This window comes from Podarcis gaigeae (genome assembly GCF_964106915.1).
Source record: "Podarcis gaigeae genome assembly, chromosome: 7".
NCBI lineage: Eukaryota > Metazoa > Chordata > Lepidosauria > Squamata > Lacertidae > Podarcis > Podarcis gaigeae.
In genome coordinates this window covers 57,007,013-57,269,368 of record NC_139683.1, presented here as the reverse complement: position 1 = coordinate 57,269,368, position 262,356 = coordinate 57,007,013, and the positions used below count along the sequence as shown (strand labels likewise).

General features: G+C 42.0%; 2 protein-coding genes across 17 annotated transcripts in view; both read right to left on the bottom strand.

Moving 5' to 3' along the window:
- Positions 1 to 62,283: 62,283 nt before the first annotated feature.
- On the bottom strand, positions 62,284 to 192,113 carry NFATC1 (nuclear factor of activated T cells 1). 4 transcript variants are annotated; one of them, XM_083746903.1, is made up of 10 exons: positions 191,359 to 192,113; positions 169,075 to 170,176; positions 159,716 to 159,875; positions 128,243 to 128,445; positions 122,157 to 122,329; positions 121,681 to 121,821; positions 107,452 to 107,507; positions 106,329 to 106,461; positions 97,347 to 97,726; positions 62,284 to 64,880 (listed from the first exon to the last, which is right to left on the bottom strand). In XM_083746903.1, the coding sequence occupies exons 1-10, from the start codon at positions 191,375 to 191,377 to the stop codon at positions 64,878 to 64,880; spliced, it is 2,370 nt and encodes a 789-aa protein (XP_083603029.1). In that variant the 5' UTR covers positions 191,378 to 192,113; the 3' UTR covers positions 62,284 to 64,877. The 4 variants fall into 4 exon arrangements, with proteins under 4 accessions (XP_083603029.1, XP_083603027.1, XP_083603026.1 ...); XM_083746901.1 differs by having other exon boundaries at positions 97,046 to 97,726; positions 191,359 to 192,024; XM_083746900.1 differs by lacking the exon at positions 191,359 to 192,113 and adding an exon at positions 178,870 to 179,386 and having other exon boundaries at positions 97,046 to 97,726.
- Positions 192,114 to 218,647: 26,534 nt separating this feature from the next.
- Positions 218,648 to 262,356, bottom strand: part of ATP9B (ATPase phospholipid transporting 9B (putative)) — a 118,411-nt gene continuing 74,702 nt past the window's right edge. For 7 of the 13 annotated variants that reach the window (XM_083746873.1, XM_083746879.1, XM_083746881.1 and 4 more), the window contains 19 exons: positions 258,650 to 258,810; positions 252,813 to 252,955; positions 244,486 to 244,598; positions 239,728 to 239,976; positions 233,368 to 233,529; positions 232,817 to 232,909; positions 230,242 to 230,325; positions 228,935 to 229,105; positions 227,932 to 228,030; positions 226,723 to 226,812; positions 226,081 to 226,225; positions 225,070 to 225,134; positions 224,641 to 224,796; positions 224,458 to 224,522; positions 223,772 to 223,880; positions 222,903 to 222,960; positions 222,351 to 222,554; positions 221,803 to 221,835; positions 218,648 to 221,164 (listed from right to left, as the gene is read on the bottom strand). In XM_083746873.1, the coding sequence (XP_083602999.1) occupies positions 221,028 to 221,164; positions 221,803 to 221,835; positions 222,351 to 222,554; positions 222,903 to 222,960; positions 223,772 to 223,880; positions 224,458 to 224,522; positions 224,641 to 224,796; positions 225,070 to 225,134; positions 226,081 to 226,225; positions 226,723 to 226,812; positions 227,932 to 228,030; positions 228,935 to 229,105; positions 230,242 to 230,325; positions 232,817 to 232,909; positions 233,368 to 233,529; positions 239,728 to 239,976; positions 244,486 to 244,598; positions 252,813 to 252,955; positions 258,650 to 258,810 (2,337 nt within the window). In that variant the 3' untranslated portion in view covers positions 218,648 to 221,027. The remainder of the gene's footprint in view (positions 221,165 to 221,802; positions 221,836 to 222,350; positions 222,555 to 222,902; positions 222,961 to 223,771; positions 223,881 to 224,457; positions 224,523 to 224,640; positions 224,797 to 225,069; positions 225,135 to 226,080; positions 226,226 to 226,722; positions 226,813 to 227,931; positions 228,031 to 228,934; positions 229,106 to 230,241; positions 230,326 to 232,816; positions 232,910 to 233,367; positions 233,530 to 239,727; positions 239,977 to 244,485; positions 244,599 to 252,812; positions 252,956 to 258,649; positions 258,811 to 262,356) is intronic. The other 6 variants (XM_083746878.1, XM_083746877.1, XM_083746885.1 and 3 more) reach the window with 1 other exon arrangement.

Below are 262,356 nucleotides of genomic sequence, written 5' to 3'. Positions count from 1 at the left end.
TCATCCATGCTCTTAAGTACAAGGCATCAAAAAGCTTCCATCTGGAAGCAACCTCAGTTGTCTGAGATCTGAGCATTCTCAAATGAAACGATTCCGAAGCTAGGAGAAAGTTTCTCGGAGTTTGGTCACAGTGAATCTTCATTTGAAAATAAAAACTCACAGCACACAAGCCCATGCATGTTTACTCAGAAGCAAGTCTTATTATGTTCAGCTGTGGACCTTACTCTCAGGTAAGTCTGCATAGGATTGCAGCCTCAGAAAGGAAAAGCATAGAATCATAGAATGGTAGAGTTTGAAGGGACCCCTAGGTTCATCTAGTCCAACCCCTGTAATGCAGGGATATTTATGTTTAATAATAATAATAATTTTTATTTATACCCCGGCCTCCCCAGCCAAGGCCGGGCTCAGAGCGGCTTACAAGCAATAATAAAAACAAGTTGAATGATTACAACTTAAAAACAAAATTAAAATACAACATTAAAATATGGAAACATTAAAATATTAAAATGTAGCCTCATCGCAGGCAGGAGGAGAAGGAAAGGAAAAAAGAAAGAGAGGGAGGGAATCAAATTGGCTCCAAGCCAAAGGCCAGGCGGAACAACTCTGTCTTACAGGCCCTGCGGAAAGAAATCAGATCCTGCAGGGCCCTGGTCTTATGAGGCTGAGCGTTCCACCAGGCTTAGTTTAGCCCAACTTCTTTACTCCTTCTGGCAACCTTGCCAATAGTTCAAAAGCTAAGGTTGCAGTTCAATATATTCAGCCGCTCTGTGGATGCTTATCTACTGTAAGCCATAAAAATTAACAGAGCAGTCCTAAGTGGAGTGAGAGGAGGGCATGGAGTGGCAGATTCCCCACTGCATCCACAGACCTCCTGGTTCCTGCTGGCCAGGGTGGGAGGTGAAGGGTTGTTTGTTTTCCCCACCAGGAAATAGGCTGGCTTTGGCTCTCCCATTTCCATCACTGGTTTGGCTCTGCTCCACCCACAACTCCCTGCTTTGGGATCTCATGCCAACTATTCAGCAACAGGAATACCACTGGCAGAAGGGTGCATTCTGCCACGCTTTCTGCAGGTGCGGAGAGGGCCTCTGTGACAACAGGCACCCACCCAACCCTCCCTGCCAAGAGAACCCGGAAGCGGGGCAATGCCCCTTTGCTAGCAGCACAGATCAGGATTTGCCTCTAAGAAAGCACAGGATTTCACTACAAGCGCCACTGATGTTAACAGATAGGACTCAGGTGTGCTGGATTATAGCTGAAGTGTCTGAGCATAATATTTGCTTGACTGACCGGTTTGCTCATGTGGAAACTGGTGCGGTTTTGCCTTCTCTTAGTCAAAGGGTGGGGGAGCCTTCTCATATATGCTGCTTCAGAGAAGAGGAAGATTTTTATTCTATTTTAAATGAGGCGTCCCTAGCACAGCCAGCCAGCGCAACAACCATCAAAACTGGTCCTTAAGTGAACAGCACACAGCCCCACTAACTTCAGTCTGACCTCTGTCAGATGTTAGCTGTCTGCCTTCCTGCTCACAACCACCCAGAGCATAGGAGCTGAGGAGCAACTCCTAGGGGCTGAGGGGTCTTTGCCCCCCAATAAAATATTTGATGAGGGTGGGGTCCACTGAAGTTGATGGGTGTGTGCGCACCGTGTCATGTGATCAATTATGCAGGGTGGGGCTTACCTGGCCCTCCAATATTTTATTCAAGTAGGCACCCCGATCCAGAGCGTGACACTAGGTCTCAGCTTCCTCCTCCTTAGTCTCAATGCTGCTCTTCCAAAACTCATCAGGGAGAGACAGGACTCAACTACATTAGTAAAAATAAAACATTATAAATGTGTTATAACACTGTGACACGAGATGGCGCTGTAGAGCTGAAATTGGAACTCTACTCCATTATGAGCTTTAAAATGTCCCCCCCGAGCATTTTCAGAGCGTTTTTTTAAATAGCTGTGTAGATGCAGCCAAGGGGGACCAAAACCAGAATTAGTTGGCTCCACTTATCATTGGCTCTAGCTCCGCCTGCTGTTAACCTCCTGCCTTTATGCCTTTCCAGTTCCATCGCTGTGTGAGAGTAACAGCGGGAGGGAGAGACTCAGTCTGAGAGCTCACTCCTTCTCCCAGAGAAGCTCCCCACTCATATATAGCAAGGTCTGCCTCTGAACAGAAAAAACCCCTGTAACTGTAAAATTCTGCTCTGTTAAACACATGTTTATGTTATGATATAAATAGCAGAAGTAAATGTACACGTTTATGTGCATAACAGAACACACTAATGAAACTCAAGCCTGCATGCAACCTAGGGTGAGTACAGATGGCCATTTACCAGAGAATAAATTACCACTGCATGCACGCAACTCATCTATAAGGCACTGACGAATGGCGAGGAGAGGTTTTCCACACATCTGCAACCAGTCAGAAATCTGAGGAAGTCAGGGAGTGGTAAATTCTTCCCTCTGCTTGGCAGGACCTCACATATGACTGCATTACTAATACATAGCTACAGGCATATAGGCAGTACCGGTAATTCCCATTCAGTAAAGGATGGCCAGGTCTTCTTTGTTAGCAGCTTCCTGCAATATTCCTAGTACAGTGGTACCTCTGGTTACGAACTTAATTCGTTCCAGAGGTTCATTCTTAACCTGGAACTGTTTTTAACCTGAGGTACCACTTTAGCTAATGGGGCCTCCTGCTGCCGCTGCACTGCCACCACGCAGTTTCTGTTCTCATCCTGAAACAAGGTTCTTAACCTGAGGTACTACTTCCAGGTTAGTGGAGTCTGTAACCCGAGGTGTTTGTAACCCGAGGTACCACTGTAATCAGAAACATCCCAGAATTCAAATTATCTCAATGACAGAAGGTAAGCAGATAAAGAGTGACACAATCATACGTAGGGGTTAATGTTTCATATCACACTATTGGGCCGTTCTTTGTATTTCTGCTATTTTTAGGCCTTGTTCATTTGGTTTATTCTCTTATTATCTCAAAAACATCACCAATGTCGGCAACAAGCAGATGCATGAAATGCAACCATGTACTGTCTAGTCTAGCCTTAAGACGGAGCACTAACTTGTTTGTCGCACAAAAGTATAGTTTTACTCAATCTGAATTTTTTCCTGCTTATCCTCAAGATGCTGCTTTCAATCCAGATTGATTCTAGACACTTCCATCCAGAAGGGCAGTGTGATTACTTGATATGGGTTTGAAAACTTTCCCTTTGATTAGGTTATCCACACCTTTTCCTCTCTAAGTATTCCCCTGATGAATGAAGAAGGAAGATGTAATTGCAATCTTGGTATAAACCCATGTCATTGTGAGCATGGGTACATTTCCATTGCTGGGACCACCTAGATCTGTTTTGGTCAGTTTTCAAATGGACACACTGTAGAGTAACACAGACTCAGTCTGCGATGAGCTTCATTTTCAGAATGAAACCATTTCAGGGACAAAAACTATGCAACACATCTGGATTGTGTATGGGCTATGTAGAAAAAAGCAAGTAATCAGTCTCCACTGAATCTAGAACCAAACATTGTGTGTACACAGCCCAAGACCCTTTGGTGCGATAGACTAACACAGCCACATTTCTAGAAACCATGTTTTTCTGTCTTTCACCACATGATGGCACTGCAAGATTTAAGTTTTCTGCCTTAGTGCTGGAGTACACATTGCTGTCTGTGTTCGTGTTTTCATGTAGTTAGTCCAAAAATTAAAAGCAGCATTGAAAAATATAGACTCAGGGGCTAGGTTTCAAATAGGTTATGGCTACAGTGTTCCCTGGCATGAAAGGGAACAGTGCTGTCTCAAAACTCATTCCTAAACATGAAGAGTCTGCAGTTTCTGTAAGAAATCAGATATAAAAGGATGTGAGGCTACATTCTGCTGAGGACCAGTTCTCACATTACTTTGGATATTGTTTGATTGCAAAATTCTTAATTGCAAACACCCTTACAAAGAAAGAGAAACAAATGACAACAGCAGCACCTTTTCATTTTCCTAATTTTAAATACCTGAAGCTATAGATAATGTTCATTCCAAAAATTGAGAAGATCTAATTTAAAATCAAACTCTTATAATAGTGGCCCTTTCCTTACCTACTCTAATTAGAACTAAATGCATAAACATTATCATTTATGCTTTATTTCATACTCTGGACATTGTGCAATTTCTCATTTATTTGCTACCTCAGTTTGAAATGTAATCATTAAAAGCGCAACCCTATAATGTCTACCCATAAGTAAGTCCCTTTGAGCTCAATGAGGCTTGCTCCTAAGGGGGTGTAGGATTGCATTGTAAGTTCCCCACCAATTTGTGTTTTTCAGCTGATGTTACATTCTGAAGGTACCATAGAATAAATCCTAGCAGTGAGAATGTGCCGTAATTCATGTTACCTTTTGATGGAAGTCTGATTTGAGCATACATGCACTTCAAGTCAGGTGCTTCCAGGTGACCTGCCTCTTGAGCATTCATCCTGATTTGTTCACAGGGAGATTAGACAATGTTGGCTATTTCATGCCCGTTCGCTCTTTTCAGAGAGGCTAGATGACACTGTATCAAAGCATGTGTCATTCCCCCAGTAAGGAACCTATCAAATCTGCACTCTCTGAAACAATATGCAAACTGAAATGCAGCTATCTTTCAAAACGTGCACTTACCTGAGTTTTGCAATGCATCTCTCTTATTGAAAAACAGTTACAGCCCAAAATTAAGAAATAAATATTTTCAACATTCTGTGTATAAGACAACCCACTTTTAAACTTTTTAAAAAATGGTAAAAAATATAGTCTTCTACACAGAAAAATACAGTAATTGTTCTAGGATTGAACTACCCCTCTTGTTAATTTTAATGGGACTTAAGTGTGCTCATTGGGACTTTAACCCAAATAAGTGTGCAAATTATTTCTGTCTAAGGCTGCAGTGCCATGAAGTTTTACTCAGCAACGTTTCACTGAACTGAGTTGTACTTCCTTCCAAGGAAACATTTAATTGCCAACTGTAATATGCATAGTTAGTGGCTGCTCTCATGTACAGGGTTAGTTAGAATGATTGTAGTTTTTTTTACAAACTTAAACTCAACCTTGCTGATGCAGCCAATAAGTGCTAAGATTGGGATATACTAAACCAATTGCTAGCATGATGTCACTAACCAATGAAGTTACTCCAGCACTGAAAATGTTTAGGATCTTGATATTAGGTTCCCTAACATGTTTTGATGAATAAAATGAACAACTAAATTTCATAGCTGCAGTGCAACAGCTTGTAAATGTAACTGCAAAGTTAACCAGGGACGGGAGAATTCCACCATTTAAAAATATGCTCTTAATCTAAATCTGATTTTATGAAATTGTGCAGAATTCTGATTGACTTAGAATTCTGTTTTGCATTACAGTCATACCTCTTGTTACATTTGTTTCACATTGCGGCTTTTCAGGTTACGAATGCAACAAACCCGGAAGTGTTTACTTCCGGGTTCGCCACGTGCACACATGCAGAAGTGATCTGTGCGCTTCTCGCATGCGCAGTAGCGGTTCTCTACTTAAAGACTTTTCGGGGTGCGAACAGCACCCAGAAACGGATCACGTTCGTAAGTAGAGGTGCCACTGTATATAGTTTCTTACAGTGCATTAGCAACCATCAGTTCCTAACTGAGATAATGTACCAGTTCAAATGGTCATCTGGAATGATTTACGATTGAGAACAAACCCGCATAAGCCCTGTGTTCACACACACAACTTTGCCTCCTTTGCTCATAAGAGGAGAGGGAAGAAAACCTTTGCTTTCACTTCAGAATACACCACGGTTTCTTGTTATGTACAAACTCAGGGCACTTTGTTTTGTTCTATTCACAGTTAGTTAAAACCAACAAGGATCAACTCACTGTAAAAAGCGAGTGAGCAAAGCACAACTGTTGCACCATAAATGCCTAGTGTGGAAGCAGCCTTAATGCTCTTTTAAACCATACAAGGGCTGATCCACACTTACATTTCCTTTGCTCTTTCCAGGCATGCCCTGTGCTTTAAAGCTCCATGTCCAACACCCTTGTTTCCCTCAGGAGCTTTCTCCACAAAAACCCACTCTTTAAAACATATAGCATATGGCAATTCACTTGAAACTCAAGTTGACATTTGCTCTGATTGAGTGCTAAAGAGCAGGTTTTTATGGAGAAAACTTTTTTTGGGGGGGGACAAAACCATGGGTGGACACAGAACTTTTAAGTGCGGACCTGTGCTTGGAAAGGTAAGTGTGATAAGCCCCAAGTTGATGTCCATCATGACTTCTTAGGAGATCACATTCCATACACTGGGTGAAGTACTTCCTTTTGCCTGTCCAGAATCTTTCAACATTCAATTTCATTAGATATCCACAAGCTCTAGTATTGTGGGAGAAGGAGGGGGAAAACATCTCTATCCTTTCTCCACAGCCATGTAGCACTTTTTTTTTTACACCTCTATCATGTCCCTGCTTACTCACCTTTTACGTAAATGAAAAAGCCCCAAATGTTATAAGTGAAAAACTGTTGACTAAAGTCTATTGGAACTGACAACAGTTCATTGGAACTGAAAAAGTTGTCTAAAGTGTCTTAAACAATCTTCAACATAGATTTTTAAAAATGTATATTGTTCATCTGGTTTATTGTGAACTTTTTGAACTTTTAGTTTCTCTTCTTCTTCAGTATTGTTTGGAAAGAAAGGAAATGCTTAGATTTCTTCACAATCTAACTTTTACCTTTGGTCATCAGTCGCCCGTTCCCATGACCTATTATCCTGTATTTCTTTTCCCTTGACAATCCACTAATAGCTTCATTCCCTTCCCCTATCATTGGCTCATCTTTCTTCCTACGTACAGGCATAAGTCAGCACCAATGTGCATATCTTCCTTGTCTTCCCCCAAGATCTGATTTTTTTTTTTAACATCACCATTAACTTTCAAACATACCTGTGGAGAAAAGTAAATGATCGTTTAGTTGTCATTTGTTCTAGGTTTAGAAGCTAACTGGAAATCCATTACATCCCTGTATAGATTTTTATAGTTTAGTTTCATTTGTGTTATAAATGAATGCCTAACTGTACTTGGCACTGCATATATTGGCTAGTGAATAGACCTTCCGCAATAAATGCCTGCAAGTTTAATACCATAGTTACTGGGCTGGATTGCAGCTGAAATCTATTGTTTATGTCAAGTGTAGTTCCTTTCAAAGTAACTAACCAGGTGTCCAATGTCATGGCAGCAGTTATACATTGCATACTATTGTTGACCTACTTACAAAAATCCTCATGTGTTGGGAAGGATCCAGTAGTTTCTTGTATTTATGGTGGTCCTACATGTGAACCTTCAGCTCAGTCATGCTTATTCTATATCAGCCGTGGGGAACCTTCCAGATGTTGCTGGATTTCAGCTCCCATCAGCCATGAGCATTGGCCATGTAGACTTACAACATCTGGAGGGCCATGAGCTCCCCATCGCTGTTCCGTACGTCAGGAATAAGGAACCAGGTAACATCCAGATGTGTTGGACTCCAGCTCCCAGCAGCCTCGGACAGCATTGTCAACAGTCAGGAATGGAGGGAACTGTAGTTCAATACCACCTGAAAGTTCAGTTTATCCATCCTTGTTATACATGAAGACCCTTCATGGGAGGCCAGTATTGCTCTGCATTGTCATGTTTTCTCCTTGCTAATCTGCTGCTGCCTTCCTTGCACTACATTACAGCTACCACTGGGCCCCACACTGATGTAAATACACATGCCTCCCCAAACCCCTGATATCAAACAAACACTCAGTAGAAGTAGAAGTAGAAGTAGAAGTAGAAGTAGAAGTAGAAGTAGAAGTAGAAGCAGAAGCAGAAGCAGAAGCAGAAGTAGTGCGCTGTATCTGGGTTGCTGAGTCTGTAACCTGAAGCGTATGTAACCCGAGGTACCACTGTATAGAGAAGAGTGAGCTTCAGGGACAAACCACCTGTGATTGGAACTTCTATATTTTTATGCTACAAAAAAGCAACTAAAAGGGGATTAGGTTCAGGGAAGTGGTGCAAAGTCAGGGGGTTACAGCCTCTTCCTCCTTTTGCCTTACATATGTACAGGATGGAAGCATGCCTAACCTCTCCTAAGCAAGGGCTGTCATACATCCAGAATAGCTGGCATTCGTCCATCAAAATTGGCGTCTGGGAGGAATCTTTGGAAATCGGTTAAAATGTCTGGAGAAACCCATATCAGAAGTGTTGATATTTCTGGCTAACCCCTCCCCCATAAAACCCCCTTCATTTTGGGAGGGTTTTTTGCAAAGATTAACAATTTTGCCACTCCCCCCCCCCCCGCCACAGCTCAACAGATGTCCAGACTTTCACTTTTCAAAATAAGGCAACCCTACCTAAGGCAGGTTGATTCCCCACCCTGCAAATCCTCGCTCCTGCTTTCCTCCTTCCAGACAGGCTTGTTTCTGGTTTTAGATTCCAGTTGGGGGAAATGTGTTTAAAATTGCTCAGGGGAGATACATGCAAGGCACATTTGTTCAGTGCAGAAAGAATTAAGCAGATTCTTCCTTCTTGCTAATTCTGTCTTGAAAACTGCATCTTGAAGCTCCAGGTCAGAGTAAAGAGGCAAAAATTAGGTTGCAAACGACACCCCCCCTCCTTTATAATACCTAATAACAAGAAGTGGAAAGAATTTAAAAAGAAAGAAAGAAAAAGTAAAAAGAGAAAATGTGAGCTACTCAGATTTCTGATGAAGCTACCAAATTCTCCAGGAGATATCTGTGCTCACAAATATTTAACCCATAAATATAGGCATTTCTAGACTCCAGTAGTATTCATTCCAAGAAATACCCGAGCAATCAAAATGTCAAATTGCACAGTTTAAGGTAAGAAGGCCGTGTTTTTTCCATTTAGCAGAATGTGTTTAAAACCTTTGTCTCTTTGGGCCATCATTATATTCTGATACTGCCTGCATCAGCATAGCCAAGAACCAGTCAACCATAAAATGTTTCCTGTGTGGCGTAAGATGCATATATTCACATTAAGTGAATGAATGAGGAAATTTCTGCTGTCTTACAAATGTCTGGATGAGAAACACTGTCGTGAGTTCTGTGCTAGATCTAGTAAACAGGCAGCAGGTTTTTTAAGCAACCAAGATTAAATGCCCAATCATGCCTGGTTTACTCAACTCTTTACTCCAATGGGTAATTCCACATTTACTAACAAAGGAGAGATTATTTACAAGGACAGGTACAGAATCAGGACTTATATATCAAGTAAATTGCAACAGCTCAATTCCTGTACCCTGTAACATGTTGTTAATGACTCTTCAAAAACAAGGGAACTTAAGTATGACCAAGGAGACACATGGTTGCAGCTGGTGAACACAAGGCCAGAACCTAGAAGTGATTACATTGAAATCAATGGTATTCAAGCAGTGGTGTAGCATGGGGGGGGGGGCAGAGGGGATGTTGCCCCTGGTGCATTTTTTTTGCCCCCCCAAAAAAATTTCAAAAGAAAAACCGCTTTGAGAGTTTTTTAAAATAACAATCAAGCAGTGTAAAAATTTCATGAAATAAATAGTAGTAAAATATATGGCTGCCGCCGCTGTCCAATCCCCAGCTTCCCTCTGCTGGGAAGAGCCTTCCACACCACCATTGCCACTGCTTGGTCCTGACAGGGGGTGCAATACTTGCTGTGCCCCGGGTACTGGCAACCCATATTACACCACTGGATTCAAGCATGCTTAACTGATTCTGGATACAGCACATTGTGCATATTTCCCGACTGTATGTTCCTAATATGTCAGCAAAGCCAACCTGTTTATCTTCACGACAGTATTTATTATGGGCTGTCAATAATGTTCCTTTCAGAAAATTATATCTAAATAAAAAAATCCCAAACCAGCATATGATGATACTGAAAGCGTAATCCCCATGGTACTTAGAATCATAAAACTGTAGAGTCGGAAGGGACCACGAGGTTCATCTAGTCCAACCCTCTAATCCCCTCTCTTTGATATTAAAAATACAACAGTTAAACAACTAACAAGTTGCAGCCTTTTCATAACACCCAAAAGCAGCTGCCTGAGGTGGATGTCTAACAGTAGGGCTGGCTCTCTCTGCACACATAGAAGAAGAGTTTGGATTTGATATCCCACTTTATCACTACCCGAAGGAGTCTCAAAGTGGCTAACATTCTCCTTTCCCTTCCTCTCCCACAACAAACACTCTGTGAGGTGAGTGGGGCTGAGAGACTTCAAAGAAGTGTGACTGGCCCAAGGTCACCCAGCAGCTGCATGTGGAGGAGCGGAGACACGAACCGGGTTCCCCAGATTACGAATCTACCGCTCTTAACCACTACACCACACTGGCTGTCCGTGGAAATGCACCCACAGAACATTGAAGCAAATGGAAAGCCCTTTACACAGAACATACTATTAGTGTTGGCCAACTCATGGATTTATGGAGTGGAACTCTGGGTTGCATGGCTTTGTGGGGACTACTATATGTTATATTTACCCATGTTTGCAGCCACTGGAATAATTCTTGCATCTGCTAGCATAATTAGAAAGAGAACTGAGAATTTATAGTCTTGCCTTTTCCAAAATTAATACAAATTAATTTTTTTTAAAACCCCTCAGCTGGGTTTTCTTGAATTGATATGTAGAGGATTGCACTGTAAAAAATAGAAAGCTGAGGTTCTTGTGAGACTAACCAGCATCAAAGGGGGATATCTATTTGTACTAGAAATTCAGAATATGCAGCCAAAGAACAAACTGTGTTTAACTGGGGTGATTTCCACTCTCTTCCCAAGGAAAAGCAGCCTTGGGAGAGAAAGTGAGACGTAATCCCACCTATACCTGAGCAACCTTCATGCATGGAATACCAGAAATTTTACCACAAATTATAATCTCAGTGGAGGAGTCTCTCTCTCTCTCTCTCTCTCTCTCTCTCTCTCTCTCTCCACATTTCTAGCCTGCAAATATTGGGAGCTAAATTAAGCAGAGAAACCAGTCATACACCTTGTATTCTGGAAATATTGCTTTGTCAGCACGAGTGTGATGCCCAGGAAATGTGTCCTTCTTGATCAGAACAAGAAGTCTGTCTCAAGTGACTAATGGGAGAGGTTGGTCATGGTCCTTGAGCCCTTTATTTCTGTCCATGAGTCTTCCTTCTGAAAGAACATATGGCAGGATGTATTCCGCATTCACGCATGTTATCCTTAAAAATATGGGGGGGACAGGGCTTTCTAAATTTAAAAAGGGGAAGTTTGGTTCAGCTGTGCTTCTTTTCGTCTTTTTTGAAACGTACCATTTCCCCCTTAAAAGCATCGTCTGATACATGTATTTGTAAAGAGGTGAAGAACACACTCAGCCAAGGAAAGCCCCCGCTTGTGGTTTGGAAATTACACTAAACTATTTCAAAACCTGCAGTTGAGGCATCAATAAAAAGGAGCGAGGCAGAAACGTTCTGCAGTAAATTTCCATTTCCATTTCAATTGCAATAAAATAAAATAAAAAACAAATCCTGGTTATTGAATGGATTCTGGCCAATTTCCAGGCTCAGTTCCAAATCCCAGTGAGCCTTGCATGGTTTAGAACCTTGTTATCAGGTGAATTGACTCTTCCCAGGCCCTGACATCATCAGCTGAGGACTTCCTTGGAGTTTTCCCTCATTCCAAGCTAGGGAGGGAAGGAGGCCACATGTAGAGGCCTTTTTGGCAGTTACCCCATGGTTTTGGAATGCCTTACCCAGAGAGGCTTGTGTTTTGGGCAGCAGGCAAAAAACAAAAATAAACAGGTCTTCAAAAATCTGCCTGCAAATCAGCTCAGAATTTCAACATTCAAATCATTGCATTCATTCATTATATGTTTTAGCTCTATGAAGCAGATTTTGTGGCTCTTTTCATTGTGCTTTTTTTGTTTATGACCAGATCTTTTAAAATTTCTGTTCTATAAATTGTTGCTGTGCTTTACAGTGTGGCTGTTATTTTCTAAGGTGGTAGTCAACTTAGTTTTACTTATAGTAAACCTATAGAAATTAATGGATTTAACTTAGTCATGTTCATCACTTTCAGAGGGTCTACTTTGAGTAAAACTTAGTTGAATATTGCACATAGTGTGCAGATATTTGACTCTAGCTAGATCTGCACTGATCTGTAAAAATGCTATTAAAGGCTATAAAAACGTTCTCAATGGACTTTGTCATTGCCAACAGATTGCTGCTCTGCAGTGCCCTCTGGTGTCACATTTTTATAATGCTTTTAAAATGTTATAATCAACCAGTGTAGAGTTGCCCTCTGTGTTCTATTGGATTTTCATGATACTAAATTATTTTAATTGTTTGGTCCCCAGAAAACATGCACTTATTTCATTTCATTATTATTTTAAAATATTTCCTAATTGCCTTTCCTCAACAGATTCCAGGAACAAGTACAAAAGGGTGAATAAAATCAATTCATACAATTTCAAAGTCAACAAATAAGCATAAAACTGAGCCTAACTGACTTACCTCTAGTTATCAATCCATCTGAAAAGAAGTGGGGTGCCATCTCATCTCTCTTGGAGCATTGGGTGGCTGAAGTATCAGAATGGTGTCTGGTTCAACATGGAGAGCACTAAAGAACAAATCTAATCAATGTTGCTCAGTGAGAAATGTTCTCATTAAAGTACATTTGTCCTTAGAGACAATCACTGAATGTTTATCCCTGCATTTGATGCATGGAAAAATAGAACCTAGTGCTTGGGGAACATACAGACCCAGTAAATAATTTACAGATTCTGTGTGGGTACAAATAATGGATAGAGGAGCAAGTGGCTAAATCAAGAAATGGTAGCTCTCAATCTGCAAAGTGGGGTCACTAGGCTGTTGACATTGCATCCAATGAGCTAAATCAGTCTTCTCTCAACCTGGTGTCCAACGGACATTGTGGTCTCCAACTCCCATCATCCTTGACCATTGGTCATGGGATGATGGGCGTTGGAATCTGACAACATCTGGAGGTTGGGGGAGGCTGAACTAAGCACTGGTGGCAAGTGACTTCTACTCAGTCCCCTTAATAAAATGTGCAGGAGCCACTGCATCAGTGGGAGGGAGGAACCTTTCGGCAAGCTATATTAAAGCGGTGTTAATCAATAGTCATTATGTTTGTAATGGAAACATGAGCAAGAACAAGGACTGGTTCACTTGGCACATGCTGACACCTTGCATTTTTTATGGTTTGCACCCGATTGTCCAAAGCATGTGACTGGCTGGCCATGGGCAAAGAACCAACACATGCAGCCATTTCCAGCCAATGCCACAAATCTAAAGATTGTGTGAATCACTCCTGAACCCAGGCAGGGGCGAACGAAGGCTAACTGACACCAGGGGTGGTGTAAACTGCCGGCTGGACACATGTGGCGTCGCTACGTAGGGCGCATGTGCAGTGTCGGTACGTACAGCACATGCGTGCGACACCTTGCATGCGTTGTACGTAGCGGTTTGCCGCTGGCGCCACCTGAGCGCCGTACAGACAGTGGTGGGATCCTCCACATGCGGCTGTGGCTGCGTGATGGCTGCTTGTGCCGCTGCGCCCAGGGGTGGCAGGGCAAGTACCCCACAGGGTGCATTCTTGTCACCCCTCCAGACATGGCACCCAGGGTGCACTGCCCCCTGCCCCACCTGCAACGCCACTGAACCCAGGAAGTAGCAGGGAGGCAACCTGACCACCCCACTTTGCTTGATTTAATACAGTGGGTGTAAAACCATGGGCACGTCAGAAGGCCTGTGAGAGCAACTGAGCACCCATATCTGAAGCAACATTCAGGCTGCAGGAGAAGAGGTGAGTAGCAGCACATGGCAGAGGTTTAGGGGAAACTTTTCACAACTGCTGAGGCAGCAAAGTAAACAGAGAAGAGGCAGTTTTTATGTAGGAGCGGCTAAAATAGAGGACTAAGAGTGGAATGACTACACAGTCCTGGGTCCTGGAGATACCCAGGGGAGGGGGAAATGGCTCTAGAACTCCAACCTTTAGGTCCAGTCGTGGCCGACTCTGGGGTTGCGGTTCTCATCTCGCTTTATTGGCCGAGGAAGCCGGCGTACAGCTTCCGGGTCATGTGGCCAGCATGACTAAGCTGCTTCTGGCAAACCAGAGCAGCACACGGAAATGCCGTTTACCTTCCCGCTGGAGCGGTACCTATTTATCTACTTGCACTTTGGCGGGCTTTCGAACTGCTAGGTTGGCAGGAGCAGGGACCACCAACCTTCTGATCGGCAGAGTTTAATGAATGTGTCTGTCTGATGTCAATCAGTAAGGAGTTCCAAAGAGTAGGTTCTGCCACACTAAAATATCAACTTCCTACACGTGCAGAATGAGTACTATGTGGCACTTGTAACAGTGCCAGTTCCACACACTGATGTAGTCGAGTGGGCATATATGAAGTAGGGCATTCTTGCAAGCAAACTGTACCTAAGATGTTAATTCTGCCTAATATTCACATTTTGGATTTTTTTTTTTTTGGCTGGGATAATGCATCTCCCCCCAATTGTTCTCACTAGTATACAGATTTATGTGTACACTTCCTCTAATATATTCATTTTTGTAGGATTTTTTTTTCGGGGGGGGGGGGGAGGTTGGATACCTGTATTGCAACAATTCAAAGAAGACTGAAGTGGGAGTTAGTTGTGTTTACCTTGAAATGGAAGTGGAACGTATTTCTCTCCTATTTTCTCTCACCCTTGCTACCCTCCCCCCCAAAGAAAACCATGAAAGGATTTGCTTAAGTTTACAAATCGGCCGTTCTCAAAACATTAGGGAAACAGACTGTTTGCTAAACTTAAAAGGCCCTGTGCTATTATTGTGCAGATAGTTTGCATTTGAGAAAATTATATTCACACTCGTACAAAGGAAGTTTATTTGCAGTTTTATGTTCTTTTTAATAAAACTTGCAATTATCTATAAAAAAAACTGTGTGTTCCTTCTGCCTGCCCTACATTACCCCTCTCCCTCTTTAAAAACACAGGGCATGCAATTTAAGAGCTGGCAACAACACTCAATGCCCCCCCCTCAGCATGTCCCTCTAACAGACAGCTGGATCACCATAAATATGACGAGTCCAGCTTACAGGAGCCTGTTTCTGTATTCCCTGTGTTCCTCAGGTATTGATCAGTTTCAGATTTTCCACATTACATATAATGAGTCTTAAAAGACTACCCAGGGGAGACACTGCATTCAGAGTTCACAGCACACACTAAACGGGGGGCAAGGTGTGCTAGGATGAGCGGGTTAGGATCCGGCAGATCTCTGGGAAGTTCTTGCCACAGCTGAGCTGTACCAGTTTAACTCCCTCATCCTTGGCTCAGCCAAGACCCATCTGGTGGAGCTGAGCTCAGTGGATCTTAAGCTGGCATGTAATACCCTTCAACTGTCCAGCTAAAACCAGGGCATTCCATTTTTTCCTTGTGAGAGCATGGTAGCTGTTTGGGGCACCGTGATCTCGGGCCATGATCTTGCCCCTTCCCCAAGTGATTTTTTTTGGGGGGGCAGCGATCTCATGCAGTGGCCCAAAATGAGCATTTTAGGGCACCATGCCTTCAAAAGAGCTTTTTCGGAGCTGCAATTTCACACATGTCATGTGACTTGCGCAGGAGTGCGGTCGCCAAAGATGATGTCCCAGTTTTGGGCCGCATCATGTCAGAGTGTTTGGCACATGATCTGAAAAAGGGGTGTTCTAGGAACATGGGGGCAGGATCAGAAAGGGAACACTTAGGTTGGATTTTAAGCCTGTTCTCTGTCACGTGATCTGGCAACCTGGTGTAAACTAAGCTGGGGATAAGAATGCTGTAACTCAAACACTGTTTTGGGGAGCAATCCTATACACAAAATGCTAGTGTAAAGCAAATAATAATAATAATAATAATAATAATAATAATAATAATAAATTTATTTATACCCCGTCCATCTGGCTGGGTTCCCCCAGCCACTCTGGGTGGCTCCCAACAGGATATTAAAAACACGATAAAACATCAAACATTAAAAACTTCACTAAACACGGCTGTCTTCAGATGTCTTCTAAAAGTCAGATACAGTGGTACCTCGGGTTAAGAACTTCGTTCTGGAGGTCCATTCTTAACCTGAAACTGTTCTTTACCTGAAGCACCACTTTAGCTAATGGGTCCTCCTGCTGCTGCATGATTTCTGTTCTCAAACTGAAGCAAAGTTCTTAACCTGAGGTACTATTTCTGGGTTAGCGGAGTCTGTAACCTGAAGTGTATGTAACCTGAAGCGTCTGTAACCTGAGGTACCACTGTAGTTGTTTATTTCCTTAACATCTGATGGGAGGGCGTTCCACAGGGCGGGCATGACTACCGAGAAGGCCCTCTGCCTGGTTCCCTGCAACCTCACTTCTCGCAGTGAGGGAACCGCCAGAAGGCCCTTGGCGCTGGACCTCAGTGTCCAGGCTGAACGATGGGGGTGGAGATGCTCCTTCAGGTATACTGGGCCAAGGCTGTTTAGGGCTTTAAACGTCAGCACCAACACTTTGAATTGTGCTCGGAAATGTAGTGGGAGCCAATGTAGGTCTTTCAGGACCAGTGTCCTGGGAAGTTAAGCCGGTATAAAGTTACACCAGATCCAAACTCCATTCAGCAGTGGGACTACTATTGGCTGAGCTGGCCTATACCTGGCACAGGGAAAACCAGCCTGTAAATAATGTTTTAGTTGCATCACTCTTCTTGCAAGCTTAACTTATGCCAGTTCGATTGGGCTTACGAACCTGCACAAACACCCCACCTCTGACTCCACCCCTCCAAGCCCCCTGCACACCCTTTTCCCAGGGTTAACACCAACTTAAAATCCACCAAGCTTGACTCAGATGACTGGGTCCAGCTAAGCCAGCTTGGGGAAGATACGTTGATGTATCTCCCGCTGAGCTGAAGATGAGGTACCGGCTGGCTCAGCCAGAGATTCACTGCAGCCTCACCCCTCCTCCTGGCAGATCTTGCTATAGGATTGCTCCCATAAAAGGCTTGTTTCCTAGACCCTGCTAAGTTCAGGGCAGTATGGGCAGCAGTGGCTCTGCTCCTGAATGGATCTGGTGTACTTCACGCTGGCATCACTTACAAGGGGCTTGCGTTACGGCAACTTATTGCATGTAGGATTGCACCCGAAGGTTCAGTCATCCACATTTCCACATCAGTTTGCATTTTTTTAAAAAAATCATTATATAAATTCAAAGCCGTTTAATGCAAATTTCTTTTCACATACGCAGTTGGATGCAATTTTGTCTAATACAGTGGTACCTCGGGTTACAGACACTTCAGGTTACAGACGTTTCAGGTTACAGACTCCGCTAACCAGAAATAGTACCTCAGGTTAAGAACTTTGCTTCAGGATGAGAACAGAAATTGTGCTCCGGTGGCAGCGGTAGCAGGCCCCATTAGCTAAAGTGGTACCTCAGGTTAAGAACAGTTTCAGGTTAAGAACAGACCTCCAGAATGAATTAAGTTCTTAACCAGAGGTACCACTGTATACACATTTTATGCAAAGCAATTTTCTGTAATCCAATGCACTTTTATGCTATTTTCATTAATATATAAGTGCCTTTTTATGCACCCCAGTATATGTATTTTTGTACACATTAGAAAGCATGGCAAAATTCAGAGAAGTGCATTTTGGTTCTCAGGTGGTTTCGAAAAGTGTGAATTAGGTAGATTCATGTTTAAGTGTGAACTGAATCATTTTTCTCCCCCATTCCTAGCTAAAACTACCATCCTCTCTGACCATACTGATGAGTAAGTATGGAAGCTGAACTTCAGCTTCGTCTGGGGGGCATCATGGAAGAACCTTCCTCCCCACAGCACATCCTCAGCCCAAATAGCACAAAGACACAGGGAATTACTATTAGCCATGGACTGGAAAATGTACAGGCACCGTTCTCTTTCTCTCATTTCCTAGCAAGATATTATTTGCTTTTGAAACCAGGTCTCCCCACCCCCACAGCATTCTGTAGAAAGGAGCCAAGACTTAGAGGAAAGGGCAGAAATTACTTGGCTATATTATAAAACCACCAAAGTATAAAATTTCTCATTATTTCGGCTGGCACCATGAAGTTTTCACACAGTAGTCCCACATCTCGAGGTTTTCCTGGGCATGTTGGGCTACATTAACTGGCTGAGACTTTGAACTATTTAAATGCATCCAGGGGAAAAAAGCTCCCTGGCCCCTTTTATTCATATAAACACTACCTCTATTTATTAAAAAGTGAAATATGGCTTCTCTTTTTACATCAGATGGCTTTTACAATACAATTCTACTTATAGAAAAGTCTACGGGGAAACATTGTCTTCTTATAAATGGGGATTTGTATGATACTTCAGAGACTTTTAAAAAGCCTCTGTTGCTGCATTTTCCATCCTCCAAAATAGATTCTTCCTACTAGAGCCCAGTTTTGGGCTCAAACAAGTCTGGTGGACACTGCTGTGAAACTGATGCTTTTGGATTTTACGTAGTTCTGTTCTGAGATGCCGTTTGTGTTTGCTAGCCATGCATATTCTCCTGTGACCATAGCTCAGTGGCAGAAAACATGCTCTGCACCAAAAGCCCCCAGGTCCAATCCCTGTAATTTCTACGAAGGTCTGAGAAAGACTCCTGTCTTGAAACTCTGTAGAGGTAATGCTAGTCCAGTGTAGACAGTTGTGAACGAGTTAGACAAATATTTTGAGTTTGTATAAGGCAGCTTCCTATGGCGCTGTTCATTTGCTTGCTAACACTACATTGGAATGCATTGCTTCCCATATCCCTCAATAACTTCTCATCTGCTGATATAAGTGGTTTTTATTGCAATATATCAGCAGCTCATTGAAAAAAATAATGGGGTGGAGATGAATCACATATATTCCATGAGACTGTGTTTATTATACCACATTTAAGATGTATTTTTCTACTGATTCAGGTAAAAAAGAAGAAGACAAGAACAATGCACAACACATTCTTTCTGAGATTTCTAGTGTGTGGCAGCTCCTGAGCTGAAGTTCTTTGGAGATCTGCCTGTTGATGTGGCAAAGGCAGTTAGAAAACAAAGTATTTTTTAACGAATAAAGCGATGTTATTGCAGAGCAGTGATATTGCCATGCAACAGGCCATAAACAAGCAAACAGATCGAAAAGAATGTTACAGTTGCTATCATATATACAGTGGTACTTCTGATTACGTACTTAATTCGTTCTGGAGGTCCGTTCTTAACCTGAAACTGTTCTTAACTTGAAGCACCACTTTAGCTAATGGGGCCTCCTGCTGCCGCCATGCTGCCACCGCACGATTTCTGTTCTCATCCTGAAGCAAAGTTCTTAACCCGAGGTACTATTTCTGGGTGAGCGGAGTCTGTAACCTGAACTGTATGTAACCTGAACCGTATGTATCCCGAGGTACCACTGTATATCACTTTTAGAACTATTGTGTCTGTTCTATTCACTACTCTTACAGACTTTAATATTGGCTGCACCACCAACAAGCAAGGCTAATTTCAGAGCCGCAAACATGCCTGTATCTCTCCTCATATAGTTAGGTTTAAACATTGCAGACCTGCTAAGATGCATTTTGACCATATTTCTGCTTACTTGTACAACAAATTCGTGCAAATTTGGAAGAAGTGAAAGGAAGGTGAGGCATGGTAATTTCATGCTTTTATGCGAGGAGTGCTTGAAGACCAAGTGCAGATACTGTATCGTGTTCAATCTACACCAAAACATTTGCACTCGCATTAAACGACCACTAGGGGCCCTACTAGCACTTTAGCATAAACACCTTGAGGCATCAATGCAGCTACATATTTTAAAATAAAAGAAATCCTCATTAACCTAGTCCATACTCTTCCTTTGCTGAAAATGAGAAGAATTCTTCCTCCTGCTCCACTGCTTTGATATATCATTTCACAGGAGATGTAAAGCAGCAGCATTTTCTCTTGACTTAGCCCAGAAATGACAAACTTTCATGCAAAATATGGCAGGATTGTACGTTTTAACTTGCTTCACATCTGATTCGGTTCACATGGGAAGTGGAGCTTTAGAGTAGCACAAATATTTCTTCCACTCCTTTTTAAAAATTCATGTGCCCAGGACACAAGACACACGCTGGGAAGATTTGCACTGGGTAATTCCTACAGGAACACGGAGAGCCTTTTCAGATTATTGGTTTATAACCTCTTTTTTTGCTGGGGAGAGGTGGACACTGAGCAAAGATGACAATCTAACTTAGCACTGTTCTCTTGTAGCAGTAATAAAAGTCAGACTTCTCATGTATATGCAGGTCCAAGTAAAAGGACATTGTGGGCCTATCCTGAATCCTGGACTCTAACCCCTTAACCATGCCACCTTTTGTATCAACAAAGGCAGCCCTATTGGGCAATGACACACAACCCATGGATGCAGGCCCACAGACACAACAAGTGCCAGACGCTCTCCCAGAACTGGGATTAAATAAGGTGTGTCTCTGTTGTAGGAATGTAGCATGTCAAGCTATCGTACAATTTAGGGTTTTTTGTTGAGGGGTTCTGTTGCTGTTTTAATTGACCTGCTTAAAATGTTTTAAATGGTTTCTAACCATTGGGACGTGGGTGGCACTGTGGGATAAACCACAGAGCCTAGGACTTGCCAATTATAAGGTTGGCGGTTCGAATCCCCGCCACAGGGTGAGCTCCCGTTGTTCGGTCCCTGCTCCTGCCAACCCAGCAGTTCGAAAGCACATCAAAGTGCAAGTAGATGAATAGGTACCACTCTGGCGGGAAGGTAAACGACGTTTCTGTGCACTGCTCTGGTTCGCCAGAAGCGGCTTAGTCATGTTGGCCACATGACCCGGAAGCTGTACGCCGGCTCCCTCGGCCAATAAAGCAAGATGAGCACCGCAACCCCAGAGTCGGCCACGACTGGACCTAATGGTCAGGGGTCCCTTTACCTTTACCTAACCACTTTTAACTTGTGTGTTGTAAATTGGGTTTTTTTGTCAATTTTAAATTAGGGCTTTAAGATGTGCCCGGAAAGACAGCAGCTGGGGAGAGCAGGGGCGACCCCAATCACAAGGGGAGACATACCATATATGTTATAGTACACACACACACACACACACACACACACACAAACACACACACAGAGACAGAGACAGGCAGACAGACAGACAGACAGACAGACAGACAGACAGACAGACGAACAGACTTTGGGATGTATCTAATGCTAGTCTTATTCAGAGTCTACTAGGGTTAAAATCCACCCTCGACTACAAAGTTCACTGGGTAACCTTGGGACAGTCACTGCCTCTCAGCCTATCCCACCTCACAGGGTTGTTGTGCAAGTCAGATGAGGAGGGGGGCAGGGAAACTATGTCTGCCACCTAGAGTTCCTTGGAGGGAAAGACGACATATAAATGCATTCATTCATTCATTCATTCATTCATTCATTCATTCAATCAATCAATCATTAACCCCATTAATTTCAATGGGTCTACTCTGAGTACAACTCAGGTGGCTTCAACCCTCTATTTTATAAAGCTGTTCATATATACTGTATTTTATTTTTGTTGCTGTATACGTCTATGTTATGTTACACATGGGGAAGAGTAGGTGAAAACATTGTTCGAAATTCTTTAGAAATAAAAAGTTCATTAGAAGAGAGAGCAAGGGAATGATACCCTTTTTTGAAAAGGGAAAGAATGCTGTGCAAATCATAGGGTATCCATTTTTGACTTGTGGATCAAGAAAGGAGGCTGGGGAAGGGAGAGTTTAACAGCAGCATAAAGTTTTATAGACAGCCATTGAATGGCTCGTTGTATTAATTTCAAAGTGGCAGGACAGAGGCTCTCCGCTAAAACTGGTGGGGACATGAGAGAGATAGAGCACTGCATCTATTTCTGTCAATAACTAACTCCTATTCCGGTTTGGAGCTTAGCTTTGATAAGGCGGCTCTGACTCCTGACAGGCAGGAAGAGAAACAACAACAATACAACCTGTCAGAAGGCAAACCGCAGGTAGAGAAATGGAAAGTAATGGCCTCCAGAGATCTCTAGCCTTCCTTGCCCAGAAATTAATTTTCCATTTTTGATTCAATGAAGATTTGATTTCCCCACAAATGAGAAGGCAGACAAAAAATAAAATAAAAACCAAACGTTTAATGCAGTTGCGCTCTCTCACTGGAGACCAATTTCCAACTATTTCACAAATTAATAATGAATGATAGAGCATCTTTTCATTGCTCAGTGCTTTGGTATGTAATTTTTAAAAAATGAACTGGATTGCGAGGGGGGAGGGGGGAGCAGGAGGGAGTTAAGAGATACAGCAAGTATACAATTGCAAAGGATACCTCCAAATTCAGCTGAAACGTGAAAAATTCAACCAAAGTGTGACAGAGGGTGCTTCCTTGCGGCTTTTTGTTGTCAACTTATTGCGGCTCATGCTTCACAGCATCTGCATGATGTCATTGTCATCAATATGCAAGCCTGTACTTTTTCTTTGTTTAAGCCAGATTTCCCCTTACCACAGAAAATCTGAGGTAAAAATAAGCTGTTGTACATCTGCAGTCCCTGCTGGTGTGGAAGCTCTTCGTGGGTGTATGTGGCACCTATTGCCACCCCCTCCTAATTCTGTTTGCTCCCCACATAAGCAGATTTGTGGAAGACCTGAAATAATAAAGAAATAAATGTCTGAGGTTGTTTAATGCTTGGGGGAGGTGGGGATGTGGCAAGGGATTCTTGGGCCTCTTCTTGTTTTTCCTCCTCTGTGGGCGCTTCCAGACTTGCTATTTTCAGGTGGGATTCATTTGTTGTTGTTGGCAATGTCGAGAGACAATGGAGTTCATTAGCAGCACCAAAATGACCTCCCCACACTACATGTCTGGGGGGTGTTTATGGAGGTCCTGGGCTGCCCAGACAACAAGGCCCTCCTCTCAGCTTCACTGATGTGATCCAAAGGAAAGCAGAGCAATACATACAAAATTGCATTTTATTGTATTGCGATTTTAAATCCAGAGAGAGAGAGAGAGAGAGAGAGAGAGAGAGAGAGAGAGAGAGAGAGTAGCTGGTCCAAAGTCACGCATTGTGTTTCATGGCTGTTTCAAAATATCTGAAGTACCATTGTCTAGCGCAGTAGCAGAATAATATGTGTCTGTGTGTGCTGTGCTTGTTGAAATTCGAATCTATGAAATCTCTTGCAGTTCCACCTATGCAACTTCCAAGACGTGGCAACTTTCTTCGTTGGTGTTTGGAGCTTTGTAGGTGGTCTATTCTACTGATATAAAGGACTCTGCCAAGACCTGCCATTCATTGTGGCATTCTCTACCCGCCGCCACAGCCATTGTTTGTTCCATCGGTTTTGGAACCCGCTCTAAGTCTCTCTAAGAAGTTACTCTTCAAAGCTTTCCCTCGGAGATCGCTGAAGCCAGGACGTTTTCTTAATTTATATTTCGAACTGCCGTTTTCTATTTGCCTCTGGTATTTACACTTCTGTGTTTCATTTTTTCGCTGCATATCGTGAGCTAGTTAACCACCTTTTCTCACTATATTATATGGAAGCATGGGCCATGTTCCCAACCTCAAAAATGTGTATTCACATGAGTACATTCTGCCTGTATCCCTCAGCACATTTTATAAAAGGGGTAAATAGAACTCCTATTAAAGTCAGTCTAAAGATTATTTATGGTACCTGGTTCAAATCCAGGCAACCTAGCATCAACTCAGACTTTAAATCCTAAAAAAGAAAAAGCAACATAAAACTTTGGAATACTTGAGAGAGCCTGATTTCTTCTTGCTGCTCTTTAGAGAACAGAGTCATAAGCTCTCCTGTCTTTTTATCCTGCCTTCCTTTGAACAGAAAGCAAGGTAGATTACAAACTCAAATAAATATATGGGGTGGTATCTGACTCAGTCATTCTTAGAGTAGACCCAATGGAATCGCTGGACTGTTTCCAACGTTCTCCATCTGCTAGCACAAGGGCCGTTGCGCAAGCAGATGGAATCTTGCGCAATGAGGATACCAACCCAACAGTTGCACCTGCAGAAACTTGTTGCATATCAGCTCATGCCATCTTTCGTGCTACAAAGTTACCAGCAACCTGCATATGCATTCTCGTGCACAACATTCCACTAGCCGAAAACACTTCACCAGCAGAACAGCTGTACTGCTAAATGACAACTTCATTGGATACAACTCCCTGGACTTAGCCACCCTGATTAACGAAAGCCCATTTGTTTCAATGGGTCAGATCTGAATATGGCTTAGTTTGATTCCATGAATGTTAGCACAGCATGGGAGGGGAAAACATCATAGTTAAACTTTAAAACTTTTTATATGGGCCAATAAGGCCTACTTAGGAAAAAGTTTGAAACCAAAAGGCTAAAACTGTTGGATGCTGGTAGAATATAGGTTATAGTGAAAGGGATAAAGGAGGAAGTTAGGTGGCAATAATGGCTGCTGTGTGTGGTTTTTGGAGTGGAAATTACACAAATTGGGTGCTATTACTTGGTGTAGGTGGTATATAATAACCCAGAGCAGGGATCTCCTGAAGAGAGTGATCAGATTCATTCAGAAAAGACCATCTCTATATTCATGAATGCATATGCCTCATTGGAGGCCCAAGTGCTGGACATGGATTGCCCACCCATCCCTGGAAGAAATATTTATTTGCAGATGCAGGACCTAATTCAGAAAGGCAATTCAGTAAGGAATGCCTAGTATTGACAGCTGCGGGAGACCTTTGCTGTACTATCAGGGTGATATTCTTTGTCTGCACTCATAGGTATTCCAAAGTCCATATTAACCTGTTTGCTATCCTTACCTGCAGAGGCAGAGGCTCAATTTACTGCATACAGTTCCTAGTCGTGTTGATGACTTTTGCCTCATCTTTTGAACTTTTTAGCAGTGTGATTTGCAAATCCAAGCCCTGTTGTGAAATATCCGTTGCTGCAACTATTTAAGCAACCAGTAACTTTGGAACGGACCCGTAAGAAACTACTGAACTTTGTATAGCTAACATATGTTAGGAATGCGATCTGATGCTTTGGAAGGCTTGCCTTAGATTATGGGAGCGGGGAATACTTTGACCTATCAATCCAATAGCACCCAATAATATCTCTTTGAGGACATCCAGTTCGGCTGCTACAGGACTCGCTTTTGAAGCCGTTTAGCATGGAAAGACCCATCTTACTTTTGTCGTCTTCTCCTAGGCACTATATTAAACTTATCACTTCACTAGCCACAGCCTTGCTCCAGCTGCAATGGAGTCCTGGGACTGGGGATTCTGGTTCTGAGACATGGTGTAGCGTCTGTCTAGAGGATTTATTACGGAGACTAAATCGCCAGCTATACTCAAAGAAGCAGGTGATTGTAAAGCCCTGCAAGGTGGTGAAGGGGTCGCAGGGAGGGCAGCAAATAACATTGAAGCTGCTTGGAGAGTTCATCTGCCCCACCTTACTCTTCCACCTCACACCCAACTATTTATGATGACATCATTTATTTAGCCTCCCAAGCAAGTAGAGCTTGTACTATCGGTGTTTTTTTGTTAATAAAAAACAACAACAGGGCAAGCTTGCAAGGCAACATTACTTCTTGAACTAAAAACCATGTCCTCTAATACAAGCCAATTGTGTTGAACTTGTAAGATATATACAGGAAAAAGAAACAAGTAAATTATGGGCCTGCCCTTTCTATTTCAAAGGTTTGTGTGAAGTTTTCCTTTAGAACTTTCCCCTCCTTTTCCCAGTCTCTTTCATGCATTCTTCCCCACTTTGCCATGCCTCTCTCCCATTTTCTATCACATTCATGTTAGCCAGTCCTTCTTTCAGGCTTTCTCCCCCTTCCTCTTCCTGATCTTTCTTGCCTCTATGCTTCACCAACTCTCCTCTGAATTTTTGTAGGTTCCTAGTGACTCATTCAGTGGCTTTAAGGGAGCTTGCAGTGTGTCAGGCGACAACTGGCCATCACCTTGAAGTGATGATATTCTATTCTTCACCCCCATGTAGGGCTGCAGTAGTTCTAGGCAAGTAAATTAACTGGCCCTTCGAGCAGTGAAAAAGAATTAGAACCCAAGGAATTCCAAGGGCAGATGTCCATTTATTCTGTGCCATCCTATAATACTAACAGCAGATTCGGTCTCTGAGTCTGTTTCCTTATGAAACCAAAATGGCACCATCTAAGCTTTCTTGGGCTCCATGATCACTGCAGATGGTGACAGCAGCCACGAAATTAAGAGACGCCTGCTTCTTGGGAGGAAAGCAATGACAAACCTAGACAGCATCTTAAAAAGTGGAGACATCGCCTTGCCAACAAAGGTCCGTATAGTAAAAGCTATGGTTTTCCCAGTAGTGATGTATGGAAGTGAAAGCTGGACCATAAAGAAGGCTGATCTCTGAAGAATTGATGTTTTTGAATTATGGTGCTGGAGGAGACTCTTGAGAGTCCCATGGACTGCAAGAAGATCAAACCTATCCATTCTTAAGGAAATCAACCCTGAGTGCTCACTGGAAGGACAGATCGTGAAGCTGAGGCTCCAATACTTTGGCCACCTCATGAGAAGAGAAGACTCCCTGGAAAAGACCCTGATGTTGGGAAAGATGGAGGGCACAAGGAGAAGGGGACGACAGAGGATGAGATGGTTGGATAGTGTCTTCGAAGCTACTAGCCTGAGTTTGACCAAACTGCGGGAGGCAGTGGAAGACAGAAGTGCCTGGTGTGCTCTGGTCCATGGGGTCACGAAGAGTCAGACAAGACTAAACGACTAAACAACAACAAGCATGAGGAGAAGGTCTGGGGGGACTTAAGTTTGGAGAAGTACAAAAACAGTCTTTTAAAAAAAAAATAATTTTTTTATTGAAAATATTTCAGTTAAACAAAATAAAGTGAAAAGCAGAGAAAAAGAAACAAAAAGTGTATTAAAAATCCACAAAACACTATAATTCTTTTCATACTTAGCTAATACAATTGTATATAAATGATTATTGTTCTAATGCATATACAATTATTCATAACCTACTATATATTTTATTCCCCCCAAATATATTTCTCTCCCCCAGATATCATATTTGTCCATACACAGAGAGACATTGCACGTTCTTTTGTAAGTCATAAAAATCTTTAATAAAAATTATTCTTTTTAAAAATATTACTTCTTGCCATTTAAAATCAATCAATACCTTATAAGTAGAAAAAAAGCTTTAGGAAATAAATCTGAAGGGGGGAACCCCCAAAAACTGCCCAATGAGAACTGAGCATATTCAGTGGACATGGAATGTTGACTGAATGTTGGGGAAAGGATGAAAAACTGGGGGTGTGTGTGTGTGTAAGAAAATAGAAATGGACTATCCTGAAAGAATGGTTGGTTAGGTGGAACTCCACCCTGCAGCATTGTGTTGCAGGCCCCAGTTGTCCCGGTATATTTTCCACCAGCATAGTCATTTTCTTACCACATTTTGCATCCAACAAATGTTGCACCTATCTGCCTGGACTGCTTTTGAAGCTTTCATTTCCTGCGCTTATTATCCCACGGTGCAATACTTATTAGACCAAGACAAGCACCCGAGCAATCAACAAGAAAAACTATACACCACCCACCCACACAAATTTCTCACAGTTTAGCTGCATATGACTCATGAGATATGTATTAAGCACAGTGGGTGGGGACTCTTAATTTCAGTATTTCTCTGCTTGTTTTTATGGGTCCTTGCTCATGATGACTTTGGCCGCAAGCCTCAAATCATTTACTCTAGAGTAGGTCAGTGGAAGTCGACTAGCTTTTACATCCAGGCATGTGCTAAGTGGATTCCAGGTTTGAAAATCTGGCAAAATGTAAGGCAAAAAATTAATAATGTTGGAACTCTGACATAGAAGGCAGCTGCACTAACTCACCTGATGATCTGGGAATAAGGGCGGAAATCGCTGGGGAGAGTCTGCCCCTAGCCATTCCCATTTATGAAGCAAAGTGAGTAGTTGGGCATGTTTCTTGCATGGTCATCTGCGTTGCATCTCCTTGTCGAAAGATCTGCTCGCTTAAATGGGCTCCGTTTGTAAAGGTTTTATTTTAAAAGTACAAATTAAAATGGTTAACATTTTGTAGCTGGAATATTTTTTGAATGCTTGGTGCTTCCTCCATTTCTGTTAGTAGGTGGGGATCAGATGGGGGCGAGTTATTTAAAGCTGAATCCAATCAAGAGTGCTGGCATCAAGAACTGGCTTGTTTGGGCATCTGCTGAAGGCCCACACCAGAGCAAGGACTCCACTTAATGGAGTCCCCTGGACCTTCTCCATCTCTTCACCACAGCAACCTGCTTGCTTGTTCACCTTCCTCTTGCTCTGGCCCAGTGGTGGTGAGATGGAGGAATTGCTCGTTCAGGGGGCTCTCTGCCTGCCAAGGAAATAAGTGAGAGGTAGGGAAGAGCCAAATATGTCCAATTCTCCACATCAGTTTGTGATGATTTAAAGGTCCTCCTGAAAATCCACCAATGCTGTAGTGCAAATTTCTCCTAATATACACGTTTCTTATTGCAGTGTACACATTTTTGCAAAAAACTTTCTCCTACCATAAAGCATTTTTATGTATGTTATGTTTACTAATACATGCCTTTTAATGCATACTAATAGATGCATTTTTGTACACATTGCTTAGGGCTTCCATACGTCTGGATTTTCCCAGACATTACCAGGATTTCAAAGGCAGAATTGATGTCAGGGAATTTCTGAAAGGCGGCGCTTTGTCTTGGATCTTAGGCATGTAAATTGCGATTTATTTTTTTTGCATTCTTGAAAAAAAAAGCTGAACAATTTTGGGGTCCTTCCTAAAAAAGGATCAATAACTTTCGGGGTGTCCTGTTTTTGTTTTTTACTTTTTTAAAAATATGGCAACCCTAACATTGCTTGGCAGGAGAACTGCACCACCAAATTCAGAGAAGTGTAAATTTTGTAATAGACCCCCCCATCAGTTTTATTAAAGGTTTTCAACATGTAATACAATAAAAACCAATAAAAACCAAACCAAACAGATCTAATCTGAACAAACAATGCAGAGAAAAGGGGAAAAAATAAAAGGAAAATGGATATGTATACACTTCCATCACCATTCTGTCTTAATTTTCAATTCACACACAGAGATATGAGACCTCTTAGCTCTCACCTGGGATTGCTTCCAGCTTTCTCAGTCTCTCATCCTGAGAAAAACCACTCTATCCTGTCTCCCACACAGGTCCCTTCCTTTTCTGTCCATCTGGAGAAGTGTAGATTTTGAAGGATGGCTGTGTCTTCGTTTGTGTATTGTTTTGGAAAGTACAAATCAGGTAGGCTCACCTTTAAATGTGAACTGAATCAAATTTGTCCCCCATTCCAAGTGGTAGCAATGATCAGGAGAGGAGTGACAATAGCTGGCGATGATGGTGGTGGGAAGAAGGACTCGCTCAGAAATGGGGACCCATGGAAGGGTCCTTGCCCAAGATCTTCTAAAGCGTGGAGCCAGCCACGGCAACCAAAATGCTATTTGGGCAGGCTCCATCATATCACAGAGATACCATTAAGGAAAAGGCTGAACCTCAGTAGGAGAGCACGTGCTCTGCATGCAGAGGGGGCCAGGATGAATCTCTTGCACCCCCCAGTGGAAAGGCTCAGGGGAGAAGCCACTGGAAAGACCTTGTGTTTGAAACCCTGGAGAACTGCTCCCAGTCACAGTAGATGGTGCTGGGCTATCCAGACAAACATAGGGTTGTCATATTTCAAAAAATCCAACCCCCAAAATTGTGATTTTAAGCTTTCTGGGCTGTTTCTGCTGCTTCTTCCACTGTGTTGCCATACATCCAGGTTAACCCTGACATTTTGCAAATTTGGCAAAATTCGCCCCTGATGCCATTTTTACACCCCAAAACCAGGACATGTCAGAAATTTTCCTGATGTATGACAAGCCTAGACAGACAAAAAGACCAATCAGATAAAAGGCAGCTTCCTCTGCTCCTATATATCTTGTTTTCCATTCAACAACACAATATCAAGTTCTTTATCTCCCTCCTCTTGCTTTGTCTAGTCTTTCAGGTCAATATACATAAAATATATGGATCAGACTCAATTCAAATAGCCACTTTTCAATGGCAAGGGAAATACTGCTCTTTTACTGAAACTTAATACACCTGCAGTGCCCTCTCTGCTTTTTCCATCACAAGGGTCTTCTCATGAGAAACCCAGCCTTGATGGGTTCCATAGACATTGCAATGGGAGTTCATCATAAATAATTTCTGGAACAGAATCTTCCATATGCACACTTACTGAGACATTATATCATGCCGGCAGTGCAAGTGGGATTCATGGCAAATGGCAGAACGCAACAGCCGATGGAGTTATTTTCTTGGTTTCATGCACTTGACAAAAAGCTTGGAATGGATCAACCATGGTCACCAGGGGGGATGTATTGTGGTTACACCTTCAACTTGCTAAATGCCAATAAACTTTAAGGTGAAGGAGTGCATTATTAGATCATGCACCATTAAGAAAAAGAGAGTGCACTGATTTAGACCTGCTGGCCTCATTACAGTCAAGAACACCAGATTTGTAATCCCTGTGCAGCTGTTGATAACTTGCAACTTTTCTGATTAATACAAAGATTCTGACATGTAAGTACTTGTAATGGAAATTGCAGAAGACCAACATGATGTCAAGGAGTTAGTGTGGTGTATTGCAATTATTCTCTTCAGTGCTTAGTTCTTCAATTCTTTTCCCCATTTCTCCCCTGTTATAAAACTGCAGTGGGAAGCTTTCTGGACAGCTTCAGGCAACCCCTTATCTAGGAGTCTTTCAAGGCCAGGAGTCACCTGCATTCTCAAGGACAGCAGCTGCTTGCATTGTGCTTGGCAGATCCTCCAAGGCCAGTGTCCACCTACCTTCTCTGATGAATCTACCTAGGTACTGTAGTCCAAGACCTCAAAGTTAGTATCTATCACCTAGTCACCATACAGCAGAACCTCAAGGTCACCATATAGCAAGGCCAGCCATCTATTGGAGGGACCTCGTGTCAACTCACATAGCCTTTGGGAAGATGTGTGCTTACTTAGTGTGTAGCCTTTTAGTATAAATAAAGGTAGGGGAACTTTGTTTAGTGAACCTCAATGCAGATCAGGGAAGCCAACATTTTTCAGGGTTCACCTTGAACCTGGCCTAGTAGCAAATCAGCAGTCACATACACCCATAACCCACAGAGCAGCATTGATAGAAATCCAACCCAACAGTTCCCCTTGTAGAATTGCATAGTAACTTTTTGGACATGCAGCTGTGAGTAGGAAGGCTGTTCAGATTTTGCCTCTGCCACAAGCTCACTAGGTAGCCTTAGGCACACAACTATTATTATCTCTGCTGCAATATAGAGATAATAGCACTGAGTTAACTTAGAGATTTGTCCTACGAAGATAATGCATTGAATGCTCTAACGCTAAGTATTCTGATTGCTGTGTAAGAAGCCATTTCAAAAATCTAAAAGCTGTTATTTGGCACTCACTGATGTGTATATAGGCTATATATTTTTACTCATGATGTGAGTGAATCCATGCCTTATATCTATACCTAATTGTGATCAATAATGTTTACAGGAATTTTGGCTTGCAGAGTGCTTTACAACTCTTCTTTATTTCTATTCATAATGCATGGAGGTGATCAAATGCAGCTGCTTGCATATGCTATAGAAAAAAGGAAGGGGGGAATTTTGAAAAGACTAGTCATCCACAAAGACACTCCACATGGTGGCATGCTGCTATTGAACTTTAATTATGTCTGTGATCACTTTGGAGAATCTAATGCATTGTATAAATTGCTAACCAACACACAATTCTGATGTGTGTGGTTTTTATTCTTTTTAATCGTTGTAGAGAATTAAGGTGAATAGCTTTCACAGCAAGCTTCTGTGCCATAATGGGGGGTCGAATGGGTAGACACTGAAGGAAATCCACTTCATAGTCCATTTTGACAGATTCCCCTAACATCCCTAATCATTAAGCAGCAAAATGTATTGCATGTGCCCCAAGGAGGGAGATGCTGGCTCCCCACTTTCATCCTCCCAATACAGGGGCTCTTGGCCAGATATGGAATCGTAGTCTCAGTGTAGCACTGCCAGAGCCAGGATTTACAGATAACTAGCAAATTGGCATCTTGTTCACTTAGATAAACTAGGCAGTACTACACACAAGGAGATTATCCCCAGTTGGGAGGTGGGAAAAGATGGCATCCAAGTGATTTGTATCTGTTTCTTACATTTCAGCATCATGTCGAAACTGGACTTGGACAATACAGTCCTTCAGATAGTGGACTGTCTTCTGGAAAGTACAAGTTCTGAGGCTTACAGCATTAAAAAAACCCAAAAAAACAGGTTGCAAACCAAAACCTTGGGAAGCCCTTGATTTCAAGAGGCGAATAAGGCATTAAAATAAAGAGAATGCAGGGCCCTCTGCTGAAATGTCTCTTTTCTGCTAAATTATCTCTTTTCCTTATAGGATAAGGGATAAATTATATTGGGGGGGTATTGAAATCATGCACCTCTCACAGACCAATGAAACTCCTTGTGCTCTGAATGGAGAAGAACAGCCACGGTGTACATAAACAGTTGAGTACATCTTCTGCCACCTATTAGTGACTCCAAACAATCAGGGTACATCCAGGAAGCTGCCAGCAGAAACATCAGGACGTTATTAAATATTATTCATTACCTTCCATGGAAAAAAAAAAAAAGAGAGACTCCTTAATCCTTCGTCTGCAGTCCAAGAAAGCATTGTAGTGTCCCTTGGGGATTTTTGTTCTCTCCTTTAGAAGCCTTAGGTTTTGGCTTACTGTTAGGTTCATGGATAGAACTGGCCCGTTGTTACATTTTGTTTTCCAACAAGGTAATGCCTTGCTGCAGGGATGGGCAGAAGGAAGACTGGGATCTATTGCTTGAGTGATTTGCAAGAGCCTGAAAGGGTTTCTGACTCCTAATGGATTAACAATAGCAAGTCAAATGGAAAGGGTTTTTGTTGCTGCTTAAATCTTCGTTGCTGGCCTTGTGCCAGTCATTTATCTCTTAACCTCAGTGTTTGTCATCTTAAAAAATATATATTTTTTTTAGTTTATTGCATTTGACCAGGTCTTTTGAGAGTTATGTGTTGGAATTCATGATTTACCATACTTCAGATGTATGTTTGTATTAGTATATCCAGTGTGTAGGGTGCAGCAGGTAACTGGATCCCTCCCACATCTTGCACCTTCCTCTTGGCAGGGTCTGGTAAAAAACCCAAAGTAGATGGTACAAACCCAATTTCTTTTCAGCCCTGCATAGAATCAACTTCAAGTACAGTATCATCTCAAATGCCTCAGTTCAGCAAAGAAGATCTGCATGTGTAAAGAGCAAGTTTCTGCAAAAGCAGCTGAAGTATATCCAAAAACTGCATCATTATAACCAGACCCCACTGAGTTAGTGTCATACATTTTTTATTGTGCTTTAAATACTTTGTTCAGAGCTGCCCAGAGTGGCTGGGGCAACCTAGTGGCATATAAATAATAAAATTATTATTATTATTATTTATTATATTTCACTCAAGTGGGGTTGCTTCTTCCTGAGCAACTAGTTGTTGTGTTAGAAGTGACTTAGATTGTGCCTTTATAACAGAGTCTACTAAACAATAGATAGTCTAAGTGTCATATTAATTTTGCCATAACATAAATTCAACATGATTTTAATTATAGATGCAAGACAACCATTTTTCAGATATTTTTTGTATGGAAATCTGTATCAGAACTGGGTTGTTGTTTTTTTAAGTCCCCTTTGTCAAGTAACTGTACCAAGATTAATATGAAAAGAAAAATCAGCTAATGAATGAAAGCTGATTTACACCCCCCCCCCCGATCTTTTATAATAGTGGTGGTATACAGCATGGCTTACATCCTTGAGCATCATCCTTGAGCATTGGTCATCCTGGCTGGGGCTGAAATGAGCTGTAGCCCAACAATATATGGAGGGCTATTGATTCCCAATCCCCATCTTGTATCATCATAGCCAAAGCTGCACCTTATGCAAGATAGGCAACTCCAGTTTGTTCTGTTCTTCATAATTTGCCGATCCATTGATACACTTGGGAGGGGGCTTCATTCAGTGGCAAAGCACACACAGAAGGTACAAGATGCAGCCCTTGGTATCTCCTGTTAAGAAGAACCAGGTAGAAGTGCTGGGAATGAGCCTCTCCTGAGACCCTGGAGAGTTGCTCTCTGTAGAAGATACTGAGCCAATTGGACCAATGATCTGATTCAGGCCACATTCACACCAAACTCTTAAAGCACTATGATACATGGTTTCCCCCAAAGAATTCTGGAAGCTGTAGTTTGCTAAGGCAGCTGAGAGTTGTTAGGAGACCTCTTCTCCCCTCCCAGAGCTACAATTCCCAGAATGGTTTAACAATCAACCCCTCTTCACAAGGAACTCCAGGAATTGTAATAAAGAATAATCAGAGTAGACTTATTTAAATTAATGGATTCATGTTACTTACATCTATGGCTCTTAATGAGTCTACCATAAGTATGACTTAGTTGGATATCACTATCCAACTATCTAAAGAGACTTAATTGTTGTTTTTCAGCCCTTGTTGTAAGGACTATTTTATTGACACCACCACCGGAGCAGAAAAGCTCTGCTGATATCCGATAGTGTATTCCAGGATCTGGTGTGTTTATGGATATTATGATAAAACGAAAGGAAAGGAATAAAAAGAAGCCTGTATGTTTACAAAGTGATATGGTAGCCCTACAAACTCTTTTCTTTGGCTGCTGGTCATACCATGTGGAACTAATGACTGCATAGCTTATGTAATGTTAGAGCAATATTTAAGATTTACCCTCTGAAATGCTTCTGATTACTCCATGTCATCCTTAATCAATAGTTTCTGATTTAAAATTCCAAATTTGTTGTTCATTTTCTTGGCTCCAGTCCAGAGCCAAAGTTAGTTATGTGTGCAAAAGTCCTGCCGAAACTGATGGGACAAACAGGCGTGCCTGTGGCTTGCTGACATCCCATTGGTTTTCAGAGGATTTAAGCATGACTAACGTAACCTGGATTAGAAATCTAACATATGGTTGCTCCACATTTGCTGCTATATCAAATATGCTATGTGGCAATTGCCTCTCAAAAAGGCTTGTGTTGAGGGTGGGGTTTGCATAAGCTTTTGTAGGCAACATTTTATTGGTACCATGGAAGCAGGAGGTATGATAGGTAAAGGTAAAGGGACCTCTGACCATTAAGTCCAGTTGCGGACGACTATGGGGTTGTGGCACTCATCTCACTTTACTGGCTGAGGGAGCCGGCGTTTGTCAGCAGACAGCTTCTGGCTCATGTGGCCAAAATGACTAAGCCACTTCTGGCAAAGCAGAGCAGCACATGGAAACACCTTCCCACCGGAGCAGTACCTATTTATTTACTTGCACTTTGACATGCTTTCGAACTGCTAGGTGGGCAGGAGCAGGGACCGAGCAACGGGAGCTCACCCCGTTGCAGGGATTTGAACCGTTAATCTTCTGATCGACCTTCTGATTGGCAAGCCCTAGGCTCTGTGGTTTAGACCACAGCGCCACCCGTGTCCCTGGAGGTATGATAGGCCTCTTAAATACACTAACCATGGTATTTGGGTAGGATCTTTGTCTTGTACCTTGCAGATGTTCCTGTTTGCCATTGGAAAGGAAATCAAATAACTGTCTTTAAGAAATACACAAGGATCGTATTAAGCACCACCATTGAATATTTCTTGGGGTTTGTGGGGGCAGGGGTGGGATGGTATTCTGCAACAGGTCATTGACACAATAATAGTTAATTGGTGGGGGATATGTGTATACTGGCCCCTACATCATTTTGCTCAGCAATGGTTCCATAGTGTTATTCCATTCTTGCCATTTGGAGGGGGAGCACTTACACTATATGTGGTTTTAAAAGTTACATGATTTCTGTAAGAGGCTAATAGAGAAGTTTGCCTCCCCCGAAACTTTTGCAGGCTCAAGCAGCACTGAGAGTAGCATAGCCACCCCAATATTGCCACAAGCATAAACCATCATGAATGCACAATAAAAAAGATGTCTGGAGGGGCCCAGAGTTTTATCTTGTGGAAAAGTCATTCTTATCCCACAAAGGTGGCTACTGATGGATCAAAAAGAGGAAATGTCTTCCCCACCCCCCAAAAAAAAGATGACAAAAGAGAATGCAGATTTGCATGAAAAGTGCATGTCCTTTTTTGCATACATAGTTGCACATTTACAAGTAATTACCATAATTTAAATATAAACACAACATCTCACCATTGTATGGAAGATTGTGATCAGGTGACTTGGGTTTCTGTTCAGTTTGCAGTCAAGGTGCTAACTGTTGATGGGCATTGCATATCCAAGTGTGACTGGTGCCTAGTTGATGATTTGCCAGTGTAGATTGTGTTGATTGATTTCTTGCATTTCTTGTACTTTTATTGCATCATTATTTTTTGCATTAATGTTCAGCTTACCACTTTAGGGGCCTTTGGGCCCCAAAGTAGTGTATAAACAGCATAACCTCAAAGGTCCTGTTCTTCATTCTTACGATATATGTGTACATACTGTGTAATATTAGCTCTCCCAATAGAGGGCTGCCCTATGTTAAGCCACCCTATGGCAACATGAGTTTGAATGCCTGATTCAAGTTTTATTTCTGGTCTCCAGGCAATGGCACTCTTCTTGTTGAATGAATTGTCTGGCTACACAACTCGAGATGCTGCATATAAACTGATAAAGAAGCAAGAGTGATGGTCCCTTCCAACTCTATGATATGCAAGATCTGTGATTCAAGATGATGCAGCTAAAGCAGGGGTCAGTAAACGTACCGCACCTTGGGCCAGTGTCACCAGCGCTGATCGCATGGTGGGCCAGAGGGCAGGGGAGCGCATGCCCATATGCATGCACATGCTATTTCCGGTGCACTTCTGGGTCGGAGGAGCACCGGAAATAGCTTGTGCGCATGTGCACAGGCCTCCTCCGACCCGGATGTGCACCGGAAATAACGCTTGCGCATGCGCAAATAATGCTTGCGCATGCACACAAGCTCTTTCCGGTGCTCCTTCGACTCGGAAATGGGCAGCCACGCAGTGCAGCACTGGTAAGAGCAGGCAGCAGGCGGTGGGGGTCGCCGCGGTCTGGATAAACAAGTCCCTCGGGCCTTATCTGGCCCTCGGGCCTTAGTTTGGGGACCCCTGAGCTAAAGCAATCTGTCCCCATCCTATTCCTGGCCTGGCTCCTTTGTCCACTCTCTACCTGCACTAAGGTCAAAGCAGACTTAAGTTTGTTGTAAAGGCATGAGTAAAAGAACTGCAACAAACAGAATGAAGGAGCAACAAAGTGGGAGAAGCCACAGCAACACAATCTCATGCTTTATCAGTAGAGCCCATAAAGGTGAACAGGGCACTGTTTCACCAACATCAATATGCCCCACCTGCCTGCCATCTTACAACCAATCAGAGGGTGGCTCTGCCTGTCAATGGCCCAGGCTCCGCCTCCTGCTGGTCTCCCTACCTTCCACCTGACTAATCCCAATGGGCAAAGTCACCATTGAACTTTATGCAAACAGACAGTCTTAGTGGCTGCTATATGTAGCAAAAAGCATAGACTGGAGAAGTATACTGTATCTCACCAGTCATGTGAGCTGATGCAAATTAGGAAAATGTATTAGATTTGGATAATTGTCTTTTGTTGGATGATTGTTTAGTTAAATAAAGCAAGGGATTTTTTTAAAAAAAGCTTGAAGTTTAATATTTTTCAAACTTAATTTTTGCCATTTTCAGCCAATGAACCTGCCCACTGGAATACAAGGGAAATGAATAAATCTATTTTTTTGGGGGGGGGGGGAGAATGGCTTTGATTATGTAGTAGAAATAACCTCCAGGCCCCTCATGAAAGAAGTACATTTATTTACAATTTGGCTTGATTTTCAAAGGTGTTGAGCACTTAACTCTCACTATTGTCCATGTAAATAGTGGCTGGTCAAAGTCTTTGAAAATCAGGCCAAAATTGCCTTTAGACATTCATCTCTTCAGGGCAGGCTCTTGATGGTTGTTTGATAAGTGTGCTGTAGCACTGTCTCCCCAGACAGCAATATATGAGTAATAATAATAATAGCTAGCAGATTGGGGCAAAGAGTTAGGGACATTTGATGTGGTTCTGCAAGGGCTTTCATGGTGCATTTTATTTCTTTTCAACAAAAATAAGCTCTTGTTTTACAGGCAATATACTAGCGGAGCATGATAGAAGCAAGATGCCTGAAAACAATTTGGAAACAGGAAGGTGTTTGCCTGCTCATGTGCAACTTGGATACTTTTCCATAATTTTTGATTTCATTTTCTCGAAATAACTTGAATAAAACGCTGCCAACTGGCAGCCTCGGCAAACTAAGAAGGGCTTGTTTGCTTGCAATTACTTTTGTATCGCGATGCCAAATGACCAGCGTATTTCACTTTAAGTACATCCATATGCGAGCATAGACACATACCTGCCAACCAGAAGTCGCCACTTTGTTCTTTCGATCTTGTCTCTTTTGTGGCGTCTGCACATGGCAAGTGGCACAAGCAGAGCGGCAGGCAGGCATGCAGGGCAGGCACAGCTCCTTGTTGGATTGGGCCCTGCAAGTGAAACAGAGCTGAAAGGAGATAGCTGAGAGGAAGTGCAAGGGATGAGCCCCGACATAAGCCAGTGAGCCAATATTTTTACTACAGGGATGGGAAATGGTGGTGGCCCTCCAGACTCCCATCAGCCCAAGCCACCATAGCTGAGGAGAGCTGGAGCCCAACATCTGAAGCGGCACAGGTTCTCCAGCCCCCAGTGGGTAGCCTGTAAGATACAAGAAGCAGGCAAAGTCTTAGAAAGCATTGTAGGGTGATTGGCTGTATGTGGTCAGCTGACACTGACGATGCCGGTGCAGATTGTGGCTGAGATGGGGCAGTTTCCCTGATCTGTACTTAGATTATGGAATATTAGAGACACGAGGAACCTGTGGTCATCCAGATGTTCTTGGACTACAACTCCCATCACCTCCTGACCGCTGGGCATGCAGGCTGGAGCTGATGGGAGTTGGAGTCCAACAACATTTGGAGGACCACCAGTTCCTCATCTCCAGGCTATTGTCGCACCAGGAGCCTGGGTGATGCAGAGAGAAGCGTGGATTTTTGGAAACCTCATCTGGGAGCCTGGTTTCCAGCGCTGCCTTACTTTCCAATGCCAACTAATTGGAAACAGATGGTTCTTTGCCATGCAATGGCTGCTTTAGAAATTGTGTGGCAGCTTCATGAGAAGAGGCAATAATCTGCAACTTCCAACTGTGCAGTAAGCCAAATCCTACCACTCTCTGAAATTGAAAGGAAACCAGGGGTGGATGGCAGAGCATTGAGATCGGATTCCTGCGCATGTGATGCTACAGAGGTGGGCAGTACATAGGTGCAAACCCCAACATAGATGAGGGGAAGCAGCTGGGGAAAGGGGTTGGAAGGGGAAGTCATCGGCAACAGAAGAGTTATTATCTTTCCTCTGCCTGCTGCTGTTTCTCCCTTGCAAACTGTGTTCTCCCCATAACCACTTTGTAGCTTTTTACTGGTGTCTGAGATTCCAGGACCTAAATCTGCTGCTAAACATTTTTTTATAACTTTTTTTTAAGTGTGGGAGTATTTGGGACTATTTAATGTGTGGTTCATGACAGTACATTTCCTGGCACAATCCAAAGCGTTGGCGCTGACCTTTAAAGCCCTAAATGGCCTCAGCCCAGTATACCTGAAGGAGCATCTTCACTCCCATCATTCATCCCAGACACTGAGGTCCAGTTCCGAGAGCCTTCTGGCGGTTCCCTCACTGCGAGAAGTGAAGTTGCAGGGAACCAGCAGAGGGCCTTCTCGGTAGTGGCACCCGCCCTGTGGAACGCCCTCCCATCAGATGTCAAGGAAATAAACAACTATCTGGCTTTTAGAAGACATCTGAAGGCAGTCCTGTTTAGGGAAGCTTTTAATATTTGATGAGTTATTGTATTTTAATCCGCTCCATTTCTGTGTGGGGAGGAGTTGTGGTGGACCGCACGGCCACCCACTCTCCTCCGGGGGCGGGGGACATAGTCCCGCGTTGCCCAGGGGATCCCGGCCACGTCAGCAACCAGCCAGCCAATCTGCTGGCCGGGGGTTGCGCAGCCGGGGCCATTTAAACAGAGGTGCGAGCTGGAGGGCTTCCTCTTTGGCTCGCTTCCTCAATCTCCTGCCCTCCCTACCTCCCTATTTTGCAGGTTTTAGTCATTGGCCTTGCTATGGACCTTGGTTGGTCGCCGTTGAGGGGCCTGGTAGGAATTTTTCCACTTGGCAAATTGGCACTGGCCATTTGGTTTTTGCCTACCTCGTAGCAATCGTCACAAGTTTGTTAGGGTTGCGGTTAGGCATTGTTTGACCTTATGATGGGGGAGAGGAGGTGTGGCCATCACCTGCCCCTCCAAGCTTAAGGGTATTTCATTAAAGGACTCCTGGGGTGTGAATCTTGTCCGAAGCCCAGGGCGGGGCTAGGGCCATGACACGACCCCGACGGGAACACCAGGGGAATCTCAAGTTGGTATGCATCGACGGGGCTCCCCCGTCCGGAGGTTTACCCTTACCGGACTCCCTGCACAGCAGGCAGGAGTCAGATATAGTCAGATATAGTTGGGTTCATTCAATGCCTAAGCCGATACCGCTCACATTCTGTAATCAATAAAGTTGTGGTCTTCACCCAAATGGTAAATGATGAATAAATCTCTACCTGGTGATTTTTTTGCCTACTATGCAGTTGCTACTGAGACAGTCATTTTGCCAGGAAAAAGTGAACACGAAGAAGAAAGGAAAACAGGGAAAAGCAACCGATTGAGAGAGATCCCTGTGTGGATCCTGACAGCAGCAGACTTTGAGCTTTAAAATTTCAGCAGCGCCCTAGTGCGAGGCCAAAATTCAGCGCCCCCCGCCTCTCGCCTTCTGCAGTTTGTCATTGTTGCAGTGTTCCCTGCGGTGCCCCCTTGGCTCCGTACCCAATGCAGGTGAACTGGTTGTGCTCCCCTAAATCTGCCTCTTGTCCTGAATGAGGAACATAGGGAACCATTTGCTGCACGGTAGCAACACGGTAGCAGTGAGTGAGTTAACTTGATTTACATATAGAAGAATAATTTAATTACATAGCACTATCAGTGTTCATAGTGCCTTATAGAGAGATTCATAGTTAAAAGTGTGAGCAGTCCCTGGTCTTAAGGATATTAAAATCTAAAGCAGACAGTGGGGGAAAAAGGGGGCGGCGAGGAGCTGAATATTTGTAGATTCCATAAAAGGAGCTGCAGGTACTTGGTGCTTTTTAAGAAAAATATCTGCTTAATTCCCCTCATCTGTTACTCATCAATAAAATGAGATAATATGACCGAGTTTTGCAAATTACCATTTGAGCTCCATGATGAAGAGTGTCATTATATTATATTATTCTAAAACTGATTATGCTGAGATGAGACATCATCACATGACCTCAGGTGGCTGCTGTCAGCAGATGGCAAAGTGAAATCCTTTGGGCTCGATTATTTACTTATTCAGAAGATTTGCAATTATGAACAGTGACACAAAAATACATACCAGGTCTTTCTGATTTTATTTTAAAAGCCTATTTTCTAGGTACCATATGACATAAATCATGATATAATGGCATACGCTTGAAACTTTAACTCATCATGGTTGAAAGGTCTGTCTAGAATGTTCATTTTTGGGTTAATTTTTACTTGAGTAGACAGTGTAAATCTGAGGATGATTTTGAAAATAGAAGTTTTGTCACTGTATTCTGCTTCATGTAAATTGGCATGTGTGTGTGATTCAACTTGGAAAAGTTTGGCAAATCCAATTAGTGTCAATAAAACTGCTGGGGTTCCTAAATTTATCAGTTTAATCTAAAGGGTGAGGGGAAAGCAGAAGGGCTTGAATTTGGAAATATCCCCACTTTTCACTTGAAGAAAGAGCAGCAGGGAAAGGAGCAACAACAACAACAACAATAAAAATGTCACAGAAGTTAAAAAGCAGTCCATCAAGTCCATTTTTATTGGCAGCTTGCTTTTCCTCTTTCACTGTAATATTTTGTTCACTGGAGTTCTCTCTCTCTCTCTGCATACCTCTAAAAAAGAGATTCTAACAGAGTTGCTGTTTGTAAAGTTTAGGGCTGTGCCCCAACGCCTCCTGCTTCTAATTGCATAATTTGATTTGCCAATTGCGAGGAGAGACTCTGCTGGCATACTTGTTTGTTTTATCTCCCTCTTTTGGAAAGGTCACTATCCCGTCTACGCAAGTCGCTAGCAGAAGAACTGTAAATTAATTCAATCTAGTGGTCAAAAGAAAACACGCAGCTCCGACTCCTTGGCTTCCCCTGCCCTGCTGCAGATATTTCCACAAGTTCCTCCAAGTTACAGAGTCTTCCCTGAGGGAAGCACCTCTCCTTCCATGACTGAATCGCCAAAAGCCTGGAGAGAGCAGGAGTGAGTTACGTCCCCTTCTGGAGTTGCCTGCCAGTGACAAGCTGAGCAGAGTAAATAAAAAAAGCTAATTTCCTCTTTCTTTCTTTTTTGAAAACTATGTAGCTTATTGCTGAAAACACACACCTATGTATAATCTTTTAAAAATATTACTGAAATATGAGTGTTTTTCAGGAGTTGCTACAGAAACACGTAGTGCTATGTAGAATCCAAAATAGGATGTCTAGACAAACTCCTACTGTCTGACCTTTTATGTATTTCCTAATCCAACCAATCTTGCCAACCAAATTGGTGACTAAGCAGCAATTCACTTTATACACTGTCATAAAGACCTGACAGGGCCCAGGTCACCATTATAAATTTCAGTCTGGCTACTTCAGCAACTCTCAGCTTCCTTTACCAACACAACTCCCGAGTGGTTTCCAGCCTGTGATGTGTGCACTGGATCATCGTGAAGTAATTTTTGGGGGCTGTAAAATCCGAAAGCCACAACTCGGCTGGGAAACAGAGAGCACTTTCATCCAGCAGGACCCCAGAGTTTATATTAAACCATAAAAGAAAGACTGGAGAAAGTCTCTGGTGAAAACAAAAATTTAAAAAGCAGTGACGTTAAGGTCAAGGGCAGCTGACTGGTTGGGTGAAGGAGATCAGCGTTTGCATCTTTGTAATATTAAACATTGACATGGGAGTAAATAGCTCTAAACCATATGAATCACAACCCCTCCCCCTCCTTCCTCCATAGTCAAGTCATCCTTCAGCGTCCCAAGCAGCCATGTGTAAAACAAGCCAAGATAATTTAAAATGGCACTTAACCAAAAAGTTAAAAGGAATTTCCAGATTCCTTCCGAACTGAACATCCAAAATCGAGCTCCCTCAGAAATCCTGCAAGGTATCTGCAGCCTGCAGGAGTCTGCAAACACCCCCCAATTGTTGTTAATATTAATTTCATTTATGAATCGCTTCCTTGATTCAAATGTCAAAGCGATTTATAATACATCAGCGTTTCTGCAAGTTTTGTTGTGAGTCCCATGGTATCAACCAGGATGGGCAAGGCAAGATTTGCTGGAGGAGGAAGAGGAGTGGGAGGGAGCTTGAGCAATGCCATGGGAGCAGGACGTGCCATGTTGTTGCCAGATGACACAGAAGGGGAGGGAGAACCACCTGAGTCAGTCTCCACTCCACCCAGCAAGTTCAATAAAGTCAGCTGATCTGGGTGGTCAGCATTGCTTCATGAGCAGACCACATGCGGTGGAAAGCGCAGATGACCTCAGAGTGAAGACTCTTCCACATATATTGCTTCAACACATAATTCTGCCACCTGTGGTAGGTTTCCTCATCCGCCTTCTCTCTGAAAAGATTGCTGACTACTGAGGCAATTAACACAGCATAATCTGTTTGCCTAGCTAACGATAAGGGAGATGGAAGCTGTAGCCAAACAGTATCTGGCAAGGACATAACTCGCGCCAGCTTGCTTTACGCCAGCTTCTTGTGTGTAGGGTTGCTCCCTTATTCATCCTAACTCTACCCACACAAGTTACTAATAGTGTAATGCAAACAAGGCGTACAAGAAAAGGTTGCCACGTAGAATGCTCTTCTTCGGGATACTCCATTCCATCCCCTGTCTCAGCTGGTTTTCCATCCTCCTCTCCCGCAGAGGAGATATTATTTTGCTATGTACTGCACTTGAAAATTCCACTGCAGCTGAAAAAGATAATCACTCCGTGAGGTCTCAGAGGCACAATAAATTATTTGTGTGTGAGAGAGAGGTGTTTGGGGAGGTTTTTATATTATGAAGAAAAAGAAAGTTACTGTTTCCCCCCACTACTCCCAGGGGTGCCCACCCCCAAACACATAGACATCTGCATAATTTCAAAGAGAAGCCTTTCCAAAACACACACACACTGCTTCCAAGAGGAATAATAAAAAAATGCCTCACCTTGTAAAACAATTCGTAAGGCATGTAATTTTTCTACAGGCATTTTTGTTGTTGTGTTTTTCTATCCTTACATAGAACTTGTAGCTTTGCTTCTGTTTAATAAAGTTTTAGGTGGTTGGTTATCATCACAGTCCTGCACTGTGGGGGTTTGTGCATTGCACAAGACCCCCAAAGGAAGACTGAAATTTACCAAGGACAAACTGTATGCACACCTTTCATTCTAAGTGCGATGTGCACCTCACTGCTCCAGTGAGATTCTTCAGGGATGCAAGGCAGAGTGAGGTGAGCCACTCAGGCAGCTGCTTTGGGGTATCAGGAAAGGGCAGGAAATGGTTGTTATTTATTATTGCTGTATTTTTACTGTCGGAGAAAGGAGAGCTGCTTGCAGGATTTTCTGCTGCAGGTGCCAGCGTGACTTGGCTAACCTCGGGCACCTTGACCTGGGTTGGGTAGACAGGGGCACTATTTGTTGCCAGCCCAGCATAGTGCTAACCAAGTCTTGATTCCCTTTGGAAGGTCATTTAGCTTTTTGTAGCATCTGTATTTGTTTACAGATATACAGGTTGAACATAGGTGGAAGCACAGCTTGAAGCACTCCGACCGACAGCCCAAATCCATTCCTCCCACATAAATACCTTACAACCTATGCTTACAGCAGGGGTCGGCAACCCCAGGCACTGGGGCAAATGGCATTTCTTCAAGCTCCTCTCTCAAGCCCCCTGGACCGTCACCAGTCCTGCCACCCACACTCCTCGAGAGCATTTGCCTGGATGAAATAAGCTCTTGAAGTGTAATAATAATAATAATAATAATAATAATAATAATAATAATAATAATGTACTTATACCCGGCCCATCTGGCTGGGCCTCCCCAGCCACTCTGAGCGGCTTCCAACAAAATATTAAAGTACAGTAATGCATCAAACATTAAAAGCTTCCCTAAACAGGACTGCCTTCAGATGTCTTCTAAAAGTCTGGTAGTTGTTGTTCTCTTTGACATCTGGTGGGAGGGCGTTCCACAGGGTGGGTGCCACTACTGAGAAGGCCCTCTGCCTGGTACCCTGTAATTTGGCTTCTTGCAGCGAGCGAACCGCCAGAAGGCCCTCGATGCTGGACCTCAGTGCCTGGGTAGAACAATGGAGGTGGAGACACTCCTTCAGATATACTGGACCGAGGCCATTTAGGGCTTTAAAGTTCAGCGCCAACACTTTGAATTGTGCTCGGAAACGTACTGGGAGCCAATGCAGGTCTTTCAAGACTGGTGTTATGTGGTCTCGGTGGCCACTCCCAGTCACCAGTCTTGCTGCCACATTCTGGATTAGTTGTAGTTTCTGGGTCACTTTCAAAGGTAGCCCCATGTAGAGCGCATTGCAGTAGTCCAAGCGGAAGATAACCAGAGCGTGCACTGATGGTGCCTCTTAATTGCATCTGATGGGTTAACCCTCCAAGGAGGTGAGCAGCAAGGGATCTAAATTACTAAACAGGTAACAAAACCAGCAGCCTCTCAGATCACACCCACACACCATACATTTAAAGCCGTCTTACAACCCTTTAAAAGCTGTCGCTCCCTTCTAAGAATCCTGGGAGCTGTAGTTTGTTAAAGGTGCCATTAGGAGACCCTTAACTACAGTTCCCAGGATTCTTTAGGGGAAGCTGTGACTCTTAAAGTGATAGGAGAGTCTTTTAAATGTATGGCTTGGATGTGCTCTCACTCACTTCAACAGGACTTATGTCCCAGCAGCAAGAGTTCAAATGAGGTTTTATACATCCCCAAATGCCTGCTGGAGCCCCACCTCTTAAGCTGAAGATGCTCCAGGATCTGTTTCTGTTGCTGTCCCTCATGCCAGGGTGAAATTAGGATCCAGTGCTGAGATATCAAGTGACACACAATGGCTTTTGACATACTTTGTGGTTTATTTATTGCAACATTCACAAAGCGCCACCGAAAGGGAACTGTATTATGTGAAATGATCTGGAATCTGACCAGCTCCACATTCAGTGCACTTATTCCAAACATGAGTTTGGTTGATGAAGAGCATTCCATATACTGACATGGATCCTATTTCACAGTATTTGAAACAAAGCACCTTTTTTTGTTTCATTGGGAGGTGGAGGAGCTTAACTTCCGAATCCCATTTTAAAAGGGCTCACTGTTAAAACCTGTAAGAAGAATCAGTTCTGTTTGTGTGAGATGGAATTGGTCAGAGTTTAGTTCTACAGGATATGTGAAAGCTTGAAATGTGCCGTTGTAGTGATTTTTTCCCCTTTTTTCCTTATGATGTGAACCCCACTGATGTACACATAATGTAAATGTGAGAATTAGTGAGAATGCCTGGGTATCGGCTATGATATGGCAAAGAAAGGCACAGTGGATTATCTCTCTCTCCCCCCTTTTGGCAGCAAGCTATTAATTGATAAAGTGCAATTAATAGGAAATTCCCTCTTTAGATGTGCTTCCCCACTCCCACTTCCATTTGGACTGTTCTGCTTAGGGAATGACTGTGTGTGGGTGAGAGAGGAAGATGCAATAAGATGGCGGAGATTAGGCTTACTGAGCGGCCGCCGAGCCAGTCTGGAAAAGCTGTCAAATCGCCCCATTTAGCTCAGGGGGGGAAACAGTCTTTAGCTGGTGGGCGATTCAATGATCTGAAGAGCCAGCTCATGGATGCTGCTTTCCTGGAGCAGCTGTGGTTTGCATTCCCACTCCTTTGGTTAATTCTGGAAGTGCATGTGGAATTGCAGTAAGTTCTTGAAACTGCTTCGGCAGATACTTCTGTAGCCTGGAACAGGGGAAGCACTCGAGAGGAAAAAGAGAAAGGGAGGAAAACTCCTGGCACAGAAGGGAGGAAACTCCTTTGCTGAATGGTTTCTCCATATCCAGAGTGGGAAGAGCAGGAAAAGCCTGAAACTTGCTGTTGCCGTTGCTGCTGCTTTGGATGAGTCATAGTGGAGGGTTTTCTGGTCACTGATGTATTAGGACACATTTGCCTTTGGAGACAGAGATGTGCGCTATGTGGGCAATGGAGGAAAAAGTATTTAACATATGTTGTGCTGTCAGGTGAGAACAATGTGTTGAAGCTGTAGGTGTGGAAATGATCCATGGGTCAGTGAAAAAGCTAACTGTATGTTGTTGTTTTGAAAGGGAAGCAGAAGATAGTTATTCAAAGGTTTTTTCCTCATGGGATAAAATCCTGATATTTTTTGTTTTGTTTTGTAGCGTTTCGAAGCCCTGCATACTCTTGGCCAGAGGCCAGAAACGAAACATTTGCACAAACATTAGGAAATGATGCCACTTTCAGCTCTCTTGAAAACTGTTGTCTGTCTCCAGACTTGGATTGTATTTGCCATGTCGGTACGTACCACAACTTGCCAATAAAAACCAAACCAAAACAGGATGTGTCTGCAGTGTTGCCTTTGTCACGCATGGCTCTTTAATCATTTGAATTTGAGCTCGCGCTTTAACGAAAGTATTTGCGTGAGGTGCAGCAGTTCAGCATTACTGTGGCTCCTGGTATTATTTGTGTGCCATCTCAACACACATTCTCCAAGCTGCTGGTCACATGTCCATCTGGCTCTCCTCTGCCTGCAGCCTGCGCTTCCCCCCATTTCTTGCTGCAGTGGCAATGAGTTCTTGCTCATCCTGATATGGAGTAGTGCATCTCTTGCGAGAGCTTATGCTGTTTTAGTTTTATTGTTTTCAGAAGCTGATCCAGAAAGTTGACACACAAACAGACCTTGCCTGCAGGACAGCCCAGTCCATCCAGCATAATTAAAAGCGTTCAGAAACCAGCAAAAAGAAACGGCATGTCACTTAGAACAGCAATGTTGCATTGCCAAGAGTTTAGTAACATGAGAGTAACACCTTGCATAGTATTCTGCATAGAATTGTACTTAAATCAAGGGTGCAGAATCTGTGGGTCTCAAGGTGTCACTGGACTCCAGCTCCCATAATCCCTGAGTATTTACCATGTTGGATGGGGCTGATGGGAGATGAAGTCCACAGGCTCCCCACCTTTGACTTCTAGAGATATTACTGTAATTAAACAAAGGGCAAATTAAACAATGTTAGGAGCAGGGTGCAAGCCTGAACTATACTGACACTTCTGAGCCAAACCTGACCACCTTATTCTGAAATCCAATTCCCCTTCTTAGCCTCTTAGCGGCAGCTCCTCATGTGCAAACTGAAAACAACAGCCTATTTTGCAAGTGACAACAAATTAGTGCGACAGCACTCTGCATGCCATGGGAAGTAATAGCCAAATTCATTTCCATTTCTGAACCTATTCGATGAGTCTGTGCACCACAGCTAACTGCACAAAAGGCATGATGGGAATGCTTCCCATTTTAGAGTCTCAGGGCGCAGAGAATTTAATCTTCTGTGACTGCTGGTCTCCAAGCACTCCTGCCAACTGAAGGCGTTGCTGGCACAAGAAGCACATTTGCCAGGTCTCCAACTAGCAAAAAATACCCATGGCTTGTAGTATTAATCTTTTCCTTTGGGTTTCGTTCAAGTAAGGTTGCCAGGTCTCAGGGTTTTATTAGCCTCCTTCTTGGGGACTCCAGAGAAAGCTCAGGCTGAAGAGGTGGAAATCAGGGTGCAAGCTCTCTTCCAAAAGGCTGATCCCCAGGTATCCCCTCCCCTATATAGATCACGTCACTCTTTCCCAGCATCTCTCTCTCTCTCTGAGTGAAAAAGAGGCAGCCACCAGCAAAGGCACAAAACATGTATTATGAAAATATTTGGGAGTGAAAGCAATGACCCTACACTGGAGAAGTATTCAGATAATATATTAAGTTTACCTTACACCATGGACTCAGCTACATTAGTAAACAAACACACAATGATTTGAATGTGTTATAAACGCGCAACACCGGATGGTGCCAGAGAGCACAAAACCTTTCTATAGTGTTTTTACATAGGGTTTCTTTTGTTATAATGATTTAATTTCTGGCTTCTTTATAGTTCCCCTCCCCCCATGTGTAGATCCACACTTAGTGAGTCAAGTCATGGGCACATCTTGCCCATTATGGTTTACCCGGACTAATGTGCAAAGGATATACTCTACTACTGAGCTATGGCTCCTCCTCTAAAAAGATAAAACTGAGATCTCTCATTTTTCAACAGAAAAATCACCATGAGCCTTGAGGCTCCGCTCCCTTCTCTGTCAAGGTCCACCTTTAAGCTCCAAGACTAGTGTGGACATGGAAAATGGCACCAATATCCTGAGAGTGGGAAGGTGCTTGGTATTCCCAGCATCTTGGGGCTAAGAGGATATTCGCAGCTTGGACCAACGCTTGGAGCAGGTCTGCCGCCGCCCTAGAGTTGTGAAGAAAAGCTATATGCAGCAGAGTTATGGGCAGCAGATATGAGTGACCACTTCACACCTGCCTATTCCTGCAAGAGGGGAGGGTTATCCATCAGGTATAGCTCAGGTTTGACCTCAGTAGTGTCAGGGCACATCATGGCTGGCCTCAGTGGGCATCTTGTAAGGACGACTTAGAACTACCTTCTCCACAGGGCTAGCCTGAGACCTATTGCTGTTTGAGGTGAAGGCAAAATGGTGGACCTCCCATTTCTTGTATAGAAAATGACCAGACTGGAAACTGAATCTTAGGCTGGATAGACAACAGGGGTGCCAACTTAAATAAAATATTTTTGGGGGGGCAGGTAAGCCCCATCCACATAACTGATCACATGATGTGGTACACACACACCATTTGAATAGCAATGCCCATCAATCTGGAGGGGGGCAAATATTGGAGATCCCTCGGCCCCTAGGAGTTGGCAGACAACATACATTTAAAGCAAACATCTTCCGCCCTCAGGATTCTGGCATTAGTTAAGAATGTTGGGAATTGTAACTCTGTGAGGGGCAATCTATAGCTCCCAGGAATCTTTCTGATCTGGATGTGCTTTAAATGTATTGCAAGTATGCAGTCTTGCTTGAACACTGCCTGTGTACTTCACTGCAACCCAAGATATCAAGTTTGATTAGTGGGTGCAGGGCACACTCTCAGGCCTGTTTTCCAGCATCACTTGTCCCTGCTCTCCCCCACCACCCCAGTCTTTGCTGCCTGAGGCGGCCACCACAGACGATCTAATGGTAGGGCTTTCCTTCCCCCTTCACATTGGTCTTAGCTGATGGAATAAGCCATGTGCCTTCAATCAAACTGTGGCTTTGTTAATCCCATCTATTGGTTTCTTTCTTGCTCAGACGGCAACGCAATTAGAATACAATGTTCAGCTGCTAACCCTTAATGATGCTACCCCACATTGACAAAACTCAAGGGAACTCAAGGAGGACGTGTAGAGTCATGGTGCTGGTACAGAATGCAACTGAGAGAAGAAGAGGGAAGTGGTTGTCTTGGGGGGAGGAAATTACTGAAAAGCGTTGGTAAACTGCATTCTGTGGGTGGCAGGCTTTCTAAAATAGCTCTCCAAAAGGCAGAAAAGAAAGCAAAGATGAAGTAGAGGAAAAAAGTGAAATGTGAAACTGGTACAGATGCAAATGAAATATAATAAATGCATGCCTAGGCATAGCTGTGCTAATAGTGTACGTTCCCTTTGACCTACTTAGCCGGAGCCCCAAAATTGCAGCAGTCAACTTTTTCATGTCCAAATCCTTCTTAATTATAACACGAGACAGTTTTTTTTAAAAAAAACACACACCGAAAAATATATATAAAAAAATCACCACCCTGAAAATTGGGTATTTGGTCACAGCACGGCATTTCTGAAGCACAGATCAAATCGCTCATGGATCAAACTACACTGCAGGATGACTAATTGTGGGATGACTAATCCCCATTTCCCCTCCAAAACTCTATTTCATAGTGGCCCAGAAAACACAACCATCAAGATGTTGTTATCTCATCAGGGGCTTTTGCATTGAAACACTCACCCCTTTGCAAGGCACCAAACAGAATAATTTCTAGCCCTCAGAATAAAGAAGCTGCAATCCTGCACACACTTATCTGGGAGAAAGCCCCCTCAAACTCAGTGGGGCTTACTTTTAAACAGACATATGCAATATTGTGTTGCCAGTCAGTCTAGCATTCCCATTTTTAAAAAGAATGTATTTATTTATAAAACAATTCTGAGCTGACACTGCGTAAAAAGAGGAGAAAAAACAACAGTCCTCCTCAGAAGACTTGTAGTCTACGACAGATTCAATGAACAGAGACTGAGTGGAAGAAATTGAAGGCAAGGCCAATATGCTGGGCAGGATATTTTCTTCTTATAGTTGTGATAAAAGTGCAATGCCACCATCGTGGCCTGTTTGTGATAGGGATGGTTGAATAAATCAGTTTGCTGATCCTCCCTGCTTCTCATTTTTTCCATTTCTCCCAAGTTCTGCATCACTATCAACTTGCCACAACTGATGTCTTTCAACTGAATTAAAGGTAAAGGTAAAGGGACCCCGACCATTAGGTCCAGTCGTGGACGACTCTGGGGTTGTGGGGCTCATCTTGCTTTATTGGCTGAGGGAGCCGGTGTACAGCTTCCAGGTCATGTGGCCAGCATGACTAAGCCGCTTCTGGCGAACCAGAGCAGCGCATGGAAACACCGTTTACCTTCCTGCCGGAGCGGTACCTATTTATCTACTTGCACTTTGACGTGCTTTCAAACTGCTAGGTTGGCAGGAGCAGGGACCGAGCAACAGGAACTCACCCCATCTCGGGGATTCGAACAACTGCCCTTCTGATCAGCAACCCCTAGGCTCTGCGGTTTAGACCACAGCGCCACCCGCATCCCTTTCAACTGAATTAAGTGTGTCAAAACTTGTATATAAAGTCAAATAAGCATTACTCAGCTTCCAGTATTCTTACTGGATATGTGAGAGAAAAGCTTTCTGTACAAGAAGTGCTATTAAAGTGATACTTTACACTATCTTCAGACATAAGGGATGTGAAGACAGTGTGGCTGTAGTGGCTGAAGTACTGAGAGATTCCAAAATGGGCTCCTAGTCAGAAGAATCCCTTTAACTCTCTCAGCTGACCTGATCCTTTGCATTTGAAACTAGTCTAATATCTTTGCTTCAAAGAAATATAGGAAACAGCCTTGCACAGGGCCACAGCAGTGGTTGCTTGGTGTTGCCTACTCTGAATACCCATGGCTCCTTAGGGTTTCAGGATTAGGACCCTCACTCACTGTGCTGGTTAGCAAAATCTGCCAACGAAGGCAGTTAATCCAGTGTCAAGTTTCTGCCTTCATTGGCAGATTCTCCATTCCATGCTAGATTGTCTGCTACAGGCAGTTCTGAGAATCAGCTTAAGATGCTGCAAGTGCAGTTACATTTGATCAAGAAGCAGAGCTGGCCCTAGCATTAGGCAGAGTGAGGCAGCCACCTCAGGAAGCTGAAATGGAGCATCACGAAGGGGGATAATCTATTGTGGCTGGATTTTTAGTGGCACAGAAACGGGAAAGCACTTGTGGGCTTTTCTGCCTCAGGTGCCAAAATAGTTACCCCAGGGTTTTACGCCCAAAGGGGAGGGCACTGTTTTCTGCTCTGCCTCAGGCAGCAAAATGTCTTGTTAAAGTGCTTGTATGAATGGTCTTGAAGTTCATAAAGTAGTGGCGATGCTGACATTGTCGCCTGTTGCAGCTTCTAAGGAGAGCATTCATGCTTTGGGTGAAAGAAGATTATTCAGACTGACAGCAAATGAAAAACTTACCATACTCTTGGTTTCATTAGTCTTCATTATATGACCACGACAGCTTTAATTGCTGCCCAGCATACATAAGTAATAAAAATGTAAAATGTTTAAATGAACTGTGCCTCCCAGAAGCCATTATAAAAGATTAATGACAAGCACTCTTTGCTAATTTAAACGTCTCTAAAACCCACATCCGAGTAGCCCTTGTGGTTATGATGATACTAGAACAATATTTGCGAGACCTCTTGTCTTGAGCTATTATGCACTGAGCTTTGATGACTTTGATTATTCCGTCCTTAGTGAGTCTGACTTCAATACATATTTGACTCCCATTTACTCAGCCTGACAACCCATCTCATTCCTGAGGTCCAAAGTGGCTTCAGGTATTGATAGCAGTCTGTCTTGAAGAACTGCTGATGATGCTCTGAGGCCTGGAAGTGCAGGCATTATTAGCAGCACTCCAAACTTTACCTGTTGCAAATTTCACTTCTTGGGCAAAGAGCTAGAGAAGAAAATAGTACTGAGCTTTTCTAACAAGCCCTGCAGCCCTGCATCTAGCCCTGCATCCTGTTCTTCCAGGGGGAAACCTGTGTACAAGAGCCCTCTCCCCTCCTGCAGTTTCTAGTAACTGGTATTCAGAAGCATAATGTCTCTTACCTTTGAAGTGAGCATAGCCATCATGGCTAGCAGCCATTGGTAGACTTATCATCCATGAATTAGTCTCATCCTCCTTTAAACCTATTCAAATTGATGATCACCACTGCTCCTGTGGGAGCAAGTGCCATACTTTAACTATGCACTGCACGAAGAAGTTCCTTGTACTCCTTTACATCTTCCAAATCCTACTGACCTCATAAAAGTAATGGAGTACCAGCTGGTTGGCCTCCATTGCTCTTCTGGCTTCCCAACATCAAGGGTCTCTGGCACTTTCTGAGAGGGTAACATGCCTGGAGTGAGGTGTGGTGCAGCATGTGGCAGCAGGTATGTCAGACTGGCTACTCTGCTATACCTGACTCCATGCCTCATTTCCCACACTTCTCCCTTTTAGGAAATGGCAGCAACTCATTGTGTTGGGAAGCTCCACCTGTACCACCTCATTGGCTGCTACTGAAATAATAGCTGACCAAGCTTAGCAGATGAGCCGAAAACTGTCCTGGTTTCAGCAGATACAGGAGATTATAGCCAATGCTATCTCTACTCAGAGTAGACCCACCAAAGTTTATGGGCATGTCTAGCTTGGGTTCATTAATTTCAATGGGTCTACTCTGAGCAGGACTAGCACTGGTTACAACCCCAAGTAGACGTGGTGATCCCTTTTCACTAATCAGCTCCTGTTTGTGCAAAGGGTAAGCAATCTCTCAGGAAATACAGCATGCAAGCAAAACAGAGACGCAGTTAATTGTCATCTAGATAAACAGAGACCAAAGTTACTCCCCAACACAGATATTTTTAGTCACTTTTGGTAGCTTCCCAATGAAAAGATCGTCTTACCTATTTTGTATCAGTTATTCCATGAGTCCAACACAGCAACAGTTCTCCATACCAAAAAACAGATCATGTTATAAAAAAAACCTCACACACCAGATATAGTTAAGAATGGCTCATGTTTCTGGAAGAAAAGTGAACAGGATCAAGGGAGGGCTAACCTCAAAACCTTGGATTTAGCAATTTGGCAGAATATCCTGTAAGAAAGAAAGGAATGCGTGCCATGACTCCATTTTCTTCATTTCTCCATGTAACACAGTGAATGAGAACCGCTAAAAACATAGAAAAAACAATACAGTGGTACCTCAGGTTACAGATGCTTCAGGTTACAGACTCTGCTAACCCAGAAATAGTACCTCGGGTTAAGAACTTTGCTTCAGGATGAGAACAGAAATTGTGCAGCGGTGGTGCGGTGGCAATGGGAGGCCCCATTAGCTAAAGTGGTACCTAAGGTTAAGAACAGTTTCAGGTTAAGAATGGACCTCTGGAACAAATTACGTTCTTAACCCGAGGTACCACTGTAATTGATATATAATAAAACAATAATACATGTATAAAAATTACTAAAACCATGCAAATAATTGCAATAAAACAGCTTTAATTTATAGCCTGATATCATTTGACAACTTGCTAAGCTATAGGACAAACAGTGAACTAGTTCGGACATAAAGATCAGCCTTGGTTTAGTGTAACAAAAATGAGTCACAGCTAACATTGGACTTGTGTGCCTCCACATATCCTACTCTAGCAGAGCTGAGAGGAGATCAGAAGCTTTCATTCCCATTTTTTGTAACCACAGTTAACCACATCTGAACCCTAAACTGGATAATTTTAAGTGTGGTTCCTTGAAACAACCAGATTCATAACTCAGGTTTAGTAGCTGATTTCTTCCAAAAAAGTCCCCATTATGATCAACTGGCTTGTCAAGTTCAGACCAAACAACAAGATAAAATAGTCACCAAACTCTTTCTTATAGCAGCACTGGAGGACAAGGGGGTGGGTAACACACAAGCCTAAGGCTTCTTGTGGTTCATTCCTGTGAGGTCTGTACTCTTCCAGTATGTATTACCACCAATGGAGCTCATACCTCCATCCCCACTTCACTAGCAACTTCTATCAGGGACAGAAATTATTCATTCATAAAGGCAAATAGAGACTAAAACAATCTGGAGACAGGAAGTGCCATGGAATATATGCTCCTTGCATACTTTCCAACAGATTTCACAGATGGCAACAAGGACAACTATGTACAGTACTGTGCTACAAACAAATAAATTCTTAGAACTGCATGCCTCATTATGCATTGCTGCAGGCTTGTCTCTGCTTACTGTACACTGCATTAATTTATTCAGCAATAAAGTGTCCTGAACTGACTTCAGGAGCAGGGTAAAATCGCCCAGACAATTTTATTTAAATCTTAAGTACATTTTTAATATAATGAATGCTTGCAACCCAATCATTATGGACATTTACACAGAAGAACACATGCACAGAATTGCAGCCTTTGGTGAAACAGGAGGTGCCATTGCATTTCATCCCATGACAAGAGATCATGATGACTATAATATTCCGTACAGTAACTCAACAGTAGGGATGGGTAAATTCAGCAGTTTCTGTTTCTCTCAGTTTCTCATTAAAAGGTAAAGGTACCCCTGCCCGTACGGGCCAGTCTTGACAGACTCTGGGGTTGTGCGCCCATCTCACTCAAGAGGCCAGGGGCCAGCGCTGTCCGGAGACACTTCCGGGTCACGTGGCCAGCGTGACATCGCTGCTCTGGCGAGCCAGAGCTGCACACGGAAACGCCGTTTACCTTCCCGCTGGTAAGCGGTCCCTATTCCAATCTTAAATTCAGTTCCCTATGTTTCGACATCAATTTGCAATTTTTAAAAAGTGCTCCTGAAAATTCACCAGCTTTTTACAGGGCATATTTCTCCCACTAAACACCTTTTTGTACGCAATTTTGCCTATTGTACATAATTTTTGCAAAGCAATTTCCCCTAATATGAATGCATTATTATTATTTTTTGCACCTATTACTTAGCTGGAGAACTGAATTGCAATATTCAAAGAAGTGCAAATTTTGAAGGGTTGCTTTTTTTTACTTCACATATTGTTTTGAAAGTGTGAACCAGGTAAATAAGAACTGGCTTGAATTTCTGCCCCATTCCCACTCTGCAGTGTGGCATTCACCTCAGTGAGCTTGCCTCCAGCGAAAAAGGAAGGAACTCAGGGTTTCCATGATCTGAATCTGTATTAGTGATCCTGAGAGCAAGAGAATGTTATTACCTTGGGTTATTGAATCCCTCCAAAGGGTCACTTTGTAATACTAAATTCCTACCGGGAAGGTGCCATAGTTTTCAACACAATCCTATACCTGTCAGCTAAGAAGAAAATCCCACTGAGTTCAGAAAAGTAAGTATAGGAAAAATTTGGGATTGGGATTGTAATGTACAAGAGTTGTACCCTGCAGTTCTTTCCATTGCAATCAAGCATCTGTTTATAGGTGTCATACAGAGGAACAGGGAGGTCAGCCAGAAATCTGGTGTTGTCCAGGAATCTTCAGCCTCCACCTGGACACACAAAACTACTGAGAGCCAAGTTTGAGTCAATTTTGTGGCTTTCATTTTGATCTAAATAGTTCAGCCACATTATTGAGATAGAAATCAGGGTTACATAGCAAATAGTGACCCCCTCTGTGTTCCCTGTCACCTTACACATTTCATTTTGCAGGGTTATGCTGCAATCTCATTCCTGTGTGTAAGTGCGTCAATCGAAAATGGATGGAATGTTTATTATTTCTAAATCTCATGGTGCTGGGTGTGGGGAAGGGAAAGGGAAATGTTGGGGTTTTAGGTCAATTACCAGGCCTATAGGTAGCCACGCTGACAGATGAGCCCTTTGTTCGTTTGTACTCTTTAAGTACTACACCCAACACTGGATATTTTTTGTTCATGTAAAACATCAAATGAATATATATATCTTAATATGCAACCATTCCTGACCAGAAGCCTGTGTCCTAGGAATATTCCACTCACCCTAGCATTATTGACTTGGCTAGACTATGAAAAAAAGCAGAATAAATTCTAGGCATTGCAGAGAGTACTGCAATGGGAGGTCCAGGACAGCTCGCACTTGCTGGCCACAGTGATGGAATTTGGGCCAATTGATGGTGGAGATGCTTCCTTCACTCACATTGGTGCATAGAAACTCCACTTCTGAAGTGGAATGTTTGGTTCCCATGGGCAAAAGCTCTAGTCCCAAATCAGAGAGCACTGCACTCACAGAAACCTTTAGAAAACTGAAGTTATTTCTACAAATTCAAGTCCAAATCCTAGAGTAATGATCAGAGACAGGTGGTATCATTTTTAAATGAAGCAGAGGCTAAATGGTTATACACGGACTCAGTCCTTTTTTCTGGTGGGACGCAGGGGTATACATACCCCTAAACATTTTGTGAATCCTTGTACTTTTGTCCATTTACTGTATTTATTTTTCCCGATTTGAACTATAAAATGGTGGTTTTCTTGAGTCAAAATGAGAGTACCCCTAAACATATTTTTTTTAGAAAAAAAGCACTGCATGGACTTATGCTTTGGCTTTTGAAAAGATGGAAATAGTTTCCCCTTTGCCAAAATAGGAGTACCAAGTGCCCTACAAAACAGCAAACTTTGTAAAGGACTTTTGCAGTTTCTAAACAATAAATGGCATCCATATACCTATGCAGTAGTCATGACCTTAGGTATCAATATTCCAGGTTAGGCCTCAAGTTACATGTGGAGCATTAATTCTTCTGCAGTGCCAGCCTATTGTAGTTAAAGACTCTCCTCCCTGGAAGAGAGGGGAGTGGTTGTGGGCGGGAGCCCGAGCACCGCCCCTAGAAGGGGGCATTAGCCCCCTGCCTCCACCTCTCCTGGCTGGCGCCCACGCCCCTCGGCAGGCACCCAACCAGGTGCCTCCGAGGGGGCGTGCTCAGCAGCCTTTTGCTGCAGTGCCAGCCTCTCCCCGGCCTCATTCTTCGCTGTCGTCTCGTCGCGAGTCACCCACCCTCCACTCCCTTTGAGTTAGAGCTTAGGTCATTGGCCTTGCTATGGACCTTAGGTTGGTCACCCTGGTTGTCCAGGGGGCCTGGTAGGAGTTTTTCCATTTGGCATTTGGCATTAGGCTTTTTGGTTTTTTCGCCTACCTCGTAGCAATTGTCACAACTTTTGTGGTATTGGTGGGTAGGTTAGGCATTGGAATAATGTGTTGTGGTGTGTCGAAGGGCTAGGTGTGGCCATCACCTATGCCTTCAATTTTTGGGTATTCCGTTAAAGGAATCTGGCGGTCGTGTATTCTGTCCGATGCCTGCTTGGCGGGAGGCCATGGCACGACCCTCGGTGACATCAGGGGTGAGCCTATAGTTGGATTAGCATCAACAGGCTCCACCTACTGGTGAATAAACCCACTTGTTTTAGAGATCCAATGCCTAAGCCAATACCTTTTCACTGCTGTAATTGATAAAGTTGTGGCCTTTCCTTGCCCATTAACCTTATATCACGTGTCCTTGTGTATTCATTTCACATTGCGGGGGTCGGGTCCTCGAACCACAAACAGTTTAGGTTTCTAACAGTTGGGTGTGAATGGACCCTGTGAATCAGCTATGCTAACCCTTCGTTCTGAGACTGGCTGTTCTGCACTTAGCAGTTCACAGGTGCTTGCTGATATCCCTTTGGAATGGGGATTCTGCAGGCTATTTGCAGATGGTGTGGTTTGGCATCTGGTCTTAAATTAATATCCACAGGAGCTCCTGCTGGCAGACCAGTCTCTCCAAACACTATTGCTTCTCCCTGCTTTCAATAGTCCCCTTTCAACAGCTACCCTACGACCAAGGAAATTATCGTGGTTATGACCTGATATCACATATGCTGTGAAGAGAAACCGGTTTACTTTGTACCCTGTATAGTGTTCTAGACAATGTTCTGTACCCCTTGACCATGTAAAATGGTATCTGCCTCATGCAGAATTCTGAAATTCTGGGCTCTACTTTAGGTCCCTTCTGAAATAACTTGACAGCTGCTCCTATATCTGTTATGGAGTTAACCATCGTCTGGCAAATAGTTGGGTTTTTTCCTATGCTAATAAAAAAAATGCTGTCCAGAGCTGTTGTCACTTCTTGCACAATCTGCCTACAGTATAGGATAGTAATAATAATAATAATAATAATGCCCTGTTTTTGAACACTTACTGCTGGACAAATTCGTCTAATGTTGTGGGGTTTTTTTCCTACAGCTTGTGCAAGCTGTCTGAAAGGGTGTGTCTTTTTGCAGTTTTCTTCCAGGCTTCAACTGCAGACGATAACAGAGAAGCATGGCTCTCTGGTAGGTATCCACCATGGAATTTAGCAGCATGCATCTTGCCTTTGCACTCTCAAGGAGTCACTGCTTTAAATGTGCCAATGTACATGCTGGCAATTTGCTGGGGGCGGGGGAATAATTTGCTATGAACTTACCACCACCCAAATACAAATCCTGTATTAATCTAGTATGTTGTCCTATACGGTGGTACCTTGGGTTACAGATGCTTCAGGTTACAGACGCTTCAGGTTACAGACTCTGCTAACCCAGAAATAGTACCTCAGGTTAAGAACTTTGCTTCAGGATGAGAACAGAAATCGTGCCGCGGCAGTGCAGTGGCAGCAGGAGGCCCCATTAGCTAAAGTGGGACCTCAGGTTAAGAACAGTTTCAGGTTAAGAATGGACCTCCAGAACGAATTAAGTTCTTAACCTGAGGTACCACTGTATAAGAATGACACTTGTAATTAAAGGGGAAAATTACTGATTTATACACATGAGCAGTGAATGGGAAAGGTTTCGGCACTGACTTGCATGCATTTTTTGTTTACAAATCTGTGCTCCTTAAAGCTGTCTCACACAAAACCAGACCAGAATAAATATCTTACAAAACGCAAGGGAAAGAAGAGAGACCAAAACAATGCCTGACTTGTTAAATAATTGCAAATCTGACCCTCCAGATGTTTCTGAACTACATGACCATGCTTGATGAGCATGAATGGAATTGTAGATCAGCAGCATCTGTAAGGCCAAAACTTCCCCACATCTGCAATTCAGCATTTCCATGTAGTTCAGATTTTGTTTAGACATTCACTTCATTTATAAGATACGTGCCTTTTCTCTTAAAAAAAATAAATAAATTAAAATAGATACCAGGCAGGTATATGTGAACTATAGGCACTAAAATTTCTATTAGTTTTGCTGTTTATTTTGCATAATCCAGAGTCACAGCTAGCATATATAACAAAAACTGAACTAACTGTAATTATATGACAACTTATATGCCTGTGGTGCTGTGTGGTTCTCCAAGGCCCTTGGCAGAGCTCTTTTCCAATCCTTTTAACCGAGATCTTTCAAATGGAGTTTGAAACGGGACCACTGCGCATAGGAAATATCTATTCTGTCTTTGAGCTCCTTCCCTTTCCAAAATGTTGTCTGGAGATGCTTGGGATTGAACCTGGGATGGGCTGCATTCAAACAAAGTTATCCTGTTCATACAAGGGCTTTCCTTTTTACAATAGAACTTCCTCTCCATCCTCTGTCTCCCCAAATGTTCTGCAGGTTTGAAAGAACTCCCAGAACAGATAGTGGGCACAGGGGGGAAGAGAGAGGGGGTGCTCTGTTGTGCAAGCGGAAGTCCTTGCCTGAACAAGATGACTTCATTGGATACAACCCAATGTGTGAGCACAGACTAGCATCACCCCTGATGTCATGCATGTAGGCTCGCCCCGGTTCCTAATGTAATGCAATGTAGAAGACAGTGCACATACAACTGTACACACAACTTTCTCACTACAGACATTAAAATATGAAGCATTCCTGCCTTGAACTGGGACTTAATTACCCTGGTAAAAACTGCCCCCATAAATATCAATCCCAAGAAACCATAGATGGGATGCAATATCAGGCATTCGTGTTGGAGGGTAGGAGGCTACCTGGAAGCTAGAGTCAGGCAGGCTGAGGGACAGACCTCTAACACCCTTCTGGTGTCACCTGACCTCCAGAGACAGGATGCTGATGGGCTGTAGTATGACTGTAACTAGCTCTGCATTTTGAGCTATTACACACCACTCATACCATGTCATTCTGTGGCATGCATAGATAGACCAGGGCTCAGTAATTCTTTCTCTGGCAGAATACAGCATGTTGTTTCAAGTTCAAAATGTATGCCGGACTCTCATCCCTCAGAAATCATCAGTTCCAGAGCCATGGTGGATTTGCTTCCTGACAACATGAATTTGTTCTAGTATAGCAGTGTGCCAGCTGATGTTGCTCATTCCAGATAATTCCCAGTCTTACCATACAACCATTGATTATCAGGGTATGAGACAAAAAGAATTCTGTGGATCAGGCAGTGACTGCTGATGATCAGTTGCAGGACATAAAGTCAGGAATGCCACTTTGGGATGCTTCTCTCCATGAAAACACACACACAAAAACTAGCATATCCTGGAGATATCAGCCTGCTCTGTTTTGTTCTTGGAATACTTTCTCCCTCCTTTCTTCACCTATGGGAGCATCAAAAATGTGCTTCTTTGTTTGCACTGCTGTAACCCATTCTACATTTTTAAGATGTTCCCACCTTGTTCCCACCCCGTTCTGTTGCATGTGCTCATCTACCCTGAACCAACAGCATTTCTGCCAACAAATAAGCAAAGAAACCCCCACTGAATGTAAAATTCTTATCAGAAATGGGGTTTTCATACCAGGTTTTTTTATTATTATTCATGGATACATATACAAGAGATGCATAGTTTTTCAGAGCTAGGTTGAATGTAACAAACTTCCAAGACAGCTCAAAAGAAATGAAACAAACAAACAATGACAAATAGGGGGTGTGACATACCGGGAACAATACATATGATTATCTTGCTAAAGTTATTGCAGAAATGCAAACATTGTGGTGCTTGTGTGGTCAGCACCTCGCCCAAGATATTTCTGTATCAGAGTCAAAAATCCTTTGGCCCGCCTGAAGGTTCTTCCACTTGCACTCTTCTGACATTTCAGGAAAATTGAGAGAAATGGACGCCTGAGAATTACACTGGAACTCCATGTCTTTCTTGGCAACTACATGTTTTAAATGTAGAATACATGAAGAAAAAGCAATTGTTGGCAAGGGACGTCCAAAAATATGGTTTAATCTATGGAGTGCTGCTCCCGCACAAGTTTCTGTTGCAACAAATGGAAATTATACAGAAGCACTTCTTGATGAATGGTACAATTATGATATTGGAAGGCTGAAAGTTGCCTGAAATGGAAGTGCCTGCAATATACAGAATATAGATGCTAACATATGACATTTTAAAGTGTATCATTTTATGAAAAATCCCCCTCCCGCAGGAGTCAAAAACAGTTGAACCAGTCTAGCTTTCTGTGGAAAGTTGTGCTTTGTTTGATGTATTTTCTAGCTGCAATTTTAGCTGAAAACTGTCAAAATTTATATGTATATATAATATGGCAGTCTAGGAGAAATGCATGCAACTGCTACAAAGCTGAGTACAGGATAAATATCTCTTGCTAAGCAGTTGGGAAGTCACCCAATTAGAAGGACCAGTAACATTATAATATTTACATACAGCCATATTATATTCTTATGTTTTCACAGTAATGTGCAAATGTTACAAATATGGCTTTTCATTTTTTAAAAAAAGTAAGTAAGACATAATTGTACAGAGTAATATTTCTAAATGTTTAGGACTGTTTCACCTTTTTGTGAAACCTGTTGAGTTTGCTTTAACTGTACACTGCACTCAGTCACCACCTTAGTAACTGTGGAGTAGTTCACTCGTATTTCCTAAGGCACAATATTAATGTTAAATGCTTTAAAAATGGAGCCATGCTTTCTTTTTGTCTATGTGACATAATATGCCATTACTAGCTATACGGTAACAACATTATTGGTTGTACGAAATACCATGTCAAAGACTACATTACATGCTTAAGTTTCATATGTACTCTATAAACTTGAAGCTGCTCTGAAAACATACTATACAGCATTGCATATTAAAACATTTGGTTTTTTGGTAATATTTGTTGTACACAAAGCAGAGAGTTATAAGGCTTCAGTGGAATAATTATCTTATAATTGAACAAATATTTTACATTCTTTGAAAATGGTATTTACATTTGCTTTTAACTCATCTTTTGTCATTTGGTAATTAATACATGTTTCATATGCATCCTTCTGGACTGTCTAAAGTGCTTGCTTATCAGCTTGAGGAAAGAAAATGCATAATTGTCTTAAACATACCAAACCCACAACATAGTAATGGCAAGAGTATTTGCATGGGATCAGGACTGCATTCTCAGAAGCAGAAATTATTGCTGAATTCAAAGCCTCCATATATATGCATAAATGCTAGTTTGTATGTATAAGCATAAGCATAAAACAGTTGAGGAAAAGAGATATCCACGTTTTTGTCCATCAACCTTAATATTTTGTGCTGTTCAATTTTCTTGTGCTATGTCTAGAAATTGATTTAAGTCAAAGTATTAACATGCAGTCCTATGATACATGAGCAAAGACCTGCAATAGGCTGAAAAGTATAGAACTGAGATGACAATCTGGGTTTGTTTTTAAAAAAATGCATCAGGAATAAGGCAACAAGATGTAAAATACAGTTCAAAAGTGAAGAAATCCAGGAATTCAGACTCGTATTTTACTTTCCAGGGCTTGTAACTAACTAAATCATACTCAGGGTAGACCCACTAAAATCTTGCCTATCATCTGAATGGATCTACTCTGAGTATGAATGAGCAGATACAACCCAACAGGGGGTTTTATACCCATACCAACAGACAGTTCCAACACACCCGAAGTTCCAATGTATGTTTGATGGTTACTGTGCCTAGAAATACTTTGGATGGCAGCATATCCAAAGCTGCCAATATATTGTCCTGATGTCAGAAGCTAACAAAATAAGGCACTTCCAGTAGAGCCCAAAGGAAAATAAAGCCAGTTTTCAGTCAGTCACCAGTTGTGTCACATTTCCTATTTCAACTTGCAAAACGCACCATTTCAGAGTTTGTGTCCTCCATTTTCCTTGAGATGATTTTCTTGACAGAAGGTGTTTCCTTGGTTGAAGCCAGCCAATTAGTTTTATGTATAGATATACAGAGAAGAGGTAATAGTTCCAAACATTCCAGAAAGGGAAAGAGCAGAGCGGTACCAGGGAGGATCTTCCATTTATCTGAAGCCGATGTCTCAGCGGAGCTTAAAGCAGGATATCTAGACGGCCAGCTATGAATGAACGTTGGTGCTGGAGAGGTCGTTCCTTATTATTTCATTTACTGCAAGGAAGAAGAAAACAGAAGGAGAGAAGGGTTATTGCTCTATACACACTTCTGCCAAAAGTGACACTTAAAGGCATTTGAATTAGTGTCGCCTGTTTCTCTTTGGTCACGGATGCTAAGCATAAAATGCCAGTAAGTAGCCAATCAAACCAGGATGGGACCACAAGAGCAAAAGGAGCTCATAATCCTAAAGGAAATTAATGCTGGGCTCCCAGGCTCCCATTAGAAAGGAGCACCTGGGGCCTTGTCGTATTGCATCACTCATATTCCACCCCTGCAATTTAGTTACACACACACACACACACACACACACACACACCCAGTTGGGTTGACTTTGAAGGGGAAAGGGACAAAGAAAAGGAAGTCCATAGAAGAACTGATCCATGGCACATAAGCTGACCTGAGCTTGCAAGCATAACCCACAAAACAGCAGGGGGCTGACCTGAATGCTTGAAAATGGCTATGACTCAGTTGGATAGGGGTTCCGTATGCTGAAGTTTCCACAGTGGGAAAGAGAGTTGATGAAAGAAATAAGGAACCTAAATTGGTGTTTTTGCTCGCTCGCAGCCGATAGTGGTGAAACAGATAAATTGGCATGTCTTCCTCAACAGTGGAAAGCACACAAATGTGTGTGTTTTGGTTTTTTTAAAAAACAAACAAAACGCACAACCCCTTATTCACCTTCAGAAAACTTCTGAGGACAAGGCAGCAAGCCATAGCAGGCATTTAAAGAAAGAAGTTGACAAGGTCTATAATCTAAGCATTAACCTGCGGGATGAAGAGAGTAGTGCAATGTTTTCGTTACTCGTGGTTATTATTTTTTCATTCCCTTCACCCCCTGCTTGACTTTGGAGCTGTGCAGTTTCTCACACTCCGGCTATGTCCATTTATCGCTTGTGATTTTTGGCAGATGGGCAGGAAATGACTGAACCTGGCAGAGCATATCAACAGTGAGCTGCACAACATCCCTTCTATTTCCACCTCTCCTCCCTGTGGTCCCTGCCACTGCTTGATTTACATTAAGATAGACAAAATGTCATCAGGAAGGCTGTCACCACTTTGGAGCTTTCCTAACATCACAGCGAAGGGGAAACACATGCCCACGTCATGGAATTAGCCTGGAAAAGCCCACATTTCCCTTTGCTTGTGGGCTGTTGATCCTTTCTGCTTGGATAATTCCATTTGTTTGTGCAAGAAAAGACCATGCTGATCAAAAACAAAACTTCCTGTAGCTGTGCACAGATTATTATTTTTTTAAAAAGTTTTTAAAAGATGAGTTTGGGTTGGTTTTTTTTAAGTATTTCATCACTATGGCACATTTTTAGAGAGAGAAAGCAACTTAAATTGGGTTCCAGAGTGGCATACGAGAAACTGGACTATGATAGCTTCGTACATCTAAATGCCAGTTTTCCTTAGGAAAACCTGTGTAAGGTATTGGGGCCCTTGAGCACCAGAGGTCAGCTACCTTATTACTTTTGGCACCAAGGCAGCTCACAGGCTGAAAGGCTTACTGAACTGATCTTTCCTGTGCAGCAGCACCACAAACGTAATGGCCAGAGAAGGTATTGCAGCTTGCCAACCTGGCTGGGTCAGATGACCTGATCAACCAATGGGGGCCTGATTGGCTCTGTATGACTTTTGCTCTAGCTTTGCTTTCTCAGTGTGATCAGCTTGCTGCTTGCCTTGCCTGCTTCTCTGATCAGCTTGCAACACTACCTGCCTTGCCTAATCATACCAAGAAGCAGTTACAGATAGGTAGCCGTGTTGGTCTGCCATAGTCAAAACAAAAAAAAATTCCTTCCAGTAGCACCTTAAAGACCAACTAGGTTAGTTCTTGGTATGAGCTTTCGTGTGCATCTGAAGAAGTGTGCATGCACACGAAAGCTCATACCAAGAACTAACTTAGTTGGTCTTTAAGGTGCTACTGGAAGGAATTTTTTTTGTTTTCATACCAAGAAGAACGCTTTGGTGAACAACCATGGAAAGTAAGTGATGTGGTACGTCATACTGCATTAATGGAAAGGGCCATGAGTGGTTCCTGACATCAAATCTTCTAAGAAGATGCTACAATCGGGGGGACAATTATCAGCAATTATCAAATATTTGAGCCTGTGCACCTTGGCCATTCTGACAGAACATTTGATTTTGGACTTGCTTTGAAATTCTATTGACACAGCACTTTTAAGCACCATTGTGGGTAGGAAACAGTTCCATTTAGTCACTGCTCCTCAAGTAACCTCAGAAGTCCCAGGCCATGTGGAAGAGTATGCAGTTTAAATCTACCACACACTGGTGTTTTGAGGACCATAGCTTGGTGGAAGAACATCTAATTTGCATGCAGAAGGTCTCAGGTTCAATCCCCAGTGTCTCCAGTTAGAGCTGGGCATAACTGTTGCCTGAAACCATGGAGAGCTGCTGCCAATCCATGTAGACAACACTGAGTAATATGGCCTAAGGCAGTTTTGTATAAGGCAGCTTGCTGTTTCCAGAAACTGGAGCAATGGTAGGCTTCTTCCATATGGAGCAGGAATTGCCATGCCCATGAGAAGTAGCCCTTAATTGTATGTCCGTACTTGAGCATTCCTTCTCAGAAGCCTGACTTCTGGATCTCAAGGGGCCCTACTGATTGGCTGTCATTGAGAATATGTCATGAATATACTACTGTTACTTTAAATACCCACCAACATCTGATTGAAAACAAAAAGAAGAGTGGATTTGCTTCTGGGTTGGATTCCCTTTATTAGTGCACTTGAAGTTGAAAACCCTGTTAAGCCAGATGGGGAGAAGGGGAGGGAATCCAGTTTGTTTATTTCATTAGGGTCTACAGCTTAATGTTGTATTTGATGTTTGTCATGGCATACTAATACTTCTTTTAAATAAGCAAAAACTGTGATCTTGCAATGGGGCAATGGGCACAGCAACAGAGCTAGAGAAAAGCTATTTCAAATACCCCTGAGCATGAAAAGTTACTCTTTCGTCCAAACAGAAAGCATAATCAGTAAACAGACAGTTTTGGGTCTATTCTCTAGCAACTGCCTGAAAATGTAGTCAATTTTAAAATTGTAGCCCAATTGATGTTTCAGCTGTTTTGCAGCAAACACATTTTAGATAGCTTAATGTGTAATCCTTTCTTTTATGAACTATCGTATTTCGGGAATGAAAATGTGGTTCAGTCACTAAGTGATGTCATTCACATATATATATCTAGAAGCAAACAGGATAACTAATGGTTTGTTTTATTCTTTATTTTCATTTTTCAAGAAAGCTTGAACATTGCGTCCCAATGTCAACGGATGCAGGGATCCGTTCATAATTTTAAAATATTTAACAAACACCTCTTTCCACTTGCACAGAACCCTTACAGAAGCCTTACATTAGTGGCTTTTGTATAAACCAATCTGGTTATTACATCTCTTTAAGACTGGGCTTCTCATCTTAACACTCGTTTTGCACGTGAGGTAACTTAGGGACACAGGCAGATAGCTGGCATGCTAAAAATCATACAAGTCAGTTTGTGGTCAAACTGAAATTCAAGACATAAACTTCAGTCTAAGATTATACCGTTCTTGGAGATGAGCGGAATCCTTCCTATACTAACCATTCACACAGCATTTTAAAAATATGTGAGGTTTTTTGCGAGCTTGCCAATTACGCCTACAGTTTCCCAACATGCTCTCTGCTTAAAAAAATTGTCAGAGCGAAAGTTTCCATGTCATCCTCACTTTCCCACTAGCACCCTGCACCCTCTCTCTTAAAAAAAGAATCCAAAATAGATTTAAGAAAGGCAGGTTTGTCATGTGACCACGCTACCTGTCAAGGGACCTGAAAAATAAAATTTTCTGTTGTTAAACCCATCAGATGTTACAGCAACAGGATGTGGCAAGACTGTGGTTTAATAAGGAGGTTTTTCTTCTGAATTTAACTTTAAAATGACCTTGCCATGGAAAAGTTTGTTTCAGAGTAAACAAAATAGCATAACTGATGACAATAATTTTATTTATTTCTTTTAGAGGCAACTATATTTCATCACATTAACATACAAAGTTTAAATGCCTTGCCTACAAGGCAAACACTTCTGAGGTTCCTCTACCCTCCCCCCAATATTAAATTGGGTGCTCTTAGAATCACAAAGTAACCTTTGCTATAAAATAATGATCTATAGATGTAATCCTGGTCCTATCAAAGCTACTATTAATTTTAAATTAAGCCAAAGCACAGACTATTTTAGCTAGAGATCAAAGCTTTCTTAAGGCTTATGACAATGAAAACAAATGGGAGATAATTGGCAAAAGAAAAAAAGAATGAATTATTATTATTATTATTATTATTATTATTATTATTATTATTCCCTTCCTCCCAAAGGAGCCATGGGTGGCAAACACAAAGAGTTAAAACAATACAATTAAAAATAAAATTAAAACGTCTTTTGTTTTCAGTACAAAATGTGTCATATCATATTAATGACATGATACAAGAGTAGACTACAGACTACAGCACAAATGCTTTGGTTTCATAGAAGAATGCAAGTTCATATCTGCTATGACTTTACAACGATATACATCATTTGCAAATGCAAGTTAAAGAACAGAGACTGTTAAACAGCAGAGGAGATAAGAATTTAAAGCATGGGCTGCAGAATGCTGAATCTGCAGTTTAATGACCCAAGATTATTCTTATTGAAAAGTGAGTTTTTGAGCCTGCTTTTTTTTTTAAAAAAAAAGAATAAAGCAATGTTTAAATTAGCAAGACACTGCACCATATTCCACCTAAGAATATCACTGTGCAGCAGAGTGAATTCAGAAAGTATATTTACAGTGGAATCCTATATACAGTACATCTTCTCAAAAGTAAGTTCCATCGAGCTCAATGGAACTAACTCCCAATTAAGTGTGTATAGGATTGTCTTCTTAAGAGTCTACAACTTTCTGCTTGCACCTGAATCACAAGAACAACTGGTGTGAGAAACATTCACCTTATTGTTTACAGAATACCACAGAAGAACATATAGACATGAGCCCAGCTCCAAAGCTAAGTGGTGTATTCCAGGAAGATATGCAATAGTTAAGTTACCCATAATGGAGACAGAATGTGACCAGATTCTGCAGCTGCAGCAGAGTTGTGCTAAACTGAACAACAACCTTAGGTCAGCCTCACACTGTAACATTTAGGACATCTTACCTTGGGAGAGAGTAGAAATGAATTTGTGTGTATCTCTGTCCCTAGCGTTTGTGAGGAATGTAGACAGGGTGACTCCTTGTCTCCATCCAATGTCTGAAACCCTGAAGAGCTGTTGCAAGTCAGTGTAGACAGTGTGGAGGTAGGTGGACCAATGGACTGACTGAGCGTAAGGTAGCTTACGTTATGTGTTCCTATGAAATGAGGTTTGTTAAAACTCTCACCCTTGAGCAGGGCTACACTTTCTTACTGGCCTTGATTTGGGGCCTCTAACAGATACCTGATCAGGTGAAGCTTTTACTGGCATGGAGATAAGTAATGTGAAACACTTCATGTGCTTTCTGTGTGTTGGGGTCAAATGAGATGTGATCCTAAAAGCACCACCAGCATCTATGTCAGGTTTTTATTTTATATATAAATAAAATAAAATGATCATTGGGACCACAGTGCACTAGGAGGGCTAGCCATGATCGCCATGAAAACTGTTCCTGTGCTATTCTGGGTGGTTGCAGCCTACGTCTGCCCCCCACCAGTTTTGTTGAACTACAAAACTTGGGGTCCCCCAGAGTCTGATGATACCTCTCTCTTATGTGTGGGTGTTGCCAGTTTGACTGCATACGGATTGGCCCTTACCCCCCAAATACTGCTAACAGAGGAATGAAGGACTATGTAGAGGTGCATTTACACAGGTCTCTAAAGGCCTTTGCAGTGCTTTTTCGGGGGGGGGGGGGACGCATACCCCTAAACATTTTGTGAATCTAAATTTGGCCTCATTGAGGGGCAGTATTTCAATATGAGGAGGAAAACGAGACCACCCCTAAACATTTTTTTAAAAGAAAAAAAGCACTGGGCCTTTGAAGCTGGACTCTACTTCACCATTTAGATCATGTATAGCCAACATAGAACCCCACAGATTTTGCTGGATTCCACCTCTCATCAGCCCCAGACTGCATGGCCAATAGTCAGGGAAGACAGGAACTGGCGTACAACATCAGAAAGGCACCATGTTGGCTTCCTCCAATCAGATAATTGGTGGCCAGGAATTCCCCATCATTCCATGAATGTAGAGATGACAGTATAGAAATGGAGCATGCTTAGTTGCTACCATTTTTGCATTTTGCTCATAATTTTGTGGGACCCAGTGCTCCAGAAACACATAAAACACAGCATTGGCTTTCACTTGTGCCTGACTTTTTGAAAACTTAGGTTCCATTTCAGGTGGCGCGAACTTACAGTAAAATGCTTAATTTCTGTGAATCCTGGGATGGAAGATAAACTTGTCATCCTTGAATGTATTTCACAAAAAACTAATTATTTGGCTTCCTCTCTTAACAATGGGCCTTAATGTATGGAATTATGCCAATACAACATCTGACTATACATGTAGGACACTGTTTGATCCTTCTCAGAGCTGAATGCCCTTGGTTTCCATTGAATTTGGAATAAATTGTAAGTTCCTTCCCAGAGAATAAAATGCCCGCTGCTTTTTACAATATTGAATACATGGCCAACTCTCAAACAAATAATAAAAATGACAGCAATGGAGCAGATGAACATTTGTGCCAATAACGCGAAAGAATTCTGCCTAGTGGGCTATATATTTTTATTTAATATAAGTTGCTTGGGTCATTTACAATGTTTGTCTATAGTTTCCTCCTTCCCTTTCTTTTCCTGAGGAACTATGCCTAGTCTTATCAAGGGAAAAACTGACAAATAAATGACATGAGCTGTAACGTTATAATATGAGGGACTTTGACTGCACTCTAACAGAGGCATAATGATGCAAAACAAGGCAGATAAGAGAGTTATAATGGTAGCCAACCAGTAGACTCTTCGGGGGGAAACCCCAACAAAATGCAACCCAACTTTATTTTAAGTAGTCCTATTCAGGTCCTCTTATTATAAGCTGGCATTATTTCCTGTGCTACAGCTCAATGTGGGAGCACATTGTTAATGATGTGTGAGAAGTCATCCTGCTCCTCTGGGCTGATTCACGCTTGCATTTACATCAATTGGTATCCTGTAACTTGAAGACTTGCTGCTGAAGGTGTGAGCTGCCTCTGTTGAAAAGGACTTGTGGTTGAGGCAATGCATGATGCAAGCCCTGTCTACGCCTGAGGTGTTCAATTTATTTTAAACATGCAAATCACCTCAGTGAGTAAGGGATATGCGACTCTGAACTCCTCCCAAGGGACCTTGTGCCGTGTGAGAGAGAGATGAGAGATTCTGCAAAAGGCAGCACCCCTTTTAACTTGTTAGCTTTCTCACAGCCTGTGGGGACAGATGAAAGTTCTTCTGAGAACGAGCTTAGAAGTCATCATCATCACTATTGATTAAATTTCCATACCGCCCTTCATCCGAGGATCACAGGGCAGTTTAAAACTTAACAACACAAAAATGCACAACACAGTAACAAACAAAAATAATAGCACTCCCCCCCTCTGCCCAGTTTTAAATGCCATAGATTGTGTAATTAGCCAAAGGCCTGGGAGAAGAGGAATGTTTTTGCCTGGTGCCTAAAGATATATAATGAAAGGGCCAGGTGAGCCTCCCTGGGGAGAGCATTCCACAAGCAGGGGGCCACCACAGAAAAGGCTCGTTCTCGTACTGCTGACCTTTCATGAAAGAGGCAAACAAAGAAGGGCCTCAGAGGATGGTCACAGGATCCGGGTTGGTTCAGGGTCCTCATCAATAAAACTGGAATTATGCTCTAGTGATGTTGTGGGGGTCAAAATAAGCCTTTGTTATTTTAGAGCCTTTACTTTAGAGAGGGTTATACAAAAAGATGGGCACAAGAGCACACTGCTTTGCTACATAACCGAAGGTCTAAGTTAAATCTGCCTATAGTCAAAAGAGTTTTGATTTGTCTATTTATTGTTTCAATCTTTCCTTGGCCCCAATGATGCTTTGCAGAACTCTGAATGGATGGATGTCAAAGGTCGGAGGGACCCAATAAATTTGCATTTAAATTTATACAGATTATGTTTGTGTATACTATATAGACTTTCCCCCAGCAGCCAACTAGTAAAAGCTTTGAGTTTCTAGAATAGGTAACATTAACTTTGTATTGTACCATTATCATACAAGGATATTTGTCTCAGATTTGAAAAGATCTATTGGCCTAGCTGCATCCTTTTGCACCGATACTCATTCCTGGTCAAATGGACCTCACCTTTCTCTGCCCATTCTCTCCCCACTTCCCCCCCCTTTATATTTTCTCTTTAAGATGCTCCTCTTTGCCTTCTCCTTTTGGCCACTGTATATATATATATATTTAGAGCTGTCTTCCTCACAACTTCCACATGCTACACTCCTATTCCTTCCTTTGGCATGTAGCTTTCTCTGTTTCCCTAAACTCCTCCTGATTCTTTCACCCCTCTTTTTAGACCCCACCTCTGCTTCCCTTGAGCTCCTTAAAAATTGAGCATCTCAACCAATGGCAAACACACCCCTCTGTGGCATTAAGGCTAACTCAAACCAGAAGAGATGATGGAGATCTGTTATTGAGTCTGATATCCCCTTAATGCTTTACATTATTTTTTTGGTAATAAAAGGAACTCTCCCTCCATTTACAATCAGGAATGCTATGCTGTGAGGAGGACAGCTGAGCCCCCTTCCCCTGTACCATCTACCTCCCCCCTCCAAAAAACGCCACACTTTCCCTTCACTATCTCCTATGTGCTCTCTTTAAAAAATAAAATATCCATGCCAGTTTCTTCTAATGGGGTGAACAGTAGTTTCAGTGCAGTGGCGTAGCGTGGGGGTGCCGGCCGCATCTGGCGCAACATCTGGGGGTTAGGGTTAGGAGGCGCAAATCCACAGGTTAGGGGGCGCAAATCCACGGGTTAGGGGGCACAAATTACTTGCCTTGCCCCGGGTGCTGACAACCCACGCTACGCCACTGTTTCAGTGGTACAGTAGGGCCAGGGAAAATATTAACTCCTGCCCACCCTGCAGGGCCCTGGTGCTGATGTAACTCCTCTGTGCCCTGGTGGCTACAACAAAATCCCTAAATGGATTGCAGCATGGATTTCTATTGCCAGGATTTCCGCTCACTACTGATTAAAACACAGCAATCTTCTTTCACGTAAGAAAGGTGTAAATAGGAACTCTGTCGTGGATGGAAAGGCAATTCAGAAACTAGCAATATTTCCCTGAGGCAACAAACAACAGATCCAGCCACAGAATAATAGAAATGCAAAACAATTAGCCAACAACAACAAAAAGGCTTACAGAGCAGTGGAAAATGTAACCATACATTCCATGAAGGAACCGGATCTTGTGTTACCTCAGGTATTCTGGATGTGTCTAAACCATAAATTATTTTTATCCCTTTCATCATAATAAGCCACTGCCACGGGGCATACTATTTTTGGAGCAGGAGAATAGGCTGGTGAAACACACGAGTGACAACAAGTAGCAGGTTTTAACAAAACATGATCCTCCCCTATGTGAATAGGGTTCTGGCAGTGATGTTTGACAGCCATTAGAGGGGAATAATTTTCCTACCTGAGATAGCCTTTCCTTTCTCTTTTGTTTGCTAGCTTGAAAAATCCAAATTGTAAATGCAAAACAGGCTTGGTTGGTAAATGTACTTTGCTGATGATGTTCCAGATAAAGCACAAAGCCTTTCTTTTTTTCAGTCAGCTTTGAGGGTGCATATTATAATAGTCACCTGCTGCATTGCCAGCCATAGAACCATAGACTCAGAGTTGGAAGGGTCCAGGAGGATAATCTAGTCCAACTCCCTGCAGGAATCTTCTCATCTAACGTGTGGCTCAAACCCACAACCCTGAGATTAAGAGTCTCATGCTTTATCAATTTAGCTATGTTTTTAATATATATCTTGGCTATTACCAGCACACTTGGGTGGAGTTGTGGAGCCATCTCCCTGACACCGTCATTGCTGCAGCAGAGCAGTGAGGTCAGGTCGGCATGAGCCCATTGGAGGAGTTAATCCAGTGCTCCTGCAGGCATGCCCCATGCAGACCTGACCTTGCAGCCACCATGCCCTGTCCAGACCAGGTACGTTGCAGCAATGTTGGTGTTGAGAGGGTGGCTCTGCCCTACCACACAGACTACTTACTGCCAGTTAGTCATAACTTGGGTGTTGAAAGCCTTGGTCCGCGTACGTTTTGGCTCCAAAACGCCAAAAAAACGGAAGTAACTGTTCCAGTTTTCAAACATTCTTTGGAAGCAGAACATACGATGTGGCTTCCACGGCTTCCAATTGAGTGCAGGAAGCTCCTGCAGCCAACCGGAAGCCGCATTTTGGTTTTTGAATGGTTCCGGGAGTCGAACGGACTCCCAGAACGTATTAAGTTCGACAACCAAGGTACCACTATATTACTATAACTATGTGTTCCAAGCTTGTGAAATTTTGTTGTCTTGTTTTATTTCGTGGGAAGCCATCTTGAACATTGTAGATGAGGTATAGAATAAATATTTCGAACGAACGAACGAACGAACGAATATTGTACATCAATAACTAAGGTTGCAAAAATTATACCATGGATATGCTTTGGTAGGTAAACCAGGGAAAATTTCACCAGCGCTTGACATCTGTGTAGAAGCCACTTGACTAGAACTTGCCTGGGTTCCCATCCCGTATCAGTGTCATTCCTGGATTCATCCACTCACCCAAGGCAAATCTCATTAAGTTCAATATTTCCTGCCAAGCACAAATGAAAAGCTATGATAATTTGGATTTGTTCTGCTGCAAATGGGGTCAGACTGGCTGCTGCTGGGTGTCAGTTTCTCCTGACCACTGTGTCATCTATAAATTGTTATGTAGATCTGGTCTATAAATATTTGACAAAATAATGATCACACACACACACACACACACACACACACACAAGCTAAAAGTGATGCTAAAGATGTCACAGTCTTTTCTTAGAGACAGGTATCTTAGTGGGAGTTTAAAGGTACAGAAATAGCTGCCCCAGCATAATGCAAGTTGCAACTGTCCCCTCACCCTTCAATTCACACATAAATATACATATACACTCAAAAAGAAGGAGGACTAAGGGAGGGAAAGCCACATTTTAACCAAAATTATTTATTTACATTCCTAATAGCACAAGTGAAGCAAAAGCTAGGCATGCATTCAAGTTTTACACAGAATTTCCATACCACAAAACAAAACAAAACAACCCACTGTAACCGTTATGTCAAATAAAACAGCCAGTGCTCAAAACCTGAACTCTTAAAGGGCTGGAAGAAGAGAGGTGAGGTGGACCCCATGAATTATTGCTTCTATTTTCTAGTACTTTCTTAATAAACAACAACAACAACAACAACAACAACAATAATAGATTTCATTAGAATGTTGTCAACATTTGATAGCCTAAGTCATTGATTGCCAACAGACAGTTTGCAGACCCAACATGCCCTAGTAGTTCCATAGTAGTAAAGGAAAAAAAGATTGCTCCGATTAGTTTTCAGTACATGTGCTTCATAACTCTAAAGCCCTTCCTGCATGGGTGAGGAACTTTCATCCCTCCAGAAAAGGCTGGCCATATCATGAGGCACATGGAGTCATGTGACTCAGGCAGCAAATGGCGGGAAGACTATGCCCTTGCCTATCTACAGCCCACAACCAGCCAGCCACTGGGGTCCTTCCTCAGAATGAGGCACTGCAGGTGTGGTTGCTTAGTGTGGTTGTGCCATCATCATCTTGCAGTGCTTTAAGATGCCACATTAAATTACAGCTCAAAATCCTCTTAAAACATAAACTGCGTTTCAAAGCTATATTTTCAAGCACCACAAAGCAGTGCTCAAGTGCTCTCTGTGAAAACAGGCCACACTGGTATAGACATGGCCTAAGTTATCTCTGTTTTCTTGGTTCCTTTTTAAAAATGTTATCTTTAGTCCTGTTTTTCATAACAGAAGCAAATAACAATAAACCCAATAAAAACATCTCAAACAGTTTTCTTGGTCCTAATTGAATGATGAAGGCTACCCCAGCATACCTACTGGTCCTAATACAGGACTGTCATGAGAGCAGAACGTAAAACAGGTTGTTTTTTTAGGATTGCTGGATTTTAAATAATTGACATTTTATGGTAAAAAACAAAACCAGATGGAATTAAGTGTGGCTCAAATTATGGTCAAGGACACGTCATCTTGCTGCAAACATCTGGCAACAATTATAGTTCACACCAAATCTTGTCACATGACACTTAAAGACATATCACTTGTCAGCAGACATTTTGTACCCACCCACCCGCACAAACATACAGTATCTAATGATTTTACTAGGAAGGAATGACATTTTCTCTAGGCCTGTGACTGTAGCATGCAGTCTAATTTTATGGAAGTTCAAAGCTGCAATCCTAAACACACTTCCTATGAAGAAAACCCCACTGAACACACTAGGACTTACTTCTGAGTAAGCATAAATAGGAATGCACTATTAAGTGCACAAGGATTCCTAAATGTCAAAAACGAACATAATATTTTAGCTGCAGTTCATTCATTTCCAGCTCTGTATTCTTGTTATAAAAAAGTGTGCCTCAACATTCCACCCATAACCTAGGTTTGAGGTGCTATTTAACTCCTAGCTTTCACATCGCAGTTTCTAACACTGCTTAGGAGGAACAGTTGAGAAAATTGGGTATGATTATCTGGTAAAGAGGAGACTGAAAGGAGATATCACAGCCATCTTCAAATATTGAATGGGCTGTCACATGGAGAGTGGAACAAGCTTGTCTTCTCCAACTCCAGAGGCTAGGACCCAAACAAATAACTTCAAGAAATGAGATTCCAACATCAGGAATAATTGTCCGACAGTAAGAGCTGTTCAACGGTGAAGCAGACTCCTATGAGAGGTGGTGGACTCTCCTTCCTTGGAGGTCTTTAATTAGAGGTTGAGTAGCTATCTGTCATGTATGATCGAGTTGAGATTCCTAGATGACCCTCAGGGGTCCTTCAAACTCTACAATTCTATGATTTTATTAAAAAGTAAGTGTAAGGTGGCATCTACAGTTTGCATAGTAGTATAGGATGCTTCAAGGTGAATATGGCACGAGTAATTCTCTCTTCTTGTCTGCTTCTGAATAATCAATATGCCAGCAGACACTCTCATCCTGATATAAACTGTTGTGATAGCAGAATTTAAATCATAAACATTTCTTAGAATTGCACAATGTTTAAATAATTCAAATATGTTGTGGTTGAAATAAAACCAGATGGCTTTATCTGGGTATAAACTCCCCTGAATGCCTCATAATGAATAGTTCACAAAATATCAGCCTTTAAAATGCATTAAACTTTGATTTTTTTATTTTGTTAATGGCTGTTACTATGGTCTTCTTATGGCCTCTACACTTACTCAAACAACCCTTTTAACCTGGTACTTAAGGCTGTAGATTTCAGATTATTCCAGTCCTTATAGTTACTGCTGCTCATACTTGTAATTACATAAAATCAATTAAAGAGCGTACATGTCTGGTCCGTTGATTTGATTTGATAGTAACTAATACTCCAGCAATGTGTAATTATAAGAAACCTAATGACCTCTCTCTACCGAATGAAACTATCATTACATCTAATATCCTTTGATGAATTGCTCATTATGTACAATGTTGAGAAATATTCTGTAATGACTAATACTTTTTTAATCAGTACCAAAATACAGTCTTATTTGTGTTCACAACCAGCTGATGCTCAAAATTATCCTGCCTCACTGATGACCCAGGTACTATTAAATACAAATGTCCCAAGTAAACATTTCCTTGTAATCTGGAGAGACAGATGCATGCATTTTTTTTAAATAACAAAAAGCAGAAACAGTGACGTGGCTGTGTATTCTGATATCTCACACAACTAGCCATGATAACTACTATCTCCCACCAAGAAATAAACTAACCAGTTAGCTGAATGATATGAATTTTCTCTGGGACTCAAAACTTTCCGCCCCACAGAAAGCCACATACAGTAAATAATGAGGGTGACAGGAGCTCATTGCTACTTGGCTGAGGAAAGATTAATGTGTGGTGGGAAAAGGAGGAATGTGTGCATGAAGTGTACAGAAAAGCTGAGCTCTGCTGTACAACCCCTCGCTATAGACCAAGGGAAAGCACCCCCACCCTCTGAATTTTGTGAATACATACCTGTTTTATTGGGAGAAACCATCTTCTGCTCAAACTGTGGAGAGTTTATAGATTAGCTTCCCAGCCTGAGAGCCACTTGTGACTACCCAAGTCCAGGCTCCCAAAGTGATCTGGTGAAGAAGACTAGGCAGAATGCCTTGAAAGTGAGAGCTGTAGAGCTTCCATTTTTCACTAGAACTACTTAAACACTTTGCATGTACTACTTGCTTCTCCTCTCAGAAGAGATGCTACTCCCAGGACTAGCAGTTAGGTGAATCTAGGGCAGGCATAGTCAATGTGGCACCCTCCAGATGTTCTGAGACTACGACTTCCATCAGGCCCAGACTTCACAGCCAATGGTCTGGCGTAATGGGAGTTGTGGTCCAACAACATCTACAGGGCATCACGTTAACTACCCCTGATCTAGCAGTAGTGGTTAATATGGTCGAACCAATAGGCCCTAATCGGATTATTCCTTTCTCCTCTTCCTTGGCAGGTGAGCAAACCCAATTGTCAGAATTTTCACTGTTGGAAACATGGAAGAATATTCTTTTTTTTTTTAAACCCACTGGAATGACTCAGAACATTCTGCATTGTACTTTCAAAGCAATCAATAGCAATCTGCCTGTACGATCATTTTCTGTTTTCTCTTAAATTTCCTGAGAAAACGCCTCACCATATCGGTATTTGGAAAATTACGATGTGTCATCCTGGCTTGGGTTGTGATTCTGCAGTACATAAGAAAAAAAGGATTCTCTGAAATTTAGCTGTGCTCTTCATTCAGTTGCTCAGCAGTTTAAATAATAAAAGAACTGTAATAATCCTGAGCACTCAACAGCACATTTTACACTCAAAACAGGCCGCCTGTATTAAAGCCGCAATGCTGATTTCCTTTGGTATCTGGAAGCAAAATCACTTGCAACCTGCATATGCAAGAGTCAAGGGGTTGCCTCCAACTAAGTTTTACTCAGAACAGAGACACTGAAATTAATGGGCCTAAGGTTAGTCATGTTCATTGTTTTCAATGGGTCTTCTCTGCGAAGGAGTAGCATTGGCTACACAGCACATGGTCTACTTTATTGGTACACACTGGAGGCCTTATTCTGCATAGCACTTTGTGTCTAGGATCTCTAAGTGAGCAATATAAATGGGGATATTCTTCAGTCCTTATGCAACTCTAAACTGATACCAAAATTTTACTGATTGCTTGAGCATGCACAGATATATTTGCCCCATTAAACATGGCTGAAAGCTCTCCTGTGCCTTCTGAATGTTGTATTGTTTATTCTGCAACAAGCTTGCCCTGCACTGGCTTTCTGAAGCATAGGGCATTAGTAAACTGACCACAGCAGTTATAGTTGTACCTTGGTTGATGGACACCTTAGCAGTCGAATGTTTTGGTTCCTGAATGCTGCAAACCCAGAAGTGAGTGTTCCAGTTTGTGAATGTTCTTTGGAACCCGAACGTCTGACGGGGCTTTGGCGGCTTCCAGTACGGAAGCCACACCTTCGAAGTCAAATGTTTTGGAAGTCAAACAGACTTCCAGAATGGCTTCCATTCAGCTTCCAAGGTACGACTGTATTTGAAACAAACTTTGGATAGTTTAAACCACAATCAATCTGCTTGCACTTTTTGAACAACTGCAATTTACAGCACAACCCTGGATATGTCCACTCAGAAGTTCAATGGAGGTTACTCTCTGCTTTCAGGTAAATGGGTGCAGGACCACAGTCTTAAACTCATTCAGCAACATTTAACTATAGAAAACTATTGAAGGGAAGCACTACACTGGTGTCTTATATGCATGAATGCATGAATGTGCCCTAGAGAAAAGCTGACATCCATAGTACAAAAACCCATGACTATGTGCACATACATGCATGCATGTGTGTTTTCATTTGCAGAGAAAAATACAAGACAAATTGAACCCCCTAAGAGAGTAGAATGTTCAACCTGAATTGGCCCAGATTTTATTAATATTCATTGGAAATTCTTTGGAGTATGTTCACTGCAGATTGAAAATTGTAATTTGGAACACAAAAAGTGCCAAGTTTTTTGTCTGAGAGATGTTGGAGTGTGTGTCTATATTCTTAGGTTTCTGGTTCTTCAGCGTACATCAGCTACACATTTTCAAGGCTTCTCCATAACCAACAAGGCTCTTTGCAGCTCCATATACGCTTGGGGGAGTGGGAGGTAGGTGCACAGCTCAAAGCATCACTGAACAGCTAAACAGGCAGCCCTGTTTTAAATTTTAAAAGGATGACTTCCCAGTAGCACAATTTGTAGCAGCCTCTCTAGCAGGTCTGTCCTGCACATGAGCCTGGGTTTGTAGGACTGTAGTCTTGAAGAAAGTGATTAAAGGCAGGAGTACTTGAAAATGATAGGGGCCCTAGACAAGTTGTCCCTTTCATATTTCATGGCTAATCTGGCCCTGCCTAAAAACAGTTAACATGATTTGTTTGAAAGCTCTGAGTAAACGTTGTGCATCCTGAGATTTTTCTTTGGACAGGTAGAAGTAGGAGCCTCTCCCACTTCACCACACCTTTTCTAAAGCAGCATTGCACAAATGATTATCTTGGGTAGCTTCCGTCTACACACATTTCTGAAATACTTTCATTCCAACCTGTTTTGGAAGGAAGTTTTAAGAAGAATGGAAACCTGGCATTTAACTCAACTGGGAAGAAGTGGTTTCCACTTCAGTGAGAAAGGGAAAATGCTTATAAAAAGAACACAGAACGTTACAGCTAAGCATGGAGATGGAAGATAAGAAAAGTTGAGAGAGAAAGAAACTCAGGCAATTACCTGTTTTTGAGTGGAGGCTGAGTCATTTCGCTTGCCTTTCTTTTATCCAACCGTGTAAATATTTTTAACAGCCAGATGGACATTTTAAATCATACTTTAAAAAATGTGGACTGCCCTGATTTTTTCCTTAAACCTAATGGGTGGGAGTTTTGCTGGCCGAAATCTGGACAAATCGTAGTTTTGGATTGCGGAAGAGAAGATACCAACCTTCTCCCACAAGACTTTAACCTCCCGTTTGCCACAGAACTTAATCTATGCAGGGACCTCTCTTTCTGCCAAAAGGAAATAACTTTCCTGCACAGGGCATCTGGGAATACCAGAAAACAATCTTAAATCCATAAAGTAATTGTAGTGTAGTTTTACTGAGTTGTTCAGTTCAGTTCGGGATTTTATTACAATGTCAACAAATGTTTAATTTGTTTTAAAGTTTAGGTTCTTTAAATCTGAGTGATATATGGTAGTTTACAGCTTGCTGGCAACTGCTACTGTGGAGGAAAAAATGAAAGTGCATATAAAGGCAGTTCTACGTTTTGACATTATAAAGCAGGGAGCAGAGCCAAAAGCAGCAACTAGCACAGCTTTCCCAGTGCTGGCCAGCTTTAGGGACTGCTCGCTTATTGACATCAGTCGCTGTGGGATACATTTCTCTGCTCTTAACCAATCTCATCTGGAGAGCATAATTAAAAAAGAAACATCTTAATATGTAATTTCTCTCCCCCAAACATTTACAGATGTTAACTAGGGAGTCAGTCCACAAAACAGCACTGCTCTGTCACACAGTGTCCATTAATTTTGGGAAACTGGGGGCAAGCTTAGGCAAGCAATGTGGGGTTAGTTCGTGTGTGTATGTGTGTGTGTGAATTGTGCTCTTCATTGCTGGTGGCTGTGGGCTGACTCCCTCTTTATCAGCTCTGAGATGGCTTCTAGGACTTTATTTTGAAATAAGCAACTATTTAGTATATGAGAGAGGAGGGGAATCTGAAATTGATATACTATATGTATGTATAATGTCTGGTTTTTTTGTTTTTTTAAAGAAAACATTGGCTACTTTAAAAAATGTACAGCCAATTGCTATATTTTTCTGTATCTTTTATGTGCTTCAGCCCTCCTAAACATTGCTGGAGAAAACAGATAAGGCAGCATTCTATTCTCCTGACTTCAAACAGAGAAATAACAGAATTAGTTTCACTGAGTTTGCTCTCTATTTTCTGTCGGCCTCCTTGGCCAAATACTTCCCCCCTCCCCCTTTTCCCCCTTCCAGGTGCTGCTAAAAGCATTTACAGAAACACAGTGAACAAACCTTGGAGGCGATGTACTTTTATGCGTACATTGGGCACGAGAAAGCGATAGCATTAAACGGAGTGGCTTTATAGAAGGCCCTGTCCCTGGGGAAATTTAAGAAAAAGGGGCGGGGGGGGGGGGCTTTCCTCAGCTGGCTGAAAACTGTGCAAGCAGACGTCTCTGCTTGCGCTGGCTGCACACGTGTCAGTCCCACTTCTGCAATGTTAACTGAAGTGGAACTTTTTTCTCAGCGCCAAGTACTTCATGATTTACACAGCCGTATCAAATATCTCTGGAGTACCCTGCAAGAAGGTGATGGCTAAAACCTCAGTTCTGACATTTGCAGCCCAGACACATTTGTCTGATTGAGGGCCTCTCTCTCTCTCTCTCTGGCTTTCGTTGGAGCCAGAGCCTTGAGTAAACTAGAGGAATTTCTCAATTTTTCTGAGGGCCATGAGCGCTAAGTGTTTTCCGGTACCCACTTCCTGCCATATCTAAAACAACAGCAGCTGCAAGAGCCTGATAGAGAAGCATCCCAGGGCACAAATTTTCATGAATCGGGTGGGAAAAAAGAAGGGGGGGGGGAGGGTGAAAGAAGACATTTAATCTGGAAGCTGATAATAGAGGCATACATACGGCATCAGATTTGTGCTTGCCGAAGATAGCCCTCTAGGCCGAGGGCAGTGAAGTTAGAAGCAAACCCAGCCCTCAGCTGTGACCATGGGAATAATAAGTTTCCATGCTGGTTAGGATAACAGAGGGAGCCACTGCGCACTGGTCCTATTGTACTGAGTATCAAACTTTGATTAGCTAATGTCTCCAAAGGACAGATAAGGAAGAAGAAGTGACTCAGACACTAAGGCTTTCATGTCCTTTCTTTACCATGACTGTGGGTGTTTGAAAAGAAAAAGTGGGGGGGAGGTTGCATATTTCCAATAAGAAAACAAAAAGGAAAAAGGCACAGCTGCCTGAGAGAAACATATTACAGAACTCAGAAAGATTTCAAATAAATAGCACATAGTTTCATGGAAAAATTGGAAGATTTTAAAAACAATATTATTGTTGACATTTTCTGGGCCACTGGTTTCCAGATTGTGGGGAAGACCCCACCAGAGGTTGCTGGCAAGGACCTGGAGGATGAGTTGTCAGGCTGATGAGGAGCTTGCTCTGCTGCTGACAGTGATGCAAAGCGACTCAAATTGCAATGTGTTTGTACCAAATACACGGCATGGCTGTGTTTGGAACACTACATACAGTACAGTGGTCTCCACCTTTTAAAAAGGATGTTGAAGAGCTGGAAAGATTCAGAACAGACAATGCACAACTAGTTTATAGAATTAGCTGCCAGAAGAGGTGGCAATTGCCAGGAGCCTAATGGCTTTAAAAGAAGACTAGAGCCAAATTCAGAGAGGATACGTCTTATCAATGTCGGCTAGTGTTCTCCAGGTTCAGGTAATATCTACACCATACATGTAAAGCACTTTTATGGCGCCTTAACATTCAGGGCTTCCAACAAAGAATCATAGGAACTATAGCTTGTTCAGAGTGCTTATTGTGGTTGGAAGCCCCTCTGGACTTCAAGTCCCATGATGCTCCACCAGAGCTCTTAGTTCCTTAGCGAGGGGATCAAAACTGAGAGAAGAGGATCTACTGTGGGTGACTTGTCTAAGGGCTCCTCAAACCAGCATTGGAAGTCTGATAGGAACAGTAACTGGCTGATTCTCTGTTTTCTTTTGGGGGGGCTGACTCTCTGACAACTGTAGGCCTAAACAAAATGAACTCTCACCAATAGGAGCCATACAAAGCAACCTATCCAAAGACCCAGTGGGGAAAATGGCATGGGACAGAATTGGACTTTGAGAAGCAAAAAGCACACTGATTAGAACATCAAAATAGGCTTCTCTGGGCAAGTCATATATATTTGCAGTGCTGCATCACAGCCTATCCCTGGTGTATCACCGCTCGTTGTCTGATACTCACTAACAAGTTTTAAAAGAAGGCTCCAGGTAACAGCAAAGGAAGCTGGCAGTCATGCTTCACTTGCTGGAGCAGGAAACAGGATGGCAAGTTTCCACTTTCATTTCTGCCCAAAGGTTTGGCCTCAACTGGATTTATGTATATTGCAAAAAGGAAGAAAAGAAAAGAACTGCACAGGGTTGGATGCAATCCTGAGACTAAGTTGCATTTCTGTAGCTCTAATATACTTATGCAGGAAATGGAATGGAAACCCACTCTAGAAAAACCCTGTTTTGCATTTCCACTTAAAAGTTCATCACATTCATTCAGTTTCTGGGTTTGAGTCATATTTTGCAGGAATGGCACACAAAGGAGGACATTCCCCAATCCTTAATTATTTCTCACATAGTAGAACTATAGATCTCAGAATGACAAAAGGTTAGAATTTTTTTTTATGCTTCTCTATCTTATAGGCTCATTTATCTCACATATACCACCAAAGTGAATGGTTATGAGTTATGCCAGGCAGCTTTTAAAAAATATATATATAAAAAATGTTTTAAATGCAGCACTGTGGTAATTTTGGTCTGGAGGTATTTCGTAGTCTGAAAACTCCTTGCTGCAGGTGTTTTCCCCGATTAAAGTTAAATATAGCTTTAAAAACTTGTGCGGGTGGTTATGTTCTCTGCTTTCAGTTTCTTTTGTATTAGCCTGGGTTCCATGCACAGCCCCATTATGAAAAAAATGAGCATTAGAGGCATACACCAGATAGCAATCTACAAAATGCAGCAAAATATTCATTGCTATAATATTTTGACACATATTCATTAATTAGGCTTTTCTTTAAGCATCTTCTCCAACAGTCCCTTCTAGCAATCCATTAAGTAAGCCACAAGCCTCATGTGAGCCACTTCTTGGATCTAGCCCAGGAATTTGGAAGCAGTTTATTAGTACTTCTTAAATCATTTCCATTAACTAGTCTTAAAACTCATGTTGGCATTTAATATGGGCTTTCCTATAAAGAACAGGACACAGAGGTCCTCCTCCAAGGGTCTTCTGGCAGTTCCCTTACCATGAGAAATGAAGTTACAGGGAGCCAATCAGAGAGCATTATCAGCAGTGGCACCTTCCATGTGGAACACCCTTCCATCAGATGTCAAGGAGATAAAGAACAGCACAACTTTTAGAAGACATCTGAAGGCAGCTCTGTATCGGGAAGTTATTAATGTTTGACACTGTGGTTTTTTTAATGTGCTTTAAGCTGCACAGAGTGGCTGGGGAAACCCAGCCAGATGGGCAGGGTAGAAATATTATCATTATTGTTATCATTACCATCTAATTATAATAAAATGTTCTGGGTCAATTCAGGCTTAGACATATATACCCATCAATGACTAACTTGCGTCCCCTACACACTACTACGGGAGCAATCCTAAGTATAGTATGTGTAGTTTACACCAGCTTAAAATAAGCTGGTGTAAAGTATGCCAGATCCAAACTCAGTTCGGGAGCAGGGCTACTGCCAGGCTAAGCCTGTTGTAGGGAAAACAAACCTTTCAAATAGCGTTTGATATATACCACTCTAAGTCCCGACAGCTTGCCAGGTTACATGACCATGATTGCAGCCTCAGGGAAGGAATAGCCAAGGAGAAAGGAGTGTGAAAAAATATCAGACAAGGCCCAGAGTCAGCAGAGCCTGGGTTTACAGTGTAGTTAGGCAAATGTCCTGCATCTGATTGGCCATTCTGAGAACAGGATGCAGGATTACACGGGTCATTGACCTGATGCTGCAGGAGGTTCTTGCTTTCTCAGGAGCTGAACCACCCTCATTTTATTCTCATAACAACCCTGTGATATATTGGGTGCATAAATGAACCAGGGTCTCACTGGCCCCGGTTTTTAGCTCTAACCACTATATTACACTATATCTTTGCAAATGCTATTTTTCTTTCTCTTTGTAGTGGGAAAAAGTCAAGATCAACACGAATTCAAATATTACAACTGTAAAGAAACTTGCGAACATTTGGGAAAACTGGAGAAGCAGAAACGTAGCGGACTCCGAGTCACTGACTGCGGCTCCTTATATCCATTTCTCATAATAAGCTGACAATCTTTTCTGTGGTCGAGCTTGTAACCAGTCTTACGTTTAAATAAAAGTGGTAACAGCTCCATGCGCCACTATATCCCTACAGACTTATCCACTTTGTGAAAGATGACTATCTGGTCTTTTTGACTTTGCGTTGAGATTCAGTTGCAATACCTACTGGTATTATTATTCTTATAACCCTGAGCCATCTGATGCTATTCCCAAACCTCACTTCTATTATGAAAACACTTGTAAGCTTTCCTGAATTACATATAATGCTTGGAAAATCCTTCGCAGTCCGTTCCCTGTGATCTCTGCATTTCTGGAGAGCGCAAACCTGAACCTCAATTGATGTAAACTGGCGGCGGAGGTGGGGAGCTGTTGTACAAGCAATAACAGCTCTTCTGGCTTTATGGATGAGGTGAGGATGCAGCCTAAACATACCTGTTTTCAGACAAACTTTGCAGCCGCCACACAAAGCCCTTCTTTCTAGCAGTCACTGCACCAATCTGGAGTTGTAGAGGTTTAGGGAAACTCGAAAAGGCAGGGCTTTCAGGACATACTGCCAATGACCTCTTAAGCATATAAAAAGAGCCTTGGTGGGCCAGACCAAAGGCCTATCTAGTACAGTGTTCTCACAGTGGCCAGCTAAATGCCTATGGGAAGCCCACAAGCAGGACAGGAGAGCAATAGTACTCTCCCGTCTGTCATCCTCAGCAAGTGGTATACAAAGACACACTGCCTCTAGCGCTGGAGGTATAACACAGGCCTCATGACTAGTAGTATCCTCCATGAATTTGCCTAACCAACTTTTAGAGCCATGCCAGTTGGTTGCCATCACTACATATTGTCCGTGGTAGACCTTGGTGGACTATTTATTTATTTTGACAAAGTAATAATAAAAAATAAATAAGAATAAAAATGTGCACCCCACAACTGAGACCATTCTATTATAACTATCCAACCTTCCAAAATTTCAACAGCTCTTGCGATAGTTTGACCCCTTTCTGTTTTAACAGTACAAATTCTACAAACACGCCCCATATCTCCTCAAAATCATTTCTCCTGCATATCCCCTGTCTTACCTGAATGGTACATTATTTTATCATTAATACCCCACACCTCTTTATACCATTCATCCATTTTATATTCGGCTTGCCCCTTCCACTTCTTGGCTATAATAATAATTCATGCAGCTGTCAATAAATTTGTGAGCAAGTCCTTCAGAGCCTGTGAACCTTCCACCCCATCGTAAATGGATAATAATGCTATCTCTGGACTTTTGGTCAGCTTTAACCCAGTGATTTCTGTTGTGTTCTTAAACACCCTTTGGAGTCTCAAATTTTAGTGGTGCCCCTCTACCTTTCGTTCTCCATTCTGAATCATAGTTGCAGCCAGGCATGCCAACTCTAGGGGGCCGAAGGCACCTTGGCACTTTCAATATTTGCTTTAAAGGGGCTGGCCCCTCTCAATCTTCAGGCGACCCCACACACGCCGCATGTCCAGTGGCCAGTTCCTTCAGAACGCTCGGCCTCCTGCGTCATGCAACCCATGCCAGCCCCCATTTTGGGGGCAACACAGCACCTCTGGTTGCAGTGTCCCAGCAATGCCTCTGAGGCTCCGTGCCCAGTGCGACTGAACCAGCCGTGCTCCCCTAAATCCACCTCTGATATTGTGGCAGCAAACAACATGGCTCAACTGTTCATTGTGAAAGTACTTCCTTTTTTTCTATCCAGAATCTCCCACAAGTCAGCTACACCTGATGACTTAGGGCAGGCATATCCAAAGTCCGTTTTGGGGGCCTAATTCGGCCCCCTGACCAGTTTTATCCGGCCCCTATGTGGCAGTTATTTATTGGGGTCAAATCCTTAAAAAAGCTCAACAACTTCAATCCTAAAAAATGATCAACAAGTTTGAGCACCCCTGACTTAGGGCTTTAGGGTTATGAAAGAGGAGGGGGGACGTCTCTCTAGCCACATCCTACATACCTGCATACATCTCTCCTGTGCCTCCCCTTACTCACATTCTCCTCTCTCCCCCACCCAATGACCCTGCCCCCCAAATATTGCATCCTTTGTTGGTAGGTTTGTTGCACGAGCCCCTTGGCTGCTTTGGTTGCCCTTTCCCGAATCTTTTCTAGCTCTACAACATCCTTTTTTGAGGGATGGTAACTGGAACTGTACATAGTACAGCCAGGGTGGATGCACCATAGATTTGTACAACAGCGTCGTGATAATGGCAGTCTTATTTAGCAAACATAAGAATGGAGACGGGAGCAGAGCTGTACTGAAGTTCAGGCTGAATCTCCTTTCCATCCCAGACTTCTCCTTAGGATCTCACAGTACTGAGTGAATCTGCTGAGTCTTTCGGGAAAGCATTATCAAGGGAGGGATCACAGCTCAGTGGTAGAGCACATGATTTGCAAGCTGACGGTTCCAAATTCAACCCCTGAAATCTCAAGTTTTAAAAAGATCAAATAAAACGGTCTCTTCCTGGGACCCTAGAAAACTGCTTAAAATCAGAGGATGCAATATGGGATGGACTAGGGGTGGGTGAATTTGCCAATTTCACTTCCTCTCAGTTTCTCATTTTTCCAATCTTAAATTCAGTTCTTCACATTTCCAGGTGAGTTTGAGGTTTTGCCCTTTTTTGTTTCTCATGAAAAATTTCGTTTGAATTTCTCCTAATATATATGCAAACACTTTTGCAAGCTATTTCCCCATATATATATATATATATATATATATATATATATATATATATATACATACTGCTAGGTAGAGGAACTGAATTACAAAATTCAGAGAATTTCAAATGATGGCTGCATTTTGGTCCTTCTAATGTTTTGTAAAGTGCAAATCAGGGAGGCTTGCTTTTAAATGAAAACTGAATCAAAATTCTTCCCTGTCCCTAGTATAAGCTCCAGCAGATGTTTATTTTGATGTGCTGTAAAATCCTAAAATGCCATGCAAATAGAGGATTTTTGCACTGTAATGAGCACTAATAGTCTCCAGGACACATTTCATTGTTCACAATGCTTTTTATATCATTATTAATAATCACCCTTCATATGGTATATTGAACACACTAAATTGATTCATACGCATTATCATTTGAAATGTGATACAAGCTCCCTTCAGGTCAAGTGAACACATTTCAAATCAATAGAGTGTTGGCTACAATAGTTTTTCAAGATTACGAAGATTGATAGTCTGCAACAGTTCTTAATACATAGTCCAGACATTGTAAAGTGAGAACGATGTCAAGCATGCAGTGTAGTCTAAGATTAGGTTATGGAACAGCACAAAGATTAAACTCATATTAATTAACAACGGTAGAGAAATTAAATGTACGTTCCGAGCACAATTCAAAGTGTTGTGCTGACCTTTAAAGCCCTAAACAGCCTTGGTCCAGTATACCTGAAGGAGTGTCTCCTATCTTTCCTTCCACTCAGGGCAGTGCCCAGTCAGGATGTCCTGATCTGTTCTTAACAGTAGGCCACCAGGACTATTTTCCCTCACTACATTTGCAAAACTTATGCAATAGTCAGGAATGGCCAAAATCCTGATGAAAGAGACAACTGGCCCCACCTTGGCTTTAGGCCTAATTTTGAAAGAAAGAAAAATTCTCCAGAAGCATTTTTTGCAAAGACAGGCCAGGTCATTAGAGTAACAAGAGTTTAAGCAGCTCCCACAGTGGCTGTGGATTGATCTGCCAACACTGCACAGCTCTCGGGTGACGCTCCCCAGAAATATTTCAAGCTAATATCATATTCCAGTGATGAATGTGAGCATCTGAACAATGCTTTCTCGGGACAGAAGGCTCTGCTTCTGCACAATGTAAATTTTCTTTGGCACCAGCCCAGGCTTATAAGCAAACAAACGTTACTATAACTTATGCACAGCAGGGCCTTATCCACCAAGCAAAATTGCAGTTATTTTTTTAAAAAATCCTTCCTATTTGGAATGTTGTCGTGGAAGGAAATGAGTGGCTTGAAATGTGGGAGTGACTCTCGTTGGTCTTTCCATTTGTTTGCACAAGACAAATTTGGGCTAAAAAACAGAGCTGGCACTTAATGTCATGAGTTTGAGCACATTCGCTTAATTAAAATGTTTAGTGCAAAAGGAACAGGATTCTACAGGGCTGCAAGTCACAGCGCACTTGTTCCTATCTTTCTCTACTAACATATTACCATGTGTGGTGTGCTGAACTTAGCCCTTATCCCGTAAGAACACCTGCCCCAGCATCCTCCTGAAGTTACACATTGCAAGAGACAATTACTAATGGCAGACAAGCAACACTTAGGACCTGTTTGTCCATCACCAAAAGTCTTCACATTGTGGAACTTTGCAGGCTGTAGTTTGAAAATCATTGCCTTAGAGTTGATGTCAAAGAGACATCAACTTTTCTAACTTAGCATGCTCACCTTTTATTTCTAAGCCTTCTTCTCAGGTGCTTCCTCTATCCATCGACGCCATCATTATCCAGTCTACTGAGCAGGTACAAATCCTGGGCATTATCTTAGATGCTCCTTTGCTCCCCTTATTGAATGCTATTAATTTATGTAACTTCTTTCTGTATAACATTGTGAAAAACTCCTCCTCCTACTCTCTCTCTCTCTCTCTCTCTCTCTCTCCAGTTAAAACTCTGGTTCATCTCTCTGGATGGGATGGAGATGGGCAAATTATATTCTGACCAGCTAAACCAAATGAATATACAAAACATGTTATATAACATATGACCATAAAATTTAATGAAAATTGGAATACCATTGATATAGCACCATACCCTCCCCAAGGGAGACCCAGGAGAACTGAGAGATTGGACACCTCAAGGTGTAGGGGAGAGAGGGAGAGAGACATGGAGAACCTTCACAAAGCCGGTAGCTGAAGCAAAAAAGGAAATCTTAATATTGTGACCTGACCCATTGTGGTTTCATTTAATGGTCCACCACTCAAATGTAGACATTTAGGTACATTAAAGGTTTGACCCTGATGAATTATTTGAGTTCTATATTTTCCTCTCCTACCCATCGCGTCTAACCTTCATCTCCAATGTTAGCGACCCAGCATGTTTCAACACAGTAGTATGTACGCTTTCAATCATCATTATAAATGAGGAGGGGTCCTCAACCCAGGCGCTCAGCCAGATTTACTAAAACTTTCCACGAGGAAAGCCTTTTGTTTTCCCCTCCAGAGCTGCTAGACTAGGCCAAGAGAGAGGAAGAGAGGGAGGGGAAGAGAGGAGAGGGAGGGCATTATGGGGAGCTTGAAATCCACTCTGGTGTGTTGACAGTGTTACTGGGCTTTGCAGAGTACCTGCATGTTGTTCTAATGACATCTGGACTACTGGAAATCAGTGAGCACACTCAAAAGTTTTTAAAAGGCATAATTGTGGCAGCAGCAGACTAAACTTAATGCCTCGAGAGCCAATCACTTTAATCACAAAGCTGAGGTGCATGAAAAAGGATACATTTCAACGCAAGAATAATTCTGTCTGGTATAGTTCCTGTTCAAATAAACTATATGACCAAATCATGTGCATTTCAAATTTATATATAAATTTGAAATACATATAACACCCCCGCCCTTCCCGAACATATGGTGTAGAGGCAACAGAATTTAATATATGCTGCATAGGAGAAATATGGACACGTCAGACATCTAACAGTTCGACAGAGTAAGCAATTCATGGGAAGGACATTAGCAATAGCTCATATTACCTCCATAAGTTACAGCTTTTACTGCAAAAGTTATTTTTAAGAGACACCTTTAAAACGGCTGGTTAGGCTGCAGCTTTCAATAACACTTTGCCTGTGGTTTTACCTTTTTTTACATACTTATGCGAGAGTTTAATACTCCCAATTTATCTTTTATTTTTTTAAGAAAGCCATTGAAATGTATGCATTCATGGGCAAAGTGCTATAAAACTCACAGCTGCACAGAGACAATTACAAGGGGCAGAAGCTGAATGGCACTGGGGCAGGGAAGTGGATGAGGTGCTTTTGATGCCTGCTGTCAGCCATATATCAAAAATCCAGGCACCTCTTGGTTTAGCATCTCCCTCTCTCTTTCTCTACACCCACCCAGACAGACAGAGACAACCTAATGGGCGGAGAATCTGTGGCTCTCCATTTGATGTTTGATGACAACTCCCATTATCCCTGCCCATTGTCCTTAATGTTGGGCCCATTGGGAGCTGGAGTTGAACCACAAAGGAGGCCCATAGGTTCCCCATCCCTCTTACAGATAAGACCATCCAAGCAAGCCTTCAATTATAAAGAGGGGGGGGGGGGATACATAGTGCAATGAAAAAAACAGCAACAAGCATTTCAGTTCCCAGATTCCATTTCCCAAATTTGTTTCAGGTAACTCTGACTTCAGAGACAAATATGATACTCAGTTTGTACTGAGGTGCTGTGGGCGGGAAATATAATGCCTTTTGTCCTTGATGGGAATCAAACCAATGGGCTGTTGTAACAGGGCCTTCTCAACAGTGACCATGCAATTATGGAATTTATTTCCTATTAACATCAGGCAGACCCTACTTCTTTGAAGCAGGCCTTGGAGACACATTTCTTCTCTATAGCTTTTAATGCAGGGTCATAAATATTGGTTGCTTATTGGATGGTGGCCAAACTTTATTATTGTCTCTTTGCTGGTTTTCACTTTATTATTGTTGCTGGTTGCATATTTTAAATGAGCTTTATGAGTTGGATTTATATTGTAAACATGTTGTAAGTTGCTTTGTGGAGGACATCTCAGAAAGCCAATCATAAATCCCTTAGATAATTAAATTAAAGTTCCTCGGGTAAAAGAATATTGTGGGGAGATGATCAACAGTGCTTAAACCAATGATTTTCAGCACACAGTCTTAGAAGCAACTTCCATTGGCTTCACAGATCTTACTTAAAGTATGTGCATTTTAGGTAGCCCTTTTAATTGTTTTGTTTAACACTTTGGGAAATTGTTTCTCACTAAGAATCAGAGATATCATTCAAATGATCATACCTTGGCTTAGTTACACCAAGATGTGTATGAACCTTTCGCATAAACATACAACCTCTTTAGTTCTTACTCTGCTGTGTGAAATGTTTAAACCAGGAAGTCTTGACATTTTGGCATGAGTTGGTTACCAGCTCCCAAACAAGTCAACATATTACACCAACCTCAAACCAATTTTTTTAATACACTGGCTTGATCTAAAGTATAACCATGGTTTCTAGAGGTTGTGTCCAGTGAAGTAACTGCATGAGGAGAAAAATCTCTGCTCACATGACATAACTTCCCCTCCTTCGTCCGTATGCTGAAGCAGATTCGGGGTGTGTGTAGGGGGCACACAGTGGGGAGGAGAAGGAGAAGTTCTGTTGTGCAAGTCTGTTGGATTCAACTCCTGGTTCGGACATGATGAGAATCTACGGCTTATTCAAGGTTTCCTGATTTAATTGCAGCTCACACAGAATAATCTGAGTTATTTATTTATTTTCTGAATTCATAGGCTGTCTTTTAGGCAAACCTATGAGTTGTTCATCCAAAGTTTAGATGGAAATAAGCCAACATTAGTTAAAAGTTAATATCCTTTTTTAAAAAAAGTTTAGAACATAAATGCCTCTGGTTTGAAAAGCTATTGTAACTTGCTTGCTGGTTTTTTCCTTCAAAACATTATTTGTTATCAGTGCATTCAATGAAACACTGACTAATAATATCTCTTAGCATAGAAAAGTTGGACCCTCGGTTACTTTCCAGGAGTTTCTTCCTGTTGGTGCTGACTGTCACTCACAAAGATAACATTTCTTGATAACCCCCGTTAATTTCTTTGATGTTTTTAATGGTAGGAAATAACTTCACAATTGAATGGCATTGGCTGTAGGAAATGACCTTCCTTTGATACTGAAAATGACCAATTTGACTTTGCAAATTAGGAATAGTTGGAGAGTTTGCACATACTTTGCAAGGCACAAATTTTATTGAAAGGTGACATTCTGCTAGTGGCCAAAGAGCTGCCAGCTTCAAGTGCAAGTGTGGTTGTAAGTCAACCACAGGGAATACTCTGTCTGATTGAGAAATGTCCTACAAACTTTGAGCCATTTTAGAAATATCTTACAGAAGACAGGTGGTGTGGATTCTATATGGATGTGCATAATTTTCACATATCTAAAAGTGTCTCAGTTTGGTGCAATTTGATAATTTGATTAAAAGCCATCTGAAAAAAGAGAGCCAACCTTCTGGTGGAAGATTCCAGAAAGAGTGCCATTTTCCTGCTTTTAACATCACCATTTGAAAATAAAATTAGCAAAGGAGAATTTTGTTTTTGAAGGAAGGAATGCATTAAAACGTGTAAGGTAATCCTCAGATACCTTGATATAAAAACATGCAAAACCAAGGGTTTCCTTAGGATTTTTCCTTTTGATTAAATTAATTGCATGATTAAAATTTGCATTGTCTGCATGAGTGCCATATTAATTCCAGTGGTGGAGAAGTTTGGTATTAGTCATAGAATATATTTGATTGAGTCAATTACTTTTGGATTTCCTCCCCCTCAGATCCGTAACATATCTGAACAGGTTGCTACACAACCAGATAACATAGTATTGCTCAAGCTTAAAAATTCAGACTTTTAATCAGAATTCAGGAGGAGAATTAATAAAGTACTTCATTTTTTAAAAAGTCATTGCTTTGCCCCACAAGACAATCATATTCATAGTTTAAGTGGAACAATTACTTTAAAATCGGGATCTGTTCAAAGGTGTTTCTATACCATGGTGTATTTATATAACGTTTTGTGTCACTGAAGTGGGCCTCCTCTTGCCTCGCTGTAAAGCAAGCAGAGTGAGAGCCGCTTACATGCTCTACGCGGCTCTCATTTTGCTTGCTTTACAGCGAGTGATGGACGGGAGCCATGGCTCCGGCGGCGGAGGCATCCTTCAGCTTGGGACTGCAGCGGCAGCTGAGGGATCCCACTGCCGTCCAGTGCATTCGCTCCATAAGTCGCACAGACATTTCCCCTTACTTTTTAGGAGGAAAAAAGTGCGTCTTGTGGAGCGAAAAATACGGTAAATATGGCACAAGTTCATATGAACTACCAGGGCTGTAAACACCACATCACAATTCAGTGAGTTAATAAAATTCAAGATTTTGCCCTTTATTGCTCTGAAGGAATAAATCTCTTGGAGTTTGACAAACTCACTGTAGCGTTTTAACACTGCAGTGGTGCGTGCAGTGTGTGTATTAGCCAGCTACACATTTACAACAGAAAGTAAGGAAACTGGAGATGTGACTGGTGAAGCCGCCTTAACTTCAGATGTCGAAGAGTGAAAGTCACGATTTGATTTATAATTTGGACTTTTCTTAGCTGAAACAGAGCAGTTTTATCACTTAATTCCAGATAGCAGGCTTGCGCATTTCAACCTGCAGGATATGACAGGCAGTGGATCAATTCCAAATCAGCTCTCAGTGCCATTCTGCAAGCCACTGGCATCGATATAAGCCAAGACCATATGGTTAAGATTATTGCAATGTAGCTGTTGGACATGTGGATACTTCGGCAATGACTAACAGCATTTAAACATTTAGATTATGCGCTTTCATTATTGCTGATGACATTAAAGGAATCTTTCCCATCCAGTTGTCACTCGAGCAAAATTAGGCAACACTCCGCAAAGCTGTTAACGGGCAGCTTCCCCCATCAGAACGTTTCAGGAGGTTAAAATAACTCAATGGCACATCAAAATGGCTGAACATAAACCTCTACATCTGCAGGAGACTTACCATCGTCCAGGTATAACTGGTCCAATTCCTCGCGTTCTCGCTTGATCGTTACAGGAATAGGGGCCAAATTATGATTACTGTCCTCATGCAACTCGGGCAACGGCAGTGGCTGATTTGCTGGAGATTCATTTCTTTGAACATTCGGCAGTTGCTGCTGACCCATTACGGATGAGCGAGTTGGACTGCAGGACTGCAAATAGGTTGGCTCTTGGGTTACAGATGGAACTGGAGAGGAGGGACTGTTGGGATAGAGTGTTTGTTGGTAACCAAGGGAACAGCTACTGCTCAGATGTTGACTCACCTGCGGCTGCAGCATGATGTGAGATGACTGATCTGGAGAGCTTGGATGCACAACTATAGACCTTGGCACTTCCTGTATGGCGGGGACACCTCCAACCGTCTGCTGAAGTCCTAGGTGGCTGTGGCCTGGGTTGGTGATGCACTTGTAAGCAGGAGAGGAAAGATCATGCAGCTTAGGACTTGAGCTGGGAGACGATGACATCACAGCATTTCTCTGCTGACAGGAAGTGAAGCCAGTCACAAGGCACGAGCCAGGATCAGGAGGCATCATGATCTGCTGGCTGTAGTATGGCTTGGAGAGAGGGCTTAATCCTTGGTTCCTTGGTCCACAGGTTTGAGCAGGCTCATAGTCGTCAGTGGGTTCTGTTTTTATAACTGGAACTGTTGAAAGAAAAAGAAAGTGCTTTAAATAAACACGGAGTTGCACATTGGTATGATCAAGTTGGCTTGTGGCTAGGATACCCTTTGCAAAAACAAACAACGTCTTGAATAAGACTCTGTGTGTCCTTTGCCTGGTTCTCCCACCCCATAAAAAATATGAATGAGTCATCCGCACAAGAAAGTCACAGCTGGTTCTAATATTGAAAAAGACTATTTTCTTTGGACTCTCCTCCAGCTCTAATGTGCTATAAAAATCTATTTGCAAATAGCTGCGCTGCAGTAGAAGCTCTGGACCCAAGGGCTCTATGGATTTGTAGTAATCAAAGGAAATTTTTTAACTTGGATGTACTACCACAAGTCTACTGCTACTGATGGCCCATTTGATAGATGTCTGCACAATGGGTAAATTCAAGCATGGGGATTCAGGAAAGGGGCTTCCAGAGTTCACCAAAACAAAACTTCGGGAAGAACGGCATGCTTATGAAAAATGATGCATTTAATCATACAGCTTTTTTCTTGAACAAGCTAGAATCTGACTTTTCTTTTTTAAAGCAAATACAGTGGAACAGGATCTACATATCATTTTTATAGCTCACAGAAGAGCACACCAATATATATATGGTATGCAAGGAGCATCCAGATCACGGCTTACTTGATTCAGAAAGATAGAAGCAATCCTTTAAAGCCCTTGTCTACATTCTACTATGCAAAAACAGGCTACCTTCTACTTGCTCAGTGAGGCAAAAGCTCCTCCCACCACCACACCTTGTGGCTATACCTGCTAATCAAGTAGAAGTCACAGTTTCTAAAAATGCTGGGGAGAGAAGGCTGAAGGGCTTATTAAAACGATGCATACAAAAATATTCATTTTAGGAAAACTTTGCACCAGAATGCAGATAATTTTGTGATGGCATTTTTTTAAAAAAAGAAGCAAACAGATGCAGAAATGTGGTGATCAGGAAACTGAGCAAAACCAAAATTATCAGATTCATCCACCTTTAGACATAGCACCAGCCAAAATTACATTAGAACTTAATTTCTGCAGCAATGCTAGCTATAAATCAGTGACGTCTCCAAATGGTGACATCACAGCAGTTGGATAAACACAATGAGCTCCTGTGTGGACACAAATGTGGTAAGGGTCATTTAAGTTTTATAAACTGAAATGAAGGCTCTGAATGAGTAAGATATTAACACATCAAACCTTCACAAAAACCTTGCTGAAGGAGGACAAGTATGGTTGATTGTGTGTGTTTTTTTAATGAATTTGCAAAGTTCAGTTTGCTGTGATATATTAGAATCCAGAGTTTCTATTATTTATCTATTTTGGTTTGTAGCTAGTATAATAAGTAAGAAATATGGCACATACTACAAAATACAAGGCATTCAGCAATTAATTGGGTGACTGCTGTTAAACAACAACCAAAGGTTCTGTGTTGTATTAAAGCCTAGTTAGATTATTGTAATCAGAGCTGTTTTAGGCAACATAATCAGTTGTGCATGCTGCAGTAAACCAGTTAATTGAGACGTAAGATGTCACAGCAGATTTTCTGGTCTTCCTATAAAGAGCCACGCAAAGGCATAACGGGACTTTATTGGCTCTGACGTATGTACTTCTATGGCTCACATCTACACAAAGTGTTATCCTGTTGGGTTATTCTACTAAAAACTCAATATTAAGTATAATTATATTTCCAAGTAATTCAAATTACTCAGTGATGTTACAATTCTCTTCTATTTCCAAATAATTTGGTTATTCAGTGCTTTACAATTGCCGTTAAAATGTTTGGCTGTTCAACAAACACCAAAAGAGACAGGACACTGGCAAACCATGGGCATTCAAGTTCTTCCAAAGGAAAACCCTGGGGCCTCCGATTTGCTTATGTGGAACTAATGATGCTAGAACATGCATTTTCTATCATATTACATTAAGCATGCAATTCTGAAAGAGGTAAACTGAGTCCAAATTTGTCTTTGCTTCTAAAAAAGATTCTTGGACACAAGAAACACCTTACAGCCCCCTCCCCCACAGCAACAAAAACACAATGTGTTGCTTTGGACACTTCTTTATGGTTTACCAAATGCAAGTTTTATTGGTTTGAGAACACTGGGATGAGATGGAGCCAAGGCTGAATGAGAAGCAACTGCCCATTATACTTTATGGAACCCGATATTAGTTTCTATTGGGTGACTGTTATAAAGAAAAGAGTGGAAGTGGAAAGGATGGGATGGATCTGGTTAAGATCCAGAAAACAAGGATATTCCAGTTAGCAAGCTTTTTTGCTGGGAGGGAGCTCCTATGCCTTTAACAGCTGCATGATAAATCAGACTTCAGCAGGTGAAGCTATTCCCATTACTGCATCTCTATGCCAGAAAATTGTTTGTCTGCTGAATCCATGCTGTTGAGACTAACTAGTTCTGATTATATGCTTAGGATGAACTGCATGCTGTCCTGTGATCTAGCATGCAATTTACTGCCTGATCCAAAAGAAGCAAAAGATTACCACGAATGCATGTGTGGATGTGTACATATGCTGAAAAACAGTAAAAAATACAAAATGAATGTGAATGCCAGAAGAGGCTACAGATGCTAAACCAATAAATACTGTTATTAAAGAGGATTCCAATGCATCCACAGGGTATCTGTGAAGTGATATGATAAGTGCAATCTCTGGAATGCTGTCAAGCAAATCCCATAAATCCTCCATTGTTAGAGACAGTGGCATAAATCCATTAGGGAAATTTGGTTCATGTAGTTAAAATCTCGAGTCAAAAGGAAATGTCAGACTACCCTCCAGTTTCAACTATGCAGTTTTACCCATGAAGCCACACTGTGGAACATTCAGGGTTCTTCAGCAGGTTGTCAAAATCGGTGATAAAACCACTGGATAACACATGTACTCTCCATCTGCAGCAAAATCCCAGTTACAAATGTAGGAAGGTATCCAATGAAGTTATATTTAAAAGTAGATGCACTGAAATCAATGAACTTAAAGTAGTCACGACTAAAGCAAGTCCAGTTATTTCAGTGGACCTAATGTAGGATTCAGCTGGACACAACCCCAACTACTTTACTATTGTTTTTAACTCTTTAATCAGTGTTACAAGCCAATAATCCACTAACATTTCCACCACTGCGGATTAACTACATAATTGAAAATATATGATAAAACTGAGAGGATTGCCAGCAATATATCCTTACTTAAGAGCTATCCTGTTCTCATCACTGCAGTTTGTAGACTACCTTGTCAACAAGCTTCTGTTGCTTTTAGAAAAAAACTAATGGCATGATCTGATTTAATCAACAACAACTGTATAGTGACTAGTGCTATGTCAGAATTTTTAAATGTTTGATTCTTAATGTGAAAGTTGCAATGGAGGGCAGGGGTCAACCTTTTCATGCATTCATAGCAATCGTTTCCCAGATTTGCTGCTGCTTTGGCACTTTTTTTTTTAAAAGTTGTAAGTGTTCGATTTCAGCCAATCTGGGAATCATGGTGTGACTGTGACAACTACATGGTATCACATAACAAATAAGTTGGACTTTGTGATACTGCCAATGCAGTTGGAGTTTGATATTTGGGCTGTTCTGGATAGGACTACATTTCCCCCTAAGGACTGTGTTTGCTGATTTTGGCTTCCTGGTCCAGCTCTGCTCCTGGGTGTCCAGGTGGCATCTACAGCCAGGAGTGCTTTTCATCCATTTTAGCTTGTATGCCAGCTGCAAACTGGGGAAAGAAAATATTGCTGCTTATGGCTACCAAGTTATAATATGCTTTATATGGGGTTGCCCCTGAAACACTTTTGGAAGCTGTAGCTAGTCCAGAACATGTCAGATAGATTATTAGCCCAGTCCTGCCTCTTTGATCATATTACATCTGCGTTCAACGTCTCGCATGGCCTTCCATCTGGTTTCTAGACACAATATGAAATGTTGGTGCCTGCATGGTTGAGGTGCAAGGTATTTGAAAGATAGCCTTCTCTCATATGAACCTATCCATGCTGCAGTCGTCACTTGAGGTGCTGCTATGTGACCCTTGTTTTCCAGTGTAAGGTAGGAGGGGAAGGGGCTATGGAGAGAGCCTTCTCAGTCATGGTTCCCAAATTCCGGAACTCTCTTCTCAGGTTGGACACTTTGTTCCACTACATAATGTGCTGGGGAAATTGAAATTCTCCCCCACAGCTGAAGAGTTCTCTGAGTTCTCTCATTTTTAATATCAGATTTCTGTCCATTTATCCTTTGGCATAGAAACTGATCTGTCTCGTCTGTGTAAATGATTGGCAGATTGCATCATTGGCAGATGATGGCATATATCATATTAGAGGCTGTGCAGGTGAAAAAGCCCATAATTGTGTGGTTCATGTTGTTTAGTCCCATGATAAGAGTGGAGAGCTAACACTGCTGTTTGTAGCAAGGGTTTGTTCTATGGCTTATATGATTCAGGATGCACATTAGGTTAAGGTTTTACATTTAAAAGACAGAGCAATAGAAATGCTGACAAGAGGATCCATGAACAGGATCTGGAATCTCTAACAGGTTCCTGAACTTTCCAATTGCATATACATTATTATTTTCATAACATCTTCCTCCCATTTAAAATTTATGCGGCATGTATTGTTCAAACTGTGTATATGATTTCTCTACATCTCCACTTGTACAGTGGAATCTAGAATATATGCCAGCATTTGCATAGAGTTAAGAGTCTAGCTACAAAGCTAAAATATTTCTATTGTCCATTAACTGTGAATTCTGTAACTATATTCCAGAAATTGCATTTAGAAGACATCTGAAAGCAGCCCTGTATAGAGAAGGTTTTTAATGTGTAATGTTTTATTATGTTTTTGAATATGTTGGAAGCTCCCAGAGTGGCTGGGGCAACCCAGTCAGATGGGCGGGGTACAAATAATACAATTGTTGTTGTTGTCGATATTGATGAAATAACATATGGGTATATTTTAGTCATCTTTGATATCAAGAAATATTTATGACATTTGTAAGACTCGGGCCCTCCCCCCCCTTTGCCATCCGACAGCTCTGCTAACCCAGCAAGGTTAAAGAGTTTGCTCAACTGAGCATGAAAGTTTAAAGCAGAAACATCTCAGGAGAGCAGCAATAAAAACACAGATCTGTGTCACAATAAAGGAAGCTGTAATATATTGCATCTTGGTTTTATTACTTTCACCTAGTAAAAATAGCTTAATATTTCAGTTTAGAAAGTGAGCTAACAGTGGGTGGAGGATGCGAAAAAAGCAAAAAGCAGCATGGCTCTTAAATACCACTAGAAAACTATCACTATAAATAGTCAATGAATAATTATAGATACTGAACAGGCAACAGAGCCCAACGCTAGCAGAAGTGGTCAATAACCACTATTTGAATTGCACCCAGTAGGAATTGGGCCAGTGCAGACCCAGACCATGTCATGATATGGACAGCTGTGTGGTTGCATGCATACATCAGCAATTCTGAATTGAATAGTGGTTAAGAGGGTGAAGGTTTCTGGCTGAGATTTCAATTCAGCCATGAACTCACATGGTTGCCTTTGACGAGTCACTATCTGCTAGTTCCTCCCCGATCCCGCCCCTATAGCTACTGTATAGCGCAGCAATAGGGAGTACTGAGCCCTTAGTAAATGATACGAAGCAGCACTCTTCCATTTAAAATGGCTTTTTGCCACCATATAAACAGAGTGGCCTGATACCTATTCTCAGAATTGTGGACAGCTGGGATCACATTTAGAAAAGTTAGGATGCCACAACCTGAGAATTGGCCCAGCCATGGCTGTTTATTTTGAATAGCATTTTATGAGTCTCTTCATGAGTCTGTAATGGTTGATACTGTTTGCATATGAGGAAAAAATGGTTGCAAGATCCAACTTTAAGTAGGCCCATCACAACTTGGCAGCTTCCTGCTCAGTTGAAAGATAGAGAGTTGACCACTTTGTCCAGCTTCTCAGGCATCTTTGGTGATTTTTCAGGTCAAATAATGCTAACTTTATTTATTCAATAAAGTATTTTCATAAACTTTCTGAGTTTTTAGTTCATTGTCCTTGCTTCCTGTCACAAAAGTTTTAAGCCATAAAACCACCGCTGAGAGGGCATTGATAGGAAATTAGAGAGTGCTGTGACACTGAGATTAGAATATCAAATGGATTGAGCCAGGCCCTCAGTATTTAATAAAAATGGACACTGCCAGAAGGGATTACAAGCAACTGAAAAAGAAAGAAGCATTGTTATCTGGAAAAATATATTTGGCAGTCTTTTAACTGACACTCATACCATTGGCATGGGTTTTAAAGCAGAGTGAATGGTTTCACTTGGCCTTAAATTTAAGTTTTAAAACAGATGTTGGTTACTGAAAGTACTATAAAAAATTAGGAACCAATTCACTTTCACATTGGTGGATTTTAAGGGAGTATGATCTAAAATTACTCATTGCTATTAGTAGTAAAACTCCTGTCAATATGATGGGTGGCAAACGCCAAGCATCATGGGGGGTAGCGCCATTTGCTTTGTTTTTCCAGTACATGGTTTTAGAGCTCACTTGCCTTCACTCAGTTCAGCCCAGAAGGACTGGGCTCCATTGGGTCAACAGCAGAGTGTGGTGAGGTAGTAGGAATGCCATACCTCCCCACTATACAGTCCTAGAGACTGATGCTTAAACAATGATGGGAAGATACAGGCTTCTGCCATGTTTAGACCACACAGCCCTTCGTCAAAGACCCTGCTGCCATGGTGAAGCAAGTAAGAGGACTCAGAGAATGAGGTCTGTTGTACCCTTAATCTGCACTCTGCCAACATCATAGATCTTTGTGCTATGGAGCACAAAGGAATGGCCTGCATGATATGGGCCGATGATGGAAAAAAACCTATCCTCCTTTCTTTCTCCTCCCCATTGTGTCAGGATCAGGCCTTGGGTACCCTTGACAAGACAGAGTTTGGGCAGGTGGGAAACAGCCCTTTGTTGTAAAATGGCTCTCACAGGCTTTGTTTATCCCACTCAGAACAATGCTTGCTAGATAAGTTGCTTTTCCTATTTTGCAGTTGGAAAAATGAGGTTGAGAGATAGGAACTTGCATAATTTCACCCATGATCTGAAGGCTGAAGTAGGACATGAACTCTTATCTTGCAGATCCATGGTCCATTGTATATATTGGAAGTCACATTACCTCAGCAGGATTAAAACGGATCACTAGAAATCTGCTGCCTAAATCAACTGCAGTTAATACACTTTTCATTTTCACCATAATGATCCGCAACCTTCACAGACAAATACGTATATCAAATAATATTTGGGTCCCGTTCAACCATCACAAAGGCTCCCCACAGTTAGCAGGGCACTGCTGTATATGATTATGGTTGCTATTTTCACATTCTCTTTTCCTTGAGTATATTTTGGCTCCAGCCCTCAAGCCACTTCCTCTGGAGCAGCCCCAATGACTTCTGTGGGAATGTCTTTCTCTCAGGAATTGTATGTGTGTATATGTATGTAGGTTTAAGGATTATAGCCTTTTGGTTCTGAAATATGGATTTACCATATTTACAATAGTATACCTCTTACACCACGGAAAGGTACAGGATGCTGTTCCTTTCGATGTGATGTTAAAAACTAGGACTCCCTTTGAAGTAGAATGAGGTGAAATTAAAACGGCAGGTAATTGTGTTTGAAGAATTTCAGGTTTTGCTACAGATTTTTCAGCACAAAATGTCTTCTCCCCTCATGAAATCCATAGTATTTATTTGTTCAGTAAGCAAAATAATTTCTCTGCAAAAACATGACACATGTGCACACACAATGGGTAGTCTGTCTCCTCTTTAAAACAGCCTGCTTTATTTTCACCAATGAGGTCTAAAAGAAAATGTTTAAAATAATGTTTTGTTTTTAAAAGATGAGTGAATCAGTTGATGAAACAATGGCTTATAAATAAGGTCCATGAAGCTACTCGCATAACTTTGTTACATTCTGGGGTGCAGTAACAAACAGGTGTTTTTGTTCTTTGCCAAGGCTGACCTCTCTATTTCCACTTAGGCCTGATGAGAAGGGAAATGGCTGTGCAGGTACAATGTCAGTATATTCTATTTCCTTCTTAACTCCAGGTTCTATGAGTAGCATCTATTCCAGTGTTTCCCAAATTTGGGTCTCCAGCAGTTTTTGGACTACAATTCCCATCATCCCTGACTATGGGTCCTCCTAGCTGGGGTTAATGGAAGTTGCAGTCCACAAACAGCTGGAGACCCAAGTTTGGGAAACACTGATCTATTCTCTACATTTGATGTTACTCAAGTAGTTCACAGTGGTAGTGGACTGTGAGAAGCAGGACAGACATCTCAATGACCTAGAGGAACTTTTGTTGTGCTCCTGGTATTATTTTGCACCAAAATTAAGTCCTACAGAGAGGTCTACTGAAGCAACAAAATGATATTATTATTATTTTGCACAAGACATTCCCCTGCCTGCCCCAGATTATTCCACACATTGACATATCATCAGTTTGCTATTTAAAAGAGTGCTGCACAGTTATTATAATCATTTTGTCTTGCTTTTTAAAAAAATAATACAATACTTATTCTCTGCAGCTTGAAGCTAGAAATATGTTGTTACCATTAGCAGGAAGGTAGGTGAAAAGCTGGTACTGGCTTCTCTTTCTCTTTCCATTGCAGACATAGAAATTAACTTGGACAGGACTCGTAATTCTCTGATTGCGGAACGGTGGAATCTCAATCACCAATGAAGTCTAAAAGAAAATGTTTAAAATAAAGTTTTGTTTTGAAAAGATGAAACAATACAGAAGGTCCACGGAGCTACTCACATTCATGCAAAACTTTAGGGATAGGCCTCCAGAGCTTTGCAAGAGTATTTCCTACACATTTGAATTTTCTTACAGTGTCCTGTGCCATGGGTAATCCGAGCAACTCAATGAGAGGGTTTTTGGTTTGTTTTTGCAGTCATGCATTTCAGTACAAAATGCACCTGATGCGAATATGTGTGTATTTATTTATTGCTGTATATACTTAAGAACATAAGAAGTGCCTGTTGGATCAGGCTGATGGCCTTTCTTGTCTAGCATCCTGTTCTCACAGTGGCCAACCTTATGCAACACCACTGTCGTCTCCTGTGGCTTCCAGCACATGGTATTCAGAATCATACAGCCTCCAATTGTGGACGCAGAACATACCCATCTTAGCTAGTTGCCTTTGGCAGCCTTATCCTCCATGAATTTGTCTCATTCTCTTTCAAAGCCACCCAAGTTGGTGTCTCTAACCACTTTTGGTGGGAATGAATTCCATAACTATCTGTCGTATAAGTACTATGTTTCATCTGCCCTGAATCTTCCAACATTCTGCTTTGCTGGATTACCAGAAAAAAATTCTCTATCCATTTTCCCCATGCTATTCATAATTGTATACACATTGATCATGTCGACTCCTACACATCACAAAATTAAGATAACTGCAGATTTCAAACGGATTGCTGAGTTCTGCTTTGCATATTGTTTCAGAAAGTGTAAATTTGTTAGATTTGGCTTTAAATGCATATTGATTCAAATTTCTCATCTATCCATAACAGTCACTCAGAGTGTCTCTCCCACATCCATACACAAACATACAGTGGTGCACATTGTACTGATATTATGCCAGCTGAGTGATGAACATGCACACACACACACACACACACACACGAGGGAGAGAGACATTATGATGTTTCTCAAAGGGGAGATACTTACTGGCTTACACAACTCTTTGTCAGTTTTGGCTTCCATTTCCCACACGTGATGACCATCTAAAAAACAAGAACAAGAAAAGAAGTTGTCTAATTCTACACCGTTATCTATTCACAGGTGTCAGAAATGAAAAGGGGATCTCCCTTTTTGAGACAGCCTTAATTTAATATCGCACAGAGAGGATGAAGTTGAAACAGGCACATTGCTTCTTTTGTAGTTTTTGATTCTCCAATGCAATCAGCCTTCCAAGATGATCCTAGCAAACATTTCGCAGGATGTACAGGAAAGACAAATTGCAGCAATAAAAGTGCTAGCACATTTGCAAAGCTAAGCAGGATCTAGTATGGTTTCAAATTGAGTAGGGGACCACATGTTGAGATTCCTGCATTGCAGGGGATTGGACTAGATGACCCTTGGGATCTCTTCCAACTCTATGATTCTGATGGGCCATGGTAGCTGGAGCCAATGGGAGTTAAAATCCAACAACATCTGGAGCGCCTTTGGTTTCCCCATCCCAAGGCTACAGTGTTGGACTTAGGAGAGTTGGCTTCAAATTCTTATCTAGCCATAAAGCTTTCTAAGTAACTTTGCTCCAGTCATGATGATCCTTCTCTCTCTCTAGATAACCTGTGTCCTAGAACTGTTGTGGGCATAGAAAAGAAAAGGAGAAACTGGACATGAGAAGTCTATTAAGGGCAAAGGGCACAGACTAGATCCCACCCATTGTTTTATCACAGCTGAAAATAGGATAGAATGAAAATGCTATACCTAGAACCGTCTGAGCTGGTTAAGAGTTTGTAGTCCTTTCAGCTTTGTAAATGAATTACTAGAGCTTCAGGCTTTTTCTATGTTCAATCTATTCTGAAAGATTAATTACTTGAATTGGGATTCTGTTTTACAGTTCCGGCCAACTCATCAAATCTTTCAATTATTTTTTACAGTGCCATTGCTGTATATTACTTTTCCTTTTTTTCCTTTTAGGCTGATTACAAATGTGTGTCTGTTCATGAAAGTTTTTTAGGTGTTACGTTAAAGGAAGGGGTTGTATCGAGTCTTTTGACTATCTGAGAAATAGCAAGAGTTAGTGTTGCTCCAATACAAAATTCTCTTGAGACTGTCCAGACTTTAGCTGCTGCAGAAAAGTTGAGGGGAACAGATGACTCAATAAGAGTTAGTGACATTTCATTTAACAAAAACATAAGGAGGAGAAACTGTTATGAAGCAGAGACCAAAAAGCAAAGAATTAAAAAAACAAATAATTAAAGAGAGAGAAAAAAGCAGGCAATTCCTCATGTTACGTCTGGTGAACCAAGAGGGAAATCTCTACACCCACGGACTGGGATCAACTCCAGGAGAGAAACCTTAGAGCACTACGTCAACTTCTTACAGTAAACATGTTTTGTAGGTTTATCTGGATCAGCTAATTTTGTTTTGTTTTTTTAAGGGGGGAAAAGTTGGGAATGGATGGAATAAATTTTAGGGGTCTCAAAATGCTAAAAGACTTGCTTATACTGGAGAAAAAGGTCTTATGTCAGTACAACATTTGCCAAGTATCCTACCCAAGTATGCTAGATGCCGTCTCCAGTCAGAATGTGCCGGAGGAGTGAGGAGTGATACACCACAAAAGTTTCCATTGTAAGGCTGCCACATCTGCATCAGCCTGGCTGACTCACAGCCGAAGGCAACTCCCTGCCTGGCCGAAGTCCAACAAAAGTACACCAGAGCAATTTATACCTTTCCAAAATGCAAATAATTCAAATTACAGACATAACATAAAGCTGAAACAGACACATTTCAGGCATTCCCTTTAAAGTTTAACTCACTCAAGTGATTCTCTCCAAATGGACTTTGTTGTTGTTGTTGTTGATGATGATAGTGTGTGTAAAAGAAAGGGAGACGGAAACCTAGCAAACCACTCATATATGCTCCTCTCATCTATCCCCAGAAACTTTTTTTTGGAACACATAATGTTTCTTCAGTGAGGTGTTGTTACTTTCTGTACTGGAGCAATTAATCTAATATCTGACCCTTTAAAAACCTGGCATTAAATTTGTTTTGATTTCTTTCTTTCTTTCTTTTACAGTTTAACTTTTTGCCCAAAAGCTTAAACAGCATTTTCAAAACTGAATTTTAAAAGACGCACATAGACAACTGAAATAGTTCATAGCTTGTCTCTGAACGCAAAATTCTTGAATTGTTTGCAAACAGACGAATTCTAAGATTATATCCATTGTGGGATTGTTGCTAACACTGTGAAGCCTATCATTAGTCTCCCTCTCTCTTTTTTTCTTTAAGGGAAACAGACTCACTAAACAGCAGTCAAGCTTTCCTGTTTATACAGCTGAAAGGGGAGTGGGAGGGAAATCCCAGAAGAAGCAAAGGCCACTGATATAATTTGAGGCTTCCACCTTCACATTAATGGGCTTTCAATAAAAGGCACTAAAGAAAACAATGCAGATGAGGTGTGCGTTCACACATTCACTTCTATATCAAAGTCCCCACATTTTAGTGTGTGTGCTTTCTTTTCAGCACACATGTGAAAGGGTTAACAGGACTTGTGTTTCTAAAACATGTCTGTGGCAGGTTTTGTGTTGGCACAATACCAAAAATAACCACAATTAACTCTTTCGAATGTGCACTTGTGCATGTTCTAAAGAACAGCACACCGTTATGAAGAAACACGATTATTATTTTTTGCGTGTGAGGAGACTAGGTGGCCATATCCAAACAATGAGAACTGTTTACAATTTTAAAACACCACCGCCAAACCCTTGCCATGTTTCCTTGCGGCATAACAGATAGGGAAGTTTCCACAGGAGGATTGAGGTAAATTAGTTCTCTTGCATGAAGGCAAGAGCTTCAGTCAGAAACTCTGGCATTTGGAGATTGATAACAGTGGTGGCCAATTCTGCACACCTACTGCATTACTATATAGGCTGGTTTTGAATTCCTAAAAATATAAGCGGGCTTCTGAAACGGAATGGCTGAGCGCTGAATGAGCCTTTGTAACTCACTCTGTATCAACTGCTCTCTACGGAGTTAAAAAGGAAACTCTGCAGAAGTCAAAAAGTAAAAATATTCCAAAACCATTAGGGAATTCCCTGCAGCATGAGTCACAGAAACGGCTTCCCCACCACACCCATCTAGAAGATTTCCACATAAAAAAGGCATTGTGGGCTTGTTCTAACACAGCAGCAGCAAGAGCAAAAATATATTTTGTGTATCTCACCACTTCAGTTATTTCTATTGAGATATTGTTGCTAATTTTACTTAGCATTTTTTCTCATTTATTAGAGTCTGTGGGAAAAGAGGTTTCAGAGGAAACAGGCTAAATCCTTGAATGAGTGCCATGGATTATGCTTCAATTAAGATGAAATAATATATTTAATATGAATGCAATAGGTTGTGCTTCAGTTAACGTGAACATAATTAGTGTGCATAGTCTTACCAAAACCCTTATCCCATTCTTAGTACCAATCACATTAACTATGGTTTGTTGGAAACATGAAACATCAAGCATGGATTATTAAACTATATTGTTTCAACAAACCATAGTTAAGGTTAAAGATTAAGGTTTCAATGTAATGTGATTACCTGAAATTAGAAGCCAAGGCAGCAACACTGAAAGAGGAGAGGAGATGGCATCCACCTGAAGCCTACTCATTCCCATCAAGACAAACCATCGACTAGTTGCTATATGAACACAGCACTTTTAGGTCCTAATTTCAAGACAACATAGCCTGCCTTTATTTTTCAAAGATTTAGATAAAATAATTGCCTGCAATGTGGCTGAGTAGTGATGAATTTATAGTACCAAATTATTAAGCTATACATACAGATAGCTTCCAAATTGTTAATTAATCTGTATGTGACCAGGGGCTTTCTACGGTAGTGCCAAAAATTGTGGAAACCCCTCCTTTAGGAGATTTGTCAAGCTCCTACCCTTCCAGTGTACAGGTAGGAACTTAAACACATTTATTTAAGCAAGATTTTGATGCTTAGCGATTGTTGCCTCTTCAAGTGCCTAACATGTTTTACCTTGCTGATGTTGTGCATCTTGATTTGATTTAGTATTTGTGTGCAGTTTTTCCAACAACAAAGGGGAGCTTAAAGCTTTATTTTCTTTAAACTATTAGGAATGGCTATTTATGTTTTTTGTGGGGGGTTTTTTAAGAAGCTTTGTGGATATTTGCTATAGAAAACAAAGTAAAAATATCAAATTAAATAATTCATTTTGCTTAATTATGTTTCTCTTATTAAATTTTGGGGTTTGAATTCTGCTGCTGTTGATCTAATACTTTAACCACATGTTCAGACTTCAAACTGAGATTATTGGTAAATACCCTAATAATCAAGGGTCTTATGAGGAACTTTTGAGGGGTTGACTAGATGGCCCTTGGGATTCAGTATAGACAACTGGGTCCAAACTAACAAAATTAATTTCAATAGGGGCAACAGAGGAAGGCAACCAAGATGATCAAGAGTCTGGAACCCAAGGCTTATGAGGAATGTTTAAGGGAATTCGTTGTGTTTATCCCGGAAAAGAGGAGATTGAGAGGAGCTATGATAGCTATCTTCAAATATTGAAAGTGCTGTCACATGGAAGATGGAGCAAGCTTGTTTTCTCCTGCTCTGGAGGGTAGGACTCAAACCAATGGATTCCAGTTACAAGAAAGGAGACTCCAGTAAAACATCAGAAAGATCTTTCTGACGGCAACAGCTGTTCAGCAGTGGAACGGATTGCCTCAGAAGGTGGTGAATTCTCCTTTTGAGGAGGTTTTTAAGCAGATGTTGGATGGCCCTCTGTCCATGGATGCTTTAGTTGAGATTCCTGTATTGCAGGGGGTTGAATAAGATGACCCTCAAGGTCCCTTCTAACTCTATAATTCACTGAAAAAGTAAGTGCAAGGTGGTACCTACAGTTTACAGAGGAGTATAGGATGTTTCAATATGGATCTGGCGCAAGTAATCTCTCTTCTCACAGGTGAGAGCTGAGTGCAGCGTAGGGAACAAAGGTGAACAAACGACCCCAGAAGAAGCATGATGTGTCCCCCACCAATGATACTACCCCTCTCCAACATCCCATACTTCCCATTGGACTACAGCTCCCATTATCCCTAACCATTGGCTATGCCAACTGGGGCTGGTGTGAGCTGGAGTCCAGTACACTTTGTAGGGCACCATGTTTCCTAATCCAACTAGAACAAAATTGGGCTGAGGTGGCTCTGAACATCTGCAAGGAGTGTAGGAGTGTGAGTGTAAGAGACTCTGGGTATTTTTTTTTAGGGATTTGGGAATTCTCCCATTTTCTCCCCATTAATGGTCCACCATTTGTTTGGGGTTCAACTCTGCTGGTATTCCAGTAGAACTCTGGGGTTTGAAATGCCAATAATGGATTGTGTGGGGGGGCGCACGCACCCTATTTAGTAATGGCCGCTTATCCGTTTCCATGGTGAGTGGCAGTTGCGGCCCACCACAGCACCTCAAAAGCCCACGGAGCCTCGCCATGTTGTTTTGTGACCATTGGCTCGCCTCCCTGGTCGCCATGGAGCATTGTGGGCACCGCTAGACCCTTTGTTCAAATTTAGCCAATCCGTGGTGGCCTGGGAGGCGGGGCTTGGGGAGTGGATCTGAGGAGATCCAGGTTCAGCACAACCAACCTCACTGTAAGGTTGTGAAGCTAAACCAGCACGACTTCCCCCAAATAATTCAAGGAGTTGCAGTTTAAGGGTGCTGAGAGTTGTTAGGAGACCTATACTCCCCTCCTAGAGTGACAATTTCCAGAATTCCCAGTGAAGAAGGACAGATTGTTAAATAACGATGATGATGGTGATAATCTTATTATTTGCATGCCACTCATCTGACTGGGTTGCCCCAGCCACTCTGGGTGGCTTCCAACAAACCACTCTTGGAATGTGGGAGAAGGGGATTTGTGGTTCTGTGAACAACTTTCAGCACCCTTAACAAACGACACTCCCCAGTATTCGTTGGGGGAAGTCATGTCTATTTAAAGTGCTTCAAATGTGTGGTGTAAACTACGCCTCTAATCCTAAACATACTTGGGAGTAAGCTCCACTAAATCCAGTGCGGTTTATTTCTGAGTAACCATGCATAAGGTTATGCTGCAAGGCTGTGATTCTAAGTATGCTTATGTGGAACAAACCGTTTGAAACTGTACACAAGTATCTAAGGGACATATTGACCTTAATAGCCCTCATCGAAATACTGTATGGCAAGACTCGGTAACAGTGATACCGTCTTACGTGGATGGCATGCATCCCATACTATCTTTGCCTTTTCCTGTGCTGCAGCGTTAGGAAAATCTGAAATGTATTTCCTACCAGCGACGTCACTGCTACTGTGTGCTCGTGAAAGGATTCCGCACTGCAATGGTTCCATCATCTGATTAAACTCCCTGCTAAAGATATCTCTTTCTGGTAAGTGGCCAGGGACCCCTTTATAAAACTAGCACCACTCCCGGAAATAGGGACAAGTGACCTTTCCATTAACTCTTGTGCTCCAAACTGTACAATTCTCATGTTTCTAGCCCCTCTCGATGGCAGAGGCTTTCCAAGCGCCTTGCAAATGAGCAGACACAGAAATGGATGCAGCAAGCAAGTGAAATGGGTATGGTGGACTCTGAGAGATAGGCAGCTGCAGAAAACAACATTATGCAGAAGGCATGTGACCGAGGGATATTCTCCCACTTAAGTTTATTACGTGAACTGCAGCTTGACTACCAATCTGAAACTTGACCCTTTTCTGGCCACTTGCCCCTCAAACTGCGACTGCTGCTGGCAATGGAAAGACCAATGGAAAGATCTCGGAGAATGTAAGATCTTTTACCAAATGGAGTTCAGCCAAAAGTCTGCTCACTAGTCTCCACGTCTCATCTCATCGGAAGAGACGCCAAACCTTGAGCCTTCAAATGCTGCAGTGAAAAACGAAATGTCTACAGAAGCAGAGCTCACATCCAAAGGCCCTTCAAGTATCTGAGGGACGTGTCTGTTTCAGGACCAATTCCTGCCCCACTTCTAGTAATCTTTTTCCTGAAGAATCTCCCGATCCCCCTGGACAATTCTTTTAAAAATACAAGTGATATAATTCAGCTAAACTACAGGGCTATGTGAATAGTCTAAACTGCCCAAACTCAGTGACGACTTCTTATTCCGTACATTAAAAGATGCACTAAAGCCTTCCACATTCTAGGAATATAATATAGAAGTGGCAACCTTCCTGCACCTAACTACCCTGCTTTTCTATGAAAACTCATGGGATTAAATACAAACGCTTCCAGAAAATATAAAGCAGGCTACGTTGCTTGCTAAAAGCAAATGTAGAAACATATTCTCCATGGGAAACTACCAGGAATATGATTCTCAATGCAGATCTTTCCCCCGGCAGCATTCCTATCCCCCCAAAAAATTAAGAAAACAACAACAAAATTAACTCATATCCCATCAAAAACTCATATGGAAGAGCAAAGAAGAAATGAAATTGGTGCTTCTTCCAAATAAAACATTATTTAACAAAATGTCTGTTTGTGAGAAACTTATGAATCGATCCTGAAGGCAAATTAATATAATTGTGCATGTGATTATAGACGTCACTTGATTAGTGCAATGTGTTCTACTGCTGTGATGAACCATCCTTTACCCATCACACTGCATGCAACAAAAGGTGAGCCAAGCAATTCCAAGCTTATCACGTGTTTGATGGTGTACACACTGATTGTGTCAGATCATCTTGAAGATACCCTGAACAAACATGGAAGTGCTTAAACTGGGATGTTATAAAGCCAAGGATCTCCAGCCTTTTTTTGGGGTCTGCTGGCACATCTGCAAACTGGATTAACTGTCCTGGGCACTGCACACACCAATTGTACACTCAAACCAATTATATTGGTTACAATAGAATGCTTCTTGGAAGTCTAAGCAGGAAGAAGATTTATTGGGTGCCAGGGAAGAACTCTGCAGCTGCATGTATGTTCACGGATACCACACAGGTGAGCCTTGACCATCATAGGAAGCTTGATTCTCAAAAGGCATCCCTCAGGCATCCCTGAGATGGCTTTTGAAACGATGTCTGCCATTTTTCTCAACTCGATTCCATAAATTGGATTGACAGGGTTACCTACGAGCAAACTAAAGTTTATACATTTGACAAAGCATCTTACCAAATTATTTTAGTGCTGAATTATGAATTCTGCCATTGCTTTAAACACACATCACAGACTTCAGGAAGAATGTAGTCAACATTCCTTTGAGCTCGTGCCGCGCACACACTTTGGCCAGTATAGTTAATGTTAACTCTGAAGACGCTGAAGATTTCTCCCGAAAAAGGAATCTTATTACTGCTTCTCAAACTCGCTTTATTGAATGCTAACCTAAATTTAAAAAGCAAGATAAATTGAAAGATGGTCCCAAACCACAACTCTTTCTGTGCAAAGAGGAGTTTGCAGCAGCCAAAGGAAGTACTGGACTCACTGCTACAAGGAAATCTTGAATTTAAGAAGGCTGAACCTGTAAAATATAGCTGGTATCTTCTTCTTTTTTAATAACTGTGTGACTGAGTGTCTTGGATACACATTTAATATTGACTTTCACTTCTGGAAAATATAGCTGGATGTGCAAGCAATAATTTATTGACAAAAAAGCCCCCGAAGTAAGGGCTTACTTCAACACTTTATTTTTTAAAAAACAGCCTTATAAAATGCCTGAGGAAATTACAGTACACTTCTGAAGACAGCATGCTATGGCTCTTGAAAGGAGAGCAATCCCAACCCAAGCTCTCACTACTGCATAAAAATAACTCTGCTTTCAGAAGAGCTCTTTGCACAATGTTTCTCCCCCAACAAGCTTTTTAGATAAGTATGTTAAGCAGCTAATAATATTCTTCCACCTAGCTTTTCCTTTCAGCATTAAGAAACACAGACACAGAGTACTGTAGGTGAGGCTAACGTCTTATAGATCTTCTCATACTTCTTTTTTAAAAAGCATTGAAGAGGGAGTTAAGTTGAGACCACAGCTCTGCTTCTGGCTTGAAGTTCAAGAACGGACTTGATGATTCTTCAGGGCTTCCTTTTCATATGAGTCATTGTTAAGATAGTCCAACAGTGCCTCTTCTCCCGCCTTTCGCATGCAAGGACAATGCTATTTCTCCAGATCCTAGCAACTGAAAGCTAGCCCTTATAGGGAGGCAGAGTTCACAACATTCAGTGAATTAATATATTGGAATGCTTTGCATAAGCAAATGCTATTATATTTATAGATCACATTAATTATCATAGACCTTATTATAGCCTTTGAGTTGTCCTTAGGGATGGATCACAATTCTGGTAACTTGGTGCAGATATACAGATATATAGATATATAGATACATTCTATGATATTGCGTTATGAGTTTGAGAGAGGTAGGTTGTATGCCCGAGTCCCCTTCTCATTCCTGAATCCAGCACAGATTCAGGTCCTGGAATAAGCCCTGCTAGCTTCCGGGTGAGTTAATGGCCCTCTAAACATGAGCCATTAAGGTAACAAAGGAAGTGGTTCTGTGTCAGATAGCAAATGAGCCTGTCCTCTTCCCCCAACTTGCTGGTAGTTAGAAAGACAAAGGCCAGAGTTGGGAGTGTGAGTTTGAGTTATGTGATCAAGAAGCTGGCTGAAGGCTCGGCAGCTGAGAGACAGAGCCATTGCCTGATTTCTGCTGGAATCCAAGGCTGTGGCTATGGGAGAAGCAAGACTCTCTTGGAGTGTGAATGCTCTGAGGCCCTCCATTGTAGGCTCAAGTTGTGTATGTGTGTAAATAAACCATATATCATAAAGACACCACAATGTCTGCCGTCCTTCGTTCCGAGGAAACCTGGAACCCCCTGGCACCATACGCGGCTTGTAGATAGGGGTGGCATGCAACAATATAATATTGCATTGCCATTAGCCATGCCATCAGATACACTGGTAAAAGAAGAAATTGCTCACTACGCATAGAGTTGTCAACCATTTACAATGTTAAAAGGCATGCATTAAATTCTAATACTTCCTTTAGACAGCAATCCTATACACACTTACCAGAGAGTAAGTCCTACTGAAACCCAATCTTGTGTAGAAATGCATACAATTGCAATACTAGTAATATTATAGCCAGCCACTACATTGCCTGATAGCAAGTTCTTATGCTCCTGGTCAGAATGGGAAGCCCCAGTTCCCCCTTACGTGGACTTCAGATCACATGTTTTTATTGTAGTGTGTTCTCTTAAAATTGCCTAGATTCTTTTCTCCTGGTCTGCTTCCAATGTTTATTTTTTTTGTCAACAGTTTACTGTTTTGCGCATCCAGCTATATTTTTTCACAATGAAAATCAACATTAAAGTGTATCCAAAACACCCAGTCACAGGTTTTCATTTTTTTAAAGAAAGGATGCCAGCTCCATTTTAAAGCTTTAATCTTGAATTCAAAATGTCCTAATAGTTCAGTACTTACTTTGACTGCCACCAACTTCTGATTGCACAGAAAGTGTAGTTTTGTACTGTTTTTCAATTTGCGTGTTCAGACCCAGAGACCTTCCCCCTAAATAAACACACATTTGACTCAAATTTTAGTTTTGGTTTTTGGCAGAATTTAGGCCACAACTTTATTGATTACAGAAAAGTGAGTGGTTCGACTAGCTGCCTGCACCCTTGCGCTGACACAGGGCACCAGCATAGGTAAGCCAAGGGTGAACACCTGAGGTAGGTGAAAAGCCCAGGAACAGACTCTGTTCACACCCCAGATGCTCCCCTGGACTCAGGCACGGGCACAACCCCCTTCTCAGGGGTTGACCAAACCAAGTTGAGTCTTTTAACGGAATACCCTTCACATAGGGATGGCGAGACCATTCTCCCATCCCTATCACATGAACCAGTGCCTATCCACAACCTTACAAGTTGTGATGCTTTGCTACGCGGCAGGCAAAACCCAAATGGCAACAGCCAATCAGCCAAGTGGGGAAAATTCCTGCCGTGCCCCTGTCCCAACGACAGATGACACACGACGGCATAGCAAGGTCAATCGCAAAAATGCCCTAAAAGTAGGGTGAGGTGGGTGGGTGTTCTGATGCACAAGCCAAAAGAGGAAGCTTTGGGTCATGTGCATAGGTATATATAGGTCCCTCAATTCGTTTAGACTGCACCCCATTGGCCAGATTAAACCCAGCAATGAGGGACCTACCAATCGGGTGTTGTGGCTATCCAATTAACCCACCCACAACCAGGAGGTCAGTCTCCAGGTCTCACCGCAACATGTGCCCTCTTTTAAAGGAGGACACGATTTATCTCACTATTTTATTACGGGAGATCTCTTTCACAGCATTCAGCGGAGAGAGAGTTTCAAGAGCAATAATGGACAAATCTTCCAAAAGATGTCAACGTCTTAAAAGTTAACACTAACTATTCTGGCCAAGTTAAATATATGTATTGCACAAGCTCAAAGACATGTTGAGTACATTCTCCCAAGAGGCATGATGGCAAAGAAATCACAGAATCCAGAATTTAATGGCCAATTCTAAAATAGGTCACACCTAAAGCTCTCCCTTTCTGCTCTTCTCCGTGCAACCCACTCCGCTGGATTCCTAGTTTGAAGGCACCCACTTTATGTATTTTATTCACTTCTCCCAGCTTTGATCACATGGAAGACAGCAAGGGAGTCTATGAGAGGGCATTTGACTGACCCGGTCAGTTTGCATCTCGGTAACTGTACTGCAGTTGGATGCGACAGTTGCCGGAGACTGCCTTACTCAGCAAAAGCACATTGTGCTGTTAGGGACAGTCAGAAGATTGCAGAGTGAAACGGCAATCTCTTTGGAACTCGGTGAATGTCGAGGGTTAAACGGCCATGACCATCAAAGCCTCCGTTTGAACGGCTGGGAGACGTTAAGTGCGGGAGAATTTCAGGAGACAGCTTAAAGTTCAGGGGGTTTCAGCAAGCAGCTGTGGAATGTCTCGTTTGTGCCAGCACCACGGAAACCTTTTCTAAAACAAGAAGGCATTTAAAAAGGAAAGCTACTCCTCCTTTGCTCTCGCCTTCACTGACCCTGCCTTCAGCGCTCAGCTCCCTATCTATTCTAGCCTCACTTGTGATCTCGGGTTTACTCTGAATTATATTTACTTAACCCCCGGTCCCACCAGTGGTTTGAAATAAAATGGCGGATCCAGAAAGATGTTCCCTCATCCCCTCAGCCATTTGCAGCTTAATATAGAGTGGACTCTACAACACCTCAGAAGAGGAAGAGGAAGTTCAGGTTATAAAAGGACAGACAACAAAAGTGGGCTTCTTCAATGGTAATATGTTTTATTTCGTTCCTGGTCTTCGCACGGCTGTCAGACATGTTTTGATCAGCGCTGGTCTTCCTAGATGAGCACCTACTTAAATTTACAAAGCTTTGCACACCCCTTACATTTACTACAACAATGAGAATGTAATTCCCCAGTGCGCCACGAGAAATGTTTTTCAATGCTTGCTTGCTGTCAGTGGTGCGCCTTGCTAACTAATTATTAAAATAATGAAAGTGGGGGATGAAATGAGAAACATAAATGATCAGCAGGCAGCAGGCAAGAAACCCCAAATCCTCATTTTAAAAAATGCGAATTGAAATAAATCATCTGTGAAAGAAACTAGAACACTCCCTCTGACTAGGACATAATAAAATCAGCCACACACCATCAGAAGCTCCTTTACAGATTGTAGAGCTCTGTCCAGCAATTGTTATAAACATTATGTGCAATTACATCATTTGCACTGGTGCCCATCATTGAGAAAGGTTTCATCAGTAGAAGGTTATTATAATGTTTTAACAATATAGGCTAAGGGCCAAAGCAGATATAGCACAGGAGAACAACAAGTGGTATCTGAATTTCTCCTTCATACATCACTAGCTTCTGCAGGTAACCATAGTGCAAACCCTACTTCCTAACTGCACTGGTAAGAAGAGTATTACAGGATCTAATCAGAATAGGCAGGGGCTTATTTCTCTATACACCCTGCAATATCACATATGCCATTACATGAAACAATGATTTGTTTATATAGGACAAGCAGGTCAATCTCTACACAGGAGAATAAATGGATACAAACCTGATGCCAAAAATTGCAACTTTCTTCCCTCCCCAATCCCCACCACCTCCCACAGAAGCACCAAATATCCATTTAATTATGTTTAAGTTTTAATTCATTTCAGTTTTTAAACAAAGTGCTCACTCCTGCGTTATTTGCTTACAGGATTTTTTTTTTTCAAACGATGCAGAGACAAGCATGAAGCTTGAGCTATCTTTCACTAAAGTTCCGGAAGTAGTTTCTACATTGTGCGAAAGCTGAAATTTAATACGCGGAAATTAACAGTAAGGGAAATGTTGGGGGAAATGGAATAAACTGCTGTGTGGATGCAGTTGCAGTCTTTAAAGTCCCAGAGGACGCAGTTGTTTTTTTGTTTCTAACAGACTCACACATCTAAGACTTTGGAATTCACATAGTGAACATGGGGCTGGGCAGATGCTGGCGAATCTATCTCCTCCTTCCTCATCAGTTCCCCTAAAAATGCCTCTCCTCATTGATAGGGTGGTCCATAATGGAAGAGAAGTATTTCCGAATCCTTCCATGAGCCAGTTGCAAGGGACAAGGTAGCACAACTCCTTCTTCCAGTGCCCCTTTGGATTCAAGTGTTCATTTAGATGCAAACACAGAGTGCTTTCCCTGATATGTAAATTATGGAAGCAGAGAAGATGAATCTCCAAAAGCATGCTCTGTATAGGTGCACATCCTGTTGGGAGAGATTGGCCAAGGTTTCCTGATGTGTGCGTATTAGTGGCAAACACATGTCTGCTTCTTTCACTAGGTTTTTTTAAATGCATTTAAGAAAGGATAGCATTTTTAGGCTTTCGCATTGAAGTCAGTGGGGCTTACTTCCAAATTTGTTCAGGCTATTAGTGTCACTTATGGAAGCCTCTAAAACAGTAGTGTGATACCTGCAACCCTAGAGGTGTTGGACTAAGAACTATTATCCCTGAGCACTGGCTGCTTGGCTGCAGCTGATAGGAGCCAGGCATCAGGCCACGTCCAGTGGGTTGCAGGTTCCATACCTCTAAAACTGTCTGCATTTTTAAAAAAAATGGATAGGGGCCCATGTAACTTTAACTTGTCATGACATACAACCAGCAACACACAAACACAGATCTGCACTCATCTGTAGGACCAGTGTTTTAAATACCTGGAGCTTTCTCCACAAATATGACTTTGGAGTCTTGAAGAAAGTTGTGTCCGTTCAGTATCATTTTCTTTCCACCCATCACATGATAGCTATCAGCACTTTGCTTCTCTACCAAAGGCAGCTCCTGGGCAGATCTTTGAGCTGATGAGATTGAGAAATAAGCACCGTTATTATAAATCAAATACTGTGAACACACAAACACATACACAGAAGTCTGAAGGATTTTGTCCTGATATTCAAACCATGATCCTTCTAGCAAGCCTACCTAAATCAAGATATGCCAATTTCTGCTGGAAATAATTTTAATTTTGGTTTCAGTGATGCAATGGCTGAAATATGCTTTGTCTTGGCTGAATTTTAAGGATGGAACAGACAAAGCAGAACACATTGATGATGAGCGTGCTCATGAACACACACACACACACACACAGAGAGAGAGAGAGAGAGAGAGAGAGAGAGAGAGAGAGAATACTCACAGCACTCAATTGGGTTGGATGCCACTTGTAGAGAAAGGGTTCTCCCATTAGGTTGGGGGATATGAACGCGGAAGACCAGTCGAACCCGTGTATTCTTCCTTCCAATGTCAGTTTCTCCTTTCCTCAGCTCTATATCTGAATTTCTGAGTTTCAGTATTCCAGCACAGTCAATGCTGTCCCAAAATAAACAAATAAAAATAAAACTTTTAAACCAGTCTTCATAAGCTTCCAGAACAACATTTTATTTTTATTTTTTTGAGGGGTGGGAGGGGAATTATAGTCTCACTGAGGAAAAAGTACCACATAGCTCCCATTCACAGAATTAAAATCCCTCGGGAAGTCTTTACCCAATAGCTTAATCCATCCTTGGATCAATCCAGAAATCAGTTATCCAAACTATCAAGAGTGCCACCTCTGGAAAGGAGCTAACATGAGTTGCCTGCTGGACCCACTCTTATTTTAGTACTGCTTGCTAATTCTCCACATGGCAGCATGAGGCCTACAGAGTTGCTGGGCAACTGCTACCTGATATCCCTTCCCTTTTATGGGACATTTGGATATAACAGCAAGGATCATGGGGCTCTTTTCCCACTTCCATTCACCTCCTGGAAGTAACTCAGTGGAAATCTGGGGGTTTTGGCTCCAGCTCCTGGGCCTAACAAAAACCCTATGATCGATGTTAACAGGGTTGGACCCACATCATTAATCTTCCTGGCATTTCTCTGACAAACAGGAATATACTGTCCCTAGCACTGCAGTTAAGAATCCTGAGATGTTTTTGAAACTTCATTCCACGAATATTTATTACTGAATGGTTCTCTTAATGCTGTAACTCCTTGCTCTGACACCAGTGGAGGGCCGTTATGTTGAAAATTATTTAAGGGTAGGGGAATTTTGAGCAATTGGGTAAGAAAAGAAAAGAAAAACAGCTTCAGGATTAAGATTTATGGATAAAGTTTAAACCAGGTGCCATTTTGAAAAAAAATGTTACATCCTCTCCAACATTTCTCCAGTGAAAATAGGAATGTCTTATTCTATCCCTACCAACATTTCTCAGGTGAAAATAGGAAACTCCTATTGATTATAAAGATGTTTAAATCAGCAGCTGATAGAGCCTTTTCATGGAAAGGCTCCCAAACCACTAAACAGATATGTACCAGCAAGCGCGTCCAAAAGCTGTCCATTAGGTAGGAATCCCAGAGTCTGAGCTCTCATTTTGAAAAATGAAGCCTCTAGGTAGAAAGTTATGCAGCAAAATGTGCTGTTCCCTTTCTAAGGCCCCATCTGCACTACAGCTTTAAAGCAGTATCGTACCACTATAAACAGACATTGCTTCTCCCCAAAATGGCAAATGCAAAATGTGGAAACTTTGCAAAGAGGCTCAGTCATGACTTCTGCTGTGTTCAGGCACCCCTTAAGAATTCACTATATACTTAACTTAAGTTACAGTGGCATACATGTCTACTTAGAAGTAAGTCTCTTTGTATTTAATGGGGCTTTCTCCTAGGTAAGTGAGTATGGGATGGCAGCCTAGGTTCTAGTTTAGGATTGGCACTAGGGGAAAACAGGGTTACTGAGCCTTTAGCAGCTGTATGGCAGGCAGCAATTCAACAGTTTAAGCCTTTTCTAGTATGGAGATACAATTATGGGAAAAGCTTCACCATGACAGCACTCTAACTTTGTGTTATGCCATGCCCCCATGGCAGCCATGTTGTGACTGGCACCCACAGCACTCTCTCAGACATGAGTTTTAAAAGGTTGGTGACTGCTGCATTAGTTAAACTGAGTTAATTGCCTCAGGTGGTGGTCGCAGCAGTTGATTAGCCCCTTCCCCACTTGCCACAGCCCTCCACTTGCTCTCCCCACCCACCATCAGCCTCCTGCCTCTACAGGGGTTCTCTAGAGTGCCTGACTGCCCCATCCCTGGCTCCGAGGAAGAACTAGCTCCCAACTGGATATAATTTCAAAATCCATGGAATCTAAGAACAGAAGTCGTAATTCCAAGGGATTTTCCTAGAAGGAAAATGGCAAGAATGAAAAAAAGGAGAAGAGAAAGGTGGGGAGAGCAGGAATATCAGAATGGAGAGCCGACAACACTCACATCACATGGTACTAATGGACCCCTTGACAGGTAAATGTACTACATTTTTGAAGAGTCATCTAACAGCAATCTTGCTTTGAAGAAAACCTTAAAGAAATGAAATCTTGGGGGTGATGAAAAATCTCCAGCATCATTTACTCTGGAGTATCATCTTCAGCAAAACATACTAAGGGAAATGAATGGGACTTAATGCTGAAACTTGGATCCCTGAGTTAGACATTTGCTTTACACTGAGTATGTTAGTATTTTTCTTCCTCACTGTAAACATGATTTGCAGAATTAGGACTTAAATGCAAAGTACAATAATGGAAATAGCTTTTCTTCACCCTGATCCCATTGTTAAGCCCATATTAAGTGTGAGGTTCTCAGCTCACAGACATAAGCAAGACTTGTAAATGTCAAAAACACACACACACAAAAACCTTGAGTGGAATGTTTGATTAAAATTTATTATAACTATGGATATAATACTGTCATGAAAATTTATAGACTCTGGCTCACAGATCCACTCAACCAGTCTTTATTATAATGGAGGATATAAAATAAGTTTGTAAAATTAGAGCAACTTCACCTCTTTTATTATCTTTCTATCTCTGGGGCTTTGGGCTGATTCAGACAGAATATGATTAGATGCCATGAAAATTAGTCTTCTAGATGCTCCACGTTGCACATTTCCACCTCCCCTTTACAACAATTTCTTTACTGGTTTGGGGGTGTTTGTCTTCCAATCCAAGATAGACAACCATAGTTTGAACTTGGCTTCCAGCCCTGGTTTTGAGGGTTTGGATGAAACAACAAACTATGGTTTGCCTCAGACTAGTAAAGAAGGAGAGAAGTATCTAGCTCCAGAAGATGAAGAAGGGGTGCATGGGCCCCAAGGCTTCCTGAAGGTTTGCTGTCATTATGCAAACCAATGGTTTGGCTTTATATCTCAACCAGCCCTTACTACTACTACTACTACTACTACTACTACTACTACTACTACAAATTTAACAGGTAAAACTTGCTCCCTTTTGTTTAGTTTCAGCACCAAGAAACGGAGCACGCAATCTGCATAAACAAACTGCCATTATGTTTGTCATTATGACACGAGTTATGGGGAAGACTAATACGCTACGTGCTTGCCAAAGACAAGAAAGGAGTAAATTTACTTCAGTAAACTGGGAAGAGGGCTGGCCATATGCTCCATTTGTATAAATTGATTGCATGCCACCGACTTCAGTGGAAGAAAGCCAGTTTCCACATACATTTTCAACTAGGATTTGGCACAACTCTCCTGCTATAAAATATCAAAAATGGTCCGAGCTGTCTCTGTCTTGGTTTTCGGTGGGTGGGTGGGGAGAATTCTATGAGATGAGCTGCTGTGGTGGCAGGCAAGTATGTCCAATTAGACACAGGGCCAGACATCATAATCCCCAATGTTGTTCCTGTGTTGCAAGCAAACCAGAGACGTTACACAGCTCAAGACCATGCAAGGAAGCTGGCATTGGCCCTCTTTTGCTGGATGCAGCACAGTATTGATAAAACCCTTACAAAGCCCAAAAATGACTGGGACGCCACCTAAAACACGTACCATTCTAAAGTCCATTAGAACAATCCTATATCCCTGATATATTGTAATAAACTTTTACTGTATGCTTGCACAAGGCAAAACAGCAGGGGAAACACCAATTTATTTATTTTTTGCTAATTCTACTCAGCTATTGAGTGTCCCACATAGGACTGAGGTTTTTCCTGCCATATATATCTATGAAATCCTCTTCTTAAATGTAATATTGGGGGGGGGGCAGGTTAATAAGGCAAACCCCAGCAAATTAAACTCTCCAATCATGGAGCTTCACAGTTAAAGCCTCTCTTTCCAGGTCTCGGTGGAATAAATCTAATTTCTGAGAAAGATCTTACAATAAATATATGTGTAGCATTGCCTCATTGATCTAAATGGCTTGGCAGACACCAAAAACATTTGATTAGTCTCGGCATTCAAGTAAACAGCTGTGGTATTTACACATAATTAAACTGACACAGGGCTAGATTATGTAGATTGATATAGCAAGACCTAAGCGTTTCAGGTTAACTGAGATCTGGGTAATCAAATCATCATTGTAATTATAGGGTCTGATATCTTGCAGGAGCACAGTGAGGGAGAAGAGAGAGAAAGAGAGAAAGAGAGAGAGTTCTTTATCTCCATGTTCACTTAGTTGGATTGCTCAAAAAAGAAGAGAGATCCCATATTATCTTGTGTGTGACTCTCCAAAGGAAAGGCTTGGCTTTGCACATACAAGTCGGCCTTTTGCTTCAAACTGTCAAAGTGCAATCCCATGTATATTAAGAAAGAACTAAGTCCCATTGTAACCAATATGCCCAGGTAAGCACGCACAGGATTGTAGCCACAGTGAATTAGGGCCCAATCTTACACACAAGAACCTGGCATAAATTAAGCTAGTGTAAATTAACCTGGGATGATATGATACCAGATACAAACCCTACTTTGGTCAGCTGCTGCTGCTGCTCTTAAGCCTGACAGTTTGGGGGGACAGAACAATAGTTCTTTACAACAAAAGCAATACAAAGTGTTGTTGTTATCTACTAAGGTCATCATCCCTGACCACTGACCATGCTGGCTACAGCTTGCAGGAGTTGTAGACCCAAATATCTGGAAGGCACTACATTGGCTATCCCTGGTTCAAATGCTTCAGGTTGAAATCATACATGCCATGAAGTTGTGTGCATGTTTTCTGCAACTTTTTTAAACTACCAAAATCAGCTGTAAAGGCTACAATCTTCAATGAAGGACTGGCAGGAGGCACAATTATTTGCCCTCCTATCATTTTCCCCACTCAAAATCATTTCCTCTGCTAACTACTTTTTTTTCCTGTGGAGGCAAAGTATGCATAAAAATGCAAGCATTCACGAAAACAACATGCAAAAGTACATTGTGGTAGGTAAAATTGTTAGCAACATGTGTATATTAGGTAACACTACATAAGAATAATTTGGGCAGATGTACACTACAATGATGACAGATTTAAATAAGGACTTAAAAAACACTTCGAACTAATCCAGAAATATGACAAACTGCATTTAAGACTGAAAAAAATGAGAAAATGAAATTGACAAGATTGTCCATCCCTATTGGAGGTGGGGAACTGGCTATATATATATTTCATATTCAGCAATTTTTCTTCCCCCACAATCTGTTGGTATGGTTGGTTACTTACATCTTCCCCTAAGCAATGCATTTCGTACCTATTTTTGGTTGGACAACCACAGTGCAAAATTCAGAAAAGTGTGAACATTGATGGGTAGCTGCATTTCAGTTTGCAGATTGTTTCAAGAACCGTGAATGAGCTCGTCCCTGTTTCTCTCCTATGTACAACCATTCTTTGCTCTAGTTTTCAGCCTCCTGTGGCTCCCTTTGTTTTGAAAATTAAAATTAAGAAGTTGAAAAAAAAACTTACCCAACCTTTTGCCTCATTTAGCTGCAACCTCAGAAAGGACCTGGACTAATTTTTTCCTAAATACATACATACACAAACACACTCCTATTTTCTTCTTCGTAGGAAAGATTCAAATAGGTCCTTTATTGCAGAATAGCCTGCAGGAATAAGGTGGTGGTGTGTTAGGAACTTAAAAGCGGGAGCCGAGGCTGGAAATATTTGAGGCACTGTAACTGATATTCAGATTTTAAATGGCAAAGAAGCACATTGTCGCTTTCTATCTAGAGTTTCAACCAATCAGTTGTCCTAAATAAATATTTGTAAATTTTAACTGAGGCATTAAAATGCTGCTGAGCAAAGCACACATACAAAAGCTAAGGGAATTTTCCAAATGAGAAAGATATTGTACAGGATTACGTACCAGGGGCGGGTAAGTTACATACAGTTGGCACTCAGTTTAAAAAAGGGGGGAGGGGGAAAAGGAGAAGACAAAAAACAGAGGAGGAAAACGCACAGCACCAAAAGTGTTGGGAGGATGTGTGCCTTACATTGCTCTCATGTTGTTTTCGGGAAGAAGCGGTATTTCCAAAACTTTGGTGTTGGAAAGTATCGTTTCGTGGCTGGTTGTGGAGACGGTCTTCCCAGTGATCCGATGAACCTGGTAGAAGGCATGGGGTCTCAGCAGGCGGTCGTCTGCAGTCCCGATGAACAGCTGTAGCGTGAGCGGTTCACTTTCTAAGTAACCGTGTAGCTGGCAGGAGAACAGAAAGAACTCTGCATAAGCACCGTACACATAAACTGCAAGGAATCTATTAAATTTTTATATGCAAGGGAGTCTAATTTAAGGAGAAAACTTGTGACAGGTGCTAAGTGTTAAGCTCTCCTCCCCCCTCCCCCCACACGTACACATACTCCTTTTTTGTGGTAACATAATATAGGGACAATAAAAAGGTACACTCCGAGAATGTATCATTATTGTAGATGACCTAAGGCACTTCAGACAGACTTTGAGCAGCACAGGTTCATACATTTCATGCAACAATTTTCGACAGAAAACAGCAACGACGAGAGTCTCTGTTTCTCTGGAAAAGCAAATAGGTAGCAGGAGAGTGAAAACCAGGAGGATTAAGTTTCATCATCTTTGCTGTCAATATCGTGTGTTGGTGTGGAGAAGATACCCTCAAATCTCTAGGAGGCAACATAATATGCCTAGGTACTCACACAGAAATGGAGGCAAGGGAGAGAGAGAGTATCCAAATAGCTGAGGAGGTTGTGTGGGCATCACAATTTAAGGAGCCTGAGCAACCAAGTTATTTCTAGCCCCTGATACTGAGGCCTCTTTTACGATAAGTGAGCATATTTGTAGAATGTTATTTTAGAGAGTGCCTAGGCTGAAGCCTAAGATACATATTCTATAAGCACGCAGCATATACAGAGTGATGTCAAGAGAAGCAGTTTTAGCTCATCTCCTGCTGCTCTGGCACACCTGATTCATCAGAGAAAGAGAGGGGAGGAGGGGTTCAGACTGTAGTTTCTGTAGTGGTGACATACAAGATGCTGAAATATAACAAATCAAATCAGCGGATTGGAAGAGACAGGGAAGGGGGGGGAAACCTCAAGTTAAGTAGTTCAATCTGCGCTAGTGTCTGGCTACCTCTTGGCAAGCTGCACACCAGGCAGAGCTTCTGATGTGCACACCACTAAAACTCTGCCAAAGGGAGCCCTTCTGCCGCACGCAAGGCCCATTATATCTGGCACAATTGGCATTCCTTCCGTGTACGTTTGTGAAATGCTTTAGCTAGCAAAAAAGAGAGGGGGGGTCACAAAACGTGCTGTTAAAGCTAAATGAAAGTTAAGGAGTGATAGTTTTTGTTTCCATCTGATAAACTCCTTTAAACAAGCCTTCAGTGGGAATACAGCTTGGTATGTGGGGCAGAAGTAATATCTGGGAGTGCCTTGCTGGGAAGCACTGAGTCTGCTCTAGAGGAAAGGGTCTCAGAGGCCCCGCTGCTGGCACAGAGTCCACCAGACTGTCCTTGCTAGCCAGGACAAAATAGCTGGTGCATGAAGAAGGGATGCTGAAAAGCAAACCACTACTACAATTCTGTGTCTGAAGCATGCAAGGAAGACTAGCTGCACAGACATGGGTGCATCGTATTAGCTTCTCCCTTTCTGGACTTTGCATGTACGTTCTTTAGAAAGAACTAGGTGGACCTTCTGAAACCTGTGTGAGACCCAGCCTCAAAACCCTGAAGTGTTTTCAAGAAGTGGTTTGTCACTGGTGGTGTATTAAAAAAGAAAAGAAAAAACATTACTGCATGGAGATTGCAGATATTGAGAAAGGATCATCAAATAAAAGCCTCCCGACTGATTTGCTGGTATTTTTTGTGCTGGAAGTCATGGGACTGATAGGATGGGGGGGGGACGGGACATTGGATCATTGGCTCCTTTTTATGAAACACTACATTAGGCGCCTTCAGCCCTACCTCAGAAGTAATGCAAGCCAAATGTGTTTACGTAGTACACCCGATGGATATGGAAGGAGACTGAAAAGCTGCTCACTGCTTCAGCTCTCCCCTGTGACCAAAACATGGCATGGCAATGTCTGTTTCTGTTAGTTAAATGGTTCACAGGAAAAGTTACCACTGATGGCTATAAGAATAAAATATGGAAAGGGAAGGGATGGGAATAGTTATACTAGTGTGTAATGAAGAATTTTTGCTCATCTAGGCAGGGTCGGGATTCATTAGCACAGCGGCACCTATTTTGTCAACTACAGGAGGAACTGTCGGGAAGCAGGCCCAGCCCAAGACACTTTGCAGCCTGAGGCAAAGGACAAGATGGCACCCCACCCATTCCACCTGCAGAAGCCAACCAGCCTGTCAACTGACGTTTACTCCAACAATAGCAGCAGTGCTCTCCCCTACTCCTAAGGGCAGCAGGGTAGTTTAGGGGGTCAGGATAGGGTGTGCGTGTTCTGTCCTTAACATCTGCCACCGTACCCAACAGCATCTGCCTCCTGATGTGGCCACCTCATTTTGCTAATAGTCCTCAGAAATCTCAGATGGTACATACAAAATGCCCCATTGAGGGTGTGTAGCTTGAGCTGGTGTCTTGTTTATAGCTTATTTGCATTACTGCAGCCAAACAAGGAAGCTACAAGTAGACTGTTTTGTCTGCCCCAGATTTTTCGGTCAGCTTCACCCTCCTAATGGATGGGACTTGGTAGCTTCATTCCTCTTGAAATGATTTGCATATCAACGCATAACTGGGCAGCGCCTTATCTGGAAGCAGGCATCAACTTATTACGGGAAAGCAATATTGGTTTAATTAACTTCTGCAAACCTCATAGAACATGGCATCCAGCCAAGCATTACACTTATAGGATAAAAGGAGTCCTGAGATTTCACCAAAGTCTCGCTCTAGACAGGTGTCTTGGTCTATATATGCTAACTCAACTCAAAACATAGTAGCAGGACCTAAACTATTACTGCACATTAACACCTTGCTTCTGATTTGCTGCCTGGAGTAGTTGTGATCATCAGTTCTAGGATGCAAAGTTACATTTTCTGATAAAGATTTATAGCACTGATCCACATGCAGGTTTTTAAAAATAGCTTTACACTCTGAGGCATAACTTGGAGGTCTCACCATCACCTTGCTTCACTTCACTTTGCAGCTTGTGGTGGAATCCAGAGTAATTGAGACAACACCATCACGTCACAATTACATCACCTACTATTGATAGTTGGCCTACTTACATCACAAAAAGCAGCAGGGAACTGAAAACCCACTTTGCCCTACGGCAGCGATCAATTCCCAAACTGATATGTGTCTCCTACCAAAGACAAGCAGGCAGATACTGCCCCTGATTTTCACACCTATGGTACAAATTACTTGATCAGAATTTCAGGTAAGGCAAGTGGGGCTGATCTGTTTGGTTCTGCCACGGCAGTCAGTTCCTAACATATTTTCACCAGCACAATGTAATGGCAGCATGAAGGAATGAAGTCTTTTCCAGGGTCCTTAGGGCACCATGACTGATAATGCAAGAGGCTTTGGTCCTTCTCGAGTCCTACATGGGACTTTTCCTGCCAATAACAATTCAGTGTTGCCAATGACTGCAGATGTCCGGCACAATGCTGGCTTCCACCACAGAAGCAAAGGCATTTTGCACTAGTGATGAAGTCCTGTGGAATAGTCAAGTAGCTGCTTCTGGATTCCTGCTGCCTTTGCGCTGCAGTGCAGAATACTGAGCAGTTAAACTGTTAAATTCTTGCCTAAGAAAACTGCAGCAATTTATGGACGCATTTTTCTCAGACGTTTGTTACCACGCTCCTTCTCATTCTGCTTGTTTTGAATTTGAAAACAGATATTGCAATTCCTCAGGGTGATTATTCAAGCCAGATGTTTGCTGACAAATGTATCGTGTACTTAGTCACCCACTTATGTCAGGTCCAGACAAGAGGAAAATAAACAAGTTGAATAAAACTGCACACACGCACACACAACAAAATTTTGCATCTCTTTGTGATGGACAGTTCTTACTGCAAACACAAACCATATTTCCCCTTCTAACACGCACTGTGCAGGGGACAGCCTGGGTCAAAACGTAGGGTCAAAAAAGCAGGTGTTGCTGTCCCAAAGCTGTCATTTCCTTTTCAATTCCATCAACTGAATTGCATTATTTGCTGTTTACATTATGTCACCCAAGCCTCACTGTGCCATCCACGGCAATAAAACATGATGCAAGGATTAACATTTTGAAAGGACATATTCAGCGCTTGCCTAATTTTAGATCATGCACCTATTTCCATTAGCTATGCAACAGATGTAGCTGTACCAGCTTTTTAAAAGTAGACAGAATGGAGTCAACTTTTGCTCCAGAAGGGCCATCTACACAAAACTGTTTGTGTCTTGCTAAATATTTGAAGTTGTATTTTACAGAGTTGCTGTAGATCAAAGTTTGAACCAAGGAAACGGAGCTGCTTCTCTCTGCTTCCTGTCAGCTGGACACAGGCAGGTAAAGAAACAGATATGCATGTTAACCATAAAAACAGGAAGGGGGGGAATTAGCATTCCAAATTATTAGGAAAAAATGTGTGCGCACACACATGCACATGTGCATATTTTCCACGCATGCTCTGGAATACTGTTCCTGGCTGGCAGCATGGGAACCATGTGTCACAGGCCCTATTTTTATCTTTTTCTTTCTGTAACATGGTCCCAAGGCTAAAGTGCCACTGTCAGCCCCGCTGCAACTGAACACTACTGACACAGAACACTCTCAACTACTTCAGGACATGAATTAAAGGATGCATTTTTGTGGATGCAGTTTTTCAAATATATATGTCTAACAATATACGGCTCTTCCATCTGGCTTTTCTTCCCTCACCAGAGCTCTTTTTGTTATAGGTAGGATATCAGTACAATCTATGCTCAACCATAGATGATATTTAGCATTGCACTGTATGTCTAAGTCCCACAGAATTTCAGTGGGGCGTACATGCAGGTAAGTGTGCATCAGATCGCAAATAAAGTTTTCCAAGTGTAAAGGCACCCATAGATGACTTATCTCCATTAGAAAGAGAGATGGAAAAGACCCACCTTTCCTGCACAACAGTATTTCTAATATGGAGGATCTTAAGAAACTTATCTCACCATACTGTGAAGCCACAGGCCAAACTCTGCAACTCCAATGAATATGCCTAATCGAAAAATATCTTAAATCCCAGTGGAATGAAGAATTAGATACAGACCTGGTTAGCCATTCATTTTATTATGTAATCTAATCATTTACAATGAAAAGCAGAGATGATGGTATTTCGTAGATAAGGGAAACCCATCCATAGGTCAAATTAGTAATACCCTGAGCCTCAGTCCTTCAGTGTACAATGTTTGGACAACTGCTGGGCACTCCTACTATTTGTGAGTTCTTCAATGCAACTCTCTGCAGTTGCCCCAGCAAACTCGTGCTTTTTAATCATTCTACCTTCCAAATGTTCCATTTACTTGTGCACCTCTGACCTCATTTCTACCCAAAGAGTGACAGCCTAGTAAGGCTTTGGATATGGCAGTTACACCATCTTCAAGCGCCTCCCCCCCCAAAAAAAATTACAATTGCAAGTTTACTCAATTCAGTCACATCCTGTCTGGGAAAGAGGAATGCAAAATCATTTCTCAGTTGAGAGTAAACCTGACTATTCTACATGCTAGGCTGAGTATTTGGAGCAGAACCCCATCCAAATCAAAATAAAACAAACCTCCCTCCATACATCTTCTTGAGCCTCAAATGAAGTTGGACAGTGAGCTGAAGCCCAGAGGAACAGGTACTGCACAACCTCCCTCCCTTGAAATTAACAGGAACCCCTGTTCCTGTTAATGTGAGCCTGAACAACTCCTGTGGGTCACATGCAAGAGACATTTCCACTGGTTTGTGCTCACTGTGTGGAAGAACAATTGTGGAAAAGTCAAAGGAACTTCTGGGAAGTGAAGGACATTTCCCAGATTGCTACCCCATGCCTATCTTTCTTCATTATAAAGGGAAGAACTATTTATTGGTGGCTGATGTCCGTGAGGACCAGCACAGCAGAAGGTAAGGGGAGCCACTGACAGGCAGAGACAAAAGAGGAGGAAGCTAACAGGTAGGTCCATCCCCTGCTTGGATTGCAAGTAAGAAGGCAGGCAAGCAGACAGGTACTGGCTGGAAGCAAAATAAAGTTGGTTAGGAGGTTCCGCATTCACTCTATGACAGCACAGTGCAATGGAAAGAGAAATATGATGTATTTTGGACAAACCTAGTTAAAAATATCCCCCCCCCAAACCCTATCTCTCTGCTCTCCTAATAGCACAGGCCTGAACAACAAAACTTCAGGCACCAATACTGAAATAAAAATATAATTGGGGGAGGTTTTTTTATGGCAGGAACTGAGGCGATAGAATTGGGATCATTAGATTCTCTCACCACTGAACTATCTGGAAAGTGAGCGCTTCCGCCAACAACCCCCACAAAGACTCATGTTAAATTATACTGTTTCACATGGCTTGTTTGTAAATTTAAATAAAAATGAAAGATTGTCTGCATTAAAAAATATATGAGCAAGGAGGCTCATATCTTGTATCCACTTCCTTACGCAATGCTATAAAGCAAATGTGCATTGTCTCCCAAACAGTCTACCATTGTGTTAGTCCAAATCCCTGCGATGGGGTGAGCTCCCGTTGCTCAGTCCCTGCTCCTGCCCACTTAGCAGTTCGAAAGCATGTCAAAGTGCAAGTAGATAAATAGGTACCGCTCCGGCGGGAAGGTAAATGGCATTTCTGTGTGCTGCTCTGGTTTGCCAGAAGCGGCTTAGTCATGCTGGCCACATGACCCGGAAGCTGTACGCCGGCTCCCTCAGCCAATAAAGCGAGATGAGCGCCGCAACCCCAGTGTCGGTCATGACTGGACCTAATGGTCAGGGGTCCCTTTACCTTTATAATCTGGATTATTTAATTAAATAATAATAATAATAATAATATAGTTTCTTAAAATAGTTCTCTCTGTGATGTGAGAAAGGGTAAGGCAGTCTACACCCATGTATGTGTATGTGTGCATGCTCACACACTTACAACATGTCTATCTGCATATATCATATATATCCATGTAGGAAAAGGTTGTCTGTGCCTAGCTGGAAGTTTGTACAAGAATATGACTATGTTGTAAGGAATTATTAAATTTATAGTAACAGAGATGTTTTGCACTTAGTGACTAGCTTACCAGGCATTTGGGCACTTATCCAGAACAGAATGCTATTTACAGCTGCTGTCTTGCACCATACTCTCTGTCTTTAGGTCTATGCTGTAGCACAGGAGCAGAAACATATCTGTTGTTCCAAAATGTTCCTCCCTCCCTATAAGACAGAATCAGGAAGCCACCCCATCACAAATACACACAACTAGATCCATTGAAGTGGCACTCAAGTGCTTCTTAAGTCATCTGTGGAAGCATTTTTCTTGAACAAGACTAAATAAATTTCAGACTGTAGAAACCTCCTTTCTGCAATATGACATTTTGGCACTATTTTAGGATTTCAATTCTCTCTCTTTTCCCCCTTCAAACAGTCCCTTAAGAGGAAAGAGATATTGTAGAGTTGTAATGCAATGCAGTCCACACTCACTCCTACCTGAAGAAGCTTGGTGTACCGGGAGAAGTTTGACAGCTTAATCCATCGATTGACAGATTGACCCAATTTGACTGAAGCACTTGAGCTGAAGCCCTTCCATCAAACTGGCTTCTGGATCATGGCCAAAAGATTCCGTAGTTAAGTCAAGGCGTTCTGGTGGAAGGGGACCCCAAGTTGAACATTGCAGAAAACCCTATATGCTGCACTTTCTTTATCACAAGTGCAGAGTACTAATGAGAAGGAATGGGGGGGGGGGGACAGGCTTCACGGTGGGATTAATGAACAGTGGTTAAGAAATGGGACTTTAAATGGTTAGTGGATTGCGCGGGAGACTGCATTTCCTACCACAAGTAATACTTTAGATACTTGTTTGTACCAGAAGATCTGCTTTAGTTTTTAACAAGCAGGAGTCCTGTGACTAACTTTATTATAGCAGCTTTCTCCAACTCGCATCAGCCTCAACCAGCAAGTCAGAATGTTGGGGAAAATGGGAGTTGTATTCCAAAACATCTAGAAGATTCCAGGTTGAGGAAATCTGTATTGTGAGCTGAGCCTTCATGGACTAGAGTCCACTTCATCAGGCGTATCTGATTATCACTGTACATCGCAATACATTTGTTAGCCTTAAAAGTGTCACAAGAATCCTTCCTTTTGCTGCAATGTAATGTCACAAGCATCCCTCTGGAAATACTAGTTTTTAATTTGGCTTGGATCCAACCATGCAAGACTTTCAAAAGACCATTATGTTGAGATCTCCGTTTGGCAATGTTACGTCTATGAGAGGGGTCCCCTCTGTCACTAAAGGATGGAAACAAGTCAACCCAGTTGATACACTGGTGACTTCATATGTAGGGTTGCCATATGTCCCTTTTCCCCAGGACATGTCCTCTTTCTCATGGGTATGTAAAATGAGAGTCATCATAGCAATCCATAGTGAAAAGCAGAAGTTGACAAATGTGTCCTCTTTTTTGCTCTTCAAAATATGGCAACCCTATAATCATCAGGCAAGGGGGGAAAGCTGAACTAGAAGGAAGTGGCCATGTGGGCAGGAAATCAACAGCCCCTTTGAAAGGATGTTTTCCCCCCAAGGAGGTGAAGGCAGTAGGGCTGAGCAGACAGGCCACGGTCTCTCTCTGCAGACCCACTACTTTAGGAATGAGGAATCTTTCCCAGCACAGATTCATACTGGTCAACCTTCTGGGGGCCGGATGGGTCAGGGGCAGAGGGGAAGAGAAAAGCTAAAAAAAACCCAACCCTATTCTATTAATTTCCGTTGCATTCTCCCATTGAACCTTATTAGATTCATTGATTATTGCTTCCCATGCTTTTCTCCCCATTTCAGTATTTATTTCCACTCCACTGCACTTTCTTAAATTCATTCCATTATTACTAGATTAATACACAATGACGAAGCAGAGTCTGCCTCTTAGATGATAGCAAGCCACACCAAATCCTTACTATGCCAAAGTGGTCAGCATGGTTTACCTGTGGGTAGTTTTTTTTTGGGGGGGGGGAGTTCTAAAAAGCTTATCCAAATCTCCCTACACACGAAAACTGCCAGCAGACAAAGTTGTGAAGCAGCCTGTGCAGGCAATCAGAACAAACTGTAAGTAAACCTGGGAATTCTTTCCTAATCCTAGTTAAGAATTTGAACTTGGAAGTTGTGACCAATCCCAGACACTGGAAACTTTTACGGGGGGGGGGGGGCGCTTCCAGTAGTTGTTCCAGCCACCATAGCCAATGATCAGGGTAATGGGAGCTGCAGTCCAATAGCCTCTGAAGGGCTGCTGGTTCCCCATCCCTGACAAAACCTTCTTACATTTGAGAAGTAAAAATAGAGCACCTTTTACAATATGATCACGAAAAGTGCTCAGAAAAGGAGTAAGCAATCAATATATTTTACAAAGGTATTGGGGAGTTTGGACAAAATATAAAGACTTACAGTATTAGAAAACAAGACCCCAAGGTGGTTGTCACCAATGGAAGCCAAGGCTCGAAAAAGACTCAATATGGAGGCCAAATGGCCGAAATATTGGGAAATACTAGAAAAAGACGGAGATAATTGGAAGCTGCAGAGTATGGAGAAACTAAAAGATAAAGTGCGAGATTGGCTACTTTATGCTCAGATTAAAGAGGTGTTTAATTTGGATAAAAAGATAGGATTCCAGGTGGAAAAATCGAAGTTGGAAACAGAACTGCTAGAACCTAAGACTAAGGTACTCTCAAGAATGTATAATTTGCTGTTAAAATGGAATACACAAGATGAAACGGTTAAATCAGTTATGATAAAATGGGCTCAGGATATTGGGTATAATATCATGTTTGTTGACTGGGAAAGGTTATGGACCACTGGTATGAAATTTACAGCATGTAATGCCTTGAAAGAAAATATTATGAAAATGATATATAGGTGGTACATGACCCCAGTCAAGCTTGCTAAAATATATCATCTGTCTGACAATAAATGTTGGAAATGTAGAGAAACTGAAGGAACATTCTTTCACCTCTAGTGGACCTGCCCGAGGGTTAAGGCTTTCTGAGAAACGATATATAATGAGTTGAAAAAGGTATTTAAGTATACCTTCCCTAAGAAACCAGAGGCCTTCCTTTTGGGTATTGTCGGCCAGAGGGTGTTAAAGAAGGACCGAACATTCTTTATGTATGCAACAACAGCAGCAAGGATACTTGTCGCTAAACACTGGAAAACCCAAGATTTGCCCACGCTGGAAGAATGGCAGATGCAACTGATAAGACTATATGGAACTAGCAGAAATGACTGGCAGAGTCCGAGACCTGGGAGAGGAAGCAGTGGAAGAGGATAAGAAATTTAAGGATTATTTACAAAAATATTGCAAATTGTATGAGTGTTAAGACGGATTTGAGATTGAAAATAACATGGCACCATTAAGCTAGTTGAAAAGAATATGAGAACTGGTGAAATTTAAGAGAAAGATAAATTTTGGATAAATATTATGTCTAAATTAAGTATTTAAGACTTAGATAAAAGTATTTAAAACTAGGGACACAATATTGGAAATTTATAAAACAAGAATTGAAACAAGGTGATAAATTGCTGGCTAAAGTGTTATAAATTAGGAACGCAGGAACGAGAGATGTGAGGAAGTCCAAAAAGTGAAGAAAATATGGTTACTATCTATTTGATTCTGTTATGGTATGCTTTTTGTATAAGATGTAAACTTTAGTTCTTTTTCTTTTCTTTTTTCTGTTTTTGTTTTCTCTCTTTATTGTATTAAGAAAATCTTTAATAAATATCTTTTTTAAAAAAAACCAAAGGTATTGGGGAAAGGAAGGGAAGAGAGATATAAACGGGCGGGGGTATAACAGACACAGCCAACATGATGTCAACATATAGTTTCATTTCTCTCCATTTAGATATTGCAAAAACATCTGGACTCCAGTCAGAACTCTCATTTTGAATTGGAAAAGCTTTGTACTAGAGACAAGAGGAGAATTACATGCGTGCTTTTTATGATTCCAGATGAAGAAGGTGACGAGAAAGACTGATGAGTAATTTACGGGAGTTTTGTAGAACTCGGCTGAAGCAGCAGATGCTGGCTTCCTGGGTGTGAACTCAACTACTGCGCTAACATTACCACACATAGAAATAATGAAAGCATATTTCATCAAAACTGGAACGTTGCCTTTGTGCAAGTATAAATATGTCTCGGAATTTAATGCTCAACAAATGCTTAAATAAAGGCAGCAGCACCAGCTGGTTAAAGAATGCAGTCTAGGCCCAGATCCTACAAAATGACAAAAAGTGCCCCAACACCTCCCCCCACCAACACCCCACACTGCAAGCTTTGCAGTGTCTGGAAAGAATGTGTATTTTTTATTATACACAAGAAGTTAGAAGGACATACGGTACAGTTCACAGCCATTAAAATCAATGGGAGTTTTGCCATTGGCTTCAGTTTGATGTGGATTAAGGCCACCATTCTGAAGCTTCTCTGGGCTGCTTGTGGTTCCACTAATATGTGCCATTACCCTTTCTGCATACATGTGCTATGAGACCCATGAAGTTCAAGGTTTCGTTATCCAGATGGCAGTTCATCTTTGGGAACTAGTCGCGGGTGTTACTAATTCATACAATATACCTATGTACATGTAGACAGATTGGGGGGGGGAACATCCTGTGTTTGATTCTTTGGCAGGGCAGGGGTTGGGGAGGGAGAAAGGCAAGTAGCAGCTTTGATTTATCTATATCTATATCTATATCTATATCTATATCTATATCTATATCTATATCTATATCTATATCTATATCTATATCTATATCTATATCTATATCTATATCTATATCTATATCTATATCTATATCATCTATATATCTATATCTCCATGGCCATAATGAGATAGCGTTCAGTCAACTTCTGCTATTTTTAATACAGAAATTTAATTGTGTGCATACTCTAAAATAGTCCAACATCTTCCTGCCAAGAGGAAGCTTGGTTTATTTAACAGTAGACTGTCGTTTGAAGAGATAGAGTAAGGAGCTCCATTTAAAAGCTTCATTTCTGTAAATATTTGGAGAAGGGTAAGTACGAGGAAATATTGAATCATAACCATAACATTTTGCAATGGATGCCTGAAAATGAATGGGGAGAAAAATCAGACAAATCAAATGGGGGTTTCGAAAGAACTAAGGCGTGTTGAAGTTGACGTATTTCAACAACACTTAAAAACAAAATTGTAATTCTAAGGATTAAGGTTAGAAGTTTGTGCGAACTGCATAGTGATGGGGTGAGAGAGTGCTTTCATGCTCATGCCCTGCTTGTGAGCATTTGATTGGCTACAGTGAATAGAATGCTGGACTACCTGGCCCCGGGGCCTTATCCAACAGCACTCTTAAGTTTTTTACCCACCTTCCACAGAAATCAATGGCATAAGGCCCGGTGTTTTCAATGGCTGGATTGCTATCTCCACACACATACACAGTGCCACACATATACACAGATATCTCAGATCTGAGTCCAGTACTCTAACCTCTACACCACACTGGCACGCACATCACTGCATACCGTGGTGAATACTGTGTCAGCCAAGTGGAGACATGTACTTGTTCATATGCAACAGATATATAGAAGGGATCTGTCAGGAGGGAAAACAGGTTCCCAGTGCTTAGCCTGTCATGTTTACAGAGACACATCCCACTTTCACCTTTTATAATGTTCACTGTGTCAATCACTGGTGTACACTCAGCAAACCCATATACCATATAAGGTTTGATTGAAATCATAGCCGCATACTCTGAAATGCATGTGTATTCTATAACTGCAGTTGCAATTGACAGAATTGTTCACAAAGCATGCTGAAAATACAGTAACTGGCTCTTTGAGTTCTCGTCCATGATTTCTACTCCAGCCAGAGGAGTGTGCAAAACAAACTGAAAACTAGGAAGCAATGAAGTTTTTTTGGGTTTTTTTGCAAGGCAGTCCTAAAAACGTTTAAATTGCCATTTGACAGCAGGACATTTTGCTCTGAAAAGCCAAACAGGCATTTTCAATTAAAAGCATGCAGCAAAACTGGTACCAGGGACACCCATATTAGTGATATTTCTTCTTCTTTTACAAACTGGTCAAGCAACATTCAAAAAAGCCATGGTAGAAACTGTGTTTCAAAGCACGGAAAGGCATTGGGATTATTTCCACAGTAATTGGAATAGCCACCTGCCACCATTGCCACAGCCTCTGTTTAGTGAACTTTGAGACCAATCCTAAACTCCTGAGCAGGGCCAGCCCAAGACATTTTGGCACCTGAGGTGAACCACAAAATGGCAAGGAAGAAGTAGTGAGTGAAGATCTACATCAGGAACTAGGGGGCGAATAAAGATCCAAATTGGGAACAAGGGTGGGAGGAGATCAGCAGTACCTCCTATTCATCAAGAGGCTGCTGCAGAGGTGACATTGGAAGGGTGGCCAAGTAGGGGGCAGATGCAGTCCACAAGGAGGGTGCTGCAGCTGTCACTGTTACTGTGGCAGCAGAGGCAGCAGCAGATGAGGCATTCCTTGGAGGCCAGATCTGCTGCCCTTGTGGGTCCTGATGCCCGAGGCAGTCGCCTCACTTGCCTCATGGATGGGCCAGCTGTACTCTTGAGTTGAGGGCAATGGCTGAGACACTGGTTCATTGACCTCCACCAACCTGTGTTGGCAGGGCAGAATGGTTGTAGACTCTGGCTTTTTGGAAGAACTTGCTGTAGCCCTGGAAAGTGGACCAGGTAGAAAGCTACTCCTGGGAGTTTTCCTGCTAGCGACAACCAGAGTAGGGCCCAGAAATAGGGAGTTATGGAGGTGGAGGAAAGCCAAGCATTGATTTGCTGGATGCTAAGCCTCACGATTCTTCTAGAGCAGCCTTTCTCAACCTGTGGGTCCCCACATGTTGTTGAACTATAACTCCCATCACCCCAAGCTAGCAAGGCCAGAGCTCAGGGATGATGGGAGTTGCAGTCCAACAACATCTGGGGACTCACAGGTTGAGAACCGCTGTTCTAGAGCCAATGTAGTGACAATAAAGGGAGGGTGGACCTTTCCAAGCTGGCATGGCCTGGAGTGTGGCAACAGATTTGCTACCCTCTCCGCCCCTCTCCGCCCTGCCCTGCCCATCTAGGGTTGCTCTTCCTGTTTATCTTGCAAAACTCCTATAAGTTGAACTTCCCTGAAAATGCAAATATGCAGGCTAACTGTACCACTCCTAAACTAATAAAGAGAAAAAGAGTGAAAGCAACCAACATCTCTTCCAACTTTGTATCAGTTAATTCAAGTGGACTTTGTGAGAAACCAACACCCTCTCCTGCAATTATTCATAGCATTAGTAATTTAATTTTTGAAGTGTCCACAGTTTCCATGCAAAAAAAATGAAGGGAGGGAAAGGTGAAAGGAAGGATAATCACAGATGGGATTTGTGTTAGATAAAATGCAGTATGTGCTTCATTTTTCATACGGTAGTATCCACATTTCTCCTCAACTCCTCCATGGTCTCCCAATCTCTCCTCCTCACAGCTCTGTGGAATGGATGAGAAGGAAGAAAATGCCATGGATCGCAAGAGCAATGCCACTGTTTTTGTATGTGTGATCAACATCAGGCATTGCTTCTTCAGTCTGCGAACAAATAAGGCAACTCACCCAATTCTACACCTTTCTCTGGTGATGTATCTGCCTGCCCTGTTGGTGGTCTGTGGCCACTGCGGCCTCCTCCATCATGGCCCATTCCAAGCTTTTATATGGCCAGTCACTGCCACCCCCTGTCCAATTGGGTCCAAGCTTTTAAGCCAGTTAGGGACATGAACACCTGTGGTTCTAGACAACCTTGCTTCTAGCCTTTATTTCTTGTAAGCTAGAACAGGTATTATTAATGTACAAACATCTGTCGGTAGCCTCTCTTTTTGCTGTATTGAAGCCAATGGAAGCCAATGAACATTTAGATGAATATAGGAGTCTGCCTTCCACTGAGTCAAACTACAGATCTATCTATCAGCTTGGTATTGTTTACCTGGAATAAGCCAGGCAAGGACTCCTAGCTAAAAGCCACACCCAGTGACTGTAGACAATACAAAGCTTGATGGACCAGTAGCCTGGCTCAGTTAAAGGAGATGCCAGCAATTTAACCTGGGACTTTCTCATTCAGCTATGACCCTACTCATGAAAATGAGAGCTAATCTAGGTTAGTGGTTAAGAACATGATCTACAGTCTGGAAATTACCCATTTCCCCCCCCAGCCATGACCTCAATGGCCTACTCCCATATTGTCTCTTGGTTCTCCATCTCCCTGGAATAGGTGGGTAATGTTACCCTGTCCACCTGACATGGCTGCTAAAAGGGCAGTTAACAGGATGTAAATGTGACAGGCTCCCATGTACAGGCTGCCCAAAAGCATCTGGCCATGTTGGCATTTGATTTTATATGGCAGGCATAATGGTTCAAAAGGTTCCTAGCCCATGAGTATGCAGCTTCTGCGCATTACTCTAAAAAGCCATCTGGCCACACTGTGCTGGCAGAGTCCAGAGCAGGCAGCCAGAGCCTTGTAAAGATTAGAGCTGTCGTGCAGGATGCCAATGGAAGTAAGTACGGTATTGTATAAATTGGCTCTAGAACTACATACTGTATGTGAATGTAGAGTCGAGCCTTTAGAAGAAGAAGAAAACACTATGTCAAGAACTACGATGCCGTTCAAAATGACACAGGCTCGTCTTTAACAAGGTTGGTTACAAATAACACAGTAAAGCTCGTTATCACCCCTTTAATCACACCATTTCCTGAGAATTGGCACTGAACATGCAGAAGTTTCAGGGAATGTATTGGAACTCGTGCCTTGCCAAAAAGAACCCAAAAGCCCACCCTCTGAATAGGGATCAATTTCAAATGTTTATCTAAGACGGATGCTGCCTACAGTATTCTAGCTGGCGTGGAAATAAAAAAAAGCAGAGTCTTGCTGTGGCACCGGAAAATGCACTGATTAAGAACTTTTAAAACAGAATTACCCAAAAGCTTGTAGAGTAGCTTACGCGGCACTGAATCTTTTTATCAGATGGCACTGATCACTATCAGACTACGAATAGTCTGTTAAAAAAAAAAGTCTGAAAACTCTTCCTGCCTTAAACACGTAGTAGGCAGGACAGGAGTTAAGTGAAAGTATGTGAGAAGTTTGACTTGCATTTATTTGCATGGTGGATGTCGCAATGAATGATCTCTCTACTTATCACCAAGATCTCACTCTCTGCTTCAAGAGAAGATAAATGATGAGCTTGTAGTCTAAGCGAAAAGCAAGGGAACATAGTTTCAGCCTAGTGGCAACCCCACACTCCATTCTCACCTTTTTGGGTGGGGACTATGAGTCACTAAAGTGGAAACATGCACTGTTATTATGCATAGTGTATTAATAGCTATATCGTTATGCCTTCATAACTTTCTAGTCTCGTAACCAATGGAAAAATGTATATTATAAAGAATGACAGCAGGTGAGCTGCTCTTGCTTAAAAACAAATGAAAGACTAGAATTCATTCTTCAATACATAATGGCCCCAATCCATAGGAAACTGGTAGTGATTATGTTTAGTGGGCATCTTGACTACTTCGTAAAAAGACAACAGGGTGGAAATGCCAAGAACAAGAGAAAAATGTTATTCAAAAGTGATCTGAGGCAGGAATCCTGATCATAATTATTTCACATTAAATACCATTGATGTAACTGAGAGCTAGTTTGGAATAGGTTAACATGCGAGGGAAGTGAAGTCAACCCATGTCAGGTGCAAATCCTATTAATATCAGCTTTACTTGAGCACAACTCTTCTCGCCCCCCCCCAAGAAAACAATTAATATTTGTGTGTATGCTCTGCAAAAAAAACTATTTTTGTGTGTATGCTTTGCAGAGCTCAAAGACTGAGTTTAAAGTCACTGGCATTATATAGAAAAGAAAATAAGGGACCACAATTGCCATCATTGCTGACATGCTGGCTTCCCCAACCTGATGCTCTGCTAATCTAACTAATTAATCAATCCTACGCATGGTCACTTGGAAGTAAGGCTAACTTACTTAGAATTACAGCCCAAGTCAATATCATTAGTAGTCCTGACAGAACCCTAGAACTCTGCAAATTGAAAATGGGAACTGGTCAACATCTTATGGCACTGCTACAACATTTCAAGACCAGTTAACATGTGAGTGGGCCCAATAATATGGGTTCTCCTTACCAACAAAGTGTTGCCTCAGCTGTCAGTAAGAAGAAGTGCTGCTCAAGGCACAGATGGAAATTGGTCCATAACCAACCACTGTAATCAGAGACAGAATTAAGAGGTATCTCGCAATGATGAGCAGATGGCTAAGAGGTAATGCAAGGGCAACGGCAACAAATTTCTATTTAGTGGCCCCTTAAGGCTCCTGGCTTTCCAGGCTGAGCAGAGACATTATAGGCTGTGCTCGTAAAATGCTAATAAATCATCATTCCACACAGTGAGTCCCAAAAAGTGTTCCCTGCTTCTGAAATGCTGCAGCATGAAATTTTGCAAGAGAGAAAAAGGTTCTTCTACATCTCATTCTCTACCACATTCCCTCCTGATGGTCTGAGAGGGAAATCTGGTCATCTGCACATAACAAGTGATCAAAAAAGACAAATGCAGATTTATCCAGGACTCACAGGGATAAAAATGTCTCTCAGGCAGTCCAGCTAGGCTGGGAAGTTTCCACTGAAACATATAAAATATAGAAGTGATGTTGGCTATGCTTTGTCTCTCATCTATCAGCAACAAAAATCAGCCAGAAGCGTCCTCGTGCTGCATATGATGAATTTGGTGGTATTTTGCTTTGAAACCTCTCAAGTTTAACCTCCGGTCAGAAAGGACACTATGAGAAGATAAGGAAGAAGAAGCTAGAAACAGAACCTTTTGCCAATTTTTAAGCCAGTCAGTTGAGAAAACAGAGGGAAACAGTGCAAATTTTTGCGTCCACTTAATCCTCCTGTCTTCTGTATGTCAAGTGCTGACCTGTCCCATTCCAGGGGTCTCTACAGGCATGATAAATGGATTTTTGGAAGCTCACTATTTCCTAAAGGGGGGAAAACACCTTTTTCAAGTGCTGGTCCTTATCAAACACAGGAACAAAACAGGAAACTACTTTATATCAAGCCAGATCATTGGTCAATCTGGCTTAGTAATGACTCTTCAGGGTTTCAGACAGGGCTCTATCCCAGGCCTGCCTGGAGACGCTGGGGGCTGAACCTAGAACCTTCTGCAAGGTTTGCCCACAAATCAGCCCAGTTTTCCCCACAAATCAGCCCAGTGACGATTGAGCATGGAATACTGACTGACTCCTGGAGAAGCAGAGGAGGAAAATGTAGAGAGGGAACAATGGAGTAGCATGGAAGAAGGCAGTTCCAGCCAGTGAGCATGATTCCACACGGCAACATTTTGTTGCTGATCTGTACCAGTATTGGACACCTAGTATCTTGTTTTTCTTTCTTCTTCAACCCACAACAATCTGAACATTTCAACAACTGAGAAACTATTATTAATGGTGTGTCACAGCTGAATCCATCCTGTTAAGACTTCTGGAGTGTCAGTTTTACTGTTTGGAGGATATAAGTGCATTCATAATAATAATAATAATATTTTTTTGTTATTTATATCCTACCTATCCGGCTGGGTTTCCCCAGCCACTCTGGGCAGCTTCCAGCATATACAAAAACATAATAAACCATCAAACATTTAAAATTTCCCAATACAGGGCTGCCTTCAGGTGTCTTCTAAAAGTTATATAGTTATTAACCTTCTTGACATCTGATGGGAGGGCATTCCACAGGGCAGGCGCCACTACTGAGAAGCCCCTCTGCCTGGTTCCCTGTAACTTCGCTTCTTGCAGTGAGGGAACAGCCAGAAGGCCCTCAGAGATGGACCTCAGTGTCTGGGCTGGATGATGGGGGTGAAGGAGGTCCTTCAGATATACAGGACCAAGGTCGCTTAGGGCTTTAAAGGTCAGCACCATTCTATGCCACTTGCAAAACAAAGGCTGTCTAGCACATCATTCACACACAAATCGAATTTTCCATGTGCTTTGCTGTGACACTGCTTCTTGTAATATAATGCAACTTAATTTGAACATGTGGAGAGCCACACATGTGAAACACTTCTCGGGGTAGTAGTGGATCTGCTAACCAAGGCATCACAAGACTCCCATGTTAAGGTTTTAGAACTGTTATGGTTAAAATAAAACACAAGAATACACACACAGCATTCTCAAAGACCATGGGCTTTTTAACAGACAGTGTCCTCCAGAACAACAGCTGAGCTGGCAACATCTAGGAACAGAGGAATCACCATTCACTTGGGTGATAAAGTAATACCATGTTGTACAGAAGTGATTAACTGTGTCCCTCTTTTCACGAATAGTTCTTTGACCCAGTGGAAGCTGCCATGAACATAAAGCAGGGGAGACAAATTTCACTCCTCTTCCTTCCATCAAGACCCTCCAGAACATGAGGGGGAGTAGAAGAGGGCTTTTACCTGCAGGGGTTGCAAGAGAAAGGGACATTTGCAGACGTCACTTCCCTCCTCCCATTCACCAAAGCCATTGCTAGATGAAAGAGCCTTTTATTAACAGAAGGGACACCATTACAGTGGTACCTCAGGTTACAAACACTTCAGGTTACAAACTCCACTAACCCGGAAGTAGTACCTTGGATTAAGAACTTTACCTCAGGATGAGAAATCGCACGTCGGTGGTGCAGCGGCAGCAGGAGGCCCCATTAGCTAAAGTGGCACCTCAGGTTAAGAACTGTTTCAGGTTAAGAACGAATTAAGTTCGTAACCAGAGGTACCACTATACATACAACGAGGGATGTGGGAAAATTCCATGAGAAATGGAAGTTGCCACAATTTGCATGTTTGCACAAGGCCAGGAACGGAAATCACACAAGTGAAAATGAGCACTATCTTACCGTGGTTGTTGTATTTTAGTCAAAGACTTTATGTAAATAATTAAGTTATTTTCTGTGCTGTTTTTTACATCTCCCTTCTGTTGAAATCTATTACGTTCATTTCGGCTATAACAAATGGCAAGACAAAAGTAGGTTTTCATGGAAGAAGAAGAGTTTGAATTTGATATCCCGCTTTATCACTACCCGAAGGAGTCTCAAAGCGGCTAACATTCTCCTTTCCCTTCCTCCCCCATAGCAAACACTCTGTGAGGTGAGTGGGGCTGAGAGACTTCAGAGAAGTGTGACTAGCCCAAGGCCACCCAGCAGCTGCATGTGGCAGCGGGAGCGGGGAATCAAACCTGGTTCCTCAGATTATGAATCTACCACTCTTAACCACTACACCACACTGGCTCTTAAGACAAAATGGAAGACAAACTGCAGCGGAACAGAAACAGCTCCGGTTGTAATGAGAACAGGATGGGATGGAAATCATTGCCTCCTTATATCCCTTAAATTTGGCTACATTTCTTTGCAACTTTGATTCATGAGTCAGGTTTTTTTCTAATAAGACCACATCCTATATATTTCTTTGAAGAACCCAACATCAGTTGCATTTCAGGTGGCCAGTATGCCGTACATCTCTGTTTAACCCTGCCATCAGCGGTCTAACTTTCTAATAGTATACGCATGAGAAGTTCCGCAAGGATGAGGTTCCAGGAACAGCCCTTAATATCTCTAAATACTATGTTGGGGGCAGGGAGCGGGAGCCCAGAGAATCCATAGCCTCCTACCTATTCCCATGGCACACTCTGCCCAAACTGCCCCACCCTAATTATGCCATCCAGATTTCACTGATACATATAATTAACTATGTGTAATAACATACGCTTTCAATTTATTTCAGTCATTCCAGCCCTCCCCCACCAGCCCAACCCTAACTAGTAATACCATCCGTTCCTGTATCATTATAAAATGGTTTGAAAACATGCCCAAACCTCCTACCCCATCCTAACTTTGGCTGTCATAGAGACGAATTCTCCACCTTTCTGGAGATACCAACTCTTGTTTTACTAGGCCTTCTCCTATGCATTTCATCGCAGCACTTCACGCAGAAATTAAGCCAGTGAGACCTTTCCCATCAGTCAGTTCATCTGCATTCCAGGAAAGGTTCCACCTGCTAAATTTCTTCAAGAAGACTTACTTTTAAACGCACAGGTGTCGGGTCACCAAAAATGCTGGCAAGCCTAAACCTATCCTAACTACGCACAGTCACCCTACTAATTCCACTTTCCCTTCAGAGCAGCCATTCTGGGCCCCTAGCAACTAAAGTTGCCCTGAGGAGAGGAAAATAACACCGACATGTTATAATGCAGCCATATTTTAGAAAAAGTGAGTCACTTTTGTAAAGAGAATGCAGTAGAACAGTAGCTATGGATGACGCTTCAAAAACAGAGCTAGGTGGGAAATACATTAAGGTTAAGATACGCACCACAAAGTCGGCCTTTTTTATTTAAAAAAAAATCAATTTTATGAGAGTTTTCAGCAGAAAATACAATAAAAACCAAACTAATCTAAAGAAGATAAATAAAAGGGAAGCAAGAAAAAGCAAGAGAAGGAAAAGAAGGAAAAGAAAAAGAAGAGGAGGTAAAAAACAAATAAAAAACAAGCACAAGGTCCTCTGTTATAATTATATATTAACGCTTGTTCCACACACAGAAGAGTGAACCCTCCCAGCTCTCACCTGGGAGCTTCCCCCTCTTCTTCCAGCCTCCCATCCTGGGAGATCCTCTCTACCCTGCCTCTCACTCAGGGCCCTTGATCTTTCATCCATCAGCTTCCAGTGTGTATCTTCATTAATCCAATACAGAAAACCTTTTTAAAAAAATAGCCTAAATCTATATATAATTAACAGAGAGCAAGCAAAAATGAAAGACCAAAAAGAGGGTCTTCTGATTCTCTGTCTGCCTATTGTATTTATAACAATTATTTAAAGTACTCAAGGTATCCACTCCCAGATGACTTTTAGCTATATTAATGTCCAGTTTTTTCCTCAATCTACTAGGTTTTATATTTTCAATCTTCACTTCCCAGTTGTATTTTCAAGGCTGCAGTAGCAGTTGCACACTTCTAATGTGTGTTTGGGGAACACTTTTCTGCCGTGTCTAGACGGCAGGGCTGCTCCAATGGAAGCTGTCAGGCCTTTCAGCGTTTTACTCTGCTCAATTCATATTGCACGGTAAACAAAAGGATAGAACAATGACAGGTGATGAGTAAAAATATTTCAAGCAGCATGGGGGGGGATAAAAAATATAAAGCCCTCTCCACTCACAGCCTCTGAATCAGCCAATTCTGCCTAAACTTGAGAGTCTGAGTGACAATGCCTCCAGAACACACACAACATTTGCCACAGCAATTAATTTAGCCATTTCCAAAGACGGATTTGGGATTCAGCTAAATTAGTAAAAAAACAACAACAACCCAGCATTTTAAATGTGTTATAAGCATGCAACACCAGAAGGCGCTGTAGAGCACAAAACTTTTCTATGTGATTTTACATACGTTTATCTTTTCTTTTGTTATAATGATTTAATTTATTACTTCTTTTTAGCAGGGTTTTTCCTGTGTGTAGATCCACCCTAGAGAAAATGATGTCAGTATGTTGATGTGGTTTATGCCAAACTCCACCTTTACCTGCCGTCCTTTCTGACTGACTCTGTGCCTGTACCATAATTTCATGACTGGTTGGCTTCAGTAATGTTCAGCCTTCTCAAGTATGTCCTGGTGCAGAAAGTCTGAGGACCCCTATCCTAAATCATTATTCCAAAAACAGAAGATAGGCCCCTTTTTGTTGTTGTTACAGCGTACACACCCCAACAAGTCACCTGGTTCATTGTAACATGTACCAGCAATGAAATGATCAAAAGCAGCAGCACACCCTGTTTCAGTGCATCCTATTATCACTCTGAGATGTACTGTTCTTTTTGCGATCCAATTGACTATCTAAAATATATTGCATTTTACTTATAAGGCATTCGGAGAGACCAACACAACACACCAATCTTTCAAATCTCAGCAGCCTTTGTGATAGTAATCCTGAACATTTCTATTTTCTGAAGAATGCATTTTTGGGGAGTGTAGATGGCTACCTTGGCAGCTCTGGTTATACAGTAATCCTGTGGAGCTGGCTGTATGTGAGCTAAGAAACTTTCCCCGCCCTAGATAATTCACTAATGATGCACAGCCCTGCTCCCATTTTATTAGATTTATGGCAGCAATAATATGCATAAAACATCTGCCAGGCTATTCTCCTTTTCAATTTTGATTATCTGTCTGCTACTTTGTGGTTAGCTTTAACTATGCAGAGGCAAGATGTGTGAAAGCTATTCAGCTTAGATTTATTCTTTAAAAGTACCGTCTGTCTAAAAGCAGAGCTATAAAATTTAGGCTCCCTGTCTGGACTGTAGTACAGCTCTGCGGCTGCATGCTATTAACTGCAACCTGGCTAACAGGTGCTTGCCAATTTCTGTATATTCTCTGTGTGAGACGGGATTACAATTCCCTCTGGTTGAAAGGGTAACATTTTCTTTCAAGGGCCAGTTACAAAAAAAAAAAAAAGCATAAAAAGGAGGCCTGCCATATAGGGATAAACTGAATCACAACATACCAGTAAGTCTCTATATTAAAAACGTTTGTCTTATCTATCCTCTTGTCAAACTGCACTTCACTCAATACTTCCCTAGTCACTTGGGTTTCCATGTCTAAAAACAGGTTTCACCTCACTTCAGCGAAAAACAGTGATTAGCAGCAGGTGAGCAAGACAGTCTCTTTGAACATCACAGGATGGTCCAATGGGTCACTTTCAGTTATCGCCCAAGTTATTTGTCAGGCTATGAGGGGTTTACAGAAGAGGTCCTGTCTCCAATTGTAAGGTAAAGGTAAAAGGTAAAGGTACCCCTGCCCGTACGGGCCAGTCTTGACAGACTCTGGGGTTGTGCGCCCATCTCACTCAAGAGGCCAGGGGCCAGCGCTGTCCAGAGACACTTCCGGGTCACGTGGCCAGCGTGACAAAGCTGCATCTGGCGAGCCAGAGCCGCACACGGAAACGCCGTTTACCTTCCCGCTGGTAAGCGGTCCCTATTTATCTACTTGCACCCGGAGGTGCTTTCGAACTGCTAGGTTGGCAGGCGCTGGGACCAAGCAGCGGGAGCGCACCCTGCCGCAGGGATTCGAACCGCCGACCTTTCGATCGGCAAGTCCTAGGCGCTGAGGCTTTAACCCACAGCGCCACCTGCGTCCCGTCTCCAATTGTACTTTCAGCCAAACCACTAACTCCAGCTTTTCTGTTGATGTTGAAGGCATTGTTCAAAATTAGCCAGGCACATTTTGCACCTGATTATTTGCCACTTGCGACCGTGAAGATGTCTGTGTGCCAGGATGGTGCATGCCTGGGGATCATTGGATCTTGCCTGTTTTCACACACTAGCAACATATCCTGTAGAATACTATCAGTTATATTTTATCTGCACAGTCAAAATGAATTTCAGGAACCAAAACACTTTTTCTGTGCAGCCTGAGCAGGAGCAGTGGACAACATTATAGTTAATTGTTGTCACTTGTCTCCACTTACCTCACCCCCCTGCCCTGCTCACACTTGTGAAGAATATGTATATATATTCTTCAATGTTGTCTCTGGATAAAGTGACTTTTATTCTTTTGGTTCTCAAAATTCTTAAGCTAGCTCAAGGATGTCATCTGAACTAGCCAGATGTTTAACTGAGAATCAATCAGTCAGTCCTTCATTTGAAAAATAAGACTTTAGAGAGGTCTTGCCCCAAAAAGGCAACTAGGCCATTTTGGCAACTGTAACCTTGGTTTAAGGAGCCATTTGGTGCCTATCTTATATATCTGAGTTTCTAACGCTGGTTGAAGGAGCATTTAAAACATATTTACACACACACCCTTCATCTGCTATTGTTTTAAACTCTTTCACTATGTGCAACAAGACTCCAGTTAAATTAACATTTGCAGTCCATTTTTTTAAAAATGTTTTTTAACTCAATGGCTCACAAAAATGATTAAAAACATAATGAAAAGTTACTAGAATTTAAAACCTCAAAAAAACTGTCATTTTAACAAGCAACAGCTTCAATCATCTAACGAATAGCAAATGTCTGACATGCACTGGATGCAATTGGAGTTGTTTCTGAGTAAAGAGGCATGGAATCACGTTTCCCCAAAGAAGCATCTTCAGCAGAGAGTCCAACTTCCAAAAGAGCTAATGACACAACTAACTAGGATGGACTGTCACATTTCTTTAGAACTTGCTGGGTTCCTTCTAAAGAGACGAGCTGTTCTCTTATTTGTGTGGCAGAGGAGTGACGCCATCACAGAGGAGTTCTATCAAATCCCTTTGCACACTGGGAAATGCATGAGGAGTCTAGGAGTTCAAACTGAATAGCCACAACAACTCATGTTCCAGTCATTCTGCCTGGAATTCCACTACTGCCTGTTCACCGGCAATGTGAAAGGGTCCTACACATAGACAAATGCACTTGTGCACAACTCCATGCAAGGGGGGGATTCTGAGTGCACACACAATGCTTCCCCTTCAAAAACCGAATGCATATCCATTAGGGGCAAGTCTGGTACAAACAGCAACCAGAGGGCAGCAAACACAGTGGAACAATGCGTGAACCACATAGTAAACTCACTGTAAGAAGCTCTCCTGAAGCCACAGATTTTATTCCTCTCCTCTTCCCCCTCCCACAATTAATAGGTTTTGAACTCAAAAACTGGGTGAAACAATGGCATTGTCAGTTTTATGGAATGTTCTATTACACTGTATATGCTTTTATCAGTGTTTGTAAATGCTTTAAAACGTCTTCAGTATATAGACTTCCAAAACGTGTTATCGCTCCTTTTCTCATTGGAAAAACAAACCACACTCCGGAGTTAAAAATTAAGATATCTTATCTTTATTATTAAGTATCTTGTGGTGATGTTCATGCATCCCAAAGCACTACAGGCACAACCAAGAAATTGAATGGACATAACTGAAAGTGAGCGCACCAGGACACGTCTAAACAACTGCTTCCCCCACTATCAGCAAATTAGTATAAAAAGCAACAACAAAGCCCTTAGAAAGTAGCAAAAGGAAGTATGGGGTTCCTTTTCCACAAGCTGTGGCATAGCAGCCACATTCAGACAACCAGAAACTAAAATATGGACCAGTCTTTTGGTCACATAAACAGCCCTGCCACTCCTCCCTTCATACAACTGAGCAAACAACTTGGGAAGACTTCCACTAACCATGGTTTCCCATTTTTCCCAGCTGGGAAACTGTGGTTAATGTCTTTGGAACAAACCTGGATATGAACAAAGCCATGGGGCTTTTCTACGTTTTTCTGGACAGGCCGACCAACAAGTCATATGGACAAAGGACTGAGAAACGCTGAGAGATAAAAGGTGAAGTGGCAGGCAAGTCCAAAACTTTACAGTTTAATGCTGTATTGTGTTTTTAATATTCGATTGGGAGCTGCCCAGAATGGCTGGGGAAACCTAGCCAGAAGGGTGGGGTATAAATAATAAATTATTATTGATGATGATGGTGGTGTGATGATTCTATATCCACTTGCTGCCGAATGGAGGGGTTTGTCAGCTCTAACCCTCAATTACCCTTTACTTCCTCTTCGGTTTCCTGTGTACAAGGCCTCTAGTGCTGAAATACCCCATAGCACTTGAGAGTGAAAATATGCTGTATGTGCTCAGTATCAGAGAAATCAAATCAGTTGCCTAGGGCCACACAGGATGTTAGTGGGAGGGCAGGATTTGAAATCCAGATTCTTCAATTCCCAGAACAGAAGACTCTTTTTCTCCCTTTGCAAAGTACTGAATATAGAAGAGTCATTATGATTAGCAACACAGTTTTATGAGATGGGGCATGAAACCCTTTGCCAAGCATTACCTCACGGTGGCCAATTAACCAGCACCTTTGATTAGCCAGTGTTCTCAGAACACTTTTAGCTCTTTCTAGGTGTGTCAAGCTCATCTCACTCTCCAAGCATTTAGAAATCCTCGGGATAACTCAGGGCTGCCATGGTAGCTAAACAAGTATACAGCAAATGTGTAGGAGTGTGGGAAGTGAGATTAAGTGCTCAGGTGACTTTATGCATATTCATTCTGAAGGCGGCAAAAATAATAAGTCACAAAACAGTTGAGTGCGTGAGGCTGAGGTCCCTCCCTGAAAACAGGTGACATCTCCCTTATCACTAATTATCTCACTTGGTTGAATAGTGCTGGGGGGGGGGGAGAGAGAAGGCTAAAGAAGGAATTGAACGAGGAAAATGAGGAATGAAGCTCAGCAGAACTAGATTTAACGTTCATCCAGCCAATGCCGTATCTGTGTTGTAACAGACCACCCAGCTGTGCCAACTGGAATGACAACATACACATTCGAGCACTGGTTTGCACTGGCAATTGTAGTGGGATGAGAAAGGAGTAGAGAGCCTAATAATATGCAGCTCAGAATATGTTGAACCAACACAGAAACTAAATGTGATAAATGAAATTGTGCATCAGATGGAGACTGCTGCAGGGCATGGCTCCTGTACATTTAACAGTTGTGCTCATGAGGAAATTAACAGCAGGCAGACAGAATACACTTCCAGGTTTCCTTACACACTCTCTTCAAAAGAATACAGAGAAACCACCACTGACCCAGTGCTCATGCCTCAAGTGGCGTTGACCCAGCCTGACTTCCATGGCGGGACATCACAGTCCCTTCTCCTCAAAGCCCAGGCGAAGATGGGCTCACACCACTGCTAGCTAACACTGTGCCCAGAGCCTCTTTGCCCTGTCTACCTCCTCAGCGAGCCCTATGGCCGATACAGCAAGGGCCTTCCAGGAACAGAGTCATCAGAGGACATCCGTGGGAACCAGCAATTCTCAGCAAAAGAAGAAGAGGGGAGGAAATGCCAACGGAATAATCCTGGCACCATGTTGTCTCTGATCCTGATACCAGACTTGAATGGGGCTATTGTTATGATAATATTTTATACGCTGCTTTGAGTTCATCTTAAGCGGGATATAAATTAAATTAAGAAGTAAGCAAACACTGGTGTGCGAGGCTCTAGCTGTCTGCTCAGGTTCCAGCCATGTTTTGCCGTCTGTCCTCCTGCTTTCCAGTTCTTTGACTTTCTATAGACTGACCCCTTTCCTCAGGAGATGTTGGGCTGGCATGAGACAGGATGCCTGAATATTGGTATCCCTTCAGATAGATAGATAGATAGATAGATAGATAGATAGATAGATAGATAGATATAGATATATAGATAGATGATTGATTGATAGATGATAGATAGATAGATGATAGATAGATATAGATATATAGATAGATGATTGATTGATAGATGATAGATAGATAGATGATAGATAGATAGATGATGATGATAGATATAGATAGATAGATAGATAGATAGATAGATAGATAGATGATAGATAGATAGAAAGATGATAGATAGATAGATAGATAGATAGATAGATAGATAGATGATAGATAGATAGATAGATGATAGATAGATAGATAGATGATAGATAGATGATAGATGATAGATGATAGATAGATATAGATATATAGATAGATGATTGTTTGATAGATGATAGATAGATAGATAGAGATAGATAGATGATAGATAGATAGAAAGATGATAGATAGATGATAGATAGATAGATGATAGATAGATAAATAGATAGATGATAGATAGATAGATAGATAGATAGATAGATAGATAGATAGATGATAGATGATAGATGATAGATGATAGATAGATAGATAGATAGATAGATAGATAGATAGATAGATAGATAGAGATGGAGACTGTGGGGAGGGGGAAAGGATGCTAGGAATAAAACAAAAATACTTAGGGAACCCCCTGCTCCATCCAGAATCTTGGTTTTCTTCCCCATGGAGAAGGAGAACAAAGAAAAACAAGCTCCTCTTATTCCAGGGACTGAAAACTAGATTCATAATCATTACACCCATGGATCTGAGGTTTGCTTTCCTCTTTTCCTTCCAACTTTTTTTTTTTTTTTTTTACTACATCCCTTTTCCTTTTCTTCAACCCTGCCTATGCAGAGACACGCAGCAGACTTCGTTTTATTTCCACACACTGTAGAAAGAGATTGCAGGGGAGTGCCAGGACACATTTAGCCCAATTAAATGTTGGCACTGTGTTCCATTCCCCCCCCCCCCAATCACCCGGGTGGAAATTTTAAAGGTCAAACTGGCCACTGTGAATTGATGCCTCCCATCTACATTTCCTTGCACTGGGCTGCTAGCAGGGTACATGCAAACAAATGTATCACTACAAATTTTAATCTTAAACATCACTTGTTGTTTTTGCTTTAAATACACAAATAATGAGATAGGCGTGATGAAATTTCCACAGTGAGATGTGCTAAAGAAGCTAAACGGTGGTCGTAAAATCTTTAGCTATCTCTCTGGAATTCAAGACTTAAAATTATTCCCAACTGAAAACCACCCCAAATTTGCATTATTGTTTGTTTGTTTTTTCAAAGAATGAGCAGAGAGCAAATTTCAAGAAAGATTCTTCCACCCCCTAAAAGCTTTTAAATAAACACAGGCCACATGAGAGGAATTTTAGGCCCCACCAAAGCAAGGATTTCATGAGCTTCCATAAACACCCAAGCATTAGCCAACCCTATTTTTACACAGGTATACACTGACTGTCTTGTTTGTTCTGCTTTCCATGCAGAAAGTCTCAGGTTCAATCCTAGAATATCCAGGTAGGTTTCAGAAAAAACTCCTGTCTGAAACGTTGCAGACCCTCTCCTAGTAAGCATCAACAATACTAAGACATCCCAAATGGGAGGCTCTCGTGGTATACAAACGGTATCTTGACATAGACCTCAGTAAAATTTCTTATGTAAGCAAGGAAATCATGATGTTGCCCCTTTATTACCGATAGAACCATAATTCAGCTACAGAAGATTTGATGGTACACTGTTCAACCTGTAGCTTTCAGGGGATGAATGGGTGTGGGAGAAGGAAAAAAGTAGGCAAAGAGCGCTTGCTCTCCAATTTTGAATTCTTCAGACTGGGAAAAAGCTTATTTCCATCTGAAACAAAATGTAGCACACTCAGAAAACATTTATGAAAGAAAAGCCAACAAACTTCGTAATTACAGCAAAAGAAAACTCCTTCCTGCTTTTCTCTCAAGAAGTCTTGTTACAATGTTGTGCATGCATCAATTTCAATATGGGAGATGTAACAACATCAACAAGCCAGAAACATCCTGCATTACAGAGAGACTTTGAGCAATTATCTTTGGACATAGGCGTATGGAGCCAATACTGTGGAATATATTGTTGCATATTCTGAAAATGTGCAGTATTAAGGAGACTGGGAAGTAAACTTGTTCTGGGTATTCGTAGTGCAGCTGTTATCACTCACCTATCACTGTATCTTCTTTTGCACATCTCCTGAGTAAGGTACATATTCAACAGTGAAATATGGCTGTTGCTGAAAATGTTTATTCATGCTGCTGTAATGCACAAGGATGAGCATGCCAACCAGCTTGTCTCTGCACCAGTTGGGCACCTTATTTCAGGCCACCAGAGCTCATGCACAAACATAGTCTGATTGTAGGAGTTAAGCTCATCTAAGGCCCCTGAAAGCAATGGTTTTAAACACACCTAAAACTGCATAGAATTGCAGCCTGAGTGGTATGTCAAGTGCTACATAACTGTCAGCAAACAGAAGCATTCTGATAGTAACCACATTATTGTGGTTCTGTATGAAGCACGCTGTAGGGCACACATCCAGTCTTTGGAGGCCTGTTGTTGTTGAACCAATGAAGGCTCATGCCCAGTGCAAAAGAGCATATAACATGTAATGTATGTTTGATATACCGCCCTTCATCATAAGATCTCAGGGCAGGATAAAACACAGGATAAAAACAAGTAAATAATTGGAACAAAACAGCAAAACAATAACCTCCCCTCTTCCTACAGACACATTTAAAAGGCTGTAGAATATTAATCAGCCCAAGACCTGGTTGAAGAAGAACATTCTCACCTAGTGCCTTAAAATATATAATGAAGGCACCAGGCGAATCTCTCTGGGGAGAGCATTCCACAAGCGGGGAGCCACTACAGAGTGGGCCCATTCTCATGTTGTCACCCTCCGAACCTCATGTGAAGGGGGCACACAAAGAAAGGCCTCAGAGGATGAACACAGAATCCAGGATGGTTTATATGGGGATCGTTTATATGGTTCAACGGGGGCCAAGACTTAACTTATGGAAGTAGCATACCAACCAAGGTCATCAAAGCTTGTTTGAATTTGCAAGAAATATGCACAGGGGTCCTTGCCCAAACAAACAAGCCATCTTAGCGAGCATGAGAAAGGCTATTACCTGCACAACTGGATGTCCCCCCGCAGAGGCCTTGACAGCCCCTCGACTCCCTTCGGTCTCGTAATGGGCTCGGTGGTGGGACTTTGGCTGCACTTCAATCCGAAGTTCATAAGGTCCTGAGTGAGACGGCAGCTGCCAATCCAGAGCGGGCAAGGATGGGCTGTAATGGAAAGCAACCGCGATTAAATATTAACATCCAGTCCACTATCATAAACCGCAAGAATCTGGCCCTATTACTTTAGAGGCCACGTTTAGCAGTTCATCCTTCACCATCTTACACTTAAAATTTCATCAATGGAGATAATGGTATGACATAAGTAATTTAATAGGTCATGGTTATTTTATGAAGATTTATGTATGGCACAGATTTGATAGGCCAGATGCAATCAGATGCTTAAACAAAAACGGAAAACATTTTAAGCTTGGTTAAAAAAATAACAACACTTACTGCATCAGCCCCTTAATCAAAATGGACAAATGCAGATAAGTAAGATGTGTGCATGGAGGGTGGGGGGTGGAATCTATTCTGAGTTAGACTCTGGGTGAGGTTGGGTATCAGAACTTCAGTTTCTCCAATTTACATTCAACCTACTTTGTTTTTGATCCTGTTTCAGCAGCAACCAAAATTATTTAGTTGGCTTCAGCCACAGATTGGCTCAGCAATGTTCCCTCTGCACTTAGGGTGTATCTTTGCTTTCTTCAGCACAGGCAAACCATATGGCGACTGACTTCAGCCAGCAATGAGTTTGTGCCTTCCTGTACTGCCATTGTGGAGAGTTCACCTCTAGGACAGGCAGGGCAGATGCCAGAACAGGATCTCTCAGGTGATGTTGCACCTGTCTGTCAGAGATTCCCCCTCCCCTTTCTCAACAACATCGAGAGGGCAACACGTCTCCGCATCTACCCAAGGTGAAAAATGAGCCCTGAGTTGTTGCATAAGCGCAACCATTTACAGTTTATGCAGGTAATATAGGCCAGTGGTAGCCAATCTTTTTGACAAGGATGCTACAAGTCAAGTCCAAGATATCAGAGTGACCCTCTCTTTTATATGTATGTTGCCTCACATGGCTGTTGAGTTGGGGACTAGGCAATGTCACCTTGGAGGAGGGGCAGGTACAAATACATACCTGACAGTTTATCGGTTGGAATTATTTCTATCCTGCCTTGCAGCTTGAGTTTCCAAAACAGAAACAGAAAAGATCCCGCAATAGCCTAAATGTACATTCAAAAGTAACAATGAAAGATAAAAGGTCCTAATTGCCATTAAAAGCATGCATGAGTCTAAAAGCCACCAGGCAGGACACTGAAAAAATGAACTGGGGAAGAAGCAGACCACAATCAAGGTGACACAACTGATAGCTCAGCCAGTAGAGAAGGAGACTCTTGATCTCAAGGTTGTGGGTTGGAGCCCCACGCTGGGCAAAAAAAGATTCCCGCATTGGACTAGATGACCCTCGTGGTCTCTTCCAACTCTGTGATTTTATGAAAAGGCCCTCTGTCTCATGCCTACCCCCTCCTCTCAGAAGGTGAGGATACTTTGAGCAGGGCCTCTGAGGAAGATCTGCACAAGGCAGTTTCATGTGAGAGTCCACAGTCCTTCAAGCCCTTCCAGTCCCAAGCCACTTACGAAGTCTTAAGATCAAAGCCAACTTAACTAGGTTATAGCCAGGCCCATGGCTCCTCCTGCTTCCATCCAGTTCTGCCATAAAGTCCTGCTATCTGTGCCACAGACCACTGAAACTCAAATCTGAGTGAATGACTTATCCCCCCTTATAGACTCAATGGTTGGTGTGAATAGGACCCAGGGTAAAATCTACTACCAAAATATTATCTACAACTATAAGAGGGAGACACCTCTCCATCATTTTAAGTCAAAGCTGCTATGATTACAGTGTTGCCATGCCACACTGTCTTGAGAAGCCTGAGGTGACTGGTGTAAAGTTTTCAATCAAGCACAATTGGCAAGTTCATAAGGCTCATCCTGTTCTGTGTACATCTATGTATGCTAGCATTTAAATGTTCCTGGATAATTATCTGGAGCTCCCGCTTGACTGCAAGAATAATTTATATAATATAGAGCAGCTGCATAACTCATGTTGCAGATCACTTCATGTTATGAAACAGATGCTTCCATCTTTAAGCCAGTTCATATACGATGGATTTCGCTCTCTCTTTCCCCCGAATATCTATCCGAGTGTGACATTTTCAGGGTGTTTCATTCTTAAAAGCTCTAATCCATCAATCATCACAAAGTTTGGATCCCCTAAACTTTTAAAGGGAGATGGAGAAAAAAGCAAGGTGAAGCTGGCTGAATTAAAAAACACACAAACAAAACTTTATTTTCTCTGCTTAAGATCTTAGAGGAGCACCTGAAACACTGACTGAATGCAGTTGCTGTTTCTGTTATAAGGCAGCCATGTAGTTAGGCACGCCATAATTAAAATCCCACTGCAAGGGCCGACCAACAAAAGTAATAATAATAAATTGAGAATTAAATGCAGTTTTCCTGACAGAGGAAGTGGCATGATGCTTTAAACAGTTTCATGGGTTGTGGCTTGGCAATGCAATTTCCTATTCTAGGTTATCTGTATTGTGCACTTAATTTCCTGCAGCACAACTTACTTAAAAGGAAGAGATATCAAACATATATTTAGATTGTAGAAGTTCTTTCATGGGGGAGGGGACCAGGAGAGCCCAACTTCATCACACACAGGAAAATATCCTGAAGAATATATGGGCAGGTGCTCAGTGAAGACAAGAGCTGTAAACTACTATTCCATAAGCATCAGCTGTTCTGTGTAGATCTAAAATCTAAAATTAATGTACTATATGAATGAGACAAACGTGTTTCGAAACCCATGTGCCAGGATTGACTGACTGTTGACTTATACCCTCAATGACAAATCTGGGTTTCTTGCCATGTTCATGTGTGCATTGGCCCCTAATCAGCAAAATCCCAAAGTCTTCTTTGGAGCTAACCTGATCATCAACTGGCAAACTCACCTACTGTTATTCTAGTAGGAAAATCCAATACTCTTCCAGGACTAGCTAGGCTGCAGCCACACAAATGCCTGGAACATGGCAGAGTGGGTGGAGCCAGTGCAGCAAATAAAGTTGTCACAATTTTCCTGGTGTTTCTTCTTGCCTTTCACAGCCACCCGCCACACCCAAATTGAGTGAGTGAAATTAATCCTATCGTGCTTTGAAAAGCCTTCACTGCTTAATTTGTATGCATCGAGGAGCAATCAAGGATAGAGGAGTCAGATCAGTTAACAGAACTGGCAACGATTCACAACAGCAGTTGATCAGTTTAACAAGAGTAACAAACAGAATGTCAAACTGCACAGGTGATGCCTAGTGACATCTTATATGTGGTGATCACATGAAATATCATTATCTAGCCAGATCTTTTTCTTTTAAACACCTTTGTCTCCTTTTGCAGAAAGGGACTGAAATAGTTCACAGTGGAAGGAAACTGGAAATTAAGTTTCCAACAAATCCCTGTTTTCAAACAAATTTTAAAAAGTTAGGAGAAAGAGTGATCATACTTAGGGACCCTAATGCTGAATTTTACATATGGTACTTTAATAATTCACAGTGGTGCTGAAGGAGGATTTTAAAAAACACCCTATTTCTAGGAGAATTCCAAAATCAAATTTATGAAATGTCTTATGATATAAACAATATCAGGAGCCATGATGGGGAGAGGGCTGAATATTTGGATTTTCATTTTGTCAATTGGCAAGGCAGTCCACAAGCTAACACTTATTGTGAAAAGATGCAGGTTACATTACAAACATGTTGTATACAGGCCACACTATCATATTACTTCACTGCAATCATTTTAAAGCAAACCTATTCCACTTTTTCTTATTATGTAAACTGTGGTGGGCACAAACAATATATTACCTTTCCCCAAAAAAAACAGCAAACAGACAAAATATGTGAGCCAAAAGGATCAATAACATAATAGCAGCAAAATAATAAACTTTAACTAGGTAGCCTACACATAACATGTGGAAATATGAAAGCTACTAATGATCCCACAGATGCTGTGTCAAGCAGTAAAATGCCCACAGCTGTGGTTATTTCAGGCGCATGGGTGTTGTTCACCCTGCCAAAGCCTTCTTGGCAGATGGCGCATATATTGTACCCTGTGGAATCAGACAGCTCTGTTGATCAGTGCTATTTAGATGCCACCTTTCAGGGCAAAGCCCTACTCAAGTGGCTATCACAAACAATTAAAGGAGAAAATGCAATACACTGCATTTTTAAATATTAAATATTTTAAGAAAGTTTAACATGATGCAAAAAAAATCCAACTCACAGCACATTTTTAGTTAAAAGCTAGCTGAAATAGGCATACCTTTAAGGTCCATTTACTAACTGCTACTGATGCGGTTGCATGTATCTCCCTTGGGAAGGGGTTCCATAAATACAGAGTCACCACCAAAAAGGCCCTGTCTCTAGTTCCTGTGGGGATTTCCTTGGGCTTAACCTAGTGCAGCAGCTAGATTGCTGGCTGTAAATGCCATATAATACCTCTGTTGAAAGAGCTGCAATATGCTACTAAGTGCACTTCAAGGTCCTGCTTTTAGCATTCAAAGCCCTAGTACAAACTTGAGGCTAGGATACCTAAGGGACCACCTTGCCCTCTATATCCTTGTCTGGCAACTGCACTCCTCAGATGGGGCAATACCGAGAGTGCCATATGGCCCCAAAGTGAACTTAACCTGTGGGGTGGAAACCTGGATTTTAGTGTTGTAGCTCCAGCTCTCTGGGATCAATTACCGGCCGAAATCAGACAGGCTTCTAGTTAGGTACCCACTGAAGACATTTTTGTTTAGGGAGGCTTTCCCCAAGGTGCAACCTGCTCACTAATGGTTTCCAGCAACTGGTATGCTACCTCTGACAGTGGATGAAGCACATAGACATCACGGTGAGTAGCCTTTGATAACCTTAGCCACCATGAATTTGTGTAATCCTCTTTTAAAGCCAATGCTTTATGTAAACCACTTTGAGATACTTATTAACATCTTTTGTACTTACAAAAGCAAGAGCTGTAACGTATCAGAAGACTTTTGCAAAATTCACAGTGGGGTGGTTCCTTTTGGCATGGTACATGCTGGTACATACTGATGCTAGATACCGATACATTTGATTATCTAATTTTGTGGTGCAATACCAAGAGGGAAGCATGTATTAATACCTGGCTTATGTTGCACACAACCTGGTTGAATGAAGGCAAACGTCTCCCAAATACGTACACCAGAATTCTCTGCACAACACTAAGCTTATTGTGAAGGGAGGCTTTGATCTTTAGGCTTCCATCTCCCTAGCCATGAACTCAGCTGAACCGTCAACCAGCTTCGAGTACATTGGTGGCCTGATAAAAATTCTGCTGGTGCACCAAACATCTCCTTGTCTGAGCTAACTGAGGTGGTTTCAAGGGTTCTGTTGACGTCTGCAAAGACCATTAGCCTTGGCATCTTCAACATTCAAGCCAAAGTGGTCTGCCTTATCAGGAATGACTAAGGATTTCATGGCCTTGGTGGTATTCAGAGACCTGTGCATATCTGGGCAAGGCAGCCTTCTGATTGAGTTTTCAGTAGGGGACTAGGTTAAAATTATCTGTGAGCAGGAAAGCCGTATTTGATTCTATTGTCATGGAACAGATCATTCATTACCTGGATTTACCCACAGCTGTCTGCAACCTCTACAAGAACAAAGGCTGAGTGTAATAGGACTGCCCCCCCATATGGGTGGTTTTCTTAGGTAAAAGGTAAAGGTAAAGGGACCCCTGACCATTAGGTCCAGTCGTGGCTGACTCTGGGGTTGCGGCGCTCATCTTGCTTTACTGGCCGAGGGAGCTGGCGTACAGCTTTTGGGTCATGTGGCCAGCATAACTAAGCCGCTTCTGGCGAACCAGAGCAGCGCACAGAAACACCATTTACCTTCCCGCTGGAGTGGTACCTATTGATCTACTTGCACTTTGAAATACTTTCAAACTGCTAGGTTGTCAGGAGCAGGGATCGAGCAACGGGAGCTCACCCTGTTACGGTGATTCGAACTGCCGACCTTCTGATCGGCAAGTCCTAGGCTCTGTGGCCACCCGCGTCCCTCTTTCTTTCTTAGGTAACCAGGAGTTTTTCCTGCAGGTTTAGCCAGCAGTCTTATTAAGGCTCTGGTCTCCACAGGGAATGAGGGACTGACCCAAGCTATCAATACGATCACTCCCAAGTGTTATCAGCACATAGAGCTCAATCAGCACCTTGGTAATTCATAGTGATCCTTTCTCAAAAGCAAGATTGTGTCAGGATTGTAGCTATACCTAGATGCTGTGTCTTTAACTAGAAACCATACCGTTCAAAACCAGAGGATGCCATTTCTATTACATCGCTAGACAATTCCCTGTCAAAGACACTTAAACAAAAGCTAAAGAGGATTATTGAAATATTTCAGCTTCCCTTCTTTCTGCCTCACTAGGCTGTAATCATTTGCCTCAAGAGCATTTTCCATCATAGATGGAGAAGTTTAGATAAGTTATTCCATTTTGCTGGAAGCAACGTGATTCACATGGCTATTAATCTGCTTGTATCAATACTTCCCTTATGAACTGCTGGTTCTGCTGTAAACATTTTCTACATGCTAAATCTTGGCACGCAAGATTAAAGGCTACCTGGCTGCAAACAGAACAGAACCTTAAAATGCACACAAATACATCCACACACAAGGCTCTCAATGTGGGCTTTGTGCAGGAGCAGCGCCCAGATGTTTGGGATTAATCCAGAATCAGAATCTCAGTGCCAAGCATGCAATAAGGATCCAGCAATTATTATGATTTTAAAGAACTAAATGCCAGTGATCTCCACAGTTCTTGGACAGGTTGGCATGGCAAGTATTCTACCCAGTGAAATCTAAGGTTGTAATATTGAAGCCACTTTCCTGCAAAAGGCTAGCCTCTCCCCATGCCACTCCAAACCCCAAAGTGTTTGCAAAAAGGGGTTGAGGAATTAGCAACTCAGGAACGTTTCCTTGTGAATGCTAATAAAGTAGGCTCCTGGAGACACCATTCGGAGTTTGCATGAAACTCAAACGCCATTGTGAAACTAACCAGCCATGCGCACAGTGGATGGCTCTCAGCAATTCCCTATCTCACAGTTTCAAATCCCCAACTATAACATGGAAATAAAAATGATCTCACCCGGTTATTGTGGATACAAAATGTAAAATTATAATCACACCAATTCTCACATCCAAATAAGAACTTCCTTTTAGGATAGAGGGGCCTTGTTGACATAGAGGCAGGTGTGGTCTTCCATATGATCATAGATATGTGAAAAAACAACTATTACTTCAGGAATTTTCCAATCACCCTTTTGTTTTAGGATTCCTCCCCCCCCCTTTATTACAGAGGTAATACAATAGTTTTGGCAAATAAACCATTCAACAGGGTGGATCTTGGAATCTGTATTATTTGCTGGAACCTAACCTGGACTTTGAAACAGAGCAGATGTATCAGAGGGTGGGAATCCCAGCTCAATCGTGACGAATTATTGCTGGGGAGGTGTTTTTCTTGGGGGGTGCACTTAAAATAACAATTTCAATTGTGTGCTCCCATGATTGTATTGACATCTGCATTCAGTTGTCCAGGGTTATTTAATATATAATACATATAATGAAAAGTATTTACGGGTTAAAGGAAGCTTGGTCAGGGCATTTGATTGGTAAAATAACTTAAACCACAATTTTACAGTAGCTTCCAGCTGTCCTGAAGCACGAGTTAATGAGATCACATGGAAACAGACTGAAAACCAGGAAACATTTTTTTTAACACAAAAACAAAACAGTGGAAAAATGCTGGATTTTACTTTCATTAACACACTAGGGAATGCTGTGTTCATTTTAACTGCAGGTGATAAAATGTTTATTTCCTTTTTAGAAAACAAATCTCTGTTAGCTACTGTATGATAAAGATTATGGTGGTCTAATCACCACTTGACCCCCCCCCCCGATTGTTAAACACACACGTGCAGGGCCCTAACCTACCCACATTTTTTTCTCAGCTAATGTAAATTTTTGGAGAGATAGCATCAGATAATTTCTTATGCAGGAGAGCTCTGAAAAGCATTGTTCTCCTTTAGAAGTAAGTTGGCTGTTCTGGAAATCACTGCTGCAACCCACACTAAACCAGTTTAGGAGCTAGCATGCATCTACATCTGCCTGTGAGTTTTCCATTCATGATGTTTAGAACTTTAATTCCCAAACAGACGTTGTAGGTATCTGGTACACATTTCCACACTTCCTCATGGTGCAGACATATCCGTCACCCATCACCACATTACATGGGGGCTAACTTTAGGGGTGGAGGGTGGGGTCTGTGCGCAATCCCCTACCCCATGTTGATGGACTCCAACTCTCAAATGTACAGGATTATTATTTTTTAGTACAACTAACCAATTTAACTAACAGTATAGAAAGCAAGTAATTACTACCTTATTTTGATGTGCTATACAGATATATGCACACACACACACCCCAGCCATAAAACCAGGATTATTATTTTTTTAAAAAAAAACACACCACTGTCCTACCAATTATTCTGAAGCTATATATGAATAGGAGGAGAAACACTTTTAGAAGAGATTCATTTATTGCAAGGGGTTGGACTAGGTGGCCCTTGCAGTTCCTTCCAAGCCTACCATTCTATAATTCTAAGTCATGTAAAATAAGGAGGAAATGAACAGGGAAGAAGGAACTCTGGTAAGATGGAAGGGTGGCTACAGAAGCATCATGAGATCAGGGGTTGCATGAAGCTCCTGAAAACTGCCAACCTGTGCCCTTAGGAATAGGACATTAAATATACAAACAGGCCACTGGGCATTAAAAACTAGGCCAAGCCAGTCAAAAGCCATACAGTAGTGTGTAAAGTTAGGGCATGTCATTTTAAACTTTTCCCCACTGTGCTTTCTTTTTTTATAAATGTTATTCTGTAACATCTATTTTGTTATATTACTCTTATACAAAGTTATACTGTTTTCAAGGTTGGAAAAACAAAAGAGAAACAACAGGAACCCAGAAGCAGCCATATAGCAATTCCAATAACCTACAGATGGTGGCTTGATGCTGCCTTGCTATTGGTCAATGTGAAATTAAACCAGGGGACACCACGAAAGAAAACGGAAGCACAATGTTGTAGGCCTGATTCTAACAGGCGCCACCAGAAATCTTGTCTTTGACTCTTTAGATGAAATAGCAAAAAAAAAGGAGGGAGCGGGGAGTCAGCAGGGACAGGGCATTAGGAAAAGTAATATGTATATCTTTTTACCCCACAAAAAATAAATCCCACAAACTTGTACCTCATGTAGGATGATGGGGACAATGGCTTAGTTTTGGCCCATGGATAGGGATGTTGAGGCACCGAAAGGTACTGATCACAGAAGCTTCCTTTCCTGATATGCTGAAACCCCGGAAACTCTTCTGGCGACAAGTCGGCTGTCGGCGATATGGTCCCATGATCTTCCCCGCTCGGTTCGGTCTTGAGCGTCATGGACTGGGTGTGATCAATCGCCGTTCTCCTGGACTTGGTAGGAATCCCATCGTTCATGTCTATTGTGCTGTCAGTGGTGAGGGCGTTGATGGCTGCGACGATGGCCGAACTGGTGTACTGGTTAGTGTTTCCTAGCCATGTCTCATCGGTCACGCTGACTCTTGGAGAAGTCTGGGGAGAGGGTGTTGGAGAGGGGTGTGGCGAGTAGGAAGTCTGCCTGCCGTTCAGGCTGTATTTTCTTTTGTTGCAGGGAGAAGATGGGCGGGAGTTGCGAGTGCTCAGCCAGTTTTCCTCGGTGATGCTCGTTCTGGGAGATGCAGATGGGGAGTGTCGAGGCGAATTAAGTAATGTGCAGGTCACCATGCTCCGTTGATACGCTTCCTCAGCATCGGTGGTCTTGGGCGACACACACGGCGATTGCCAAGGAGATGTCTGAGGCGAAGTATAGGGATAAGAGTAATTGGATTCATAAGACGATGCTTCTGAATTGCAGCTTCTGGAAGACAGGCTGCTTGCTGGACTCAGGCAAGATGGGTCTCGATAGGCCTCTATGTTCGGCAGGTTCAACGTCGCAGTTGTAGGAGATCTCTTTGCATTTGGGACGGGCTCCTCGATTTCCGGATCATGGAAGAACTGGTTGTTGTTATGATGCAGCCCCAAGTAAGAGGTTATTTCGATTCTAGGGCTTTCTAGCGCTGGCACGCCATTAGGTCTGACGTTGGGAGACAGATAATATCCGGCGGTGCCACTTTCAGCATGCCCTCCATATCCCGAAGGATGATTAGCTGATGGGACAATCGAAATGACTGGATTGGATGTCTGAAGGCCATGACATGGAGCTGACAATGAAGGATGTGCCACACTTAGAGGCAAGCTGGAATTTATATTTGAAGATGCATAGTTATAATGTTCTGTAAAAACAAAACAAAAGATAAAAAAACAAAAAAGAATGGCATGAGATGTTGCACACGCAAAGGAAATTTATTAGCAAACTGAATCCCAAACGTGATCCAGTGGATAGGAGGAGAGCTTCACCAGGGTTCAGACACCACTTTAGCTATTTCTATTCAGTGAGCAGGCTCTTTGCTATTTGGTCTCCTGCTCTGAAGTGGGAATTACATTGATAACCTAGAGCAGGGTTTCCCAGCAGGACCAGTGATCAGAGAGGATGGGAACTGTAGTCCAAAAGCTGGGGACCCGAGTTTGGGAAACCCTGACCTAGAGGAAGGAGACCAGGGGCTCTTCAGATGTTGTTGGACTCCAACTCCCATCAGCCCCCGTCAGCCTGTCCAATGGTTAGGGATGATGGGTGTTGTAGTCCCACAACATCTGGAGGGCCACAGGTTCCCCACCTTGCTTTCTAGAAATAATTCCACAGAATCGGAGCATTTGATTGCACACTGAAGGCATATTTGGATGCCACCAAGAAACAAAATGCAAGCTATCTCTGCATCTTTGTGTGTGTGTGTGTGTGTGTGTGTGTGTGTGTGTGTGTGTGTTTCTGGTGCAACCGACAATGCCGTGACTCACAAAGCTCCCCAGCAGAAAGAAGAAGCAAGGGTTTGATGCATATCTTGAACTCCCACATCTAATTCACAGAGGAGTTTGAGCTGCTGCTCTGAACGTTACAATGGATCACACAGAGAGAATGGCAGTCGCTCCTTTATCTTTTCTCAGCGCTTCCAATACACATTCAAAGCTGCCCTAAAACTTCACTGCCATTATGTGGAATGAATGGAGCCTTAGTGGCCAATCTTTTTTGGAAAGAGTGGCGCAAAATATGAAGCAGTGACACTGTGATGCCCAAATATGCACCTGTCTGTGCTCTGGTGTGGCTTTGCTTCTAATCTACTGAGCTTGAGAGCAGAGAACAGGGCAGCACGGGAGAGGAAGGTCTGACTCTATGACGTACCTGGGCCTCGTGGGTCCCTGTGCTGCTGTCCAGACATGCCTGCTACCTGTGTGAATTGTGGCGCCTGTAGATTGGCCACACATGTTATTTGCATAATGTGCATTATGCTTTATACAGTGTTCCCTACAATGACTTTCTTTCGGTGTAGCTTCTGTCAGAGAACGGTGCATTTGAAAATGCTGTGTTTCAACGCTTAATAACATTGCTATGAGGAAATGAAGATTCCAGCCTTCCTAATAACTTCTCTCAATATTATTTCCAGGCTCAGCATTGGCACGCATAGGTCCCAGCGCTCTGTTAGAGCCCACAAATGCCACTTAACCCTGGTCAACCTTTAAAAAAACTTCTTTTGTAACAGCACTGGGCAGTTGAGTCTCAAAGCCACCATTTTAATTTCCTCCAAAGACCCTTACATAGTACTGCACCAGGGGATTGTGGGAAATTTGAATGGTGGCTTTCTGTTGCTAAGCAACACTGCAGCTGCCTGCTGTTACCAGGCAAGTCTGCCAAAGTTCACCCACAGATAAGGGGATCCACCAGAAGGACCTTTACAGAGAGCTCCCCTCAAACGTGCCTCCTGTTCCTGATGATCTCTTCCTAGATTGCACTTCAAAGCAAAGTTTTTGGGGGGCAAAAGTCTTCGCGGGAGTTTTTAACACTGACTCCAACAAGCAAAAAGCGAATGAACAAAATGCCTGAAGATAAATAAAAGGACACACAAAACTAAGATGGAGATAAATGTTATATGAAAAACCATTTTTAAAATCTTATTTCCAACTACAACTCATACAGATTAAAATGTATATGTGATTTGTCTCAGACTGTTGGCATTCATCACAAATGTTTTGAGATAAAGTGTGAGAGAGCAGAATTATGCACAGTAAACACATGAAACTGTACTAGGCACACAGACACATGTTGCGCAAAAGAAAAGAGAGCTTCTTCTTCCACACAAACCAGCACAGCTTCCACACAAATCAGTCAGAGCACAAGCAACACCCCACCCCCGGTCTTCTTACTTCAATCACATCAGATCGGTACAAGTACAGTGGTACCTCAGGTTACAGACGCTTCAGGTTACAGACTCCACTAACCTAGAAATAGTACCTCAGGTTAAAAACTTTGCTTCAGGATGAGAACAGAAATCACACGACAGCAGCAGGATGCCCCATTAGCTAAAGTGGTGCTTCAGGTTAAGAACAGTTTCAGGTTAAGAATGGACCTCCAGAACTAATTAAGTTCTTAACCTGAGGTACTACTGTAAATCCTTTTCTCAAAGCCAATGCCGAAAACAAACCAGATTATGCTTGTGTGTGTGTGTGTGTGTGTGTGTGTGTGCTGCCTGTTAACCATGAAGAAGCAGCTGCTGTTTACAAAAGCACAAGAAATAGAGGTTGTTTGGAAATATTTAGAGAGTTGTCATTCATCTGAGCTTCCTGTAGCCACCAAATTTCACCAGACCGGCCCTGCTAGCAACTCAGTCGGAGTGGAACTACATGATACGCTTAACCCGGTTCAAGTTGCGAGTTTCCTTGCAGCTTTTCCACATCCCTGGCTGCTGCTGGTGGTGAAGAAATTAACACTACGACATGGGCAAGCATCCCTAAACATTACAGGATGAAGCAGAGATGACTCGACATGTGGCAGCCCTGTGCCATAGACACACCCTTTGAACATGTGTGATTTTCTATTCTCCTTTTCGAGAGGTGTATTAATCTGTTGAAGAGCTCCTTGACATCACTTTGAGCAGCAGCGGAGTCCTTTGAGGCTAATGGATTCCCCCTGGCCACTCCTTAGCTGGCTACTTTTTTGACCTTGCATGTTTGCATTTCTGACATTCTGCTGAAGTCACAGTTTCTACCTAGCCCTCTGCAACCATGAGAGCTTAAAATGTATGTGCATGTGTGTGTGTGTGTGCGTGTGTGTGTGTAATTTAACTTGACTCAGTGGTACAAAAATCCCCTTGCACTCATAGGAACTAGCAGCTCTGACCCCACCATTCAGGTTATTCTGTCTGTATGTTTCTGAATTGAAGCTACCTGCAGTTTTAACATGTCTTTTTCCGCTTCAGGTGCTTTTAAAGAATCCTGTACTCCTGACTGATTGAAACAAACAAGTCAAGGCTTCTTCACTTCCTTCACATACAATGTTTGTTTCCTTCCTTCCCAGGAGACAAATGCCCCAAGCGCTGAGTCTTCCCTGCTTACAAACCCGAGATCCGGAAAAGCTGTTAATGATCAGGCTGTATTCCCAACACAACTCAGTCCTCTCTAGCACTGCATGTGCAGCAGAGACTCTGAGCTCCTGGCGGCTTCTCTTGTTCTCTCTCCCTCTTTTTTGTTTCTTACTAATATGCTCAGCTCCCTCATCTCCCTAGTATTCAGATTTGATAAATGATCCAAAGTGAGACATTGACACACGACACAAAACACCCAGCTGCTCTGTAAGCAGTTCAGAGAGAGATATGTTCGGCTGATTTTTATCATGCCACGCATCATTAATATATTCAGCACCCATACAAATCCTTTTACCAGATGCCTTAGGAAACCTGGATATTGACCAAAAGATGTTCATTGACTTAGAGGGGTGGAGCAGCACAAATAAAACAGGGCTACACTGCTCTCGTCATGCAATTCAAATCAATGGTGTTTGCATTATATTCGTACAAAATATACACTGTCTCAGGGGTTGGGGAACCTCACACCCAGGGGCCAAATGTGGCCCTCCAAACCTATCCATCCTGCCCTCCAGGGTCTCCCCACACCACAACCTCTCAGCTCCACAGCCTCCTCATTAGTTTTTGCCTGGCTGGTATGTGTGTGAATCTATATAGAAATTACTGCATAAAGGAAAAAATATACATTCGCTGCTCCAGCACGCTTCTGGTCTGCGGCCCCTGGAAGGTTTCACAGAAAGGAATGTGGCCCTCTGCCTCAAAAATGTTCCTCACCCCTTGCACTGTGTGTAAAGGTACTCGGGGCTGCATAAAAGGGCAGCTACTGAACTGAACGCAATCCACTGAAAATGCTGTATGACAGCCATTACAAGGATAAACAGAACCAGGTTATTAACACTGGGTGGTAGTGGTCTAGGGGAAGACATGACCCTGTCCGTACACTTTTATATCCTGCTAGGTCAGATGAGGTTAAAACCTTGTTTGTCCTTCCCTGGCCATATCTCCATCACCATGGGATCCCATTGCTATCCAAAATATTATTTGTTGGCTTACCTGCCCTTCACTATAGGGCCCCAGGGCAGGCAACATATATACCCACATAATATAAACACAACATACAAATTAGTTTGGAAAGGGGTTGGTTTTTTTAGAGCAGGATCTCCCATATCATTTAATCTTCCAAAGTGAGGGGCATACTTGTGTTCAAATAACAATAATGAGATTTATTGGTGTGGCTGTTCAGATCTGCCTGTACTAAGAAGAGCTGAGGAGGTGGAATTGGTACTTGAACACAAAGGCCACACTTGGCCTCCTCCAGCAACAATACTGAGAGGGGAAGAGGAAGACCCTCAAAACCGTCTCCAGGTAAGGCATGCACTTCTCCTGTGCCGTTTTCTGTTCTGTGTTCCCTAACTAGATCCACAGACAATGTATGTATCTATGCCTGTCCTCATCATACCCACAGGAGACACAGGAAGGACTGGTACTTCCTGTGGAACTTAGTCATATAAATATCTTGCTCTGTGCCTCTGGGCTGATTTACACCGGTGAATATCTCTAGCCAGCAGTGTATGTGGGTATGCAACTGCCTGAGGAAATGTTTAGTATGAATTGGTCTGTGCATGTTCAGAGCTGGGAGCAGGGCTGGATTTGGTTTGATGAGGCCCTAAGCTACTGAAGGTAATGGGGCCCTTTATATGTCCAGCTGTCCTTTGTCAACAACAAATTGACAAGTTTTTTGTGTGTTGAATATGTGCTGTATTGTAATTTATGGAACTAATAGGTATCTAAAGCCATTTGCACATAACAAATAGGAGCCTACACAACACAAAACATTGTTGCTGTATGTAGGTTTTATTTTAGATGTTTTTTATCTTATATTTTGGAAAGGTACATCCAGCGGTTTTTTCCTTTAATTTTTTTTTGGGGGGGGGGGCAAGAGAGTGGGGCCCTAAGCTATAGCTTCTTTAGCTTATACGTAAATCCAGCACTGGCTGGGAGGCATCTCAGGGACTGCAGCTAGACTTTTTCCAGGTGCCACAGATACGACACCCTTCCAAGGAAAGTAATAGCATTGGGTCACGTCACATACTGATATAAAGTTGTTCACAGCTGGATTGTAGCCCAACACCTAGCATGGATCAAACCAATGGTATCGCATTCCAGTCTGTGAGAGAAGCCTGACTCATATATAGCAGAAAATGTAAGTGGGTTCTGTGTTGCAGGCCAGATCTGAAAATATTGAAGGCAGCTCACAATTCTAAAGATGCTTCTAGAGTAACTGCATTAGGGAACGTTTAAGATCTCAAGCAAACCTGCATAGAGGGGAAAAATATGGATAGGAATAGCTATCCAGATAGGACAAACACCTACCCTCCAAAATAAGAGGTACAGTAGTCCTGTTCAAACATAGAATTTTTCTGGTTCCTTGGACTGGAAAGATGTGAGGTGCCTAAATTGTGCCACCACACTTTTAAGGGCTCTATCTTAAGAGATGGTGGTGAAACCAATGGTTTGACCCATACTAAGCTCCATTCAAAGTTCTGCTTCGATCAGGATCCTACCCTGTTTAGCACCTGTTTCCGCAGGTGCCTCCACCAAGTGGCAACCAGAGACTTTTCAGTGATGGCTCCTCGGCTTTCAGAGGTCTTCCCTGGCAGCTACTTTTACTATCATTTAAGGAACAATCTTATACACAAGAAAGTGGCATAGAGCAAGCTGATGAAATTAAGCTGGCATAAAGTTGCACCAGATCCAAACTCTGTTCATCAGCGGAATTACTCCTGGCTGAGCCAGCCTAAGCCTGGCAGGGGGGAAACAAGCCTTTAAAATAGTGTTTGAGTTGCACCATCCCTTTTATGGGCTGAACTTATGGTGAGCTGCCAGGTCATGTTACCCAGCTGAAAGGGCCTAAGATTCACCCTAAGTCCCCACTCTCTGGTTCCACCACACACCCTTTTCAGGGCTTATGCCAGTTTGAGATCCACCAGGCCCAACTCAGCTGGCTGGGGGAGGAGATACACCACGACATCTCTGGCTGAGCCAAGAATGAAGGAGTTAAGCTGATGTACTCAGCCTATGCTAGGAACCTCCCAGCTTAGCCAGAGATGTCGTGGTGTATCTCCTCTCCACTGGATCCTAAACCAGGGGCAAAAGAAGGCTAATTGACACCTGGGGCGGGGCAAACCACCGGCTACACATGTGTGTGTGGCGTTGCTACGTAGGGCTGCTGGCACCGCCCAAGCTCCATACGGATAGTGGCAGGATCCTCTGCTCATGGCTGCGGTGGCAGCGGAGGGATCCCACCGCTGTCCGTACGGCACTCGAGCAGCGCCAGTGGCAAACCACTATGTACAGTGAATGTGCGGCATCACTACGTACAGCACATGCGTGTGACACCGAGCATGCATTTGCCACCACTGCTGCTCGAACACCGTATGGACGGTGGCAGAATCCTCTGCTCGCGGCCGCAGCCACGAACGGAGGATCCTCCACATGCGGCTGCGGAGGCGCGGTGGCCACTTGCGCCGCCGTGCTTGGGAGCGGAGGGGTGAGCACCCCGCAGGGTGCCTTCTTGTCACTCCCCCCCCCCGACATTCTGGTGGATAATGCTATAGGATTGCACTCTTAGAGTTCTATTTTCCTATGCTTTAACATGATTTGGTGATGATAGTACTTTTGGGGCAGTTTTGGCGTGTGGGGGCGTGTGATAGTTGTCTGAATTGTAAAAGGCAGTTCTCAGACCACCTCATAACTCCTTAATACTTTTTTCCTGGGGAAATACATGCTTATGCCATAATCTGGTTAACTGTAAGGCTTCACACTGCCAGCGAAACCCAGATACTTACTCTTACGTATCTACAGAATTCCACAGAAAAGTGATGGCTAACTTCTCAGGACGGGGGAAGCAGAGGCTGCTGCTTACATTCAAGCTGCTTGCAAGAACTGAATCCCCACCCAGTCATCACCAGTCCCTCCTCCTTCAAGCAGCATGTGGCAAACAACCCCCCACCCCCACAGAACTTCTCGAGCTGAGCAATCAGGGAAGAGGCTGGCCCCAGAGGTTTCCTGCAACCGCTGGGCTTGAGTAGTATTGCTGGGAACCTTTCATCAAGGACTGTCTTCAAAGGCCCTTCTGCTCCCAGAATGATGCAAGGACCAATTCAAGTTTCCCCAAGCTGAGATCTTTAAGATCCTCCCATGTCTTCTAGCCAAAGGTTCCTATTGAGCATGCTCAGAGTACACAAATGACTACGCAGAGAAGTATATATATACACACTATAAGAAGGTGGCATACACATAATTGACAAGGACTATGGTGGTGTGACACTGGGGTTTGATGGTAGTGGGGCAGCCAAAAAGGTTCCATGTAACCCAGGCCCTTTTTCCAGCCAGAACCCATTTCCAGCACTTCTCAGGTGGGCGCCATTGCCATTGTAAGAGAACAAGGGAGGAGTTCATGGTAAGTTCTGGCACCTCTTTTTCTAGGAAAATAGCACTGGTGTAACCAGTATGTAAAACCTGGTCTATAGCCCATCCCAAAGCACAGGCTGCCCTGGCTCATGGCGTTTCCCCTCCCACTCCCCTTCTCTTTCTTCAGCCTCTTTGACCCTCCAGCCTGTCAAGCCCTTTGACTCTCCAGCACAGAAGGCAGCTCGCTGCAGCGTGCCTTGATCACTTTTATCCCACTGACCTCACAGCAGCCACGCAGGCGGCAAATGCTTCTGAATCCCAGTTGTTGGAAACCACAGAAGGGGAGCACGCTCTTGCGCTCCAAGCCTGCTGGCTGGTTTCTCACCAGCAACTATTTGGGAACAGGACGCTGGCCTAGACGGGCCATTGGCCAGATCCAGCAGTCTCTCCTGGATGCTCCATCTGAGAGGGCCTTTCTGCAAAAAGACACTCGCTTTGCCTTTACTCCTTCTAGCCGCACACATCTGCAAAGGCTTCTCAACACGCATCAGTGAAACCTGAATTCGACTTTTCCCTTCTTTCTTTCTTTCTTTTTTAAAAAAAGGTTACACAGGTGGGAAAGGGAGGTCACATTACCCTGAGACAACAGAAGCAGCGGCGCCTGTTTCGCGAGCCATTTGGAACAGGCAACCTCCTAGAACCTTAGAGCTGGAAGGGACCCCAAGGGTCATCCAGTCCAACCCCCTTGCGATGCAGGAATCTCATCTAATCCAAGTTTGCTCTCCTTAAAAACTCCCAAGGGGAGGAGTCAGAGTGCCCACCACCACCTCTGCGGGGGAACTCTGCTCGCTTGATCCGAGCTGACCCGTCCCTTAGGGGAAAGAAGCGAGAGAGACGCTTCCATCGCAGCCACAGGAGGCGCCTCCAGATGGCTCCTTCCTTCCCTCCCTCGGCTCCGCCTCTGCCGAAGACCGTTCTTCCTCCGTCCCAGAAGAACCGCTATATTTAACGTGCTGCAAATAAACTAACCTCTTCTCTCTCTCTCTCCCCCCCCCCCACCTTAAATCCCCGGAGGCCGGAGTCGCCGTTGCCTCGCCGCCCACCTTTGCTGCCGGCGCCCTCATCGCTCTGGTTAAACTCGAAGAGGAAATCGAAATCGAACTCGGGCTCTTCCTCCTCCAGGCTGGTCATGGCTTGGCAGGGAGACGCAGCGGCAGCGGCAGCGGCAGCGACCTCCTCCTTCTCCGACGGCGCGGGGGGAAAGTTGCTGCGGACGGTCTTCTCCCTTCGCAGCCACCGGACACCTGTTGCTGCGCCAGCGAGCGAGGAGCCTCCGCCGCCGCCGCCGCCACCTCTGGCAGGCCTGGGGGGTCGCGCTGACCTCCGCGCCGGGCAAAGCTACCGGGGAGCTGCCTGCTCGCTGGCTGGCTGGCTGGCTGCAGGTCCCGGGACGGCGTGGCCCCTCCTGGGCGGCTGTAAGGCGAGCCTGGGGCGCGCGCTCGCTTATCGCCCGATCGCTGCCTGTCTGCGGGATCCTCCCCCTGCCTTTGTTGATCTACACCCGGAAACATCAACAAGCGACTTGCTCTGCCCGCCTCGCGCTCTCGCTCGCTGGCTGGTTCCTCTTTTTTTAAAATAAACCCTCTCTGCTCGGGTTACAGGCCCGGAGGGGGGGGGGTGCAGCCAGGAGAGGGACGCTGGCCTCTCGTCTCCTCTGCCGCGGCCACCTGTCCGAGTTAGGCTCCTGGGGGGGGAGGGGGGTCTACCTCCTTCTCCCTTTCAAGTTGGCTGCAGTGTTATTTGCTTCCATTTCTCTCTGCACCACCACCCCTTTCATCTACACATGCCTTGGTGAGTCTTTCTTACTTCCACAACCCCAATGGCCTTGGTGAGGTGGTCTGAAAGTTGCCTCACATCTTAGCAACGGGGCATTTTCCCGCAGATGCATATCCAAAGGCAGATGCATAACTCCTTTGCGGAGGCGTAGAAATTTTATGAAATTAATATTCCCTTCCAAAAAGAAGAGTACATTCTATGAATATATTTAGTGGGTGACCAGGAAACCCCTCAGCATGTTCCCCTGTGTGTTTAAAAACCTTCCTGCTGAAAACCCATAACTTTTCCAATTTTGTTGTGCTATAGCCCTTCAGACAGTAATAATGTAACACTGGGAAAGCACAGAACTAATAAAGCAGACTAAAGCCATTGGTAATATACCTCCTCTTTCCATATGGACTGATCTGGACCCTGTGATCATCATCTGAAGCCCTTCTTCAATGCCTCATCCATGAGAGGTCCAGAGAGTGACAACTTGAGAATGGGCCTTCTCTGTGGTGGCTCCCCGTGTGCGGAATGTTCTCTCCAGGGAGGCTCAACTGGCACTTTAGTCACATATTTTCCTTCTATGACCAGACCTTTGGCTAATTAACAATCCATGGCCTTTCAAATGCGGTGGGTTTTTTGTTGTTGTTTTCTTGTTATACCCCACCCATCTGGCTGGGTTTCCCCAGCCACTCTGCGTACCGCACATAAAAATTGTAAAACATTAGACTTTTAAAATTCCACGAAACAGGGTTGCCTTCATATGTCTTCTAAAAGTCAGATAGTTGTTTATTTCCTTGACATCTGATGGGAGGGCATTCCACAGGGCAGGAGCCACTACCGAGAAGTCCCTCTGCCTGGTTCCCTGTGACCTCACTTCTCAGTTTCTTTCTCTTATATTATGTGTGTTCTCGTTTGTCTTCTCATCTTGTATTTTTATGTATTTTAATGTTGTGAAAGGTGGTATAAAAATTAAACAAATAAATACTAGCATTGGGTCATTAACATGTTGTACAATATACCCACAATAAACCACCAGTTTTGAGGGGCCCTACAACAGCGGACATTTTTACTGCTTGATCATTCCTGGGTTTCTGGAGAAAGGGCAAGATATAAACTGAAAAAACAAATAATAAAATACCCAGAGAATATTAGCCCACAACAGCCAGTCGTGGAGGAGACACTTAAGCCCTTCTTCCTGCCCTCTTTTCTATAGTCCCTGTGTTTTTGTTCTTCACGTTCATTGAAGGGCAAACATGATGGCAACCTAAAGTGGATCCATGAAGCATTTGGCCCATCTTGGAGACAGCAGGTGAGAGAGTACAAATCACCCGAGCCCAAAAAGCCCACACCTACAACCCAGATCACAACTTGTTCAAAAGAGAGCGAAGGTTCTTGTGGAACAAAACATGCAGTAATGGTGTGAACCAAACCCACACACCAAGTTATTCCAAAGAAGAGAGGGTTATCAATCATAGCCCCGAGAAGCCAGCCAACACCCTGAGACATGTTGGTGCCAAAAGTTGCCAACTCTTGAAACTCCTGTCTGGTATTTGATGCCCAGAGCCATGGTAGGTGGCGGGGGTGGCAGTGCTGGAGCAGCATGCAGCCCTCTTAGGCAAGCCAGCGGGTGGAATAAAAGCTGTTTTAGATAACCAGGTACAATTAAAATAACAAACGAGGAGCGGGGGGGGGGATCCCCCTTTGTCATATGGCAACGGGAGTGAAAGTAAAACAAAACAAAAAACCCAGCCATATCTTTTCCTTGGCCTCATTACTAAGTAATGCACTTGCTGCCTAGGGAAAATAAATAAATAATAATAATCCAAATGGCTCCCTCAAGGTTTGGAGGTAAAAGTATGGTATATTGGGCAGGCCACATATTACAGGGGAGACCCTACCGCAGCCCTGTGTTAACATTTTGTTTCTAGCAATGGCAGTCCTGGGGGGCAGGGGGCAATGAAGCTGTCGGGCATTTACTTCACACCACAAACCCAAACCCACAGGTACTGTGTTAGGGGCACCGTTTCACTTCACATGTCTTTGTGAAGGAGGCAGTGATTGTTGACTGAATGGACAGGCTGTGCAGCTGCATCCTTTGCATGTGGCTGCACACTGATCCATTCAACCTACAATCTCAGCCAGGCCATAGGAGTTGGCTCAGAGTGTTGCTTCCACTGTGGCCAGAAAAGGTGGACACACTTGTGCCTCCAGAAGCATGCAAGAATCAGACGTGTGTGTGTGTGTGTGTGTGTGTGTGTGTCTTTCTCAGAGAAGATGAACATTCTGCAAATTTCCCTAACACTAGTCACGAGAATGCCTGTGTCCGTTGCAAAGTTAAACAAGGGTGTAACCCTTTCAACAGTGCTGGCCTAAAACGTTTTGCCAATGGAAGCACCAAAAAGAGCCTCCTTCCAGCACACTACAGCTGACATTTCAAGAAGCCTCATTCAGACATCTGTTCCTGCCTTCATCATATATCCCTCTTGAATTTCACCACCTGAAACAGCCTGCCTGGGACAGACAGCCTTGTCTTCCAGCATTACATCTAATCTGAGTTTCTTTAGAAGTTACGTATGTACAACGCACATGTTGGAACTAAATTGTGAGAGGGGAACAAGGTTGTGTTTTAAAAGACGGTTTACCTCTGGGAGCCAACAACTGGTCTATATTAAATGTCCCTAACAGACACATTTATGAGTCCAGCCTGTGTCTGAAGGCAACGGCAGAGGTCTCAAAAATATATGAATGTAAGAAGAACCAGCTGGTCAGGCCAATGGTCCATCTAGTCCCACATCCTGTTCTCATGGTCACCAACCAGTTGCATGTGGGACAAGAATACTCTCTCCTCCTGGGTTTTCCAGTAACTGGTATTCAGGAGGCAGGACACAGACTCCATCACCATTGATAGACTCACCCTCCATGAGATGCATGTTACAACTCCAAGAGAAAAATCTGTGAACTTTAAATCTGCTTCAGGAATTTTGGATGTGCTAATGTCTGCTTTTGGGGAGTATGGTGTATTGTCATTTTCTGGGGATGCCCACCTGCCACTTAGATATGGATATAGAGAGAATCCAAGAATTCTGGCATATCTATGTGCAGCTTATAAGCAGGCCCCTGTGCTTTTGTCCTGCGTTCCTCTCATGTGATGAATTTTTGGTCATGGTGATCTCTTGCAGAAGCATTCTTGGGAATCAAAATGTAAATGTAAGATACCTGAAATATGTAAGGGCTGTTCCTTAACACGAATTGTTGTTGTCGCTGTTGGCACCTGCAAATGCATTTTTCTGTCTTCCTCAACCACTGTTCTTTGCTCTGAACTATCTTTTGCTAAGTCACCAGACCTGGATGATTAAGTGCTCAAGAGACATTTTGCTTTCTTTCGGTGTGGACACATTGGCTTCCAGGTCAATCGCATGACCAGTTTTTATGCACTGAAGTCAGCCAAAGCTGGCCTTTGCAGTAATTTTGTCATGTTTAACCAGCTGCACATATGCCATCCATCATCAAGTACCCACAAATGTGAGGAAAAACAACTTTTCTATGAACAGTAAATCTGAGTGGTACTGTTGAAGCAAGGAATTCCATCTGGAGCAAGCAGGACAGGATTGTATTTTTGATAACTTATTTTGAACAGCTTTCCCTGGAGAATAACATTTCTGTTCGAAAATTGGGAAGCAGCTGATAAAATAATGATTTGCGCCCGTGGATTTTTCCTTCTCTTCATTCTGAGATGTTTACGAGGCAAGTTCAACATAACAAATTTACTAAAAAATAAATAAACTATGGCTGACTCGACTTCCTGTTTAGAAAAAGTGCTGTGAATGGGTCCTTAGTAGGGTTTGTGGTTCCAAGGAAGTGGGGTTGTTCCAGTTGATGATTTCTGAATGTTACTTACCCCCCCCTGCCCCCACAATGCACACACTTTTTTGGGAAAGACTTGCATCTCTCACATTGTTTCTTTGCTTTTCTTCACCTCTTCTGCCTAACCTCCTACAAAGTAAAAAAAGCAATAGCAAGCTAACTAGGCTTAATGTCATAAACAACACATCCTTTTGGAGGGCATAAGGAATGGGGGGTTCAGCTAAAAAGTCTGATACAGTCACCAGGGAACCTGGCAAGTGATAAGGGTTGTATTTCATTCCACTGGCAGACAACAGTTTAATCGACAAAGGTTTCCAGTTTCCCAGAGCACACTGATTAGGATGCACTTGTATCTTCTTGGCTGACTGACACATGATGAAGCCTTGAGGATGAATGGCAGCTGCTTGTCTGAGTGGGCTGGCAATTGTGAGAATAGCTGATCGAGAGCTTGCAAGCAGCCTGCTTGTGATTCCAACCAACAAGACCCTCAGTGAAAGGAAGGGGAATTGTCTGCAGATGCGTTGCATTCATAGGCTACGAAATAACAGCAAGTTGTGTTGCAACCAAGGTCAGCTGGACCTGGGTTTCAAATCTTCACCTGCTGGGTCTTATTTTAAGCTTAAGTACATTTTTCTAGTCCTTACATTGTGCAACGGTGTATTTGGGGTGGGGTGTTTTTTTGTGTGTGTGTTTTGGCACTGCCTGACCTTGCAGTAGTCAAGTTTTAGGAATGGGCTGCTAGGTTGCAATCCACAAGGCGGTTCAACTCAAGTCTTTGGCTTCCATTGCACTACTGTAGCTTAGATCTGAGAGCTTGAGTTCAAGCGATTTGTGGATCAGGCTAAACATACATTTCCCTTCAAACTTTTCCCCACACCCCACTTGCTAAGGATCACCGATCTTCTGGGAGGGGATAGTGAATAGCATTAGCAGTCATCACTATTACCACATATTATTTAGCTGCAGCACCCACTAGTGCCAATTGTTATATAAATCACACGAGAAAAAAGAATTTTAATAACAACAGACATGCATACAATGTACTAATTAAAATGTATGTTTCAAAACACTGGGGCTTCACATTTATAAAATGTGCTGTCATTAATTAAAGCCCAGAATAATGTCCAGAACAATAAACAAAAGTCTAGGGCAGACATGAAGACCATATGCTCCAACCAATATTCCTATTGCTCATCAGACCTATACTCCTTCCAATCTATAGTTTTAGCTCCTAGCACCCACAGTACTCACACTCACTCTGAAATAATTCCAGAATAAACCAGTAAAGGGATTCCCAAACTTAAGTCTCCAGCTGCTGCTGGACTACAATGCCCATCATCTCTACATAGCAGGACCAGTGGTCAGGGTTGATGGGAATTGTAGTCTAAAAACTGCTTGAGACCCAGGTTTGGTAAACCCTGATCCAGTAATTTAGTGGGAGTGCCTCACAGTAAGTGTCTTTAGGACCACAACGCAAAGTAGTTGCTTCCCCCACCCCTTTAACAAGAAGCTGTTATTTGCATTGTTTGGCTTGTAATTAAATCTTTAAAAATGAGGTTTTTATAAACAAGGCTTTAATTGCCTGCTTGAAAAATACAGCGTTTCCCTTTAGCCAAGATAGTTTTAAAGTCTGCAACATGCAAATGACCTCACCGTCCCAGAAGCCAGCACTACGGAGCTCCCAGATCTTCAAGGCTATATTTCAAAGGAATAGTTTTTAAAAGCAGTTATGGAAATGGTATTCCTCTATAGACTCTGGGAATCCCATTTTCCAGGATGATGGCTGAAAAGTCCATCAAAGAGTGCCAGGAAAAAAACATTTTTTTTTCCATGAGATCCAGTATACTTCTCTCTCCCTTCCCCCTGCTTTCCATAACAAAGTACTATATTGCCTTACACATTTTCTATTATGGTTTACACTGCTCTGGCAAACATCTGCTCCTGGTCCCCCCCTGCCCCGGGCAGTTTGCAGAATCTGATACTGAACTGGTGGCAGTCACTGCTGGCCCCTTTACACTGTTGCTTCAAACATTCTTAGCAAAGATGCTACCCAGGCATCTTGACAAGGAACTAGCTAGGCGCTCTGATGTTGGGCAAGGGTGTGTTTGTGAGTGAGTGAGTGAGACCTGGCTTTGAATGAAAGAGGTTGTTGTTGTTGATTTAAGAGGCACATCTGCACCGCCGATTGGCAAGACAAACTACGTTGTGAAATGTACCAGCTTTCCCTGCCTTTCGATTTCTTCTTGGCTCCCAGCTGTTTGTTCAAAGTTTGCTAGGCTGAATCACCATGGCATTTTTTTTTAAAAGGACTTTGGCATCAGTTTTTAAACTACCATCCGGAAGAGCAGAATCATCATGGTAATTTTTTAATAGGAATTTGAGGGGGCAGGAGAGGAACCGAAATAAATAAATAAAGGGTAGGAGAATAAGCGCCTTTGTCTCATGGTTTCTCCCCTTTGCTCATTCTGTTCTTAGTTAATTTGATTTCTAGTCTTCGCTTTTAATACTTAAAAGTGAAGGAGTGCAACAGGACTGCTACTGGCACAGGAACCCCTGTTCCACTTAAATGAAGAAGCCTCACCCCCAAATAGTCCACCCATATCTGAAAGTTAAGGTTAAAATACATTAAGAATTTGTGTCCGCATTGTATGTGTGTGCACATGCGTGTGTGTTTCCAATGAACAAGATTTGACCCATTAATCTATGGAAACAAGTGAGTGCAGAAACAGACAATGAACTATCGGAAGCGATTTTCGGAAAACTGTTGCGTAATGTAGTTCTTAGAACCCAAAGATGCCTATGAACACTAAATGAATATCAGGAACAAAGCGTTAATAATGGCCGTCTACCCAGGGAACTTGAGAAACCGTCTTATATTGAGTCATTGGTTGCTGCAGCTTGTATTGTCAACCCTGACCCTCCAGGATTTCAGACAGCAGCCTTTCCCAGTCCTTCCTGGTGTTATGAACAAGCAGGACAACAGGCAGTAGGTTTCCCAGCAGTGGGACCCACCAGCTGCTACAGTCCTCTTGAGCACCTTACCCCCCAAAGGGGATATTAGTCACTAGGCAATAATTATTCAACACGTCTGGGTCCAGGAGGAGGAGATGCACCACTGACTCCTTCAAGGCAGGTGGTACTTTCCCATTCTCCAGTGAACCACTGATCATTCCCCGGACCCACCAGGTTTTGCAAACCATCATGGAATCTTTTAAAGAAAAATCAAAATCAAAAATAATTTATAAGAGAGAAACGGCTGCCTCACTGGGTTGAGCAACCCTCAGTCTTGGGACAATTTTGCCTAAACGCCCTCCACGATTCACCACCTGCAAAGCAGGCAATAAATATGAGGTTGCTGCAATTTCATTCTGCACTCATCTCCACTTGCATAGGAGACGTACCAGTGTGTCCAAAGTTGAGACGTAAGTTAATGAGAAAGGTGCAAAGCTTTTGCTTCTTTTGTGAGTTGGTGATAATAGTTAGCATCTCTCAAACAGAAACGTAAAATGCATATTTCATATTTGGTTCAGGCTAGATGTGCAGCTGTTTGCAGGATGAATCGAAGAGATCTGCCGAGCAGCACTAAAAGCACTGAGCCAACAACAACAACCCAGTGAGCATGCAAATTTACCTGCGTAAGCTAGAGAGTCTCATTGTGAGGAAACAAACGTAACTGTTGCAGCATTAAAATGCAGAGAAGGTTTTGGACACTGTAGCCAACGACGTCATCAAAAACCAAAGTGATTTTAAAAGACTCTGAGGTTCATTCTTAGATTAGAGTTTTGTTGTGTTAAAAAGAGACAAAGGACTAGTAGACAGCAACATGTTGCTGGAATTGGCGCACAGAGTAAGGCAATCTGGGGAACTCTAGCAAAGAAACTGGAAGCTGCAGCCCAGTGTGGTTTGCTAGTAGGGCATCCCAGTCCATTTTACAAAGTTTGTGCAGCAAATATTGCTTGAAATACTTCAGTGGGTCTTGAAATACCTAAGGTCAATGGATCAAACTTATTGCATACCCAATAACTAGGGGGTCACATAGTTCTGCTTCCAGCAAGGAGCTTTTGCTTTTAACAGCTACATCCCAGGCAGAAATTATGTGCTCAACATGTGATGAAAATAGACTCATTTGTATAATATTTGAATGTTTGTCTTTCTATCTATCTTCTGTTCAGCCATTTTGACCGCACTAGTAGCTATTGTCTTTCTTCTTTCCTGGCAGCCTTTAAACCTCTGTTAGCCAACATGCAAATATATGTGCCAGTTGTCACGTTTTCCTTGATTTTATGGCTTCATATGTGTACAAGCCTGTACAACTAATGATTGGCCAAGCTGAGCACCAGCAAGACTATCAGACCTAAGGAATACTTTGCAGTAGCACCCGCCCTCCCCAGTGTTGCAGTCCTAAGCATACAGTGACAACTGTGAAGTTTTATTGAGCTCTTGGTGGGTCAACATGATGAGTTGGCTCCAATCATTTTAATGGTTCAAAACTGTACAGGCCTTCCGAAGGAGAATGCAGATGATCATATACCAAACAGTGCTGTACAACAGAGAGTATGCAGCTAATAAAGGGAGCTATGCAGCCATCTCAGGCAAACATCTGTAACTTAGATCACAATGAATGTCAGTTAACAGGATTGTGTTTTCAGCCTTTCTCAGCCTGGTAGCCTTTAGGTCTTGTTGGACTCCAACTTCCATCAGCCCCAACCATCACTGCCCAATGGTCAGGGTTGATGGGAGTAGGAGTCAAAAACATCTGGAAGGTACCATGTTGTAGAAGGCTGGTGTAAATGAGCCCACAGCCTGAAGTCTTGGCATCATTGGGGGGAGGTGCAATACAACACTACACATATCAAAGCAAAGGTTATTTCAAGCCAGAAGCCTTCTTTGAAAAAAATAAAGCTTGAAATATTACAAAGATGTTCAGAGCTGTGCTAAGTCCCATACAAGAAGCTGAGAAGTTCATTTCACTTGCCTAAACAGATTGAGGGCTTCACTCCTCTACTCACAGGAGCAGGTCCCGTTGAAGTAGAGGCAGCATTATAAAAATAATTTACAGCTCAAAGGAAGATCTCATTTTTAAAAAGGAACAGCCATACCTATTTCTATACAATATAGTACTATGCAGAATCATTAGCTATCTATGTAATACACAGGAGCCAACTCCTAGGGGCTGAGGGCCCTTTGTCTCCCCATAAAATATTTGAGGGGGGCAGGGCCTACCAAAGTTCATGGTCATTGCCTTTCAAATAGTGTGTGTGTGTGTGTGTGTGTGTGTGTGTGCTGTGTCTTGTGATTGGTTATGTGGGGCAGGAGTTACTTGCTCTCCCGGCCAATATTTTGTTCAAGTTGTTCATAGTTTACATATTAGTATATCAAGTGATAATTGGTTTTTTTGAATGTTCGTGGTATGAAAGAATTGTCTTGATCTATTATTTAATACAATTTAGAGGTGACATTTGCTTCTTCCTGCCTTATAAAATAGTTGGCTACTGTACAGTAGTTGACTGCTATTGCAAAAGTACACTTAAGGGGGCAATCCTATGAGAAGAGCAGCTTCAGATGCAGTGGATCTCTGGCTCAGACAGCCAGGCTCAGATGATATTGCCTGGCTCAGCAGAAGATATGACTGTATTAACTTGCTCATGCCAGCTCAGTCCAGGCTCAGCCAGGGGCTGGGGTAGTGGTGGGGCTGGGATTTAGGAGGGAACCTAGGACTGTTCAGCTCAGTCACATGACCTAGCAACCTGGGAGCGACTCAGCTGCTGAATGAAGTAGGAGCTGGCGTAACTTTACGCCGGTTGAACTTACACTGGCGTAGCTTTACGTCCATTTCTTGTGCATTGGATTGCTCCCTTAATTGTCATTCAACAGACTATTTGGAAACTGAAGCACTTTAAACTAATTAATCATGGAATGAGCATCATTGGACCTTGATCCTAAACGCATTCACTCAGGTGTAAGTCCCAGTGAGATCAATTGGGATGACTTTTGAGTAAGCATGCTCTGACTTGCAGCTTTCCGTTGAGCTGATTTCCCTTGGGAGCATCAGGAATCGCTTGCAAGTAAGACTACAATTGTAAGCACCCCTGTTCAAAAGTGCATTCCACATTAATTTGAAATAAATCCTATGATGGTCACTAAGGTAGCAAATGTTCAGGTCTAGGATGTAGTGCCTTACCCGTAGCTCCTTGACCTTTAACAGAGATGTTATAAAAAGTGGAGTGCAACTGAAGGGTGCAATCTTTTGCATACGTACTTGGGTAGGAGCCCTATTGACCAAGACCACGAATTCTGAGTGAATATGCATAGGATTGTGTTTAAATCCAATTGCTCTAGTAGTTTAACTGGTTTGTAGGTAGGGTTACTGAAAATCGCTGCCAACTGGCATCAGGTAGGCGCCTTCACTGTTTTAGGTGCTTGGTAAAAATGTTTCTGTTTAGACAACCCTACCCAGACACGTAGAAAGTTTACATGTGTATTGATCTGTTTTATCACTTTCTCCTGGTTTTAATTATTTGGATGTTTTCAATGGCGGTTTTAAAACTGGTTTTGTCGTTTTACAGCTTTGAGCAAGCAATATATAAATTATATGAAATAAATAGAACACTGTTAGGTTCTGGGAAGTGTTGCAGTTCAGTGGTCTACCACATGCTTTCTGTGCAGAAGGTCCCATGTTCCATACCTGGTATCTCCAGGTAGGGCTGGCAAAAAGCCTTTCCTGACACCTGAGAGAGTCTCTCTGCCAGTCCATGTATGTAGACCGTGCTAAGCTAGATGGACCAAACATTCTGAATTGCTATAAGGCAACATCCCATAAAACAAGTTGCTTCTTAAGGAAGCCCATGGAACTACTCTAGAACAGCGAGTCACCTTTGCTTTCCTGCAATGCAGTTTATCCAAAGGCCATTTTATGAAAGTTTCTTGAATCTCCACAACAAGGCAACAGCGAGGGGAGAAAGATGGAGGTAGCCGAACCAAGGAAATAAACAGACCATTTTTGAAAGAAGTTGGGGAAGGGGAGGAGACTAGTGTCTTTTCTTAAGGTTTGAAAGTATCCCTAGACTTTAGAAATCGAGAACGGTAAAACGGTTTTTTAATTAGAGCAGGGCGTGTGCTCTGTCAGACCTCGGCTTCCTCCTACCCCAGCCGGCGCTATTAAATGCTAGCATTTAGTGGTTAGAAGTAATTTGACGGGCTGGATTGGTTCTGCACACTGTTAACTCTGTAAAATATCGGCGCGCACAATGCACAGAGGCAGCCGCGTACTCTGAGAACTCCACTGTGTCCTGGGATTCCTTTGGTTTCAGAAGGAGGCTGCTCCACCCCTCCGATCCCTTTCCACCGGCTCCCATAAGCATTGCTCTGTTGCACATCCCGCGTAAGCAAGGCGCCTGCCCACACGCAGCAGCCGGCAGCTAGTCAGCCAGCCCACCCCAAGGGACTCCGGCGATGCCCCTTAGAATAAAAATTAAAAGAGGGGGCGGGGGGGGGGAAACCCAGCCTTTCCCTCTCCGCCTTGAGCTCAAGGATCTCGCAGCGCCCAAGGCCAGGTTCAGAGAGGGAGAGGAGACACCTATTGGCAAGAAGTCGCAGCAGGCAAAACGAAAAAGAAGAAGGGGGAAAAAGCTGAAGGCTGCTTTGGGGAAACACCAGGGGGACACCGCTTCCCTCCTCCCAAGTGCAGCCGCCAGCCAGGCCCTCCCGCCGGTACACACAGACACGCGCACGCGTGCACACACGCGCAAACACAGCCCGGCGCCTGCCCGGGTTTCCCTTGGCGCGGCTCTCCACAGAAGCAACAGCAGCAAAAATGTCAGAAAAGGCAGAGAAGAATCTGCGTCGGGAGAGGAGAAAGCGGGAGAAAGCGGCTCCGGGAGAGAGAGCCACCAGCGGTACTTTACCTTCTTCTGCCGATTTCATGCTGCTGCGACGGGACGGACGCGCACCGAAAGTTTCACTTTCACCACCACTGGGCTGGATCTCGAGGCGCCAAGAGGATTTGGTTCAGAGGATCGCCGCTTGGCATCCGCTCAGCACAAAAAGAGAGAAAGTGAGGTGGAGGCAGAGGGAAGGAGGTAGATCCTCTCTCGCGCGCGTGTCTTCACGCCCACGTAGCACAGCGCGCGTCTCCAAAGCTATTAAATGGAGACTCCAAGCTGGTGTTTCCCTCTCGCCACGGAATTTGGAAAGCCAAACGCGCGCACGGGAGGGGGGGGAGTTGTTTTTTTGTTTTTAAACAGAATAAAGCTGGATCCTAAGCAGATGTCATTGAAATGAGCGTTGAGTGGGACGTGGGGAGAGAAGGGAAGGGAAGGAGGGGTGGTAAGAGCAGGCGCAAGGGATCCTGCCCCAAAGAGTAGCGAGAGAGAGCGCTTAGGAAGTTACTCACACGCGCTCTCCCTCCCTTCTCCTGGTGTCTTATTCAGGGCCGGGGTTTATTTTGATCAGGAAAGTTTGCAGAGTCTCTAAGTCTCTCTCTGACGCACGGCTGCTCGGTGACTGCTGCCTTTTTAAAGCTGGAAAACACCCCCCTCCCTCCTTCCCCCTCCCAGCCCCTCTCCCCGCCCAGAGCCCCGTGATGTCACGGGTCCTGCGAGCTTCTCTCAGCTGCCTGGCGAAGGAGTCAGCCAGCCGAGCCAGCGGAGAAGAGCGCTGCAAGCTGGAGAAGAAAAGTCCTAGAGGAGAACCCCTCTCTCGCTCCGCTCCACCTCCAGCGGATTCTGCTGAGCAGGCAGATCTTCGTCACCGTCGAGGCTGCGACCCAGAGCACCCACCTAACCGATTCTATCTATCCCCGAAGTTGGGTGCGCGGGGGACCTGGTGTCTGAGAAATGTGAAACGCAGATCAATAAAGGTGGGGGGGGGGAAGGGGCTGGAGAGAGGAGCGGAGAGGGACCACGCATGCTGAAATCATTAGGCTGAGGAAAGGGGAAAAAAATCTCAGGCTTCCCCCGCTGTGGAAATTTGGAAAAGAGCATCAACTGGCAAGCATCAGGAAGGAAAATCCCATTCAGCTAAATTACTAACAGACTCCGAAGAGTTAGTTTCGATAACTGAGATTTATTGAGATGGGTCTTATTCCGTAAATATTTCAGCAGCGCCGTTTTGAATCAACCCGGGAGGAGTGAAGTGGCGCGTTTACAGCTGCTCCCTCTTTAAAGCAAAACATACACACGCACACAAAAACACACAAATACACAGTGGCACTTGAAAGTATAGGCTGCGATAACTTTTTATGAAGGCCCCAAACAGTATGCGGGGCTTTGGTATCGTTCAAGCCTTCTGTTAATTCAATCCTTTCCCGCCGAGCGTTTTGCATTATATCACTGCTGCTCTTGATTTGCCAAATTTTAAAAAACGGGAGGGCGGGTAGAATTCCTCGCTGAAGTTGACAAAAAGAAGATCTGGGCGGTTAAAATCTCGGGTGCATGAATAAAAATAACAACCACCACCCAGTAAATCTACTTCACAACACTCCATTTGTCTGGGGAAAAGGAAGCTCTGCCGACTCAGTGAATAAGGAGAAGCCGGTTATTTGTGTTCGGGAACTGCTGAAAACGTGCTACATTTGGCACGGACCTCAGACAGAGCTTAGCGTAACTTCTGGGGCGGTTTCCTCCCCAAACGAGCTCTAGGCTCCTAAGTGCTTCACAACGTCAGTGAAATTCTAGTGTAGCGAGAGAGATCTCCGAAAGAAGGGGCACCGCACGCCCCCCCCCCCCGCTTTTTAGCTCCTGCAGGAGTTCTTTGCAGAGTTGAGTTCGGAAGGAGAGCGAATGCGAGCACGTGCGCGCGGGGAGGGCGCGCCGAGGCAGGCTTGCTCGGCCTGTGGATGGGTTACAATGGAAGAGGCTCGTCGCGACGCGCTTTTTGAGACTTTCTCTGCGAGCGGGAAGCTGACAAACCCTTCACAGAAATCAGTAGGGTTGATCCCGCGTCAATATGCCACGTTTCTCAGGTTGGGAGCGCTCAGTAAGATTGGTAGAGGTTAGACTTCCTAAGGGTCGTGAGTTCGAGACCCACGCTGGGCAAAAGAGCCCTGTTTTGCAGGGGGTTGGACTAGATGACCCTCGAGGTCCCTTCCAACTCTACGTTTCTATGACCTCTCTTCCTATCCGGAAGCGTTGCAATGGGCCCTTCTCCTCCTGATTTTGCAGCTCCACCCCAAATTCTTGAGTGGTGCAAGTCCTTTAACACCCAAGTGATGTGTGCCCAATATGTGGCTCCATCAGCCGGTCTACATAGGAGCGGTATCATACCGCTCCTACGATTCTGCTGCTACATACTGGACAGAATCCGAGCCGATACAATAGGGACATTTCCTAGCTTTTCTGCTCCCCTTTTGCCACTGTTGGGGCGGCTTGGCGCTTCCCGGTCTTGAACTGGGAATGGCGTCCGCAGATGCACGAAGGGTAGCCCCCGCCCTTTGTTGGGTAGGAGGGAATTGGGGGACAAATGAAAAACCAAGGAGGGATGTTGGTGGGAGGAACACACGAAGCCTCCTTTTAGTGAGTCCAAACCCTGATCCATCCAGTCCAGGCTCGCTCACATTGATTGGCAGTGGTGACTCTCCAGAATTTCTGGCGGGGGTTCTCCCTGGAGCGCAGAGGACCTTTGGCCGCAAGGCATGGACTCTGGCAACCGAGCGCAATGGCCATCTCTTGAGTTTTAGTTTCCACTCGTTTTCGGGGTTTGGGGAGTTCCCCTTCATAGTGAAACCGCCGGCGCTATTTCTCCAGATATAGAGGAAACAGGACGTGCCTGGTGGGCGAAGGGTTAGGGTTCTTCAGTTCGCTCAAGCTGCCTGTATCTGATCTCGCGTTTATTCCACCCCTCTTGGCCATTAAAATTGTAGGGGGACATTTCTAGAGCTGGAGTTGAAGGGACAAGGGGGGGGGGAGAGACAGAAAAATGAGGTTTGTTGACACTTAGCGCCTGCGGACCCGCAACCACGACGCGCTCTGGTACACAGGCACGCACGCTCACACATCTCCAAATAGACGTGCGGATGTTCCGAGCACAGCGGGATGTGCCGGACTTCAAATATACAGAGGCGAAACAGGAAACGTCCATCTCCTCTTGACACAGACCACTGCAGTGACACGTGCGCCTACAGAAGCGCAGCACTTGCCCGGGTATTCGCTACCACCGCAGAAGCAAGAGTTGGCACCCTGGTCTTTGCACTGCGGACCTGGATATACCCAGTGGAGGACCTACATTTTGGGGGGTCCTGAAGCTTGCTGGGGGGCCCTTCGCAGCCAGCAATGAGGTCTGGGCAACCACCGTTGTCTTCTTCAGTGGGGTTGTTCCATGACAGATCACCACAGATTTACAACATACGACAGATCACCACAGATTTACAACATCTGCGCTACTGACTCTCAGACTTTGGGATTGTTGAAACATATACAATAACAAAATAATAATAATAATAATAATAATAATAATAATAATAATAATAATTTAAAAAATGAGGATTAGGGGCCCTGTAGTTTAAGCTTCATTCTTTTTATAGTAGATCGCTCGTGGGCATACTACATTCTTATGGCATCGTGTGTAGGCGTCGAAAGACATCCACAGCCTACCGAGGTGTCCCCCCCCAAACAATGAATCGTACTTTTAAAAAACCGAGCTGGAAATACATGTGGGGCAGAGGAGTTAATGAATTGTTTAAGGCTATGGGGGTGTCTATATTTGGTAGAAATTGGTGGGGGGAGCTTGTGGAGTTTATTTCTCTGTTTTTCTCCCCACAGCTGACCAGAAAAAGCACCCACACATGGTATCAATGTTTCCAGGAGGAGAGCATTCGATCGGAACACCAAGAGATGACTTGCACGTGCGAAGGGGCCATCACGGGTCTAATACCCCCGAGCGGTGCTTCCATGTTCGCGCGCGCGCGCACACACACACGCAATCCAGCTGTAGGAAAGTGGCGCACGCGTGCGCACACGCGACGGGGTGGGAATTTATCCTAGAGAAGAGTATGCGTTGAGGGAAAGTTGAGCGCGCGTGCTGTTCATCATCAACCCGGTGCCCGCACCGCATGGGTGCTGGACGCCTCCTGCTGCTATAGTCGTCACTTTGAATGGAAACAGGGATGCGTTTTTGGGAGCGGGGAACCATGCCTTGCGGGAGGGGCCGTAGTTCAGTGGCACAGCAGCTCATGCCTGGCTGACACGCAAAAAGCACGGCTTCGTCTCCAGGTAGGGCTGTGAGAGGAGCAAAACACACATACTGTACACACCGTCAATCTGAAACCGCGGAGAGCCGCTGCGAGTCCAAAAAAAAGAGGGGCTAAAGCTGTGAGTCGATGGAAGGCAGCTCCCTAGGTTTCCTCCATGCCACCACAACACACACACACACACACACACACACACACACACACACGTGAGCAAGGAAGCCGTCTTCCCCACAGCAGCCCTCGCCAACGCCGGCCCCCCACGCGCGCGCGGGGGCGTCCCGTCAGAAGCCACCCAAGTCCTCTCTCCCCCTCTCTTCCCTCCTCGAGGGCCACCCCCCCCCCCAGCCCCCGCGCTGGCTCTGAGGCAAGGGCTGGCGCGCGGGCGGGAATTTTGTGTGCGCGCGCGCTCTGGAGCGCGTGAGTGTGGAGGCTCCCTGCTCGAGCTCCGACAAGCTGCTGAGTGAGGATGAAAGCTGCTCTCGCCCTGCCTGCCTCCTCCTTTCCTGTCTGCTTCCAGGGAGCTCTCGCTCGCTCGCTCTCCCTCCCGCTTCTCCGGCGCTGAAATGACGGAATCCCCAGTCTGTTGCCTCCTGTTTAATGCCGTTGCCTGGACCACCGTGGCTCGGCTCCAAGTCCGAGGGAGTTTTCGAGGGGGGAGGAGGGCGGCGGGAGCAGCAGCGGCGGCAGCAGCAACTGCAGCCAGCTAACCTTGGCCGCCTGTTCTGCGGCGCGCAGCTGGCCCCACCGCCAGATGTTCCCGCTTGCTCGCTGGGCCCAGGCGGCCCCCAGCGCCGGCTCCCCACGCCGCCGCGGCCGCCGCCGTTCCCGCCACCAAGCTGAGGGAAGCTGTCTCCTCCCGCCTTCTGCTGCTCTCTCCCTTGCCCCGCCATTTCTCTCCCTCTCGCTCCCGTCGCCTCCCTTCTCCTGAAGTTTGTTTACAAGCGCTACCAGGAGAGGCTGCGAACCTGACTTTATTTTAGGGATTGGTGATGACTAACAAAGTTACAAGAGAGCTTTTAGTACCGAAAAACAAGCCTATTTTTAGTCGGGCCTGTTGTTTCAGTGGCTGGACTGTAGCAATTTCACCCCTACGCCCCTTCCAGATGCCAGCTAACTCCTGGCGGAGAGGTGCCCAGGGAGAACAACGCACAAATAGAGAGACAGAGAGGCCTGTTCCAAGTTTTGCACCAGAAGGCATGTAGCAGTTAAGAAATAAATAACCTGCCTGAATCAACTCGAGGAATCCCACACATCATTGTTTTGGATACAATCGGTTTTAATTTAATTTGGCGTTTCCAGGACACAGGCCCCGCGGCTGTTTTCCACCTCCCTTCAGGCCAAAGGCAACCCTCAAAAGTGTCAGGTGCACTTTCGGTGACCTCTCTGCCTTGGGACAGCGGAGCCCTGATGCTGGAGTGGGAATAATGCTCTGCATTCATCGAGGACCCCTCCTTTACCTTCCTATTTATTTAAAACATTTCTTCGCCACCCTTCATCTGGATGGAGTGCAGGGAAGCATGCAACAGGACCTGGCCCTACAAGTCAGTGGGAGGAGGTGTGTGCCTCCTTTAAGCACAGCAGGGAAATATATGGCATATATGTCTCTCATCACTGCCTTGCTGTGGGGAGAGCTGCGCTAGGTCACACAGTGACCACAGCTTAATGCAGGTCAGGAGTTGGCAGTATTATGGCCCACATCTAAGGAAGTGGAGAACTTGGTTCTATGTGCCCAGTGGCTTTCCCCAAAAGCAGCACCTCCCCCCCCCCCCCCGTGCTTCACGACAACCCTGGAAAATCAGTAGAATTCAAAGGGGCGAAAAGGGAACTCATCCCACCCGATGTGTGCAAAAGGCCTGGCATCACCTAAAAGTAGTGTACAGACTAGGCACCGGGAAGTTCCAGATTCAAATATTTCCACAGCACACACTAGACGTGCAAAAAAACCTAGAGTCCTTCAACCCAGTAGTCTTCCGATCTACAATATGGTAATAACAACAATAATAATGTCACCATCATGTCGTAATCACTATACAGAAATCACATTATTACGATTCCCCTTCCTCTTTTAACAAGTCCAGGGATGCTAAAAGGCATAATGCATATAATAGAAATGTAAATGATGGTTTTACTACACAGGGTTGCTGTGAAGATTAAAGAGATCGTTTATATGAAGCGCTTTGAACTTTAAACATGAAGTAAGTGCTTAGTATTATAATTATTTATGTGAGGGAAGCAGCATATAAAGAAAAATAATAACATAACAATATATATATAATATAATAAATGAATACCTTATTGAAGTTGAAATGAGGTACTTATTCTGGGGAGAGTTTTGAATGAAGGACATGGGTGTGTGATTCAGGAGACCAACTCCTGCCAATTTGGTGCTTGAAGTAGAATGTACCAGTATTCTGGAGGTTATTGCAGTGGGTATGTTGAGAGAACAAAGTAGCCAACAGTGTCGTTTTATGGATAGGAGTGAATTAACTGCTTTCCACTCTACTTTATTAAATGCAGTATGACTTGCACACATTTTCACCAAAAGTTCAAAATTTATTTTAAACTTCTGTCCATCTGGTGCTTCTGATGGTGTATAAATATGCTTCCTCCCTGTTTTCCACCATTTGGGTAAGATTTATGCTTTTTGGGGTCCCTTTAAAACCTTGCTGTTTAACCATGCAGATATTCTTTTGCATTATGGTAGCTTGAACCTTTTTCAGGTGATATAAGAATGAGTTGCACAATTGATCAGAGTCTCACTTGTTGTGGTTTTAAATACAGTGGTACCTCAGTTTACATACACTTCAGATTACATATGCTTCAGGTTACAGACTCCACTAACCCAGAAATAGTACCTTGGGTTAAGAACTTTGCTTCAGGATGAGAACAGAAATCGTGCTCCGGCGGCACGGCAGCAGCAAGAGGCCCCATTAGCTAAAGTGGTAAATCAGGTTAAGAACAGTTTCAGGTTAAGAACGGACCTCCGGAACCAATTAAGTACTTAACCCGAGGTACCACTGTATTCTCCAAGCTTCCTGAAGGGATTTGACACTCTTAACTGAGCCTCCCCCCCCGGTCTTTTTATATAATCCTCTTATTTCGGGGTGGGGTGGGAATTGCCTTTTCAAATTTAGGTTGGCTGTGTCCTAGTCACTTATAAGTTTAGTTTTATAGCTTTGTGATCATGGCTTCCAAACCATTTAAACTATTTACATCTTGTACTAGATCCTGAGCACTGTTTAGAATTAAATCAATAATTGCTTCTGTCATGACTTAACAGTGCAATCGTGTGCGCACTTACCTGTAAGACTTTCTTCTGAGCAAATATGCAGGGGGTTATGCTGCCCCCATTTATATTTATATTTCCTCAAATCATTTATATTTCCTCAAATCAGACCATTCATATTGGGTTGGTTCCAGAGATGCTGTGAGCAGAGATTCCCTCCCGGGGCAGGGGAAGGTGTGACCTCTCCCCCATTCCTCCTGAAAACCTGGAGGCTTGGAGGAAATAGTGTGGAAACAGAACTGTCACTGTGGAGGGAAGAGGGCGCTGGATTCCAGCCCCTTCTGCAAGTAGAAGGAGGAGTCTTTCCCTTTGCTGAATGGCAAGTTTGGACCCAACTCAGTGATGAGCTTTCTGATTTACCCCGATTACTTCTTGCATCAGACAGAAAGACGTTACAGTTTTGACTGAGAGCAGATATGTCCCTATTAGATAATAATGCATTTTTACCCAGAAAATTCTGTCTGGGGGTGATTCTCCAGATTCCAAAAAATAATAATTGCCCTCTATGCTTTATTCAGTATATAGAGCAACAGTACATGCGGTATGATCTACTCTGACCTTTGGAGCAGTGCTACTCAGAGTGGTGTTCTGTGGGCTGCTGCTGGTCTGCAAGCCATCAGTCGCAGGTCCATGACGACTCCACCACAGTCCAGGTGGGGTGGGATGCTTCAGGAGCCAAATATGGTACTAGTCCCTGGCACATTAGGGCAGGGGGAATTGCTGGTCCAAATCAGATAGTTTGAGAAGTGCTGCTGATTTGTTGTTTCTCCACATTTCTGATGTGCCTGCTGTCATAATAATACAGTACAGTAAATACAGTACTGTACAAAACTGTACTGTACACCCTCTTTTTTGGGAGGGTGAGTGGGTGTATGTTTAAGTTCCAGATCATCTAACTAATTCATCTATTTTGGCTTTGGGACTTTTATTAGCATATTAAGTGCCAACTCCCCCCCCCCCCACTCCACCACCACCAGGTTTCCTACCAATTTAATATTTCTGTATGATTCTCCTTGGTTTCTACAAGCCTATTGGTTACCTTTACTTTATGGCCAAGCACAAGAGGCAATCAACCTTCCTGAGGGCAGATAAGGGTGAGAAAAGGGTGTTGGATGGAGGTGCAGCATTGTCGAACCTTAGCACAGTATCACTAATCTGGCTGAGAGTATATTCAAGAAACGGATGTTATCTTCCCCTAAGGGCTTTATATTAAATTTAAGGAGATGGCAAATGGGGGCCTAAACCTCAGGAACTAAGGATGGTTAGGTCAGACAAGTAGTTTGTTAAGAGTGCTGGAACTGTAGCTCTCTGAGGGGTGTACCGATATATGGGATACAAACACAGGCTGTGTACACACCAAACATTTATTTTACCCTCCGCCAAATATTTTGAGGAACTGTAATTTACCCCCCAGAGAGCTACAGTTGCAGCACTCTTAACAAACCACAGTTCCCAGGATTGTTAGGGTGTAATGTGTGTGCTTCAAAAGTGCTTTAAATATATGGTGTGTATTCAGCCACACTTGGCAGGACCCAGTGACTTGAAGACTAGGGATGTCCCTCTAGTGGTCCTCCAGATGCTGCTGGACTACAACTCCAAACAGCCCCATCCAGCATGGCCGGTGGTCAAGGCTGATGGGAGTTGTAGTCCAACAATAGCTGGCAGGCCAAAGTTTTTCCATCCATAAGCTAAAGTTTCCCATGCTGGGTAATGCCAGACAGACTAGAAGTTTCTGCATCTGCATCTGAGCAACAAGGACATTTAAAAATTCAGGACACAATGCCCCAGGCTAGGCAACAGTGCCTCTTCTTTCAAGAACTTCCTCTCTGGGTAGCTAAAGAATCTCCCACCTGGAATAGCACTTCTCCATGGTTGCTCAGCCAATGTTTCTATCATTTTCTCAACCAAGAGCAGGATCTCAGATCAGCTGGATCCTTCCGTTGAAAGTTCCAGTTTTATAGAGACACAAACCTCTCAGTAATGCCCCCATAGTTCTCATAATTGCAGAGACAACCTTGATAAACAAGGTTTAGCAACCCACAAGTGCCAGAAGCAGTGTAAATAACAATAACCCAAAATTTATATTTAATCTTAAAATATTTATGTTTAATCTTAAAATATATCTTTTAGTTGTTCCCCCACCAAAAGTTACTCTCATTATTTTAATGGCCAGGGTATGTAATCCACAGAAAAATACCTCAGTAGATATTGCCAATCTTTCAGCTAGACTCATTGCTCTGTGAAAGATTTCTCTCTCTTCCAATTTGCTCTTATTTTGAACGATAGCTTAGCATAGATTCCACATGACCTCAGCCATCTCCCTGCTTGAGAATTAGCTCCTTTGTTTATACCAGTGCATATCACTGTATAGCTCCTTATTCTATCACAGTTACCCCTTCACTATTTTTATCGTTGCTCACTCTTATTCCCTCATCAGTCTATAGGTTTCATTAACTTTCCATTTACACGTGCTATCGGTTTTCTTTTAATACATAACCCTTCCATTGTGTAATCGCGAATTCCAGCACACTGGCCTATTTCCCAAGTGTATCCAAATCCTTTCACAGTCTGGAGCATTCCTGAAATTTATCAACCATCCCCATCCTATTATAATGTCATTGGCGTGTCTGGGCCAGCAATTCAGTTTATAAGTCTTAAACAGAGCAGGTCCGTCTCAGCATTCAGCCAGGAGGGATCCCCCTCCCAAATTGTCAGCTCCATGTGTGGGGAGGTTAGATCTCCCCTGCCACCATGAGTCATATCTCTGTTTCTTAACTGCTCTGCAGGGCCTGATATCTGGCCTTGAACTACAGCAGTATTACACAACCTTGGGACCCTCCAAGACGAACATTGCCCACCAGCCACGTTTTGCTGCTTGGCAGCCCTGCTGTTTCTGTAGTCCAATAGTAGTAGTAATGATGATGATGTTGTTGATGATGATGATATAATTTATTATTTATGCCCCATCCATCTGGCTGGGTTTCCCCAGTCACTCTGGGTGGCTCCCAACAGATTAAAAAAAAGAATTTAACATCAAACATTAAAAACTTCCCTAAACAGGGCTGCCTTCAGATGTCTTCTAAAAGTCAGATAGTTGTTTATTTCCTTGGCATCTGGTGGGAGGGCATTCTACAGGGAGGGCACCACCACCGAGAAGGCCCCTTGCCTGGTTTCCTGTAACCTCACATCTCGCAGTGAGGGAACCGCCAGAAGGCCCTTGGAGCTGGACTTCTGTTTCCGGGCAGAATGATGGGGGTGGAGACTCTCCTTCAGGTATACTGGGCTGAGGCCATTTAGGGCTTTAAAGGTCAGCACCAACACTTTAAATTGTGCTCGGAAACGTACTGGGAGCCAACGTAAGTCTTTCAGGACCAGTGTTATATGGTCTCAGCAGCCACTCCCAGTCACCAGTCTAGCTGCTGCATTCTGGATTAGTTGTAGACAGCAATACCAGGGGTTTATGGAAGTCGTGGTGGGTCACAAACACAGATAGTTAGGAACATAGGAAGCAGCTGGGGTCAGTCCATTGACCCAACTAGTTTAATATTGTCTGCCCTGAGGTGCAGCAGTTCTCCAGGATTTCAGAGGAGTCCTTCCCAGCCGTACCTGGAGATGATGCCAGGAATTGAAGCTGGGACCTCATGCAAACAAAGTGCATGCTCTGTGACTCAGCTCCATCTCAGTTCTAGGTGGCTTTGGCTTGGTGGGTCACACATCCCCCCCAAATCCCTATGGTTCTAGTTAGCTTTGGTTTGGCGCATCACACATAAGTCATGCTTCATGCCAGTCCTCAAAGCAAAGACATTTTCTCCCCTTTTTTTCTTTTGGTTGGCATTTAAATTCACCATATAGTGACTTTAAAAAAACAAGCACACCATCTTCCCCAACTCAAAGCATGCCTTTAAAAAATGGGTATCAGCGTCAAAATCTTGAGAGGCCCAAGTTATCATGTTTAGAAGCAGCACAAGAAAAAATCAAAGGGAAGGTACAGAAGGGGTAAAAGTGAACCGGTGGGATGGGGCAGCTTTGTCCAACATTTTAGATTTCTGAAAGAGAAATCACGATGTATTTTCATTTAGTGCTTCCATCTTAAACATAGTCTTTCTGCAGCAACTCTTACAGATTTTGATCGCTTTGACTCTCAAGTGATCATGCTTAGGACTGCAGCCTTATTGCTTGCCTGGATGGCTGGATGAATTCCTCAGTATTCTGGCATATACTAGAGAAAAATAACACCACAAGACTATGGTCTCTCTCTCTCTCTCTCTCTCTCTCTCTCTCTCTCTCTCTCTCTCTCTGTCTCTCTTAACGAGATGACTGGACCCAGTCATCAAACAGTTTAAGAAGTACAACTGATGCAAGAAGTTCTGAAGCAAGCTGGTGTATCAATTGGAAGTGAAGTTAAGAAATGGGAGAAAAGTGAAAGTGATACCAGGGAGAAGCAAGAAGCAAGCCTTGGAGAGAGAGGCGGGGGGCCAAGAAGCAAAGAAAGGGATCAGGCAAAGTGAATGTGCCAGAAAAATAAGTAGCTCTGTGAAATTTCATAGATCTCTGACGGCTTTTTGAAGAGGAATGCATGCAGCTGACTGTATTTAGGAGAGGGGAAGCTTCTGATATCTATTCCATCTTATTAGACATGAAATTTGGAAATTTCCAAAGGCTCTGAGCAGTCTGGGAAACTGATCTTGGGGAACGCATTTCAGACTCCGCATGGAACTTAATGTGGACCTCTACTCCCTTTAAAGTGATCTCTGTTGCAGTTAGAGAGAAGCAGCATTCAAGGTTGCACATCTTAACTCTGGAGAAATGAAGCTATATGAGCTCCTCCCTATCTCCTAATTGCTGGAGAAGTTACAGCTGCTACTCTCATGTAGGGTCCTTATATGCCTCACTTCTAGGATCTTGTGTTTAACCATATCTCTAAAAATCACTGAACAAGCAGTTCCAAAGGCTTATTTTTCAGCTCTGCTCTGCTCTTCCTCTTTACTAATCCCAAATTACATTGCAAGGACCTTATCCTCCTCTTGATCGCTGCAGCCAGAATGACTGTAGCTAGTGGTTGGAAAACATCCTCTGACTTCTCTATTGCTAACTGGTACAGTTGCATTTGGCACATAGGCTTTGATTGAAACATTTACAAAGGCCATGCCCAGCCTGATGCATTTACTACTATGCGGTTCCCTTTCCTTATGTTCTCCAACTCCTCACCTGTAGGTTTAAAAGATCTGACCTGCAGTCTTTTGATAAAGGGCAGTATATAAATCTTTTTGTTGTTGTTAATTCACATGCTGACCTATGGAAGGACCTGATGAGCTAGTCTGTCCCTTCCTATGTGAATATTTTTGTGTGTGTGAATATTGCTTTGCCCACATGCCCTGTAAAATGAGCCACAAGAGACCCGTGATCATTGATTTGTTATTGTTGATTCTGCAATGCAAAGTTCTGATGGTACAAAATCAATAGTATATATATTGATTCCTCTATCTATCATCTATCATCTATCTATCTATCTATCTATCTATCTATCTATCTATCTATCTATCTGAACAGGGATCAGGTGGTCACTGCTGGTGGGAGAAATAATGAAGATGGGTAGATGGGGCTTTACAACAGAAAATGTGTATTAATTCACATCCTTCCACATGTGGAAAGTCAGCCTTGCTTTGTTTTCCTGCTCATTCTGCTGAGTGGGGCCCTGGATTTCTGCCCACAAAGTCTTGCCTTGGTGCCAGACTCTGTGAACTGAGATTCTTAGGGGCCAGTCTCCCAGGAGCAGCATGGGCTGTCGGATTCCTCCTTTGTTTCACCGTTGCTGCTTGTAGAAATTAGCAGGGAGGAGGATTAGGGAGAGGCCAGAATTAGTTGACTTTGCCTGCCATTAGCTCTGGCTCCGCCTACTTTCTGCCCTACTAATCACAATGGGTGCCAGTCACCCCTGCCTATGACCACGGGGAGCCAACTAACTTCCTCTTCCTTTTATAAAACCTCTGAGACCTGCTGCTCATGACTGCTAGATATACAAGGCTTGGGGGGGGGGGGAGTTGGACTCTGCATGCACACCACACCATATGTTAATACGCAAAGATTCAGAGTTGCTTAGACTAAAACAGGTGTTAGCATTCACTGTGCAAATGCATTTAATGTGGCTTTAGCGACTGTGGTTGATCCGTGATCAGGGTTGCAACCATAGCATATGAAGGGAGGGAGACTTCATCATTCCCTCACAAGGTGGTCCTGCCAAAAAATCCCCCCCCAACGAAAGCTGCTATTAGCTCCAGAAGCTAAATTAATAATGACCAATTATTCTATATGAGTTAGACTGCAACAATTCAGTACTAACTCAAAAGGCATGGTAGAAGTTCCCAATGCAGCCGATGTGTCTCAAGGAAGAGCATAAGCTAGGGAACGCCAGAATCTGCTCTCTGCTAGCTTTTCAACCTATAATGCATTCCTTTTCTGATCACTCCCCTATCATTAGGAGTATTTGTAACTGTGTACCAGATGTCTAGAAAGGGAATCTTTCCCCACTAGCAAAGCCATACCAGGGATGGTTTGCTGTGTGTCCCTTCCTGAAGCAGCAAAGAGGACTTCTTTCCAGTCCAGTTTGGAACATTAGGTGAATTGCAACTTGCTTTACTTTAGCCATGCTACTAACGCTGCAGAAAGGGAAAAGCGGAAGAGTTGTGTTTTCGACCAGTTTGCTTCTTTGCAAGAGAGTCGACTGTATTGGGGAAAGGGCAACCTGCACCCCTGCAAGATAAGTCAGGTGTTAGGAACAACAGGGAGACCTGGCAGGGAGTCATCACTTCCTACTGTGAGAATGGGGGTGAGGCGAGGGGGGAATCATGGTGGGATATGGCAGATGTGTTCAATGGAGGACCTTTTCTAGCCACCATGATTCACTGTGCTGCTGAAATGTAGCAGAGGGAGTGAAAGTGGGGGTGGGGTTTCAGGAAGGAGTTCTCTCCTCCCCACCCCCCATCCCCAAAATCACATCTGGGAGTTGTGAGCAAAACCAGACTGTTTTGACGCTCTGCTGTGAGCAGGCCAAATTAATAATCTGGCAAGACAGCTGCTACTGTTCTTTCGTCTGAGCAACTCAACTCATCACCTCGGGGAGAGACTCTCTTTCTCCAAGGCGCCTGCCTGCCTCCTTTGCCTGCCCAGGTCTTCTGCCTCTGCAGGGCTGCTCCTCAGCTTTGGGCTTAGCTCTGTCCCCTTGCCCATAAACCGCCTGCCACTATGGTCTTGACGGTTTGCTGCCCACGGACATTGTCACCACTTTATCTCATTTGCTGCCTGTGACTACAGAGGACCATTGCCAGAGGCTGATCTTTCCAAGGTCCAGGATCAAATACTTCTGAGGCACAGGGAATTTGGGAGACAGAGTCTGTATGAGAGAGAGGGAGAGAGAGATTCATGGGAAGGTGGAGACTAAGGACTATCAGGGACGTGGGAGAAATGTAGAAAAGAGCATTTAACGTGCAAGAACTCCGACAGGGGCACACCTGGCACCTGCAAAATACTCAAGGGAAGGTACTTCTGGCCTCTAAATAAAATTCCCGTGATCTGCAGTTCTATTCCCCTAAGTATGCAACCCCTGTTACTACCTGTCTCAGTGCTTTTCTCTGGCTGTTGTTCAGACCATAACAAATGGCAGCAACTTGCTCTAACAAGGTCTATGACTGGACTGAAGACTTTTGTGTCTCCAGGGCTGGAGCAGCAGAAGGCCTTAAAGCAGCTGGACTCATATTTGGATCTGTGCCTTCTTCCTGGGCAAATTCCACCAGGCTCATTGTCTGCATTGATAACCTAACATGGCAGATGTGGGCTACTGATGTGAAACGGAAAAGTTCTTGAGAGAGGCTCAGGCCAGGAGCATTTGGGTTCTGGAGATCCAAACTGAGACTGTCGTCATTGATCAAGCTCAAGGTCACCTGATCCAGCAGACTCTGGCTCAGTTCATGTCGCTAAGGCCCGGGCTCAGTTTTCAACACCTCTGCCTCCTCCTCAGATTGGCTGCTCCTATCTGAGTCAAGAGTAAGAAGCAGAGTCCAGGTTGCTGTTCACACCCAGGGGTTCTGATGGCTATGTTGCCTGTGTAAAAACAAGTATTTTCTTTCCTTTTTTTAAGTGAGATTTTTTTAAAAAATAAAGTTGGATTCTGAATAAAGTTTGCAAGCCAAGCGCCCTGTGCCTATGCTTTGTGGATCTGCAGTATAAGTTCTGCACTCAGAAGCTGAGTTGCCTTGGCAAGCACCCAGTATCACATAGCCTTGGTGATAGAAGGATGATCTGAAAAAAGGAACCCATGACTGTTGGGATGCTGGCAGAAAGGCTGTTCCACCAGCCATTCCAAAAATCTTAAAATTTTGGCAGTGTGATGCTGTGGCCGAAATGGTCACTGCAGTGAGTAAGGATCAACAAGAGAGTCAGGGGTATGTGCTGAAATGACACAGATTTTACTTCTCTATCCATATATATATCACACACTATGAATCACAATCCACTTCTTGAACAAGCTCCATTTATATGAGTGGGGCATCCATCCTCATACATGAAAACACCTTATTTAGGCTGCAATTTTTATGCACACTTCTCTGAAACCGAGCCCCACTGACCTCCATAGGTCTTACTTCTGAGTAAGATATGGATAGGATTGCACTGCTAGGTTTGTGCGGGGGGGGGGGGGGGGACACACACACCATAAACTGGATAGTGTGCACAGTAACTTACAAACCAATATTTAGGCTTGACTCATCCATCAATTATATTATTATTATTATTATTATTATTATTATTATTATTATTATTATTATTAAAAGCTAAACTCTCTGCCCAGTTGAACTACTCCCGTGCACATATTTTCCCCAACAACTTCCTCATTTTCCACCTTGTCCACCAGGCTTTGATTATGGAACAAGTGCCCTAGTATATCAGCTACCCATTTCGTAGTGCAGACGTATCTTTAAGGACTACAGAAAAGCGGTCATTGTGAGAAGGGGAAGGTCCATGCATTGCCCAGGAACAAGCTTTCTGTTCAACCAGACCGTTGGCCCATCTTAAGCCCAGTATTGTCTAGACTGACTGTCAGCTGTTTTCCAGCATTTCAGATAGGGAATCTTTTCCATCCTTACCTGGAGATGCCTGGGATTGAACCTGAGACCTTTGGCATGCAACACAGATGCTCTGCCAATGAGCTGTGGCTCTTCCTCACTGCAGGTGTCTTTTTGTGTTATGGTGTGTGAGATAACACACTGCATTCTCCTTGGGATCCCTGTCAGTGAAGGTGAAATAATCCTATGTCAGGAACAGGTAACAGTTTTTATCTCCACTACAATAGTGTCCCTTAGTGCTTTGATTTCCCCACAGGAGTGAACCTACTATTCTATGAGTATTACTTTATTTGATATAAGTTGCTTATTTTAAAGGTGTGTTTTATTATCATATTTTTGCATTGGATTAGAGTGTTATAAGGTGTACATTTTTTATTCTTGAGTTTGTAAACCGCCTTGGGTATTGTAAAATAGAAAGATGGTATACAAATTAAAGGGACGCGGGTGGCGCTGTGGGTTAAACCACAGAGCCTAGGACTTGCTGATCAGAAGGTCGGCGGTTCGAATCCCCACAATGGGGTGAGCTCCCGTTGCTCGGTCCCAGCTCCTGCCAAACTAGCAGTTTGAAAGCACGTCAAAGTGCAAGTAGATAAATAGGTACCCCTCCTGCGGGAAGGTAAACGGCGTTTCCGTGCATTGCTCTGGTTCGACAGAAGCGGCTTAGTCATGCTGGCCACATGACCCGGAAGCTGTATGCCAGCTCCCTTGGCCAATAAAGTGAGATGAGCGCCGCAACCCCAGAGTTGGTCACGACTGGACCTAATGGTCAGGGGTCCCGTTACCTTTATACAAATTAAAAGTGATGGTGATGATGATGATGATGAACCTGTGAGAGGGTAAAGTTGGGTGTATTTGGGGATTTTGTTGGACTGGCTGAAATCTGCCTGCAAACACCGATGACTCTTTTGCCTGATGCAAAGAGGCACTCATTGCCTTCTCCCCATAACTATGGTGGAATCTACACCCCCCCAAAAAAAGTTCTGAAAATGCTTTTTAAAAATGCATTTTAAAGAATACATTGAATATTCCATAAGGCTCACCATGGCCATCTAGTGTCACATTGTATATTGCACTTAAAACACACTTTAAAACGTTTTATTTGAAGCTGTATAGCTGAGTCCTATGTTTCAGATTGTAGCCCATTTGCTACAAAGGGCAACAGAAACCACTAAGCCAGGCTTTGGTGTCTTGGTTAAGCTCACGCTCCCCTTTGTAGGTTCCATGAGAACACTCTGGCATGGGTCTCTGCTTACAAGAACAAAGCAATGATGAAACTAATTTGGAAAATAAATATGAAAAAGTAACAAGAGTTAAGCTGATACAGCTATGATGCCAGGGATCGTTTCTGCTTGAACAAGTGACCGAGATGACTTGAGCAAAATTCCATGTTTAACAGAGCAGCACATTTACTCAGAAGTCCTAATGTGTTCTCCCAGGCTACTTTTTAGCCAAATGTACATCAAATTGCAACCTAATGGAATTGGCTGTATTGGGTGGTATATGTGCGATTTCAAAAAGTATCTTCAAAAAGTATCTTCAGTATCTGGTAGGTTTTTCCAAACTGCTCAGTGTAATTCATTTCTTGGTATACCGCTCCCCCTCCTGGCATACCACTGATAAAACAGGAAAACAGGATAGAAAAATTCTGATAGAAAGACAGGAAGGTCTACGCAAGGATAATGCGTGGCAAGCTAGGAGCTGCATCACATAAGATGGGGAGCATCTTCATAATGGGAATCCTGTTTAGGAATCTTATGCCTCATTCTCCTTATGTTTGGTTTCCATAATCCAATTTATGTCTCATGCACTTTTGGGCGCCTGTTGAAGACCTTCCTCTTTCAAAAAGCCCTTTAAGTGGAAATATTTGTCCAAGTCCGTATCTGTTCTGGATTTTCCATGTGTTTTTCCATGTGAAATTGCTTTCTTATATGGAATTGTTCTCAAGCATCTTTTACGTGTGGATTTATTTTTGATTGCTTTTGGGTTGATATTTTTGATAATTTTTTTTATGTGCTGGATCGTTTTAAAATGTGCTTTCTTTTGTTATTATTGGATGGTGGATGGTTAGGGAGAAAATACAGAACAAGTGTTCTGTACAGCACTAAAGTGAAATAGTCTGTGACAAGATTGCATTCTATCACAAATAATGAAGTATTGCAGGAAAACAGTGAGGCCTGGCGCTGATAGAGGAGCAACAGCTCTGTTAGTTTCAAGTATATTTATGGGTTTGCCAGTTTATATATATGTAATAATCCCATAGAGGTGACTGTCCTGAGTGCACTGATAATTGAAATCTGATCTGAGCACTCTTTGGACCACAGTAACAGTATTACTTCCAGTCACCCAAATTTAGGAAACTGTTGAAATGATTGAAATAGCAAACTATCAGAGTTATGAACTGAACAATAGCAAAGAACGCAGAGACTGTAATGAGGGCAAAAATCTCAAGACATCTGGGACATGGGGAGTCCCCTTTTGAATTTTTTTTTTTATAATTGGAGTATATAATTGGTATTATTATTATTATTGTAATTTGGAATGATTTGATTGGATTTGTCATTAATTGGAGGATTTTATTGAAAAAGAATAAAAATTATTTACAAAAAAGAAAGAAAAAGAAATAGCAAACGCTGAACAGTGATAGAAGGTACCTAGATGAAGAGTATCACCAAAACCTGAATGCATGTTAATCACTTGAAGACTGCAACATCAGGTGATACCTTGCATGTGCGAATGGCCTGCCATGGCTTTAACAGAACTTTAATATGTCTCCCCGCATCAGCTCAAAGGCCATGCTGAAACAGGGAACCGTTCCACCCAATTGGTGCTAGTCACAAAACGTTCAGGGGGAAAGGCCTGACATGGGTGGAACAGGTCTTTAGCCTCTATTTTATTTTGCCATGCAATTTTCAAAGGAAAACACCGAATCCCAGTTTGGGGTGTGTGACAGGCGACCAGGAGGGCTTAGGATCCTTTGGATCACAGCCACTTCGCAATATGACACCCCCACATGTCCCCCTTTTGGCAATTCTGCCATCAAATATCTAATGTTGTTTGGGTTAGGCTTTTGGAGGAGCTAATGGAGTCAGAAAAGTAGGTTCCAACACTGGATCTCCTCCTCTGAAGTCAATGGGATAAACCCAATCTATTCTGCGGTCCCTGAGATGCTAGAGACCACCGGATTGCACTTTAAATATGAAAATGGCAAAGTGCCTCTGGGGGTCCAGGCCTTGATGAGGAATTCTGCTGCTGCTGCTGCTCTCTGCCAGCTCAGTCACTCTCACCCCATGATGCCCGTGACTCTGTTTCTTATGGAAATTGCTCGCTGTTCCTCCTTTTCCCAAAAAAGCTGTAGTCCCTGATCCTCCTGAGGCTGAGACTTGTCTTGAGTCAAGACGCACACAAGATCAGCAGGCTGCCTTGTCGAGAACAAAACAGGCAGCCAGATGACTCACAGCCCAGAAAAGGAAAGGAAAGAGGAAGAGGTGGCTTGCTCTTGAGTCACAGAACCTTTTGCAACATAACTGTCTCCCACTCCCCCATAAAGATATGTGTGCCACCCAGGGGTGCCTTGTTCTTCCCGCCCGTTGTGATGGTTCTTTTGCTCCCTATAGAAATGTCAAGTCCTGCTGTCCCCGGTTTTAGTTTTTTGTTTTTTGCAGCATCTGCCTGTTTCGCAGTTAAGTGTGAAACGTGCTGTTCTAATCCGGGGAGTTAGAGCTCCATCTAGTGGACATAGAAGATGTGGCCAGAATAAGGTTTTGCAAAAAACAAAACAAAAACCCAATCCAAGTTTTCCTCTGAAGGGCAAACAGCAGCTCCAAGAGGCAATTAAGACGAGGGAAATAGCACCACCAGGGTTGGTGGTGAAGCCCCTGGTCTATAGCCGCACCCCACCTCCATAGGCCAGCTCTGGTTATCCCTTCCCTGTGGGGATATGGGGGCGCGGATGGGTGTGATTTTCAGTCCAAATAGTTTAACTGGGATAAGTGAAGAGGCTAAATAAAGAAATGGGAGAGTCAAAGCCAACATGGATGAGAAAAGCTGTTTCTCTGTCTGTAATCAACAGGAAGGTAAAGGTAAAGGGACCCCTGACCATTAGGTCCAGTCGTGACTGACTCTGGGGTTGCGGCACTCATCTCGCTTTATTGGCCAAGGGAGCCGGCATACAGCTTCCAGGTCATGTGGCCAGCATGACTAAGCCGCTTCTGGCGAACCAGAGCAGCACACGGAAACGCTGTTTACCTTACCACTGGAGCAGTACCTATTTGTTTACTTGCACTTTGACACGCTTTCGAACTGCTAGGTTGGCAGGAGCAGGGATCCAGCTCACCCCGTCGTGGCGATTCGAACCGCTGACCTTCTGATCGGCAAGTCCTAGGCTCAGCGCCACCCGCATCCCTAATCAACAGGGAAGCTAATAGTTCAGCTGCTGCATTTGAACATTCCCCCCATACGTTTGCAAATGTAAAATAGTGAGATGTTTTGAAAAGAGACTGTAAGGAGTGTCTAGGAGGGTAGTTTTTGAAACAACTTTTCTCTCCCACACCAAAAGCTGTCCAGGTACCGTTGACAGTCCTGCCCACCCCCCCCCCCCCATTTTCTGAAGGCCAAAGAAGAAAAGCCTTCCTTAGAAAATGAAAAGGAAGAGGGGAGCAGAGAGAGAAAGGTTTTCAAATGGCTGTCTTGTTACAGGTAATGGGTATCTTAGGGACCACCACCTCCTCCTTATTCACCAGAATCTCTATAGTGATCCAGGAGGCAATTTTGCAATACCATCCATTCATAGCATTCAGTGTTGGGCAGGCTGCAGCATGGGGCTTAGATGTCCGGTGAAACCCAAGTTCAAATTCCCGCTCAGCTATGAAAATCAGTGGTCTAAACCTCCACCCCAACCTCCAAATTCTTAAAAATGTGCTTGTTGGAGGCCAGGCCAATTCAAAATGTATCAGATGAACAACAGAGGTGGCTGCAGCACACAATTATGAAATCCTATCTCTGTGAAAATGTATAGTTTTGTGAAACAGTCCTCTTTGAGGGTCCATGCTTGTACACCTTCTGGAAACACTGTGAAAATGGAGGTGGGGACAGAGCAGTGGAAACTCTTCATAAGTTCTTTGTCTGATTATCAGCCAAATACCCAAATGCTCTTCTACTATTTCTGAATGTGTGTTTTTTCCTGAGTAGGGGAAGGGAGCACCATGTCTGTGAATATACCTAGCGGCTGCCAATCCCTTGCCTTTGCCTCGTTATGCTGCTAAAAGGCCTGCACACAGTATCATAAAATTTAGACTTGGAAGGGACCCGGAGGATCATCTAGTCCAGCCTGAGACCACCCTAAGACCTCCAGGTATAAGTAGTAATAAAGTCATAAAAGTAATAAGTCAATAAGTAGTAGTAGTAATAATAATAATAATAATAATAATAATAATAATAATAATAATAATAATCTCCTGCAATGCAGGAATTTGCAGCTCTCCCATATGGGGGGACTGAACCTGCAACCTTGCACCACACTCTATCCAACTGAGCTAACCGTTTCTCATATCTAACCAGCTGCTTTTCAACTTCTTTATATATAAAAAACCATCCTTCCTTTCTTTCTTTCCCCCAAGAACTCTACAGCTTATTGTGCTCATGTGTCTTAATGGCAGAATGAGTTAGCTGTGTGTCAAGAAGAGGGACGCATGTGCTCCTGAGTAGTAGGTCAGTGACCATGGCTTGTATAGTCTGCTACCAACGAGGTATAGCTTCTTTCCAGGCCTTTATGCCATTTGGAAGTAATTGCTTTTGGACAGATGGCAGGTGAACAGGGGGCCCCTGTGACCGCTTGCCTCTTCTCCAAACTCCTTGACAAAAAGAGTCACTTCTAGACAGCTGCAGCTCGATTTCTCTCTCTCTCCTGAAAAACCCCAGCACTTGAATTAACTTCACCGTGAAAGACATCAGACTTGCTATTCTCCAAGTCTACACCCAAGTCCTCAGCATTATAAAGGCTGCCAATGCCTTTCCTGGTCATTGTAGGATGGGGTCACCAACCTTGGTGGGTGCTTGTGCACATTTGTACACAGGGGAAAAAACCACTGTGGGCACCACACACACCAGTGGTGGACTTCGGGCTTTAAAATTGGGTGGTGCCCCGCCTCTCGCCTTCCATTGTTTATCAATTTTGTAGCGCTCCTTTTGGCCCCCTCTCGGCTTGCTGACCAGAGTGGACGAACCGGTCATGCTCCCCTAAATCTGGCTCTGCACACAACACAGCCCAAGCACAGACTGCACTCTATTCTATCAGCTACATTTGAATGTTTCTTTCAAGCCAAAGTCCCAAGGGGAAGAGGAGGAGGAGGCAGGAACCTTGTGGGCAACAAGGAAGACCTCTGTGGGCATGTGGGCACCATGCTAGCAACCCCTGATTTATTCAATTATTACTTATGACCACAAAGATTATTTTAGCAGTTAAGATGAAGGTATCACCTACCTCTCTAGGTGCAGGAGATTGTGGGACTGCGCATTCCCTTCATCCCAGCGATGTATAATAGCATAATAGCCATTTTGCACTGGATATTCTCCCAGTGACAACTTCTTCACTAGATGCAGTGTGCAAATAATTCCTCAGTAACACAGTTCTCATGGAAGGACAGGCAATAAAACTGCTTTGCAGGAATCACAATTCTGCAAGATCACATCCTGTATCCACTCTGTGTAAATTGCAACCCATGAATACAATTTTGAATTCCTGCCTTGGCAAAGAAGTGCTTAGGATTGGATATACTACCACTGTGATGCCAAAATGTCTTAAGGGTTTGTGTGTCTACGATGGGGCAGCCTTACATATATTATGGTCTACAACTCCCATCATCTTCAGCTAGTTCACTTGCTGGTAGTCTAAAACACCTGGAGGGCACCTGGTTGGGGAAGTCTGACCTAGGTGACTCACCCCACTTATCAAGACTGCAGCAGAACAGCCATGACATTGAGGTTAAATCTGTACCTTTACGGCAGTGTGATGTGGAGTATTGCTATGGAGAACATCACACATCCATCATCTTCTAAAGGGACTTTAGCTACCATCATGGAACTGGCTACATCAGCAGAACTACATATCCTTAGAACTGAGAGGCAGCCTTTCGTGATGAGTTCATAACTAATAGGGAGCACAGCAGGACCCCAGAGTTGAAACAAAGTGTGTGGAGCAATGGAGGCCCAACTTGTGTGGTGATGGAACTATGGGTACCTACAAAATTGATATCCAAATCCCCACTCTCCAGCTGTTTAAGTGGAAACAACAAATCAAAGGGTAATTTGTAATCATTAATTTGATGTATAGGCTTCCCTATCCAAAAGGGCTCAACAGAGGTTGTGAAATTAGGATAACCTAAGTAAGAGGTGCTGACTGCAAAAAAATAAAAACCCTGAACCTCTTAAGGCATCTTGCCAGCAGTGCTCTGTCCCTGACTGTCCCCTCTGAATTTCCATCACATGTTGTACAGTGCATCCTAGATCTTGGGCAGCATTACTTAAAATCAATGAATTTATTGCCTGTACAGTTGGTAACTGTACTGACATCTAATTGTCTCCAAAATAATTTACTTTCTAACTAGCTCATTCTGTCTGTTGTCTTGTTTTCTCACCCACCCTTCCTTTCATTTTATCTTAGAGCAGTCTTTCCCAGTCTGATGGATTTCCCCCACCAGTCTCCACTCTTCTGTTCTCTCTTTCCATCCATCTTTGCTCCTTTAATTATTGCTGAAGTTCCCCACGGGTCCATTTTCCTCCTCAGGTGCCCTCACTCCTTATCCTGCAATCTCTGCACACTACCACAACAGGAGTGCCATTTTTACACCTGCCCAAACTATTCTTTGCTTTGGATACTCACATTTCTCCTGTGCCTCTCAATTATGGGATCTTCTTGACAAGGGCTTTAGTTCGCTTTCTTTCTAAGAGGGTCTTGGCACGCAGATCTGAGTTCCATTCCAGCTCACAGATACTGGAAATCTCTTAATTTTTACACATTTTCTCAACAATCAGATTTCCCTGCAACTCCAAACTCTACCAGCTGTCTTCTAAGATTCATCAGCTCCTATGTGTCTCCCAATACAGCTGTGTTGGCTGATGGGAATTGTAGTCAAGAACATCTAGAGTTCACATGTACTGCTAAGTCATGGTTTAATAACATATAGTTTAGCATATGTGAATGAGATGAATGTATGCCTGATATGGGCTGTTTGAACGAAGGGTCGTCTAGGTAATAAGTTAAATGAAGAACCACCTGAAACCTTTGGAAACTGTGAATCCCCTCCCCCCCCCACCTGAAAGATCTTGAAAGATCCTTAAATTATAAACCCAGAACCTGCTGCTTGTGTGCCTAGATAAGCAAATGAAGGCTGCTGAATATTAGTCTGAACCCTAATTTGGAATAAAAGTAACAGCAGAAGGGAGAGACATGTGATTGCAAAACGGTTCATGAATGTGTTCTGTTCCAGGCATCTGACTGTGCTGACTCTGCTGCAGAATGCACTCATCAAATCTATGGCTTTCAGCTGATGGAGTGGCAAATAGGCCTTTGACTGTAGTTCCGTATCTGAAAGGGAAGATTTTCACCGGCAATTGGCTGAGCAAAGACCTACTCACACAATAACAGCTGTGAACCCTGCTGAGGGCATCTGTTGGGTTGTTAATACTGCTTGGGAATCATATAGCTCTGACTGTGTTTTGTTTACTAGAGAAATTCCTATGCTTTTCAACAGCGTTAAAAGATATTGTACCTCCTGTTTGTTTACATATAATGCTGGGACTGTGTTGTCTCTGTTCCCTACTGCTGATTTTCTTCCCTGCAGGGGGGCTAGCATATTGAAGGGCTTTTTTATTATTTTCATTTCAACTGAGTTATAATAATAATAATACCAGCCTAAATGTACAAATGTGCTGTTAAAACAAAGAGCGTTGCAGGGAGCTGGGGCCTGATTCTCTCGCTATTCTTACACCAGCATCTGTAGGGAGAAACATCAACTATGGCATTTGAGAAAAGGAAAAGAGGCCTTGCAGGTAGAATCACGAGACAATTTCCAGCCTCAGCACAAGTAACGACAATTTTAGGAAATGGGTGGGGAGCATACTGCCTCTCAGAAACAATAATAGGAATTCTGGTAGTAAGCAGGACAGTAGCTAGTCCCCCTAAATTAAGCCATTCCATCACACAGTAAAACTCTTTCTCTGCTGAAATGGAAATATTCAGGAAGCTGAATTTTTACATTCTGTGCTCCGGTGGAATTACAGGATACACAGACCATTCCCAATGAAAGTCATGAGCCTTGAAACACACACTTGGTTAACTGGTTCAATGCTGTCTCAAAAATGAAATGGCACATGACTAGTTCCAGTACTGTTCAGACCTGATCAGACTTTGCCATTTGAAATATTCACCACAATCGCTCCCTGTTATTTTCAGTATATCTCTGGACTGCCTGATTTAGTAGGGACCAGGTTTTCCCTGTGTCATTAATTGTGATAGAAGATATATATCACAGGTGTGCTGTCACTACTGAGGATCTCCAGTCTAAGCAATGTGTAAAGTCACAAAAACCCTGTCATTCACTGAAGCCTACAACCCTAGCTACAATGTGAAAACTGGGTTTTCTGTGAAAGCTGGGCCACTTAACCTTGAAATGTATTTCATTCACTTCCTTATGACAGACTCTTATATCTAGGTAAGTTCCTTCCACCACTGTAATCTTTGGTTTTGGCTAATATGACTAAAAGGAAATCAGGAGCGACTCGAATTCTTCTCTGTCTTTAGTTTCACACACTTAAAGAACTAAGATATAACTCTCCACACATTTGATACAGACATATTTGGTTTGAATGGCTAATGAAGTCTGAAGATCACCTTTTCATGGCAAATAGTGGTTCTGAATTTGTCCACAGGCTCTCTAGATTTAATTGTGTGATGAATAAACATGAATCAATCCATCAATTGGGTGGTGATAAATTAGTGCTATTTCAACAGGGAAGTCATGTTTCTGATGACCATACCTTGCTGCATTCAACATTCAAGGATTTTACATGTCATAATAACGGCCTCAGCATCCTGAATTACACTTGCACATGTCATGCAATTTCATATATCAAATGACATGTGTGCACGGGCGCTTACAAGTTGAAATATGCCTAGAGTTAACCTGCAAGAAAAAACCATAGCTCCTCCTTGACACAAGCATCAAGAAAGGGGAAAGCTGTCAAATTGCTCCATCTTCTTCCCAATCTTGATGTAGCATGGGCTAGTCTGATTGTTTGCTTTTGGGGCAAACAGGTTTTAAATATTGGCACTCCATGTACACTTGCTTCAGAATGTTTTCCTGTTACAAAGGAAGAATGAGCCCCCACACTTTAACTCTCGGTGCCCTCACATAGGAGTAAGTGCTGGAAAAGGAAAAGTTATGTAACAGGTACTGTGCACTGCACTTCCACCTACAAAGCTCGCAGTAGAAGTACCGCAAAAGTGAAATGGTAATGCTTTTCTTTCCTGTTTGCATTAGGTATAATAAGATGCAAGTGACAAATATTGGTTAATTGTGTTCTTTTCACACAGTGCTCTCACACTAACCATGTAATAGTCAGTTAATTTTTAATATACATATGTACATATTTATATACATGAGATACACAATACACTTATGTATATTTGCGTTCTTGTACACAGATATGCTCAGGTAAAACTACTTGCATTTGTTAAACCAGGTCTGTTTTTCTTTTTTATTAATTTAGCCCACAATAAAAGTTATTTTATATCAAAAGATGACCAAGCACCTTTTGTTCATGTACTGAATTTAAACACGGTGAGGTTTTTGCCTGCTTGGAACATATGGATAAATAATTACAATGGAAAATGGACATTGGATATAATATTGCTGACTACTCTGTTCATAAGCTGATGGTCATTTGTAATTGTTTATTTATAAGTATTCCAAAAGAACTGGACGTATTTTAGCTTTGTTTTCAGTTACAATAATTAAAACACAGCACATATAAAAGCTTAGCAGATTTCACATATCATGAGCAGAGCAGTGTGCCAGCACATAACGCCCTCCCGCCCCCCGCAACAACCTGATGACATCTAGTGGGCACTGTGATTAACTGATTGTTCCATAAGTTCACAGAAAGAAAATTAATGAGCAAAGCATAACAGAAACACTACCAAACATGTTTATTTTACAAACTTGCAATAATAATATTTGGTAGAAATGAGGTTTTATTGCTTTTATAATGAAAAAAAAATTTTTTTTATTAAAAAAGAAGCAAGGATCAGTTGCTATTAAAACATCTTCAAAACAAATGGAGTTGGATTGTAGCTCAACTAGCTTGGCAACAGTCTGTCTGTGGAGGTGTCCAAGATTAGCATCATTATAAAATAAGAAGGGCATAAGATGATGGTTCTAAGTAACTATAAAAGGAGTTGTGAGATAGTCTAACAAAACAATGTGATACAAAAGACAATTATTAATTGCTTAAAACATACAAATAAACTATTATTTTTAGTAAAGAAACATGGGTAAATTATATTTATTCTTTCAGCTGGTACTTGACTAAGCTAAATAACCTGGTACATCTATTTCTTGAAAAAGGAAACAGCACTGTGGAGAAAAAATATCCTGCATAATAATACAGTACGTAAGATTCAGACAACTATCCATCAAGATTACATCAGATTAGAGTGTGTTATTTTCTTTTCTTTGTTGTAACTAACTCAGAAATATAAAGATTAAGTTTTGGAAGATGATGGATTTTCTACTATTATTCTGTTGTCCATTTTATCCTTTTTACCTGAGTAACCTTAAGAAAACGATTACAATGTGCATGTACTTGCCTGACTCAAGAGTTCCATGTACAGTCTATGTTCAAATGAAGTTTGTGGAGAGACCCTCATTATTTCAAACAGAAAGTCAATCCACATGTACAAAGAGGAACCATGTATGTGGATCAGTTCCATCTACTGAAATCAATGGGGGAAACATTCCAGGAAGAGGAGTTGTGCATAGACACAGAAACTCCTACACCCAGAACAGACTGTTTGGGAATGATCCATTAAGCATGGGTGCTACATAACCATTTTCCATGGGGCTTGAGCAAAATCCCCACTAAAACGACGAAAGCTGCACAGAACCCATTGTTGGTGGATTTTCTTTCATCCAAGGTTAATTTCTATATATGAAATGTTCAGTAATGCGCTTACACTTCTGGAGTATAGCTTTACAAATACAAAGCAGCTAGGAGTTTATAAAACATTTACTGAACAGTAAAGTCTAGGTCAATCTGTACAGATCGATAGGTATAATGTAAATATGTACAGGAATTTATTTCCATCACGTTTTGTGCAATGTGGCCTCCATCTGCAATTGAAAGGCTGCTATCTATGACACGGATTTCTTAATGCAGCTAGCAATGGAGAGTACAGGGGAGGAAAAAGGACCACAGATCCCAAACAAATACTGTGCTACGCAGACAGCTGTACATAATTCATATAGTGCATATATCGGTTACATAGAGCAGCAAATACAGACAATCGCATTTACAGTTTCTAGGCTTGTTACACTTTTTTTTACGTGGGAATGAATGAATATTCCGATGAAAGAATGTGTCTATCAGTAAATTATGAGCTTACAGGAAAAAATGTTTTCAGTTTCATGTGCAGAAAAATAGTGCAGTAGGAATAAATCCTTTACAGTAGCAATTAAATAATTCAGTAGCACTGTTAACTCAGAAGTTTAAAAAAGCTGTGTACAAAAGGAAATATGTTTGTTCTGAACAGTTCTGCTAATAAGCTCACTGTAACACCTCGAAGAGGTTCCCCATCTTTTTTGTGCTGTTTGCTCCATTTTTCTGGTTATTATTTTTCTTCTCTCTATTACAGACTGAAGTAGAGTGTGAATGCTTGAAGCAATTTCTAGGTATAGTCACATTGGTGGAAAAAACACAGGTGTGCAGTCACTTTTACGAGGTAAGTTTGGAATAACTTGGAGGAGAAAATTTACGTTTTAAGTACTTCAGAATATAAAGTGGAAGACAGCTTACTACAGTGATGGCTGACACTTTCCACAGGAAGGTCACAGTTGTGATAAAGGCAAGATCTATAGACATAAAAAAGCGAAAATAAGTTATAAAAGCAGGAAATTGGGGGAATGTCCAATGTGCAAGATCAATAAATATCACTGAACTCTTGTCACAGGCTATTTTATAAGACTGTGAGGTGGTGGGAGCTGATTAATATTAGGCCACAGCTGTACACTGTCATATGTTTCTTTTAAAATTGCTTTATTAAATCAGTCTCTCCTGAAAATGGACTGAATAACACCACTATGACAGATTTGAAAAGGCCAGGCTCTTGCTCAAAGGCAAATGTCAAAGAACAAAGGCAAGGTGTTCAAATGTGCCACCTTTTAAAAATCCAGCATGATTTAAACAAAATTAAAAGCAAATTTTGAACTTTGAAAGCTGAATTTTATGGATTTCAGGATTGTTGACACACTTTCACTGATATTTGCGCATGTAAATTTAAATACATATTCAATTAAACAATTAAGAACCTGATCAGTCTTTTTCAATACAAATCCATTAAGATTCCAAGTAATTACCATGCAGTGGAATATGAAAAGAAAACTGTTTTTTCAATGCTAGCAAAAAAAAGGATGCCTGTTACTGTTTTGGCAAATTTGTCCTAGTGCTCTGTGGGGCACTTTACCTTTAAGAAAATAGCAATTATACCTACCTAAGAAAGCTCCAAAAGACACTCTGCCTATACCTGCTCCGATAAGGTGGAAGAAGAAAGGACAGATTTATAGAAAAACAAGGAAATAAGAGAAGATGCAATATATAAAAAAGGAATGTGTTAAGAGAGAGCTGAAAGGTTTGAAAGTGGTTAGTAGTATCTGAAGGCTGCTCTCCTACAGACCGTACCATTTCAGATTTAAAAATACATTCTGGAGTATATTCTAAAAGTGAATGTTATTTTTAAGAGCTATGTTAGATAAACAGAAGACAGAGGTCAGTAACTCCATATCTCCAACAGTGTTTTTAATTTGAATGCTGCGAAGAGGAATCCTAACACAACCCCTTGTGATAAAGGTCAGATTTTTATATATAATGTAGGTTGCCTGTTATTACCTATGGTGACAGTCCACATATCTGGATAAAATTAATACAGCTGAATTAAATTCAGACAAAAACTACTGTCATACTGCTCACAGCTGTGTAAACATAGCACATCTTAAAACAGAACAATAAATACTACCCATTATGTAAGTGATAGCTACTCACCAAAATATTCATTTAGAAATGCAAGCGAGGCCACATAACAGCAAAGGCTGAAGATTTCAGCCACCACCATTAACCAATGCCATGTTCGTATGGTAAGTGCAACCATCAAAAGCTCAGTCAGGATTAGTGCAGTGAAAGAAATGGCAACAACATGGACAAATTCAGATTCGAAAAGCAAAAGAGCTCCATACATCAGAATGCCACCTGAGAAAGATATACAAGAACTTTAATAATGGATTCACTGTAGAGCTCATCTTCTTCATGCATGGTTAGTTACCACACTTACACTCCTCATTCTAGGCATTCAGGGACTGCATGGAGAATATGGGAAAGGGGCTCAAACAGGCTTGGGGGGAAAGGATCAATGTTGAACTGCAATTAATAGGTCTGACACTACTTGAATATCATATTTCAAGATAAACATAAAGCAATTTTTAAAAGCCCTGTGGATGACACGTTAAGTTTTGGAAATTTAATTGTGAAAGCTGAAATGGAACTGTTAGAAGACAAAAAAAAATGTACTCAAGAAAAAAACCAAGACAGATCTCTTACCTTGGTAAATACTGATTAAAACCCAGATGAGGAAAGTCTTAAATGACAAAGATCTTCCCTAAAAGAAACAATGAAAGGAAGTTTGTAAGCAACTTGGACAAGGCAAAATATATTCAATTAGCAAAAAACTATGTATTTTTAATTATATATTTTGGGACTACAACGACCTGATTTTAAAAACAGAATATATGGGCTACATTTAAGCAATTACATTTGGTACCTAAACTTAAAAGATTTATTTAAACTTTTGCAAAAAAGATTCAATTTCCCTATTGAATATATAGTGCTGTGCTTCAATTTTGCAATAATTATAATCACTTCTGAAAAAAACAACCTCAGCTGTTGTTTTGAAAGGGACGTTTGTTTTTCATTACTGATATAACACACAATTTCACTTTCTCCCTTAAAATCAACACATGCAACTATAATATGCCAAATGGTATCCATGGACCCTGACTTCGCACTGCACACAGGTGGAGCATTCTCCCATGTGGCAGGGACTGGGAATCCACCAACCATCTAAATTACCCACAATGCCCCTGAATGATGATTCCCAGAACCAGCTGCAGTCAAGAGAGTGGGTGGACCAAAACACCTACTACTTGGGTCCCAGCAGCTGCTCAAGGGTGCTGATGCTGGTCTTAATATGAAGAAACTGCCCAGTGTTCAAGGCAAAATGTATATAATGTCAACTTATCACTGTATTACTTGCTCTGGAAGTGGCAACTCTTTTTGCAAACTGCTTTAATTTTTTTTTTACAATCAAATGGTGTACAAATTTTATGAAATAAATGAACATAGGGCCAAGGGGGAAAAAAGAAAAAAAGGAAAGAATGTCGCCCATATGGACTCGTTTTGAAAACTCTTACCTTAGTAAGGTCTTTATAAAGTTCTGGATAAAGGAGTGCCATTTCCGGTTTCACATCCTGATCCAGCACTAAAGAGAAAACTGGGAACATCGTGTATATGGTTGCATACCTCAGGGAGAAATCATTTGAAAAATATTTTAAAATGTATCCTTTACATAAACGTGTTTTCACTTCCATTATAATATCTTGGTGCCCATGCAAGCTATGGCTTATGTTAGTCTTACTTTTAACATTTTTATCTTCACCAATCAAAATAACACAATCTGATTATGTATCTGTTTTATATCATTTATACTTAAGAGGGAGGTTCACAGGAACTCATTGAAAATTGAGGCCTGCTGCATGTGGATTAGCGAGCATGAGATAAACTAAACAAGGAATTTGTGTACTTTTCTACACAGAACTCACTTTTGTGTACTAAATTTGACTTGTGTGAAGTAGCCATTAGTGGCACATGCTTCAATTCATTGGTTTCTGTCTAGAATTAGCACTGTTTTTGAGGCCATAAGAAAAAGATTATAGTGGCTACCTATAATGGTAACATATTACATGCCGTAATAGTGGTAACATAATGAATGTTACTGTTCATTATAACTAATAGCCATTATCATAATAATGATCACTGTAAACAAAAAACCAAAACACCTCTGAAATAAAGTTTTTGTAGAACTAAATCTCTTACTTACCCTACCATGAGGAAACCTTGGTATAAAGGAACAGATGCAAAATAGAAGACTGAAGAAAACACAGCCTAGAGGAAGAACACAGTATATTATACTGGGATTCCTACAGATAATCTGGGGAAATTATTTAAAGGCTAGAACAATGTAGGTAAACAGTTCACCATGAAAGCAAAAATAATTAAATACCTGCATAGTTGAAATAATAAGGCCTCTGTGCATGACAAACTGACCAAGTGCTGCCGATCTTTTGTAACTATTTCGACCATGTACCATCAGCAGCCGGCCAATGTGTTTAAATTGTGTAATTGAAAAATCAGCAGCCAAAGAAGCTTGTTTCCCCTCCTAAATTGAAAATAAGAATCACAGATTTTAAAAAAATGATCAACACTGTAAACATCACCTTGGAAAAAGTACCATCTATTAACAGGTTTAATAATGAGCACCTCCAAATCTGAAAATTCAAGTGATGGGGATTTATACACAGCATGAACTTTTACTATTGTTATTACAACAAATCATGAGTAAGATATACATATACCAAACATATTTACAATTTTAACCAGTGGTTTCTAACACATTATAAAGCATACATTTAATAAACTGTAATAAATATACCTTTCCTTCAATTCCAATTCCACAGTCTGCTGCCTGGATCATATTGACATCATTTCCTCCATCACCTGAAAAAAAGTTCAATCACCTGTCACATTTTAGACCGGTTCCACAATCTTTAAAATTTGCTTGTTGAATTTAATTTCACTTGGAATTAATTTAACAAGTTATCTGAATTAGCATTTAGGTTAGAAGGTTATTTTGCTGCCTCAGTTTTGGTAATGCAAAACAAAAAGCAGACATATCACAGGTCAGTATGTATCTCTCACTTCAAAGACTTCTGATCCCTTACATTTAAACTGACCATTCAGAGAATCTCTCTTGATATGAAATACTGGAGATCCACTTATTAATTGCTGCAAAAACAGAATTTGCACATTTTTTTAAAAAAAATGTAGCAACTGAGCCTTCTTAAACCTACTGATTTAAATGGACTCGAGTGTGCTTAATTATCTGCTGGGCAGTAGCAAGAACCTGCTATATTGCTATTATACAGAAATTCATGTATCAGCTTGAACTATCACTGAACAAGGAATAACCAGCAAAGAATCTTTTGATATGGCCACTCTTCCTCAAGTACTTGAAAATGTAAGTTCACGATCCAAGACTATGATAAACAAAACTGCATCACCTTTTGAGAACCTGAATTAGAATGAATGGGAAGAATCATGAACATTATTAAGAAAAAATAGTACTTGTGTATCTGGACTATTTGTGTGGCATAAAGGATTTGCATATTGTCATAGAAAAATAAGCTCAAAGTAAAATCAAAGGATACTATGATAATATACTTTTAATAATGCATTTTAAATATTTTTAGTACCAAGCATTAATGATTAAAGCAGAGCTTTTTAATTCTTCACATTTTTTCAATGCTTTTACGAAAACAAATAAATGAAAATATAACATTCGCATATTAAATTATCCAGGACAGTTACTTAGTCATTATTGTACTTGAGAGGACAGACATATCATTAGTTTGTCAACAGGAATAAAACCAGAGTGGATGCTTACCTATTGCACAAGTACGTTTCCCTGTGTGGTGTTGCAACAATTTTACTATGTGGGCCTTTTGGGTGGGTGAACATCGGCAGCATACTACAGCTGGACACTGACAAGCTAGTTCCACAAACTCATGCTCATAGTATTTCAAGCAGACCTACAAAAAGCAACATATTGGGGGTTTAGCACTCAACAGAACTCCAGCAGTATTTTTAGCTTAAACAACATGAGACCAAGCAGTTAGTTGAAAGTTGAATCACTTTTCAGTGTTATTCCCATGCACCAGAAGTACATGTATCTTGGAATTTAAATTGGAGAATTTAACTCACAGAAAGTTATTATCATCTTTGATATTGTGAAATGACAAACAAGTATTTTTGCAGAAGGAGGGTGATAACAAAGTTATACTCAAAGTAGATCCATTTATTTCAATGAGTCCAAGGCTGGTATCAGATAACAGATATTCTGGGTAACTGTTCCTCAACTTGGTTTAATCTTACAGTATTAAGTGTTTTTGATGTAAAACAAGCTGCAGACCAAAGGGGCTATTCGGGTCCTCTTTTGGCAGTCTGGTGGTAAAAGTACTTAGTACTGTATCAATCAATTTTTAAATTACCTTAACAGTACAGTCACTGACAAAAGCCAGGGCCTTACCTCCAGAGAGTCCCCAGATATTACCAATGCACAGTCATGTTTCCTTCTGAATGCATTTAGCTCCAAATGAGCTTCTCCACGACTTGTAACCTTAATTAAAAAGGAAGCATTCAACAGTTTAAGGTGTGACAGTAATATCTATCTATCATCTATCTATCTATCTATCTATCTATCTATCTATCTATCATCTATCTATCTATCTATCTATCTATCTATCTATCTATCTATCTATCTATCTATCTATCTATCTATCTGCTTTATACTATGGTGGAATTACTCTGTTTTTTTCCACCCTTAAATCTCTATAAATCTCTTGCTTCCCACTGTAAATAATCAATTCCCCTTCGGAATGATGCAAAGCTGGGGAGTGGGGAGAGGAGCAGAGATTGCACAAGTTGTGGCACATTGTCATAATGCTAAATCATGGTTTATTGCTATATCGGACCAGGGCAATATTTCATAGAAGATGAAAAACTATTGGAATGAGAAACTGTATTCTACCCAGGATTTCCAAAGGGATAAGATATAAGGAATGTGGAGCAGAAGGGATAGCAAATACTGATAATTTCCAAAGTGGACATTTTCATGCAATTATAATTCCAAAAGAGGAAGTCCTTGTGCACTAAGTGAGGGTGGGGAAACTTGCAAGGCGTACTCCAGGAATATGGCCATAGTCTGGGGGAAATGACCGTGTGAGCCAAACTGGATAAGCCAGCAGACCAAGATCAGCTCACAGACTGGAGTTCCTCCATCTCTGGCCTTGACTATCAGAAAAAGCTGTCAATATGTTCTCAGTGTAGTCCGAAAGACACTAAGCTGGCTTTACTGCACTTTAGCTATCCTCTGACATGGGGTCAAATTGAAACAGAAGACTTTTTCTGTATGGTTCCCATTGACATGGCCTGTGCAGGCGCATAGTATGTGGGCATGTAGGTGCATGAGAACATGAGTATGTGTGCATAATTCAACAGATGTCATGAAACATAAAAACCAAATTAAACTGGGGCAGCTAAGGGTGTATAGCATTCCCACTGGAATTCATTCTTTTACCATACTGTCTGACTGTCTGTCTGTCTGTCTGTCTGTCTGTCTGTCTGTCTTTCTGTTTCATAAATTGAATGAACACTTATCATGTCTTTAGCAAACACCACAACAGTAGCAGATATTGCTAAGGGTGACAAGAAACAAAGTACTGGTAGCAATACTTACAGGTCTGAAAATATGAATATCTTGTGCTCTGGATACTAGGTGAGAGCTTTTTGCAATACAAGTAGCTGTCTCCAATTTATCTCCTGTTAACATCCATATCTATGAAGTAATTGAGAGTAGTTTAGTTGACTATTATTTGTCTATTGCGTTCACAAAAAAATGCAAATGTGTTCCTGAGCATTGTGTTCAATTGCTGTCTATCAAAGGAATTTCTTATTATATATCATTAAACAAAAATGTACAGGTCCCCTCTGCTAAGGATATGGTGCAGGGTCCTGCTGTTGAGGCCAGTAGTGGATGGTGCGATGGGGCAGAAGTGCTCACCTGACCTCTTAGCAGCAGAGTTGCTGCTTTATACTAAGAGTGGGAGGTACAAGTTTGTGGGGAGGTTGGGGCTGTGCAAATGCACTGGCAGTGTTAATACAGCACTCCTGCCAGCATGTTCACACAGTGCTGAGCTCCCCACCATCTTCTATCTCCCACTCACCTTCCCAGGAAGCAGCAGTGATTCACTAGCCAAGAGATCGGGTGACCAGCACTACTCCTGCCCTCGCCCCATCTGCTACTGGTTGAGGCTCTGTGTAGGAAGATGGGGTAGTTTAGGTTGATAGGACGAAGGTCATGTGAAGTAAGTCAGTATTGTGTCTGTGGCTGCATTCATGGAATATTTCATAGAGAAACATTTTATGACAGTTGCAGGTACAGAATATATTTATGTGAACTTTTGTGTACATTCTTCGTTGAATAGTTATCTATTGCTGTAATAGTTAAATAAGTCTTCCATGAGAAGTGACAACATGGGTATAAGAGAACTCAGCTGGGCTTCTCCTTTCTCTCTCTTTAGTTCTGCGGCCTAATGTGCAGGAGCTTATCCAGTATCCAAACGCTCCTTCTCACATGGTAGCAGACTGAATCATTTGCTATTTGTGGAAATAAATCTACCATGCAAAGACAACAAATTTAAAGAAACAAGTTAACTATCTGACAAAACAAAAGCTAGTACCTTTATTCCAGCATTTCGAAGCATCTCCAGAGTTGGCCTGACATCAGCCTGTAGCTGATCTTCAACTCCAGTGAGACACAGTAATTCCATTTCTCTTTCTAAACTCTCCACAACGGCGGCCACCTTGAGGGTTCTGTCATGTATACTTAATTTTGCTTGGTTGTATCGATTCTGTTTACAAGACAAAAATACAACTTTATATACATAAAAGGTTTTTACTTGTTGCCAACTGGGACACTACCGTAAGGATGTAAGAGCGGTCCTGCTGGGTTAGTCCAACACTCTGTTCTCACATGGGCCAACCTCAGGATAACAGCATTCCTCCCACTTGTGATTCACAACAACTGATATACAGAAGCATACTGCTTCAAGACAGTGGAGGCAGAACATAGGCATCACGTTTAAGTAACCACTGATATTTTTATGCTCAATTAATATCTTAAATCAGAGATTTTCAACCTTTTTGAGTCCACGGCTCCCTTGACCAACTACATACTTTTTGTGGCACCCCTGGGGAGCTCAGGAGCCCAGTTATGTCACCCCCTTGTCTGCAGAGCTGGCAGCCGCTCACCCTTTTTCAAACACCCTCCCTTGGGAGTTCTATGGGGAGCCGCAGCTGCCACTCCTAGTCTTGCCCCAAAGAGAGGTGCCTCTTCACAATGCCCCACATGGGCCTGGGAAGCACCCCCTGACCAGCCCCAGAGGCACCATTCGCCTAGGAAGCTTGTAACCTGGGACGCTGCAACAGTTGTGCAAGCCTTTGGGAGGCAGAGACACGAGAAGGCATTAGAGGAGACAGGGAAGGAAAGAGGGACAGAGGCCAGTGTTCTCGCAGCACTCCAGACCATCATTCAAGGCACCCTAGGGTGCCACAGCACACTGGCTGAAAACCACTGTCTTAGAGGAACAACATTTCATAGCTCAATGCTTAGGAGACAACAAGCCTGAAAACTTAAAGATGAGGCTTTGACTGTTGACAGCCTTCCTTGCTGCCAGATTTTCTCCTCCACTCAGAGATAAGTTTGAGAAGAGGGCAAGAGCTGTGACGATGAATGGCTGGGAGGTAGCTTCATGGGGCTCAGTGTCTTTTCAAGCTTTCTTGAGAAAAGTCCAAGCTTTCTCAGAGTTTTCTCCTAAAAGCCCACAAAGACTGAGCTTATGATGAAACAAGCTAGAGTAGATCTCACTCATCATTAGTCTATATTAGCCATTCTAAATTATTTTGAAACACTGAAGTATTTTGGATTAAGTGTGTTGTTAAACCCAGAGTAATACAAAAACATCAGTATAGTATGAGGGTTTTTTACCTCAAAATCCTGATACTGTTCTTCGGTTAATGATTTTTTGGCAACAACCAGAGTGCGTAGTCCTTCTCTTGCCATGTTACCACACTAAAATTGCATATAATAAACAATAAAGCATAGTCATAAATTATGAATCAGAAATGTCTTTGCAAGTGATAGGGGCCCATTCACCAAACTCAAATTAATAGGCTTTGATATCACAAATGAACAATCAATGTGAAAAAAACTCTAAGGCTGGAAATGGTGCAACATCCTTTTGCAAGTTTCTCCCAACTATTCAAGGGAGAGTTACACCAGCTCCAGTCCTTTCTGAAAGGGTGGGTTCAGAAGGTGGTTCTAGAGGATGGCCTTTTCCACCCCAGAGCTACTGGCCTTTGTGGCGCTTCAAGCTTCCAGCCTCTCACATTTCTAATGCTCACTTACATCTACTATTCAAGAGAGGCAGTGAAAACCTGAAAGAAGTGGCTGGAGGCAGTTCTGGGAGGGCAAGCAAATAAACTTAATCCAAATAATATAGAAGTATATTGGTTGAGAAGACCACCGATGTGGTTTGCAACCAGTTTTTAATAGGATTACTCTACAGTTGAAGTGCCTGGGGGCAGAGCTTGCTTGTACACCCTTCTCCCATCCCCAGTTTAACCTTTTACATGTTCAGACAGATGCCTGAACAAAGTTCTAGACTCAGTGTTATCTTTAAAACATATAAAAGTTAAAATACTAAAACAGATTGAAATTACTTCAACTTTCTAAGCATTTGGGCATCTAAGCATCTACAAGCTGCTGTTATCTCTGTGGTTAGGCATGCCTTTCAACTAGCTGAAGCTGGTAGCTAACTGTAATCCTATCTGGAGAAAACTGACCAGGCTTCAGCAAAACATACACTGGTTACATTCGGTCTAGGCTACTCTATATAGTGAGTGCTTCTTTTAAAAGCAGCCTAGAAGCTTCATCAACTGCAAAATTCAGTCATAAGAATGACTGCTGGGTCTAGGTGGTTTGATCATATAATATACTGATTTTTCATCATCTGCATTTGGTACCCATTCATTGGTGGTTTCAATTTGAAGTGCTAGTACTAGTCTTTAAATCCCCAAACAATTTGGTAACAGATTATCTGAAAGATTGCTTTCACCCATGTAAATCTGCAAGGCCCTAAGAGGCCCCTTTCTAGAGCCCAACACTAAGGTCTATCAGGTTGGCATGTAACAGGGTGAGGGCCTTTTCAGAGGTGGAATTCCCTCTCTCAGCAATTCTTTGCCCTCCTGTCTTAGTCCTTTAAAGCTGCACCCAAATACTTCCTTTAAATTTATCCAAGCCTTGTATTGATTCTACTGCTGTCCCCTCATAGATGTTTTACTTTGATGTTTTAAAAGATTTAACATGTTTAATAGGTTTGTTTTAAACACTTTTATTGAAAAAATGTGATGACTTGCCATAAAAGGTGGGATAGTACTATATTAAATACATAAATTGATAGTAAAAACAAGTAAGTGTCCTGGAAGTTCTATATAAAAATAGCAAATAAAGTTGAAAATGAGGAAGCCTGATTGTGAATATTCAACCAAACATTTATGTGGGCCTCTACATGATTTTTAAGCCATTGCTTTATTTCAACAAGTTTCATTCCTGCCCACCCAAGCTACACATATTAAAAATGATTTTTAAGTTAGGCTAATGTATCTATGTGTCATAGGAGAATTACTATTACCATAGCATAAACATGATTGGCAGTAAGTTTATTTTGTTAAATTAAAACACAAGAATTAAAAATAATACAAAACAGCAACATTAATGATTCTTTAAAATGCTTGATGCTCTCTGTCTGGTGCAAAATGATTATTGATTTGACCTCATAATGCTAAATAAATTAAGCAAGTATTTTACAATTAATTGTAGATCATTATCGCCAAAAGTAATTTTTATGACACTTTATTAGCTCTTCAGGGAGTTTAATTTATTCATGCCCCTGATTAAATCAAACTGCCTCAAGCAGGTATTGATTTATATTGCCAATACCATTATGAACATGCATTGTGTGATCATCACATTACCATATTGTCTATATGTAAGGTCAAATTAAGACAATTGCTGGTGTCTAGTACAGCAACACAGTGCAACGTATTTAGTTTGTGAAAATAAATTTATTTATAATGTTACAGTAAAAATGTATGGCAGTTAAAAAGAAAATAAAAGAAAAAAGTTGGGTGCATCTAAAGAAGCTCTTTCAACCTCATTTTATATGTTTATTTGTTCTGGAATGAATTCTGAATACTTAAAAAAGACATCCATCTGTTGTTTAATTTGAGAGTTAACTTTCTTCTTCTTTTTGCATTATACAAAATTTCTAAACCACTGCAACTCTTTAAAACCTATTAGTGATACACTTAATTGCATTTCCCAATCCATTATTTCTTTGGTTCATTATTTCTATCTTTGAAGCAGACAGATGTTATTGGACTGGAAGCCATTACTATTTTGCTTCTGTTCTTTAATTTCACAGTTCTACATTTCCTTATGACAAAGTAAAACAGTTACTTTTTCTCTTCAAATTGAAACAACTGTTTTTAACATTTCTTACCTCCTCTTCTAGCCAGTCATTATACTGAACAATGGAGGACATTGCAACATCTGCACCTTTCATGTAAAACGTAATTTCACCTGTAGATTCATCCTGCAGGGGAAGATACTATATATTAGAAAACAGCATAGTCTACTCATACCACAGGCAAATACCCATAGCCTTTGGTAAGTTCATAGAATCATAGAATCATAGAGTTGGAAGAGACCACAAGGGCCATCGAGTCCAACCCCCTGCCAAGCAGGAAACACCATCAGAGCACTCCTGACATATGGTTGTCAAGCCTCTGCTTAAAGACCTCCAAAGAAGGAGACTCCACCACATTCCTTGGCAGCAAATTCCACTGTCGAACAGCTCTTACTGTCAGGAAGTTCTTCCTAATGTTTAAAGTTATTACCAAAGACATAAAGTATTTGAGGAGGACAAATCAATATTATTCATATAGTAAGCCAACTTTTATATTTGAAAACTTACATACATTTTCAAAACAATAAGCTTTCATAAATATATGACCTGCAAAACAGATGAAGAAAAAGACTGACAAAACTTACTCTCACTATGATTCCCATTCGTTTGCTTTCAGATGTAAAAGGGAAAATTTGCAGAATATAATATGTCAGAATCTGTCCACTGGGGGTTTTCAGCTGCATTGAAGTTAAATCCCTGCTCACCAAAGTAAGACCAACACTTTCTGTCCATTGTACCAGAGCTACCTATAAAGAGAAGTAAGTTTTGATTGTCAATTGTATCCAGTGCAAATAAAACTGCACACAAACAATTGTCTATGATTAATTGTAGAAATCTAAAAACTTAAAAAGCCAAATATTTTTTGTACCATATATAAGCCAAGGTATGAAATACCAGGCCAACAAAATCCCTTAAGGATTGCAGTACACAGTCGTACCTTGGAAGTCGAACAGAATCCATTCCAGAAGTCTGTTTTACTTCCAAAACGTTCAAAAACCAAATTACGGATTCTCATTTGCTGCAGGAAGCTCCTGCAGCCAACCAAAAGCCGTGAAAGCCCCGTTGGACGTTCAGATTCCAAAAGAACGTTTGCAAAATGGAACAATCCCTTCCGGCTTTGCGGTGTTCAGAAGTCAAAACGTCCGAGTTCCAGGGCATTCGGGATGCAAGGTATGACTCTACAGGTATTCATAAATCCATTACAAACAATGAAAAGCTCATAACTGTTTCCCATACAGTTTGGTACCAGTGGTGTGTATACCTTTTTATGCTGGAAATTGAAGGAATCTGAAACACTGAGTGTTGCTCTATAACAGGCTGGTTCAACACGCAACCCAAAGGCCACATGCAGCCCTCAAGGCCTTTTTTGGTGGCCCTTGACAACATTTGACCCGCCGCCCTCACGCTGCCTTCCCAAAACCGGGTTAATGAGGCTCTGGGTTTTGGTAATGAGGTGTGAGGGCTCTGCCAGGTTCCTACAGTCCACCCACCTCCTTCCCGAAGCTTAGTTACCTTCAGGATAGAGGTAGGAAGACTCTAGGACCCAGTGGGCCTTCTCTAGGACAGTGGGCCTTCTCCTCAAAGCCCACTGACTTGCTTACCCAGCTTTGGGAAGACAATGTGAGGGCTGGGGAGCATCAAATTTTAGGCTCGATTCCCCCCCCCCCGAAAGCACAGTATTCCATGTTGACGTTCTCTTGTGGCCCACTTGGTATGAAAATTTGAGCTGTCCTGTTCTATAAAGAACCCAAAGAAGAGCTAGCTAAACTGACCTGCCTTCATTAGGCATGCATCAGGAAATAGATGTTACTAGTAAGAAATAAAGAAAGAACTCAGTGCCTAGTAATTAATGAGCAAAGTTTATTTGACTATAGTGGGGGGGCAGTCTGAACGATTTGCTGCTGCATGTGTATTATTGTAAGCATCAGTAAATTAAAATATGGTGAAATGATTATTATATGAGAATATAATAAAGAGTCCAAAATAAATACACTTTAAAATGTCATTTTCAGATGCACAACAATAGCTGTTTAAAGTTTGTCTAACAAGCTCACTATATTAGCTGCAAATGATCCAATACTCCAAAGGTTAATTTTCAATTTTCACAGTGAAAGGTTACTATTACATTCTGACCTGTAAATTGCATCTTTCCGTTAATACCCTATCATCTCATTTGTGTCCCTTTGCAACGAGGACTTGAGTGTTCTATATTTGGTGACTCACATCTGTTTATTATTTAGTTTATGCATGGCTTCACATGCAAGTTGAGTTGGCAGTTTATAGCACAGCTACATTTTAGATAGTTATACCTGTGCTAACGGATAAGGTCAAGGAGCCAATAGAGAAGAATCACCAGGCTTTTATATTTATTAGAGAATCACAAAATATCAGTATCTGGTAGTTCAGTCAAATATATTAGCCTATCAACAGTACTCAAAGAAAACTAGGCTTGGATCCTAATCTTCTGCTTCATTTATAGGAAGAAGTTTCTTTTGATAAAATGAAGTCAGGCTCATGGAAGGGTCCAAGAGTGCAATTTGGATGAGAGCCATAACAACCTGGAATACAGTGTCTCCTGTGCTACCGCAAATCATTCAGCCTTGCTCCAAATGGAAATGGAACAGGAAGAAAACTTGCCTAAGAAAGGAAAAAGACCACCTCTTAAGGGTGTCTTGCCCTTTTTTCTGACTCAAAAGAGAGTTGGCAACTGAGGCCCTTCATGTCATTCCACAACTGAGTGAAGCCCAAGGTGCTTTAGTTTGGTGGTGCCCCCCCCCCCAGCTGTGGGATGCTCTGCTCCCTGTGGCACAACTGGTACCAGCACTGTTCAGTTATCTACACTGACTGAAACCCCATCTCTTCTTCCAGCTTTTTGGTGGGGATGGGGGCTGAGCTATTAAGGCACCTAGCATTCTCGTAGGAAGCAGATTAAGCAATGCAGGTTTTGAGATGGTTTTACTGATGGATTTTATATAGTATGTTTCTATATTGTTGTTATTTCAAGGTGACCAGCCTTGAGATTATGTACAATAAAGGCAGAATATAAATCTTTCAAATATATAAAACAAAAAGCCTTTCCTGTCCCCAAATAAGGTTGCTGATTAAAAAAAAAAAGTTTGGAGGAGAAACAGGGAGTGGATTTGAAAAGTGAGTTCAGTTCTGTACTAGAAACTAATTCTTATGCTGAGCTTGTGCACAGATCTGCTATTTCTGAAATTTTATACACACACACACACACACATACACGATGCCACAAGCCTTGAGTCTGCCCCACCTCTAATTTAGAAATGTAACAACATCAATTTTAACAATTGTACAATTCAGCAATTTTAATAAGCAATATTTCATATGATATGTGGCCACTGTAAAATTCCTTCGATGTACTCTGGGAAAAATATTTCACAATCACGTCACAATGTAAAATGAGGCTTTTCCACTCTAATTTGCATATGGATATTTTATCATTGTTGTGAACATTTTTATTAAACTTTGTATTACTTTTTATTTTACTTTACTTCCATTACTCTTCCCTCACCATGTCTTCACAAAATATTAACATAATGTTTAATATTTCAAATGTGGGATGTTTTGGTATATGCACAGCTAAAGTGTAGCAAATAAGTGGCTAGTTCATTAGAATTAGCCATCATTAAAATTGTGACTAATCCATCTTCACTGACCAAAGAGGGGCAAAGGTCTTCAATGGCTCCTGTTCATAGTAAGTCTCTGAATTATTTGGGCTTGTGACCTTTGAACTTATTGCTCTATTTACTAAGTTCATATCCTTTTATGACTGTTCATTTAACTGGGCATACATGTATGATAACAGAGCATCAGCAGTTAGGTTTCATCAGTGGAATTCTCAATATGTTCCCTTTCCTTGGTATGCTGTAGAGGGCACAAGGAGTAGACAAATGAAACTTTCCATTCTTTCAGAGAAAATGAAATATTGATCACTTATCATAAGAAACAATGAGCTTGGCATAAGTAGAGCTCATGCTATGAATACAGAATAAGTTACTTATCTGAAACTACAGTAGCTACATGCATTATAATGAAGCTTCCCATTGGTCTTAATTCCTTCAAAATTTGTTATCAGGCATTTCAGTGCCCATGAATATTGTGCATTACTTGAAACTGGGTTGTTCCTATTCATTCATTTATTGTGGAATGCTTTCAATATATTCTGTGAAGTTTTAATGTTTTAGCAAAATAATGATATATGCTTGAACTATTTACATATTTTTTCTTGATTGTCAGCTGTGAACATTTTCTGCCATCTTAAGACTATATGGTACATGCTGCAATGAATACTAGTATATGCTGTCACATATGGAAATGTGATCAGCTATAAATTATCAGAAAACACTGCATTGTTTAAAAACATTGAATGCAGAAAACCAGTCTGTCAAATGATACTGTTGCTTATTAACCAAATATGTTTTGATAGGTCAACAAATGAGGTTAAAAAGAAAACATCAATTGAACCATTTCCCTAAATAAAGCTCCAGGGTGCAATATTCACAGCAGTATATTCAATAAAAATGCTTTTAAAATGGTAGTTGTGTGATTGGGAAACATTGCATCATCTGTCAGCCTAACTGCAAGAAAGTTCAATAAGCTAAATAATGAACCATTTACATTATTTTCCTTAGGCTCCAGTGATTTGCAAGGATAGCATCAATAGAGCTCTTTAAAAAATTATGATAAAGACCTTCTGGTCTTTTCACTTCTAGCTTTCTTTTTGTGATACAAAGAATTTTAGGTTATCTGAACATTTTCACAACTTTATTTTTGCTTATGACTAACACTTTTTAAAAAAATTCTCAAAAAAACAAATTTTGCAAGAATTTCAGGAGACATAAAGTAATTGTAATGATCACAAAGTAAAGCCGATATTCACTGAGGATGGTCCCTGACTAGATTGTATTCAGAACAGATACACTAAAATGAACAGATGGAAAGCTGGTCATGTATAACTTAAGTCCATTAATTCCAATGGGTCTATTCTGAATTTTACCTAGCCAGATACCACCATAAGATTATTCCCCTCATTTTGTCTAATTTCTACTACGCCAAAATTAAAGGGTGGCCTCCAATAGCACCAGTCCTCTTGCAAATGGACTTCAGCTTTCTCAACAGGACTCCCTTCTTCTCCTTTCTCTCATATCCACAAAATCTGTTTTACAGGGTTGGGGCACCCTCTGGAGCAGATAGGGGCACAGGGGTGGCAGCGGAATGAAGAAGAAAGGGGAGTCCGCTCATGTGACAATGGATATGGCTGATAATGGATATATGTTGCGATCATGCATATCAAGGCATGTGAACTGTCTCTTGCTAAAACGGTAACTACCGTTAAGCTTGACATTGATACCAGGTATCCTACAAAAGGTATCTACATAATGGCTTTCAAATTTAAAACCAAGAAAACATAGTAGAATATAATATAATATATGGAGACAATTAAAATAACAGCAGCACTTCAGTGATAAAAGAGTAATCCACTAAAATACTAGCTACCAGACCATCTCAGACTTCATGAGGCCAGCAAATGCTATTCTAAAAAAAAGGCTCGGGCAGCATTTACCAGACTCTTCTAGGCAGAAAGTTCAATGGGGCTGGTACTGCCAATGAGAAGGCCTCAGACCTGGAGGCACCCAAAGCAGAGCACCCTCAGTTTCAGGTACCCACTACAGAGCGTTTTCTACCCATTACTCCCATCCACAAATTCAAATTTAATAAATTCAGAAGGTGATAAACAATTCAATATATATGTAGCTAACATGCAATTTAAAAAAGGGAAATCAAACAGTTTTTCTTTGTGAATTCAGAACTAATTATTTAAACATCATTACTGAATTTTATAACCAGAATTCCCAGCTCATTTAACTGTAGTTACATGGAACCATGCTCATTCAGAAAAATCATTATATGTCAATTATATTGTGGTTTATGTATATGCTGATTTTTGGTCCCCAAAGTGGGGTAAACAGAATAGTAATACGAAGAAATGTACAATAAAAATTCAATAAATATGATGGCTAGCAAAACAATATAAAACAGCAAAAAAAATGCTGGATAGTGCCTGACCTAGGTGGTGAACCAGCCAAAGTATAATGGTGAATGACTAACCTGGCACTGTCTCACTCAATCCAGTGACTGCCTTTCATTCAGTGTTCAGTGTTGTTGTCACTATTCCCTTCTTGTTACATCAGGGCACACAAGCAGGCCCCTATGTCCTAAATGGCCTCTCACCAGGGTCCTTGCATAAAGAGGCTAGCCCCTCATCCTCACTAAATAAATGAGTTTGTTTCCAACCATGGGCTGGATCCAAACATGACCTTCCTCAGATGGCTTTAACCAACTGAAGATATATTGTAAAGATTGCCACACCTTCTACCATTGATTTGGCAGATGAATTTTCCTTTAAAATCACAGCATTTCAGAGGCAGTATAGCAATGGCTCTTGTATTCTAAACATATCAAACTACGTATCTGCACTTTGTGTGCCATTAACTGTTGCAATGATATCAATGCTTCTGCAGTTGTAAATGTTGTTATGCTCTATTCTAAGCATTGCAAATACAGTATAGCAAGGAGAACCCAGTTGTTATTTACTACATTTCCCTTAAAGGTAAAGGCAAAGGTACCCCTGAGCATTAGGTCCAGTTGCAGATGACTCTGGGGTTGTGTGCTCATCTCGTTCTATAGGCTGAGGGAGCCAGTGTTTGTCCGGAGACAGCTTCTGGGTCAGAAACAACATTTACCTTCCCGCCGGAGTGGTACCTATTTATCTACTTGCACTTGGCATGGTTTTGAACTGCTGGGTGGGCAGGAGCTGGGGTTGAACAATGGGAGCTCACCCTGTACATTTTCTGTAGCAAGTGACAAATATAAATATCACAACTTAGTTGAAAATATAAAAATTATGATGGAAGCCTTACCTCATCAGGGCTAGAAGCTTGGTAAGTTCTGTTTTCATCACTGAAGTCCTGATCTACCTCAGCATATTCTGTTTCTCCAGTCACTCCTGCTCGGGATTCATATACAGGTGTAACATTGTGACACAATGCAATAGCTTTTACTGCTTCATGTATTCGACTGCTGACAGTTTTGCGAACTTTTGGTGCAGAAGACTGCATCTTTCTGGAAGGTGTTGAGCTTGTACCATTTCCACTTGACTGGGAGTGCACCTTTAAAATATACACAGAATAACCAGATCAAATAAAAATATAGCTCATATATACCGTATTTTTCTCTCTATAACACGCAGATTTTTTCTCCTAAAAAGGAAGGGGAAATGTCTGTGCGTGTTATTGAGCGAATGTGTGGTCCCTGGAGCCGACTAGGGCGAGCGCAGGAACAAAAATCAGGCAAAAATCAAATCACGTGTAGGAGAAGGGAAACCTGAAAAGAGGAAGTTACTGCCCACCCGCTTGTGTTTCGTTGCTGTGTTTGCTCAAACGGAACAAAGAACAGGCAAATCCCCTCCCCTCCCCTCCAGGCAAGCAGAGGGGAAAGCAGAGCGTCCTTCCTTCTAATTCCTCTCCCTGCTCCTCGCAGGCAGCCAGAAAACATGCAGGTGGGAGAGAGGGAGAGAGAGAGAGAGGGCTGGCTTGGGTGGGTGGGGGGGAACTTTTGCCTTTCTTTCTTCCCTCCCTTAAATCCCTGTCCTGCATTCTTAGCCAGCTGCTTCTCTGCACACCCCTCTCATGCTCCTTGTGCCTTCTGTGTTTTTCCTTCCCTCTCCACTTAAAATGTAGTTACAAAGCATGGATCCACATGGATCCTCAGGATCTTTGCATTGGGTCACCCCAAATTCACCATCAGATCACATAGCATGTCCATGGCTACAGCCTGCCCCCCCCAAATCACGCACCCACTGTTGCTTGGGGCTGCGATGGTGCCAAAACGTGGTTAAAAAGCATGGATCCACATGGATCTCAGGATCTTTGCATTGGGTCACCCCAAATTCACCATCAGATCACATAGCATGTCCATGGCTACAGCCTGCCCCCCCAAAATCACGCACCCACTGTTGCCTGGGCCTGCAATGGTGCAAAACCGTGGTTAAAAAGCATGGATCCACATGGATCCTCAGGAACTTTGCATTGGGTCACCCCAAATTCACCATCAGATCACATGTCTGTGGCCACAGCATGAAGCACAAAAATGATACATCCACTGTTTCATTCAGAGTTCCCCCCCCCCTTGTTTTCCTCCTCTAAAAACGATGTGCGTGTTATGGTCAGGTGCGTGTTATAGAGCGAAAAATACGGTATATTGAAGCAGGGGTGAGAAACTTCAGGCTTGGCCTTCCAGGCCTCTTTGTGGAATGAGGATAGCTGGCCATATATCTACATTTATCTATACGTGGGTGGGTGGGTGGAAACATATGGCTTCTGTCATAAGCAGTCTACTCTACAAAGGCAAAACTCACATCCATTGCTCTGCCCACTTTCACCTGTGAACACACCAACCACTGGAAAACAGTCCCTGGAAATTGGCCACAAAAGAATGAAGCCTGAGAGAATGAACGGCTTCCCCATCCCTGCATTACAGGTATGAGTTGAACCTGTAGTTTCTTGCCAAGAATACCTGACAGGTTATGGCAGGGATGGAGAACTGGATTCAGCTGATAGGCTGGATTCTTATCTTTCCTACCCACTTAACAAGCCACTTTTGACAAGCAGATGGGGCTGTCCCTAGCCTAATGTCACCATGATATCAAGTGACCCATTTTCCTTTGCCCGTTTGAAATCAAACCATAGCAGGCAAAGCCCAGCACTTTGAAAGTGTCAGCCATCTGATTTGTTGGCCCTTGCAAACCCTGTGCCTCTTTGGCTACACTAGGGACTTCCTGGTAGTAGACTCCCTAGTGCTACCAATCCCAGTGTTGCTCTCTGTCAGCACCAATCAGAGCTTTCAGTGAGTCCCACTTGCAAACAAACAATTGGAGCTCACTCTAAACTCTGGATTGTTCCTTTGGCACCATGTCCTTACCTGCCCCACACCTGATGTTGCATATGACATCAGGTGTAGAACAGGCATGGTTTGTGGGAAATGATCTCATGGGACTATTGGAGACTTGTGAAGGGCCTAATAAGGTATATGGGTCAGAGGTTCCCTAACTCTGGGTTAGGTGTCTGTATATTGTCTTCACTTGGTATCTTCCTGAGTTTTAAAACCTCTTTGTTATGGTGTCCTCTTTATTAAGCTTCCCTAGGCCTTATAATTTCAGTAGGAAATGAATATATTTCAGACAAATTCTTCAAAGCAACTTGCAAAATATTGCTCCTCAAAATATTGAGGGATATTGTGAATTTAACAGAGTTTCAAGTTACATGCTTTCTTATAAAGCTGGGGGATGGAGAATAGAAAATTACACCTGACTCTTCCATTAAGCAGGGATGTACTGCTTTAGGGTAATTTTTCATGTTACTTTTCCTGATGTGTTGCCAAGAGGGGTACTGGGAAAGCCAGAAGATGTTTCTTTGCACCTTCCAAGCTGTCAAAGGTGGCTAGGACAGACTGCATTTAAGGAGTTGGCTATCCACACATTATAAAACCTTGTGGCTTCAGGCTGTTTTCAATATGTACTTTAAGAGTATGAATCAGGAAAGTTAACACGGGAAGAGTTCCAAGATAATGTATGCTAATGTTAATACTTCTTGGAGATATTTTAAGCTAGTATTACTAAACAATTCCTCTCACCTCACTTGTATTTTCAAACCAACTTTTTGTTCTCTATAGGGTAACACCACTGAAACCCCGTTTGGCAAGCAAGCATTTCTTTTTGACTCCATGTACTGATCCACTGAACCGTGAATATTCTGCCCATCAAATTACAGTGTAGTCTAATAAAGGGTTTAACTTTCTGATCATCTGGCACTGCTTTTCAGCTACTGCTTTAAACCTTTGCATTTACATTCTGCTAACACTGATGCCATTATAGCCACAAATAAATTAAGCTGATTTACTCCTTCTGAATTATGTTATGTTTATTGATGCTTGTATAATTTAATTTCACACAAATTCCATTAAAGATTATGCCCTCTATCACAAAATGCTTCCAGTGGGGAAATATAATCAGGTTATAATAGATTTGTGTGTTGCATTAGAGTGGACCTACTTGACTATTGTCATCTTAATAATAAAACTGAACACAAACAAGGGGAAAAATCAATGCCACGCAAGAACTACTGTATAACTGGCTGCTTTAATAATCATTGCTTAAATAAAAGAATATGCCATACATACTTTTGGAAGCAACAACTATTAAACCATTATTTCTCAAATGATGGCCATTTCTCCATTTTTCATACTAATAAAATATGGCAGAAGTAAATTTGTTTATTAGGATATTTATAACTGGGGGTCGGGAGAGAAATTGTACTAATAAAATAATTCTTTCTCAAGCGAAATAAACTATCATGTGTTGCTTTTTTAATTGCAAAGCTTTTGAATTTAAATATGGTAAAATCCTCCAGTTTGTTCTCTAATCTTCATTTCAAAGTTAGTTTAGGCTTTGAAAAAGAATGAGGATGTATCAGGTAAATAAAACAGACCTTTCTGCCTGGTGGTTGTAACAGCAGCATAATGTATGCATGCACTAACAACTATCAGCTAAATCTCAGTTTCAATTAAACTTCTATGGATTCATGTTAGATATTTTTTTACCTACATGAGGTTGGAAGAATTTTTGTTTTTCTTACAAAGAGAATATATTGGTATCCCAAACATGTATCCCAAATTAAGAAACATACTTTGGCCTTCTCATATGGATCTGTTCTGTAGAACGTGCAAACCCCACTGCACTTAAAGGAGGGAAGAAGACGACATACAGAAACCAAATAAAAAAGTAACATTGATGTTTTAAATTATCTGAAAGTTAAAACCTTGTAAAACGAAAAAGATGTCACAGGAGGGAGATGGTACCACTTATCAGTAGTCTATGGTAGGTTTCATTAAAATGGTTGGAGCTTGCTTAGTTTGTATAGCACAGAGAACTATGAGCCAGAGAAGTTCCCAGTTTAAATCTTTCCTTAGGCATGAATTCACTTGGTGCTTCAAGCAAACCCCCATCTCAGTTGTTTTCCTACATCTGTATAATGGGGTTAAAAGTACTGGAGCATTCTGTGCTGAAAGTATATGAAATAATCACTCTGGGTGAAGACTATTAGTTGAGAGCTTGAAAAATTCTTTAACAGAAGTCCTGGAGATGTTTATAAAAATATAAACTGGGATGAAAGAATGGGACATTTTTTAATAAAAAACTTTTTGAAAAATCTGACTTTTCAGCAAAATAAGATACCATATCTTGGCACTGCACCAACCTCCCTACCGCCTCCCCACTCCCAGTATCTGCAGTGACACTGGTGGCAGGACGTCAGTAAGTGCTGCCACCCCACCCTCCGCTACTGCAGTCTGATGGTCTTATACTAAAGTAGATTGGTTTGAGATGACAGGAGGTACGCTGTGGTGAGGGAAGTGAACTTTGCAGTTCTTGTTACTGCTCTGTTTCAGGACCCTTGTTTTGCAATGCAAGCACGTAGGAAGATCTTGCAGCTTTGACCAACTTGGTAAAATTAACACAATTAACATCAAGAGCATTTTTTCATAGTACACATTTTTCTAAAACCTATATTTGGCTCTGAGATTGTTTTACAGTTGTAGTAAGGAAAGTGACAAGCACAAAATACCTGGGAATAGGAATTGATAATATGATTCTGAATTTCATCCATCGTATCTGTTCCATATGACACAGTGCCGAGATGGAGGCGTTTAAATATCATCTCATTCTGGGTAAGTGTACCTGTAATATAAACATCAAATATCCAGCTCAAATAATCAGTTTCTTTATGGGAACTTTCTGCCATCCTAAAGAGCCTCCCATGTTACTAGCTTTTTTAAATGTATCTCAGTAAAACTGCAATCCTATACCCACTTACCTGGGAGTAATAAACAGAACATGAAGGCTGCTGTGAAATTAGGTTCAGGATTAGAATAAAATTGTCAAGCTCCAGTATTCTCAAGGTAGTTGAGCTGAACAGCAGATACCCCTATCAAGACTAGAAAGTAACTCTGGTTCTCTAGTAAGACCTGACAACACTACTGAATACATAGTTTTGTGTTTTGTTTTAAAGCACTCAGTCTGGATAGTGGGAATGTATATATATATTTTCACTTGAATTATTATTTAAACAAACGTGGCTCCATTTATTTTAAGTACTAAGTTGTCCCCAGAGGGCATAATACAGTCCAGTTTTCCCCTCCACACCTTTATGCATAAGCACTTGTCAAGCTGTTGTGGGGAATAGGGGTTCTTGGCGCAGTCTTGAAATCTCTGTCTAGCCCATCCTTTTTTATTAATAAAAGAATGTGAATAGATGGAAAAGGACATGGAAACTGCACCCAGGACTCACCTTCAGCCTGGTTAGGACAGACTGCTTGTGCTGTACACACATCAAAAAGCTAGAAATGGGGTTACATTATGTGTTATAGGAATCTTAACATGGGCAGCTGCTGAACTCTAGCTTAAAAAAAAAAAAAAATGCATCCGTAAATTATCTAAGAGTAAATTACATCAGTAAATTATCTAAGAGTAGATCACATTTATTGATGCAAAAGAAGCTAGATGAAAAACATTGCCAATTTGGATGTGAAAATATGCACATATACAAAAATTTCAAGATACTGTCACTAACTGATTGGCTACAGCCTTCATTAGTTAACACAACATCTAACTGTTAAAAAATATGACAATCCTAAAATACTTGAGTGTATAATTTTCTGGACCTTTGTGACAGATTTCACACTTCTATGATTTCACTATCTGTGCTATAGAAAAAAGTATACAATGCTTTAATTTCTATTTTATCCAGAGTAGTGTCTGAAATTATTCGAACAGTAAGGCACTCCAGTATACATTCAATGTCTTCCAATGAGATTTAAGCATGCTTATGTTTCTCATATTGCACAGCACTCACAGTTACAATAATGTCAACATTAATCAAGAACTGCAGAAAAAGAACATTTTGACAACCACTTGGGAAAATGTGTGGAAAATACCATGTGGCAAAAATAAAATCCAGATACCATGTTGTCTTAAACAGGTCACTGGGAATTATCACCACTTCCCATTTCAACAAATTTAGCCTGTAATCGGTACTAAGCCTTGAATTTCAGAATCGACATAAATAGTATGCTTTTAGAGATCACTTCCGATCTGCAAGAAACTACAGGGTGTCAGTCAACGAGTGACATTATGTTCAGCGCTGTCAACGGTGACATGCTTGATTCCAAGAAAGCTTTAATTGAAGGTTGGGTGATGCAGGGTGCGATGATGAAGCAGAGGCCAGAAGTCATCACTGGACAGGTTCATGTGCTAATTCAGTCAAGGAAGTTTGCATACCATGTTATTTAAGCCTCAGTACAGGGTGAATGATCCCATTCTTTGAACCATGGCGAAACTGAAGTTACATTTGTCATTTAACAATTCCCCAGGATGTATTATTAATTAACCTCTTCCCTCTCTTCTGTTTTTAAGCATTCTAACATAATGCTTCTGAAAGATATGAAATAATAAGGGCTATTTCAGAAAATTATTTTAATACAAGTATGGGAAACGGTGACTAACATAATATACAGCTCAATACCCTTTTGGAAAACAGAAAATATTCTTTTCTGTAAATTTAAGTCTTAGCTTTGATCTCATGCTCTCTCTCAGTATGTCAGCTAAACACAGCGTCATAGGAAAGAAGAATGCTAAAGCACTGGAAACACTATAATTACTGTTCTGAGATTGGATATTGTTTAGACAGTTAACATGCAGCTTTTGCACCCAAAAGGGGACACCTCTATTTGTGCTCTTGAGGTATGTTCATGGTTGTCTGATTTAGATCTTTCTTTCCAACTGCACATGGCACGGATTCAACTTCCCCCTTCCCTTGATTTGTACAATATTCATGACTTACTCTTGATCATACAATTATCAGACCAAATCAGTTTGTAACATGTCTCTGGAGAAGTAACTTTATTCCATTTCACACACGGACGTATTTATAATAAATTAAAGTGCATATTTAGAGTTCAGTCCAGAACCATAATAATCAATGGAATTTCTGCAGTTTCCTTCAGTGAGGCATCAATCACTATGTGCCGTGATGCTGCATCCAATTATGTGCACTTAGTCCCACTGAAATTAATGAGTATAAGCATATGCAGTGTGTTTACAAACCATCCTAATGTGCCAGCAGAATTTAACACTAGAAGATATGCTCATGGAGTTCATTCCATCACTGTAAAACCTGGAAATAGACAAAGCAAGCTTTCCTCAGCTGATTAGATATAGGTAAACAAAGAGGTATTTTATGAGGTATGCAATACCCAGGACGTAGAAAACTTTACAAGTTTAAAACTAGTGCTGCAGTTGTGCCATGAAGCAAGCATAGTAAATTATTAGCAACTTTACTTAATAGTAGAGATGAGCTGAAGTTCAGAAGGTGCCAATTTTTGCATCATTTTTCAATCATTTTCAATCATTTTAAAATCAAAGCAGATTTATTGAATAAGTAGTCATGGCTCATGACTGCAATACAGTGCACGAAAAGCAAATGCTAACAGTGATCCAAAGCCTCTGAGCGGGGAAATGTCCTCCTCATATGTGTGATTCAAAGAGCAGGGCAAGTGCTGTTCATTTCTGTTTTTTGATGTAGAAGCAAATAAATGGAATGTCTGAAGCTGGGAAGGAGGATGGAACTGTGTAACTGCACAGATGTAACTGGTTACGTATAAGCAACATAGTTTTCTTCTTTGTGCAGGCATATATATGGTGGAGGGTGCAACTGTAGGTAGGATAACCAGACTATTGAGGGCAGTCAGCACTGGTTCAAAATTCTGTTGCTTGAAGCATAATCATTTTATTTGTATGCTGCCTTTCCATAGTTAAAACTATGCTCAATGCAGGTGGGTTACCCCACTAGAGCTGACAGGTTGCAAATACTAGCTTGCAGGATCCTGAATCCCAATCTACCAGTATATAGGAAGATAACACATGTCTGCCTGCACAGAGACCATGAAGCAGAACAAAGAATTACAATTTAATTTTCATTTATACCTTTGAAAATAGGGACAGAATCCAATGGCGCACAAGCAAACTACCGCTCGCACAAGGCTTCGTTTCCTCCTCTCCTCCCTGCAGCCCCCTGTGCATTGCCAGAATCTACTATGGAGGGTTTCCCTATCCCCTGAAGCAGAGATTGAGAGTGCAAGTAATGCTGCAGTGGGGGAGAAAGGAAGATTAAGTCCCATTGCACAAGCGTAAGTCTGTTCCTCTTGCACCCTAAGTTTACAGCAGTTATACTAAAATGTTAATCTCATATAGCTTATCGTAAATGGTAAATTACAGAACCTTTAATTGGTGAGGTTTGCTAGTTTGAACAGAGGTTTCAAAGACACGAAGCGGGCACAGCAGCCATCAAATGATCAAAAGACACTCATTTAACACATAAGGAAAGTATCTTAAACAAAAAGTTTGTGTGAGATTGTTACAGCGAATTTTTAATGCTCTTTAATGAAGCAACGAGTTTTGTCTATGAGTGTATCATTAAACACAGAAGAAAGCAGGCAAATAAGAAATTAATTTCTAAAGATAAAATCCTGCAGGCATCATTCCATGGGTGACAACAGATGCAGTTCACAACAGAATACCAGGGAAGTTTTCTTAAAGCAGATGCAGAGATCTCTGATTAAATATTACTAGATGCTAGTTTGGCCTAATACCAAAATTCTAATAAAGCCACAATGAAACAAGCAAATACTGCTTAGGTAATTATAAGCAACTTTGCTAGGAGTTGCAAGAGAACATAACCTTTCATATTGTGTAAACAGTTGCTTAATTGGTGTGATATTTTCAAGAACATCTAGCACTCAGGCATCAAACTCAAAAAGGTTGGAGAACCAAAATCTCTCAACCTCAACCCTGTACAGGGGTCACACACAAACTTCCCAATTTTAATGGTGAGCCAGTAACAGATCAGTGGCTAACTTATAAAAATAGCCCAAGACAACACCAGCCACACTTACTTCACAACTCTTTCATAAATTGCTTCTAAAAATTCCAGTTTCCACTTCCCTACCATCTAAAACTTCTTTCAAGATGCCATTGCTTGCCCTAAAAAAAGCAAAGAAGCAGGAGCAGCAGGTCCCCAAATCTGAGTATTGCCCAGCAGTTTGGATCAAGCATTGCAGAGACTCAGAGCCTCTTTAAAAGCCCCTTGGGTCTTAATGTTTGACAGCCCTACAGCAACAGCAATGATGTAGCTCCTTATCCAGTCCATAGGAACAAGGTAGTTCTTCCAGGAGACCAAGATGGTAGGTGGTATAAGTATAAAGAACTTTTACTAATTATCTAAATCAAAGGTGGGGAACATTGTGCTGACAACAATGCCCCCAAAGTTACTAACAATATGCATAATGAGATACGTACATGCAAAGCTAATTAACCACACAAACCCAGTGCCACATCTAATGCAGAAAATGCCACTAATCCAGCCATTAATTATTCCTTGCAAGTGATAGCTTTCCTTCAGTAAGCATACTGCACTCTAATTAAAAGTTAGCACCCTCTTATGTTATTTCCTGGGAAATACAAGCTCAGGGGTACACAATATGATTGGTTAAGATGTCTGTTTGAATCTGCTACAACTCTGTGGCAGGAAATTTAATTGATGTGAACCCTGACCACTACTCATAACTTCTGTATTTTATTTAATATTACCTTGCTCATTCCTGGACACCAGTGAAAACCCCGTCAAAATTCAGGTCACCACACACTGATAAGCCCCTTCACTCATATCCTCAGGCAGATCAGCTTTTTGGGACATATCCAGAAAGCTGCTCTGCGTCTTCAAGATGCTCTAATACCCTCAACTGCTGCTGGAGCTCGCTTCTCTAGCTTTAGCCATTATCCTTTCATTGCCTTTCTCATCCCCATTTCCCTGCTTATGATCTGTGTTTGTTATTTTTTTGGATCTAGTATGGGTACCTCACAGGAAGGCACAAATCACTGTCTATCTAAATAAGAAGGGGTTTTCCCCTACTTTTCAGACTATGAGGGTTCTTGAGAACCTGAAGAATATATATTTGGCCTTGGGGTTGGCTTGGTGGCACTGCAGAATCCTCTAAACCTAACTGTGATGGTGCACAACATGTTGCAATGAAATCCACTTATCAGCTTTCCTGTATTCAACTGTATGCCAAGCCTCTTGTGTCCTTCTACTTTTCGTATGTCATAGATCTTGCTCATTTACAGCTCTTGCAAAAGCTGAATCTCAGCTATCAGCAAGTGATCCCTTCTTCCAAGTCAGTCTCCAACCCCCCTTCTCCTGGTGCCCAGTCATTAGTATCCAGCCACCACTCCTCAGTGTCCAGACAGTCCCTGACATCTAGTGATGGAGTTGACATCCGTTCTATCCTTAAGTCTTTTCTAGTCAACTGCTTTCATTGTAGCAAACCTGTGACTGCAAAAAGCAAAACATCATGTGTGTATATGTCCTCTTACTCAATTTTTTACATCTGAATTAGTGCCACTATGGCATCATATATGCAAAAAACACAGATGTGTGTTCACTCTGCTCATTATCACTCTTTCCTTCCCCGAAGTAGGTGTGAGAGGGTAGATGACAGTCTGGCAAAACTATATTGTTAAGAACATATATGTAAGAACATTGCTATGCCTTTCACTCAAAAAAGAGACTTATCTAGATATTACTGAGAAGTGCTTTTCTCAAAGGAAGAGTATTCCTGTTCTAGCTGTCTCCATTCATCACTCCTGTGATGAAAGAACAGTGAGTTACATAGGAGGATTCATAAGGAACAAATTCTCTCAGAGAGAATATATGTACATATGGAGGCTCTCCAGTTTCTAATAGTTATGGAACGACTGGATATTATAAAGCATTCCCAAAACATGTAGAAGTGGAAGTGACATGAGCATTTCCAATGGATTCTTGCTCTTATTGTGGATGCCCAGGATAATAAGCCTGTGGTCTGCATTAATCTCATAAAGTGGTACCCCTGGTTTTCTTCATGCAAAGCTTAACATATGTTAACTTCAGATTAATTTTAAACACAAACCTCCACTGTTAACACATTAGTCCCTAATACAGGGCTTCCCCAGAAGATTATGAATTCCATTACTCTCTGCATCTGTTCAACTATTACATGTGCTAAGTATCTCATTTGGTCCACACAGCCGCTAAAATGTTAATTACAGCACTCAAATGCGAGCGTATGCATTAGTAAATAACTGTGCTTGGAAGATGGTTTGTGTTTGTTATAATTGAATACTGTGGTTGCTGTCAGGAAGGGCAGGGAAGTTGCAGTATCAGACTCTAGATGTCAAAAACATTCAATACATATTGCCAAATATCTTTTTCTTTCTTTTTGTTGTTAGGAACTTCTTGTGCCCTCGAGAGACTAAAATGTCATGCTCAGCTGCCCTTGGAAAACACACTGCAAAGAGTCCCCCACCCCAAGTAATGGATGACGCCTTTCTGTCAAACTTATATGTGATTCAAGTCCAAACAGCCTGGCATTTTGGGTAATGGATGCTATAATTAAAATGTGAGTCCTAAAGAACCTGTTGTTTTAGTGGGTGTTTTTAGTAATGGCTTTGTTCTACATGAAGATAAAAACTCCCTAACAAAGGAATTAATGTATTGCTTTAATAGGCTGCACCCTGAGTTAAGTTTTAAAATTTATGAGTTCTCTGCAGCATTGTTCTTTAAACAATGGTATTGTCAAATGCAACCAGTGAGAAGATTAAAGTTCTCCCAGCAGATTAAGTACAAATTATCTGTCCTCCTGTTTCAGCATCATTTGTTCATTTATCACATAACGTCTAGTATTTCTGGTCAGTGTCAATATGCTCTGCATCCTTGCAGTTAACAGATGTCTTCTCTTGTCGAATGAATTACTTTATGTTTCACGCACTGGTGGCCGCAGATGTGTCACTATAGCAACATCATTAATTTCAGATCTTACCGGAAACATGCACTCCAATCAAACCTAATTATACCACATTGCTTTCTTGTCCCACAATAAGGAAACTATAATGCAATTATTGGGATACTTCATTTTCTATTCTGCTGTGGCAAATGAGAGAGCCACTGTGATGGACGCTTCTTGTCAAAAAGCTTATTGATGAAGCACAAACCCAATTTACAATCATACAAAGGACTACCTTGCAATTATGTTAGTAATGTAATGCTCCTTAGACTCTACAAATAATACTTAATCATTTCAAGAGAAGCTAGAGCCACTGTGTTTTGCAAGCTATTTTCATTATTCTCTTCTCATTTTCAATACAGGGAACCCCACTTTTGGGATGGGGTTAAGTGGGACAACCCCATCAAAATATCATTAACCTGGGTGGTCTTTTTAAAAAAATCACAATAATTTGTTTTAAGTTGAACATCCACATTTTAATGGTGAAACAGTACACATTATTGCACAAGCCAAGTATCTTTTAAACTACTGTGGAAATGCAGAAGTACATATTTTCAAAGGACTTAAACCATGGCCACACCAAGGGATGAGTGTCCCCCCCCCCTTATTCATATCAGTTTAAATACAAAACAGAAATGACCAACAACATGGGAGATTTTGTTTGAAATTTTGGGCAAGTCATTTTCATTTTCAGTCATCCCCTGTAAAATGGAACAGTAAATCTATCTCATAGGGCAAACAAATAATTATTGTGAGCATTTCTAGTATAAAAATGGTATCTCTTTTTTCTACATATTGCCCTTCTGTATCCACAGAGAGGCAAGGGATGTTTTTCTCTTTTATTGGACTTTGGTCATAAACACATAGTTAAAACATTAGCTTAACTTAAAGTAACAGGTGTTCTATCACGGTAACCGATCTTACAACGTTTAGACTGGGGCACCCAAATCAGGAAATATATCAACAGCACTAATTCTATAAATAACATTCATTCATAGAATACAGTTAAAAGTTGTACCTGTTTTATCAGTCAGTAGATACACCAGACGACCTAGTTCTTCAGGTATGGTGCTTGTTCGGACAACTGTTCCAGGTATATTGTCATCTTTCATAATCATCCATCCATAGGCTGCTTTGCCCATATCTAGGTTCACACGTAAACTGAAAAATACACATATGTCCCTCTTGTGTTTAACAACTTCACTCTTTACAACAGTAAACAAAACGTTAAACCAATAGTTGAGTTTATCTAAATAAGCAATTGATGGTCCTATGAGCTGGAGCTTTATATTAAGAGGCAAGCGTGTTCAAATTGTATTAAAAATAGTTTGAAGCGCTAGTTATGCTTTAATCACTCAATTAACTGTGGATGCAACACAGGAAAATTTTCTTCCTGACTCTCACAGAAATCAGGATTTAGGCACATCTAATCTTTCCTTTTATCAGTAGATTATTCAATTTAGTGTTTGTGCTTGACATTTCAATCTTAGACCACTACACTGATATATTTTCTTGTTAAGATGTAGTAAGGTCCTGGTTCATAAAGGCATTGTGGCAGATGAAAATCCTGAGCATTTATATATATATAGAGAGAGAGATCACAATAAACACATTTTCAGTTTTTAGCATGTTTGCACACACAATCACAATGCTGCAAGTGCGCACTTCACCAAAACAATTAGCCTCTTGTCACTCTGCCCACACGACATCCCTCCTTAAAAACCTACATTGGCTTTGTGTGCACATGTCGATCCACCACAAACTACTTACTCTTCAGTGTCTTCCACTGCCTTGTGGCCCTTACCACTCCCTCTTATATCCTCTCATGTCCCTTCTTGTGGTTTCATTCATCCAGTCCCACAAACCTCAGCCTGCTGAAGGTTTCCTGCTCCCTGAAACAACTCTACCTTTTCTTGCCTGGTATTGTGTCTTGCATGCAACCACCTTACTTCCTTCAAATACTGTCTAAAAACCTCTGTTTTCTACGACGCTTTTGTCACAAACCCTTATCTACTATAACTATACTTAGTTTGTATAATTGGAAACCATATATTCTTCCCTTCTAACTCTTGCATTTGTATCCACACCTCGTGCTGTTCTTTCCTTTGCACTGAATTTTACATTGGTGCTTTAGATTTGCAAAACACTATGCACGCTGATGGCATCATATTAAATAGCCTTTTCCTTGCACGATACTGTAGCAAATGTAAGTTATTAACAAGTATCTTCTTAAAGCAATGCTCTCCTTTGAACCTAGTGTTTATTAAATTGAATAGAAGCAGAACATATATATTAAAATAGACAGGTATAGCATAATTACTGTTGTCTATCCTCTGGTAACTTCTAGGTTAGATTACTCCAACTTGTTATAGGTGGGGCCGTCTCTGAAGACAGTTCAGAAACTTCAGTTAGTGCAGAATTCAGCACCCAGTCAGTCAGTCAGTCAGTCAGTCAGTTTTATTGCACATAGCCAAAGGCTGCCGCAATGTACACAGACTCATTCAACAATTAAAAGAAAATATACTGGATTGATACAAAAAACTTAAAACATTTGTTATCAAGACACTACCTACTCTAAACAGAGCTATAAAAGTACCTTAATATACAAATTAAGACATTAAACAGAATTCAGCACCCAGGTTCCTCACTAGGATAAGATGGTTTGAGCAAATAACACCAATTCTGGCCTGACTGCACTGGCTGCCAGTTAATTTCCGGGCCCAATTCACAGTGTTGGTTTAGACTTATAAAGCCTTAAATAGCTCAGGACCACAATACCTCAAGGACAGGCTCTTCCCATATGGACTGGCTCAGACCCTGCAATCATCATTTGAGGCCCTTGTTCGTGTGCCAGCTCCACAAGAGTTCTGGAGGGAGGCAACATGAGAACGGGCCTTTTCTGTGGTGGCTCCCCACTTGTGGAATGCTCTCCCCAGGGATGAAAAGGGTAGGAAGAGTGACTGAGGGAAGGCATTAAAAACCCAAAGCACTTCCTGTCAAGTTCTGCCTACTGACATGAATGACAAGTAGTAGCAGAATAGCAATGAATGTTCATTGCTGAAAAGATGAGAATGATTGGAAGCTAATGTGCCAGATGCATATACTGTACAGAAAAAGGGCAACTTTATAACCAACACTATATAAGGCCCATGCACCCTTTGGGATATAGCTAAAACTGAATGCATATTTTCGTCTCCCACCAATCTTCCCTACAGTAAGCCTTAGATAAAATGAGAGAAGCTTTTATAGATATCCAACACTCGTGCCCATTAGGGACCCTTCGTGGTCTATAAAAACATTTTTTCCTCTTGGTGCTAGCATTATCATGGCATCAAGCTGTGTTAATGTTCACTGCTTGCTTTAAAAACAAACAAACAAAAAACAGAATGAATGTGTGTTTACACACCGGAAACTTTGAGTACACAGCTTTTAAAGACCAACATAAATAAGGGTTCACTAAATGGCAACCCATTCCTGAGTGGGCAATCTTGATGGCATTTTCCTTAAAAGAATAGGGGAGCACCTCACTCTAAAGAACCAACATAAATATAAAACAGATCCCTTAAAAATATAGATCAGGGAGTGGGTGGAAGTGTTATGTAATTTGTCCCTAATGATAGTTCTGGCAACAGCTAATAATTGAAATTGGGTCAATTAGGCACAATATATATGGGCAGGTTTGGAATTCTTGGTTCTGTATTGGCACTGCTTAGATGTAGCAGGAAGCAAGTTTTCTGATATCAGAAACAAGCTGCAGGATTGTGTGTACTCTAACCATTTGCTTTGAAATCCCCCCCCCCCCACTTGTCTCTATTTATGCAATGGCATTCTATAGAGCCCATACAATTGAAGAGAACATGTTACCTGCATGGGGGAAACAGCATTCCCCAGCCACAAAATATCACACTCTGAGCACTGGGAAAATATAACTGTAAAAGCGCAACATTGAGAAAGAGTGTCAGGATTCCGCGCAACAACTAACTGTGCAATTACTGTGCTAAAAAAGTCCTCTGGAAAGGCCCTAAGATAATGTTCTGTTATTCTGTTAGTCACTACCTTGCCAGCTTTGCAGAATGCTGATCTCCTGATGGGCTAATAGTATCCTTTCACCCGATGATTTACTTAGCATAGTTTTGTAGTGTCATGCACAATAACTTCCAGCTGCCTTTAGCCCAAATAAAATTCCTTAGGGGAGCTGTGATAGAAATATTTGACCTGTAGTAGCAAAAGAACTAAAAGGGAAGCAAATAAAACTATTTCTTTCCAACTTTGTTTGCTTTATTTCATTCTGCTTACTGATGCCCAAAACTTGATGTATGGTGCATGAAACACTCATAGATGCTTGATTCCATACCTGCAACTGCCAACTTCACGTGATCATTATGACCATGTGGTTAAGCATCACAACAGCATTGCAATAACTATTAAATCTTTGGGAAGTCTTAAATACCTCCCCAAAGCTGCATTTTCTAGATTCTAATGGAGACAAAGCCTTGTGGCAACACATTTTCATGATGCAGAAACTGGCAACTCAAAAGTAATGCCAATACTATGTTACCTAGTAAGATGTAATCTAAAGGAAACTGTGCATCATAATTACAGTCTGAAAAGTGTGGTCAGAGCATTGTCAGCTGAGTTAAAATGAAAATTGTCACTGAAAACCCATCATTTCAAATGCATAATGCCAGACTCAGGTAGAGCAGGGTGGATACCCATGGTCTGGCAGTCTGCTCTTGATCTGTGAATTGTGGTTCTTCTATATCCCTCAAGTGCCAAATCAAGAATTTCAAATACTGCTCGTGTATATGGCCTCCATTTCTGAATTTGTGATAACAGAATATGTGATTTAACTTTAGAGAGACACTTGATAGTTTAACAAACACAAACCTTTTTTCTTTATCTGGGTACTCCTAACGCTTATAAAACTTTTTTTTTAAGGGACAGGAAGTCAGACCAAGATGTATTAAAATGATTAGCATAGAGCTTCCTACATCTCTAGACACACAAAATTACAGGCACAAATATACAGATTTATTTGTAATGATTAACCAAAGGCAGCAAAAAGTAGCAAGCCAATTTACTAAGACAAGTTTTACAAAGACAAAAATAAAGTTCTAGCCATCATTATGGTACCAGACCTTATTTCATATTATGCCTTACTTTCCAGAAATAGGTCCAGTGTGAATTATTTTTACAAATGAAATTCCTATTCCAGAACAATAGTTATTGAAAAAAACATATGTTTGGGTTTCTTTAAAAAAAATAAAAGCCCTAAAACCTAACCAAGCCATGCTTGTTCCTGTGAATCAGCAGTTTCCTACTAAGATCTACTCAGAGTAGACCCAATGAAATTAATAGACCTATGGCCATTAATTTCAGTGGGTATATTTTGAGTAGGAATAACTCGATCCAAAGTTACACGTCTGAAGAGTAGCTACTGCCTTTAGTCATCCAGTTTGCAGCACTGCTGCTCCTCCCATCTTCACCGGTCACACCAGAAAAAGTCTTGGAACTTTAAAAGTAATGAACTTCTAAAATGAGATCTGGTGGAAGTTAAAGCTTTGTGTAAATCACAACTACTACTTTGTTGCTCCTGATTTTTAATCCCACTTGTGTGAAGCCTAGTTATTAAGCAGTTTAAGGGAAAGATACACGCTGAAAGACACACTATTTCAAAGGCATTTTCTTTATAAGTTCCAGTGCTAAACCATGGCACAGAAAAGAGGTATTGGGTAATAATCCAATATGCTCATTCACCCAAATTAGACTCTCTTTAGATTACTTTTATATGCATTCAGTTATTTGTGCCCTTCAGAGTACATTTAGCTCTTGGACCAATTTTTTCATCAGATAGTGTAAGACTAAGAAAATGGGGTTGGCGTCAGCGAGAAATACCTTGGCTAAAGAACTGACCCAATGAAGCCAAGGAGTCTGCTAACACTTTTGTCAAACAGCTACAGAGGTAGAAGAATTCTAATCAGATCGTGGTCCATGCATGTCTTAAACCTGTTTTATTCTAGGTTTCTGCAACTCCTGTGGACAGAGGAAAATGACTCATCACTTAGATCACTGTCCAGTTTGGCTATCTGCAGCTTTGTTATATACATCAAGAATCTGTGTTGATTTTTTTTAATGTGCTGGTCACTCCTGTCACACCAGGTCTACAATTAGAGCTAAAAGGAATAATATCAACCAGTAGCATAAGTTACCTTTGAGTAGTCCAGAATGATTTTTTCTACTGAGAAATATTCCACCAAGGTAAAATGTTTTAAATGAAAGCTGGTTTTGCAAATTACAAGATCACAGTAATGTCTATTCATTCCTTTGTTTTGAATAACTAAATAGTTAATAAATTGAACTATTCAGAAGACATCTTATTTACTTGTGATCTAACCCACAATATATTTAACTTTAAAATATAGAGGGGGCCAATAACCTAACACTAAAGATATCTAAATATCAGGATAAAAAATGTTTTCATGCACAATGCTTTAACTAGAAGAATGGGATAAATTATGAATGCCTGAATAAAATCAAGCAAGCCTTTAAAATACACAATGTATTTTCTGATATACAAATATTACTCCCTTTAAAAAGCATTAATGCAAGTAATATGATTATTACATGGAATATTTCAGCTAGATTTAACATTATACAAACAAGTACAACAGAATGGTTTTTTGGTACAGTGATCTCTTCAGTATCTGCAGATTTGCTGGTACCTTCTACTACAGCTTCCTGATAAGATCAATTTCCTACACAATGAGAACTGAAGGTACAGGTTTTTTGGGGTTTTTTTAAAGCTACATTTAGTGAAATTAGACATCTGTGTTTCTCTCTTGTTCTTATACGTACCTGATAGGGATTATGTAGGAAAAAAGAAGAAGAAATCGAAAAAGGTTGCGGTACCACGGTCCCACAAATCCTTGCAAGGTTACCATAACAATGGAAAGTGCAACTAAAGCCAAGAACAGTGCTTTGGTCAGTTGATTCAGTTCAAGATCCAGCAGGCCAACCTAAAGGAAGCAACATAAATTCAGAAATTATTAGGCTGTACAAATACTTCTACAATGTTATACTTATATACAGTATAAAAAATTAGAAAAAAACAGCCACTCCTTTTGCAATCTGAGATTTCTGAGTCAGTCTTGATGTGAGTGACTGTGAAGGTGAGAAAAGTCGGTTTCAGAACAATTACTAAGTCAATACTATTTTCAAGCTTCAAAGCCTATACCCTATCACTTCTGAGGGTACTTCAGAAATGTTTTCCCAAGAGTGGCATAGATGTTACACTCCCCATGGTAATTTCTGTGTAACCATAGCCCTCTTTGGGCATTGTTTGCTCCTGAATATGTCATCGAAGGTGCAAGGATTGGGACCATGCTGGATGGCCCCTGTCTGCAACATCACATGCACTTCTCCTAACGTCTGTGTTCACAGCACAAATATCTGTAAGGATGGGCCATTTGTGCATCATTGTATACATGGAGGTTCCACCTACAACTAGAACTTGGACAGTTAGGATCCCAGATCCTGAGGAAACCTTGGAGCGTAGAACCATATGTGTGAAGGCACCTTCCCTGCAGATGTTCATTTTTATGGAAGTATACTAGGGAAAGAACACATGACAACAGGAGCTGGTTTGGCCATCAACCCGCATGGAGGGCGGTGGCTGAAGAATCTGGAAAGTACCAGGTCAAGGAAGACTTCTGTAAACCATGAAAAAGTGCCAACCGTCTGACAAGTCTTTCAATTTGCAACTCATGAAGAAAACCAACTGCTTTTAGCTAGTGCTGTATGTACTGCATGATATTAGGAAGATAACATTTTGTGGCAACTAATTCAAATTTTGTAATCAGAAAGACCAAATTGCCTTTATTTATTCTAATTATGCATGTTTGCATGAGGTGCTCCTTACATAATTTAATGCATAGATTTTGCTATTCTGGTTCTATTGGTACTAGGAGGGGGGAGACAGAGAAAAATGCAGAGCACTGAAGCATTGTTCCTGAATACTGGATATCTTATTCCTTCTCCCTCAACACTAATTCTTCTGAGATTTCAAACTTTGCTTGTACACTTTCAAACATTTTGGCTAACACAAAATAAGGACATTTTAAAACTATTTTTAAGGGTAATCGGCAAACATGGGTTGCCATACGTCCTGATTTTCCTCAGGCATTTTGCCAGGACGCTGCTTCCAACTGCAGTATTCAGGGTATGTCTGGGAAATTCTGGACGTATGGCAACCCTATGTTTATTCCTATTAGTATTTTACTATTTTTTAAATGAACAATGAAAAAAATCATAGGAAACTGAATTCTGTGTTTTAGCTGCATTTTTTAATTTTCACAATTGCACAACTACGGTTTTAGCCTTCTGATAAAGCAGTTTCTACCCATATATTTTGGGCATTGTTACATTGTTGTTTTAAAACTGTTTTATTAAATTGTTATGTTGTATAATTATATGGTTGCAAGCAACCAGCCCTGGGATCTTATGGTGAAGTACAGGTAAGAAATCTCTTAAACAAACATTTACTCAGAGCATAAGAACTAAGGTGAACCTAGACAGCATGGAAGGCTCTCAGTTTCTGGATTTAATTTGTAACTGGGCAGGCCTCCTCTTCTACGGCTGTTGTTCCCCTGAAAGCAGTCTGAAACTATCATAGGAGATAGTTCCCTACTCACTGTCACACTGAAGCTCTCAGCCTTTGCTTCAGCTACCCCTATTCATCCCAAAGGCATGCATCCAAGTGTGACAGATGTAAATCTAAAAGGCAAAAAAGTTGTTTTTGATGTAGTTTTCAGATATGGCCAAGGCCATAGAACTCAATAAAAGAAAATGAGCACTAAATGAAGGTAAAATTTCCCCCTACACACCGGTATTAGTTTAAATCTTTGCTTTAGAAAGCATTTGAATTTATACCTTACTGAATTCAAAGATAAAAATGAAAAGAAAAAAGGCTACAGTAATTAAAAATTGCTCCACAGTCCTATACCATTTATATTTCAAATACCTCCATTTCAAAATCAAAGGTTCATATTGGTACAAGGAGCCCTTCAGATCAGTGTAATACTTTGATTGGCTCTTCTAGATGACACTATGGCGACAGCTAGCTAATTATCTCTGAGGGAAATATTCCTGATAAGAAAACTCTTTAGCTCCCATCAGAGAGACAAACACGGTACAATACTTCAAGAGGAAAAACAATTTGTTTAAGAATTATATTTAAAATACTTTTGGAAAATTCCAACATTCTTGCTTGTCTGTGGGCTGTTCCTTCCCTTGAGAACTAGGCAGCTGAAGACCACAGTGGCTGATTTATCAGCTGCATTTAAAAAGCAGCACAACGAGGACAAATATCTTGCAATTTCCGCTGCTTCAACTACTACATAGTTTATGCTTGAATTATTGAGAAAAATAGGTTTCTGGATTAAAATGAAGAAAAATTAAGCCAGGGAAGTAGAGCATGTTTCAAAGCCCAGATCTTTTTGCATTGACAAAGGCAGTCTAAGTTTCAGGCCTCGCTGAGGATCAGATGAAGTCATTATTCATTCAGTCAGGGAAAAAAGACTCAATTACCTCAACCTAAAGATGCTATCAATGAATGCAAAGTGCATATTTTACTCTATTCATCCAAATCCCATTAAAAAGTGAAAGGAATGATTTAATCTGGCCTTCTAGAGTTGGTCTTTTTTTTGTAATAAAATAAAGAATCACTGTCTTGCAATATGCATAACCAGTACCTCACACTTTTCTTGCTGCATCATAGCACTGAAAGACTGTAAAAGCCAAGACAAAACCTGACAGAAATGAATACAAAGTTTCCTTTGAGAAATGGCATTTATGGGCCCAAACATTATACATAGCCCACTGGATACACATATGTAGATAACCAAAAGGATAAAAACTTTCCTAATTGATGAAGACAGATTTGGATGCTAGCTTAGGGTCTATTCAATAGGCTTAAACAACTTTTAAAACAAACTGCAAAAAGTTTGAGAGGTAAACACTTTTCCAACTGCTCCAGCAAATTTGTCTTTTCGGCTAAAGTGATTGGCTATGCATGGTAACTTTTCTCCCATGGTCATATGTCTATCGCATTACCTTATCATTTTTATGTACACACAAAAAAAACCTGTGCTCTAATACATGTTAAAAGGGAAAAATAAATGTAAAACTTGTAAGCTGTTTATCTCCATGTCTTGTGTTGTCTTTCTAAAGAGAAGGAATTCATCTTTTTATGACTAAAAACCTGTTATCCTATTTAAAATTACCATAAACAACATAAAAGACTTCATTCATAAATAGATTTAAATTTTATTCTGAGTATTCTTAATAGTTATTACAATTTTCAATGCCTATAGAACAATTTTCCTTATCAAAATATTTTGTTTTGTTTCAAACAACTGTGATGACAAAGTCGTATATGCCACTAGAAATTTTAATCTCCCAGGGAAAATTTGTACATAATGTTGAAGACAACCACAATAGTTTTGCAAAGGGGCTGTTCCGGGATAATGAACGCAATAATTGCCTGTATAATCTAAAATGCTACT

Coding starts and splice junctions, on each gene's coding strand:
- NFATC1 (XM_083746900.1), bottom strand. CDS start 178,957: ATGACCAGCCTGGAGGAGGAAGAGCCCGAGTTCGATTTCGATTTCCTC. Junction 122,330..128,242: donor GAAAACAACATGAGAGCAAT/GTAAGGCACACA, acceptor ATTTTGGGACAG/CATTGACTGTGCTGGAATAC. Junction 97,727..106,328: donor CACCTACCTTCCTGCTAATG/GTAACAACATAT, acceptor TTCTTTCAACAG/TTCCAGTTATAAAAACAGAA.